Source organism: Bacillus rossius, assembly GCF_032445375.1.
Source record: "Bacillus rossius redtenbacheri isolate Brsri chromosome 4 unlocalized genomic scaffold, Brsri_v3 Brsri_v3_scf4_1, whole genome shotgun sequence".
Taxonomy (NCBI): Eukaryota; Metazoa; Arthropoda; class Insecta; order Phasmatodea; family Bacillidae; genus Bacillus; species Bacillus rossius.
The window spans coordinates 28109370-28397727 of NW_026962010.1; the positions used below are offsets into that span (position 1 = coordinate 28109370).

General features: G+C 37.9%; 1 protein-coding gene and 1 long non-coding RNA gene across 2 annotated transcripts; one reads left to right on the forward strand and one right to left on the reverse strand.

Annotated features, from left to right (window-relative positions):
• Positions 1–2400: 2400 nt before the first annotated feature.
• On the reverse strand, positions 2401–16399 carry LOC134541480 (uncharacterized). The gene is made up of 3 exons (XR_010076641.1): positions 16289–16399; positions 10661–10748; positions 2401–6670 (listed from the first exon to the last, which is right to left on the reverse strand). It is a non-coding gene; the product is annotated as an uncharacterized LOC134541480 (long non-coding RNA).
• A 12409-nt stretch (positions 16400–28808) lies between these two features.
• On the forward strand, positions 28809–153121 carry LOC134541645 (ras association domain-containing protein 8). Its single transcript, XM_063385223.1, is given in 12 exon segments — positions 28809–29108; positions 29253–29463; positions 45509–45619; positions 47671–47877; positions 48602–48748; positions 48750–48854; positions 49748–49873; positions 64750–64866; positions 72475–72614; positions 74247–74421; positions 113456–113585; positions 136980–153121. Coding segments are annotated over 11 exon segments (1431 nt in total). The 5' UTR covers positions 28809–29108; positions 29253–29391; the 3' UTR covers positions 137081–153121.
• Positions 153122–288358: the final 135237 nt, after the last annotated feature.

Consider the following 288358-nt stretch of genomic DNA (forward strand, 5'->3'; position numbering starts at 1 on the left):
GCTTTTAATCCACGGACTTCCCCATGGGTACGCTGTACTCCCTACACATTCACTACGCTATGGCAGAATCACTACAAAAGCTATGATAATGCGCTATGCGGCGTCTGAGCCGTTGTACTGTTACACTAACACACGCTGATTACAAAACAAAACACGACACTAACATAACACTGAATTTGCCGCGGCAGTCTCACGGGGACATGATTACTAGTTCGCTGGAGACGACCAGCGCCGAAAGTTAATTGTCTTAGGAGGGCTCAATGAGCGTGATCCTAAATTCTAGTCTACACTTAAGTGAGGTTGTAGCCGGCAGGCGTATGCGCGGCGATCTTAATGAAAACGAGTTGGCTGGAGTCGGCCAGTGCTGTAAATTGCGTGGTTGGCGACGCGGTGCGGAATCGCCAAGGAAACGGTCGAGATAAGCCCGGGTCCGCAAAATACACGCTGAGTCTACGTGAGCAGCAATGAATTAAAAAAGGTTTGGTTATTAAATCAAGTACAGAGTGAACAATCGGTGGAACAAAAGTGAAGGCTGCTCACGGACACACGTATTGACACGGCGCGGAGTGGTTGGAGACTGCAGAACATGGCCGCCTCGCAAGGGAGGGAAACTTTCACATCCTTTGTGAGTCGGCGCCAAAAACTTATATCAACTTAATTTGCTCTATTATAAGCTGAAAACACGTTCCAGGTGCTCAATTAAAAGGTAGCACCTGGTAATTGGGTGCTTAAGTCTTAACAACTGTTTTATAGTATTTAATTATTTGAATTGTGGCATCAAGTTGACGACTGTAAATTTATTAACATATTGTCTCACTGTGAACTGTTTTAGTTGGATTTCTCCTAATCTGACTTGATCATTGTCACGGGCAATTTAATTAAGGCCGGTGGCCGCGGTGACTGGTAATGGGGTTCGTTGTCTACTCCGTGCGTGCGGAGCTCGCACTGGGTAGCTACGACGCACTTGTTTAATGCCTGTAAATTCATAATTGTGTTCTAATGTCCTGTTCCTTAATTGTTTTATGGGGTTGACCCCCCGGGGTTTCGTGCCCTGAAGGTTATTTGCGTCTTATGGGGTCATGCCCGAGGCGCTCGCCTGACTCATTCCCGCTGGGCTAGGTGTGTGCTCCGAAAACGGGATCTGGTACTAGCGGTGCGGAGCACGGGCTTAGAGGCCATGGTCGGGACGACGTCAAACAAAATATGTGCACCTCAAGTGTTATATTTTCGGCACTCATGTTGACCAGTGGTACAAAACACTTTTTTTTTTTCTCAGGAAGAAAGGACATAAACCTTCTCATATATGGGATATTTTTAGTAGTGCTTTATTACATATTTAATTTTTTTTGCTAGAATTTCATGCTTGGAAACTTACAATTGAGAAAGAGACATCATCTTCACATGTTACTCAACACTGGAGCAAAAAAACCAACTGATTGTGTATCAAAACTTGTATACAGGTAAATATCACTCTTCAGAGGATGATAAACCTCCTGTATGTATCTGCTTTTCCAAGTGAAAATTGCTTCTGATTAAAAACATCATAAATTATACACATAAATATTTGCAGTAGCCATAATAGTAAAAAATAATTCCAATGATACTGAGTGACACATTACAACACTAAGCAAACCATGAATATATTTGGAAAATAGTTACCTATTACTCATTTAAAAGTAAGTTATTAAATATAAATTCTGTACCCTTTACTGATTACTTTCTGCAATGGACTTAAGTTCAGAGTTTGATTTGTTCATACTAGGGTGACCCAATTCTGTAAACCATCTATTAGGCAAAACCATACTTCTTGATGTGTGAAGACTCTGTGAGATTGCATACATGTGTCCATCTGGTGTAATGTAGTTTTATAGCAGTGAAAGAATTTTGTTGATCTGTAAGTAGTTTTTGAGTTTACTTTTACAAATCCACACTCTCTCTTTATAATATTTGTACACAGTAATCACTGTATGAACAAAATATAATTAATAACTTTTCTTATATCATAATACATACTCTGGTAAATATTTAAATAGCTCTACACAATAAATATATCAGCATATCTGTATCTTTTACAGTTGTTTGAAAATGACAATGTGGGCTTGATCACTACAACATATCGTTTACGTGTAAGTACTGTCGGGAGGGGGAGGGAGTTTTCGGATTGACGTACGTCTAGACCTTGGGCGCCACCACGTGGACCGGCTACCGACTCTGCCCCAGGGCCTTGACGTGACCCATGTGGAGATAGGCTCGACTTTTCCCCTGCGTGGATATGCTAAAACTCACCGGCCCGCTCTCAGCGGTGGTCACGCTGTGTTACTGCTTGTGGGGTCTTGAGGCGCCCCACACACCTCCAACCCTGTACCGGAAAGCTCGTGGTTGAGAATTGAGTGCAACGAGTCGGGTGAATATTAAGTTTTATTGCCGCCGACACGTACACTGACAATGCATACAAAAAAACAGCAAGTAGTCCAACTTTCATGCTGGCCAAGATACTGTGTGGGTAGTTATTTAATTATTAACTACATTATTTAAAAAGATGAAGTCTCCATTGCTCAAGTTCAGGTGAGCGCCGCACACACGCACTTGTTAGCGGGAGGTTTGAGTTAGAGGGTGTCGATGGGGAGAGAGGGGTTCTGCAGCGGCATGAGGCACATCGGGCTTAGGGAGGGCATAGCCCTGGTTGACAACAGTTCATATTTATGTACTAGTTACAATGTTCATTAAATTCAATGAATTTTCATTTAAGTTCTTTGTACTTACATAATTTATAAACCATACCTTAGTATATCTACTAAACTTGGTGGGCTGAAGAACAGAGCAAAAACATGTAAATTACAAATATTAAGAATGTACAGCATTAAACAGAAAGAAATATATTTTACTATCTTAAAATATTTTAGTGAAATACAGTAAACTCTCGCCAGTCCGTGGCCCGAGAATCCGAAGTTCTCAGAAATCCGGGGTATTTCCGAAGTGACATGATCGTTACTGTTTAGATGTATGTATCACTATTCTCAGTGGATGGTAAGAGCGACGCTCACTGATATTTATAGCGCGGTAAAAGGCTCTGAACTGGCACGCAGTCATCTCGTTCCCGTCAGATAACTGTGAAATTTGAGCGGTGACCGTAACATTATATGGCGGGAAAATAAAGATAAAGGTGTAATGCCTTTTCCTCTGGTGCTTTCAAGAAATTTTTTAACGGTTTTTTACACCTAAAACTTCAAAACCATGCCTTTTAGCCATTTTAACTCCTCTTAATCCGATATAAAAAAAAACAGTTGGGCATTAGCAAATTCTTAAATGCTTTTCGTAAACAGACTCCAGTCGAATATTTAGAGTAGGTTGGAAATCGCGTAGGTTTTCCTGAAGCTCTGGGCACCGTGTGTCAGTGTGTGAAACATGTTGCCAGTGACAAGTTTCCTAGCTGTGCGCGGCACACGACTGTAGTTGTCATGCGTCACACGCCGGGAATGCTGGCCGGAGGGAAGGTGAGTATAGTTCATTTGCGGTAAAAATAAATACTCTAACCGCCCTGCTAAATTTTTCCATTAAAGAAATTTTGAAGTTTCAGAGATTTTCCAGCAGAAATAATGTTCTGTAACTAACAAACAAATTGTATCAAAAAATTAACGGTAAATGGCTGCCGTGGGGGGCCTTAAAAAATGTTCATTTTACCGGGAATGGACTATACAACCTGGCTTTCGTCGCATGCAGTGTGGAGTAGGGGAGGAAGGATGTTGACAGTTTCACACGCAGAAAATGGCTAGAGGGCTGGAGAGAGGGAGAGAGATGGTTTGTTGTCTGGGAGGGAGAGGTAAGCCGTATGACGTCATGCATCCGCTGCCTTTGCAGCCGCCAGCCTGTCTAGACGAGATTCTCGCACTCCCACTTACGTCGCACAAGCTACTGCTGCCGTGTTTTTAAACGGACTGTCCAATTTTTTTTCTCTTCTTATACGAACATTAGTAAGTGCACTATAAACCAACACAAAATATATGCTGCATGTTAAATAATAGCTTTGTATAAGCTTTTATTGTGAGTTTTACCATTTTTTCCCCGATTATTTTTGTTTTGTGCCAAAATTTCAGATTTTTTGATGGTTCTAGTGTACAATTAACTAATGATTTTTTTTTTTATTTCTCCCGTTTCTCTTTAGTTTAACTGGACTGGCCGTGTGTCTGTGAGGGAGTGGCCTTGAGTCTCTTGCCAGCTACGTATCGCTTCTCTCTCCCGCCCCTCCTAAATTCACTTCCCCTTATCAAGGGGCTTCCCGTTTCAGCGCACGCCACATTGCTACGCCTAGCTCTTTCACATCAAAGTGCGACTTCGGGTGCCATTAATTTAATTTAAGATGACTTTAAATTACTTTTTACACAATTTACTACCAACTTGAACAAATGGGTGTGTTAAATTTAATCAGGCCAGGCTGTAAATTTTCAGGAAAAAAAATTTCTCGGGTGCTTCATTTACTATGAATGGACTATACTGGTATTGCTTACGTACCATTCTGTTAACTTCTCAAGTGTCTTGTTTATTATGACGTCCTGTGGTAGTATTACATGTTCATTGACTACCATCTTATCTTTTAGAATTTTTTTTTGTATTTTAATGAAAATTTTTCAAAAATCCGAAGTTTTCAAAAATCCGAAGGTCATAAATCCCGACACCCACGGATTTGCGAGAGTTTACTGTAGTTGAATAATTAAAAATTTTTTAAATTAAGTAACTATACAATTAATTTAACTATGGCCAATACAACATGGTCTCAACACAAAACAACACAACCTGAACTACACAAAAACTTATTTCAATATTTGACATCAACACTAGACATTTAGCAAAGCATAATGTGGTTCCTGGTTGCAGTATTACTACATATGTATTTTAAAAACAATATACTGGTTGAATCAGTATGCAAATTCTGTTTTAGAAGTATCAAAGAGAGTACAAAATTTCAGTAACCCACATTTAAGTTAAGAGTATGCCCATTTCTCCGAACATATAAATAGTTACTGTTGCTTTACAAAGTCACCACTGCATTCTACTGTTACTTATACATGGTACTGAAATAACATATTTTCCTCTTTCCACGGGTTTGATCATATACTTGATGATATCAGAAACAGTTACAGCAAATCTTTTGAAAGAATTCATCTGATCACCAAACATGATCTGTGAAATATTACTAGAGAATTCCAACTGGAAAAAGAGAATCAACACCCTGATGATGCAGTCAGCATAGATATATGGATAAAATCTATGGAACAGTTGGGTGAAGAAAACCCGGTAATATTTTACAAACTACAAGGTGATGAAGACCACCAAGAGGGGTTGTCAAAAGATGATTTTGCCCTAGTGATCATGACCACATTCCAAAACTAAATGCTGACAGTTTGGAAAAAATAAAATCTGCATAAATAGTACCCATTCAACAACTGGTTACGATTTTTATTTAACCACTCTATTAACAGTTGATGAATTTGGAGCTGGATTTCCAACAGAATTTGTTATATATCAAACAGAAAAGACACCCAAAGATCACGCATAAATACAAACATGTATCTGGAATCCCTGCACAAAGTCATTAAATATATCTACCTGCAAGGTAGGAAGAACAAGCAACTTGATAAATGCATATCGGCGCTAATGAAATTGTGCAGGGATAAACTTTTTGAACGCCTCATCAAGTCAGAAAAAAATAAACCAACAAGTCGGATAGCAGCCATTCAGAAAGCTCACACCAGGAGCACACATATATACAGCATCAATGATTTCTGTCATTGAATTAGGTAAGTACTGGGAGGTAAAATCATGTCAATCAAATGATTTGTACTTAATCACAAAACAGGATGAGCTGGCATGTGAAGGCAAGTGCAAGTTTAAATGCAAGGACTGTAATATGTGTGTGCACATGTTCACTTGCACTTGCAATGATAACATAATTAAGTTTAACATTTTCAAACATATTCATGCCTGTGCACAATTTATCTACACAAAATCAAGAGAGATAAGGCACAACTATCAAATAAACACTTCTACAGTAATCATGCAGTTCATATCAGCACTTCTGTAGCAAAGTCTTCAAATGACAGATGCAATAAAATGTAAATGTGAATTATTGATAGCATATCTCGACACAGTTGGACAACACATTGACACTGAAACCACCACGAAAATTGACAAATGGTTATGAAGCTGTCTTAGCATAATCAAAGAGAAGCTGCCCACAGAAAACCTAAGACCACAATGTCAAGAACCAAGCAACAAGAGGGTGCAGAAACAAAACAGGCTGTACTCTACTAAAAAGAGAAAAATTGAATCAAATCAGCAAATGAAAAAACCAAACACAATAGTGCGAGAAAACTTGATGTCTGGCTTAGGTACTGTACAAACGGAAAACATCCATACATATGTTTAACTAACTTTTTGCAAGACTTCAGTGCTAAACCATTAATTCAAGTTCTGTGCTGGCATGACACTGCATCATGCAAGTCTTGGCCAGCTGTGCGACCATCATGGTGCTCCAAGCGAAAACAGGATTTATCAATGAAGAAGATGGCATGCCCTTCGTCCTTGCAGGCCCGAAGTTCCACGGGGCACTGGAATCTCACGTCAGGTTCTGTGGTGAGCAATAACTTGCAGCCAGCATTATGGACACCTGAACCTGCAGACAGTAGCAAACAATACAGATAGAGACAGGGTAGTTGATGTTACTGTACAGTTTGTAATTGCCTTGTGCCATCCAAAAATAATTTTCAATGTTTTTTTTTTATTATTGTGCTCCTGTTTACTAAATTCTGGGTAGTTTTTGATAGTACACAGTAGCTTGTTTAAAAATTAAAAAAAAAGCATTTTTTCCTAGAATATAAAATTAATATTTACTTATTTTCGCGGAAAGTATTATATTAAAAGTATTAGTATTTCCATTGAATTTTTATGTATTTGTGCCATTTCCACCACACTTAAGTTTAAATCAAGTTGTAAAGCTTAGTAATACAGTGTATGATAGATATTATTTTTAACATTCACAGTGATATTATATTTTCCCATTATTTAGGAATTTTAGTTTACAATACACTTTCACTTTACTACCCTCCTTAATGAAGTCATGAAAGAATCACTGTACATTTTATAATTCCACCAAGAAATATTAGCAGGATCAAAAATATTATTTTCAGAATTTCAATTTTTTTTCCAGATGATCTGCTACTTTAAAAATTTCAAAACTTTCTTATTTTCTTGTGAATGCTGTATTTTACTGTGGTTGTTGCTAAAAGCCTATTTGCATAGAAAAAATAAAATATATATTTTGTAATTAACTTAAGATCATTATTCATTTGTATATCACAAGTTTTTATTATGTGCAGGATCCTCGACGTACCAAATTTAAACAGCAAGCATCATGCACAACTGGATCAAAATGTATAGGATCATGCCATCAGGGTCAAAGGATTTATTTGGATACATGATACAAAACTTTTACAATAGGAAATGTATACAGATTACATTCTCATCTGATGTACTTCGCTCCTCCGTTTAGAAATTATATTTGTCACGTTATAAAAACTTGTACGCTTATAAGGGCCTTTAACTACTACCTAACCTCTTTTTGTTATACAAAATTATTCTTATAAAAGTTTAAAGGTAAACATATAACGTAAATACACTTTTATTTATTACAAATTAATTTTAAAACAGTTTAATAGTTTGATTACCCAAATTTAAATATTATCAAGGAAATACGACAATTATGCACGAAATATAATTTTACTTACACACTTATTTCAAATTATTACCGTAAATCACAATACGTAACCTACGAAATTGATAAAATGTTATAACACAAAATAAACAAATAAAATACGGAAATGCATACGGAGTATCTAATGTTTATAAAATGAATATAAACAGGGGAACGGAACGAAATCACAGATACAGAACCAGCCAATAAGAATCGGGGCCAGTCCTCAGGGCCGCAACTAGAGTCTCTGGCACCCGGGGCATTAATGGATTCATGCGCCCCCCCCCCCCCTCTTTTTTTGCACATACCACACCAATAAAGCGGGGGATCCGGGGGCCCTCTCACGGAAAAATTGTGTTATTTAAGCATTTTCCATACCTACATGTAACAGTTTCTGTGCTACTGTAATTTCCATGTATGAACCCACTATCAGTTGTAGTAGGAATTACAATGCAAGCCGGCGATTTCGGTGCCCCCACAGCTTTGCGCCCGGGACGTATGCCCCACTTGCGCCCCCTAGTTGCGGCCCTGCCAGTCCTGTCTGTAGCGCCTCGTCGAATAGCCACCGAACGCGAACAATAGAGGTGGGTCGAAAAGTATCAACCTGGTACTTTGTCACTGATACGTGCCTGTATCAGGAACGGCAAACGAGTACACTTGAAAAGTATCAGGTACTTTAGTATCATTCAGAATTCGCCTGGAACAACACCACGGCCAATGTGCGCAGAACCCGATCGCAGATGACGGTCACTTGGGCGGAGCTTGTGAAAGGGGAGGGAGCAGAAACGATGAATAAGGGATAAAGAAGGGAAATAATGTAGGGGAGGAAGCGCAGGGGAAGGCGTTGAAGGAGAGGCGCAAAGCGAAATTGTTACGAGTCGTTTGTTTATTGTCCCACATCAAAGTACGCTCAGAGCGCAGTGCGTGCACAGACTCGTTCAATAATAAAACTAATGAAATTTTAATATTAAAAAATACATTAATACAAGATATAATATTTATATTTGTGCACTTAACAGCTATGAAAATGCAAATAAATTCTCAGTCATAGGCGTGCGCACGGTAGGTGCCACAGGTGCCTTGGCACCACCATTAGGGTTAACGTTATTTTGTTTTTTACAAGCAGAAATAATACATACTTACAAAAATCTGTATTGTTTCCAAAAAAAAATATGTTTTCCAATCGTGTCGAGTTACAGATATGTGCTAATAACACTATCAATTATCAATTGAACCAACTATACACACGGAAACAAGCCAGTTGCAATTACTTGTGTTGTACACGCGGGCCGCGGCTACGAAACTTCTGAAATGTAAATACTTCTCCTAGTTCTCCTCGAATTACATAGAATGCGCGCTCGGTGTCCACTGTTCACTCCACTCGGCAGGCGCACGGAATAGGCTAATAGCCGCCGTCCGCCAGGGTTTATTTAAAAAAATTGAAAGAGTTTAGTTAGTTAAAAGGATAGGCTTACTCGATGACTTATATGCAGTCGCCGACAAAACATTTTTGTTGTATTCCAAAAGTTAAAACTTTTGCCCACTCTCATTTGTTTATTTTTATTTTTTTTAATATTTTACATATTAAAGATAAGTTACAAAAACTCCCTTGATTTGTTGGTTTTAAAACTTAACATTTGAGAATGTTTTTTCTAGCATTTATTTGGCGTCTTCAGAAAACATGTAAGTACGGTTTTTCAAAGCCACCAGCATGAATTCCGTACAAACAAGTTGTGCAATTTACTTTGTGGCTCAACAAAGCTTAAAACTGTAAATAGTTTAGTAGTTTTCCTGGTGATTATAACGTTCAAAGCCATAATTTGTCATAAATAATATTAAAATTTTTACATCTGTGTATTTAATGTTTTTGTTCGGAAACACCTTAAATAGCACCATTTTGCGCTTTCAAATCCAAATTTTTCCGGGGAAGGACCCCCGGATCCCCCGCTTTAGGCTCGGGGTCCGTGAATGACAGGGCTGTTGTGTAATCTGGCACCACCAATACTGAAGTCCTGCGCACGCCTATGTTCTCAGTTGACACTAATAACAGATGTAATCAACATTAGGACTTTTTTTCCGAAAACAATTAGTAACTAGTGTTTTCGTACATTAAAAGATTACGATTTTATAAAAAATTAAAAATTTAAAAAAAAAAAAAACAGATACGTACATTAGTGAGCATACTATATCAATGTTTACGTTTCAAATGTTTCTTCAGATTAGTCGATGATGATTTATAACTCAGTTTTTGTTTACACAAATGACAATTAGCAAACTCATTATTTTCCGTAAAAAAATTCCACACAAATGAAGTCTTTTTCCTGCACTTATCCATTCCTTATTTCACTATAAAGATACTAACTACAAAGCATGACAGCCCGCAACAATGTACATGGTGATACACGGTAGTGATGGGTCGTTCGTTAACGATTCGTTCAAAAAGAACGAATCTTTGAGAGAACGAAATCTTGCGATTCGTTCGCGATGTAAAGAACCGGCTCTTTGAGAGCCGGTACCTTGAAAGATTCGGTAGAACGAAAATGCGGAGAGAACGAGAGAACCAACCGGCTCTTTGAGAGCCGGTACCTTGAAAGATTCGGAAGAACGAAAACGCGGAGAGAACGAGAGAACGAGATGAGAGAACCGGCCACGCGCCCGGTCTGATTCGTTCGTGAAATGATTCATGACGTCAGGAATCTGAAGAATTAGTAATCACAGCGTGAGCATGTTCATAAGAGCAAACGATAACTGATCAAATAAAATAGGGTAACATGAAAAGTATCTATACCTGAAAATGTCAACTGTTAAGTAGTGGTTTAAAATTGCGTTTTCACATTCACATACACAAATTTGGGGGAAAAAAAACATGAATTAAAAATAACAGGGAAAGTAACTACAAATGTTCACACTTACCATTTAGGTGTTAATTAATGTACCTACTTCATTTTTCTCTCTTCATACTGAATCGCAGTAGTAGTATTCAATTTTTGTCTTTTTTTCTCTAAATGTGTTGGTCTACATGTAAACACTTTACTCTCTCTAGAGTGTAAATAGCCTGTATATTAATATTTGTAACTTAAAAAGTAATACAATATAAATAATCTTGTTTCATATACGCAACTGTGATTCACTGGCTACGAAAAGCAATGTTCAAGTACTAGCTATAATAGTGCGATTACAAATTAAAGTTAAGAAAGATCACTTTCGTACCTAACATTCTTAGATTTAATGCTCCCGTATTATATAGAATCACTGCATGAAGCATTTGCAGCGATCAACAGTCAATAATTTTATAACAGTCAGTATACAACTAGACGTTTGAAATTTCATTTACCCATGCAGAGTAGATAAAGATAACCACCCACGCGATCCAGCCTCCTCTCGTTATCGGGTCACGCGATAACGAGGGGAGGCTGGAAGCAAACACGTAGCCAATACTCTAAAGGATGAACGAGTTACGTCACCTGATAAAAGAGCCAGATCCTATTCACAGAAAAGAACGAAATGACCGAGATGAACGAATCGTTCTGAACGAATCTTTCACGGAACTGATCCGAAAGTACCGGTTCGGTCAAAAGAACCGTTCTGCCCATCACTAATACACGGCCAGGACGAACTGCAGTGAATGTTGAAATGATTGATACTGGCTGTATCAGGCGGGCATGAGAGTAACAGAGGTAGAGAATTACCGGACGTGATAAATAATGTATCAGATTCTCCTTCCGGTCGCACGGTCTGCGTACGCGGAGCTTTGTTGCTTCCTGGCACCGTCTGATACAGAAGTATCAGAGACTTGTAACTAGGTACATTATGTTGGAAGGTAATTTTCATTTTGTTTATTATGTTGGCAATGGTAGAGGCAATAAGAGTGTGTAATAATAAAAATATAATATGAATAAAAGAACAAGAAAATGATATATAAAATGGCGTATGTATCTTGTGGTTGATTGTAATATTGGAACAAGATGTATTGTGATGTGATATAAAATAAAGTGATTAATAGTATAAAGAGCAGTGTAATGATTAATAGTTAAAAATCCACACTTCACTAATAAATAAGATGAAAGGTAAATCAACAGGTTATGGGCCCAGGGAGTGTAAGTGTGGGTAGGATTGCGATCGTAAAACTTAGTGTGGCATGTGTAATATGTACCTAACAAAAGAGTGAAAAACATCAACGTAATTATGAAGGAGGAGGAAAGCGTTGAAAAACTTAAAAACATTGAGAACTTTAATGTGTGGAAGTTCCAGTTGAAAATAATACTAAAATCTCAGGAACTGTGGTCGATAGTAGATGGCAGTGAACCATATAATCCTGAATCGAAAGAAAAAACTTTGTGGATGAAACGTGATGCTGTAGCTCAGAAGCTAATAATTACCACCATCGAAAAAGGACCGCTTATACATATAATAAACTGTGAAGATTCGAAATCAATGTTTGACAAATTGTGTAAAATTTATGAACGGGACAGTGAACAACAAAAATATAACCTATTACAGGAGTTTTTCAATTTTTCGTATAAAAAGAACCTGGACATTGCCACCAACATCAGTAATCTTGAAAATCTTTCTCACAAACTGAAAATTCTGAAAAAATGAAATCACGGAGGAGATGATCATTTCGAAGATTTTGTGTATAATACCTGAACAGTTCAAGTATTTTATAAGCGCCTGGGAGTCCATGCCAGATGACAAGAAGACTCTATCTACCCTAACCTCAAGACTTATAGCCGAGGAGATCAGAAATGAGACTATGAACAATACCAGTACCGACAATGTAGCGTTCAAAACTGAAATAAAATGCTTCAAATGTAAAATGACTGGTCACATAGCTCGAAAATGTACTAACAACAGTTTTCGACCAGGGGTAAGTAGGCCTAGTAATAGTAATAATGAAAGTGTAAAGAGATGTTTCAACTGTAATGACATTGGGCATTTTGCTTCACAATGCAGAAAGAAAAAATCGTGCTCAATCTGTAAGAAGAACAATCACTTGGAAAAAGACTGTTTTTTTAGAAAGAAAGATAAAAAATACAAATCAGGTATCCTTCCTTACCTCAAACAAACTTTCTTCTAATATAAATGTAGATGCTAAGATTGAGTTTGTGATTGATTCTGGAGCAACCTCACATATGGTTAATAATAAAGAAATAATGAAAAATGTAGAAAAACAAAATGTTGAAATAGGTGTAGCAAAAGTAACTCAGACTATGAATTCAAATTTGAAAGGTAATGTTATTACTGAGGAGTGTAACTTGAGTGATGTATTATATGTTCCCGATCTAAGTAAAAACCTAATTTCTGTGAGTGCTATAACCTCAAAAGGTGGTTCAGTTAATTTTATTGATGACAAAGTTCAAATTAAGAAAGGTGATTGTATCATAGAAGGTCAGAAATTAGATAATAATTTATATTCAGTAAATTTAACTATGAACTATCAACAGGTTAGTCATGAAAGTAATGTAGCTGTAAAGGAAAGAGATGCTCTAACATGGCATAGAAAGTTAGGGCACATTGGTTTTAAAAATATGAGTAAGCTTTTGAGTATGAGTCATGGAATGGATGTTTGTAAGAAAAATATATTGGATACGTCCAAGAAACTGTGTGAAACCTGCGTGACGGCTCGCCAAACAAGGCAGCCGTTCAGTAGTATAAGAGAAAGGGCTACAAGACCTCTTCAGATCATTCATACCGATCTGTGTGGGCCGATAGACCCAGATACTTGGGACAAGAATAGGTACTTCCTTGTACTTCTTGATGACTTTACTCACTTTGTTATGGTATATCTGCTAGAAAAGAAAAGTGAAGTGTTTGATCTTATCAAACAATACTCAGCTGAAGTAGAAACAAAATGGAACTCAAAAATAGGTCGGTTTAGGTGTGATAATGGAGGTGAATACACATGTAACAATTTGAAAGAGTGGTGTAAGGGAAAAGGGATTGTCCTTGAGTATACTGTTCCATATTCACCTGAATTAAATGGGAAATCTGAAAGAATGAATAGGACTTTAGTTGAGAAAGTAAGGGCTCTTTTATTTGACTCAGGGTTAAACAAAGAAATGTGGGGAGAAGCTGTTAGGGTTGCTGCCTATCTGATGAATAGAAGTCCCACTGAAACTCTTGAATGTACTCCATTTGAAAAATGGAATTCAAGAAAACCAGATCTTTCCAGACTCCAGATTTTTGGGAGTAATGCTTACAGTCATGTACCAGGACATTTAAAAAAATTGGACAGTAGAACTAGAAAATATATATTCATTGGGTATACTGTGAATGGATATAGGCTGTGGGATTCTAAAGCTAGAAAAATTGTTATTTCTAGAAATGTAGTTTTCTCAGAACAAGTTCAATGTCAAATACAATCCGATGTTAGTAATAAGAGTAAAGTACAAGTAAAACTGATAGATGAAATTCCTGAGTGTGAAAATGATGATTCTTTAGTTGAAATAGTTGGAGAGATAGGAGGAAATTGTGAAAATAGGAATCAAGACCAAGTAGTAAATGAATCTATACAAGGAAATGTGAATCAATACAATGAAGTAAGACCTCAAAGAAATAGGAGAATTCCTGTTAGACTTAATGACTATGTGTTGCTTACTTATGAGGAAGCTATAACAGGAAATGATAGGGACATTTGGAAACAAGCAATTGAAGAAGAAAAAAGATCTTTATTGAAGAATAATACTTGGGAGTATGTTAAAGAAAAAGATCTAGACAATTCTAAAATAATTAGTAGCAAGTGGATTTTTACTATCAAAGATAATGGAAAGTATAAAGCTAGACTGGTTGCTAGAGGGTTTGAACAGGAAAAGGGCATTGATTACCATGAAACATTTAGTCCAGTAGTCAGTAATGCAGCCTTAAGACTCATTTTTGCTGTTGCTGCAAATAAATGTTATAAGATGATTCAATTCGACATCAAGACTGCATTTTTATATGGTAACCTTGATGAACACATATTTTTGAAATTACCTGAGGGGTTTGAAGAAAAAATAGTAAAACTCAAAAAAGCTTTATATGGGTTGAAACAAGCTCCACTGAAGTGGAATCAGTGTTTTTCAAAGAGTTTAACTGAGAATGGATTAAATGCTGTTAGTGTTGAACGATGTATTTTTAAGACTGGAGATTCTAAGATAATCTTAGCACTTTTTGTTGATGATGGTATTGTGATAGGAGATAATGAAGTAGAAATGAAAAGATTGTTGATTAAATTGAGTAAACAGTTTGAAATAAAAATAGATTATAAACCTAAATATTTTTTAGGGATGACAATTGATGAGAAATCTGATAAAATTATATTGAAACAGTCAAAGTATGCTAATCAAGTAGTTGACACGTATAACATGACTGATGCCAAAGTATCTAGTATTCCTATTTGTCAGGCACATAAAAATTCAATTACTGATAGTAGAGTCAGTAATTTCCCAATGAGAGAAGCAGTAGGCAGTTTGCTTTATCTATCAAGTAAAACTAGACCTGACATTGCATTGGCAATGAACTTTGAAAGTAGACATCTGGAAAATTTTTCAAGTAATGATGTTATGAATGTGAAACAAACCTTGAAATATCTGAAAGGATCTATTGATAAAGGTATTTCTTATATGAAAGATGATAATAATAGTAATATCCTTGAAGCATTTTGTGATTCCGACTATGCTAATGACATTGAAACTCGTAAAAGTATATCTGGGTATGTAATTTTCTATTCTGGAGGGCCAATTGCATGGTGCTCAAGGAAGCAACCAATTGTTGCTATGTCCAGTACTGAGGCTGAATATATTGCTGCCGCTGATTGTGTAAAAGAGTTGTTGTATCTAAAATGCTTACTTGAAGACATACTTAACAGGGAAGTAAAAGTAGTTATGAATTTGGACAATCAAAGTGCTATAAAATTGATTAATAATGGAGTTTTCAATAGAAGGAGTAAACATATTGATGTACGTTATCATTTTCTTATGGAACAATTGAGGGAAAACAAAATTGAAATAAAATACATTGAAAGTTCAAAAAATATTGCTGATGGTCTAACAAAACCACTTAATACAATAAAGTTTGAAAAATTTAAATGTGCTGTTATTGTGTAGATACTTTATCTTTATAATTGTATATTACAGATGTTGACTTAATCTGTATTATTTGTTTTATAAAAGGGTGCTCTGAAATGATGTAACTTGTAAATGTGATAGTAAGATGTGATAAATTACTGATAAGTGATTTTTTTTTTGTAAATCTATTTTGTAAAAGCAAAATTGAAAATTTAAGGGAGGATGTTGGAAGGTAATTTTCATTTTGTTTATTATGTTGGCAATGGTAGAGGCAATAAGAGTGTGTAATAATAAAAATATAATATGAATAAAAGAACAAGAAAATGATATATAAAATGGCGTATGTATCTTGTGGTTGATTGTAATATTGGAACAAGATGTATTGTGATGTGATATAAAATAAAGTGATTAATAGTATAAAGAGCAGTGTAATGATTAATAGTTAAAAATCCACACTTCACTAATAAATAAGATGAAAGGTAAATCAACACATTACTGTATCAGTATCAGGTTGAAACAGAAACCGAAAATTGCTGTAACAACAAACCTCTACCGAACAATAATAAATGCACGCATGTGCAGTAACCTAACAACCGAAGAAAAAAATCACATACATCCATCAATTTGTTTGTTGCAGTTTAAAATTGCCTGAAGTATTTTATGGTTAAGTAAGTTATGAAGAAAAAACACTTTTAATTTTCGTTGATATCAAAATTTACGCGTTCTGAACGCGGTATCGTTTTTATCTACCGAACACGATTGATTGTATGATTAAACAACAATCGATTGTTCGTAAACGTTCATGTTCTTTCTCGCATTCTCGTACTGCTATGTTGGTAACACGTTTATTGAAAAACGCGTTTTGTTCTGATAACTTCATGGCACGAGAAACAAATGTTGAAGCTTGTAATGTTAAAATGCAAAATATAAACGGTCCTGGATTACCGTCATCTGTGGTCGTTAACCTCGCCGTGATTTATTGCCACAGAATGTGGTTTTTGTGGTTATGGTTGGAGAAAATAAATTGTTTACCTAGTTTTGCCTAGTAATGTTGCCGGCACGGTGAAATGTATTTTAATGTAGTGTTTTATTGTTTTATTTTTTATTGGTGCGCTGGTGTTACGAACGGAAGATGAATTATATCTAAATTATATGTGTTTGTGGCAATTTAAGCTTCAAATAACGAAATTTTGACCAAATTCGCGACGAAACAGTGGAAAATCGCAAAATTCGCATTTTCGTAAAAAAAAAAAAAAAAAAAGGCCAAATTCGCGAAATAACGACGGTGATTCGCGATCACGAAAAGTACCTGTCCCTACATATGGGTCATATTGGGATGACAAATCCAGTGTCGTCGAATTAAGGACAGCTTCAGGTCCAGTGCCGCGACCGCGACTCCCCTCCTACGCGAGCCCGTGGAATGCGCGGATTGGCCACAGGCGGAGAAGCACGGCCTAGGCGCCCGGTGAATAATATGAATAAAATAAATAAAAAATAATATGAACTATAAAAACAAATAAAATATAAAATGAAATACACTACAAAATAAGTACCTGCAAAATAAAACACAAGTCTACACTGCACCCTCGGTGAGTAGAACCACTTCCGCGAAGCATCACTCGGCAGGAGAAGCCATTGGCGTGACATATAGGCCTCTAAGAGTTAAGGAGGCCTTTGGGCCAACGTCAAACTCAATCTACACATTCATGCTGTTTGTCGTTAACTTTCGTTGTCCAAGTCCGCAGTACAGTCCAGCACATCCTTGACCATAGTTAGGTACTCACCTTGTTTTGGGATTGTCCTAAACCTAAAATACTTCAATCACTATACATTTCATGATTGATTTTGAGGCATTTTCTGGTGTATCTTCGAAATACAAGGTCCAATAACAATGAAATTAAAATGGGACCACCTTGGAGGTATATTCAACCCAACACATTAAGAATCGTTAAAATTGTTTCATAAACAAAAATATTATGCCTGAACATGCATAAAAACATATATACAGATGAATTGAGAACCTCCTCCTTTTTGGAAGTCGGTTAAAAAGTACTTGAAATCGCTATAATGATATAATTATTTCCATGAAATGAGTAAAGAATGGAAAGGATATGGAAATATACTAATCTTAGTGATATTTCTTCGGCAGATGAGTGCTCAATAAATGTTGAAAGTAGCAGCTCTAGGGAAATTAGGTAAATAATAAGTCAAGTGAAAGATTTACATAAAACAAAAAATAAGCATTGAAATTACTTGTATTTATACAACCCTAACCTCTTTAAAATATATTAAAACAGTTAACATAGAGTAAATGATTTACACCAGTCCGGCTACCCTGTGGTTGTAGATGGCGTTCGTTGATGCTTGACGAACTCTCAGGTAGGGTTCAGGCCTTGTGACGAAAGGAGTAGTTGCGACTAGTATGAATGAAAAAGGAAGTGATTTTGACATAATTTTAATGTGACACAAGCAGCCCGTGCACAAGGTGCTATCAGATCACTTGACGTTGTACCGACCATGGCCGTTATGCCCGTGCTCCGCACCGCAGGTACCGTATCCCGTTTTAGAGCGCGCCCCTTGCCCAGCCGGATTGAGTCAGGCGAGCGCCTCGGGCGTGACCCCAATAGACATAATGAAATTTAAAGGTACAGAACACCGGAGGCTGAAACCCATAATTCAATTAAGGGAAAAGCCATTAGTACGAAATTACTAATTACACGACATGTAATAAGTGCGTCGTAGCCACTCCGTGCGAGTACGCCACGCACGGAGCAGACAACAAATCTCATTAACAGTCACCGCGGCCACTGGCCTTAATTAAAATGCCCGTGACTATGATCAAGTCAGAATAGGAGAAATCCCTCTAAAACAATTCGCAGTGGGACAATATGTTAGTAAATTTACAGTCGCCAACTTGATGTCACAATTTAAATAATTAAATACATTAAAACCATTGTTAAGCCTTAAGCACCCAATTACCAGGTGCTACATTTTAATTGGGCACCTGGAACATGTTTTAACTGGTAATAGAGTAAATTCAATTAATATAAGTTTTTTGACGCCGACTCACAAAGAAGAGAAAGTTTCTCTTCCTTGCGAGGCTGCCATGTTCGGGAGTCTCAAACCACTCCGCGCCGGGAACAGACGTGTGTCCGTGGGCAGCATTCAAGTTTCTTTCATTGATTATTTTTATTCTGTACTAAATCTTTAAATTTAAAACCTTTTATTAATTCATCACTGCCCACGTCGACTCGGCGCGTATTTTACGGAACCAAGCCTATCCCGACCGTCTTCATCGTGATACCGCGCTGCGTATCCTATCACTCACGTAAGTGTTTCGCCGAACTTAGGAGCCCGCTCATCGACCCCCCCCCCCCCCCCCCGCAACCGTTAACTTTCGGCGCTGGCCGTCTCCAGCGAGCATCGACGAACGCCCCGCGAGACTGCCGCGGTAACCATTAGTGTCGCATAGTGTTATGTTTTTTTTGTGTTAATTGTGTAACGGCTAGACGTCGCCAAGTGTTGGTGAGAGTGTTTTGTAGCGGGACTAAATTAAAGGTAATTCTCACCAACTCGTGTACACTAATTTTCTGTAGTCTCCCGTCCTCCACACGGCCGAGCGGCCTTCACAGTCAAGGAAGAGCCATTCAGGTTACATTCAAGCCGTGTACCTGGCGGGGCACGCGGGGGCAGAGTACCCACGACCCAACATCAACGGCCTAGCAGCCCGCTAGCCTGGCGCCCCTCCGGACAACAGCAGCATCGCGACGCCCGTAGCGCCAGTCAGGTACCCCCCGGACCTTTCACAGAGGTCGGGTGACGGCACACTCAGCCTGAGATGTTATGTACCTGTGCTTGAGAATACTTTCATACAGAGAGTTCTCAATCGGCTACCCAAAAACAGTAGCCTACATGAACTGGAACTTCACTTGCAAATTACCACGAGTAGGCATGCGACACATATCAAAGGAAACAGTTTTACGCGGACATCTCATGCTTAATGCAGTTCTGGATCCCTAGGGCACAAAACGTGAAACAAATGACTAAGTTCACAAATTACACATGGGTCCAAATTTCCATGAAAACTGAGGTTATCACCAGAGGAGGTGAAAAGAAAAGAAGAAAAAAACATTCCTGGGGTTACACAAGGGCACAGGTCACATGTACACATGTCCCAAATAGGCAATACGTGACCTGCTGCACAGACCCAAGAACCCTGAATCTTTGGCATGTGAATGAAGTACCTATAGAAGGCTGCAACTTTAGTCCAGGAACAGCCCAGCATGGGTAATGATGGAAGTTAGCGAATAGTCCACAGCTACCCAAGGAGGGGTCCACACAGCATGGCTTTTCGAGTACAATGCTCAAAATGCGAAAATTCGTGAAAGCGACATGTGAAACGAAAGTCAGTTTAGTTATCGACAGATTCTTTAAACCTCGTTGGAAGGGGACCGGCTAGGGAACTGATAGAAAATGATTCAAGCGACTTACTCTATTGACTCTGACGTCGTCCGACCGAAGGCCACCTTAAAGCCCGACCTGCAACCGCCAGTATTCAACCCCGCTAACAGAACGCGCCCCTAGCCATGGCCCATCCGAGTCAGGTGAGCCACCAGCAACCAAGGTAGAACCCGGCCCCCTAATAAACAGACCGACATTACAGCCGACCACGTTGCAAAAACAAACACAGAATATTAAACAACATCACGTATAAATTAAAAGTTGATTAACGAAAGGGCGACGTAGGAGTGCCCAGGCACTCACGTGTGTAAATACGTCGATACGTGTGTGAGTGTCCCCCTGGCGGCCTTCTGCCCAGATTAGTTAATTAACCCATGTGACATAATTATTAACCCCTTGTGTTCGTTATTACCCCCCACCAGAGTAGTCCGGCAAGAGACGAACAGTCACTGGTGTGACGTATAATTTAAAGGACATAATTCGTAAACATACTAACTCTAAATTGTAGAAGGGATGAGTAATGGTAATTAGCCTTAATAATTAATGTAGGAATTCAGCGCCCTTAAAATATCTTATTAACGTGTCACATCAGAAATTAACGTAATGAGGTCAACCCTGGCGCGAGGGGCACCGAGCCTCGGCCGGACACCATGACATGACGCCAGTACAGCGCGACTCGTGGACCGTGGCAGACGCATGTCCCATGGAGAGACATCATCCATTGTCTGTATTGAACTCACTTCTGGTAATTATAGTCACTTCCTCGAACCCTCTTTTTACTTATCTCTCCGTGCGTACCCGGTCCAATTTTCGGTCCAGAACTTAATCCGGTCGCTTAACTTTTAAAACCCCCTGCACCACACTTGGTCTGCGGGGTAGTTTCAGTATACGGCACGGGCCGCCTCCCGAACCACTGAACTTGAACTAAAACCAGTCGCTCCGGCGCTGACACCACCCCGTAAGGGAGCTTGGACGAATTTAGCTGCGGTCCGCGCTCCACTACAGTGGACGCGAACACCGCCTCGAGACATTGATATACGGGATTGGCCGCCTCCAATCGCCCTCACCCCTCTTTGAGTAACCAGGCTCAGAACCGCCTAGTGCCACGTAATAATTAGTAATTTTGTGCGACGCCTCGAATCTGGAACGTTGACGCCGTCCCCGCTACCTCTGACTATTTAGACGGGATTTTTGTTCGGGTTCGTGATCTCAGGGAAGGTTCGGCCTTGTGGCTAGAGGTAGGGGTCAACGCAGTAGGACTCCCCGAGCTGTTATGGCCACTCGGGATGCCTGAAGAATAATGCAAAGTTTAGTTGGAGAATTTAATACAGCACAGCCCAATACATGGTGCTGCCCGTTCTGGCCGTAACGGTTTGCCCGACGCGACTAGTCACACGCGCAGCTCACTTCCTCAGTGGCGGCTCACGATTTTAATGCGCGTGAGGGGCGGACTTGTACACGTGATGCGATAGTTACAAAAATCACTCTGACATGGCACACGATATCTTGACGAACAATACACTACACTATTACCTAGCTCTTAATAAACTGGGCTAGCAGCACGTAGGCCCGTGTCTCCGGCGACTCTACGTGATGTCTAGGTGTGTCCCAGGGACTGACTCGTTATTAAGTTCGATGGCACGCGTCGCCTGCTGGCTGCCCCGTGCGGGCCAAAACTATGTAGCCGGTAGGTTAGGTTGGGGCGTGAAGCGCCGACGTAAATTCACATAAACTCCCCACAGTACTTACGTATGACGTAGAACACTCATCTCGGAGCACTGATTTAATTAAGTTAAGTACCTCATGGTAAATTTAGGCCGACCGCGGAATTGTACGTAAAAAGGTTGAAAAGATATTACACTATTGAAAACTACATGTCGGTGAAAGCAAAGGTTGAAGGTTCCGCGTTGCGCGCAGGCTGCTGGCCTGGTTGAGCTCTCGAAGGACACTGCCGGTGTCGCCGCGCGCGACCCCCCCTCCCCCGCCAGCCCTCCCGCGGAAACGTGTGAATTTCGTGGGAAACTGAACCGGCCAGGTTCGGGACAAATCGCACAGTGAAATATGATTTTGCAAAGACTGAATTATTAATTAATGAAAAATAATGTTTAATAAAAACCTGTGGAAAACATAATTAAAATAATTTGTTGTAGTGCGGCGGAGGGATATGCCACACCCGGCCGGATCCTTCCGCCGGCGCAGCACTCGTTGCATGGCGTTCGCCTCGTCGCACGCACTACACTTTGCTGCGCGCACGAGCGCGTTCGGTGCACACGTTTTTACGAGACGTTGACGAGGCATAGCGGTCTATGCGACAGAGGAGCATTGGCGGTCGGCGTCAACGTCTTTAGTAACCTTGTGCGACGCGCCACCACGTAACATTCAGTAAACTTGTGCAACGTCCCATCACGTAACATTTTTGGTAAACTTGTGCCACGTCTTATTACTTAACTTTCAGACTAACTTTGTGTAATTGTGTAACTTCTGTATTGTGTGACGTCACCCTCTGTACGACGTGGTGTGTAATCAATGGTATTACACCAAACCCACAGTCGCATGAATAAACGACGCACGTCATTTGTTGCACTACTTCAGCGCCTAATCAACGAATCCCCAATCACCACCAAGTAGGGAATTCCTCATATCCCACGCAACACCGCCGACGATCCTAGTGGGCCACGCAGGGCAATCGACCCCACGACCCACCTATTGACCAGAAACAGAGCTAGTCTGGCGCCCATCCGGAAACACTACATCGACAACAGCCATTCCCGCTAGGAGCTGCACTGGGACTCGAGCTCGAGACCCCGGACGACGGCAACTCTAAGCTCGGTGATGGCAAGATGTTGAAGACCCCACAGTGTACAGAGGAACCTGGTCCCGGAACTGGGTGAACAGTGACTACCACAGCCTCGGTAGCTCCGGGCCATCGAGGCTGCGCTTCCCGCGCGAGCATGCCAAGAGTGGGAACGACAGGCTGAGATTTGCGACATAAGTGCACAGCGAACACTAGTGGTTTTAATTTTAAAATTAGTTAAAATTCAGGACATTACATTATATTAATAACTTCTTTACAAATACATAAAAATAAGACATAATGCTTATTACTGCCTGAAAGTTGTGGCAGCAGAAGGATACACACACACACTTCCCCTGTAGAGGGGTACAAGGTCATTCTCGCCACGTGGGTGGCTATCGATATCATGGCCCCGGGGCCTTACACGTCGCTGCACTGCACTACACTTGCATGTTCGCCTAACACCTTCAGAGGGGGCGTTGATGTGGCATAACAGCCTGTGAGACCAGAGGAGCACTGATGGGTGGCGTCAAAATTAGCCAAGGTATTTAAATGATGTGTTGGCGAGTGAATACCTGACAACATTATTTAATCACTTATATTGCCTTATTCATAAATATTAACTATCGATAATAGGAAATACAGTTATTTTTCCAATTTTTATTTAAATAACCTTTAATAATGTATAAAATAACCAAAATGTAGATTTTGAAATTTTAAATTTTGTCAGATATAATGGCAAAGTTATTATAAAATTGCGTTCTTAAATTATACAAAAGGTAACCATAAATAAAAAAATAAAAGCTATTTGTGAATTGACTTTATAACCAAAACACAATTTATCTTATTGTAGGATAAAATTTAAGTTTCTTTTATTCCACCCAAAAAGGTAAACTTGTGCATAATCTTTTCCTTCCAATATCGAACTTTAAAATAGGGCATTCGGCTACTATCTACATTGCAGCCGTTATCGTTTTGACCCCAAATGTACACCCGCTTATAATTGTCCTAACTTCAATAATTTTTACTTCAATTATTAAAACTCTGGAAGTTTGACTTAGCTCAAATTACATTGTCTACTAAGAGCTACTGTTTTTATCAGTGTTGCCAATGCAGGTGTTCATTTTTACCCTCATGTGAAAGCAAAAATACCCGCTTTTACCCGCACTCCTAAAAAAAATTGTAACTAAGGGCGGACACCCACAAGAGCTTGAACGAGAACATCAATACCTGTTTAACATCTAGCTGGAACGTAAAACTTATCGTTTATACAGTTTTATCAAAACAAGAATTTCATGCTGTGAGCTTTTTAACCATTTTGAAAGTAGGTATTTATCGTATAATAAATGGCTGTCTACAAAGCATTAAAAATATTTTTTTATGTAGGTATGTACACATTTAAATTATTAAATAAATACAAATATAATTGGAACATAATAAGCACTACATAAAACAACTTCTATTATGGCCAATTGCCTTATAAAATTACACTGTAATTTAAATCGTATAAATTTACTATAAAAACACCATATGTTCTGTAGTTTCAGTTCCACAGTTTTGTGTTCACCATTGTCTTGCTGGGATTGAATGAAACACAGCCTCCCTCGGCTTCAATACCTTCCTTTGAACTAATCAAAGCTACCAAAGTATCATTTGATAGTTTGTTTCTGTGATATGTCTTGATGTTTCTAAGTATGCTGAAAAGTCTTTCCACGCATGCATTGGAGAATGGAAGAACCAAGAGAAGTCCCAATACCTTTTCTAGATTTTCGAAGAGTTTCGCTCCAGCTGCATTCTTGAGATTGAAAACATCCTTCCAATACTCCTCTGCTGGTTTTGAACTATCAAGACCAAGTTTTGCATGGTCTAACATCGCATGTTGCCGCCATTCATGGTCTACAGCTTGAGCACTTACATGGTCATTTAATATAGGAAAACGCTTCAGAACTGGCATAATTGATGGAATCTCTAAAGACTGGGCAACACAAGGCTCAACTATGTTGACAACATCAAACACTTTGTCACTAAAATCAAACCTACTTTTGATCTGTGATACAAGCTCGACATAAAACTGGAGGCATGATTTTAGAAAAAACTGTAAATCATTTTCACGAACATTCTTATCTTCTGTAAGTTTGTCCAAACTACTTTGTGCAAGGATTCCAAGATATACTTTATTTAAAGCAACATAGTTTGATGGATTTTTATGTTCAATTGTCAATACATCCATGCCTTTAACATATGATGGACTCATAAAATTACAGCATAGGGTCTTCAGAAGTCTTTCAACTTCTGGTTTGAGTCGATGGAGCAATGGCATTTCACCTTGAAAGAGCGTGTTGAAATTTGTCAAAAGACCAAGAACATATGACATAAACTCCATATACATTTTAGTATACTTGTTTTCCATGGTCTTCAGCATATCTTCTGTTGTTCTTGAAGGATCTTCAAAGACAGACTCTCTAAGATATGATTCAAGTGCTAAGTACTGCTCTAAAACCCTGTCAATGCAAGCCTTCAGTGACAACCAACGTGTGACAGCTGGAGAAAGAATGTTATGAATTTCTGTTTGGAAAAAAATTTGAAATTCTCTCAGTTTTTCTCTTCTTATGTAACTCCTACTAAAATGAGCACCAAGATTTCTCAGCAAATCTTCAACTGAACGAGGAAGTACTAAGCAAGCTTTTGAAGCAGCCAGATGAATCATGTGGCATGAACATTTTATGCAAACAATGCCTGGCACATTTTCTTTCAGCAAAGAAAATACAGAATGATGTTCACCAACCATCACATTTGTTGTATCAGCAGAAAAGCCGACAATATTTGACAGTGGAATGTTTTTCAGATGTAAGCAATTTTTTAGGCACTCAAACAAATCAGTTGCTGCACTAGAAGTCACACTCACCATGTCCAGGAAACTTGTTACAACACTGTGAGTTTCATTATTATAGTACACTACAGCAAATGCGCACTGTTTCACAGAACTCATGTCAGTGGTTTCGTCCATAATTATTGACAAAAATGTCCCAGCTTCAGCTAAATGCTTATGCAATTTTGATTGGAAAGCTGGACCTAGAACGTCTTTCACAACTGCTGTGGCTTTGGTTCGTCCCAAAGTAACATTTTTTGCAATCTTTGAGTCAGGGAAAATATCTGCACATAATGGTACTAATGTATCAACCAATGAGAATGGTAGGTTGTTAGAAGCTATCAAACCAGCTAATTTAATTTCGGCTCTTTTAACTTCGTCTGAAGTTATAAATTTTAAACTCGTCAGTTTGTGTGAAGTGCTTACTTGTTGCCAGTTTAACTGGTGTTTTGACGAATTACTGTGACGAGTGATATCATTCTTGTGTGCAGTTATGTCAACTCTACATACTGTACAGTACGCTAACTCATTGCCTAAGCTAGTTTTGTTGGATTTTTGTAACCAGGACTTGAGTTCTGGTATTTGCAACCAGGAATCACAAAACTTATTAGTCCTTTTTATTTTCCCACTTATTTTTAACTTTTTTCTCGGGTTTTTAAGAACACAATGACTTTGTTTTTCTTCAGATTCTGCTATAATATCTAAACTTGTGTCTGGATTGCATTCATGGAGTCTTATTTCTGCCGACTGAGAGCTGCAAAAAATAAACTCAAAGTAACACGATTTTTAACAAAATAATTCAACAAAAAAACATTAAGGTAATAATCATGTGACAAATTTTCATTGAATTCGATCTATTGGTACATACTACATGCTAAAGCTCTTTAAAAATGATATTAAATGAAAACAAAGATTATTATTAAAAGCAGAAAGAGTTATGCCGAGTGAATAGCTGAGAGTGGTTGTCCCATTTCGTTTGCTATAGTGAGTTGAGACACAATTCCAATCACTTGATGACATCGTGATATTAAAGAGAATTAACTTAATAAAAATTGGATGTGATTTAAAGTAAAAATTTATTGAGTGAAACATGTTCTTATAACTGCAGGCTAATATACTGACGTCCCTCGGCTTCAGGTCCCCGTTTTCCCGTTGAAATAAATGTCCTGTTATGCCCGTACTGCCCTCGTCGGAGAGGTGTGGGTCCAGGCCAACGTGGCCGGGACCGGGAAAGGCGGGACCTGGAGGGAGAGTGAAGTGATTGCGAGGAATGTTGGTAGGTTGTCGCAAGCAGAACACGGCATTAACGAATTTCACGAGCCGTCTTTTATTAACGCTTATAAAGTCCTGCCGCAGCCTGGCGGAACCGTCGCGGAACAAGTGCCCTACCACGGCGACACGGACTCCCTGATGATGGGGCGGTTCTCAAATACGTTTCGGCGCGAATCGTAAAGTTTATTAATGCTAGGCTGACCCAGTGAGAGAGGGCCCGAAGACGGAGCGCTGTACATACGCGGCCCGTTACGTAATGTTCCGTGGACGGCGAAAAGTTCAGAGACTCGTAGCACCACGTTCGCGTTGTAGAAACTGCCCGCTAGACACGTCTCCCGATGACTCGTAAGTTAACAATGCTAAGCTGATTCGCGGTGGCAGCTCAGCTGCCGTGACCGACTGCGGACTGAGCGAACGTTCAATCCCGAGCGCAACGTGCGCGGCTCGCGGAGCAACGAACACGTCTGTCTCCGCTCGAGACCAGGACGCGACTGCCTCTCCCCGCTCGCCCGCGGGCCGGCGCCCGCGGGTGGCGGGGAGGGAGGGGAAAATCGGCCGGCGTGGGAGAGAGCTCCGTCCCGCGGCGCGCCAGGCTGCAATTACATATTACGGCGAAACGCTTCAGAAAAAGTTATTGAATTATTTACAAAGACATACACGAGACATTAATTACACAGCGAACTTGCACAATGAATAATAAATAAAATAAGTTAATTACACACATTCAAATCCCTCAATCGTTTACAAATATATACACACTGAAATAAAAGATAAAGTCACATAGAAAAAACACTCGTTGGCATGCTAGGGCGCACGCGGGTGCGTCCCTGGCCGTCGCACACACTGGGGTTCACTGGGGGGGGGAAAACAGGCCCCCTCAGGCCCGCGTCGGTGGCCAGGTACGGCCTCTGTATCTGGGAGGGTACGACGACTGTCGTCAATACGTTCAAAATGAAAATTTATTAAATATTCACTGTCCTTATTGATATTTACTCTACTTGCACTTCAGTTTTTCATGCACAACAGCAACAAGATATTTCTCACCCGCAACTTGGTTCTTGGTCGCTATTTTGACGTAGCCCTAGCCACTTTTCCATATTGTTATTTATAATCAAACTTTATAGTTCAGACAATATGCATATTGATGTTTAGAATGCAACCTAACAGTTCATAACAAATTCCCGCACAGCAAAACAATAGCCATACACCACCACAACAATGTCTAAATAATAGTCACAGATATCAGGATAATTTACTGAGGCATAATTTTAGGTTAAAAGTTCAATCATAGATATAATTACATAAATGATTTCCTCCTGGGCTAAAATATACTGATAAATATTCTAGGTTATATAATGTTGAACAATATTATCTGGAACACATATTTCCAATGGTTACAGCAAAAACTTTACCCTTCATCAAAAGTGTTATTTCTCATTGTACAAAAATACCCTCATTTTACCCGAAACCAGAGAATACTCGCAATTTTCCCCGCACTAGTTGAAAATACCCGAAATTCGGGTAATTACCCGCAGATTGGCAACACTGGTTTTTATTTTCTTATTTTTTTATTAGATATATCGGTTATTGTTTTATATCGATCAATCGTTCATTGTTGGCTCTAAACAAAATACAGCTGCTCAAGAGCCAAACATAACTAGCAATTTTAAGTTGACCTGACTTGTTATTTTTTGTGAACCAGTAATTTTTTGACTTAAATACAGTTAGTTAATTATGGAAGTGTATCTTAAGTGACTTTAATATCGACTGTGTTGTATATTCGTGACTACATTATAGTTAACTTGTAAATATTTTTCTTATATAATTTTGTCAAAAAATATTTTATTATATAGGCACATATATAAAGTTTTCAGGTGATATAATAATTTTTTTCATCGTCGTTATTCGAAAAGTAGAAAGGTAAGCTTATACTTCAAATAAAACCGATTTTCGAATGTGTGCCATTATCACAAACAAAAAAAAAATTATCTTGGCAGTGTCATATGTTTAGAGGCTTGTTTACAAAATGTTCTCTTCTGAACTCGCATGTGCTCAATCTCCCAGCAGGCTGCTGTGAAATGGCTTAGCGGTTTGCAGCATGCCGGCGTTGGAAGAGGGAACAAGAGCGCTCGGCCCTATGAGGCTGGCCCCGTCAGGCCACCATGACTCTCGCTGCGTCATGAAGGAGACCCCTGCCTGAGCGATGGAACTCAAGGTCTGGGTGGACGGGATCCAGCGGATTGTTTGTGGTGTCACGGAGAACACCACATGTCAAGTGAGTACGTCAGTTGTGGCCTGTATCTAGACTTTTTGGAAACTTATAAGTAATAGACTCTATTGCCCATAAGAATCAGACTAGGATTAGGTAATATCTCCAGTATGTCATCAAAAGCTACATAAGATATATCTTCCTCATCAGCTCTAAATAAAGAGGCATTGTTATTTGCTACTTTTAGGCTCATAAGTTTGACTTCGCCCTCTTCATCTACATCACTCTGGCAAATAGTGACGTAACGTTACATCTGACATTTGTTTTTTGTGGCAAACTGTGCCAGTACAAACACACTATGTTGGATGTTATTAGCAGTAAGTTCTAAACCATTAGGTCCAGCGTCTATTGGAGAATTATTTTCTCTTTTATCTGGTGATGTATCAGGCATTAGAAGATCTCTTTCATCATCGTCTGCTGATTCATCAGAAAATACTTCTTCATATGTTGTTTTTTGCAAACGAGATAGTTGCAGGGCTTTGACGTAATTAAATTTATTTACGTAATATTTATGCATTTTTTAATGTCCTTAATAGCCATAGGTTTCTCAAAAACAGTTCTTAATGCTAGGTCTTCATGACATTTACTGAAATCCTCATCATTCATCAAAATTATTTGTACCTTTGAGTTTTTGTTTACAGCTTCAGAAAAATCGTGTGTATTAGACACAATTTTCTCTCTCCTCATCACTAAATTTCGTACGTGACATTTAAGGGCACCTCCAATTCCGTCTACTAGCCCTTTCCCGTGAGAAGTGGCAAAAAATTTCCACGTGATTTTCAAATTATTACATTTTTCAATCATTGGAAGAGAGTTACCAATAAATCGGTTTTTGAATTGTGAAGCTGGACCATCTGACCTTATGCGCACTTCTTTTACATCTTCAGTTGTTTCTATTAATATCCTATCAATATAAGGTATCACAGTATCTTTATTGTGATTAAGATTATTCGATGCTATCACAATTGCATGCTATTTTTGATGAAACCATAAAGACACAGTAAATAAAGAAACTTATGGCTGCACCCAATGATATGATTGAATTTCATCCTGCGAAACACAGGTATAATTTTCTGCAAAGTCGACTTGCGCAAATTTGCAATATGAACTCATACAATCACTGCGATCTTGATTGTAACACTGTGCTTGTTCCCTTTTTATGTAACTGTGTTCCTTAAACTGTGGAGTCATTTTCGAAATATGTTCACAGAGCATCGACACTGTACCTTTCAGTAAAACCTTTCTAAGTCGTCCATTTTCCTCTTTCCATTCATACCAGCTAACTTATTTATCTTTAATGGAACAAGTAGCTTTTTCTAATTTAGACTGCATCATATTTTTACTTTTTGTACATTTATCATTCCAACAGGATGTTGTTGGTGCTTCACATAGAGCAATTTTTGTCAAAAAGTTTTTGTCGTAACCAGGGAAGTCAATGCAATTTTTGGACAGTGCGTTTACAGCTAACATGTAATTTTCATGATACTTGCAAAGGCAAACATTTTCAGGTGTTTGGCAACTTAGAAAAACATGTTTTGGTCGTAGTTCAGCAAACTTACTTTTACCTATACATGTTCCAAATTCATCACAATACAGAGCATATGTTTCGAGAACATTGCTGAACAAATGCCTGTTTTGCATTTTAACTTTTTTTCCATCTTCGAGACAAACTATTGTTGTGTCTTTAATGCCAGGATTTTGGCGACTAATATCGTCACGGACATAAAAATTTTTGACTTTTGCAACTATTTCAGCAGAGATGGTTTTCTTCGGTTTGTTGCGTTTAGGCATTATTTCAGGAGTTATTTGTGTTGCTAATGTATGCACAACTGCTCTACACTTCGAAGGACTCAGCAGCAGATTCCGTTTGACATTTGCAACCTCTTTTCCATATTAGCTTTTTGAGGCAAATGCTTTAGTAGGAGTCGCATCTTTGGCAGCTGTATCAGTGGATTCTAACATTAGTTTTTTTTCTTTAATCTTACTTCTGTATCTTCCAGGGTATGTTGATTTTAATCAGCATGATTTAAATCGTGATTTAAATCATGATTTAAATCATGTGATTTTTTTTTAAAATCAGTGAATAAAATCAATTTATAATATGATTATATGAACATTAATATTTCCTATACTGTATTGTTTAAACCAAGTTATCATGTCTACTTACATAAAAATTGACAGCTGCAAAGATAGAATGAAAATTGAATAGTACTTAATTTCTTCTACAATGTATTTATAGTTATTTTGAAACACTTGTTAAATATAGGTGGGTAAATGTACCTTTAAATGCCACCTCATTTTCTCTCTTCTCTCCTCCACCTCATGTGTTTGTGTTGTGTGTGTGTCATATCTCCTTGGCAACAGGTTTGTCTTCCAACAATGTCAAATGCTATTTTTAGAACTGTAGGAAGGAAATTTTCAGTTCTTTGGTATGTTTGGTTTGGTTCAGTCAACATTAAGAAATTGCCTGGGTACAGAAAAAGCTGCAAAACTTGTATTTTTGTTTAAAATTTTAAATAAGTAATATTTTATGTAGAAGTTTTACTTTGAATAGGTACTCTCGTATGTGTACAATTCTGAGAAGAAGAAAAAAAGGAAATTGTGGTTTTGGTTTAAATTATGTACTTTATTTAGAACAATTGGACTATAAGACTATAAGGGATGACAGAAGTGACAAAGTTACATTTAAATATGATATATTTTCAATGATGTAGTTATTGGGTCATTCCATGTCAAATCAACACACCCATTTTACCTCACCATCTCAGGTTTTGATGAAATTTTGTGCAGATGGTACCTCCATACAGACTAACAAAAATATATAATTTTAGAATGATATATCCATCCGTTTTGAAAATAATTGCTTTGTAAATTTTCGAAAAAAACACCCAAAATTGCACGATAGGCATATTTTAAAATTACCATAACTCTTCTCCAAATTAAGTTAGAAAGGTAAGACAGGTGTCATTTTGCAGCATTTGGTATGGCCTTTCATGTGATATGTAACACAATAATATCTAGAAAAAAATAATTTTCAAAATAATTTTTGAAATTTAATTTAAAATTTTTGGAAAAAGTGCATTTTTTTTCCTTCAAAAAATTCTATAAAATTTTTTGTACAAATATGAAACTGTCTACAAAGTTTCAAAATGGAGAGTTAATGGGTTCATAGTAAAATTAATTGAAAACAAAGTCCCTTTTTGTCAAACCTCAGGTTAAATGTTGGCAGCAAAGGAAAGGATAACAGAATACATTAAAATCTTGTTGTAAAATACACAAAAAAAATCAGATAATTATATTCTGTACACTGAAAGTATCTTAAACTGAACAATTTTTTAATTAAATTTTGCAGGGAATTTAAATTAAAATGAGAAATACTTTATGCTGAAGTACAATATACCTATACAAGATTCCCCTACACAATAATTTAAAATGAGAAATAAATTGAAGAAAGGAAATTAGCACTCACATGTTTGATTGCAATTTTCAATTATAGTACTTGTAAAAGTCCTCATTGGTTTTTAAAGTGTCATTTTCAGATAGCACATAAATTCTTCCAGTTGGTGTCACAGGATTTACTGTACATAACACATCTGTGAGAGGAATCCATAATACATCTGGTTTCCCTGGATAAGAAAAGGATGGTGATGGTCCAGCAGGGTGGAGAAATGTTACTTTCACTTCATCAATTTCTTCGTTTTTCTCCATAACATAAGCTAGCCACCAGGTCTTGTCATATACAACTGCAGTGTAGCCCTTTACGTCTCCTATTTGTGGTTTGTCTAGTGATCTTGTAACAGTTACTTGTGATGAATGTGTAGCTCCAGAAAATATTTTCACAGTAATTTTTGATGTGCTTGAGTCAACAGGTATAAATGCATGATATTGCTGAGTTCCTTGGATGGTAATTGCCTGATTGAAATGATCTTTTAAAAATATTTCTGACTCAATGTAATTCTCTTGTGTAGTGAAAGTGAAATTAATACCAGAAATAATTTCTTACTGCCCATTCATAAAGCTGGAAAGTCAAGATCTGGTTTTCGTTGGGCCGTTGCAAGCTAGCTTTAGCTGCTAATCTCTTAACCGTACCTCCAACTCCATCGGAAGGCCCTTTACCGTGATCTGTGGCTGAAAAATGCCATTCAGCTGATATGTTGAAGTCTTGCTTGTGAAAACACAAATTAAATGTGTAAACAGCAACTGTATTGTGCTCTAGGCAGTTATAAATTACAACGTAGTTCAAATGTTCAATTCTTTTTTCTCGTTTATAATATATCACAAATGGCTGAACTGTGGCATGTCCCTTAGTCAAGTGGTAAGTCTGGGCTTCATCTTGTACAACCATACTGTAGTTTTCTGAAAAGTCGAGTGTGATGACAAATTCAGATTCTTTTAAATTTTCCTTTAAGTGATTCATGAAAGAGGTCTGTTGTTTTGCAATAAAGTCGTGGCGGACTAAGAGTGACAGCTTGTCACAGAGTAAATCTATGAAATCTGCTGATGATTTCTGCAGTGTCTCTAAATTGCAACGGTCAACTGAAATCCACTGCTGAAATGTGATCTTTCGTATCAGGTGCTCTTCAAATGACTTCTCAAGGACGGTCCGTATTGCTGCAGTACCAGGACAATATATACAATGTCCAATATTGCAATCTGTTGGTGGATTGCATACCATTTTTGGTAGGCAATGTTTGTAGGTTTTGAATTCTCCATTTGTTAAATCACATAATCTTGCATTTTCAATCATCAATTTGACATTTTGATGGATTGTACATACACACACTGCATGTGTCCCACTAGAACCCGCTAAAATACAATGCTTTGGCCGAAGCTCTGCAAATTTTGAAAAAACCTATTTTAATATTTGGCAATTTCTCCTTGAATAAAGTGTATCCCTCTTTCAGATTGCACAAAATAAGTCTTTTTGATATTTTTGATTTATTTTTATTAGGTTCAGTGACTGTTATGCAGTCTTTAACACCAGGCATCACTCTACTGACATCATCATTTTCATAAAATAAATGGACAGCTTCCACTACATCTTCTGAGAGGTGTTTGCCTGGTTTGGGGTTAGGACTTTCTAACATTCCTTTTTCAGCCAAGAGTTTTTTTGATTGTCGTACCATGTAGTTTGGCGCATCAAACTCTCACATTATTTTTCTAACTCCCCAATTTGGTGGTAAACAGGTTAATATCATTAACTTCTTGTTCCTACTAGTAGAACTCAAGAAATTGGCTTTGAGGTTTTGCAAAACTGATTCCTCTAAATCTTCACCATCATCCTCAGAGAAATTATCTGACAACTCAAAAAGTTTCCTTTTGATCGTGGAGTCAATTGTTTTAATTTTTCTGGTTGCATAACTTTTTGATTTGAATTTTTTCCTATTAATAGGAGATTCTCCTAGTCCTTGTAGTGAAATATTTAATGAACCAATCAGCTCTGAGGATGCAGAAAAACTGGGATCTTTATCAGAATCTGATCTTGATTCGTTATCCTGGTGAGTAGTAGAAGAAGCAGCAGCTGTTTGTAATTTCTATTCTACAGCTATCACAAATTTTTGCTCCCTTTGGCAATCCAGAAAACAAACTGCACATCCAACTAGTAACATTCCTTAATTTTCTTTTTTCCCTAATGTTGTGATTGCTTTTTTTAATGGATTAAAACACTGTAACTTCAAAAATGATTCACTGAGGGCCATTTCTTACCGTAAACTGCCCACCTTTTCATAGGGTTTCAGTCACTATCATGATGAACACATTACCTTTTTAAAAATAAATATCAACATTCTCAATTCAAAATGCATAAACTCCACTAATAATATAAAACAAATGGTCACTTTTTATATAGGCGTAGCACTGATACTTGTATTAACAACTTTGATGCTACATCAGAACAATACAGACTCCTAGCATAAACTAGCTGAAACCACTACTGTAAAGTACTCTGAAAGAGCTAGGGGGGAATCCCAGGGCAAAGCAAGGGTATCACATAGCTAAGGGAATCCCAAGGCAATGCAAGGAGAATCCCAAAGCAAATTGAGGGGAATCCCCAGTAGCTGGATGCTTGTCTGAAATAATCTTTGAAATCCTGTATTAGAGACAAGCAAAGTGTAGCACTAGAATGAATTACAATTGTGTTATTATTGATTTTTAATCAATTTTATGTGTTTATACTTTCAACATAACTTATTATAATTATAAAAATGGTTAAATATCATAATTGGGTAAAGTAAAGTAGAAATATGGTTACAATTACCAATTAATTTTACTATGAGCCCATTAACTCTCCACTTTGAAACTTTGTAGACAATTTAATATTTGTACAAAAAATTTTATAGAATTTTTTGAAAAAAAATTAAAAATGCACTTTTTCCAAAATTTTTAATTTAAATTTTAAAAATTATTTTGAAAGTTATTTTTTTTCTAGACATTATTGGGTTACATATCACATGAAAGGCCATACCAAATGCTGCAAAATTACACCTGTCTCACCTTTCTAACTTAATTTGGAGAAGAGTTATGGTAATTTTAAAATATGCCTGTCGTGCATTTTTGAGTGTTTTTTTTCGAAAATTTACAAAGCAATATTTTCAAAACGGATGGATATAAATTCTAAAATTTTATATTTTTGTTAGTCTGTATGGAGGTAACATCTGTGCAAAATTACATCAAAATCTGAGATGGTGAGGTAAAAATTTTTATTAAAAGTGTGTTGATTTGACATGGAAAGACTCTATTTTCTATGAGACATCTTTTTTTACTAATGTTAACTATGTTATTATACTAAAAATGTTCATAAAGTGACATCATTAATGTTTCCTTAAAACATTATGCAATGTAAAATGTGGTTATTTCAAAGAAAGAAAATTAGGCTAGTTGTCTTTACAAAATGAATTAATCTTTTATTAATTGTACTGTAGAGCAAAGTCAAGTCTTGAAAACATTCATGAAAATGTACTGTATATTACACAGATTACAATTTTTTATATTTTAATCAAAAAATCGTATTTTAATCAAAAAACCTGATTTTAATCCAAAAAATCTGATTTTTTTGATTTTTTTTAAAAAAAAAATCAGGATTTTTTTATACCCTGGTATCTTCTCATCTCTTCTGATTTTCTTTCACGTAAGGCTTTAAGCATGTCAACCTATGCTGTTTGTTTTATCAAATGTCATTGGTGTTTCCTGTTTTCAGATTCTTTTTTCTTAAATTCAACAAATAATCCTTTAGATTTCAGCTTCTCTCTCTGCTTATGCTTTCTTTATGCAGCTGTTTTTCGCCATCTATGAGAAAAAGAAACAAACAAAAAGCTACAATTAAATATCATACAGGCTGTGATTGACTCGACTTACTATGTGACTGACACTGCAACAATATTTCTTAGAGTTTAGGCATTATAAAAAAAATAATAAATTTTTACTGTCGGCATCATTTGAGGAATGCCATCAAGTAGGATAAAATACTTATTTCCATGATAGTTAAGTAATTTTACTATAGTTAGAGAGAAAAGTATGTCTATTCTGTGACCGACACTACACCTTGACACTCTGATCTTACAAACCTATTATCTCTTAAAAAAATTAAATTCACATGAATAATGCACTCTTTATTCATATCTCATCATTTGAACAGTCAGTATATAATAATATACAACAATAATTCAAAAGACTTACAGTGAAAATTTAATCAAAACTCCACCACAAAAACCACTATCAGCTGAGCTCACGACGCCATTTCATAAATGACAGTGTTGCCAGAAAACAAATATCAAAAAATTGCTGTCATTATAAAAACTTAAATAATATAATGTTGCCACCATATTAAAGTATTTTTACTACCAAAATCAGATATTTATTTTTTTTCATTTATGGTAAACTTACACATGGAATTGCCCCAATGGTTTTATACCAGTATCATCATTAGCACGACTTACTTTTCTTATATACAGGTTGTGGTAAACTGGATATTAATGATGAAAGTGATGCTTATCACATCATGCTCAACAACAGCTATAACAATGTCCAAGGCATAATATTGAAAGGTAATATTCTTAGCCCGGCTTTTCCATGAATTAATAATAAAATTCAGAAAATACATTTTCCAAACACTAGACATGTTTCTGTATTTACCCTGTAAACAGAGTTTCTGAATTATTACTAGTTTCTGATAAATCACCTCTTATAACTTATACTACAATGCGTGTGCATTTATACGGCCAATGCCAAATTTTTGCTTTCCTGTGCGGTTACTTGTATGTTTATGATTCGGAGAACTTGAGTTATATCGTAAAAATGGTCCATTACGTTAGGTTAGCCACATTAAAGATACTTCAAAACATTGTGGGTGATTGGTTGGGGTAGTATATCTAAATTAAAATTACTGTATAATATTTTTAATGCTTGCTTAGGAATTACCAATTTCAGATGAAGCTGTACTAACCCAACCAACCATCCACATTGTTCTGAAGTAATTTTAATGTATCTAACCTAATGTAATCAACCATTCTCACAATTTAATTAAAGTTCTCCAAAGCATCCACACACACAGACCCACAAGGGAAAGGAAAAAAGCGTTGACTGCATCACTGCACAGGTATTGTTGTGCAATCTATTAGGGTGATTTCTCAGAAATGAGTAGGAATATAGAAATGCTGTTTTCAGGGTATAGCCAAGTTAAATAAGACCCTGACGTGGAAAAAATTGTTGGAAAGCTGGAAATCATCTTAAACCCTTTGGTTGGCATCCAAGTAGAGTATCCTGAGTTTTCGCCCTCACAGGTGGTGTGCTTAAGGAGGGGGGTGGAAAAAAACTGTGAAATTATCGGACTTTTTTGTGTTTTTCACACGTAACTCGTAAACGATGCATCTTATGTTAAACTTAGTAGTTAGCATAATTAAATTGTATTTTATTATGCGTCGAATAAGACCACAAACGTCCAAATTGGTTCAGTGGTTTGGCCACAATCGACATTTAATATTATAAATTTTTTCTTTATTTGTAAATATTTTAATTTTTCGCCTGTTTACCGTCAGATATGATCTAAACCACCACTTAGATAAACAAAACCCACAAAATAAAGTTGTAGAGCATTAAATTCTAAGTTGAATAGACACCTTAATTGCAAAAATCAGCTTGATTCTTTGCGAGATATGTCCGATAATCTGAAATCCCAGTTATCATGAAATTGTTGTGCCAACCACTCACCCCACCTCACCCCACCCTACTATTATATATATGTGTGTGTGTGTATATACCTAAAAAATGTGTTATATGAGTGAGGCATGTTGTGGTTGACACAAAAAGTAACTATACTAAACTCCCGATTATCCGTGTTAATTGGGACCCACAGATGCCCGGATAATTGAAATCCAGTAAAAAAAAAAAACGGATAATCCGTTTCACGGTAAGGGCTCTGCCATATGTGAGGGCAGCACCATAAATTTGTCTCCAGTATAATTCTGTGCACAATATAAGTCTTTGTGAACTGTGTCACAGCTTAGTGGAACGTAAACACTATGGCTCTGTGTCGCCATGCGGTCTTACTCCGTCTGCTGGAGAGGCGGCAGTCACCGACTCCTCTTCCTTCCCTCCTTTTTTTATTTATTGTTTCTACCCTTCATCAGCAAGTTATTCTTCCTCCCTTCCCCTTTTCGCCCCCCTCTCCTCATGCTCCACCTCTTTCCCGTGTGTCCATTCGTCCAGCCGAATGGGTGCAATAAGATTTATCATGGATGGGAGTGGATTGTAAGATGTGTTCAACATTGCATATGCTACTGCATCAACCTATAAAATTTTGACAGGACATGCATATTCAAGAGCCGTGCGATGCCACATTTTAGTGCATCTAGCTTTATCTAAAATTATTTTGTCCAAGCTGGACATAGTAGATGATGAGAGCACTTATATAGGTACTGCAAATCTTTGAAGACATTGGGAAACCAACTGTAGACTTTGAAGCATCTGCAGTACAAAGTGTGATGAAAATTTTCTCGGACAAACTTCTGGAACTAGAGCAAAGAGGACCCACCGTTAAACTTTAGGTGCAGTATTACCATATGGTGACAATATTGAAATGCTTCATTCACTCCGAAAGGGTTGGAGATTGGAATGGTCATCTTCAATGTATACAACAAATGTTACCATATTTTCACGCAAGTGGACATTTCCTGTATGCCAAATCATGCCAACTTTACATAGAGGACTTGCTCCAGCTTCAATCTAAACTGACTCCTACTGAATATAAGCATTTCGTAGTGGAAGGCTTCTTCACAGTAAGAATATCTGACAAATTTTGGTTTGGCCTATGGTCAGATATGGCCATAGAACAGACCTTGATGAAATCTATGAAAACGGAAGGAGGTGTAAGTTGCGGAAGAGGCGTAACGGACAGTGTTCTAATGAAGTGGGTATCGTCCATGCCTGCAATCTTGGAGATATGTCTACAGTTAGAAAAATTTTGTGGGGTCACTTTCAGTACAGTAGAGCAACACGTGGATGCCAGGCCATCAAGGATCACTAGAGACGAGCTGGATGTGTTGAAATAAACTGAGTGGTTATCAACACACGACCCTTTCCCGGAAGGAGAATGCATTATGTCAATAGGCACCTGAGTGGTAGGGGACGATAGGATAAACCGTCACGAGGCATACGAAATTGGGCTGAAGGCATTAGACAAATAATTGGCAGCAATTTCAAAGATGTGAAATTTCAAAGGAAAATGCGAGTGACTCCATTGAAAAGTTTCAACTCCAAAGTCACGATCCATGAACAGGAAGTGCCAGTCAATCCTGACACAATCTTCAGGAGGATATCTCTTTTCAAAAAGTCCAATTCTGATCTCAAAACATACTTTGAATTCGAATTGGCACCCTACCCTCTTTCCATATTTGATGAATCAGGCATGAGGAAAACTCGCAAATCCGTGTTATATGACTCATACAGCCCCTTGAGAGATGAAGATGAGGAAAATCATGATTTGTATGATCCAGTCTATGTCATTGATGGAGGTTTTGTTTTGCACAGAGTTTTTTGGCAGATAAGGGAGCAGTAATCCAAAATTTTAGATAGGTATGTGGAATATGTGAAAAAACACTACAACAAAAAAGGCACTGCCATAGTCTTCGATGATTACCCTGAAAATGCTAATGAAACCAGCACCAAATCAGCAGAGCGCCTTCGTCGGAAATCAACTTCCGCTGAATCCACTGCACAATTCGATGAAAATATGATAGCTACAATGCCAAAAGACAAGTTTCTATCTAATGACAGCAACAAACGGTGCCTCATATCAATGCTCGCGAATTGTCTAAAACTTGAAAAAGAGTGCGAGTTTGCAGTGAAGATAGCCAAAGAAGATGCAGACAGAGACATTGCCTAGCCGCATCGATATGTAGCAATAGTGGGAGAGGATACGGACCTCCTAATACTGCTTACTGCATTGGCACCAATTACAACCAGGTTGTGCTCATGAAACCAGGGCAGGGGGCAAATGATAGCACCCGTTACTCACCCTCCAAGTTCAAGTATTCAGACACTGCAAAAAAAATTCTTTTCTTGCACGCCTTCAGTGGATGTGACACAACCTCAGCATTTTTCAGTCAGGAAAAAATTAAATTTGTCAAGACCCTGGAAAAAAAGCAAGGAACTGCAAGATGCTGTGCCTGTATTTATTTCACCTGTAGTCAACAAAGATCAGATTGCAGCCATGGGGGAACAATTTCTCGAGGCTGTTTATGGAGACATGGTTTCCCTGGATGAACTGAGGTACAAAGTGTTCGCCAAAACAGTGGCAAAAAGCAACATGAACCTGGCCTCCTTGCCCCCCACAAAGGCAGCAGCTCGAGAGCATAGCTTTAGGGCCTACCATCAGGTCCAAAAGTGGCTCGGGATCGATAAATATGCACTCAACTGGGGATGGAAAAACAGCAAAGTTGGGTTGGTCCCCATCACTACTGAGAAAGAGGCAGCCCCACTGAATGTACTCAAGACAATATACTGGCAATGTGAAAAAGGATGCAAGGGATCCGGCTGTAGCTGCCGTAAAACGGGGCTTAACTGCTCCTACATTTGTGTAGCTTGCAAGGGGCAGTCATGTGCTAACACACCAAATGTAGACACAGATAAAGCCACTGACTCAGAGCACGATTCTGCAGCTGATGACTTGTCAGGTAAGTCTATTGCCCATTTAATGCTCCTGGTAATATTGTTTTAGTTTGTACAGTTATTTTCACAGTTTGTATTTCCACCACAATAGGTATCAATGTTGTTCACTTATTCAAATTACCATTCATTTACTGTTGCTGATATCATTCTACTTTTTATTCAGATGCTGAAATCATGGACCCCGACCAAATGAATGATGGTGACGAAACAAGCGACATTGAACATGACCTATCCTGTGGCTGCACTGAACAGCAGCCATCTACTTCCAGGCTAGTTGATCCCCAGATATCCACATCTCAAGATAACCAACCATCGACATCTAAACGTAGAAGATTATCTTCGCTTGTTTGAATTTTGAGAATGCACATATTTCTTCGCAACTATAAATATAGTTATTTATTTTTTTGGTCAATCACAAGCCTCATTCATTCCTTTCTATAACCCATTTGGCAGTATGTATAGGGTTAGGAAGGTTGAAGGTTGACCCGAGTGGCGGGGGGGGGGGGGGGGGGGGGGTTTGCCAACAACCTTCATAACTGGGATTTCAGATTATCGAGCATATCTCATGTTGAACCAAACGGATTTTCTCAATTAAGGTGTCTGTTCAACTTAGAATTTAATGCTCTACAACTTTATACTGTGGGTTTTGTTGATCTGAGTGGTGGTTTAGATAATATATGACGGTAAACAGGCGAGAAATTAAAATATTTACAAATAAAGAAAAAATTTATAATATTAAAATGTTGATTGCGGCCAAACCACTGAACCGATTTGGACGTTTGTGGTCTTATTCGACGCATAATAATATACACTTTAATTATGCTTACAACTAAGTTTAACCTAAGATGCATCGTTTACGAGTTACGTGTGAAAAACACAAAAAAGTCCGATAATTTTACGGTTTTTTCCACCCCCCTCCTTAAGCTCACCACCTGTGAGGGCGAAAACTCAGGATACTCTATTTGGATGCTAACCAAAGGGTTTAAGATGATTTCCAGCTTTCCAACAATTTTTTCCACGTCAAGGGTTTCCAGGGTCTAATTTCACTGGGCTAGTAAATATGTGAATGACTCAGTGTCCAAAAAAAGTATTTTCAGAATTTTATTACTACTAATGGAAAAGCAGCGCTGTAAGAATATTACCTATTGTAAAAAGTTGGCAAACTTATAACTCTCTTTAGGAAAATTCAGTGCATAACCAAAAATTATTCTTCCTGGAAGCTATAGAAAAACTACACTCATGAATTTTACTGTGGAATTTGATCACATAACTGGAATTTTAGTTGAATGGTGGTAGGTAATATTTTAAGTAGGCCCTAATGTTTTAACATGTTTGGGATTGCATTTGAAATTAAAAATATGTCGAAAAATAGTCAAAAATAGTGATGATTTCTAGAAAACTAATTTAATCCAAATCAAACCTATCATTTAAATAATTACCTAATATAATACAACCATGCAAACTTTTAATATCTTTGTGCACCCAAGTTTCCAATAATTGTGTCCTAATAATTTAGAGTTTTTGAATGCAGCCATACACACTGAAAGTTACTTGTAATTGGCTGTTAGTGTGTGATGTTATCAATTTGTCGTGTAAGATATCGTTTCAGCTTTGGTCACAGAAAGTATTGTTGGCATTTAAAATATAATAAGTGTTTATTTCTGCCTCTGAATCTTAAATTAGAAGTATGCTGTGTTAGTATTCTTCTCATGGTGGAAGTTCTGTATCACATATCCAAGTTTATCCCTTGATCCTGGTGGCATGATCCTGTGGTACATGATGCTTGCTGTTTTAATTCAGTACATCATACAATCCTGTAAATAATGAAAACTTTGATATTACAATAAATTATGATAGGAAGTAGAATATAAAAGGAAACATTTCCACTAGACCTGACATAATTTGTTTGTATTATGATAATTTTTTTTTGGCCAGGCTCTATCAATGTACTAAAATGAAAACAGCAAGATCAACTATACAGGAGTATTCCATTAGGATGAAGGGATAAACCTGGATTTGTGATGTGTAACAATAACCTTACCGGTAAATGTACATTAGGTAAAACGTGAGACTGCTAGGCCTTGGTCATGGAAGTAGCATGTCTTTGCTAATCCACATCCCATCTAGATATCTTTGGGAGGCATTTTATGAGGAAATTATGTGAGTGTAGTGAAGCTATGAAAACTAAAAGACATCTGGTTTTGCTTGTGTTCATGTGAGGATCTAGGACTTGAGGGCACTATTGGACCAGTGGTTTCGTAAACAAAAAGGTGTTAACTAACTAGGTTTTAAATTCTTTAGAAAAGAAAGACAGTACCATAAAGTAAAGTGGTAAAGATGGTAAAGATGGGGGGGGGGGGGGGAATGGGAACACCTTAAAACACACATACTAACACTAAATAACTATCCATATTTGTTTAAATATCGTGAAACTCTGTGCTTAAACAACAGAAATCAGTCTGTAAATATTTTCTACAAACAAACTTAACATTATTGAGGTGATTTAAACATTCAACTGTAAAAATTTAACCACAAAATGTTTTAGTAAACATGGCATTGAATATATCTAGGTTAACAATTTCATGTCTCTATAGTTTATAGTATGATGAACATGGCGCTATCTCTTCATTTCAATGTTAACTAAGGATTGACATTATTGTTTTACATATTTTTTTTAAATTGTCATTTTTTATTTTTATGACATATTATAACATAAAGTATTAAAGAATAGTTTTACTACTATAAAGTTTATTTTGTACACCAGTTGTTTGATATAAACCCTAATGTTTACAAAAGTGACTGTACAGTTTATGTTTCTGTACATAAGTCTGTCATCTTTGTATCACATTTCTGCTCATCGACTTATTTTCTCAAAAACACTTTTATAAATGCCGCATACAGAGAGCTAAGATTTTTACACATAAAAAAAATCTGTGTGTACACATACGTTTGTTTGTGTGCATGTCCCTGAAATTTTTAATTCCAGAAGCAGTGTAAAAAAGATCTTTTTACTATATGTAATGTATGGCTATTTCAGTTTTACTTACTGGATTGAAATATCCTTTCACATTGATGTACAGTGTTTTGTTTACAAGTTTTATTTTAATAGGTGTTTCAAAATATGTGAATGAAAAAAAGTGTTCTGAGAATGAATTGATCTCAAATTTAGTGAATATATTCTTGGGTTATTTGTTGTGCATTGTCCATTAACAATAGCAGGCTCTGCATTGGCATGATAGATGTCTTTGCAGTAATATCAGTGGTCCCTAAACCTTGTTGCAAGCTCATGGTTAGGTGGCTTGTATTAGATCTGTGCAGTCTAAAGCATTATAAAATCACATCTAAGGTGGTGAAGTCCAGTGTTGTACATTGAACCAAGATTAAAACCATTTTAGATGTTTTCCTGTTCTTAGGGAACTATTTGGTGAATAAAGAATAGGTAGTGCTTTTTTGTGCCCTTTTCACAACTTAGTATCTTTTATGTATTGGATGGTGAGGTATTTTACCTACAAACATTTCAATAATGTTGGTAATCTTTAAATTTAATGAAGAAACATACTTGAAAAAACCACATTTAGGCCCAAGGAACGAAATGCCTCTAGAACCTCATTTGTGCGTAGTTCTCTCGGTCGCTGACTGCCACAAGTTATTTCCGAGGAACACTTGCATCAGTCTCATATTCAGTGCTCTTCCGAGGGGAATGAAAGCTAGCTTTGTATCATCACATTTTTGTCCAGCCACCATGTTTGATCTTGGTGATCTTGCCTATATCTCCAAATTGTCCCCAGTCACATGAAAGAGCTTCCCTAGAACGAGAGGCCTCTGCCGTGCCGGGTCGAGGGTCGAGGGCGGTGTCCACCGGGCCACGCAGACTGTGTGGGTGTTGCAGGATGTGGTGTACGCACTGGCGCACGCGACGGGGAAGACCGGGCGCTTCACGCTGATAGAGCGCTGGCGGAACAACGAGAGGTTGCTGGCTCCTCACGAGCACCCGTTGAAGGTCAGACTTGCACGCTAGCCATGTTCAAACCTCTGTGCCTGCATTACTTGTTAAGTAAATGATTGGGCGTGAAATTTCGTCAACATTGAGTTGCTGGAGACGCCGAGAGGTAGCGATTAGAATGGAACATTGACGGACTGTGTTTGTGTGTGTGTGTGGGGGGGGGGGGGGTTGATACCATCGGCTCACGGCAACATCTGCCACGTTTCCCACTTGTGAAAAGTCTCGGTTCAACTTTGCCTGTAATTAACCTGAGATCACCTTGTCCTGGCCATTAAAGCACTCATAAATTTAAGTTATTAAAGTTATTACAAGAACTTTGAGGTCCTTCGGAAATATAAATGGTTATTTTTATAGTGCATATGTTAGTGTGTGTTTAGAAAAATAGCTAATTTTTTTTATTAAAATTATGTTTATAAGTTTTTATAGGAACTTAAAATACAGGGTTTATTAACCATGAGAAATGTTTGATCAGGTTTCTGACTAGAGAATCAAAATTCTCAGGTTTGAGTCCTGCCTGGGTGGAAAATTTTTTCACTTGTGGAAAATGTTCTTAATGGGTCCAGAACTGGATGTTGTGTTGTCGTCAATCTAAATAGTGAAAACGGCAAAGGGAGAACACCACAAAATCCCAGCCATGCTGCTGTCTATTGTTAATCAAAAAACCGTTTTCATTTGTTTGGTTAATTTTTATGAGATACTAGCACGATGAATAAGAAATGTAGTGCCCATTAAGAACTATGGTTGTGAGATATTTAATACTAATTAGTGACATTGATAATGAAAATAAACATAGGACACATTCATATTATGTACAAACTAATAAGGAAATAACTGGGTGTTTGTTGACTGACAATTATTTTTTAGGAATAAACAAATAGACAAAAAAAAAGGGGGGGGGGAGGTTTAGTAACACATGTGTCAATGTCATTGCTAGAAATACTGTTCTGGAAAGTTGAAAATTAATTTTTTCCGAGAGGCTGTTGTCAGAAGAATTTTTCATTGTACCAACAAATGCTCAGCAAAAATGAGGAAAAGCATGTTACACCAACATAACTGTGTGATTATTGCAGAAGCTAGGAAATGTGAAATGTATGCATATCTGTTCATCTGTACAGAGCAGGTCTGAAATTAGGTCAACAACAAGTTTGAAAGAACTTGGGATGAACTATGCGACAGCCCCAGAGTGTTTCAGAGTGATTATGTTGACATAAAGGTTTGCCATGTTTCTTTGGGCTCTATGGTTGAATGACTCAGACACTAAAAAGAATGATATTTTAACTTCCCATTAGATTGGATTTTGAATAGTTTGTTAGTAAAAGCAGCAGTTATTTATTATCAACTTGTAATTGATAAAAAATATTTTATGCATTTAGCAGCCATTGAAAATCTTGTCACTGCTTGCATAATATGGCATGAATATGCATTTCCTAGTCGATGCTAGAATGTTCTAGACATTGAATGTGAAGATACAGTGGTATAAACATCTTAAGGCCCATACAATACTGAACTACTAATGTAACTGTTTCTATTACAAACACTAGGTGTATTATCACCAAGGATTAGTTCTTTATAGCCATCATGCTTGCAGTAGACGTTTGGTTGAAGCACAGAGTGACAATAATTGGAAATATAAATGTAAATAAGTAGGATATTCTACAAGTTTTTATAAAACCTAAAGAAAGGCTAATTCATATTAGTAGGCCATGTATATTTAGTTTTGCAGACAAATATGTCTTATTTTTGTATATACTAATGTAAGGATAAAATTAATTGATGTTATCTCTACAATGCATAATATGACACAATTGATAAAGCAACTAACCATATTTATTAACCAGTAACAATATTCTAACAACCTAAGCCTGCTAAATGAATGGGTTGGGCACCAAAGTGATCCTGGTTCAATTTCATGGTGTTATTTGATAATTTTTAGTACATTTAAAAAATAGCCGATTATGTGTGTAAACTGTCGTAATTTATAATAGAAGGCATGTGCGAACGCTTGTGCAGTGTCACGAGAGAGTTGTGTGTGTGGTGGTGCACGGCAGATCTTGACCAAGTGGGGGGAGTACTCCAGCGACGTGCAGTTCATCCTGCAGCGCTCGGCCTCGCGGCCACAGCCTGGCCTCACCCCCACCAAGTCTCCCCCTCCCGACACGGCGGGACCGGACCGCAACAAGGACATTCGCAAGTCGCTGACCTTCAGCGGGGGCCACCAGGGCTGGTCTGAGCTACGCCGTCGCGAGGATCTCGAGGTCGTACATTCAGTTGCATTCTCCTCACCAAAGTGAAGTGTCGAGTAGCATTGGCTCCTAAGGCTCTGCTCATTGCTTTGTCTTGCCATTATTGTTTATGTGCAAGCCTCGCACTCTGTTTGCGTCCAGGTAGAGTGACCGGTTGTCCGCTGTTTGTAATGAGTCGGGCAGATGTTCACTGACCAACTGCACTTTTTTCCCCACTAGGTCATCATGTCTGAAACTCCACAGCCGTTCGACACATGCAAAAATGCTTCTGTGATTTCTTCTTTCAAATATAGCTACATAAAAATGTGTAATTACAGAAAAAAAAATAAAAAATTATGGTTGAAACCAAGCCTTTACTTGTGAATTTTGAATTTTGTAATTAATTTAATTTGTGTTATCAAAAAAAATGTCCAATATGTGAGTTACATAAAAAATAATGAAAAAAAATATACAACATACTTTTTTTTAAGTTTCGTTATAATTCCATCTCTTAAAAAGTTTGAGTTGAGGGGTGTGGTATAACGTAGTTTTTAAATAATGAGTTGAAAGGAGCAGAAGAGGCACAAAGGTTTGCTCATCAGTCGTAGTAAATCTCAGCTGTTGATACTAGAAAAGAAAACGTGTGCCTAAATACATTTCCTGATTCTCATTTGTTTGACAGCTGTTGGTGTGTTGGTGTGTCAGAGGAGGTGCTTGGTTGCAGAACTGCCGGCGAGACGGTCTGGAATGCCCGCAGGTGCGGGAAGAGCTGGTGCCTAGGAGCAAGGAGGAAAAGGGCAGCTTGTCGCCTGGTCACCAGGAGGGCTACAGGAGTCCCGCGAGGCGGGAGGCCCCGCCGTACAGGGAGCCTCCGTCCCCGACGTCCCCGCCCCCGTACCGCGACCCCCCCACCCCCCACCTCCAGCCCCTCCCGTGGCACCCCGGAGCACACCGACAGCAGTTCCTCGTCCTCGGTCGGCAAGAGCAAGCTGAAGCGGAATCTCATCAAGGTCTGGGTCTTCTGCGCACACTTTTACAAATAATCATCACTAATGTTTTCATTAATATTTTCAGATGAAAAGTAATAATTATGTGAATTCAAAACTATTTTAATGCACTTCTAATAAATAGGGACAATATTTTATTATGAATTATGTTAAAACCTAAGTAACACCGTAAAGGCCGTCAATGTACTATGTAGAATTGAGACGTAAGGTTATGCACCTAATAGCTCAGAAAATCAACTAAAATTATTAAATTAATCAGCATTTTAACAAAACTTAACTCAAATCACAAAAATGTAATATTTTATTAAAGTTAATAATATGAATGTTATTAATGTAGTATTTTTTTGAACAAAAAATTACGTACAAAATATATATGAAATTTTTTTATTTACTTTCTCATTTTTATATTATTAATGCTGACAATTTTTCCAACAAAATTAATGATTAGTTACCTACTGTTCAAATAAAAATTTTTTTATTGTCCAGCATTACTATTTTATTTTTAAATAAATTATATATCATTATCAGCATTTACACTCTTTGGTTGAATAAGTACTAAGGAACTTTCATTGGCATATTTGTTTAATAATACACAATCTTTATTAATGAACAAAATTCATAAAAGAAAAAAATAACAGTGAAATCTCCTGTTGTACAAAATGAACTGTTGAAAAAATAAATCCATATATCTTGCCTCTACTTGTAATATCAAGAAACTGGCAGGTACAATGTGCTATGTCCACCATGACACATGTTTTTGACTGTGTTAATGGAACATAGGCAAGTAAACACTGAGAGCCACAGCTCTGTCTGTCGTCTGTTGTGGCGAGTGTCGTGGTGGCAGTGTTGTAGTGTTGTAGTGTTGTAGTGTTGCATGTGATTTGTGGGCTTGGCAGGACTACATGCAGGCGGGGGATGTCCAGCCAGAAGGCGCGCTGTACAGCAACCAGTACCGTGACCTGGTGCGCCTCATCAACTACCAGCGCCAGAAGCTCTCAGCGCAGCAGGCCGAGCTCACCAAGGTGCGCGACTGCCGCTCGTCTCACTGCGTTCCTCCAGTCCATACTGTCATTGAGTTTACCACTACGGTCAAGTACCGTAACAACAAGAATAGAGGCCGACCCCCTACTTTTGGATGTTCCTTTCACAAACTCGTTTGTCTACATCCTTTCCCACCATGACCTCTATTGGCCTGACGCTGCAAAGTTGTTGGTCTTTTTGACATTTTGTACTTTGAGGTTGTAATTACTATAAGAGGTATTTCTTTATTTTTGAAATCGAAATGCAGATATAATACATTTGTTGACACAATCACAAATCCTACAAAAAAACTAAAATATAAAATTCCATTTTGTACGTGTCTAACATACGTTTGAAGATAACATTAGAAGGAAAATTGTTTGGAGCGTAAACAAGTACACCAACATGAGAAATAAATATTAATGGGGTGTGTTCCTGTAGTTAACATATACAAAATTTTGTAGGATCTAGTTTTATTAGACATGCAGTCTGTGGAACACACCCTGCATTATATTTTTTTGTAGGTTGGTTATCCTGCAACTAAATGTTCTGTTTACTTTTTTTTCCCGTGTTTTTTTTTTTTATCGGAGAATAAAGATGCGCATACATCAATTTATTTTACCGCCATATATGCAACAAATGTCATCAAGTCATCTGGTACCACAGGGTAAGACATTATTTTTAGGCTGTTATATGGACGATTAAGTTTATTTATTTTTATTGTAAATTTTTGTTTTAAGTCTACTTGAAATTTTTTTGGGGCACGTAACAGGTTGACCCCAGTTTTCATGAGTGTTTTTTGTGAATTACCGTATTTACTCGCATATAGGTCGCCATCGCAGATAGGTCGCACCCATAATTTGAGGTCTTGAATTTGGTATTTAAGATTCCCCCCATATAGGTCGCACCGGTAATTCATTACCGCGCCGTGCGCGGAGAAAGGTCATTGTACTCGATCAGCTGCTGTTACGGTGCGCCTGCTGGCTCTCTTTGTTCACTGAGCTGCGCATGCGCAGTATAACTCACTCAACGCTCCGCCCAGACTAGTGACCTTGCATCAGCAGCCAGCCAATAGATGCAAGCTTAGCGGAAAAAAATATAAGCTCCACCTCCCGTGTACCAGTTTTGTCCAGTTCTAATACCAGTACTAATACTAGTTTTCTCGCTGCCGTGACATGTTCAAGTTTACGTCCATCTTGATGTCTTGATACCAATAATTAATTAATTATGATCCCCAGAAATAAATTGTTGGTTTAAAAAAATATGCGTCAACTGTACAATACTTCCGAAATTATAAAATACGTATAATACAGTTACCAAGACTCCGCTCATTTTATCTTGTGAAGTTTGTCTCGTACCAGTATTTCGGCTAAGTTGTGACATAAATACAGTATCAGAAATTAACAATCAGCCACGTTCATACATTCGTGAGTTTACGTTTTTCCCTCGTGCATTTTAGATTGTCTCCTGCTATAATTACTCGGACTTTTACACGCCTAGGCTTAAATTATTACATGTTTAGAAATAAAAGCAACTTTTCATGTTATAAAATATATAGGTATATTTTGCGATTTAAAATGTTCATTGCCGACTATAAACGTTACGTTTTTCACAATGTTTTTAGGCCTAATAGCTAATCTTATCTACTCTTAAAGTACCCACGGTATTTTCTGGTTGTTCATGGTTGTTACGTGACGTAAATAGCGGGATGGATTCAATTTTTGAGTCGTAATTTGCGTGAAAATATTGTATTGGACTAAATGGGAACTAAACGGGACCTGAAGAATATAGTGCATATAACGGGAAAACGTAAATAACAGTTACATAAATAAGGGGTTTCGCTGTATGTGTACATTGTAAATAAATTTGCCTATACCTATATAAACTTCTTTTTCGCATTTGAAGCAAAATATTGCAAAAAAAAATTCCTCAAAAATTTAAAAAAAAATTTTCTTCACTTATAGGTTGCACTTCATTTTTTTCCCATCAAATCTGGTAAAATTGCCACGACCTATATGCGAGTAAATACGGTATAACCTCAGTAATGATTCTGGTTTGTACAGTAATATACGCCGCGGGCACCCAAAGTCAGGTGCTGGCTGGTCATCACAATCTCTCACCTTTCCTAAAACAACACAGGCCAAATGAATACCAATTATTTTTGGTCAACTCCTCCAATTTAATAACCACTCTCTATTATTGTTATGAAAGCTTCCACTACCCCGAGAGTCAGCCAGATTTATCTGGTAAGGCTTCAGGGAATCCTGTACTCAACTTGTGACAGGACATTTCCAAGAGTATTCAGAACATTTCAGAAGTGTGTGGACAGAAATTAAAATGATTTCTTTGAAATTGAACTTAAAAAATATATTCTAGAAACAGGGCATTTTACAGTTTTTACCCGCAGAAGGGTCACCCCTGCGTTTGGGCTGCACCTTAAATTTTTGGCAAACAAATGTAACATTTTCACCGTAAGTGTCCTCCTCGAATAAAATCGCACCATATATATGTCTTCACTAGAGTTCAAAGACTACAAGTGAAGTCTCTGTGTTCTGTGTCTCAGTTTATTGGGGCGTAAGAAATACAGCACTGGAGTTGATCCTCGGTTCTTCTTTGTCTGTTGACTACAGGAGGATGTGATGCAGCCCACTTCCTTCCCCTCTCCAGCAATATTTACGTCCCCTCCAATTCCTTCACTACCTAAAAAAAAGACAAAGAAGACTTAACAGTAATGAACCTCAAAAAAATTTTCCAAAGTTGAATTTTTGCACAGGAGTAGAATCTACTAAGCTTAATAACATACCGAAAGTATACTGCTGTTGACGTAGTGGGTCACACCGAAAATGTGCGTTTTTTTTAATTCCTAGATGTAGCAGTAATTAAAATGATTTTGATTTATGCATTTTTTAGTGTAGAGTCACCATAAACTTACCAAATAATCTATAAACGCTATTATACACATTCATTATGAAAAACGTTATGAATGTTAATATTAAAGGTAAGATATAATTTGATTAAGTAATTAAATAAGTGTTTTATCTAAGTTAAAGACATAAAAACCATAATAAGATAGTAACATAAAAATAAAGGGTCTGCCGTATTAATCATTTTAACAAAAGTTGTTGCATATATCTTAAGCTTTAAAATGACATATTTTTCAAGAGACTAGCATAATTTATTGCATCGCTAAAGCGTTCCAAGCGTAGCAGTGTTATTAAGTACTGTGACAGTGCTACAGCTGTAACAACTGGGGAGACTTTGCTCCCACGATTACAGGGTTCTTAAATCCCGGAAAATTTGAACCAAACGGAAATTAGTACAGTAGTAATATCAGTGTTTTGTAGTAACATGTAAATGTTTACTTATGCAGACCTGGTGCATTACACAAAAAAATGAGGTTAAGTCCTAAATAAAAGCTTTTTCTGCGGTCTACAATATTGCATTCCTTAAACATTATTATAGTTTTCATTCAGTTAAACAAACCATAATTAAAACAATAACTTTTCTACATAATAAAATTTAAAATAATCTAAATATGTTTTATTAAATATGCAATTTTTTTAATAATATTAGAAAACTATATAATCCATATTTACAATATGACAATATATATTACATAAATATAAAGAACACGGTATGAAAATTGATTAAATAAATGTTATTGCTTTATTTGTAAGTGAATTCAGGCCAGAGGACATGCTACTCGAGATGCTCTGACACATCATTCTGTGCACAAACCCCATACTACTTACCTACCAATCCTTTTCTCTAGGGCAGCTCCCCTGACAGGACGCACACGGCCGAGGCAGCGCAGCTCCCCTGATGACAGAACGCACACGGCCGAGGCAGCACAGCTCCCCTGAATGGACGCACACGGCAGAGGCAGCACAGCTCCCTTGACAGGACGCACACGGCCGAGGCAGCACACCTCCACTTACAGGACGCACATGGACGAGATAGCACAGCTCCCCTTACAGGACGCACATGGACGAGGTAGCACAGCTCCCCTGACAGGACGCACAAGGTCTAGGCAGCACAGCTCCCTTGAATGGACGCACACGGCTGAGATCAGAACAGCTCCCCTGACAGGACGCACACAGCGAAGGCAGCACAGCTCCCCTGACAGGACGCACACGGTCTAGGCAGCACAGCTCCCCTGACAGGACGCACACGGTCTAGGCAGCACAGCTCCTCTGACTGGACGCACACGGCCGAGGCAGCACAGCTCCCCTGACAGGACGCACATGGTCTAGGCAGCACAGCTCCCCTGACTGGACGCACACAGCCGAGGCAGCACAGCTCCCCTGACAGGACGCACACGGTCTAGGCAGCACAGCTCCTCTGACTGGACGCACACGGCTGAGATCAGCACAGCTCCCCTGACAGGATGCACACAGCGGAGGCAGCACAGCTCCCCTGACAGGACGCACACGGTCTAGGCAGCACAGCTCCCCTGACTGGACGCACACGGCCGAGGCAGCACAGCTCCCCTGACAGGACGCACACGGTCTAGGCAGCACAGCTCCCCTGAATGGACGCACACGGTTGAGATCAGCACAGCTCCCCTGACAGGACGCACACGGCTGAGATCAGAACAGTTCCTCTGACAGGACACACACCACTGAGGCAGCACAGCTCCCCTGAATGGACGCACACGGTCTAGGCAGCACAGCTCCCCTGACTGGACGCACACGGCCGAGGCAGCACAGCTCCCCTGACAGGACGCACACGGTCTAGGCAGCACAGCTCCCCTGAATGGACGCACACGTCCGAGGCAGCACAGCTCCCCTGACAGGACGCACACGGTCTAGGCAGCACAGCTCCCCTGACTGGACGCACACGGCCGAGGCAGCACAGCTCCCCTGACAGGACGCACACGGTCTAGGCAGCACAGCTCCCCTGAATGGACGCACACGGTTGAGATCAGCACAGCTCCCCTGACAGGACGCACACGGCTGAGATCAGAACAGCTCCTCTGACAGGACTCACACAACTGAGGCAGCACAGCTCCCCTGAATGGACGCACACGGTCTAGGCAGCACAGCTCCTCTGACTGGACGCACACGGCCGAGGCAGCACAGCTCCCCTGACAGGACGCACACGGTCTAGGCGGCACAGCTCCCCTGAATGGACGCACACGGCCGAGGCAGCACAGCTCCCCTGACAGGACGCACACGGTCTAGGCAGCACAGCTCCCCTGACTGGACGCACACGGCCGAGGCAGCACAGCTCCCCTGACAGGACGCACACGGTCTAGGCAACACAGCTCCCCTGAATGGACGCACACGGTTGAGATCAGCACAGCTCCCCTGACAGGACGCACACGGCTGAGATCAGAACAGCTCCTCTGACAGGACTCACACAACTGAGGCAGCACAGCTCCCCTGACAGGACGCACACGGTCTAGGCAGCACAGCTCCCCTGAATGGACGCACACGGTTGAGATCAGCACAGCTCCCCTGACAGGACGCACACGGCTGAGATCAGAACAGCTCCTCTGACAGGACTCACACAACTGAGGCAGCACAGCTCCCCTGAATGGACGCACACGGTCTAGGCAGCACAGCTACTCTGACTGGACGCACACGGCCGAGGCAAAACAGCTCCCCTGACAGGACGCACATGGTCTAGGCAGCACAGCTCCCCTGACTGGACGCACACAGCCGAGGCAGCACAGCTCCCCTGATAGGACGCACACGGTCTAGGCAGCACAGCTCCCCTGACTGGACGCACACGGCCGAGGCAGCACAGCTCTCCTGACAGGACGCACACGGTCTAGGCAGCACAGCTCCCCTGACTGGACGCACACAGCCGAGGCAGCACAGCTCCCCTGACAGGACGCACATGGTCTAGGCAGCACAGCTCCTCTGACTGGACGCACACGGCCGAGGCAGCACAGCTCCCCTGACAGGACGCACATGGTCTAGGCAGCACAGCTCCCCTGACTGGACGCGCACAGCCGAGGCAGCACAGCTCCCCTGAATGGACGCACACGGCTGAGATCAGCACAGCTCCCCTGACAGGACGCACACAGCGGAGGCAGCACAGCTCCCCTGACAGGACGCACACGGTCTAGGCAGCACAGCTCCCCTGACTGGACGCACACGCCCGAGGCAGCACAGCTCCCCTGACAGGACGCACACGGTCTAGGCAGCACAGCTCCCCTGAATGGACGCACACGGTTGAGATCAGCACAGCTCCCCTGACAGGACGCACACGGCTGTGATCAGAACAGCTCGTCTGACAGGACTCACACAACTGAGGCAGCACAGCTCCCCTGAATGGACGCACACGGTCTAGGCAGCACAGCTCCTCTGACTGGACGCACACGGCCGAGGCAGCACAGCTCCCCTGACAGGACGCACATGGTCTAGGCAGCACAGCTCCCCTGACAGGACGCACACGGTCTAGGCAGCACAGCTCCCCTGACTGGACGCACACAGCCGAGGCAGCACAGCTCCCCTGACAGGAGCACACGGCTGAGATCAGCACAGCTCCCCTGACAGGACGCACACGGTCTAGGCAGCACAGCTCCCCTGACTGGACGCACACGGCCGAGGCAGCACAGCTCCCCTGACAGGACGCACACGGTCTAGGCAGCACAGCTCCCCTGAATGGACGCACACGGTCTAGGCAGCCCAGCTCCTCTGACTGGACGCACACAGCGGAGGCAGCACAGCTCCCCTGACAGGACGCACACGGTCTAGGCAGCACAGCTCCCCTGAATGGACGCACACGGTCTAGGCAGCCCAGCTCCTCTGACTGGACGCACACAGCGGAGGCAGCACAGCTCCCCTGACAGGACGCACACGGTCTAGGCAGCACAGCTCCCCTGACTGGACGCACACGGCCGAGGCAGCACAGCTCCCCTGACAGGACGCACACGGTCTAGGCAGCACAGCTCCCCTGAATGGACGCACACGGTTGAGATCAGCACAGCTCCCCTGAATGGACGCACACGGTTGAGATCAGCACAGCTCCCCTGACAGGACGCACACGGCTGAGATCAGAACAGCTCCTCTGACAGGACTCACACAACTGAGGCAGCACAGCTCCCCTGAATGGACGCACACGGTCTAGGCAGCACAGCTCCCCTGACAGGACGCACACGGTCTAGGCAGCACAGCTCCCCTGACTGGACGCACACGGCCGAGGCATAACAGCTCCCCTGACAGGACGCACATGGTCTAGGCAGCACAGCTCCCCTGACTGGACGCACACAGCCGAGGCAGCACAGCTCCCCTGACAGGACGCACACAGCGGAGGCAGCACAGCTTCCCTGACAGGACGCACACGGCCGAGGCAGCACAGCTCCCCTGACAGGACGCACACGGTCTAGGCAGCACAGCTCCCCTGAATGGACGCACACGGTTGAGATCAGCACAGCTCCCCTGACAGGACGCACACGGCTGAGATCAGAACAGCTCCTCTGATAGGACTCACACAACTGAGGCAGCACAGCTCCCCTGAATGGACGCACACGGTCTAGGCAGCACAGCTCCTCTGACTGGACGCACACGGCCGAGGCAGCACAGCTCCCCTGACAGGACGCACATGGTCTAGGCAGCACAGCTCCCCTGACAGGACGCACACGGTCTAGGCAGCACAGCTCCCCTGACTGGACGCACACGGCCGAGGCAGCACAGCTCCCCTGACAGGACGCACACGGTCTAGGCAACACAGCTCCCCTGAATGGACGCACACGGTTGAGATCAGCACAGCTCCCCTGACAGGACGCACACGGCTGAGATCAGAACAGCTCCTCTGACAGGACTCACACAACTGAGGCAGCACAGCTCCCCTGACAGGACGCACACGGTCTAGGCAGCACAGCTCCCCTGAATGGACGCACACGGTTGAGATCAGCACAGCTCCCCTGACAGGACGCACACGGCTGAGATCAGAACAGCTCCTCTGACAGGACTCACACAACTGAGGCAGCACAGCTCCCCTGAATGGACGCACACGGTCTAGGCAGCACAGCTACTCTGACTGGACGCACACGGCCGAGGCAAAACAGCTCCCCTGACAGGACGCACATGGTCTAGGCAGCACAGCTCCCCTGACTGGACGCACACAGCCGAGGCAGCACAGCTCCCCTGATAGGACGCACATGGTCTAGGCAGCACAGCTCCCCTGACTGGACGCACACGGCCGAGGCAGCACAGCTCCCCTGACAGGACGCACACGGTCTAGGCAGCACAGCTCCCCTGACTGGACGCACACAGCCGAGGCAGCACAGCTCCCCTGACAGGACGCACATGGTCTAGGCAGCACAGCTCCTCTGACTGGACGCACACGGCCGAGGCAGCACAGCTCCCCTGACAGGACGCACATGGTCTAGGCAGCACAGCTCCCCTGACTGGACGCGCACAGCCGAGGCAGCACAGCTCCCCTGAATGGACGCACACGGCTGAGATCAGCAGAGCTCCCCTGACAGGACGCACACAGCGGAGGCAGCACAGCTCCCCTGACAGGACGCACACGGTCTAGGCAGCACAGCTCCCCTGACTGGACGCACACGGCCGAGGCAGCACAGCTCCCCTGACAGGACGCACACGGTCTAGGCAGCACAGCTCCCCTGAATGGACGCACACGGTTGAGATCAGCACAGCTCCCCTGACAGGACGCACACGGCTGTGATCAGAACAGCTCGTCTGACAGGACTCACACAACTGAGGCAGCACAGCTCTCCTGAATGGACGCACACGGTCTAGGCAGCACAGCTCCTCTGACTGGATGCACACGGCCGAGGCAGCACAGCTCCCCTGACAGGACGCACATGGTCTAGGCAGCACAGCTCCCCTGACAGGACGCACACGGTCTAGGCAGCACAGCTCCCCTGACTGGACGCACACAGCCGAGGCAGCACAGCTCCCCTGACAGGAGCACACGGCTGAGATCAGCACAGCTCCCCTGACAGGACGCACACGGTCTAGGCAGCACAGCTCCCCTGACTGGACGCACACGGCCGAGGCAGCACAGCTCCCCTGACAGGACGCACACGGTCTAGGCAGCACAGCTCCCCTGAATGGACGCACACGGTCTAGGCAGCCCAGCTCCTCTGACTGGACGCACACAGCGGAGGCAGCACAGCTCCCCTGACAGGACGCACACGGTCTAGGCAGCACAGCTCCCCTGAATGGACGCACACGGTCTAGGCAGCCCAGCTCCTCTGACTGGACGCACACAGCGGAGGCAGCACAGCTCCCCTGACAGGACGCACACGGTCTAGGCAGCACAGCTCCCCTGACTGGACGCACACGGCCGAGGCAGCACAGCTCCCCTGACAGGACGCACAGCTCCCCTGAATGGACGCACACGGTTGAGATCAGCAGAGCTCCCCTGACAGGACGCACACGGCTGAGATCAGAACAGCTCCTCTGACAGGACTCACACAACTTAGGCAGCACAGCTCCCCTGAATGGACGCACACGGTCTAGGCAGCACAGCTCCCCTTAATGGACGCACACGGTCTAGGCAGCACAGCTCCCCTGACTGGACGCACATGGCCGAGGCATAACAGCTCCCCTGACAGGACGCACATGGTCTAGGCAGCACAGCTCCCCTGACTGGACGCACACAGCCGAGGCAGCACAGCTCCCCTGACAGGACGCACACAGCGGAGGCAGCACAGCTCCCCTGACAGGACGCACACGGCCGAGGCAGCACAGCTCCCCTGACAGGACGCACACGGTCTAGGCAGCACAGCTCCCCTGAATGGACGCACACGGTTGAGATCAGCACAGCTCCCCTGACAGGACGCACACGGCTGAGATCAGAACAGCTCCTCTGATAGGACTCACACAACTGAGGCAGCACAGCTCCCCTGAATGGACGCACACGGTCTAGGCAGCACAGCTCCTCTGACTGGACGCACACGGCCGAGGCAGCACAGCTCCCCTGACAGGACGCACATGGTCTAGGCAGCACAGCTCCCCTGACAGGACGCACACGGTCTAGGCAGCACAGCTCCCCTGACTGGACGCACAGCCGAGGCAGCACAGCTCCCCTGACAGGACGCACACAGCCGAGGCAGCACATCTCCCGTGACAGGACGCACACTGTCTAGGCAGCACAGCTCCCCTGAATGGACGCACACGGCGGAGGCAGCACAGCTCTCCTGACAGGACGCACATAACTGAGGCAGCACAGCACTCCTCACAGGACGCACACAGCCGAGGCAGCACAGCTCCCCTGAATGGACGCACACGGCTGAGATCAGCACAGCTCCCCTGACAGGACGCACACGGTCTAGGCAGCACAGCTCCCCTGACTGGACGCACACAGCCGAGGCAGCACAGCTCCCCTGAATGGACGCACACGGCTGAGATCAACACAGCTCCCCTTACAGGACGCACACAGCGGAGGCAGCACAGCTCCCCTGACAGGACGCACACAGTCTAGGCAGCACAGCTCCTCTGACTGGACGCACATGGCCGAGGCAGCACAGCTCCCCTGACAGGACGCACATGGTCTAGGCAGCACAGCTCCCCTGACAGGCGCACACGGTCTAGGCAGCACAGCTCCCCTGACTGGACGCACACAGCCGAGGCAGCACAGCTCCCCTGACTGGACGCACACAGCCGAGGCAGCACAGCTCCCCTGACAGGAGCACACGGCTGAGATCAGCACAGCTCCCCTGACAGGACGCACACAGCGGAGGCAGCACAGCTCCCCTGACAGGACGCACACGGTCTAGGCAGCACAGCTCCCCTGACAGGACGCACACGGTCTAGGCAGCACAGCTCCCCTGACTGGACGCACACCGCCGAGGCAGCACAGCTCCCCTGACAGGACGCACATGGTCTAGGCAGCACAGCTCCCCTGACAGGACGCACACGGTCTAGGCAGCACAGCTCCCCTGAATGGACGCACACGGTTGAGATCAGCACAGCTCCCCTGACAGGACGCACACGGCTGAGATCAGAACAGCTCCTCTGACAGGACTCACACAACTGAGGCAGCACAGCTCCCCTGAATGGACGCACACGGTCTAGGCAGCACAGCTCCTCTGACTGGACGCACACGGCCGAGGCAGCACAGCTCCCCTGACAGGACGCACATGGTCTAGGCAGCACAGCTCCCCTGACAGGACGCACACGGTCTAGGCAGCACAGCTCCCCTGACTGGACGCACACAGCCGAGGCAGCACAGCTCCCCTGACAGGACGCACACAGCCGAGGCAGCACAACTCCCCTGACAGGACGCACACGGTCTAGGCAGCACAGCTCCCCTGAATGGACGCACACGGCGGAGGCAGCACAGCTCTCCTGACAGGACGCACATAACTGAGGCAGCACAGCACTCCTCACAGGACTCACACGGCGGAGGCAGCACAGCACGAGTCCGGCACAGTGTCAGCTACACGTCTGGAATATGTAATTGCCAAGTGACTGCTGCTCACCGTACTTAGCGTGGTCTGCCCTAAAGTCATCTCCTGCCTGGGAGCAACGAGACTAACTCAAATAAACAACAACATAATGACAACATCTACAACAACAACAACAACAATAATAATAAAAGTAACCAACTGAAAAACTGAATTTGAAAATAGGAACATTGTTTTCAATATTAAAACTCGGCTTGCAGTATATCTGAATAGTACTTGGGACATTGCATTCTGCACGTGAAAAATTTAACATTTAAAAGACTATTGTAATCCATGAAACGGTTTCAAGTGGGGAAAACAGGTCCAGAAATTATAGCCCTATAAAATGATCACAGTTTATATATTAGGTAATAGTGACACTATTAGTGAAATTACAACAATTATCTGTCCACAAATAAATTACACTTTCGCAAGTCCACTGTTTACTCTCCCAACTTTAGCTAGGATGGACAGCGGATCTCTCTACTGTTTATCTCTTACCGTAAACCTCGGTCTCAATACACTGCCTCACACTACTCACTCCATCCCAGATGCTTCGATCCCCGATGATCAAATCTTCGTACACGTAGCCTATCGCTCGTCGTCTGCTATTGCTCGCCAAGAGGTCAATAACCCTCTTCAATTTTTGCTTTCACCTTTCAGAGGATTCGCTGGTATCACCACCAGCCTCTTGTCACTCTCACAACAGCTGCAGGTTGGTGTCCGTCTCGAATATACTGGCCAAGCTCCACCCCGGAAAGGTCTCATTGCCTTCTGAAGTATCGTGTCCTCACAATCTCTGATTTGGCATTCAGGCAGCAGTGGGACCCCAGCTTACGACTCTGTAGTCAGGAGCGGATCCAGAAAAACATCTCGGGAGCAGCTATATACATAGAATGCATGCAGTTGAAAAACATCACATTAAATAAGTCTGAGATTGGCCTTGGAGTATTTCATATTCATGGTTTCAAATACTGAACTTTAATACTTCATTAATCTTTAATTAAATATAATTTTAAGACATGAATTTAAGTAAGTGAGTAAGTAAGTAAGTAAGTAAACATAAATATACCTCTCCAAATAAATCTAAAATAAAACATTCAGGCTCAGGAGGAGCTATTACGGTCCCCTACTCCTTTTCCATTGGAAACACGTAAGTGTCCAGCTAGAAGCTAGAGCGAGTCAGTGGCATGCAAATAAAGAAATTTAAATGCTCTGTCTAAGAATGTAATAAGTTATAAAGAGGGCAGTAATATTTATTCATTAATTTTAGTAACCTTGTGATAAAAAATAAATTAAGTTGGTCATAGTAAGCGAAAACCAATATAAAATCTGTGGGAATATAATCTTATTTGTCAAGTCATTTTAAAAATAAAATAAAATAAAATATCTTACTTGAAACAAATTTTCTTTTTCTTACACGTATACTAGGTAGTATTTGAGAGTAAAAAATGATGTATTTGATTATTTAATATAGTTTTACCAAAAATTATTTTCAGTTTATTATGTTTTTATATAGAAATATATTTCAATTTAAAAAAAAGCTAAAATTAATTATAAATTTATATATTTCAAATGCTTATGTTGCAGCAAAATATGCTAGTCAATTTTCTCGAGAGTCATACTGTAATGCATAAGCATTAGAAATAAGCTATTTAACTAATATCTCTATTAGCCCAATAATTTATGTTCATAAATTGTAAAATTTTAAGAAATATTAAGTATTTAATGATCTGCAAATAATTCATTTGAGGTAAAATTAAAATAACCACGAAAACCAGGAAAATAGCAGGGATTTGAATTGACTGGGAACTAACCGGGGAAAAAGCAGTGAATTTATAGGTAATTCCGGAGGTGTTGAAGTTGTGTTAGTAATGCTTTCCGCTTTACTACAGGCGTATCTTAGCCTCTTAATTTTCTTCTCGTTTCACGTCACCAGGCCAACAGTAAATGTCTGTGTGAATGAACACATGTTGCTGGAATCACAATAACGCGGCAGTATGACACGTAGGGTGCAATTGGACAGAGAAATAACCGCTGGCGATGGTTATCTCGACAGCTAAGGCTTTTCCCCTGGGTTAACAAAAAAAAGGTTCACCAAGCATGGCACACACTGCACAGCGTGCTTCCTTAGTAGCCTTCCACATCTCACCCGCTTATGAGCAATAAAGAGGCGATGGCACGGCAGATAACCTTCTTCACCTCTCTGGAGTGGTGTATAGTTTGTTTTATTAAGGCCTAAGTCTAATAAAATAACTTTTTAAGAAAAATTAATTTTATTTTCATTACAAAATCATTGTCAAATTGCCTTAGCACTTGTTAAAAATACAGTTGCACTGTGCATTTCACAGTGTTTATGCTTGTTTTGGTGACAGTTGTTGGTCGAATAAACTTTTTGTGGGTATGTTTTTTTTTTGGAAGAAGTGTACTATTAAAATAAATTTATATTTGATTTTGAAAATTTGTCTATTTTGGACCAGAGACTACTAAACACACTTAGTGATTTATAGGGTTCTGGAGTTAGTCGGTCCAGAATGTCTATTACGACCCTATTCCTGGGAACCATGAGAGGTCGTAACAACAGGATGTTACATATTAGTTTTCTGTGTAACTATTAGTATATCAGTATTAAAGTAAACATAAATTCTGTAACAATTGTTTGTGCGACATTTTGTGTGTTCGAGGTCAGCATATAGGATTACTAGTGAATGATAATGAGAATTTGCTCCAGTTTTGTCCTTTTACAACATAACTCTATGTTTATCAATGGAAATAATAATTTACATGGCTACCAAAATTACTTTTGTGGCTCATGCGTATTTGACATAACAAATCTATCTTTTCAAATCTTTGCCACATACATCCTAACTCTAGTGACAATGTTGGTTTTAAATGAAAGATATAATTTGGGTTACACCCGAAGCACATTTACATTTGTGATGTTTTCATAGATCCAGATAATCATAAATTAGTGTAAATATTTGCACACACGGAAAAATGTTTAGTTAACTTGTGTTTATTTATGCCACGCTGAAAAGTTTTCTCGTCATAGATGGAATGCCTTTTGTATGTGATTTCAGGAAAGAAAATGTGCTATGAAAAATTGTGTTTTCCAATGAAAGGTAGCTTGGATTGACATAGGGTAGTATTTATACCTGGTGTCTATTGTTTATTAATTATTTTCTGGAACATGCTTGCTTGTTTAAGTCATACGATTAGTTACTGCATATTTTTTGTTTGAAAGTTAAACACTTTTTTTTGTTAAGCACGGTCATGCTAAGCTGACTTGCAGTCCGATATTACATCACTTTACATTAATGATTACTTATGTCTGCTCTTTAAAGGTATCATTTTAACCAGAATACTCACATGCTAAAATATTATTTTCTTTGTTTTAGCCTTTATTTTTTTGTATAAAGTGCAACACCAGTCAACCAGTACCAGTGGTGGTGTACTGAAAGTAAGTGTCCTCGGACCTGACTGCAGTCATGTGTGGTTTGTGTGCAGTACGATGCGGAGATAGTGTTCTGGGAGGGCAAGACCCGGGAGCAGCAGATGCAGATTGACTTCCTGTCCCAGGAAATAGCGCGCATCGAAGCCATCTCGCATAACGGCGAGGAGCAGGTGTGTTCCTTGCTTTAGAATGATGCAGGTTCAAGTACAAACCCAACACTCATCTGCAAATCCGGCATTACCAAGTCACGTTGTAGGTCCGTAAGTGCCCAAATGACTAGTAGAGAATTTTCAGTGGTTTTTTTTTTTTTTTTTTTTTTAAAGGGATTTTACTTAGATATTAGGACTGTGCAAATACCAGTTTTTTGATGTGAAGCGAATATAAAATTAAATATTTAAAATATTCACAAAGTCGTATTTAATTGCAAATACTTTTCCCAGAAAGGATGTATTACATTCAGGTATTTTATAAAATACTGGATTGAAGTTCAAAAAATAATATTTTACATTTGTAATGTTTTAACTTATTAATTGGTTAACTAATTGGGCCCTGAATTTAACAACAGTCAATAAAAATTATAAATAATCATGCATAATATTAATATTGAGCACTCATAAAAGCAGACCAGAATGCCACGTTTTGATATTTTTAAGTTATTGACTTTATTTAAGCAAAACATATATAAGATACAACCCAAAGAAACAGAATATTATTATACCATAAAAAAAAATTTTTCTAGCCTGAAACTGTATATGTTGTGATTAACCAAGATTTTGCCCATTCCAAAAATAATAAAAGCCTTCTGAGGCACTTTTCAAATGTCACGTCAAGTACTTAAAAATATCAACTGAAATAAATTGCTGGAAAAGGTAAAAAATAATAATAATATAAGTAGGAGATTTCTTCATATTAATGAGGCTGATCATACCTATCAAACCACATCTTCACTTGCAAAATTGTAAAGCACAATTGAGAAATTGGAAAATTTGGACATATAGCTAATGAGCAGCAAATCTTAGGCTTCCAAGTTTTTGAAGCTTTGCAAAAAGTGCGAAGCTTCACATCAGAAGCAAAGCTTTGCATCACATTTGAAGATTCAAATAAAACGAATAGCAAGTTTCCTGGTGAAGACTTAATTGAATATATAAAGAACTTCAAAAGATTTGCTGGGCCGAATCTTCGCACAGGCCTAAAGATAATATCATGTTATGTTTTCTTGATTGGAGTTAGTCATATGTGATACCACTGATACCTGATTAATTGGACAAACTGTTCAGAGTAATTGTATGCACAATCCTGTCCTTGTATGGTTTTCCTCTAGCCCGGGCCAGAAGTCTTGTGGGCATGTGAAAGGTAAGCATCACTATAGGGGAAGTAGAAGGTAATGAGACAGTAGTAATACACTACCTCTCTGTACTATGCGTGTTCAAAATATTTTGACTGTTAGTACCTAATCTCATGGCAGTGGAGCTTAGTGATTCCTTAAGAAAAGCCACACAATGATTTACGGTAATGAATGGAGTGTAGCATTAGTTTAAAAATGGTTTTCTTTATGAGTATTATTAACATTAAGGTCTGGTACCACCATACCAAGGAAATCAGTTTTAATAACTTGAAAACTAGTACAGTGAAAGATCTTTAATCCGGAACCATTTGGAATCGGGGCCATTCTGGATCTCCGATTATACAGGATTATGGAACGTTATAATATTTTTTAACAGGAATACCGAAGAAAGTTAATTACCCGAAAATAATGTGACTCAGTGTGAAATGCGGCAAACCTTTTTTACGATTTTACAAAAATTCTTTTATGGAGTAGAAATCATAATTCAATCACACAGAAATGGAAAAAAAGGTTCAAATTAATAGATTTACATGAAATCTACTACAGTTTTTTTGTACCACTTTTGTCAGTAGGTGATTTACATGGCCTTTTTTGAAACAGCGAACAGCAATTTTTAAAAAAAAAAAAACGTTTTTTATGGATGTATTTGAAAAGCCATCAGTCAGAAAGCACAGAATTAGGGATGGGATTTTCGAATCTTGGATTCGTCGAATATACCGAATCCTATGGATTCGAGGATTCGTAGGATCCGAGGTGGGATTCGAGGTTGGATTCGAGGTGGGTTTTTAAGAGTTTTAGGTAGTAATTGAAAATTGTAGTGCTGGGCGAAGTTCGAAAATTTCGAACCGAACCGAACCGAACCGAACCGAACCGAACCGAACCCTTACGTTCGGTTCGTTTCGGTTCGAAACCTCTTAAAATATATTCGAAAAACCGAACGTTTGTTTAAATAAAATTACGTTTTTCTAATTTTCTAACCTCCATTTGAGACCATTCACAAAACAGCACAACAAAATTCCATTACTTGTAATATTCCGACTTTTATCGCATAATCGTCGCCTCAACAGTTTCAAGCGCAGACAAAATAAAAATAAAAATTATTAATTGTCGCATAACTCGCATAGCATTTTTTCATGTAGGCGCGCTTTGTTTTTTGTTTACTTTAGAGAATTTTGTATGCATTTCTCGTACTACGTAATATAAACTATCGTACAAATGCCAAAGTTATTGTATGTTATACCTTTAACTATAGTGCGTGTACGAGAAGTGTTGTAAAATCACCAAAGATTGCGTACCCCATACGTTAAACTAAAGCGCATGTACGAGAACTCTCTATTTCGGCAAAACTAACGTGATCAAGTTAACACAAGACAAATGCGGTAGGAAATGACTACGTAAATTACGTATTTTAAATTACTGGGATGTATTTATTTTCTTTGGCCTTTTTGGTTATAACAGTCGGGTACTGAAATTATTAATTTAATCTTGTGTATTAAAACATTAAAAGTACTGGTCCAGTAAATTTTACAGTACGGTATTAAGTTGACTAGCGTAGTCGTGGCAGCCATCATTATTTCTCGTGTTTTCTTTTTTCTGACGCAAATTTCTATAACCACTCTTCTTACGTTACGTTTACAATATTATTGTTCTTGAGGTGATTTGCGATGAGCAGGCTTACGTCGTTAAGTTTTCCAAATGGAGAAAAGATAATGACGACCCAGATGACCCAGAACCACCCCAAAAATGTCTATAGTTTCTTCTGACGAGCAGCATTCTTCCAAGAAAACAAAAACTGCAGTCAGCGGGTTTTGTAATGTAGATAGGTAACTTAATTCACATTCGACTTTTTTTTTTTAATGTCCTATTAAAAAGTTTTACTTATTAAAAATGTTAGGTTATGTCTACCACAAAAATATGTTATGTGGCCTTATGCTGAATGTTCGTCATCTTTATAATATTATATATTTTTTAATGTAGGTTAGTGTACACTGAGAAAGGAAGATAGTCTTATTGAAATTTAGATGGAACTTCTTCATGAATTAAAAGTTGGTATACATATAAGCTAAGCTATATGTTTTAATTTTACATATGACTGGAGAACCTTTCTTTCTCACCACTCAAAGACCAAAATGCTGGTCATCGGTTCATTTTAATTCGAAACAATTATTTCTGTATGAGGTTCGGTTCTGCTCGGTTCGAAACCAGAGAACTGAAGTTTGTCCAGCTCTAGAAAATTGTATACCTAAACTATATTATAAAGGTAATGGAAATAGCACAAACATAAGATAAACTACGCTGCATTTTCTCAATTAGCATAACTAATCGATCATTTCCAACCTTCAATAATATAATATTGCAGAAAAAAACATAACTTTTTTAAAATGGTGTCTGTTATACAAACGTATTTTATTGAAAACATAGGAAGGATTAATTTAACATAGAATTAGACGGATACAAACTTACGTGTGTGGTTTTTGAGGTTATTAGTCTCTATTTTATATCACCTGTATACACTATGCACTTATTTTATAATTTTATAAATACACATGTGTTTTTTTTTAATACATAGGCCTATATAATTTTTTGAAATAAATGTGTAATTTTTTTTAATAACATGTGGTGAAGTTTAGTGTGGGACTGGGATTCGAGATTCGATGACAAACACTGAGGATTCAAACAAGGATTCGGATTCGACCAAAATGTGGATTAGTCCCATCCCTACACAGAATGTTGCTATATACTACAAGGTGGTCGTGTGGGAGGGGGAATGAGGAGTGGGGGGGGACCTTGGCTAGCAGCCTCAGTGAAGAGAAGCAGAAGGAAGTGGAAGGAACTCGGCGATAATCTCCATTTAAACTTTCTCCCTACTCTTAAGGTATTCCAAAGTGTTACCATAACTCAGCTGTCACGCCTTCTGACATCCTCTCCTCCTCGAAGTTCAGGAAGCCATAAACAAGAACTGTCTAAAGTAGCGTAAGTGACACAGTTTACAGGCAGAAAGTGTGTTTTTCAACTAAGCGGAGGTTTAAGATGGAGTTCGCAGTTAATTTATGTTCTTGCCGCGGTAGGTACAAATTTACGATTATAATATGACTACCACTTTTAGTTCACTTTTAGTTTCAGCAATATGGTAGTACAATGGTATTTAAAACAAGTTATAAAATGCTGGTGTATAGAAAGAAAAAAATATTAGGTGAGCATTACTCTTTGTCGGCTTTCCTGTAGTCTGGGCAAAAATGGACAACTTCCGCGCCCTACCAGGAGATGCAGTTAACATGCAGCACATGAATAATTGAAAAATTAAATTATTTTTGTTCATCACCTGCGCTAACTTGACTCTACTTTCCCGGAACATGATGCAGGTGATATCAATCTTAAATTTCAAACACAGCAGCAAAGGTTGTAATACTATAAGAATAGTGCAAGGAGTAACAAATAAATAAAAACTTAAATACTGTAAAGGGCAATTTATTTGCTTGAAAACTATGAGAATATTCTGTACCATAAACATTAACAACCTTTTTATAATGGCATGTAAGCAAGCCAAATATATTTGCATAGCCTATAAACTTAATACCTAAAAAAGCTTAAATATTAAAATATTTTAAAATATTTAAATTTAGTAAAATATTAAAAAATGACTAAATATTTTGGAGAGCTCCACATTATTTACTTTTCACATGTGCCAAAAAAAATAAGGCTTTAAATTCTTACAACAAATTGACTAGAAAATTTGGTTACAGAAATTAATTTACCAAAAATGACTAGTACATGGACTATAATACAAAACTGACTAGCCCTGGAATTCAATTTAAAATTTTTTTTATCGTACTCCAAAGTTCCAGTTCTCTGGAGCAGGGGCTATAATACTTTCTATAGCCACTCGCGGATACCGCGCTGATGCAAAAAGGATAGGTCTTTTTTCACAACTTGTCTAAAAAAATCTGTACGAAAGATTCAGCACAAATTGCCACAGAAGAACATAATTACAGAAGAGCAGCTTACTTGAATTTTTTGTTGCTCGACCATTATGAATACTGTAAACTCCATAGCCGTCATCAGCTGTGTTCCCCATTTTCTTGCCAACACCAGCACCTTTTCTGCCGGGGACTAGGGCATATAGGGACTGGTTCATTATAACTTGATTGAGACTCCAGCAAGGTGTCATTTGTGCATGGCACGCCTTAGTTATGATCTGTGCTAGCGCAAGGCCCGCGGCTACGCACATTGTGTCTCAGATGAGCAATGCACACACAAACTATTTTCATGTGTGTCCAAAGCACTATGCATTTTTGCAGCTTCATGAACTCGTTTCGTACACATCACAGAAGCGTACAATACTGAACACTGTTCTTAAACACTTGCAGTCACAGCCATAGTCCGTCTCTTTGCAACCCGCGCGTGACACTAAGGCCAGCTCCCAACTGCCGCAGCATCGCAGTGCGCACAGGTGGCGCCGTGATCTAAACAGAGTTCATTTATCAAAATCACTACCAAGAAACCATAAACCTAAACTAAAAATGCTGTTAAAATACATTCATAATAAATAAGTAGCCACTAAATAAACTTACATACATAAAATATAACTTACAAATAAATACTAAAATACCACATGTTGATTCACGTCAGGACAACTGTTCTCACTTTTTCTATAACCATACTGCCAACTTTAAGCCCCCTTTTTTTACAAAACATGGCAAGGCATAAACCTTCTCCAGAAACAGTTATAATAGTAATTAACGAAACTTAAAATAAACTTGAAAATTAACATTAAATTTTCTGTACTGCAAAGGATAAAATTATAACTTTTTAACAGAACTATACCTAAATTGAAGAGGAATGCCAAATTTAAAAAAATAAGGTTTGTGATTAACTTTATGTCTGTGATTCAGATCTCCTTAAAATTTCGTCATGGAAATGTAACCTACTAGAAAAGAGAAAACACTGTAACCAATTGATGTATCTAGGTATCTATAGCCAAGCAAACTGGAAACGCCTAGTGATGAGGTCTACGGCGGGAATCCTTGGTGTGGATTACTGGATGTGCCCAACCATAGAATGTTGGATTAAAGACATTTCACTGTATATCTTTTTTTATCTAGGACTAGTACCAGAATTAAAAATCAATCAAATATTATTTATGTATGTTTGTACCTAAAAAGCAGTTGCCAACTTGTATAAATTCAAAATGATGCATACTTTTCTAGTAGTGAAATTCATTGAAACTTGCTGACCAAAAAAGAATGTTTCAGTTATTGGCTGATTTAGTTTACAGATTTATGTAGCAACGTCACTACGATGGTAAATGTTTTTATAACAGTTGGTGTGTTACTAGGCTGTGTTAAATTGCCCTGCTAACCTTTGGGTGATGATTTTTTCCAAACAACTTCTGGTCTGCACTTTAGTTATGAAGGTGCTGTAATGTAATTCAGAATAATTAATTATTTTCATTTGCCATATTACTACTTGAGGTCTGCGAATATTTTAAATCAAAAATTTGATATTCAATAATCGTGAATAATTAAATATTCAATATTCGTGAATGATTTGATATTCAATTCAACATTTCAATTTGATTAATTTTTAAAATTATTTCTTAACAAAATTTAGACCTATACCATGTGGGACTCGTTCGCAAAAGAATTTAATTAAAAAATGAAACATATAAAATATGTGATGATGTAATGAAATATTTAGATTCACCCATTGTTTTTGTATTTTATAAATAATCATTGTTTATGAATAAAAAATGAAAATTCAAATTATTATATAATAATCTTTTTTATGTATATAAGCAGTTATATTAATAAACTTTTTTTTAAACTTTTGTTAACTTAATATTTTGTGTGTTCAAGAAAATGCAATGTCAGTTTTTTTTTTAATTTCCCTTGATTTTACAATTGTTGGTTATGGTTTCATGTACTTATATTCCTTTATTTTTTATTTTTCTCTATTTTGGATCAATTTTTTTTGGACCCCTGTGAAGTATGAAAAATAAGTTTCACTGTGTTAAAATTCTATTTGAAAAATATTCAATAGTCATGAGTGATGTGATATCCAATTCAAAATTTGAATTGAATAATAAAGGCAGTTACTCGTAGAAGCTCAATCACTATCCTTATTATATAATTGAATTTTCTCCATTAACTCTTACCTATGTACTAAATTTGAGTCAGCATTGTGTAATTTACTGCTTTAATATCTTGCCAAGTAATAACTATAGTGTAAAAGCTTGACTTTTTTTTTTATTGTTCTGAAGGGGCACAGTATAAGTAAAATAAATAAAGTTACATATTTTCGTTTCAAGAATGCAGTAAACTTGTGACGTTTCTTACGCAGTTGGTGCCTCTCTTGCCACTCGGTGTGCGCGTGGGGAGACATTGGGCTTGAGACATCTCGTTGGTCGCCTCAGGGCTCCGTGTGTGTGCCGCAGCTGCGACAGCTGAGTGGTGTCGAGGAGGAGAGCGAGATAGTGCGGCAGCAGGAGAAGACCCTGAAGTCGGAGCTGACCTTGCTGCGGTCCAAGCTGGCCAACTGCGAGACGGAGCTGCTGCAGTGCAAGAACAAGATCAGGTCAGCCAACTGATAGTCTCTTTGAGCTCTGCATGCTGCGGGATTTGCCTCTAAGCTCCATGTTTGGGAAAATGGGGTTTCAATTTATATACAGAGTAGTTCAGAACTAAAAGTTCCTACGTGATTTCAGGTGAATGCTTAAAAGTGGTACGTTTTATTTTGATTTTACATCTTGTCAGTAATGAGGCCATTAGAGATATACTTATTCAACACAAATCAGGTATTCATGAAGGTATCTGTATTGTAGAAATTATTTTTGAAACCCAAACCATGGAAAACAGTTCAGGATGGTAGGAGTGGGATTCGAACCTGGGAAATTTAGAGAGATGATAGATAGAGAGAGACATAGAGAATGATATAGAGAGATAGAGAGAAGCATAGAGAATAATATAGAGGGATAGAGAGAGGCATATAGAATGATATGGAGAGATAAGGAGATATTTAGATTTATAGAGTATTATATAGAGATAAGGAGATATTTAGATTTATAGAGAATGATATATAGATATAGAGAAGCATAGAGAATGACATAGAGAGAAGAGAGATAAGGAGTTATTTAGATTTATAGAGAAAGATAGATGTATTAAAAAAGTCTGTAGAGGAAAGAGAGAAATATTTAGAGGGGGGATATATACGTGTGTGTGTGTGTGTGTGTGTATATATATATATATATATATATATATATATATATATATATATATATATATATATATATATATATATATATATATATGAATTTAAAATAGTATAAAATAAAAAAAAAGTATGTTACTAAAAAAAAGCGTGGGGTGCTTTTTAAGATATTATCAAAATGATAATCCTTCTACTCATATCTGTCAATAAAATAATTATAACTATTGACACCATGCACCCCACACTTTTTTTTAAATAACATACTTTTTTTTTATTTTACACTATTTTAAATTCAAATTTATTAAAATTTATTTCCTATTTTTTAGTTGGATTTTCTATAAAAGCGTGTTTTTTAGATTTTTTAAACTATTATTTATTTTATACAATAGTAATCCCCACTATTTGTAAGGATACTTAGTAGGAGACTACAAAATAATTTTAAGAATACTAGGTCTGTTTAGTATGTAATTAAAACTGACAAACACAGGGATAGAAATTAAGGACACTGAATTCAATACTACACAGACCGGCTTTAATCAGCCAGAATGACGCCTGTGAATTTGCCAGTGAAAGTTTAATTCAAATGATTTGCCTTACTATAAACCAAAGCTGAGATTGACTTTTGTTAAAATTATTATTTAAATTGATGTTATAATATTTTAGGCACCATGATAAAGTTATAAGTAGTAATTTATTTTACATTACATACAAATGTACAATGGTGTAATTTATTTGAGTGTACTGTTTGACGAACTAAGTTTTATTAGTTCTGAGCATTCATTGAGATGACTTTGAAAAACCTTGTAAATATCTTGTATTGCCAGGAAGTGGCCACCCCGAGGCGCCGAAGATGCGTCCAGCATTTTGCTTTTTAACCAGCTTGCTGGACATGCGCTGTGACGCTGAGCAGGAACTGGCGTCTCGCAGAGATGGCAGCGCCTGCCCAGCCTGGCACCTGACCACCGTGACGCCGTGCCCTCAGAGTGCGTGTGTGCGCAGGCTGCTGCTGGAGGAGCTGCAGGCAGAGCAGCGCTGCGTGGTGCGCGAGAGCGAGGACCGTCAGAGCCTGGAGCGCGCCACGCTCGGCGAGCTGGAACGGCTGCAGCACGAGCTGGACCAGGCCAAGCATGGCACTGAGGCGGCCGCGCAGTGTGGCGACAGTCTCCAGAGGGAGGTGCGTGCTCTCTCGCCACAACCAGGGTGGTTTTACTGCTGTGTCATTATAAGACCGGTTCTTATTAGGATTCTGCTATTACCAATATTCTTTTCGGATTAGTGAGTTTTTCGGTTTCAAGCAAAATCATTCCTAAAATAAACTTAAATTATATAATAACATGTGATTACATAAATATGTATTACCGTATTGGTCCGAAAATAGGCCGACCTTTTTTGCCAGTTTTGTCAACCTTGAAATCTAGGGTCGGCCTATAATGGGGCACTTGCCAAAATAGTATAATTAAACACATACATTTCAAGGAGAATCACTTATGGCATAAAAATGTTATCAGATATACAATTCATTCACCTAAAATTACGCTGTACTTACGTGGAATTAGTAATATTTCCAACTTAGAAATTTAGTAAACACACTTAACCCCAATAACGTATCATATTTTAAGTTAAGTACACAGATGTCACTTGTAGCACATAGCTTTTGAAAGTTCGCTCTGGTTATTTTTGAACTGTATTTAACAGGCTGCGGTAATTTTATTTGCTTTTAAAATGTGGTATTTACAGTAAAGTGTAAAAACAGAAATTTTGCCGTACGGTTATTTACCGTAGTATGTTTTATTTACTCTTCTACCACAGGAAAAACAAAATGGCACCAGTGTTGGCAACTTGTAGTTGCGACATGCATAAACAAATACCGGTACATACCAACAGTAACAAGAACAATAAAACCTATTTGCAGGGTGTCTACTGACCCTGGAAAACCTGGAAAACCTGGAAAAATCAGGGAATATTGTAATCAGGGAAAAATCAGGGAATTTTTTCAAAAATCAGGGATTTTTTTTTGGTGGGTTGTAATTGGCAATACTTTTTTGTTTATTGATCAGCTTGCATTGACGTAGCATCAAGTGTATCCCCTCCCATTTTTTTTTTGAATGGCAAATAACGAACAGTTCCCACGTCCATTTTCTTTTATTTACCATCGGATTCGGAAGTGGCGTTAAATCACGTGATACAAACTGGTTAAAGCTGGTCTGTTATCCTGCTGACGTATGTGCTGCGGCATGTGCTTCCCGCGTTCGGATTACACCGACAGGTGCATTTAATTTTAAGTAATTATGGATGCCCCCAACGTAAACTGGGCACTTTTGTTAGCTTTGAAAGTCATATCACAGACACTTTTGGTGAAGATTCGCCATCGTTGCTAGAAATTGGTAGCTATGGGCTTCATGCGGTCCATGGTGCTTTAAAAACTGGAATTTCTGCTACACAATGGGACGTTGTTAGTTTTTTGAGGCACAGTTACTTTTTGTTGAAGCATGTACCTGCAAGGAGGGCAGATTACATTAGAATAACTGGATCAGAGCTTTTTCCCAAGAGATTTTGTGCAGTAAGATGGTTAGAAAATACTACAGTTGCTGAGCGTGCCATGAAAACGTTACCCCACCTAAAGAAATTTGTTAGTGAAGTTTCTATTCATCTGTCTTTCAATGTAGGTAGTGGAAAGTGCTCTTGAAGATAATCTTCTAGAAGTAAAATTTACATTTTTCCACTCTTTGGCATCAGAGCTGCAATTGTTTCTTACAATGTTCCAAAGAAATTTGTTAGTCAAGTTTCTATTTCATCTGTATTTCAATGTAGTGAAAAGTGCTCTTGAAGATAATCTTCTAGAAGTAAAATTTACATTCTTCCACTCTTTGGCATCAGAGCTGGAATTGTTTTTTACAATGTTCCAAAGTGAAGCACCCATGGTACCTTTTCTGTATGATTCACTGGTAGACATTTTATTAGCTTTGGCAGGAAAGTTTGTGAAACCAGAGGTACTGAAGTGTTTTAGGGAAAAAAACACAATGTATCTCGATTGGATGTAGATAACCAGGAAAATCTATTTACTGCTAACAATATCAAGTTGGGTTATGCAGTACGCCATGCCATCAAGAAACAAAAAGTACCAGAAAAGTCTGTCCTGTTACTGATAAATGATGTTAGGACTTGTCCAAAGGTTATGGTAAAAAAACTTCAAGACAAAAGTCCCCTTAAGTACAAACTTACCAAAGGAATTTCCTGCTTATGTCCGTCTATGGGTTTAAATTCGGGTGTGAGGAAACAGCGTGTGAAGTACAGTTTAGAATGTTGTCTTCGAAACAGGTGGCTATCAGGACAAGAAGCTGATAACATTGAGTGATCATATCAGTTGGTATGTTCCTCGCAAGATTCTGAAGCACTGTTCTCGTCTTTTTCTCGAGAAGATGGGCGCTTTGATCACTTGTGGATGCTCATTCTTAAGGCACATACAGTAGCTGTCAAAACATGCCTTCTAAAGTTTGTGAGGATGATGATGGAAATGCATAATTGGAAAGAGGATTTTGAGTGAATTCTAATCTGCTGACTGAAAACTTGCAGGAAGAAACACTAATTACACAAAGACAAGTGTATGACTTTGTTCAACGTTCTGGAGGTGTAGAGCATGTTGATATCATCAAGTCCATGTTACAATATGTAAGAAATGCTAGTTGTAGGCGTAAGGAAGCCCTGCAAACAAAACAAAAAGAAAAGGAAGCTACAGACAAGAAGAAGGCAGAAAAAAGAAGAGTTGAAGAGGCGATCAAGGCATTGCAGTTTAAGAAGGCTCGAGTGTTGGATTTGGCTCGTTCTGAAGCAAGTGCTATAGATGCAAAAGTTGAGTCACTGCAAAATTGACGGGAGCTTCCTTTTACTAATGTTTTTTGTGTGTGAAATATTTGTAGCAGCATGTTTTATTTGCCATCAATTGAGTCACTTTGGCCACGTCTAGAAGAAGGTAATATTTGTACTAATTTAAGTAAGTTGAAATACTTTGAAACCCATAAATGTATTGTTATTCAGTTTTTTCAGTTTCGTGGAATGTCGTAATTGTGTTAAAGAAAACCTGGAAAAATTCAGTTTTAGACCTGGAAAACCTGGAAAAATCAGGGAATTTCATTTACTAGATCTGGTAGACACCCTGTATTTGCAATATTGGCTGTTTTATGGTTGATTCATACACGTTTTACATAAAACCATTTTGGGCTTTTTACGTCAAAATTAAACGTAACGTAAATGTTTTTACGTCACAATTTCTATGAATTTAGAAAATGTATCCATTGCCGTATAAAATGTTGATACCACTACAAAAGAATGTGAAGATAAACGGAAATATGAACTCTCAAATATTTTTGTCAGTTCAATAAATACTAGGTAACTTAGTTGAAGTGTTACTGTGGTAATATGCTGCTGATAATCATTTTAGTTAGTTAAAATTTATTTTTCCTGATTTTGAGTGGGCTGTAGAAGGGGTCGGCCTATTTTCGAGGTCGGCCTATCTTCGGACCAATACGGTAATATGTGTTAGTACACGGTTCATTTTACAAGGTCTGATTAAACACAACCAATACTTTTATTTTCCAAATAGTTGCCAGTACAATTAAAAATAAATTCTTAAATCGTAGTTTGTGAGAAGGAATATCTACCTAATTTTATATTTAAATAAATATTTATTAAATTAGAGTTTTAGGGTGTTCTGTTGAGCAATTTATGAAGCCAGTACAAAAATTCTTCACAAGTAAAAAGTTATTAAAATATCATCTTACTAGCACTAATCTAGCTTCAAATATACCAAATAGAATAAACGTAACATATTTGCAGCATTTCCTAAACAACATACAGTCAAACCTCTCTGAAACGATCCCTCACGGTTCCCAGGAATAGGGTCGTAATAGAGGGGGGGGTCGTAATAGATGTTTTCCTAAATTTTCAGTTCATTTCAAACCCCCCCCCCCTCCCCCCCTTCTACTCCCAGACCGCTACTCGCTCAGCTGTACAATAGCAGGATGCTGTCACTCACAATGCTAGACGGCTTTGCTTTAAACCCACTTCAACCTTCATGACAAGTCCGTCGCCCTACAGGCCACCTCTAAAGAAAATATGTCAAAAGACAGTTTATTTTTACTGGTTAGTTTACATGTACGTTTTCTGCTTGCCGTAGTTAAATGCACTAGAACCCCAATGTCACGAACCCTGGATTTAACGAAGCAGTGATTTTACGAATACATTCTCGGGAACCGTCAAAAAATTGGACATTTTGACCAAAATGTGAAAATCAGAAAGAAAAAAAAGACAAAAAACGAAATGAAAGATCATTAAAATCTGTTAATTTTAACACACAGCATATTTTTGTGTCAGCTTTAATACTTCCAATAATGTTCATGTAAGAATAACAAAAAAATAATGGGACATTTCCTTTAAAAATATGGCAGCGCTAGGTTCTGCAACGCCAGTGGGCGCACACTAAGCTCGCCCGGCTGGCGGAGCAGCTTCATGACGTATAAGCTCATCCCTCCCAGACACACAAACCATCTAGTGTCCTCCCTTATAACACCCCAACTTCGCTTCCTTTGAAAAACCTTCAGTGAGAAAATGCTCATTTCACCCTCCCTTCTCGCGTAAAATTGGGCTATTATGAATGGTGTACTAAAGTGGTGAGGGAGGGGTCAAAATATGTCACTTTTCACTCTAAGTTCGAGTTCAGTCATCTCTGGCAAGGAATTTACAAGCTTTCAAACTTAAATATACAGTAGAATCCCGCTGATGTGACCCCTCACGGTTTCCGGAAAAACGGACTTATAAACGGAATGGTCGCAATAGAGAATTCGGGCCAATTTTTACCCTCCACCCCTCCCCAAATACATAAAAATTCGCCTTTGTTCGTATAGATTTCATATTCAAATAGTCTATGGTGTAAATATGACAAATTTTTAAATTCATATTACAGTATTTAAATAGCACGATGTCTCCCGAAAAAAACAATACCCTAGAAAGCCGAGAAAAAAAATTTCAACACAGTGCAGCGTGTCCATTTTCGCCATCTTTGTATAGAAAAAACAGACGATTTAGTGTTGAAATGATAACTTTTTATTAAAGGTTTATTATGTCTGTTGCGGGCTGTATTTGTGTGGCGTTTGAAAGGTTGCGTCCCGTGACAACGGGTGGTCTGGCGGCGCTTATCGCTCTGGTCCGTCGGCTGACGTGCAGGAATGCGAGAAGTAGGGTAAGCGCGTGGCGTGTGTGTGTGCGCGTGTGTGCGTGTGTGTGAGAGAGAGAAAGAAAGAGAGTGTGTCAGGGGGGGGGGGAGCTGGCGACCAGCAGCATCGTTAGCTAGCGAGAGAGTGACGGTAAATGTTGACCTTCACCACTTCCGCTTGCTGCAGGGCTCGCTCTCTTTTATCTCTGTCTCCCCCTCTCACAAACACACTTGCTAACAGGGCTCGCTCTCTCTTCACCTTTATCTTATCTCTCACGCACACTTGAAGCACCTAATACTTCGGCACGGGACAGGGACGGCAATAGACGCGCGCGCAGATGCTATCAGGTGATGCGCGCAGTTTACCGGTATTGGCTAGCTATCTATTTTTAGCCGTCTTTTGTATGCCTGCCTGCTTACAGTACAGCGCTCGCTAAGATAAATGTGAACACACAGCACCCAACAAAATGTAACAGGCTTGTTTTTCAGCCGATTTTACTCAAATTTTCGACTTTCTCTGCTCAAATTTTTCACGGTTCCTCAAAAATCGGTCGTATAAACGGAATGGACGCATCAGAGGGGGGTCGCATCGGCGGGATTCTACTGTAAATGTATTTAATAGCAAGGGTCCTATGAAAAGGAATATACCGAATAAAATCAAGCTGCTGCCACCAAACAAAGCATAAAATGGCCAAATGCGTGGTCGCTTCGTTATTGCTCGCGCGAGAGGTGAGACGTGGAATGTTAGAAGAAAGATAAATGCGGGGGAGACAGATGGCAGCCAGTGTGTTTCCTGCGTGGGGAATAAGTGGCGTAGCTTTTTTTTTATGCTGGGTGAAGCGACCTTTTTCTGTCAACCCACGGGAAAAGATAATTGCTTGAGCTGTCAAAATAAACATCGCTGCGGCAGTTAAAACAAGTCGGCACTCGGCAAGAGAAACGCAGTAACACGCTACTCACTACAAGAAACTTATTTTCTGTCCGATTTTCTTTGGATTTTCGGCAATTTTTTCACGGTTCCTCGAAATCGGGTTGTAATAGAGAGGTGGTCGCAATAAATGGGGTCGCAACAAAAAGGTTTTACTGTACCTACAGTAAATTCACTGTCACATGTATAACGCATATCGCGCAGGCTTGCTGTGACCGAAGCACTCCGACGCTTAGGCAACTCTAGCGATCTAGATAATTGCATATATATGTGTGTGTGTGTGTGTGTGTGTATATGTATATATGTATTTCTATATATTTCTATATATATATATATAATATTTCTATATATGCGCACACACTCACTCCGCCTTAAACCTTGATGACTAAGAAATCTGTTCAAATATCTTCACTTTGGGCACTTAATGTGTATGTATATAATAATTTTATGTATTTCCATAATTAATTAAAAACACAATTAAAATCTTTATATTTATTTCATCTTAAGTAGCCAAACTTGATTTTTTCACATGATGAACTTTTCTAGATTTTGTATAATTTTAGCGTCAGTATGTTATAAACTGCGTTTTTGAGATACATTTTAATGGATGGCTGTATGACGCTGTGTCGCACACGGTGTACGGCGGTAAAGCTTTGTGGTACTATTAGGCATAGTTGACTCTAGCACTGATAAATTTTCTCACATTTTTTATTTTTCTCATTTCTGTAAAAATCTTTTAGCCCGTCTTGCAAAGAGGACAACTTCAATGTACTGCAGCTGCTGAAAAACTGTAGTTATCAATCAAGTGACTCCTCGATTTTGAACACGCACATTGCGGACAAAAATTTGTCAATATCTTTGAACTCTACTATAAAATGTTCTCGACTTCCTTTATCAATTTTAGTCCCCATCTTTATAGTTACCTCTGCAATAAATTAAATTCCGTGACGTGTTGAAAGCTTTACAAAGATCTGTTCGAATTTCTGTAAAAGATGAAGATGAAATAATGCAAATAATCACTAAAAACTTAAACATTATTTTAATTCAAAACAAAAATTTGAAAACTTTTTTCATACAAATTATGTAGATTTAATGTGTTTGCGAAACCTTTGTAATAGAAACATTTGGAACACTTCTCTTGCAGATAAACTTTATAATGGCACAACCGTGAAAGTACCAAAAAAAAGGATAATAATACAATGTTATTAAATAAACTATTTATATAAACAGTCCTTAATCGGTGAAAACCGTTATGTATAATATTAAAACTATACACTCAATATAAAAAATACACAATCCATGGTTTTGTACACTATCTGAGTACACCAATCCCTCACTTAGCACGACTAATTCGTTCCTAAAAATGTTCGTGTTAATCGAAATCGCGTATTCTGAAGCATTAGTCCCCATAAATATAAGGCTAAATTATTTAATGTGTTCCAAGATGTGTAGGGAAGTAATCTTTACATAATATAAATGGGTAGAATAATACTTGAAAATGCATATGTCATATCATTTATCTTTTTAAGCCTACCACCGAATACGTTAGATAAAGAAAACATGGCACAGTGTAACGGGAGATAAGTGGTAACATATTTACCGTCAGTCAGCAGGTTGGCTTGCCCGCCCAGGCGTGACCTTCAACACGTGCGTGCGTCTGTCTGCCTGCTGTTGCAAGCAGCTGGATCCTTTGTTATTACGTTTAAAACTTAACAAAATTAAAACACTTTTATGAAATTAAGAACCGGTTTTATATAACTTTAAAACACACAGCCATATGTAAACATTTAATTTGTTATGCACACCTCTTTTAAAAGCGGCTAGTAAACAAATCAGTTAACAGATAAACAGATTTAGATTTTCCCTAGAGCACAAACATAACATGAAAATATGTACAATATGTACATATACAAAACATAAAAGTTAGTTAAATATTTTCTGGGGTGAAATTAACACTATCATCTTGCTTTTTTTTAAAAAAACGTGTCCAATTTCATCTGCTTTGGTTTCTGTTCTGTCAAAAAAGTTTTGTAAACTTCACATTCTTGTTTGATTCCTTTAATCACAGTGTTTTTGCGTTCATCATCGGGATCATTTTCTTCTAGGATAGAGAATGCTTCGTTTATGAAACAAAAAAATTTGGCGACATCTTTCTTATTTAGTTCTCTCTTAGGTTCGGCATTTTCTTCTTTATCTGGAACTGAACACTGTTCCTCGTCAAGTTCAATTATTTCGTCAGCTGTGAGTTCCTGAGAATGCGAGTCCAGCAGTTGGTTCACATCGTGCGACTCGAGTTCGTTGAATCCTAGATGATGGCCCATGTCCACGATATCAACTGTCACATCTTTCAAATGGTCTTCGTTATATTCGAACCCCCGGAATTCCTCTGTGAAAGAAGGGCACAACTTTTTCCACATGCCTTGAAGGCAGGACATCGATATTTCCTTCCAGCTCTCATCAATGTTGTCGATGGCATTTTTAATGTTGTATGACTTCCAGAATTCTTTAGTGGTTTGTTTATCCCCATCCGTGGCCGCAATGAGTTGGCGGAATGTACGTCGAAGATAATAAGCTTTAAATGTTGCAATAACGCCCTGATCCATTGGTTGCAACAGCGATGTTGTGTTCTTTGGTAAAAACACCACTTTTACATTTTCAAACAAATGAGTTATTTCTGTTGGATGACCAGGTGCGTTATCCAAAATTAACAACATTATTTTATCCAGATTGTGTCTCTTGTTGTATGCAGTTACTTCTGGTGCGAAAAAGTTGCGAAACCAGTCACTGAAAAGGGCGGCAGTGATCCAACCTTTGCGATTAGCTTTCCATATCACTGGTAAATGACTCTTGGCGTATCCTTTCAGTGCCCTTGGATTTTCCGAATGATACACTAAAAGTGGTTTTAATTTATGGTCACCAGCTGCATTGCTTCCCAGTAAAAGTGTAAAGCGATCTTTTGAAATTTTGAATCCTGGTGCGGCTTTTTGATCCTTAACGATGTATGTTCGGTCTGGCATTTTTTTCCAATAAATTCCAGATTCATCAACATTATACACTTGCTGTGCACTGTATCCTCCTTCAGTTATAATATCTTCAAGAACATCTGGAAAGTTTTCAGCTGCTTCTGAATCTGTACTCGCGGCCTCGCCTTTATTCTTTATGCAGTGCAAATTGTATCTTTCAACAAACTTTTCAAACCACCCTTTGCTGGCAGAAAAACTGACGTTACTGTCCGGATATTTACTTTTTAACTTTTCAAAAATTAAAAGTGCTTTCTCCCGTATCACAGCTTGATTCACACCAATCCTATCAGGCCCATGATTTTTTTCACTGCACCACTCATTCAACAATCTTTCCACGTGAATCATGTGTTCATTTCGGTTCCTATATCTAATATCAAAAACATTTCCGCTAGTACCAACAGCATCAGACTTACACAGACGTTTTATAGAGTCCTTATTTCGCACAATTGTCCGCACAGTTGACTCTGTTAAACCTAAAGCACGACCAATATACGTATGTCCTTCATTACATTCAGCACGCCGTATAACTTCAAGTTTTGTCTCAAGTTAAATAGTTTTACATTTCTTAACACTTGTTGAACACGATGCATCACCCTCTTGCTTGGAAGCCATTATTCCAACTGCAGCTGCGCAATTCATCACGGCCTGGTCTGCGGCCGGGCATCAACGGTACGGCCTGGTCTGCAGCCGGGCATCAACGGTACGGCCTGGTCTGCGGCCGGGCATCAACAGTACGGCCCGGTGTTTGTTTATCTGCGTGCGCATCTCTTTCCCCTCGCATTCCAAACCACTCTTCCCCCCTCGAATTCCATACCTGACGTCGCGTCGTTTCCGAGATTTTTTTTAGCCTGTGGCGATTTCGTGCTAACTGAAATTTACAGACGTGCTATTCGAGACTAGGGCAGTAAAATTTACATCGTGCTAACTGAATTCGCATTAATTGAAGACGTGCTATGCGAGGGATTGGTGTAAAATAATGTTTATAAAAGAAAGAAAACCGTTTACAAAGTTTCAAAAGAAAATACTTGAAACTTTTATATGAAACCATGTCAATAAACATAGATCAATTATTCTTGTCTTGTAAACAAAAATCATTACCCTTCATCCTATTTGTTGAGATACTTATAACATAAAACCGTAACTCATAAAAAATAATAACAGCAGTACATACAGTTTGACATTATTTTCTGATTTCACGGTGAAACATTAAAATATATAAATAAAACATATGTATATTCATTCAATTAATATGAAGTAATACTCCAACTTAAATGAAATTAGGAGTGTATTGGAAACCACAGAAATGTTATTATCTTGTTGTCATTAATATTATTGGTAGGCCTGTGTACTCGCAGCATAGCTTGAGGTTAATACTAACCAACATTTCACTCAGGTAAAAATCTGTTTTAAATGCCAATCTCAAATATTTAACTGTAGATAAAATCTCTTAAAGAATCTAGATAATATGATAAAAAAAATTTCCAACGACTAGGATTAACGCCGAATTTAGAATATGATTTCAGCAAAACTTAAACTGTGGCCTTACTTAGCCTTTCATAAGGGACAAGTCTTATTTTATGATTTTAATAAGACAAATTTAGCAATATAAACAACGTTCAGTTCTATTCCGGTCGTACCAATTACCACAATACAAATAAAATCACAGAACACTTAAAACATAAAAATTCTTATAGGACAACATATACTCGAAAAATCATAAAGTATCATAAAATTATTCAAAGAAACATGTTGAAAATTACGCCTTGACATATACACAAATCCAAACATTCTATTCCAAAGTCATCCACTAAATTCTCTGAATTTCACTACGTCACAGAGAATAAATATATTAATAAAATAGACCAAATAAATATTGAAAGAATACTCATAAAGTCTTAAATATTGTTTAGATTTACCGCGGGTTCGTAAAGGATAGCCCAATTAAATATTTTATTACACTACACAGTTTTATTTATTGCCACTACTTATGTCACTTACAAAAATCTTCTAAAATGGCAAATTATTAATTACACTTAAAGAAAGGTCTATTCCCCAGTCACTCGTTCCACGCACCTCGCTGGGCCGCACCTCTGGCGCAACTCTCGCCGCAGCACAGCACCCCTCGTGGGTCTCCGCCGCCGCCGACGACGCACTTCCCCTTCGCCGAGGATCTGCTCGACTCCTCACTCGCAACTTCGCGCGGGACTCCGCCGCGCCCGCGACTCTATCGCTTGGAAGCTCCGCCGCGGGAAAACTCCCGACTCCACTGAATTCACTCACTCCCTGCCCTGGAACCTTCGTCCAAGGACTTCGCCACTCTGCCGCTCCCACGGCACTATCGCCCGGAAACTCCGCCGCGGAAGAACTCCCGACTGAACACTCCGAACTGACTCCCTGCCCTGATGTCCTCGGGCATATATATAGGCCCCGGCGCAATTCTAGAACTCACGAGAGCGGCCGGGGCCAGTCGCGTCATCGCGAGCCATCCCGACGGCAGAAATATCTCGAAAACACATGTCGGCGGCTCGCGCAACTCCCAGCTGTCCGGTGTCAGTTACGTGTCAAAGGCAGGGCGCCCCGCGGGGAGTGGTGGGAAGAAGGGGGGAAAACGACAATCCTTGTTATCTTCCAGGCGCGCGCGGCGCATATCATGTTGCAGCACTCACCAGCCAGCTCTGCACCTGCACGTGTCCCGGCCTTGCTCTAGTTCGTAACATTATATACATGAATTTGAGTATTGAAATCTGAATTCTCTACGCGTCAGTTAGCTCACACCGTAACATAAAAAAAAGTCTCATGGAGGATTTTTCACAGATTCAAATTCATAAACACAATTTTCGTCTTGGCTATGTTGATGTGGGTTCATCCTTGCCGAAAAATGTTTGTTCATCATTTGTGTTTGAACGGTGATATTCTTCTTTATCAAGTTTTTTACAGTTCCTTAGAGAACATTCAGTCATAGCTTTATCTATGTAGTTGGGATCTCGTATGGGCATCGAACGAGTTCGCCGTGGGTAGATTAGTTCAGGTAACAAACAGTTAAATAAAATTTCTTCAACTGTTCCTCCATTTGATTCTTCCAGAAATTATTCTCTCTCTCTATCCGTATTATTTTCATGTCGCATGGAGTCCATAGTTCAAAGAGGCAATACTCGCGTCCGGTTACCTGGAGTTGCCCTTGAATCTGATAAAAATAATGATGGTTTTTATTAATTTCAGTTACAGTTGTTTTGTCACGAGAAACATTCCAAAATGTGCATTTCCTCTTGCGAATTAACTCATCAGGACTTATTTGTACTGGCTTTACTCCTGACGCTGGACATTGTACTTCCACAGTGCCATCTGTCCTGATGAGTCCATGTGGGCTGGCTCCAAGAAACAATATCTCTTTATCAATAAAGAGTCCACATGCCTTTACTTTAACGTTATGCAACACTTCCAGCTTTTTTATAGCTTCCTTTTCGTGATCTCTACCCCATATCATTGCATCTGTGTCAAAGTCGCTATAAAGTAGAGTAGAAACCAATTTCTGGCACAATGTGTGTGGTTTCTGCCTACACACAGTGCCAATATTTGAAGCTGTCAACATTTTCCTGCGTGTTTGTTTGTCTCTTTGTAGGACTGTTCCACTTTGCAAGTCTTCGCGCTCTTTTGGTGTTGTTGGTAAAGATTTTCGAAAGGTTTCCTTCGCCATCTCAAAATCGTCGCGAGTCATATCTGGTTTTTGAGATTGGGGACCATAGTCACTCTCTGCAGGAAGCTTGGAGTACTTGCAACAAACGGCACTTTTGCGCACATACTTTTTGCGCCTGATCTTGCTTTTCAAGAATATTTTTCTGCTTTCAAGTTTTTTGGTGTACTTGCCTGTGCTGCATTTGTACATTTTTCTGTGTAATTTGTAAAAAAGTGGTGTTTTTGTGTTGTATGCCACTACAGCAGCATGGCTCCTGCCCCAATAGCTTCTTCGTAGGCAAAAATTAACCCTCTTACCACCCACAAATTTAGCAACAATGTTATTAAATTGCTCGGCCGAATTGCTATCGAGATCCTTCAATAGACTTCTTGCATTGTTCAAAATGAAATGCTTTTGAACTTCTTCGACCATGCACAAAACTCCACTATTTCTTAAATCTGGAACCAAATTTTCTTCCTCTTTTCTTGTACGAATAATTGGTTGTCTGTAAAGTCGGTTTACGGACGATAGTTTAACGTGACAACGTCATAACAAAACATTGATTAAATGATTGCATACTTTTATGAATAAAATTTAATCATTTTTATTTAATTATCACTATTTTGTATGGATACAAAGTAGGAGTGAAATGAAATCTACAATTTAATAGATAAATTTACTTTTATGTGCACTCATTAATTCAAATATGTTTATTATTTGAACGAAGACATTATTTTAACTATAACTTTTATGCATGTTTGCTATTTAACTTTTTCCAATCTGTGTTATTCTGTTAAGGATAGGACGATGATAGGAAAATTAGGAAACGAATGGGACTGTTTCAAGTTTAATGTGCCTCGAAAAAGTCAAATTGATGGTTGTTCCAATCGAGTGGAAGAGAGATAGAAGCGGCGCAAGCGTACAATGAGCGTAACGGGACACAGCGTAATGGGACAATGCGTAACGGGACACTTTTCCGTGCGTGCAGCCGGCGTTCATCAATTTATTAGACGTTGTCACGTCAAATATATTTTTGGCACTGAGAATGATCCCCAAAAATATGGTGTGGAGCATTCAAAGCATCTGCTCTGAAGTGAAACTGCTCATGTTCACTCATATATTTTTTGGCTTTTCCAGTGCCTCGCTGAAGAGACAATCGATGTTCGCATCCTTAAAATATTAGCAGCTAACTTTTTCCGGAACACGATGTGACCGAGTTTGCCATTGGCATAAATTTTATGCATGCCTGTACACCCAAACACATGCCACTTAAATACATACACATCTCCGTAAAAATAAAATAATAATCATGCATTTCAATTTACTATGTAATGTAATAATATTATATATTTTTATAGCTTCTTCGAATCATGGTTGTCTTAATAATATTACAGCGAGCTGGGCTATTGCAGTTAAGTTATTTGTTAAAACACAATGCCTTCGCTTACTAGTATATGAATTATTGAATTTCTAAAATTGTTTCCACAATTGCCATCTAAAATAATTTTCGAATTTCGTTGCAAGAGTGTTAACCAATTCGAGAAACGATTAAGCCAGTATGCAAGAATACCCCTGGCAGGAAACATGTGGCAAGAAAAAAAATTGGACTTACGCAATTTAGTTCTCTGTTGTAAGAAAATAAAACAAAATTGCACATTGATATTATAATTATTTAAAGAAATTTATATTAACACTTACTCCTTTTCATTGACTTCAGAAATCTCCAGTTTATCCTGATACGTTTTTGCTGGTTTATCAAAAATTTTTGTTTTACTTGAACTCCTGTAAAACAACGAAATTCAGTTATCCCATGAGGTCCTTATGTCGGAACCAATATCTAATAAATAGTATATTTAGAAACAAACAAAAGCGTTCATATAATTTATTTTTAAAAAGGATTTGTAATTTTTTTTAAATATCTATGGAAATAAATATTGCACATATGGCAATAATTCTTCAGATGGTATCTGATATGCTTCCTGGTGGATATATACTGGTGGCGTTAAGTTCTCGGAAGAGCTTGTACTGGATGATGTTCCTGGGGTTACATCCTCCAAGTTACGTGCGCCTTTCCTGCAACAGTATTTATGACGACAATCAACCAACACGTAACATAAACTTTAATTTCATAAGCGTGATTTTTTATAGAAATTATTTTACTTACACGTAGTTACGTAGTGCCGCTGGCCTGCGCCTCTTTTTCCTGCGTACTGATAAATATAATCTGCATTTACTAAACTTCCGCGCCATTGATAGCTAGAGTGTGGCGAACCTCAGTTTTTGGGCAGCTCTGCAGGTAGTCCAGCACCCACCCCTTCACTCCTCCTTGTGTTATCAGGCTCGGGCAGAGTCCAGCGCCCAGCAGGGGGGAGCTTAGCAGCCCAGCAGGGGGGCTCTCGCCGTCTACTTCTCTTCTTCTCTTCCCTGGCTCCCACAGTATTTCCCGTGCATTCAGCATTTAATTTTTTCACCCAGCAATATGTGCATTGCTTTACAAAAATGCACTTTTCTCTAAAACCTCAGTGATTACAATGAGGGAAGCCTGAATTATGGTTTCATAAAGTACTAATCTATGCTTTTATAAAAAATTATTTGAGAAATATTTAATTAGAAGTTACGAAAACAAGGCTGAATACAGCTTAAAAACGGTACTTTCAGTAATGAATTAAAGTGATTTAAACAAAAAAATTACAAAATTTGGTTCACAAACGACCATGCGTATTTAGTTTTCTATAAATTGTTGTTTTTAAATTATTTAAATATGGATAATTAATGAAATTATTGAGAGAGTTCCGAGACTCTGCAATACACAGGTTCAGCATCTGTGATGAATCCTCTTAATGGTCAGTAACCGTTCAAGCATCAGATATTCAGAATTCCAGCGTGTTTCGCAGTCCTGAATCACTCCCAAGTTCTGGCAATCTCAATTGATTTTGAATTTTATGAAGCCTCTCCATGCCTGTAGTGCTATGCTTATAGTAACCAACTATAGATATGCATGCTTTAACCAAATCTTGTATTTCTGCGGAACTCTTCTTTGCATCAGACAATACAAGCTGTAAAGTATGTGCAAAACATTGCAAGTGACTGAAGGGTTTTAATAATGAGACTGCAGCCTTAATGTTCCTTGCATTGTCAGTCACTAGAAATACAGGCAATCTGTTGCATGTATCACTTAAATTCCATTTCTGTAAGCATTCTTTGAATTTCTCGCATATTGCATAAGCAGTGTGGTCACCAGAGAAATGAAATGAACCTAGACAATGAGACTGACGACTGAAATCTTGATCCATGTAGTGCATAGTAACTGACAAGAATGCAAGATTACTTCTCGACGACCACAAGTCTGTTGTGAACGCTAGAGATGTCACAGTGGAAATGGCACTGCCTATTTTAGCATTCAAACTGTTGACAGTTTCTTTGTACAACTCTGGAATTATTTTCCTGCTGAATGTTTTGCTCGATGGCAGACTGTACAGAGGCTGAGCCAATTTTAAAACATTTTTTAGGCCTCTTTCATCAACAATGCTGTATGGATGGCGACCATTTGCTAACCATTTACCTACTTTTTTTGTCAAAGCCTTTTGCTTGGGGTGGTCAATACCCCAGGTGACAAAATTAGCTAGCTTGGGCTGATTTGTTGGTACATCTGATTTAACTGTTTTGTTCTCACTTCTGCTTGATAATTTGAAAGATGTGTATTTTTCCTGGAGAATGGCCAGCTCATTTTTTGCCTTCGGATGTTGTGTTAAGTGTCTGTGCATACCTGTTGTGGAACCATATTCCGTTTTCAAGACAGAAGGGCACAAAGTACATTGCACCTTGTTATTTGGTAATTTCGTAAAGAACTTCCAAATAGGCGCAGAAGACACACCTGGTTCACTTTTGCTACTGCCTGGAATGCCAGGCTCCATCGTTCACACAAGTGTATAAACTACTTTTTTTTATTAAATGAAATTTACCGGAAATAATTATCACGCGTACTTTAAAAATACCACTTGTTTTTAATTGTTCACTTTCATTCTTACATAATGACCAACTACTAAAACGTAAAACCCTCTGATGTTTAAGAAAGATGTTTATAATGGCATAAACATTTGAAACCAAGATGACATCATTCAGTTTATTAGCGTTTCGAATATTACGCATTTAGCAACACTGCTTATTGTTGCTCTTGTTAATTTTCAAGACAAATTTTAACCCAAAAATACAGCAAAGATGTTAACATTCGTCAAACTTAATAATAAATTAAATTCATTAAAAATAATATTCAACATTGAGCTCTTTATTTAGTCAGAGATTTATTTTAATCTTATGTTTATGAACGAGTGTTCAATTTACGTTAATGTTTATAATATGTATTTTATTTTTTGTGATGTCTTTGTACTTTGTTCGTTTAATACATATACGAAGTTGTTACGGGACGTATGTATACATAACGTATTTTTATAATATAAAAATTAGTATGACGAAGGTTTTTACTATTTTAAAAAAAATTTGTTTTCCCGAGGTATTATCCCGAAGAGAAAAATTATTTTCCCTAAGTTCGAGAATGGTTTTTTTCCGACTTTTATCTCGAATTTCGGGATCCCGTCCACCTCTAATAAATATATGTGTGTGTATGCACATATATATACAAGTGTATATATATGTGTGTATATATATATATACACACACACTCACATATATATACATATTAATTTTTGTGTATATTAGGTCTTAATAAATAAAATACAATGAAAGACTATTAATGCAACAAGAAGAAAATGAAATGCGCGGTGACCCTTCCCGCCCTCCCTTCTCTGTGCTGCGGCCACTGTTTGAACTTTTTATGCTACCGTCTCTCCCGTATACACCGTTATTCCTATGATCGTGTAAATAGTGACTTCTTCCAGTTGTGGACAGCATGTGGAATGTTAATACTATCTAATAAATGCTCTTTTTTTTTTTTGCAGGTCTACACATTTGAGACATTTATCATATAAAATAAACAAGAAACCACATATTCTGCCTTTTCACCACCCCCTTCCTGCTTATTTTGCCATACTGATACTTTTCTCTCCCCCCCCCCCCCTCCCCACCCCATTCTCCATTTATTAATTCCACCCAAAGACATGCCAGTATCCGATCTTTATGGAAAAGATAAAGGAGAGATGGAAAAGGGCTGAAAAGAGCAACAGAAGCATGTAACCCCCTCTTTTGCCTGACCGGGCCAGAAAACACTAATAGGGACCAAGCAGAAGGCTGGATTACAATAATAATAAACCCAGGCTGATGGTATTAGTTTATAATATTCCGTTCCAAAAGAAAAATATACACAGTAAATATTCCACATCAGAAGAAGGCATTACTTCAGTTACAGACTCCAACAGTCTTAAAATCATATAAAGACACATAAAATAGAATAATAAATGGGGGTCAAGGTCTCTAGCAAAGGGGGCATACAGGCCGTTTCTCTCCAATACAACCTCCAGCCTCACAAATTCTGGAACCACCTGCCCCCGTCTTCCGGTGCACCGGTTACACCAGACCACTTAACCCCACTAAAAATCTCATAAAAATTTTATATATATATTAGGCCTGTGCGGGATCCCGAAATTCGGGAAAAATTTCGGGAACATAGAGGCTTTTATCCCGTCGGGAGGGAAAATAAATTTCCCGAAATTTTCGGGAATTTTAAGTTTATCTTTACTAGATATAACATAACCTCAAATCAATCAGCTAATGAACCTAATACAGTAGAACCTCAATGATACGTTCCAGTTTCATACATTTTCCCGTGTCATACGCCAATTAATCTTGGTCCCGCCGAAAGTACTTTTACAAATGGTTTACTTTCCCGGAACACACACTTATAAAATCATTAATTTCCCGTTTCATACGTTTTTACGAAGCGGAAAAGCCCTAAAATTCACAAATGTTTTTTTATATTCCTCCTTATAAACTACGTTGTAATGCTTTTATTTTGAAAAACGTTCATTGTTTACCATTGCAAATGTAAGAAAATAACTTTATATCACCATAGATATGGATAGTATCAGGAAGACTGTGCACTTCGCTAGTAGCATCTATGGCCAGCACCAAGCGAGACTAGTGGCGCAAACTAGCAATGATTATGGAAAATGGTGCACGCGTTTTACCAAGGCACGGATAAGGTTAATTCTACTACAGGTTGGGAAGATCAATGTTATAAGTTTGGCACACTATTTGGTTTCTCCGCCAGGTAGCAGTAGTGTTCCATGAGGTTGTCACTTTTATCTGTTTCAGTGCATTTAAATGGGCCGTTTGCATTTTTCAAAGTGAAATAACAATATTTGTAAAACTTGTCAGTTCGTTTTGAATTTAAAATTAGGATAGCTTAACTTTCATCCATAAGTAGTTTTTAATTTAGTTTTTCAATATGCCTAAGTGTTGTTTTGTGCCCGGTTGCAAAACTGGATGTAGTAGAAAGTACGACGCAAGCATTAAAAAGTATTTAAGGCTCCGGCAGACGAAAAAATAAGAGAATTATGGAACAGAAAGATCCCAAGGAGTGATAGAGACTTGAGGAAAACTGATTATGTTTGTGAAATTCATTTCGAGGTTCGTGAAAATAAATAGTATATCCTAACCAATTCCATCCCGACTTCCAGCTTGATAGTCACTTTAGGCTCTGTAGTAGGATGAGTTCGTTGGTATCAAACCAGATATAAAAATGGTATTACAACATGCATTATGATTTTTTTTGTTTGTTAAGGTTCGTGTTCGTTTCTGTATCATTAAAAAAATCTTCAGGTTATATCTTTTGTATGCCAATAACCCCAAAATTTAAAAAAAATTGGCATTCATATTTTCAGTACGTTTTGGGCTGTTGATTATTGTAATAGGTACTTTAAATATCAACATTTATTCACCCATTAAATAATTAAAAAAATTTGTAATATAGCCTTCTAGTTTGCTATAATACTACTTACCACTAAGTAATATTTCTTTCGTTTCAATTTTCATTCAGGTTATCATTTTGCTCAAGGATTCCAATCTGTTGACTATATTTAACACATTTTTTTTAGATAACCAATTAGATCAAAATATTCTAAATGAAAAAGTTTTCACCAGAACTGCATGTGTGTTAATTTAAATTTAAATGCAATTGCACTTACTAAAGAAAGTTAACAGCACTTTGAAACTTTGTTGGCATTAATAACAATTCAGTCTAAATTGTTGCTCAATCTTCCAATAGACACAACACAGAACATACACTGTGTATTAAGGAACGTAGAAAAACACATTGTGGAAGCCAGATGTCCCAAGATGATATATTTATAGACCTGTACAATTTAATTTCACAACTAGGAAAATCTAAATGCACGTGACTTAGTACACAAGATCCTCAGTTTAATATAAAGTAGGAAAAATAGATTTAACGAGTGAGGTCATATAAAATAGTAATTGGAGGGTAGAGGGGCTGGGGAAATCCGGGAGATAGGCTGGCCCGAGGGGTGTACAGAGGGAGGAGGGATCACCAGTGCAAGATCCAGAGGGAGTGGAGACGAACTGAACCAGGAAAGCAGGTGTTTCTGGTGAGGACAGGGCGAGAGTGGAATGGGCTTAAGGGAAGGGTACTGAATTGGGAGAGGAGGGACGGACTTCAGAAATTGGTAGAGTGAGCTAGAGGGGAGCTCCTTGCCAACGGGTGAAAGCCCAAACACAAGTGTATAAAGATAATAATTTAATATCCAACTACCCTGAGTTTGCTCCAACCAACTGAAAAATATATCAATGTGTGCTGTAAGTACATTCTTAATATTTAAATTCTAATGAAGCCAATGACTATTTGAAGCTTATTCAAAATCCCTTTCTTATTACCTTAAGTGCATTTTGATTTTAAATATTATTTTGGTTTAAATAAATTCATGCAAAAAATATTGATGAACAAAAAGCACAATTGATTTACAGAAAACACACACACATATATATATATATATATGAATGAAGTGATTTGAATAGTTCCAAACTTACAATACAAAATGAGATAACTGTTTAATTTTTGTTAGGGTGACTATAATGTTACTCAACATTTTTATTTTTACTTATATTTGAACACAACAAATGAGGGCTTATTATTGTGAATTGTGTTGAAAGCGAGAAAATCCATTAAAAACCACTTAGCTCGAACAATAATGTGCTCAAATTCAAAGATGCACAGTTTTTAAAGAGCACAAAGTGTTACAGGACATGAAGTGGCATGTGGCATACATGTTGAACACAGCTGTTATTACAGCTGTAATGTCAAGTAATTAGCAAATATGTATACACATTTCAGGAACAAATGATATTAAGAAATTATGTTCACGAAGTTAAAGGTGAAACCATCAAGATACCAAGAGGTAAAATAACTTTAACATAATCTGCAGTGCCAACTATTTTTCCAAACTTGCCTTCATACTTGACACAGTGCAAGCCATACAGAAGAAAACTAGAGATGAGTGCAAGTTCATTTTTGAATCAAACACAATACTTGCAGTTATGACCATTTAAATTTAAAATTTCAAAGTAACCAAAATCTCATTTAAAACCATTTACAGTTGCTGATGACATTTTTACTTTTAATGAAAATTTTTTACCACACAGTACTCAGTGGTTTTCAAGATAATTACTTGATTTTATGCTACAGCATAGCATAGCTGTGAATTTTGTGTGTGTGTTATGATAGTTTTATTGCATTAAGTCCTACAAAATATTTTTTTTCTTCATGGCAGGGGAAATTAACTTACCTTTTTTTTTTATTTCTCCACAATTTTTTGGCTCTTCAGGAACATTGGATCTGCTGTAAAACAATTATGGCAGCAAAGTGCTCTTTCATATCTTTTAAGTAAAACATAAAATTGAAAGAAATACATTTAAGTTTTATTATTTAAAGGTATAGAATTGAGAATCATAACATGAAATTCAGTTGTTCACTTAAAGACTTGACTATAATTGTCTGTTTAAAATTACCTTATTGCAGTATAATTTGCAATGTTTATTAAAACTTAGGCACCAGCACAATTCAGAAGGAAAAAAAAAAAAAAGATGAAATCTAATACATTACAGATGAAATTCTTTAAAGATTTTGAGTGCATTACAATAGGAATAATAATAATTTTCAAAGTATTTGCTTTTCTATAAAACAAAACCTATTTGAGTTAATTTAATCACTGTTAAGTAAATCTTTAAGGGAATTTTTAATTTCAATCTGAAAAATTAATTTAGACTGGGCTTAGAAAATCCTATTTTATCACAAAATGGTTTACACATACACACATCTTTAAAGAATACGCAAATGTAAATAAAGTCAAAACAATCTTCATTGGAATCTGTAACAGATCCAGTAGTTCGTAAAAGAAGGGATCATATTAAAAACTCTGAGATTTAAAAAAAATCATCTTGTGTTTTTATTAACTACTCAATTACCACCTCTGATTTGTTACTAATTGGAATACATTAGTTTTTGGCAATAATTTAAGTTATATCAGAAGCATAAAACAATGTATGAAACTAGGTAAACAGTGTACTTTTATTTTATTTTTTATTTATTTATTTGTATTACATTGAGCCTTCTTTTTGGTAGAAACCATAAGGCTATGGAACATGTCATTTACATATTTACAGTTATACATATACATACAGTTTTACATGTACACAGTTTTAAATACACATACATTATTAGTTTTACATACATATAACTTTGAAGTAAAACAAATAGTGATAAAAAATTTTCAGAATATTTATTGTTAGAAATATATAGCAAAATAATAATCATGTTTGAACATTCTTGTTTACAGAACATTGATAACAAAAATTCTGTCAATATAGCTCGCTTAGAGCCACAAAGTGCCAGCTCCCCAAGCACCACAAAAAACGAAAATGTGTGGCAGTGGCTAATATCAAGGTCTCTTGATAATGGTTGGGACAGAAAAACAGAAAACGATGCTTCACTGACATATTTCTACTACCGAAAATCTGAGCAGAACAATGCAGATTTGTTAATTAAAGTTGTTTGGGAACGTGACAGTGCTCAGCCAAGTTTGTACATTTGCAATTGTAAAATAAATATGAGGAGGTTAAATTTTAACTATGTCCATACTACAGACAGCATTTTGTTACTTCTCAGAAAGTTGGAAATAATAGAGTTTTGCAAAGGGGTACATATCAAAGAAATAACCAGCATGAACTCACCTCAAGTGTCATTAAAAATATTAAGTAATGCAACAATATGCAATGGAATTTTGATTAGTCCAAAATGTTGCTTTGTTTCAAATGAAGTTTTCCTACACTGCAAATGCTTCAAAACACGACTAATAAGTAAATCTAAAGTTCCACGAAGATGCTTTCTAACTAGAAATGTGAAGCGTTCGGTACTAAAAGAAAGATCTGCCATTACAATGATAAAACACTTACAAGGAAAAAACAAACAGCTTTCTACTATTGCTTTACAAGAGGCCATAAACAATTTGCCAGAAAAACAGCAAGAAGCTGTAAAACAGTGCTTTCATTCCTGTACGTTGCAGAAAAATTCTTTTAGTAAGAAATGGATACTGGAATGTATTCTTATGCAATGTAAGAGCCCTTCTTTGTACAAGCATATTCAAGAACAAAAAATTCTTCATGTTCCCACAGTACTCACTATCAACACACACATCCGAGGTATAAAGGCAGAATGTGGCATTTCAGATTATATTCTGCAGTGCATTAAATGTAAACTGAAATCCTTGCTTATAAGAAACGACACTATTGAACATCATGGTGTACTGCTGTTTGACGAAATAAGTTTAACACAACATTTGGATTTAAATTCAGTGTCTGGTACAATCACAGGGTTAGTGGATGTAGGTTCTAAAACAACAGACACACAGTTCTCTCAGTATGCTGACCATGGTTTGGTCCTATTCTTTCGGCCATTTATTTGTAACTGGGGCCAGGTTGTTGGTCTGTATCTCACCAAAAATGCAGCCCCTGGCAATGTCCTTACAAATTTGGTTCTGGATGCTATTGCGAAACTAGGTGCAGCTGGTCTGTTTGTAGACTGCGTAGTGTGTGATGGAGCAACAACAAACCGTTCAATGTGGAAAAAGTTTGGTATTGGCATAAAATTTGAGAAGAACGTTTGTAATTCAGTTACCCACCCATGTAGAGACACAGGCGACAGAAAGTTATATTTCATTTCTGATGGTCCACACTTGTTTAAGTGCATAAGAAACAGATGGCTTAAATCACATGTATTTAAGGTTAGTTTTCAAATGTAAAAAAAAATTGCTGACATTTCAATATGATTATTTGATTGTTAAAATCTGTTACGGAATTTTTTCATTTAAGATCGGGATGGAAGCAGCATGAATGAACCACTTGGAACTTCTATTGAAGTATGACAGTAAAGCGGCAGGCCTAAGAATGGCCCCAAATTTAACATATAAACATGTGCAGCCAAAAAATTTCCAGAAAATGAGTGTTACTCTCATGAAGCAGGTAACTAAAAATTGCTGTACAAATTATGTAATTTCCATAATGCAGTTATTCATAATAAAATTTCCACACATCAAAATTTAAGTGATGATGGTACTTGTCATTGTTTTCTTTACCAACTAACTACCAGTGGCACTAATGAATTTATGAACACAATTTTCTTTTGCTTCCAAGAGCATTTTTGGGAATGAAATGGGAAATATGGGCTCGGCCAATTTATTCACATCCTGTGCACACAACACATTAAAAATTATTTTGTAAATTAAATATATATACTTGTTTTATTAAATAAGTACACAAAAATAATTTTATAGACAGCTTCTATTCATAAACTGCACTTAACAAAAATAAAGATTTTCCTGTATTGAAACATGAAAAATACTTAATGATTATTTATTTCTTATGTAGACACTTCTTGGATTCTTGGAGTATATTGACACGTGGGAATTATCCACCAAATATCAGCCAGAATTGTTTCTTTCATCATCAACAGCCTGTGGAATAAGAGTAATGATAACATCAATCATTGAGTTGTCACATACACTTAATTCTATTGGCTTTCGTTATCTTCTCACATCAAAGGTCACCAAAACATATTGGAGGTATGTATTATTTAAAAAACATTCATTGCTGATTTTTTAAAGCAAATAATAGCTAATTAACTAATCCTTATGTGATGTCTATAGGAAAAGTTCAATATTGCAATTGGAATTTAATTTTTTTGCCTTATAAAATTTTCAATAACTATATTTGGGACCTCAGAAAAAATGTTATGAAATGCAGGAAAGTAATCAGTGTTGAAAATGAAAAATAGGGACAAATTTATGGACATATCAATTGTGGCATTCCCTGCCTCTGAGCACCTGGCGACGACAGAGAGGGCAGGAGCAAGAGACACTACATGCCAAGGGACAAATTAATTCTAGTGCAGGCTTAGTAATACAAAAACACATATTATTTCACTGATTTTTCCAGCACAATTTAATATATTTAAAAACAGTAATTTAGAGTGTGATAGTTACAATTGCTTATATTACTTCTCTAAAACATGTGTTTTGACTTCAGTGAAATTCCATTGAAACATAAAAAATACAGCTTTGGTACTTCATTATAAAAGTTCACAATTTTAAAACATTATTACATGGATATAGAATTATATGTTTCAATTAAGTGTGGTACTTTTCAATGAGATTTCAATTTAAACAACAAATAATTAAATTGAGGCCATCACTTACAGCATAATAAATAAGTAAATTAAATATAACAAATCCAACTTAAAACCTTTACACATATCTACATGGTGTATTCTCCACTCTTATGAAGGCAGCCATGTGGTTGAAAATTTGAATTTTTTTGTTTTGTCCCATTTCCATTTTAATACCTAATAGGTAATTCTTATAGTTCTGCAACATACACATAAAACTTGTGAGTCTAAGTAACACATCGCAAAATATTAATGATAACCTGTTTTTGTCACTTTTTGCAGCACTTCTTTGGTTTGATACTGCAGTGCAATGGTGTTAATATCCATCCCAGCCCCAGAGAATTTCTATTTTCAACAAGACTGTTATCAGTATACAATTTGGCAAAACCATCCAAACATGGAAATTGTCCAACTGACACTGAGACTCAGTTACAAGTATTGACAACACTGGAAGACATTGCTAACGTTGAGATAAATAAACCAAATGTAATTGATGAAGAGCTGGACATATGGCTACAATCCAGTGAGTCACATGTCACTTTCGGAGTACACAACTCATGCCTAATTGAACATGACTACGTAGCATCACATATAGATGATATTGTTTTCTACATTGCTGGCTATGTTGAACGTAAGATTAAAAGCAGATATGAGTGCTCTGCTTGCAATGATTCTCTAATTGGAAAATCTGACGATCAGTATTTTTCAAAATATGGTTTGGTAATTGATCTTCGTAACCAAGGTAATTTAATTGTTCCATCACAGCAACTGCACAATTTCCTTTGTGAAATAGAAACAACTGTGCAAAACACATTAAAACCTGACAAACTTAGTGCCGACCATTTATTACATATTATCAGAGAGGTCACAGCCAAAATAAGTACACAAAGTTTGGGCCGTGTTTATCACGAAGAGGAATTTTTAAAGTTTATTATAAAATTCTACTGCACAACACGACTTCATTTCTACCTCAGACAAGTAAACAGGAATTCTAAGCAGCAAGTAAAGTATTTCACAATGCGTAAGCTATCCAAAGTGTAAAACCACTACATAATTCACATTAATCATGAGCATGTGAATCCCAGTGTAATGTTGCATTTATGAAGCTCTATCTTAGCTTTATGTATTCATATTAACACAGTGCTGCCAAGTATTAAGTATTTTAAGTAGTTTATGGACCTAGAGCACATGTTTATTTGAATTAGTGTGTTTTAGAGATGAAGAATTTATTTTAATGTCACCTACAACTTTGCTAGGCACAAGTATACTCTACCTACTACAGAAAAACTTTAAGGCATGAACAATAATAATGTTTGGAAGCCAAAATATTCTTAATTGTAATACTTTCTGCTAAAACAGCACAAGATTAAGCACAAAAGGAACAACCATTTACCTACCACATTTTATCCCTATTTCAAATTTCTAAACAAGCACAAATGCTGCAAGTATATGGGTGCACCATACAAGCTCACTACACTCATAGTTTAGAAAACAAAATTTCACAGTGAAGCAATGAAAAGTTGAAAGAAAGATTTATTTTTCTCTTAAATATCTTAGTAAATCACCAATGTTTTGTGTCCGTAAATGTTAAATTCGGACTTGCTATAACTGATAATGGAATATGGGATGTAAATTGTATTAGTGGCATGAATAAAAATTACGTTAAGCTTGGAAAGACTGTCGCATATCCCGAAAAATCAGTCCAATAATAACCAGGTGAAAGGTTGTTTATGTTACGCTTGCTATATTAATAACAAGTAAATCTGTAAATTATCTGTAATTGAAGTTCAAAGCTTACCTGACCTCAACTTCACTTTAGTTATTATTCGCCTAATTTCCATTAATCCGCGAATCAAAAACGTTGACAAACTAAAAAACGTTCATCACAATAGTATAGTTACTGTGATATCAAACCGATAAAAAGACAAACAAATACATCTCTTTTCATCCAGTCATAACTTACCTCAAATATTTGCTTACCTTCATATGCAGATTGCAGATTGCTCGCGGCGCAACAAAAACGTAGTATAGTTTTTATTTACGTATCCAAAAGCCATAAAGTTGTGAAATTCACACAATCTTTACGGAAGACTTGTTCAATATAATTATTGCAAACAAAAAGCACATAACCAAATACCATACCGACTATTTTATTTGACTTCAACGCGGTTTTCTCACGTTCACCCTCATAAAATGGCAGTTTTGTGTTACCCTTTAGCTACGCCAGCGCACCTAGCGGCAGAACTTTTCCCTGTGCCAAACTCGCCCATAAGAAACCCCGTTTTCTTCCTAACCTGTAGTAGAATTAACCTTAGCACGGATCTCATATTTTGTGCATTCATTTATTTTTGAACTGAATATACCCGTTTGTTATTATTTTTCTTACGATGGGATTGTTTTGTATTTTACGTTTCTCAAATTAAAATTTTATTGCAAATTGTTTAGTTGCTTAAAGTTGTTTGTAAAATAAAACAAACAAGCAAAAAGTTATTTTTTTTTACAATAGCCTAATTTATTTTTATTTTGGCTTGGTGACTTTTCCCCCTTCCTCCAAGAAAGGACTTCATAACATTTTGTAAGGCCACTGTTTCTCATGTCAGCTTTACTTGATTATGGACTGTATTTTACATTTCTGGTGGTTTTATTTTATATATATATATATATATATATATATATATATATATATATATATATATATATATATATATATGAATTCATATCTTTTATTAATATAATGCAATTATTTATGCATATGTATTTATGTTTAATCTGACATTGTGCTGGTATGCTAGATTGGAAAAAAATTGTATTATTGCCATTCCCTTTTCATACACTTTCCCGCATCATACACCATTTTTGTGCCCTCCGTTGAAAAGTGTATGACAGGGGTTCTACTGTATACATTTCCTTCAAAATAAACATTTACAGTGCTGGAAAGAAGGAAAACCGCAAATCTTTATTCTGTTTTAGCAATCTTTAAACTTTTTTTTTCCAGGTTTAATGATTACTTGTTTTCATAATGTCTGACATACGTACGTAATTACCTATAACATACCCGAAATACGACAGCATTAAAAATAATGAATGCCTCACTTGATGTTTATAGCAAAACAAACAAAAATACGTGAAAATGGTTTTATCCCAACTCTACTCACGATAAAAACTTGTCAAACATGACAGCAATACGCCAGTTTTGCATTAAATAATGCCCGAATTTTCTATGCCATTAATTTTCTTAACTAAAATATAGACACTACTAATATTTTGTCATAATTAGTATTCTGCCGATTTAAAACACCTAAAATATTTTTCCTTATCAAACATCACGAGATGTCCGAAAATCAGTTTCCTTTGGATGCCAACAGGCCATAAACAAAGCATAAATGATTCCTGTTGATCGGATCACGTATTTCTTGTGTCATATTTTCGGAGATTTAAAAGCCACTATAAAAAAATAATAATAATATTGTAAAATTAAATACAAGTTACCGTAATAGCTTTGAAATGTAGAAAAGTATAATATTTTCTTTCGGACAGTTAATTTTTTAGTGATTTTGAGTTTAAAGATAAACAAACTTCAGCGTTTTGGAGGTATTGGTAGTTGGTTACACTGTCTAATAGTTTACGGTGCTTGTCGGCTATCTTTAGTGGAATTTATGTGGTATTCTGTAATTTGTTTATATTTTCTTTGTCCGTATGGAAAACTCTGGGAAAATAACGTCCGAGTTAAAAGGCGTGTGGAAGTTTTATGAGAAAAATGCTAACCAAATAGCAAAATGCAAACAGTGTCAAAAAATTATTAAAACAAGTTACGGTAGCACATCTGGGTTGATAAGGCACCTAAAACAGCATCCCACATTGCAAAGAAAATTCAATACAGAAGAAATTATTTTGAAACATATTTAAAAAATAAACATATTTATAGGATACAAAATTGATATGAAGCATATATTTCAATCAATTTTTTCCCGATCCCGTTCCTGTTTCCCGCAGGAAAAATATTTTCCAGACCGAGAATTCCCAGAATAAAAAAATCCTTTCCCGCACAGCCCTAATATATTTCAATCAATTTTTCCCGATCCCGTTCCCGTTTCCCGCGGGAAAAATATTTTCCCGCCCGAGAATTTCCCGAAAAAAAAAATCCTTTCCCGCACAGCCCTAATATATATACAGACCTGCCAACTCTCACGATTTTGGTGTGAGGCTCACGATTTTAGGGTCCATCTCACGCCCTCACGCCAAAATAGTGTTTCCTCATGATTTTTTGGGGCCCCAAGATTTTGTTTGTAAAAGTTACAAAATAAGTTTTACGAAAGCGTACAGTAACGAGTTTCCATCAATACTCGAGTCACGTAAAGGAAGCAATTTTGCGTTTTGTAGCGTGTGCCGTGCTGATTTTTCTATCTCGCATAGTGGAAGAGGAGACATTGTGAAACATGTCGCTACAAAAAAACACAACTAACACGTGAAGTGTATTGCTTCCAATAAAAAAATTAATTTTGTTTTGAACAGTGATAATAGTGTTACACGAGCAAAATGTTATTTTACATATTTTTTAGTTGCGGCCCTGCATGATCACTACACGACAGCGCTAAATTATGTTCAACTAAATTAAATCTGCAACCTATAATTTGTTGAAATAAATTTTGAAGCAGAGACCATGTAACATATGCACAGGTATGTCACTTAAATTTAAAGATTCTCATTTGTTGTTTTTTATATCTAACCAGTATTTATGGGCCTGGAAATTTTTATCGAGGACCTCATGATTTTTTTAAATTTGAATGTTGGCAGGTCTGTATATATATATATATATCTTTATATATATATATCTTTATATATATATTTCTTGTGTGCGTGTGTATGTCACTGAACTCCTAGACGGCTCGACCTATTTTGATGAAATTTTGTGTGTGAGTTCACGGGGATTCGAGGATGGTTTAGATTCACAATTGGATATTTTATCTCGATTCTGAGTTAAGAAAAACTAAAAAAAACACGCTTTAAAGCCATTAAGCCATTAAGTTTTGCTATTGTAAGGAACTAAGTAGAGAGTAAGAAAAAAATAAAGATCCTGACAGTTTATAGCGTCGCCATATTTGTTTCAATTTCAATACCCTTTTTGTATATTACAATTTAAATTGCAGAAAAAAATCATGTTTCATAGCCACACAAATAGTGAGGATGGTTTAGATTCACAATTGGATATTTTATCTCGATTCTGAGTTAATAAAAACTAAAAAAACACGCTTTAAAAGCAAAAATTGCAACGCATTATTAGAAGGCATTAAGTTTTGCTATTGTAAGGAACTAAGTAGAGAGTAAGAATAAAATAAAGATCCTGACAGTTTATAGTGTCGCCATATTTGTTTCAATTTTCAATGCCCTTTTTGTATATTACAATTTAAATTGCAGAAAAAAATCATGTTTCATAGCCACACAAATAGTGAGTATGTGTCATTTCTCTATGTCCACGAGGTCTCGCCGCGTCAATTTTCTCCTTGGAGCGAACCCGTCCGCTTAATTAAATAAACAGCTTTTATCGTTGAATGATTTCATGATTTATTTAATGAAAATATGCTCTCATAAAAAAATTAGTTAGATAAACATTCAATAGGTGTCTTTCTCTCACTCTCTCTCTCTCTGAAATGTATGTAGCTTGCTTGCGGGTCAGTAATGCAGACAATCTTTACATTCTAGCTCGAGACGGAAAAAACAGTAAATGTGGTTTACAAAGACATTTTATGAAGTGTCTTCCCGTCATTACATTTGAAAGTAGAAACATATTTACTCAAAATTTAGGTAGTAACATATTTTTATTGCAAAGACTGAAATAGAGGTGAGAAAAATTATCATTTGTGAACATAAGAAAACTACTACAACTGTATCAACTGTTATGTTATAATGTTTAAATTTCTAAATGGTGCAAGATAATACAAAATTCCATGCGGAAAAAGTCGTGGGCAGCAGATACGTATAGTTATAGGTGTGGGGCTATGCATGCTGTTTTTTCATATACTGCATGGATGCGAACATGTAAGAATAATCTATCTATCTTACTATAATAAAATAGTACTTTTTCTGTCTGTCTGTTTGTACGCGATTTTGATGAAATTTTGTGTGTGAGTTCACGGGGATTTGAGGATGGTTTAGATTCACAATTGGATATTTTATCTCGATTCTGAGTTAAGAAAAACTAAAAAAAACACGCTTTAAAGCCATTAAGCCATTAAGTTTTGCTATTGTAAGGAACTAAGTAGAGAGTAAGAAAAAAATAAAGATCCTGACAGTTTATAGCGTCGCCATATTTGTTTCAATTTTCAATACCCTTTTTGTATATTACAATTTAAATTGCAGAAAAAAATCATGTTTCATAGCCACACAAATAGTGAGGATGGTTTAGATTCACAATTGGATATTTTATCTCGATTCTGAGTTAATAAAAACTAAAAAAACACGCTTTAAAAGCAAAAATTGCAACGCATTATTAGAAGGCATTAAGTTTTGCTATTGTAAGGAACTAAGTAGAGAGTAAGAATAAAATAAAGATCCTGACAGTTTATAGTGTCGCCATATTTGTTTCAATTTTCAATGCCCTTTTTGTATATTACAATTTAAATTGCAGAAAAAAATCATGTTTCATAGCCACACAAATAGTGAGTATGTGTCATTTCTCTATGTCCACGAGGTCTCGCCGCGTCAATTTTCTCCTTGGAGCGAACCCGTCCGCTTAATTAAATAAACAGCTTTTATCGTTGAATGATTTCATGATTTATTTAATGAAAATATGCTCTCATAAAAAAATTAGTTAGATAAACATTCAATAGGTGTCTTTCTCTCACTCTCTCTCTCTCTGAAATGTATGTAGCTTGCTTGCGGGTCAGTAATGCAGACAATCTTTACATTCTAGCTCGAGACGGAAAAAACAGTAAATGTGGTTTACAAAGACATTTTATGAAGTGTCTTCCCGTCATTACATTTGAAAGTAGAAACATATTTACTCAAAATTTAGGTAGTAACATATTTTTATTGCAAAGACTGAAATAGAGGTGAGAAAAATTATCATTTGTGAACATAAGAAAACTACTACAACTGTATCAACTGTTATGTTATAATGTTTAAATTTCTAAATGGTGCAAGATAATACAAAATTCCATGCGGAAAAAGTCGTGGGCAGCAGATACGTATAGTTATAGGTGTGGGGCTATGCATGCTGATTTTTCATATACTGCATGGATGTGAACATGTAAGAATAATCTATCTATCTTACTATAATAAAATAATACTTTTTCTGTCTGTCTGTTTCTAAGCGATTTTGATGAAATTTTGTGTGTGAGTTCACGGGGATTCGAGGATGGTTTAGATTCACAATTGGATATTTTATCTCGATTCTGAGTTAAGAAAAACTAAAAATACACGCTTTAAAAGCAAAAAAACTAAGCATTGTTGATAATTAGCCTCCATGGCAACGGGCTTTTGCATTGTTGTTGCCTTCTGTGTAACCATGGGAAAGGTTTTTGGTAACGGCAGTGGCGTGCCCAAGAGGAGGGGTATGTATAATGATAAGATACAAAATGTCCAGCGTAGAAATACTTACCGCCATATCCATATCTCACAAAAAGTACATTTGGGCAGGACAATGTCTGTCGGGTCCGCTAGAAAGATATATAGAGAGATAGAGATATAAATAGAAAGATAGAGAGAGTTATAGAGATATACATAGAGAGATAGAGATATACATAGAGAGATAGAGAATTAGAGAGATAAAGAGAGATGCTTAGTATACATTTAAAAAATTACAAAAAAAAAATTATTGAGGCATTGCAACGCATGCCGGGCATTATCTAATATATATATATATATATATATATATATATATATATATATATATATATATATATATATATATATATAAACCTATTTTGGTAAAATGCTTCAAGCTGGACTGGCAATAAAGTCTATACCTACTATGTACCTTGTAATCACAATATAATGCCACAAAACATTTATAAAATTAATAATCACCTAACAAGTATTATAGTTATATCTAACCAAGAACAAAAGTTTCCTCAGTTCACTATTTCCGTTACGAATTTACTTTATGAAGATAAACAAGGTGAGCACCAATAAATATAATAAATATAATTTAAATTCCAACGGAATAAAATCAACTTCACTTTAGCCGGAAAGGAAGAATTTTTTTTTTACAAACTACTCATCCTATTTGTGTGGCAAACCTGACTAAGTCTCAGAATTTCCTAATCGCCGGATTTTACAGCAGAATAGTTAGTGGGCAGCAAAAAAAAGCAACAACGAAAGAAAAGCGACAAAACATAGCGGTCAATCAGAGCACAACTCCACGAGACAAAAAAAAATATTAAATCTGAGGAAAACCTACACATGCCTAGACTCCTAATTAAGAGATAAATAAATCTTCGATAGATCCACAAAAAAATAAAAATGTCAACACTTACAGTTTGAAGGAAAACTGATCTATGAAGAAAAATCAAATTGCCCCTAGCAATTTACAGAAGTGTCGGAGGAGCGGCCCCATTCTCTCCAGCCACTGACGTGCCTTGAAGTCGCCGCGCTGACGTCATCACTGCTGCACTGATTTCACAAAGCTTCTATTCGTAGACTCCAGCTTCTACTTCAATATCCAAGCAGGTAGAACACGGCATCCTCGTAGCAGCAATCTTCATATCTTCATTCGCCATTAAAAAATCTCTCTGCAGTAAACTTCCTTCTTGTCCTCGGCAAAAAATATTATTACAACTTCTGGCACCCCGACGTGTAGAATTATGAGAGCAAAACGTTTTATTCTCGTGATCAGTCCAATACTCCGACGCAGTTCGGCTTCATTTCTTTCTCCACTTGCTTACTCATCGTCACAATCCCTCGTGAAACTAATGCTGATTGAATTCATAACTCTCGTTAGCTAATCGATGAAAGGTGAGCCTCTATTCTGTTGTACTCTTGTCTCGGGCGCGCAGCTAAAGTTTTATTTTTTTTAACGTCACGTCATTATTTGCGAAAGCTTCCTCACAGTTAACCGCCTTTTACTCCTCCTCCAACCCTTCTCTTCAGTAGGTACGACATTCCTCGTTTAAGCGACTCACATGATCTCACTCCACCAGCTGTCTCCTACCAACTCCTAACACACGCCCACTCCTGCCAATTTCTTCACCCAAGGGCTAAATTCCCTCGTGTACCAACAGCACAAAAAACACACCAGATCGCAACGCCGCGCCACAAAACCAGCAACAAACCAGATCGCCGCGCGCGCTTTCACACAGATAGCGTGCACGAATTGCGCCCGCGCCTCGATCACACACACAGCCTGAGCAAACTCAACGTGGCACTCGAAAGAGTGTCACAAGCACTACTAATTATAAAATACTTTTTTCCAGGGCCTGGTTGATAAGCTGGAAGAATTTCCTGCCTCAAATTTTTACTTGCTTCCCCTTATCGCTTTATAAGTTAATCATTAGCAGCTGTTAAAAATACACTTTGCTGTAATGAAAAACACATTAATTTAAACTTTTAAGCATACTGTACCTTTTAGTGTGAGAAACCCGTGAATTTTTCGAAAGCCATCAGGAATGAGCTTATTTGAAAACTGGTTGTCGTGCATACAAACTGCGTCGCTTATGCCTTTTTTGAGCGCTGTTTACTGGCGGAGCTCTCCAGGGGCTATGAAGAATGTGACATGTGTCAAGATAATTGCCTGCGATTAGCCTAAGAGGGGGAAGGAAGTCGCTACCCAATTAATTTTTTTCTCTCACACTGTTGGACTGCGGAAGGAAAGGTGGGTATAGTTAATTTGCAGTAAAACAAATATATTTACGTCCCTGCTAAATTATTTTATCTTAAGAAATTTCGAAGTTTGCAATTTTCTTGCAGTAATACTGCTGTGTGACTAATAAACAAAGTGTACCTAGTCCACGGATTTTCTTTTTAAATTTAATGTATGATGCCATAATAACTTGTACAGTATTTAATAATGATAAATGGCTGTTGCTCGGGACTTAAAAAAAATTCAGTTTACCAGAATTAGACTATACAAAACTGCGTGGTGTTCTGGCTTTCGTCGCAGGCCTTGAGTGCTGGTAGGGGGGGGGGGGGGGGTGAATATTTACAGTTTCTCACATGGAAGTTTTTCAAGGGGAGGGAATTTTGTAATGTTAAGATGAGATGTTAAGATTTTAAGATGGTTTGTGTCTGGGAGGGATGAGCTTTAGCTTATAAGAATTATTAATTAGGGGAGGGAGGGATAAGCCATATGATGTCATTGTACCACCGCTGCTGCCCCCCGGCCTGGCTAGAAAGTTTCCCCCCACTTGTTTCACAGAAGCTACCGCTGCCGCATTTTTAAACGGAATAATGGATTTTTTTTCTTCGTCTTATTGGATACTTTAAAGTAGCTATTAACCCATGCAAAGTATATGCTTTGCATTACATTATAACTAGGGACAAGATTATATTGTAAATTGCGATAAAACCGAAATAATACCGAAAAGAACGTCAATACACAATATAAGACCTAAATTCAAGTTAACACTTCACAAAGCACTGATGTGTAATTAAAATAATGAAAACAATCAGCTTTTTCAATCAAAACTTAACTCTAATAACAAAATATTAAAATATTAAATTCAATGAAAATAATGAAATTTTGTATCCAATTTAATAAAAACAGATTGGAAAAAGTTTCCTGTTTTTAATCTTGCAGCTGTTATTAGTTACTCATTTTACATTATGACGATAGAACATTTTTCAAACTCAGAAATACTTTACAGGTTTATTTTATTTGTTCTGAAAAGTGAGCTATATTACAAATCATTGTATTGAAAAAGTGCATCATATATCAGTCAAAATGATACTATTTTTATCATGGAACACTAAGTGTCATATTTGTCCAGTAACATGCACTTTTTAATAATAAACAGATTTCTAAAAAAAATAAAAACAATAACACTGTAATCTTGTTTTAAAAAAGGAAATTGGTATGAAAATTAAACCATAAAATCTTGTCTCTAACTATAACATTTTTAGAAGGATTCATTGTAATTTTTTTATAAATTTTTTCCTAATTATTTATATTTTGTTGTCAAAATTTTCTGATTTTTTGACGGTTCCTGAGAATGTATTCTTAAATTCGCTACTTTGTTAAATCCGGGGTTTGAAAAATCGGGGTTCTAGGGTACTTTTATTTAGGGTCACCTTATATTAAAAAGTATTGTACATTTTAGAAAAGTGTCTTAATTTTCTCAACATTCTAAACTCGAGGGCATTTATATCACCTTATATAACTGTATGAGGCATAGTCAAGTACATGCATCCAATATGACCTGAAAACATAAATCCAACACATCAATTACTATAAACTTAACCCATGATTTAAATTTTGCCTTTATATTGCACAGCCAGTTTTTAAAGCAATATGATGTACCGATACACGGCCCACATATAAGTATATATGGTCAGTAGGGCGTATTTAAGTAAATATAAACTGTGTTTGAAGGGACCTAGTCAACAATGGTCCGCGGCATTGGTAAATATTCGACTTTTGAAGTGCTAGTGTGACGGCGCATGCGCGCCAGCGCCAGGAGAATTAGCGGCAATCGGCAACCGACTGAACTTAAAAACGGGCCAATAGGAGAGGCCGCTGGGGACGCTCGGCGGAGGTATAAAAGAGCCTCCTGGCGTTTTCTCGGAGAGTCGGTCCGCTGCACAGTCGGAGCACGTATCGCTTCGCGTAAGAAGTTTTCGCTACCCGCGATTCCGGGCTGCGGAATCACGACCTGAAGTTGAACTTTCGGTATTATCAACATTTGGGACGGTAATTATCGAATTCATCAACGCGTCCGCGGTCCGGGAAACGGCTACGGGCGCGTCGGAACTTCGCCTGTGTGAGTGCTCTGGTGACTAAAAGTGTGTGGTGCCTACTGGTGCATCTGAACGCACTTCCTGGGACAGCCTTCACGCAGACTGGAGACTGTGGAGCCAGTGCAGCATTCGCAAGGTAAGGCGCGGTCGCCTTGAGTCGGCGCCAGCGCATTGTTGGACTGCAAACTCCCCTCATCTTACACGGTGATTCCAGCTACGAGACGTTATCGCAGAGACTGTGCCTCCTAATAGTACATGTACGCGGTCCCCCCAGAGGTCCTGGGGGTAGAAATAGCCTACCGACAGAGTTTTAGCCTGGAGCAAACCCCACCTTTATTTAATGTGTAGATGGCATCTACGTGTTGTGTCGGATACCAACAATAGAGACTGAACGTGAATTGGACTCTTGTCGAGCCGGGTGCCCTTCGTAACGTCCTGCAGTTTCAATAACATTCTTGTTTTTGCTAGTCACATTGTGCCTCAGAGAACTTTAGCCATTATCAAGTATAATTCCAATGTTATGTTATTATTTTTGCCTCAAATCATTAATATTATTAAAATTTCTTGGAAAATCATATATTGTTTATTTGTACTACAGGTTAGTCTCCTTGATAATATTTTAAAGTTATGGCAAACAGGGCTAAGTAATGTTAGGCACTCGTGTATTGACAAATATCATCTACCATTCAGGCAGTCCTGTGTTTGTAAGCAAACGAGGTGTTTGTTTACGTTTGGGTCACTCCAGTCCAGCATAACGGGTGTCTGTCGTCATATTATTAGTGTGTGTGTACGTACCACCACAATGAGCACTTGGATTATTTTTTGTGTTTTCAAACCAGAAAGGATTAAACCAATTTATTATTATTTTTTACAAAACCAAAACATGTGATATCTGTGAGTATAAGTGTACATTATTATTCAATTGGCAAACATTTAGTATGTAAGCATTAAATAAAAAGTATGTTGACTGAATATACTACTCTCTTTTATCGCATAATCGTCGCACTCGCATAATTATCACAGCTATATTTTAGGGCGTCAAAATTTGGATAAAAAAATCCTCTCATTTAACCTTTGCATGATATTTTTGGTCCCGCTATTAGTTTCCAAGTGCTTTGTGTAGGTATTTTAAAGTATGAATCTAATATTTATTTGGCCATTACTATTTACTTATTTAACAGAAATACGAAGTTGTCTGATGTGTTAATTTTCTTTTAAAGACTTTTTAAACTTTATAATCTTTATCAGTTCATTTGCGTCGCCGCGGTGTACCGCTTACACAAATGTAGCGAGCGCTATTTGGCATCATTCATGTTTGGTTATGTTGCTTCCCATATAGAGCGCGCACACTTAGTCAAATATCGATATCTCGCTGAGTGCATGCAACACGCGCTATCTGTCAAATGTCAAGTTAACTACATTTGATGGCCCACACTCTTTTGTGGTGTGTACTACGATAGTTACGCGTTAGTTTACGCTCGCATTCGAATCACAGATTTTGTTTTTCAATTTAAAATTTAAGAAAGGTTTTTGTTGCATGACATTAATTTTAATTGTTTGGCGTGCTCTTTTATACTTCACTTTTTAAATAAACGTACTTTCCATGAATTTGTTTTGTTTTTTATATTTTTATGAATAACTTTACCTAACAAAAAATTTTTTTTCGCATAAACGTCGCACCCCTACTTTTCAAACTTTATTTTAGTTTAAAATGTGCGACGATTATGCAATAAAACACGGTAATCTGTGAGATAGTGCTTTTGAGTCCCTTCTGTGGAGTGACATGAGGAAATGTGTGGCAGGTGGCGATCCTCGAGGCCGCCATTGCGGAGAAGAAGCGGCAGGTGGAGAGGCTGGTGTCCGACATGAAGGAGGCCAACCTACAAAGCCTGGCCGTCGCGCCCGCTGAGGAACTGAAGCACCTCCTGGAAGGTGCGTCTTGCACTTCAGCATGTATGATAACTCAACCAGTGACAAGGAAATATGTACCTATTTTTTAAACATAATTTAGTTAAAAAAAACTATATATTATCTTTTCACTTATTGTTAGATGCAATTTATTACCTGGGACAGGAAGAGAAATGAAGGTATAATAAAGTTTAACTATACAGTAAAACCCCAATGCTAAGACCCCACATGGTTCCCAGAAATAGGTTCGTAACAGAGAATGGGTTGAATAAAAATTTGGGACCAATTGACCCACTCCAACCCCTATATGTCAAAAATGCAATTTTTCGCACTAAGTCTGTGTTAAGTCATATCTGGCACAAAATTTACAAGTTTCCAAAATTAAATAAAAATTTATTTTAATAGCTGACCACTTCTGAAAATAAAAGATGAAAAAAAAAAAAACAACCATATTGGAACACCCATTGTCACCAATATCAGCATAAACATGATGCAACTATATCTTTTAATGAGTGCTATTTGAAACTGTTTTCTTAATAACAGTAAAACCCTGTTAAAACATTTTTCAAGAGTCTCGATATTAAAAACATATTATCAAGGAAAACTTAAAAGGAAATTAGTGCAGATCAGTTGCTACATTAAAAAAATCACTCCCATGACATACTTAGTTTATGCACTATTTGTTCAGCTTTCTCTTTTATAATTGGGAATTGGTGGGGATTCAATTCCATTACCAAAAATATTTGTTGTTTAGAAAAAGCCTATTATTAAAATTTATGAATTACTTTCTAAGTTACCATGAAAACAACGCAGTGGAGGTCCTGCAACATGTACAGTAGTTGCCTCTCCAGTTTTATTTTTTATTGATAGTAGACACCTGTAGGAAGGTCCTTACTTATTAGGTCTATCGGCATCAATGCACATTTTGATTAAGAAAAAATTAAAACAGAGATAAAAATTGTCGTAGTTGTGTGGAATCACGTAGACTGTTGTCCCAAGCTCTCTGTACTTGACGCTCCCAGGTGGCCAAATAGATCCAGCGGATAACTTTAACTTCAGCACAGTTGGTATTCTTGGTACCGGTGTTAACCTTTGCAGTGATTTTTTTGCAGATTTTTTTTTAATCATTTATAACGGTTCGTTACATAAAGAAATAAAAAGATGTTGCGCCAATTTTAGTGTTTGTTTTATTTTTTCAAGATAGAATGCACAGACGAATCCAATCACTTTCACAGTTTTACTCACTCGTTCAACACGTACATCTGCCTGTTGAAAAATGCTCGCAGCTTGCGCAATGTGAATTAACGAAAAATAACGTCCTTCAGTAATATTTTACTGTAAGTACAAAAAGTCAATGCGGCCTCAAACGTGGCCGCACCCAGCGAAAATGCACTTCGCCCCGAGCCAACCGCCGACGAAGGTGATCACAATTTCTAATTAGGTACTGTCCGAATGAAATAAAAAAAACTTAGGTTAACTTAATACTCGGCATGGCTCTGACCACCAACATTAAATTATCTATCCTGCAATTTACTTCATTTTTGGCGAGAAGCCACCGAACGCGACCTACTGGTGCAGCAATCGGCAGACGACTGGTGAACTCTTGCCACTGTCTCCTCCACGCAGAGAGGAGAAGTCACATGACCTCACCGACCAATCACACGCACGCTTCATTCACACTTATACGTAGATACAAGCCAATAGGAAAACAGAATACACATTGAAAACAGTTTTCTAACCATAGAGCTAGGGACTTTACATTCTTCTTCTCTCTCCCACACCGTGAGACAGCAGTTATCATACATTTCCCACGACCAGTGGGGAATCCCAGCTTTTATCTCGGTTAGCGGGGAATCACAGTTTTTTTCTCACTCCCACTTACAGGCCTCTCATGCCTCTCTTTTTAACCATCACAGCAGACAGTCCCGTGTTCTAGAATCATTCCACACGTTAATGAACATTACAAACAGCAATTATAATACAAATTACTTTACAAAATTAAACTAATTGAGAAAAACCTGAAAAAGTAGGCCAAAACCGGCAAAAATCTAGTACAGCTACTTCTTTGTGAATAATTACATAAAAAAATACTAGTGATTTAAAATGTCTGTTAGAATACAGGGTGTCTACTAGGTCACGAAAGTCACGAAAAAGTCACGAATGTTGTAAAAGGTCACGAAAGTCCCGAAAAAGTCACCATTTTTAAGTATATTTTAGTAAAAGTCACGAAAAAATTAATTACAAGGCTAATGTGTATTTCTTGTGCACTGATCTTGTATATACCATATTTTTTGTGCTTTTGGCAGATTGCATTTTCAGGAAAATCGTCGCTTAAGATGTTCCCACACAATACATTATCCCATGTTTAACTAGGCCAATCCCGCCATTTTCGCCATAAGAAGTTTGCTTTAAAATCCCGTTCAAAATGTTGCTTACAGCTTCTATTCTCCTACATGCAACTTCATAATTTCCACATAGAATGCAGAGAAAATTTTAATAATAGCGATTTGCTCTTCTTCATTTAAAAAAAAAAAAGTCTATTAGAATGCTGTGAAAACGTAATTTATACATTTCTGGTACCTTACACGCTTGAAAAAATGGTATTCGTTCCGTGGCGGCCACGGCGTTGTCAGTTTCATTCTTACTCTACAGAGCGCACAACGATTGCACATAATCGATTGTAGCTGTCAAGGCGTCAATGCGAGCGAACCCGCGCCCATATCGATAAGTTGTTAGCCAAATGGCGAGCATTCATAATTGAACTTAAAGCGTTGAGTTCGTTTGTTTACTGCTTGCTTGTGTGTACGAAACGTAAATTTATGTTTGGCTAGGATAAAAGAAAGCCAAAAATTTGTGCACAAACTTGTGATGTATTTTCGTGTTTCGGTTTTGTTAACGACTATGTTTACAAATTACAAAACACAAAATCCCTAAATTGCCACCCTATTTTATTTTCCAACTGAAATCATTGTCGAATAGGTTAAAGTGCTACGGAATGGAATTGTAATATTTTATATGATATAATGTGCTGAAAATGTTTGCCAACAAATGTTAACGTGTTTTAGCGCTTAAAGTGCGACGAAAAATTGGCATGCGGGAAAGCAGATCTAATTAATTTTATTCAATTAAGTTTCAAACTAACCTTCATTTGTAGGCTTAACTTATGTCTTTTTTTTTCAGCACTTAGGCCTATACATTTTGATAAAGAAAAGCAAACATTCAGTTTTTCATTTTATTTTTTATGTAAGGTATAGGCTACACTTAATTTCATAACATTAAAAAATTATACCATTTTGACAAGTTTCGTGGTCACACTTCAATAGAAATTGTCATGAAAAGTCAAGAAAAAGTCACTAATTTTTATTTTTGTAACTCAGTAGACACCCTGGAATACAAGGTACATTCTTAAAGCATACAGCAAGTGAAATATCAACCCTTAAATACATAAAAACGGTAAAATGTCATTAGAAAGACTTTTTAAGAAATATTTACATGCATAAAAAATAGTTAAAAAGAAAAATATTGAGCTAGGAGGGCAGGGATCTTGCAACATTACATTACCCCCCCCCCCCCCCCAACTTTTCAATTAAATTAACACTATATTTCATTGAAAAGTTACAAAAGTGAAAAACCATCCTGTACAAAATAAATACAAAAACATCCTGAGAAATAAATGCATCCATTTATTAAAACCCTTGTTTATATATAAATTCAAAAAACTGTTACTTAAATATTGCAATGACATCAATTCTTTGTTAAAAAGCAAAAATTTGAAAACATATCTCTTACTTCAAAGTGTCAACAACTCTCCACAAATGGTTATCTCCCTCTCATTAGTGCAAAATACAAATAACTTTGAAACTGGTTTCTCTGCAAGCTTCAAGCAGACACCCCCTGGTCAACGAAGAATCTTCAACAACAACAACAAAAAAACTCCGAACAACTTACTTTTACAATCGTGGAAACCTCGACACCAGCTGCAATAACCTCCATAACTACCTCAACGACGACGACAAATATAAAAACTTCAACCTCGATGACGACAAATAACCTCAAAACAAATTATCTCCTTTAAAACTCTTTAAAAACCATTGTTACCATAATTTTCTGCTGCTCATGACAAACTCCTTAAATCCCATGGAACAACCACTTTGACCCACAAATCAACCAATATCGTCACTCCTCATATCTGCACTAACAAAACTTTGACAACACTATAACTTCAAAACTGTTGAAACGCCCCTCGTGCCCAATTTTTATATTATTTTAAATTAATCAAAAAGTCCTTGGAAACTGCTGGGCAAAATATTAAGAAAATATTACCTTAATCACCAGAGGGGGCACGAGACGGTGAACAAGACAAAATTTACACTCCCTGCACACTCGTAACTTGGGAGTTCGTGAATCGTTACAATGAAGAAGGTATTTGATAAATAAATACACAAAATCGGTAGCTTGGTCTATAGGTTTTCCTAGTTTATTATTAAGGAATTTTATATTCACATTATTTATACCTGACAACAAAAATCTTAGTAATTAACAAAATTAAAAGGGGCGCCCCGGCATTATTTAAAACAATACATATTACAACCAAACAATGAAATGAATACATTAACAAAATTTCAAATATAGCTCCCAACGATTACATATATATATATATAAGTTTCCTCGATTTTCCAGATTCTTGAGGATGACGTCCTTAAAACACTGCTCGCTGGTATCTTTGTTTTAGTTCCTTCTATTTAAGTGAAAAAAAAAATATATATCTCATATCACCCGGGTCTTTCCAGGATGACCTCGGACTGCGGGCCAAACTCTTCTAACAAGGGGGTGGGGGATCAGCTGGAGGTCCCGAAGATCATGCGGGGGCAATTTCTCCCTCCGTAACTTCGACCCTGTCTGAAACACAGCCCAAATTCAAAACGAATTAGACCTGCGTCCAGACAGTCATACACAGTTGGCACAAAAGCCAACGGGAATTTGGGGAAAAAAAAAAAAGATTACTCACCAAACAGGGTGTGGAAACAGGGCTCGCGAGATGTCTCGCGCCGACATCAGGATGACGCGCACCGAGAATCCGCGGATGCGCGAAGGAAACCAGAATTTTTTGGAATTAAATATAAATAAAAAAAATTTAACTACGCATGACTTTTCTAAAAACTACCTCTGCCTGGCTACTGTACAAATGGGATCACATCCCTTAAGTAACTGACTACATCTTTTGTGCAACCGAAAATCGCCGTTCCCGCGAAAAGCCTCTTAGCGCAGAGGACGCCGAGAACACGTGGTCAGTAGCCGAGCCCAGAGAACCAAGTCCGATGATGGCGGACAAGACTTCTAATTAAAACGGGCGCTCAAGCCCTAGGAAGGAGGGGGAAGGTTCGGTTCTAAGCCGAAAATTTCCGAAGGAGTCCGAGGCGGGCGTGACAAGAACACGACATGCGCACTCTCTACCGGACCGAAACATATGCAACGAACAATCGACTTCTACAGGCCGCGAGAAGAAAGCATAGTGCCTTATGGCACCGCGACGCTGCTTTCTAGCGGCGTAAGGGGGAACTACTTGAGGTGGTGAGCTGACTTGCCACCAGGTGTCATGAGGGTAAGCTCTGCACGCTGGCGACCAGGCCCGCGGTTACTTTTTCCTCCGCTAGATGTCGGGGATGTGTCTGTCGGACCAGGGAGAAGGTTTTTTGCATCAGGTCATCGTCCCGTCCGGTCACTGCTCCTAGCTTGATTTCTCAGAACTAAAGTGAGGTGGAGAGAGAGGAAGGGGGGGCAGAAATAGCCACTAAGGTGGGAACGCAGCTCCACTGGAGACTGCTTCGTGACGAGACATGCTATTCTCAGCAGGCCTCTACAAGGTAGCAGCTTGCAGCCCAGGAGCTGCTCAATGCAGTTTTGGTCATGCAGGGAATTAAAATTTACAAACTCGAGACGTGACTGCAGGCGAGAGAAATTTCAACCGGGCTGACCATGTCCACATTAGACAGCAAAATATCAGATTGGCCCCCTGGGAAGGGGCTTCGGTCCACTGGCACAAAGTTTAAATTCGTGGCGTACACCGGCCTAACAAAAAGTAAATCACCCCCATTAACAACCAGATGAATTAAAAAAAATAAGAAATCCCAAAAATTTTAAAATTATAGAAAAACAATTAAAAAAAGGTGACGAAATGCCTAATTTCCTGCACACTGTTGACACAAAATTTTCCTAAATTCCATGCAAAAAAACAACTTCTAAAATTCTAAGTATCTTCACAATACCTCTATCATAAATTCAACCCCTGGATAACACTTATTTCAAATTTATAACTAGAGTGCTCAACCTTGATAACCCATGAACTATTAACTTCTGAACAGATGCATCAACTTCCTAAGACAATGAAACTCACATAGTAAACTTTCCACTTCAAATACAACTCCAAAAAACATTAAATTAGTTATGTGAAACTTCAAAACTTTTTTATAACACACTACCTTATAACGGTTCGTTACATACAAAAATTAAAAGAGTTCAATGCCGATTGTAATTTTGTGTTTTTTATTTTTTCAAACTAGAATGCACAGACGAATCCCATCACTTTCACAGTTACTCACTCGTTCAACACGTACATCTGCCTGTCGAAAAATGCTCGCAGCTTGCGCGATGTGAATTAACGAAGAATAACGTCCTTCAGTAATATTTTACTGTAAGTACAAAAAGTCAGTGCGGCCTCAAACATGGCCGCACCCAGCGAAATGCACTTCGCCCTGAGCCAACTGCTGACGAAGGTGATCACAATTTCTAATATGTTACTGTCCGAATGAAAATAAATAAATCTTAGGTTGGCTTAATACTCGGCATGGCTCTGACCACCAACGTTAAATTATCTCTTCACAAATTCTACATAATTTGGCGAGAAGCCACCGACCTACTGGTGCAGCAATCGGCAGACGACTGACTGAAGTCCTGCCACCGTCTCCTCCACGCAGGGAGGAGAAGTCACATGACCTCACCGACCAATCACACGCACGCTTCATTCACACTTATACGTAGATACAAGCCAATAGGAAAACAGAATACACATTGAAAACAGTTTTCTTACCATAGAGCTAGGGACTTTACATTTTTCTTCTCTCTCCCACACCGTGAGACAGCAGTTATCACACATTTCCCACGACCAGTGTGGAATCCCAGCTTTTATCTCGGTTAGCGGGGAATCACAGTTTCTTTCTCACTCCCACTTACAGGCCTCTCATGCCTCTCTTTTTAACCTTCACATCAGACACAGTCCCGTGTTCTAGAATCATTCCACACGTTAATGAACATTACAAACAGCAATTATAATACTAATTATTTTACAAAATTAAACTTATTGAGAAAAACCTGAAAAAGTAGGCCTAAACAGGCAAAATTCTAGTACAGCGACTTCTTTGTGAATAATTACATAAAAAATAGTAATGAATGAAAACGTCTCTTAAAATACAAGGTACATTAAAACACATAGCACGTGCAAATAACATATATTAATATTCATAATCTCTGATCATACTGTTTCATAACCTACACACCACTCAAAAAACATTGACTTATTGCTACTTACATATACAGAAAAGAAGTTTAAAAGAAAATATTTAGTTAGGAGGGAAGGGATCTTGCAACATTACATTTACCCCCCCCCCCCCCCCCAAATTTTTCAATTAAATTAACACTACATTTAATTGAAAAGTTACAAAGTGCAAAACTAACCTGTACAAAATAAATACAAAAAAATCCTTAGAAATAAATGCACACAGTTGTTACTACCCTTGTTTATATAGAAATTCAAAAAACTGTTACTTAAAAATTGCAATAACATCAATTCCTTCATTAAAAAGCCAAAAATTTGAAAACATCTCTCTTACTACAAAGTGTCAACAACTCTTTGCAAATGGCCATCTCCCTCTCATTAGCGCATAATACAAATAACTTTGAAACTGGTTTCTCTACAAGCTTCAAGCAGACACCCTCTGGTCAACGAAGAATCTTCAACAACAAAAACTCTGAACAACTTACTTTTACAACCGTGGAAACCTCAACACCAGCTGCAATAAACTCCAGGAATTACGTCTCCATGACTACCTCAACAACGATGACAAATACAAAAAAAACTTCAGGAATTACGTCCCTATGACCACCTTAACGACGATGACAAATACAATAACTTCAACCTCGACGACTACAAACAACCTCAAAACAAATTATCTCCTTTAAAACCCATTAAAAACCGCTGTTACTATGATTCTCTGCTGCTCATGACAAACTCCTCAGATCCCATGAAACAACCACTTTAACCCACAAATCAACCAAAATCTCCACTCTTCATATCTGCACTAACAAAACCTTGACAACACTATCACTCCAAAACTGTTGACACAAAATTTTCCTAAATTCCATCCAAAAAAACAACTTCTAAAATTTTAAGACTCTCACAATACCACTATCATTAACTTCAACCTCTGGATAACACTTATTTCAAAATTAGAACTACGTAGACTGCTCAACCTTGATAACCCATGAACTATTAACTTCTGATTTCTGAACAGATGCATCAACTTCCTAAGACACTGAAACTCACATAGTAAACTTTCCACCACAAATACAACTCCAAAAAACATTAAATTAGTTATGTGAAACTTCAAAACTTTTTTATAACACACTACCTTATCAGTTATTACTCATCATATTCAAATTTTCTTATTAAAATGTTACACCTCATAGCATTTACACCAAATACACACAAATTTAATTCTGTTATCAACACTGCATTTTCATTTGTTGACATCATTCACTTACATTTTTTAGTATCATTAACCATAGTATAAAAAATACACAAAAACATCATTATTCTCACACACAAAAATTACACACAGTTCCTTTTCCTCCAACTTCCTTCTCAAACATTCTTAGCTCCTGAGCTAGCCGAAAGGTAAGGGGCGCCCAACTACAACCCTTTTAGCTGCTAGTCAGCTCGGCTAACCTATTACCAAATCACACAAAAAATACCCAAAGTTTTACCAACTTCCTCTTCTCATTCCTTCCTAACTCCTGAGCTAGCCGAAAGGTAAGGGGCGCCCAACTACAACCCTTTTAGCTGCTAGTCAGCTCGGCTAATCTACTTCACATAAAAAATACATAAACTCTTCCAACTGCCTTCTCCATCTTTCCTAGCTCCCGAGCTAGCCGAAAGGTAAGGGGCGCCCAACTACAACCCTTTTAGCTGCTAGTCAGCTCGGCTAACCTATTACACATAAAAAATACCCAATTATACACAAATATTCCCAGCACTTATCATTTCACATCAAACTTTAAACTTTACATACCTCAAATAAATTTCTACAAACAAGTTGACCATTCTACAGTCATGGCATGACAAACACTTCATTAAGATACAGTCGTATGCTTCTATTCTTCAAAAACAAATTACATGAACAAATGCCCTTCCTTAGGTTTCAAACCATATCTCCCTTTTCAGCAGCAGCCACATAAAATTAACCTTGATGAGGGGTGGGAGTGACCAAGGAGAAGGGACACACCCTTGCAAAAAAAAACATCGGACTCCCTGCCGGAAACATATTTAAAATTAACCTCCTGGCCCCCAGCTGCCTCACAAACCACATTACTCAAAAAAACATCTGCTGCTTATTTAGGGAAAAACAAAACATCCACCTAAACTCTGGCCATTATGAACACACAACTGGTTCTGCAGCTTCAAAACTCGACGACTGTTATTCATTAACGTTTAGTATTACATTTCATACCTTTAATATAGGATGTTGTCACCCTGTCATTCAATCCAAAACAAACATTTATCATTACAAACGTGTGGCACTTTAATTTAAAAACTTTAACCATTTCAAAATTATATCATTTTCTCAAAAACCTAACTCATAATAAATTTTTTCAGTTAACATCTCATGACACAGCATTAAACAAACAAAACATTAACCAAGTGCAATGAAATTCTCACAATGTAAAGCATTTTAGTAACTGTCTACTCAAAAGAATTTATACCATTATTATTATTATTATTGTTGTTTCAAAACACCAGAAAACTATTCACATTAACAAATAAGTATTTATCTTTAGCATTTACGTGTATAGCCTTCCTTCTCTTTAAAATCCTTATTATTCATCTTGAAAATTTGCTGTCATCTTATTTGTGCATTCCTATATTATACTATTAACAATTCAAAAAATACAAAAACTCTACAAAATACAAAAAAATTATCAAAAAGTACATGATTCATTAATTAAAAAAAATTCTGAAAAACATTTTAAAAAATTGGCAAAAGTTGCAAAAAATTTAAAAGACATCAAAAACACCAAAACTAGATTTGACTCCACCCCTCCATCTAGGCAGTGGACCAAACAAGTCTACACACACAGTTTCAAGATGTTGCATTACCCATTTACATTTACCATGTCTTTCTTTTGCCTGTGCACATACCAAAAAACTGCTTACTATCTTGGCTTCAGTTCTGTACACATTTTTCCACACAAAAAACCTCTGAACATGTTTCACAGTTTTTCTCACATGGATCAGTGAGCAAATTTTAGTTTGTAACCTATTCAGCATACACAACCCACATTTTGGCACATAACTGTTATGAAAATTTTTACCTTTTATCATTTCTCCACAATCTGCAAAACTCACTTCACTGATTATATCCTCAGCAAACGCATCTTTAAGTTTGTCTGAAAACGTTTTCATTTCAATCTCTACTTCTTTCATTTGTTTACACAAAATCCTGATCCCCTGTGGATTACCTTTGAATTTACTAATGTTTTCAACACCATTGTTCAAACATTCCCAGTTTACCCCATACAGGAATTTTTCACATTTATTCCCAATGTTTAAAAATTCATGTATATCACACCCAATACCTTCAACATGTTCTTTTGACACTGTTATTTCATTTTCACAAATTTCTACATTAGTTAGTTCCCTTTCCACTTGTGATTCACAGCTCTCAAGCCTTTGTTTACAAATGTGAATTTCTTTGTTTACATCAGTTTGTACATCAAGTTTAGCCTCTGTATGAACTAACCCCTGCCGTAACTGTTTACAAATTTCGTCCTTCATCTGTGAAATTTTCTGTTTTATTTCCTGCTTGTATTGTTAAAATTTATTAGTAAGATCCTGTTGTCCCTGTTCAATTTTATTAATAAGATCCTGTTTTATTCCTGTTGACAATCGAAACCCTGTTAAATTTTTTGTGTCATTCCTTGCATCATTTCCATTAATTTCTGTAACATATCTGACCGACCCCCCCCCCCCCCCCCCCTCCCCCATAACCTCAACTGGGCTACTAATTGTTATAATGAAATATACAAATTACAAAAAATTTAACACAAATCTTAGTTGAATGCTCAACACAAAAGAAAATCAATACACACAATTAATTTAGTTCTATTTTTCGACTTGCTGTTTTCGGCGATTCATCCCGCGAATTCCCGCGAAGTAACGATCTCAATGTCTGGCAATGAGGTCCTGAAGTCCCGCGTTGAGACAGGCCTGAAGTCCCATGGTGCCTTGGGTCACTCTGTCCCGCGAAGTACCGATTTCCGCCGTTTCTCTGGAAAACTTCACTCGCTGAAACAGCCCGTCGTCTCTTGCCGCATTCGCCGCTCAGCTGCGCCGACAGTTCTGCATACACTTCGCCGTTTTCTTCTAAACTGTTCAATATTAGTCGTAGACTTTTGTTATTTCAGGTTATCGTAGTCACGAACTGTTTTAAGAATGTTTATATTTTCTTCTTCGCTGCCGAAATGTCCGTCTTAATCTCAGGGTCGTGTCCAAATTCAAGCCGCGCGGCTGGGCGCCAAATATAACGGTTCGTTACATACAGAAATAAAATGATGTTGCGCCAATTTTAGTGTTTGTTTAATTTTTTTAAGATAGAATGCACAGACGAATCCAATCACTTTCACAGGTTTACTCACTCGTTCAACACGTACATCTGCCTGTTGAAAAATGCTCGCAGCTTGCGCAATGTGAATTAACGAAGAATAACGTCCTTCAGTAATATTTTACTGTAAGTACAAAAAGTCAGTGCGGCCTCAAACGTGGCCGCACCCAGCGAAAATGCACTTCGCCCCGAGCCAACCGCCGACGAAGGTGATCACAATTTCTAATTTGGTACTGTCCGAATGAAATAAAAAAAACTTAGGTTAACTTAATACTCGGCATGGCTCTGACCACCAACATTAAATTATCTATCCTGCATTTTACTTCATTTTTGGCGAGAAGCCACCGAACGCGACCTACTGGTGCAGCAATCGGCAGACGACTGGTGAACTCTTGCCACTGTCTCCTCCACGCAGAGAGGAGAAGTCACATGACCTCACCGACCAATCACACGCACGCTTCATTCACACTTACAGATAGGAAAACAGAATACACGTTGAAAACAGTTTTCTAACCATAGAGCTAGGGACTTTACATTCTTCTTCTCTCTCCCACACCATGAGACAGCAGTTATTACACATTTCCCACGACCAGTGGGGAATCCCAGCTTTTATCTAGGTTAGCGGGGAATCACAGTTTCTTTCTCACTCCCACTTACAGGCCTCTCATGCCTCTCTTTTTAACCATCACATCAGACTGTCCCGTGTTCTAGAATCATTCCACACGTTAATGAACATTACAAACATCAATTATAATACAAACTACTTTACAAAATTAAACTTATTTAGAAAAAACCTGAAAAAGTAGGCCAAAACCGGCAAAAATCTAGTACAGCTACTTCTTTGTGAATAATTACATAAAAAAATACTAGGGATTTAAAATGTGTGTTAGAATATAAGGTACATTCTTAAAGCATACAGCAAGTGAAATATCAACCCTTAAATACATAAAAACGGTAAAATATCATTAGAAAGACTTTTTAAGAAATATTTACATGCATAAAAAATAGTTAAAAAGAAAAATATTGAGCTAAGAGGGCAGGGATCTTGCAACGTTACACATTGTAGGTTTTTTTCAGCATTCATTAATGATTGCTATGGCAAGCCTTCAGAATTCATTGCAATGTCTGCTCACAGAAAAACAAAATCACAACGCACAATCCACATGCAAGATGTCCGTTGCCCTTTAAGCAGTAGCAGGTTAACCAACCTTGGAACTTGAAGGAACCTATGCACTATGCAGCTTTGCCATGTGGCATTGTCAAGTTTTGAATAAGTTACATACAATAATTTTTCAATACATGTTTTACAAAATAATTGTACACAATTTACGGGTAAATACGGTGTAAGTCCAGCTAGAAATGTAAATCCTAGCAAGACGAGTAAACTAACATGTTCAACATTATGTTCATCCTATAAAAATTTTTACTAGAGTGCTCAACAAACAGTGAAACTGTGATTAGTTCCTCAAATTTCTGTACCAGTTGCATCACGTGTCACGCAGAACAGGTCAACGAATTGCTAGTAGTTTGTTGTGTATTTGTCTGATGTTATGCTTCGAATAAAGGAAATAGTGTACAAATGGAATAACCTCACAAAGTTGATGTGAATGCATGCAGATGATTGATAGATAAATATATTTAACAGTGTGCGGCTTGTTGAGATATTTTACTTGTGTTTGTGAATACACAATAACCTTAGTTATATATCTAATGACTTAATGGGGGTATTTAAGACTTCATACCTCCTGTAATTTAGTTAAACAACATGTACAATATTTTGTATTCTTATATTCTAGTTTTAAGAAAGTGTAAGCTTTTGAAAAAGAAAGATTTACTACCTAAGTATAAAATTCATAGGCCACAGAGGGTGGAGGTATATCTCATTAATTACCATATTTAATTGCATAATGTCCGCCATCGAATAATGTCCACACATTTATTTTTAAAAACTTGAAATGGAATTTTTTAAAATCCACATAAAGTCCGCACCAGACAAAGCAACCTTGGCCACCCCTGAAAGGCACAGTAATGGGATGGAAATTTACCGCGCTGTCAACAATGCTTTGACCTTGAGTTGTTAATTTCTCCGGAGCGGTCGCCGAGAGGGTTTGTAGCGTGGTGAAACCGTCCGGACTCAGAAACTCGCACTCTACTGCACAGCTGCCTGCAAGAGAGGAGGGGCCCGGAGAGAGGAGAGAGTAATCATGCCGACATCTTGGTGAGGAAAGATTAGGTGGTTGGGGGGCGGGGGGAATGCTGGCGATGCTGGGAACTATGCCGTTTATCCTGGACAGAAGGGGGCAACTTTATGCATTGGCTGGGTGTGTACGTGCGCTGGGATGTGGACCACAGGGGTAAGACGATTTTTTTCCCAACAGCCCTTATAAGTTAAAAGTTGCTGTCAGCAGTAAAACCAGTGATCCCACTGAAGGAAAACCTGCTGCCGAAAGTTAAACAATGACCCGCCCGACGGCCTAAAAGGAAGCAGGGAGTGGAGATTTGGAGAGTATTGGAGTACCATTCACTGTTCCACAGTGAATGCTGGAAGTGTTGATTTTTATGGTCTTGTGCCTGGCACACAATTTTTATGGCCTTGTGCCTGGCACACACACACACTGTGTTGTGCCCCTGTTTTAAAAAAGAGGGCATGAGAGGCTCTCTATAGCCAGCCTACAACAAAGACGCGACAGAGCCACAGTGCAGCAGACTTCCCCATTCGTCTGCCGCCTCTCCGCGCTACCTTGTGACAGGAAACACAAATGCCCACGAGCTCTCAACTGCCCACAGACAACTCAGGACCCACGCCACGCATCGCCTCATATTCATGGTCGGGCACCACTTCTTTCTTCAGCTGTTCTGTACCCATCATGACGTGAGGTCAGAGTGATACTGTATGCCTCCTGACTGCGACGTGTTGTGTTAAAATTTTGCTTTCCTTCTGGTGCAATGCAGTGAGCCATGAAAATGGCTCTTCCCCACTCCGACACTAGTTTCCCCCAAGTCTAGAGTCATCTTCAAACTGCTGGTCAGGTCCACGAGTCGGTATTTTATACTTCCGAGCCCCTGCAATCAGCCGTCCGCGTGATGCGCTCAGCAGCAGACAGTCGCTGGATTCAGTCCCTCTGCCTGCGCACTGAGTTTGGCCCCACTGCCGTGTCCCAGAGGTCTGAAACCCCGGCAGAGCAGTCGGGGTTAAGCCTACGGAGCAGCACTGACCTGGGTATGTATTGGGATGGTGACCGTACAGTTGCGTGCACTCTGGCACTCGTAGAGATGGGAGGCTGGTCCACAGCCTTGAAAAGAGAGAGAATGAGGCAATGGAATTGACGTCTGTCTGTAGTTGTGTGTGTCACACACATCAAATGTTTGAACAAGAAGTTTATTTTAGAAGTGTTTATGCTTTAAGTGACGATTAATGTAAAAGTCGTTAAAAATTTAATTGCAAATTGGCAATACCTAAAAGTACAGTGTTAGTAAAGAAACACATTTATTTCAAAAAGCAAATGCATTCCAGCTCATGAATATTGAATAATGAATAGCTTGTGCATGTCTGGGCGCACTGCAAAAGACCATATGACACAGAGACAGCTGCTTGCAGTGGCAGAAGTGAACATGTGCGCTGATGGGTCAGCAGCTTAGGCATGCATCCATATAGTTGAGTACCTATTTTAGTAACTGTAGTTTTTCCAAGTATGTAATTAACCAGCAGTGCTTTATACCATTTGTTGCTTTGAGTGTAGTGATATATAGTGCAGATAAGCTAAGCATTGTCTCATATACTATAATAAATCGTCATAAACAACATCTCAAATCCTAAGTACGGTGTGAAAGGTCTTTAAGTGGCACATTTGAGATTACATCCAAACCAGATGAGACATTTTGCTGGATTATTGAATGTCATTATAATTCTAACAGGAATACAAGTGTTAAATGTGAAATGTTACCTGCTAGAAAACGACAAACACTGTCCTGAAATTAAACTTGACAGAGACAATAAACAAACTAAACACCTCAGCAGTGCAGTAATGGCTTTTGGTGGCCAGAACCCACATGAAACAACCTGAGTGCGAGTGGCTTGATTGCAGCATGTGCTGAACCATAGAACACTCAATTAAAGACTTTAACTTTATATTATTGGTTTGATGTTTATTGCTAATGAGGTTCTGAATGTTCATGCTGCCAGGATCAATGTTCTGTTTAGGTAAGGCTTGTCACTTTCAAATATGTATCTAAACTGTGTGGGTTTTCAAGACTCCGAAAACTCAAAAGTTAAATCAAACTTTGCAATTTTGCAATTCACATTTTTTATAATAATTTATTTTGACTTATTCAAATATTTTACAGCATTGAGTCTCAAAAACACTTAATAATGATGTGCAAACATACTATAATGATAAGCATTTAAGATTTGTAGTGTAGGCCTCAAAGAGATTACTGTTAATCTTTAATTTTTGTTCATCCGGTGTTGTATCATTTCTGAAGTGAAAATTTTTTGCTGAGGGGGTAACAGTTTTCTAGCGTTAAGAAAATTCTGATCACGAGGGGAAATTGCTGGGCACGTGTTGGGGAAACCGGCAGAGTAGATGGCAAAGTACAATATTTTGCACACTTTTGCATACACTTTTGCATGCATTTGCACACACTTTTAGGCACACCTGCATGCACTTTTCCACACACTAGCACCCACAAAATTGCACACATGCTTTTGCACTTGTGTACACTTAGCACTTGTGTACACTTAGCACTTGTGCATTTTTGCACACTTGTGCATTTTTGCACACTTGTGGACACTAGTACCCCCACACTTTTGCATACGTGCAATTTGAGTTTTGTGCTCTTGCCATCTTGTGATCTCGTGCACTTGCACACTTGCCCACTTGCACATTAGAGCATTTGTGCCCTCACACTCTTGCACCTTTGCGTATGTGGGGTTGTTTCTTGGGGGTGGCGCATCTAGCTATCCCCACTCCGGGGCTGTTGGCGCGGTAGGTGATCGCTGGAGCAGCCTTGAGCAGACTCCATGTGTTAGCGTGCGGCTCAGGTTGAACCCCGCCATGCTGCAGGGATAGGTGGGTCGCGGCGGTAGGGACCTGCCTGCGCCTGATGCCACCCCGACTTCAGGGAGTATTTGGGCAGAGAGCAACGATGGGAGCTTATTGTTGTGCACTTTGCCACGGGCCATCTTAGCAAGGAAATATTGTTCTTTCAAGTATATATTATTAATTTAATTACTTTTGTAAATCAGTATTGTTTCATGTATTATTAATTTTATTATTTAAGATCATATCCGCATCCTTACTATTCTCAATTATTATCTTTTGTTCAATAAAATGGTATTAATTATTTATCTGTATCTATACCTAATAAGCAAGAAGTTTCACTTCTGTCGCATGTTGACTCCATGCACAATTTTTTTTTTAAATCGGTGCAATTTGAATTTTTTGTTAATGTTTTAAATGTCACCATTATATTCAATTCCTTTGTCAAATGCATCAAAATTAGTACAATCCTGCAATTGACTTAGCACTACACATTATCACAAGATCTAATAGTAATTATTAATTTGCTATAGTTATTTTTGCTGTAGCCGGCTGTTGTCAGTTTCGTAGATACTTCCACGAGTGCCACAACCAGGACTTGGTTTGGGGGGGGGGGGGGGGGGGGACACGTTCTCCTCACTAAATAGGTGTTTCGTTTCATCTCCTCCAACAATCATGAATTAACCCAGAAAATATATTTGTTTAACTATGTATAGAAAATTGGTTAAAATTAAATGAATACATTGTGTGATATAAATGATGATACTCCTTAGTATTAATTATGCAGTTATGAAAAGCACTAATGTTATAAAAACCTTTATAATAACGATCGGTCAATGTAGATAGTGTTAATCTTTCATATTTATCCTGGCTTACACGTAATATCTTTTAACACAGTCACCTAAATAAAATACACATTTCAAAGTAATTCTTAACCTCTTTGTAAATTTTGATTCAGAAACTGCAGAACACTTATCAAATTTACCATTTTGCATTTTAATTTTCTTTAGTTACATTTAATTTGTAAAGAAAAAAAGGTAGTTATAGCTTAACTGAAAATCATACCTAATTTAAAAAGTCATTTCGGTAAATGATTATGGTTCATTTTTTAAATGGGAGAAAAACAACAATTAATTTAGATTCACAGATAAACCAATTTTATTATGATCGTTTATTGACTTCATACAAACACGTTAGACAGTTTTTAATTGAAAAAATAATTGATTTAAATAGTTGATGTCCTATGAACAAATCAGTACTTAAGAATCAAAAATCTCTCTTAAACAAAGGGAGCTAAATAACTTAGTCGTACCAAACTTATAGCAAGTGGTCAGCGTAAAGATTATTTTAATTTTTTTGCAAGACAATAAATTATGTTATTTTTAAAGTGTTTATTTTTTTACTAGTTATATGATATGTCTTGGAAACTAATTAAAGCAACGGAGGCGCAAATTAAAGAATTTTTGTCGCAAAAATAAGCATAAATCACTGAAGATGCATACAGTTTTGCAAATTTGTGCACAAAGTTTGTTTTTAGAATCTTCTTATGAAATACTTCACTCAATTTTTATTGAGATATAAATGTATTTTAGTAGGTAGATGTTTAATTTATTACTTCACATGTTTTCTAAATAAAACCACACCACAGCCTGCATTTTTTTTCACCAAAACAAATAAATATCATAGAGTGATGCATAATTGTCAAAGAAATGTGCACACTAAGTTATTCATTTTCAGAGGCTTCTTATGAGAAAGTTAAAATTATTCTTTATGAGATAGACTATCTTTACTGTAGACCAGTGGCGAGGCGTGAGGTTTACATGAGGGGAAGCAATAACTCCGTTCACACCAAAACATGATGAGGTGGGAGGGGGGGGGGGTGTCTGGGGGCCCTCCGCCGGGAAGATATGGATTTCAAGGTACAAAATGGTGCTATTTAAGTAGTTTTCTTAACTGAACATTGACTATTCCACAGGTAGAAAAATTGACTTTTTTTTAAATACATTATTTTTGAAAAATAATGATTGACTTAAATTATTCTGATAGTAAAATACCTACTCTACATTACTTATATACTAAGTGGGAGTGTAGTATCATCGTACGCCCACAAATCCCCCACGCACTGCCAGCCAACAGCCCGCGGGAGAGATGCGCGCGCCCCGAGAGACGACCGCCGACTGAAACGCGACATCGCCACCTGCCGTGCCGAACTGTACCGGACATAGCCGAAGCAGTCGGCGGAAAAGTTCCACCGTCTGCTTCGGCCATGTTCGCTCCAGTTCGGCAAGAAAGTGTTACCTTCGTAGCTTCTACCGCGTATTTTTACAGCCAATCCCCTCCCTGAACCTTTGTACCATGCCACCCCCCTTCCGAAAGGAAACTACTGCGGCAGCCTTCCTGCTGAAAGGGATCCTACCAGCGCTTCTAAACCAAGCAACGCTTCTAAAACAGCATGTTTTTGTGTCAACGAGTTCTTTTTTTATAGCGCACAGCGCACAGTATTGGGTCCCAAGAAGATAGTGTAAAAAATACATACACCTAACTGCACGAGCCAAAGTAAAATACTATTCTGAATAAAATATTTATTTAAAAAATACAATGTCTGGAAACTGCCTGGGCAAGCACTGCTTGCCTTGCTTGCCCTGACGAGACGCCACTGCTGTAGACAAGAAAAAGTCTTAGGAATAATATTACAGTACACTCCCTATTTAACGCGGTTGTCGGGGGACATAACTTTTACCCGCGTTGTTGCATAACCGCGATGTTTCGATGTGACCAAGGTCAAAAGGCATAAAACACCGCCTGTGTTCTAATAGGTCGGCAAGCACGCACAGTATAGACAGCCCGCCTTTGTGCGGACTTTGCATCCGCAGTTTCCACTAAACACGGGTGAAAAAATAAAAATAATAAATTTTAAAGATGAATATTAAATGTTGAATTGTTTTTATTTTTCCGCGTGCCGCGCACAGTTTGTCGCACGGCCTACGAGCGCGCCACACGCCGCCATACACACGTGCGGCACACAAGCTGCTGCTGCCAGTCTCGTGGTGTTAGCCACAGTATCTGCTTCGTCAGTGTCCGTAACAAAGTAAGTGCAGTGTGTGCGGTTACACACGATTCTGTGGTCAAAGTCTTCTAAAAAGAAAGGCCGTAGTGATACTTCAAACCGAATATGAATCGCAAAGTACCGAGTTTGATTGACAAAATAAAAATTCTAGATTTACTTACAGATAGCTTGTCTTTTGTAGAAGCAGGCCGCAGATACAGGGAAAAAAACGATTCTAGCATTCGTACAGTAAAAAATAAAGAATCGTCTATCGTGTCAAGTGGTTAAACTTTATTATCCATGCTTACAGTAAATTATAAATGGTCACATGTGGGAAACAAAAATTGCGCCAATTTAATTTTAGCGCAATCAGTGACGCCGTATTAAAAACCGTGTTAAACTTTGTCTTTACTTATTTCACCAAAAGCTGTGTCGAGTTGCTGAGTGTGTGTGGCTCGGATCGGCAAGTGTTATATTCCCCAGCCTCTGTTTAAAGGTCGGGAGACCGCTACACATAAACATTTCCGGGACTTGTTTACTACCTCACGGCAAAAGTGGTACAGTATGGTTCACGTAAATATTGGACCACTGGGAATTCCTGGGCAAAGATTAAAAATACGCTAGCCGATTTACTTTACTATTTAATGTTAAAACATTATACCAAAGTAAAAAGATGAACTTGTATAATACAATGAATTACCCAATAATATTACGTCTGTAGGTTTAAGTTGTAACAAAACATTTATATACAGATGTCCAGTAAAGTACCAATTAAGATTCTGGAGTGGAATTTTAAACACCGGACTACCTGATTTTGCCTTGTACGCAGGAACGCTGCTCAGTCAAGTGACTCATGCTCTGCCTGTGTGCTGCGTGAACACATTCCCTCCCCCACTCCCCCTGGTGTTTCTGCCCGCTCTAATCTCTACCTCTCTCCATGTTCTCGGCTAGCCTCTCCCTACCCAGCGCTTGCCGACAACCAAGCCTATCCAACATCAATCCCCAGCCGAGTCACGCTGGATAATGTCGCTGGACGGTGGGCTTTATCAGGTTCCCTGTCCGATGCTTCATTTGTGAGATAAAGCGACGTTAAGAACTAGTGTTTCAGAAAATATCACTGGGCTGGATTGGACCATAATTTGAAAACCCTACAAGATAGAGGAATAATGTACGGAGATATCTTGTTTAGAATTTTACTGCGGACATTTTCTACGCCTAGGCTTTTTTCTGCCCGATGCTTAGTTTGTTAGTTACAACGCAAAATTATCCTAATCGGCTGTCATCCATTTATTCCATTATTATTATTCATTTCTGACTGGGGGACATGGTTTGACCCGCGATATACCGGATTCCGCGATCAATCGGGGCGCGATATACCGGGAGTTTACTGTATATCTTAAAAGCATGTCATGAAATAAAGAGTGGTTAATGTGCATTGAGTCTGAGAAAATGTGTGGTCTTTTGTATATTGATAGTTTATTTTATTAAACTTGTGAAAAACTCATTTAATAGTTCATTTATTTAAATAAAATAATTATATTTCGATATTTCCTATTTTAGAATTTTCGCAATTATTTATATAAATGATCTTACACTACTTGCTATTTTTGTTACTTAAACCACTAACTTTATTTGTTTCTTTGTTCGCAGCAAATTATTGTAGTCATTACTATTTTAAATATATGACATAATAACAATGACTTTCAAACACTCTTTGCTGTCAGCTGAATCTGTTGAAAGTAACTCTTCATGTATGTGCCCTTCTCGAAAAAACTGTCTAAATATGGTCATGGTCTTTAAAGATGGAGAGAAAAAATTCCTTCCCCACCTCCACCCTTTTCAAGTGCTTGTGGCACCCGTGGATACTTCACTCTTTGGGCTTAAAGGTATGAAAAGAAAAACATCAGAATTTGCTTTGTATTTTCTGTGTGTTTCCCAGCAAAATCTAATTGCAGTTGTTGCTATTCCTGTCCACGGTGCACGTAGGGAAAGAGGACCTCCATGGGAGCACCTAGACATCAAGGTGAATCAGGACTGTCACTGCTATCTGTTGAGCTATAGTTTAGTTTATGTTCAGTGGCAGGGTCTCTGCTGACATCGGGCAGAAGTGTGGACACTAACACAGCATTGCACGATCCATCCGCACACTCCCGTGCGTGATGGGGCTTGAACCCAGGAGCTAGTGTGGCGGTACCTCTCCCAGTACCAGGTGGATGGCATCATGCCGTTGCAGGGTGTCCGTGCAAATCTGTAAAATAATTTCCCTACTTTCCCTAACCAAAATTTCCAATTTCCCTAAGTTTTTGTTTTAATTATTAGCTATTTTGCTGGTCTCTTTCTCTACTTTCTTTATCAAATACAAAAAGTTAGAATTAAATTTAGAATTATTTAACAAAAAATGGACATTCAAACAGAACCTTGCATATGTAATTTTAGTGTGTGCATGACTATGCATTGTTAACACCATCTGAAAAATAAAATACTTTCACAGTCTAATTGTTTGCAGAATGGAACATTTGCCCTTCAATTACTAACATTGGGGAATTTCCATGACTTTTCCAAGATTCACGTAAATTCAATGAATTTCCCTGACCAATTCCAACTTCTCTGATATACCCTTTTTTCTCTAAAAAAGACACCCTGAATTGTTAGGATGTATGTATGTAGGGTGAAAGGTTTCCAACCCAGCATTCTATGGTCCAGGACCAATCTGGCACCAATTGAGATGCTCCCATTCGCGGCTGTTGGCTTGGCCACCAAGTCATATTGTAGTGCAGCTGGCATGAGATTGCTCAGAGATTTTCGTTATTGTAGTTTTTAATTTCTAGTGGGTTGCAGCGTGATAGAGCCTTTTTTTTAATCATTAACAAACATCTCTAGTTTTTATTTCTGTATACAGCTCATTACAACTTGTTTTAAGTACTATTTTATATTAATGTTTTGTTGGTCTTATCATTTATAATTTATTGATAATCAATAATCCGGCTTGGCCGTGGCCTCTAACGTGCCAAATAAAATACATGTGACTGGTAAGATGGGTGGCACCCAGCCGCACTTACCTAGGAGGGGAGGTTTAGAGCCTAAGGGACTTTAGCACGTACTGTGCTCTGGGAGACTGTGTGTGAGAGGCCCGGGGCACGAGGGGTTCCTCGAGACCCCATGTGGGCATGCCTGATCCTGCCCACTGAAGGGTTTTGCTGAAGGCGAGCTTGAGAGAGTACAGACACCTAGAGACGACTCAGTGGTGCCATCCACAACCCATAACTCTAGAAAGTATTCTCTCGGATCAGAAATGTATCTTTGCCTGGGGACGTCGAGCTTTGCTTGGGTTTGGAACGTGCCAGAAGTGTCGTGTGTGTCGGCAGTGGGTGCGATGGTGGTTGCATGCTGTGTTGCACAGGCCCTCACAAGCCGGGCAGCACTCGCAAGATGATCGGCTCGCCACGGCAGCTGGAGAACGCCGTGCCCACCAGCAAGAACCCCCACGGCGTGTGGGTGTGATCGGCGCTCAACCCACAGCGGGTGGGAAACACACCAAAGAAGCAGGAATATTCACACATGAGTCCGTTAGACAGTGTGTCAGCACGGAACGTTGGCATTCTCCCTTGCGATTGTGGGTTTGTCTTAGAGCGTGATTGAGTGTTTGAATGTTTGTGAGCCCTGTAAATATTTTAAGCCATTCACTTATTACTGCCCATTGTGCTTGTTTTCTGTCTTAAATAATTTTTTTTTGTGTTCTGCCATGAGATATATATGTAGATACAATATTAAGTTATTTTTGTGACAGAATAGTGTACAATTTTTACTTAAAAAAATTATAAACCCTTCATATCAGCTGTCTGAGCTAGCAGAAAGAGATTGTAAGACCACTGCATTAAAAATAGTATTATAGTACAATGTTAAAGAGCAGATACTTTGACTGTACATGGGGCTATTCTCCAGGAGCTTGTCTTATGAGTTAGTGGAAGTCCTCAGTGTTGCAGAAGTCCAGTCAGCAAACAGGTAAAGCATGTCACTTGGATTGTGTAGGTTTTCTTTAATTTTTAACACTTCTCAAAAAATTCACTCTCGAAACCCCAATTGTCACAGACGGTTTTCAGAAGCTATCCCATTATCCCATAAGAACCAAAGCACAACGTCTCGTTACCAGTCGCAGAGGCAGAGACATGTTATTTGGTGGTGAGTCTTATTTCTTGAGGTATCGACTTTGCTGCCATCTTTTTTCCAACTAATATGCTTGCTTGCATGTAACAAGGAAAGTGCAAAATTTACAGCAGACTGTAGTTATCTATCTGCGGGTAATACCGAAGTGAGAGAGTGCAGTATAATGCCGCAAAACTACTGTGAATATGTTCATGGCTTCAAAAACTTGAATATTCCGTAAGTGAAGTCTTACCAGCAAGCAAGGAAAGGAAGATTTTCACTTGTACCATATGTGTTGACACAAGATAAATTTGTGTAGCATCAATACTGTTAGAAAGCCTGATTATTTAGCTTATAACAATTTGTCAGGAATAATTTGAGTAATGGTTAAAATATCCCATAATAGTTGTTAAGCAAAAATACGTTTATCCTAGTAGATTTTGAGCAAACAGAAAGATCATAACATAACAGGCTCCCTGCGCCCTGTGAACCAGAAGTTGACCTGTGTACTGTTTCACCCCTGGATGACAAACTAGATCTACTAGGCACACCAAAGTGGTCCTGCCAGGTATGTACTTTGTGTCTGCATATGTGTTCCGTTGGCTTTGGCAGGAGCTCCAGTATTGGCTTATTTGTAGTCATGCGTTGCTGCAAGGTGGCACACAGGTACTCTCTTGAGGCCTCAGTCCTGACTTCTTTCCTCCATGGTTTTCCAAACTCACTCCATGCAATACTGGGATTCCTTCCTCAATAGTTCTGATTTATGCTGTTTTCCATCTCTGATGACATCATTGTGGATAAGTTTTCTCACATTTGTTTGACTTTATAGAAATATCTGAGGTCCTTTTCATCCATATTTCTCTAAATGTTTTAATTATAAACAAGTAAGCTTGCTATGTTAACGCTGGTCTTATGTTATTCAGGCTATGATGTTGTGTAGCTACAATAAAGTGAAACACTAGGTATTGTGTTGAAAATAATTTTTGGTCCATTTTTGGCTCACTTCTCCAAAATAATTTAAGTGGGAACAATTTGACTCGTACAATATTAATTCATATACCAGAGGTAGGCGCGTGGTGAACCGAGTGAGACTCGTCCAAGGTGAGCATACATTCGTCAACACAATCAAATCTGAAAGTTTAAGATCCACAGACAGATGGTAATCATAGTGCAGTCTGTGATATGCCAGTGAGCTGCCAGCAGGTCTCTTGGCGTCTAAGGTGTTGCTGAAACTGTGCTTGGGATTAATTTAGTCCACAAAACTATTTCTTTCCAGCCCTTGCATTAAAGAAGGGTCGTATACTTTTTTTTGACATATTTTGGTACTTCTGTTAGAAATAATAGAGAATTATTAGTTATTTATTTATTTATTTATTTAATATTGTAACATGCCCACCAACAGCCGAGGGCTTTAGCGGTGGGCACGACACATATATACAAGGACAACATATAAACAATACAAACAAACAAGTAAAGTTAAAATAAGTATAACTATTAAAAATAAACATCAAAATATAAAATGCATAAAAAGAAATACAAAACATAGACATTACAGTATAATGAAATTACTAATTGCAGACTTATCTAAAAATTAATTTAAAAAAAAAAGAAAAAAAGAAAAATACATTATATACCTAGTTACACTTTCACAGATTAAGATGATCAATTTTATTGAAATTATAAATGGGTCGAAAAATTATATCATTCTTTTTATGGTATGTACATAAGGTAGATGTTAAACGGCTGTTAAATTGGGGAATTCTAATGCCAGTATTATCAAGAATGGACTTACAATTTAATTTTGAACAGTAACAGTTTTTAATAAATACATAATCCAGATAGATACGGCATTCAGAAAGAGAATCTATGGTAAGCTGAGAGAAGTTTTTAAGTTAAATTATTTTATCAAATTGATTCTGAATGGATTCTAATTTATTGCTATCGGAAGGATTAATTGAATTCCAAATAACTGAACAATATTCTAACTTAGATCTAACAAGTGATAAATAAAGACAAAGAAGAGTGTCACTGTTTGTGGCATAGAATGTAATATATTTGATTAATGCTAATGTTCTATTTGAACTAGTAACTAAGTAATTTACATGCAAGTGAAAATATAATTTTGAGTCAAGTAGTATACCTAAATCTTTTATAGAAGAAGTGATTAGGATTATTTTATTGTTAAGAACATAATCATATTTTACAGGATGATATTTCCTTGTGAAGGAGATAATTTTTGTTTTACTTGTGTTAAGAGTTACTAAATTTAATAAGCACCATTTATTAATTTCATGTATATCAATTTCAAGTAACAAGCAGTCATTGATAGAGTTAATACTTCTGGAAATTTTAAAATCATTGGCAAACAATACACCACTCGAATGTTTAGGTACAAATGTAATATCATCAATGAAAATATTGAAAAGTAATGGAGAGAGAGTGCCACCCTGCGGGACCCCAGATGGAACTTTAAAATATGAAGAATAACTGTTGTTGATGGAAACAAAAAAGCATCTATTATGAAGGTAGTCTGAAAACCAGGTTACAAAATTGCCACATAAAACAAATTTAGCAAGTTTACTGAGTAAAATATCATGGTTAACAGTGTTGAATGCTTTCGCAAGGTCAAAGTAGCAGGCATCTACCTGACCCCTATTCGTTACCTCATAATAAATAGGATTTAGAAAGGACACAAGGTTGGTTGCTGTGGTCATACCAGTTCTAAAACCATGTTGTGAAGGAGACAGTCGGTTTTTAATTGGGAAATTTAAGAATTTAAAGATAATTTTTTCAAATATTTTAGACAAACCATTAAGGATGGAAATAGGACGGTAGTTAGATACCTTTAATTTAGAACCGCTTTTGAGAATGGGAATTACCCTTGCTATTTTCCATTTGGTGGGAAACGTTTGACTTTTCAAACTTACGTTAAATAAATGTTTAAGAAGTGGTGTTAATATGTATGAACAGCCTTTAAGAACAAAGTTAGGTATTCCATCAGGACCGCATGACATAGAAGATTTTAGGGATTTAATACCCCAAAGCACAAGACTTTCAGAAATAACGGGGACCAAAATGGTATCATGGTTTGACGTTGATACATTAACATTATGATTGTGATTAGTAGATGAATATACATTAGAAAAATATTCAGCAAAGGTATTTGATAGCAAAACAGGGTCAGAAGACACAACATCATTAACCTTGAGAGAATACTCTTCACGGTAACCATTTCTCATTATTTTTACATAGCGCCAGAACTTTTTGGGGTAAGACCTTACTTTGTTATTAATATGCCGAGTCCAATTGATTTTGTCACGTTTGATTAGATATTTAACTTGCTTCCTGTAGAATGAAAATTGGGAATAGTAGATCATGTTTCTTTTCTGTAATTTATGGAAGTGTTTTTTAGCTTTTAGATTAAATATTAATTCACTAGAGAACCAGCAAGGGTATTTAGTAGATTTTTTATAAATAACAGGAATAAATTAATTCATACAGTTACATATGCAGTTAGAGAGTTGATCCACTAAAAAATTAACATCTGTAGATTTATAGAATAAAGACCAATCAAAATTTTTTATGGAACTAAAGAGACCAAATTAATCCCCATTTTTATAATTTTTTAAATTAGTCAAAAAATTAGATTTATATGGTAAAGAGTCTAAAATTAATTTTATAAATAATGCTGGATGATAAAAGTCTTCTTTTACGAGTGGATCAGTTGCTTGAGACACTTCACAGATTGATGAGTTAGAAAAAATTAAATCTAAAAGATTAGGGGGAGGCTGAGTGTTGTATTGGATAAGGCAGAGGCTAGAAGCGAAATTGAGAAGACTCTGTGCCTTACGATTAGTGTTCACTTGTAAGTTATAATTGGACCAGTCAATACCAGGAACGTTGAAGTCACCAAGGATCAGTATTTCATCTTGAAGGGACGAAAGTTTGTCTTCAAGATATTCAAAATACGATACATACGTAGTTAACGATGTGTTAGGCGGTAAGTAGATAGTACCAATAATAACTTGTTTAGATGAATTACTTTTAATTTTAATCCATATGGCTTCCACACCAGGATAATCAAGTGTATTAATTAGCTCAACTGAAGCAAATTTAAGTTTATTTACCGCTATTAGAACGCCACCACCATGTTTTTTTCAATGTCAGTAGAGAATCTCTATCCTTTCTAAATATAAGATATTTGTCCGAGAAATAATGTGAATTTATACTCGTTTCGTGGAACCAGGTTTCAGTTAAAAAAATTATATTATAATCAGAAGTAAGAAGGTTGTCAGAAAAGACTGTTGATTTGGTTCTTAGTCCTCTGACATTTTGATAAAAAATGACACACTCCTTAGAAACTGAATGTAGGAGAAATATTAAGGTAGAGGTGTTCCTCCAGACACCCGGGATGAATTAGTTATGTTATATTTAAAAAAAAATTAATTAAGGTTTATAATTAAAAAAAGTTTCAATTTCTGTCCTGGAGGAGGGTAGTTCCAACAATAATTGAAAGTGCTTTAGAAATTATTTTTGTAACTTTCAAAAAATTTGGGAGCTTTTACCCTCCCTCCACTGGGTCGAGGAAGGGGGGTCCGACAATTTTCCTTAGTCGTGGGCTTACTTAATAAATAATTGTCAAAAATAATCTAAGTCGTCGTTTTTCGACATCAAAAACATACCCCTCCGATTAAGCTTCAAGCTTTAAGCTATCTCCTCCGAAGGGGAAGAGGAAGTGAGGTGTGAAGAGAGGAATGGGGAGACTAAGGTTTAGATGTGTTTGAAGCTTGGGAGTTAACATCGGTTTAGCCGTTTTGTTTTGGTAGCTCTTCAAAGTTTGGCTTTTTATGTGAAAATGGGATGCATGATTCAAGTAAAACCATGGCTCTTGCTATGTGAATTTAAGGTTTAATGTAATCCATTGTTTAATTTTTCGCTATTTACTTGATGATATGTAGAAGTAAAAGTGCCAGAAAAGCTTTTGACGGTAAAATACTTTGTTTATTCTCTGCTAGACTGTGGCTGCTTGTTGCTGTTATGAAGGGAGCAAGCCCAGCAGTTATTGTGTGAAGTCTTGGCTACTGGATATGTAAACAGACTTTATTCAGTGTCTCATAAACGTCTTATGTGTATATTATAAAGTATATTTTATTATTTATTAGAATAGTAATAAGTGTAATTGTATGGCTGGAAGCATTATACAAACCAGTTGTTTTTGAATTGAGTTAAAATGATTCCCATGTATTTTATTTATAAAATACTTATAATGTTGGTATGGCAGAAATTCTCAATTAGCTTGTCCAAAGAGGTGCTGTTTCTCTGATCTCAGATTTATGCATCTCAAGTATTTCTTACATAGTTTGTCAGTAAGAGGGAATGTTTTAAACTTAAATTGTATTATAGCACTTGCCTAATTGTTTTGCGCCTGTATGTGCTAAAGTTTGTAATGGCACTTACTTGTGTTGGAACTCAAAATATACTTTCAAATTTTTGAGGTTACTGCTATTATGTTAGTGAGCTTGAACAGGATTGGAGCAAGATTCAATTTAAAATCTGAAACATTGTCTTAATTTGTAATTCTGATGTGGTGTAGGAATGCATTTCAAATTTTGTGCTCCTATCTAAGTAGCCAATTTTCTAATAATTAGTTTTATTGTCTCTGTAAAATGTAGATATCAGTTGAGCTCATAAATGTTGCTTAATTTATTCCAAAATATTGCAGCGTGCGGATCTAACCTAACCCTAGCCAGAGCAGGGAGTCACTAGAAAATGAGTCTCAGTAAAAGTGTAAGCAGAGCAAAATAATTAACGTGACCTAGGATTTTCAAAAAGAAAGTCATATCAAATTGTTCAAAAGTCTCAAAAGAGTGTTGCATTTACACACCAGTATGACAATCCCTAGTATAACTAAATAATTAGGGTACATAATATTAATAGTGCTAAAGCACAACAAACTTGTAACAGCTAGACTAGTCTCAATCACTGTTATTGACCAAAAAAAACCTATACAAAGCTTAAGAACCATTTAAAGTAAAAGACCAAAACACAATAAGTTAGAAAATAATTATATGTATGAATAAATATACTAAGAACAGTTTACATTTACGTGATATAAAGTTCATAAATAGTTAATTTCAGTCCGTTAAATCCCTTGAGGAAATAAGTATAACAGACTTAAAATTTATACAATATATTGGGCCTGTGGGTAAATGATGAAAAAAGTCAACTAAAAGTTAACTACAATGTTTAAAGTCACGGAGACCATAGTTACGGCAGGATAATTGATAAACAGAAATTTCTGTGCTTAAAAGTGCTTGATGGTAAGCAAGTCACTTAGCTGGTGATAAAAACACAAATTGCTTTGAGGACCTCGCCAATTCATGTAGGTAGCGGAAGTACATCTCGTCACACTTGTTACGGTTCGTTTAATGAAATAAAAAGATTTTCTTTTTCATTCGAGAGTTTTATTGTCGAAAGACGAAACAACCACATGCAATCACTTTCAATGTTTTGCTCACGCATTTAACTCGTACATCCGCCTGTCGAGAATTGCTCGCAGCTCGGGCGATGAGGATTAACGAAAAATAACGTAGGTTAAGTCCTTCAGTAACATCTTACTGTAAGTACACGAAATCAGTGCGGCCTCAAACGTGGCTGCACCCAGCGAAAATGAATTTCGCCATTAGCCGAAACGCCGACGTCGGTAGCAGCAATTTCTAATTAAAAATGTCCATAAGTTCCAAAAACAACCAATGATTAAATTACTATCTTTGGCCTGGCTCGAGCTACCGATGTTAAATTTTCTATTTCACAATTACTACATATTTTGTGAGAAGCCACCGAACGTGCCCTTCTCGTGCAGCAATCGACAGACGACTGGTGAAATCATGGCACTGGTTTCTTCACGCAGGGAGGGCAGTCACATGACCTCACCGACCAATCTCACACACGCTTCAGTCACACTACAAATCACGAGCCAATAGGAATACGCGACATACATTGAAAACAGTTTTCTATACACAGAGCCAGGGACTTTACATTCTCGTTCTCTCTCCCACACCGTGAGACAGCAGTTATCACTTAGTTCCCATGCAGGGGGGAATCCCAGCTTTTGTCTCTGTTGGCAGGGAATCCCAGTGTCCGTCTCATTCTTACTTACAAAACTCATATCCCTCTTTCTCTCTATTTACATCCGCCATAGACACAGTTCCTTGTTCTAGAACTATTATCCAACACCTTAATGAAAATTAAAAACAGCAATCATTATACAAATTACTTGACCAAATTAAACTTATTTGAAAAACCTGAAAAAGAGGCCAAAACAGGCAAAAATCCAGTACAACGACTTATTTGTGAATAATTACATAAAAAATAGTAATGATTTAAAATGTTTGTTAAAATACAAAGTACCCTCTTAAAACACACAGCAAGTGCAAATATCAACCCTAACATACATAAAAATGGTAAAAACATTCGTAGCAAGACTTTTTAAGAAATGTTTACATGCATAAAAATAGTTTAGAAGAAAAATATTTAGCTAGGAGGGCAGGGGTCTTGCAACGTTACACACTCCCTCGTTGGTGTGGAAGTACATCTCGTCACACTCCCTCGTTGGTGTGGCCAAAGCTACATATAGCCCGTCCAGTTAGCTTTGTTAGCGAGGCGGCCTCTCCGACTATTTTCCAGCGACCCATGAAAGCAAAACTAGGCAATCTCACTGGCTGAAGTATCTTGCCCACCAAAGGCATTAGTTCATTTGCCCCAGTATATTTTCCAAAGCCCAAATAGGTGAAATTCATGCGCGAAAGCAAAGTGTTTAGGTCAAGCTATAGCTTTCTTAATTAGAAGTTCAGTACCGGACGTAAAGAGAAGAATACTGTTTAGCAATGCACTTGTTACTTAAAACACAAAACCAGACAATGCTCGTGATTCAATAAGTCTTTTAAACAGCCAAAGTTCCATTGTATCCTACAGTCCAGACAAAACTAGCACTATGCATGATGGTAATTATGATGCCACAAAGCTAGGTAAATTTTTTGTTTAAAGCTTAACAAAATGGTTGGTCTTTACCAAAAGTGCAGAAAGTTAATGGTAAACTGTACACCACACACGCGTGTAAAAGCCCGATACTCGGCTATAGCGGACCTAGCTCAAGGCTTACTTGTAAAGATGGAAGCTGGGGAAACTGTTGCTGAGGTCGTGAAGTCCGTGGTTGACGAGAACAGCAGAGCACCCAGGTCGACAGTCGTCCGCCCCGCAGGGCTGAGCACAAGCCACTCCTCCTCGCGATGGTGGTGCGGTGCAGTGAGTCGGAAAAGAACCAGAGCGAACGTCTATACAGGCCATAGTTACACTGCCAATACTCGCGCAAGAACGCGTCAGAATCACTGTGTGTGTTTGTGTGTGTGTGCGTGCGTGTGTAAACCAATTTAGATTTAAAGAAAAATAATAAAGCATCTATTAAAAAAATTAGGTAAAAGAATAATATCAAATTTTAATTAATGCAATAAAAGGCTGAACAGGAAATACTGAAGCATACAGCATGCCTCAATATTTCAAGTTTTAGGCTTATGTGTCTTTACAACAGTATTTTCATAAAACGTGTTACAGTCACAAACAGTTAACTTGGGGTGCTGTGTTTTTCTTATTTAATTAACATTATATGGTGTATGTATTTACTATTTATAAAAACCACCAAATCTTGATGTTAACTTATGGGAGTAGAAGAGAAATATTATGTACAGTATTAAGGTATTGCAGAAGTGTTTCCCTAATTGTAATTTATAACATCATTTTTGAAAAGTCTGTTATAGATTTTACACACAATCACTTTTATACAAGTAATACATGGTAAGCATGTTACCAAACAATAGATATTTAGATTTCCTGTTTTTAATTGTGTTTGAGAGCCATATATTTTTTTTATTTGTTCCCTTACTTTTTATACATGTATATGTAAAATTAACAAAACAGAATATTGGTAGTACAGTGTAAAAAATAAGTGTTTTGCTTTAATTTCATGGGTTTAACTCTGCAGTTATCACTTTAGGATATTTTGTGAATGAACCAGTATGTCTTTCATCAGTAGCATATTTATATTTTTATTTGTGTATGATCTTATCAATAAATATTTTCTCTCTGATCTATAGGAAGTATGAAGTGACAAAATCCAAACCTCTGTTGCCTTTGCTGGGCTATGTAGCAGTAGATAACAGGAAACTACAATACTACCCATGCTGCTTATCTTGGGAGGTGAAAATTATGTGATTAGGGTGTGGGACTTTCGAGGTAATGTTTTGTTAATGTTTTTGATCAGTTCGTACACGGCTGAACTAGCACTAGGAATAGCAAAAATTTCACAGGTGCAGTCTTTAGATATATCATTTGGATGATATCAATGCCTTTAAAATATCAGGTTGAAAGTTTCAATATTTACGACATATCAGTTTATTATAGTACCAAAACTTTTACCTGTGTTTTCTTTTACTTTTTATAACATAATTACATATGTGATATACCTCAGCTTTTATAATGAAATTACTTGAAACAAGTTTTGCTCTTACTAACAAAAGTAAATACAACTGAGTAAAGTTTCAATTTTTCCTTTGTTTACTATTCAGTACCTACTCACTTCTCTACATGTTTGAATGGCTTCTTCTTTGTGAATGTTTTGCTGAATTTTTAAGTACAGTAAACTCCCGGTATACCGCGCCCCGATAGATCGCGGAATCGGGTATATCGCGGGTCAAACCATGTCCCCCAATCAGAAATTAATAATAATAATAATAACACAGTAGAACCTCGTTAATTCGTGATGGTCGGGACCGAGATAATCACGGATTACCGAATTTCACGGACTAGCGATTAAAGCCCGGAAGGTCTTGTCAAGCTTCTCAGATACCGGCGTGCAGCTGGGTTAAGGCCAAGGTCATGTGACGTAACATCTACCGAGGCTTACTGCGCCATGGCAGCAGATGGATATAAATAGTAAACTCTCCATTATTCGTGTTAATTGGGACCCGCCGATGCCCGGCTAATTAAAATCCTGTAAAAAAAAAAGTAATAAACCCGGATAATCCGTTCACGGTAAAGACCGTCTTCGAATTAGTCTCGGCTTAAAAAAAATACGGCACTGCCTAGCCATTAGTTCACGGTCATTTACAACAGCCGAAGAGAGAAAGATAAGATCGTGCTGAACTTGCACACATAAATTTTGGGTAGCCCCCCCCTCCCTCTCAATCTTCCCACTTCGTCCAGCCGAATGCCAGCCAGACACGTCACTCGCCAGGCGCCTGCCGTGCGTTGGCGGGTGGAAACAAACAAAGGGAGACGGGAAGCAGAAGTCAAGACATCCCCCTCAAGTTTAAAGAGTGACAAATGTGACAGCTGAAAGGGGGACGACACAAAGGGTCGGTACAAACAGCGTTGCAGAGTTTGGCGGCCCATGCGAAGGCTTGCAGTGTTTGCCGGCCGCCGGCCCGCGTGACGTTAATTTTAAGCGCTGACAATTTTTACTTCTCTTTTTTTTCTGCACTTTTAAATCGTCCCGGATTATCCGATTCCCGAATTAGCGCGTCACGGATTAACGAGTTTCTACTGTAATAATAATGGAATAAATGATTGACAGCCGATTAGGATAATTTTGCGTTGTAACTCACAAACTAAGCATCGGGCAGAAAAAAGCCTAGGCGTAGAAAATGTCCGCAGTGAAATTCTAAACAAGATATCTCCGTACATTATTCCTCTATCTTGTAGTGTTTTCAAATTATGATCCAATCCAGACCAGTGTTATTTTCTGAAACATTAGTTCTTAACATTTTTTTTAACCCACAAATAAAGCATCGGACAGGGGACCCGATAAAGCCTACCGTCCAGCGACATTATCCAGCGTGACTCGGCTGGGGATTGATTTTGGATAGGTTAGGTTGACGGCAAGCGCTTGGAGGGGAGAGGCGAGCCGAGAATATGCGACCAAGACACCCGGGTAGAGCGGTAGACGGGAGGAGTGGAATATAAGCGCCAGTGATGAGAGGGGCGATTAAGCCGAAAGGGGGGAAGTCTGGTGACCTTGAGTAGTTCACTCATTTCCGTCTGCACACTTCTCGTGGTCACGTGTGTTAAGCGGAGACATATAAATGTTTTGTTACAACTTGAACCTACAGACGTAATATTATTCGTTGTATTATACACGTTCATCTTTTTACTTTGGTATAATGTTTTAACATTAAATAATAAAGTAAATCAGCTAGCGTAATTTTAATCTTTGCCGAGGAATTCCCAGTGGTCCAATACTTACGTGAACCATACTGTACCACTTTTGCCGTGAGGTAGTAAACAAGCCCCGGATATGTTTATGTGTAGCGGCCTCCCGACCTTTAACCAGAGGCTGGGGAATATAACACTTGCCGATCCGAGCCACACACACTCAGCAACTCGACAAAGCGTTTGATGGAATAAGTAAAGACAACGTTTAACAGACTTTTTAATACGGCGCCACTGATTGCGCTAAAATTATTTTGGCGCAATTTTTGTATCCCACATGTGACCATTTATAATTTACTATAAGCATGGATAACAAAGTTTAACCACTTTACACGATAGACGATTCTTTATTTTATATTGTACGAATGCTAGAATAGTTTTTCACGTATCTGCTGCATACTTCTGCAAAAGACACGCTATTTGTAAGTACGTAAATCTAGAATTTTTATTTTGTCAATCAAACTCGGTACTTTGCGATTCATATTCGGTTTGAAGTATTACTATGGCCTTTCTATTTAGAAGACTTTGACCACAAAATCGTGTGTAACCGCACACACTGCACTTACTTTGTTACGGACACTCAGACGAAGCAGATACTGTGGCTGACACCACGAGACTGGCAGCAGCTTGTGTGCCGCACGTGTGTATGGCGGCGTGTGGCGCGCTCGTAGGCCGTGCGACAAACTGTGCGCGGCATGCGGAAAAATAAAAAATAAAATTCAACATTTAATATTTATATTTACAATTTATTATTTTTATTTTTTCACCCGCGTTTAGTGAAAACTGCGGATGCAAAGTCCGCACAAAGGCGGGCCGTCTATACTGTGCGTGCTTGCCGACCTATTAGAACACAGGCGGTGTTTTATGCCTTTTGACCTTGGTCACATCGAAACATCGCGGTTATGCAACAACGCGGGTAAAAGTTATGTCCCCCGACAACCGCGTTAAATAGGGAGTGTACTGTACCATAATTTTAAAGAAAAATATTGATACCAAAATATCAATATTTTAAAATATTATTTCAGATAATGTTTGGCTCAGACAGCAGGACCATTATTGTGTGAGTTTGTGTTTATCAGTTGCAGTAAGTTTACTCCTAAGAAATACCACTACAAAATGGTAGGAATTGCAACGAAAATATTTTTGCTTGTCCATAGCAATGACACATAAGTTGGACAGCCAGGCAAAAAAAATCTAATTACAAACTTTGCATGTTAATCAATAGGAAAATGCTTTCCTATACTTTGCTTCAAATCATGACTGTGCTTGCCAGCCGTAGTGGTCCTACCTTTAATTAACATGACTTTAATTTGTAAGTGCAAAATAAAAAAATACGTTTGGCAAAAATCCATTAAGAAGTGCAGCTGAGGTAGTTTAAACTAAATTACACTACTCATTCAGTGTGTCTTGTAAGTAATGCAGACCAGTGCACAATACCATTTATTGAAGACCTTATCCTTGTCAAAACAGATAATCTGGCTTGTCAATGTGCAACCATTGTCACACATTAGGCAACAAAATTAGCTGATGAATAATAGTTTGAGGTTACACTCTCAACTTTTCTCCACTTTTTTTGTATCACTTTGTTTGTGTGCACTTGTCTGAAGTACTAAATCTCAAAAGCAGAGGCACCCATCTACCCTGCTTTGCTTTTTGATATTGTAAAGTTAAGGTCTTTGCGTAAAATTTCAAAAGGAAAATAATTCATAATTGTGTAAATGTCTTGTCAAAATCAGTTTTTTTATTGTTAAAGGAAAACTGGTCAAAATGAATTGTAAACAAAGTTCATAAATGAAGTAGATCGAAACCCATGCCTGAAAACCTTGTGGAGTTGTATCTTCCTGCACATTGCATAGTATAAAATAATTACAGCAGTCACTGTCATGACTTCAGAAATTTGAATGTTTGTATAATGCCTTAAAAGCTTACTTCAGCCAACTATTCAAGTGGGTATCACACAAAAATTGTTAAATAGATTATAGTTGCTATTCATTGTCTGTCAGAATGACGTGCTCCAAGTTCACTTCTGTTGTATGCAGTCAAGTCCTTTGAGTTGATGTTGGAGTTGTGTGAGATGGAGCACATTTTATGTGTTTTATTGTTCAGAAGGGCTTTTATTTGCCTTGTTATATTTGTTATTTGTGCCATAGAGTACAAAAGTGTACATCATGACAACCCCTGTAAACCTATTTCACCCTTAGGTTTTCATGTTCTTACTGTATTTTGGATATGTCTAGTTGCATGTGTTTTGTATTATTATATGAATGTGAACTTTTTGGTATGTTTGTTGTGTGTGATTTAAATGCAGAAGAAAATGTAAAAAAAAAAAGGCACAATAATTTATTTACACTGGTTTAGGAAAGAAATAATTTTCAAATGGATTGTTTGGCAATATGACCAATGAATTTAGTATTTGTTTGTGGCAGGATTTGTTTTTTATTACAGAGCATCATGCTTTTCTAAATGAGTCATTTTAAAGCAAATATTTGAACCCATGTTTTGTTGTATTTGTATTTAACTACATAGTCATGAGGGACAGTTAACTTTTTATTTATTTCTTTCTTTCTTTATTTTTTTTGCTTGAAGTAGTTCAACAGAGTACATTAAAAATTGTTGGAGCTACAATGAAAAAATATATATTTCCATATTCATATATTTGAGTGCACGTAAGAATTTTTCTGCTGACCATTAATAATCCATACTAAACTTTATTTGGTGTTTCCTGATTACTTCTGATAGCTTATCAGTTGCTATCCATGGTTGATAACTTACCACTGCAATTACTATAACTGCTACAACTGCAACTATTACAACTTCTACTCTTCCTGCTACTATTACTACCATTACTATTTATACTATTAATATTACTACTATTATTACTACTACTGCTACTACTGCTAATGCTAATAATGCTAATGTTACTTTGTGTGTTACTACTGTTATGTTGATAGATAGTACCTACATATTTGGTTACTGTTTATGAGAGGGCAAGTCTTTCCCAAAGTTTGCTGACTCAAATTATCTTTTCAAACTTCCTAACAAAAGTGGAGAGAAAGGTTTGATAAATGTGATTAATCTGCTCACAGAAATACGTAATTATTTTTGATGTTTTGTGGGCGCTCCACTTCACATGTGTGCATCTCAACTACTCTGAATGCTCTTAAATTACATTATTATGTACTTACATGATTCTAAGTTGCCATCATTTCTAAGACACTCCCATCTTTGGTTGTTAGTTCCTCTTAATAAATTGGCTGAGTAAAATGCACTTAAACTTAAAAATCACAACAAAGATGCAACTTATAATGTAGGTAATTAAACAATGGAAGACTTGAAATGGGGAGTAGCCAAGCAGTTCAAGTAACGGCCAGTAGAATTACCACTGTCAACTGTGGGACACAAAAAGTAAACAAAGTCACCGATAAAGGAATAAGCCATGTTGAAACAGTTGTGGACAAAATCATTATTTATTTGAATTCATTCAAAGCTGTTTTAACGATTTAGCTTTGTCGAGGAATTTGGAGGCTTAAAAAGAGTAAAATTTTCATATTCGTATTATAACGATGAGTGGATTAAAAGGTCAGATTTATTTGTTTTCATGGGGAGGAAAAACCTAATGGTTTTGAAATCCATCACACATACTGTGTGTTAAAGCAAGGCACATAGTTTTGATTTACTTTTTTTTGTGGAAATGTTTGAGTGTTTATGTGTCGATTATATGGAAACTCTTTGCTGATTATGTACTAAAAAAAATTGCCAGTAAATAATTCAGAAAACTTGTATGTCTTCTACAATAAAGTTATCCTTAAGGTATTTTCATGTAATTTTAACTTGCATATATTGGATATAGGATATCCTTCACTTCTATAGCATTAACTTCTGATAACTCAAAAATTTTGCCTGCTTTAATTTTGTTTACTGAGAATTAAATGTTAGTACAAAATACATATTTTGTTTAGCTCTACAAAAAAAAAGTAATATTCAAGTACTTCTTATGTTCTTTGCTTTCCCCCAAAAAAATGACATTTCGAAATTCCTACTGGCTTCTGGAATATGTACTTACTATTGGGGAGGGCAAGAAAGTTCAGGGAAATAAGGTAACAACATTAAAAATGAGGAAAGTATCACAAAAGAAAATAATAATTATAATCATTGTAACATTAAACTCAGAAATATCGTTTTCAGTTTTAACTTTTTTTTTTACGGGAAAGCCGCTACCCTCCATACTTACCACTCTGGCCGTGCTATAGGTGTTGAATTGTACAATTTTCATGATTAACTGTGTTTTTTTTCTACAGCTTATGCACTGTGTAGTTATAGGATCTAGATAAATGGACATGTACAAACTTTAAAAACTTATTTGCTACACTGGTTTTGTCTGTTAACCGACTTGTGTTATATCTAATTAGAAGTAGGCACAGACAAAACTGCGCAAGTGTGGCAGGCCCTTTATGCTGTCCGTATGAACACATGGTTTTAATCTTACTTGTTGTGTTTAAATTTCATTGATCTAAATGTTAATGTATGTACCATAAAAGCATGATGAAACTGTCTGGTTTAGTAAATAGTTCTGGGACATGAGCACTTCTCGTGTTCTAGGCCTACTTATGGTTGATCTGCAACAAATTTTTGTGCTTGGGGGGGGATTTAGTTTCCTAGGCGATGTGAATGTAAAAGTATTGGGAATTATATTCTTCTTAGAAAATTTAAAACTGCAATCAACTTTTCTGTAATGTATAACGATTAAGTTTTATTAGCACACACGCACGTGCACTTAGAATTGGACTTGAACGATCATCCCTGCAAACTTAAATTTTCATTATTTAAAATTTTATAATTTTTGAAAAGGTGTGAAATGCTGTTCCAGGTGTAATCCATGAAATCTTACAATAAGGGACGAAACAATATTGTACCATTATTTAAAAGCTTGTACAGAAAAATATTTAATGCTTCCTTGCGGCCACATGCAGCGTTAGTGAATGACAGCTTTGCCCCCCAGTTCCTCGCCTATCATCGTGTGTCACGTGACACCGTGACGTCAGAGGGCGGGTACTAGTCGTCCATTGGAGGATGCCATTGATGGCAAGACACTTCCTATTTTCAGATTACAAAGTCACAGAAAAAGGAATGTCTCAAAATGGAGTTAATTATGTATGCATGCTTCTATAGCCGGAACCAAAAATCCCAATATTAAATAGTTCTAATAGGGAACTTATATACAAGTGAAATTTATGTTTCCTTAGTAACATTTATTAATTTTGATGTAAGGACACTTTAAAGTAGTGGGAGTGCTCAGTTGTTTATCATAGTACTTAAAAAGTTTTGTTTCTTCTCTGTAGCACATGTGCCTTGAAAACACTAGATCATTATTATTGTTAAAGAATGTTTGAAGCTGGATTGTTTTACTGCCAGTAGTGCCAATAGCAGACAGTTTCGACGTTTCCCAGATAGCTATTGGGTTGTGTGTCGGAGAAACAGCCCTTCCATGCTTCACCGTGCTGGGTATGCTTGAGTGCTAACATGAGGCAAAGTATCAATGGGATGCATGGCTTTCGACATCAGAGTACAGGAAAAAGATCCGTAGATTTTTAAACTGTTTGTTTTGTAAACCCATTGAGATTAATATATAATCAACTATTGTTTGGCAATTGCAAAATTTGTGTGCCTTTTATATTTCATGTTGTTTTCTTAAGTATTTACAGGCAGATATTTTTCTAGAAATTTGTTTTGTCTATATTCTTAGAGTTTATATGTTAGATAGTCCAGTTTGCTTTCTTAGTCACCTGTTGGTGTTCTGACAGCTCAGTGACTGGAGCCTATTTAGTTCCTGTGGTTTTGCTGAACCTGTCAGTAAGACTGTAGGAATTCTGTTTTCCATCCCTAGCTATTATTGTTTGGACAGATGTATGTATTTATATATATATGTATATATATATATATATATATATATATATATATATATATATATGTGTGTGTGTGTGTATATATATATATATATATATATATATATATATATACATACATACATATATATATATAAATTATTTCAAATTATTTCAAATTATTCTGTTAAGTAAGTATACAGTTCTTCCTAAGCATGTTTGCAACCTTTTTTTTTTGAATGTTTGTTTGTACAAGAATACTTAAGGTTTTTGTTCCAATGTAAACATGTACAGTATCACCCTGAGCTTATGTGATAGTTGGGACAGAGCAATAACTGTGTAAGTCAAATTGGCATAAGTTGGGGTATAATTTTACATATAAATACATACATGCAACTAAGTTTATTTAGGCCCGGAAACTAAGGAAAACAATAATTTAGAAAAATATTTTTTAGTAAAATCTTAGATAATACAACAAATGATATTATTATAATGAATTGCCAAAATGTAAACCGACATTTTTTTAACATAGACGGCTTCACAGAATTTAACAAGTTTGTCTGACATATCAAAGTTTTTTTTCTTCTCACAGAAAATTTCCTTGTAGTATCGTAATAATTTTTTTATTCCTTATTTTGTAGCAGAAATGCACTCTTCGTTACAGTCTTTATGTTTTCCAAAATTTTTAACCCTTTTTCAATTGAACTGAGGCCTTCTGTCAAGTTTCCAGCCATCATTTATCTTCTAATTGAACTGGGTCTGTTTTTTCAATGGCTTGCTCTTGCTTATGCGGTTCTATAAACTCATCATTTGTCAGCTCCTGTTTGTGAGAGTCCAGCAGGTCTTGGATGTCATCGCTATCCACTTCTAAATTTATTTCTTTGGCAAGATCAACAACTTCTTCAATCACATTACCAATTCCATCAGGCACTGGTGCTGATTCCACCTGAGTTTCAGTGGTGGAAAAATAAATGTACACAGTTTTTCCAGACACCATTTAAAGTTTTTGTGAAATTTCATTCCAAGGCTGTACAATGATTCTCATGGCATCTAAAATATTGAATTGTTTCCAAATTTCTTTAACAGAGACTCATTCTTGTGTCTCATAGCTTCATGAAGATGCGTAAGCAATCGTTGCTTGTAATAAGCTTTGAATGTTTCGATGACTCCCTGGTCCATCAGTTGAAGGACGCTCTTTGTATTTGGTGGTAAAAATACAACTCACACACATGGGTCAAAATTAGTTAAAGTAGCAGGAGGATGACTTGGTGCATTGTCGATTAAAAGCATTACTTTAAATGGGATTAGTTTAGATTGGCAATAATGTTGGACTTCAGGTATGAAGTAATGACCAAACCAGTCCTCAAAAAGGAGCTGTCACCCAAGCTTTATGATTCGACTTCCGAAGCACGGGCAAGCCAGCTTCAGATTTATTTTTTAATGCTTTTGGATTTTCTGAGCGATAAACTAAGAGGTGTTTTAACTTACAATCACCAGCTGCATTCGCACCAACCATCACTGTCTATCAGTCTTTGGCAGATAAAACCTTCATGCGTGATACTAGTTCTTTTAGGCATCTTCCTCCAGTACAGCCAGTCTCATCCACGCTGAATGTGGTTTGCTTGGTATAGTCACCTTCTATCATAGCTTGAGTTTCTCTGGATAGACTTACACAGCCTCTCCACTTTCTGCATTGCTATGCCAATTACAGCAACTTTCAAGTCGGCTGAACCAACCATTACTAACTTTAAACATTTCATCTGTAGCCACCTCCCCAGCTTATTTTAATCTCTCAGAAATCAGCTTAGCTTGAGAACACATTGATTTCGAATCAACAGGACAATTTTTTACACCTACTTGATTATGACACATAATTTTAACATTGTTTCCTTCTTAGTGATAATACCATGACATTGAAAAATGAGCTTGAATTCAAAGATTGAGCATTTTTCATAGCTTCAAGAACTTTTCCTTTCTTTCTATAATTCTGATTGTCGATTCCGGTAGAAAAAATTAATTTGCTAATTCACAAATTTTAATTTTTGCATCAAATGTTTTGATAATGTTTTTCTTTTCTTGTTTGATGCAGTAGAATCAGTTCTGGTTCGTTTGGAAATGTAGTTGAATCTATAGTCTCAGTAGATATAACAAACACACACACACAATATAAATAACACAAAAGAATAATTTGTAGCTACGTGTTGACTCCACGTAAAACATGCACAAACATGTCGTAAGTTAAACAATAGTGTGGGCGGAGTGGAGAATCGAGAGTCGCGAGATGTTAAAACAAAAGACTAATGAATCGATGAGAAGATTTAAAAATTGTGTAAGATGGGATAGCGTAAGTTGAGGAATTGCTGTATATAAATGTACAGATCACAGTTTGACAGAATTTTTAGCACATTAATCAATTAAATTTTTCTGCTTCTTACTTGTATGAATTAACATAGGAAAAGAGATAGAAAACAAAAAAATCCATAGTGGTTTCAACAATTATTATGCTGTAACAATTTTTTATCTTTTAATTTTACTGGTATTGATAAAACAGAGAACACATAGTCTCGATTACTGAATTGTTAAATTTGTAGTCATTGCCAGAAGATATTTAAATACTGGATGCCAATGATTTCACAGGGAAAACTAGTTGTAGCAGACAGTCACAATTACCTCAGGTTTTCTGTTAAATTATATATAATGCTATTACAGAGCCAAACACAATATTTAATTCATAGGAAATCGTTGAAAACAAATTTACTTCTTTTGATTTCTACCTCTCCTCGCCTTAAGCAATAAATATGTCCAACTAAATAATTTCTGCACACTATGTTTAGGATGCATTAGGATTATTAAATTACATTGAAATCAAAAATATCATTGGAAAATAATTTAAGGGGTGTGTGTTTTTTTAAAATTTATATTTAAATTAAAATACTTAACTTACTGTATTTTAAAAAAAATAAAAAATTTATATTTTTTAGAGTATTAGTTAAACCAGTTTCCAGAGTTATTTCCTGTGATATATATTAATACCTACCTGTAATTTTTTAAAAAATATTTACTTTTATCTGCATTTACAATTAGACTTTCTTCATTTATGTCAAAATAATGGCAATCAAAATGTTATATATATATATATATATATATATATATATATATATATATATAATAAATTATGAAGTCCTTGAAGCAGCACAATTGAGAAAAAAACTGTTAAAAGTTGTATACTATGTTCTTGGCATACTGCTTTCATTGCTGAACTGTAGTGTTAAAGTATTTAAAACTATAATTTTTTTTACCAATGTTCTTTTGAAGCATGGATACTTTTTGTTTAAATATATCAAAACCTTTTTTAAAGGAGTCTGAATATTTTTTTGAGCTACATAATACACATAAGATGTTCACTGGTAGTGCTGTGAAATGGTAAGCATTTCTTTATCTTTGTCAAACCGTGTCTCAAGGCCAATTAGACGGTCATACAAACAAGTTGGTGAGTTTGATAGAGGTTTAATTAATGGTGTATAAGACTGCTCATATTAGTGTAAGGTGGTAGGCTGACTTACACAGCACAGTTACACACAGAAACTTAAGCGATATGACCTCCAAGATTATTGTTTCTTACAAAACCATTGTGGCGCTTACTTGGTGCTCGTAAATAAGAGATGCAAGGTTTCGAAGATCAACCCCCGACCTTCACTGCACAAACACGATATAGACTTTCAAGAACAATGACAACTGAGTTGACTGATCGTGTATTGATTGGTATAAGTGCAGTGGTGTTGTATCTTGTTTCCGTCCACTTTCAGATTTGTTTATCATCTTGACATGGTCCGGGGATTTGGTAGTATTTATAACGTACGTTTAGTGGGCGCCACCGTGTCTAGGGGGCACGGACCCGGCGATAAGACTCTGTCTCAGGCGTGACGTAGCCCGTGTGGCGGCGTGACTCGTATCCCCCTTCAGCAATTACCCTAACCACTGACCTGGCCCACTCTCAGCGTCGAGCACGCTGTTTATAAAAACCACGCAGTGGAATCTCAGGGCGCCCCACACGCCGACAGACAACACTCGAAGGACGCAAACACAATCGCTCTATGAAAACGCCCCGTGGCACGACAGGCACAGCTGTGGTCCAACCACCTCGATAGGCGCACACAGGCGAAGTCCTCGGAGAGCCGGAACAGAGCGTCTTTCTTCAGGTAGCGACGGGAAGCGACTGCGCGAGCAATGGCCGCAGAGGTAGCAGGAAGGGGGGGGGGGGGGGGTGGTTTGGCGCCAAGCGCCCTGAACAGTTACCCTGTCTCCCGTCGTGCCGCGGACGTGGTTAGTGAACGAAATACATAAAAATTACAATAAATTTGAATATAAAACCATATAGCACTTGGGGAACAAAACAAAAGATTTGCACAGTATTATTATTTATTGGGGAGCGAAGCACTGATTGTACAGCACCCTCTTGTGGCGGCGCGCTATTTAAAAACACGTCAGCCGGGAGGATTAACAGGAGGGGAGGGAAGTGGTGGCACATCGGGCTCAGATGGGCGCAGCCCTGGACGACGTCAATCTGTTACAATTTTAACACTAATATTTTTATGTTATTGGGATTGATGTGTTAGCAAGAAGGTCCTCATAGACATGACTCACGACTCATGTCAAGGGCACTGGACTCGGTCAGGTCTGTGAGGAAGCCAGGACTGGCCTAGCGGGAACCGAGATCAGGACCACCTGATGGAGGTATGAAACAGGGTCTCTGCACTGCGCCACCTCGTTCCAGTAGCACCGTGCCGTCAACAGCACGTAACGATGGCAGGACACGTGTGTTGGCCCTCTAGCCAAACTCATTGCAGATTTACCATGTTTCTGAGCATTCTTGAATAGTTTTCAGCACAGTGGCTGTCATTTTGGCTAGTCTAAATTAAGTTTTGAAATACCTAAGTAAATAACTGTCAAAATGTATTTTCTCTGGTTGCCATCGAAGCAGTACATGCTAGAAATGTCATCTACATTTTATTCCGCATGCTGATTGTACATGGCAAAGAAATGCTTATAGATTTTAAGCACTTTGTTTTAACTGTGCAAGATATCTTTTTTTAAAACCAAAATGTTCTGTTCAGTAATGTTATTTTTATAAGCTATAGTGTGTTTAAAATGTGCGTAATGCATGTGAACCATTATAATTTTGTCGGAATTTCAGAGACGTGCCTAACTGTGAAGTTTGTTTGACATCTGCAACCAATGATTTAAAATGAGTACTTTCCTATAATGACATTTTCCCATGTACTACGTAATTAAGAATTTCGTTGGTTTCTCTGTATATATTTCAAAGGTATCTACTGTACAGGAAATATATTGCCACTGTAAATGTTCACTCTGTTGCTACAATCACACAAGGTTTTGACTAGATGTGTCATGTGAAGAAGTACTATGTATTACTGCAGTTGTTGCGTCGACTTTGGACATGTGGCTGCCACATGCATTACCTCTAATTATCGCTGTGTGATAGTCATTACTCTTATGTTAGTGTGTACGGATTCTATGTTTTTGTTCATATGTTTTGTAGATTTTTGTGACATACTTTTATTTGTGATATTTATGTGTTTTTTTACTTAGTATTATATTTGTCATATTATGCTTTATAGTGTAAATTTATACAAATATATTTATCTGATTATAATTGAAATATGTTCTTAAATTGTGACTGTATGTATGCTTGACATGGATTTTCACCACTCTTCTTGTTTTTTCTTAGAACCTTTCTTACACTCCTTTTAAGAACTTTATATTAAAAGCAAAAATAACATTGTATAACTTGAAGTCATTCTTTCCATAATTTGAAACAGAATGACTATGCCAAACTACAATATATTTAAAAGTAGATTATATATATATTTTTTAATTTTTACTCAGGTTTGGCCAAAACTAAATGTTCAAAAAGATTCAGTAATTTGAAAGTATACATATTAAATTTTTTTAAATTTAAATTTAGTGAAATGTCAAGTCAGTTTTTTGATACAGCAAATCTTTCATTAAGTAGCTATTGTAATTAAAAACACCAATAGGTACTTGCAGTAAAGAAAACTTATAAGTTAGGGTGATCTTAAATGTAATACCATCTATAACTGAAGAACACTAGTGCAAGACCAGCTTTGATAAAACAAACCTTCATTATAAATTAATTATTTATATATATTATATATAAATATATTAAATAACCTTGAACATAAGACAACCTTGCATATAAAATCATTTTGAAAGTATAACCACTTCTTCTGCCAGACCAACATATAGTGCATTATTATTAAAATGAAACAGCCCTCAGAACTGAAATGTTTTGCTTTATATTGAATGTTGTATACATTTGTAACCAGGCAGTGTTATTAATACTCGGTTCGGTTGCAGGAACAATAATTTTGGATCAGACTGTACTTTGACTAAGAAAGTGGGAGGACGAGGTGCTGAGTAACTTGGGCGTTGAACTGAAATACAGCAAAGCGGTTCTCTAGGTTCGTGGACCGCTAGCCAATAAGCACTCCTGGCAGGCAACAGCAGGCGAGTGCAAACATGCGGACAGCAGCCTGCAAGAACAAACAAAAAGAACGATTCTGCAGCGGTCTCTACACACGCTGCGAGAGAATGGACTTAACAAATTACTTGTGTGGATTAATCCCACTACCACATATATCACTTTGAGGGTGTACCGGTGTTGTGGTTGAAATATTAGTGGAAATTAATGGGCGCCACCACGTGAGTGGGCACGTGGACCCGGCTGGAAAACTCTAACTCAGGGCGTTACGTGGCCCGTGCGTGGCGAGATATTAGCCCTCCTGATTTTTTACGCAACACCTGTCCCTAACTAAGCCCGCTCTCAGCGTCGGGCACGCTCCTAATTATCGCAGTGGGCTCTCAGGGCGTCCCACACGCCGCTGACCAGGTTAAGGACCCACGTGCCCCCCCCCCCCCCCAACACAAAAACAAGTGACTCAGTTAAGTTGGATTTTATTACTCACGTTACACGCCCTTACACAATCCTTCCGTGATCATGTTTTTAACGCCCGAGGCGCGAATCGAATTAGGTGAGGAGGCGAACCACGCACGTGGTCGCCTCAAGCCGTTACTTAATACACAGAAGATAGAAAACTCCGGAGAGTAAATAATTATTAATTAAGCAGTCTCTCCGACCGAGAGAGGCCCCGAGGATAAAAAGAAAACAATTCGAATACATTAATTAACAGAACTACTTCTCGGTGAAACAACGGTGATGTCCTCGGGGTGTCTGCAGAGACGTCCGCTCTCGGCCGGCTGTAGAAGGAGACTGGGCTGAGACCAGGGCTTGCAGGAGGCAACATGGCGCCCTTCGCGCCGAACACAATTACCGTAACAACTTAGCTATGGCGTGCCCCGGGTGACTATTGAAAAATACATAAATCCTTTTACAAATTTAGTACATTACATCCATGCCCAGACCGTCTGTAATAATTACTTATATGATAGAAAATGGTTTAAATGAAGTTGCATGCTAGTTCCTCCGTCGCCCGCTAGGGAGCGTCCTTGTTCGTGCTTGCACTTATTAAATAACAAAACATCATGAATTAGTTAAATAAAAGACACTCACATGCATAGCCGTCGTGACACTATTTTGGGGCGAAAAGAAAAGTATTACAATATTTATTAATATATATTAGGGGTGCGGCGCACTGCAGCTAAGTGCCCTCTTGCCGGGCTAGCAACACACGCACACGCGCACACACGCACACACAAGCGGGAGGTTTGAACAGATGGTGGTGTTTGGGCGGTGACATATCGGGCTCAAAAGGGGGCCGCAGGCCCGGACGCCGTCAATTGCCCCCTCCGAAAGTAGGCCGATATGACAGCGCCGTTTGACAGATGGTTGGGGGGCGTTGCCTGTACTGTTTACGTCGCGCACTCCCACGTGGCAATGTTGATGTTTACGTTTGTGCGGGCAGGTGGCAATGTTGACATGACGGACGGACGAGCAATGTTTACACGATAACAGTTGAGCAATATTTACATGATGGAAGGAGAGCAATGTTTACATTATGGCGGGCGAGCAATGTTTACACGATGTTGACAATACACACGGGCAGAATGGGCGTTGGCTGACTAACCTTGTGGGTGGAGACCCATTAGTTGCTCCGAGCCCCAAATCTGCGGCTGCGGCTGCGGCGGCTGCTGCGGCTGCTGCGGCTGCTGCGTGTGACGGCGAGGCGGTGGCCAGGGCGCCGGCCGGCAGGGGCGGCGGCGACCAAGGTCAGGCGGCTCGTGGCAGGCGGGCAGCAAGCGCGGGCGGCGGTCGGCACGGCCCGGCTCAGCCTCGCCGACAGGCGGGCGCTTCGCGGCCCGTCGTGACAGACGGGTGACAGGTGTCGAAGTCCGGGTGATGGTCACGTTCGGTGGTGGGACGGTCGGGCGTCCAGGTGTCGTGGCGTCGATCTGCATCGCGACAGGCGGATGCAGGGAGCTCAGGCGACTCTTCACGGTGCGGCGTCCCAATGTTGCCAACTTGCGACATTTGGGTGGCGTCTCGGGCGGCAGGGCACTTGACCGGTGTTCCGGTACTGCGGCGATCGGAATCGGGCGTCGTGGCGTCTCGGTCGTTCCTGGCGTCGCACCAGGTGGGCATGTAGGCGGCGTCGGCGTCGCGCGCGTCTGTCTCACTCGGGCAGGTACAACCGGCTGTGCCTCGAAGCCAGGCGGGCACAGCGGGGCAAATCCGGGCGGGCACAGAGGAGCGAACCTAGGTGGCGGGGCGGCGCTCAGGCATCTCGGCGTCAGGGCCCTGGACATCGTGTCGCAAAGCGTCCCGTTTGCGACTGCGCACTCGGGTGGCGGTGACGAAGGCATGATGACGTCGAAGCCAGGTGGTGGCGACAAGGTGACACGAAGCGTCGGCGTCGAGTCTGGTGGCGTCCGTGGCGAGTCGTGTGACGGAGACGATGCGGGTTGCGCCGGAATGGACCTGGGTGACGTCGGGGCGGCGATTCGGTGCGGTGGCGAGGTCATTCCGGCGTCGGGAGGTGTCTCCGACACGAGGCGAGTTCTGGACGGCGTGGCAGACTGCGGCGGGACGGTCGTCGTCGTGCGTCGCTCGGTTGGCTTCGGCGAGTCTAGCGTCATCATAGTCGGGATGAGTGGCGTCAGGTCGGCGAAACGAGGTCTTGCTGGCGATGATGCGTTTGGACCAGTGTCGGGAGACGTCAGGTCGACGAGAGGTGCCGAGGTTGGCGGCTCCAGGGCAGGAGGTGGCGGGAGCGGAATTGTCGGCGTCGGGACGACGGGTGTCGGCGTCAGGACGACGGGCGTCTTTGTCAGGGCGGTAGGCGTCGGTAACGTAACACGTGACGGTGCGGGTGATGTCAGGACGTACCTTCGTGGTGCTGGTGTCGGCGTCGTACGTGAGGAGTCGGCTTGGTGCTGCGGTGACGTTCCGGCAACGGGTGGCGTCCTTGCCACGTGATGCGTCGGCGAGTCGAGCAGCGTCTTTTCCGGCGTGGTAGGCGTCGGCGTGAGCGGCGTCGGCGTGAGCGGCGTCGGCGTTTCGGGAAGTGTCGAGGCGTGTCGTGGAGGAGAATTTTCCGGCGTCTCTGCCTGGTACTGCACCTGGGTGGCTAGGTAGGCGGTACATCGCGCGCACGTGAAGGTAAGAAACTTGCGCAGTATAGCCCTTTCACGCTCGCCGATACAGCCAAAATGCCACAGGCCGGCACATTCCTGACAGTGGTATCCCTCGCTACTACCTCCGGGACACGACCTAGCTCCACACTTCGTCACCCCGTGTACGCGGTACTCGGTGCAATAGCCACACACATATCCGGCGGCGGTCCTGCCATAAAAGTCCCAACTCGGGCATGGGTAGGAACATCCGATGCACTCGTCTGCGTACATTTTTACACATGTGATACTCTTCACACGAACAGTCCTCACGTCCACGTTCTCACGAACTACTCACGAATATCTCCGTCCACATCAGCACTGCGGTAACATACTGCGCTCGGAGTGTGTTGTTTTGGTGAGGAATGCAGCCATAGAGTAAATAAAGTACTAGTACAGAGTGGACACTCAATGCTATTGCAGTTCTACGTTTTTTTATTCAGAAATGCCCTAGTTGCTCAAGGTCATTAGATACCAGGTCGTCTCATCCCGCTATTTTACTGTTATTGGTCAATCGCGTCTGACGTACATGCTAGACCATATTGCCGCGGGAATTCAAATTAATCACGTGTCTAAATGGCACTTTCTTAAATTTTCCGATTCACATAGACTGATGTAATTTATGTACAGGTTAAATGTATCACGTGTTGCCGCTAGTAATATATTTAATCTTTGTTATGTTGTCAGTTATTTAATCGTAAATTAGGCTCAAATGTGTATTTTAAAATCTAAACTGGTGTTGTTGGTAAACATTGTGATGCGTGCTGTTCTTGCAATATTCACAACATTGTGTTATTTAATGCTAGTTTGTTTATGCTTGTTACCATTGATAAGTAATTATATTCAATATTACATTTAGCTTCCTTGCTAGATGTTTAAGTGTCAACATGTTATGTTCATTTGCAGTAGTAAACAAACTTTGTAAGTGGATTAAATATCATACAATATAACAAGTTTTATGGTAATGACTATCCTCCAAAAAATATTCTAAGAATATTTAATGGCCCTTTAACTACCAAATTTCATATTTGTGTGCAGTAATATGATTTTGTCTAATCCATTGCATTCTAACCTGTGGATCTTCCACATGTGATCCCTCTGCCCTTTACCTATCTCTGAGCTTTCCAAAATCCCCTCCCTTTAATTACCTTAACCTATTTCACCATTCTTTCTTTCTCCTCCTTTACAATGTGTCCCACACAAGCTCCATCATCATCACTGATGGTCTATGCATCTTCCTTCTTCCGTCATCATTTCTCCTCCGATATTTGTCACTTATCTCACTACATTGCATTGTACCTTTATAACTCTTAAATGTCCATCGCTAGGTACGAGTCCCAAATTCCTGTGGCGTATTCCATATCTGGTTATCACCAGCATGGAAGATGCCTTTTCATTGACTTTTATTTCTCTCCTTTAGTGTCATAGCAGTTAACCCCAGACCCCTACTCCCTTCTTCACCGTCCGCTTTTTTTTTTTTTTTTTTTAATCTACTCATCATGCTTTCCCAGACATCTTTCATTATGAAAAGCAAGGGCCCCATGGCACTCCCCTGTGGTACGTACTCCATGTCACCACTCCCTCTTCCTACCATTAATTTAATATTAAGTGAGCTAGTAATTTTGCATAGAAAATTTTATTACAGACCTGAGTAACATGGTAAATGATCACTATGTGAAAGGTTTGCTAGGTTAACTAGGATCTGTAATTCTGAAAATGGTAGCTCTAAGTGAAAGATTTATTAGTGTACAATAATAACACAATTATTTTTTTAAAGTAATTAATTCTTTAAAAGATATGTATTTCCCTGCTTAAATTCTTTCATTTTAATCCTTACTCAACTTATTTACCAAAAACTAATAGTCTCCAAAATTACCACATATACTATTAAATTTTGATATAAAATCTCAAATTAAAATTGCAAAACAAACTCCCAGATCATTTACCATGATAAAAATATTTTGGTATTTTGGCATTCTTGGCAGGTACATGTTTCCAAGCTGGTATTCCTAAATATGCTCCTTTCCCACTACGGCCACTACTTACGCACCATAGTGCAGGCAGTAAGGCATACTCAGTTTCTGATTTACCTGAACACTTCTTCTGGAAGAAAACATGCCTAAAACACTGAAACACTTTATTCCTACCTTGTGATACTTTCCAACAAGTGGTCCACAAATATGTGGCTTAAAACACAAATATCACAGACCATTGTTCAAAGTCTTTATTACATGATACATCGCTGGGTAATTTTATTTCATCTCTTAACATTGGAACGTAAAATTGTACTAAGCCGTTAATGAGAAACAGTATCACATAAACATCATTTGCAGTTTAGACAAACATAATTTTTTTTTGAACGAGAGTAACTAGAATAAAAAAATATATTTTTTTTAATTTGTCAGAAAATTAAACTACTGGTAGAAGATGGAGCATGAGAATAGTTTTTTTTATTTTGTGATCAGATGTTCACAGTAGTAATCATATTTTGAACTGTTAGTTACAAAAAATTTCACCGCAAAATGCCAAACTTCTGCTGTAAGAGGTAGAAAAAGAGGCAGGTTTTTTAAATGTGTAGACAGTAACATTCCTCTAGTTTCAAAGGTTAAATGTGCAAAACTTTATTTGTGTAGAATAAAATTGTACATTTGTATTGACGTCGACCCAAGTGTCTCCTCGGCTCCCTCAGGCCGTTATGCCTCGTCAACGTCCTCCCTGTGTGTCCCCAGTGGAGTGCGACGGCCAGGGACGCACCCGCGTGCGCCCTAGCATGCCAGTGAGGGTTATGTCTGTGTATATATATTTGCAAACGATCAAGGGTCTTAAATGTAAATAACTTATTTATTCATTAATGTCTCGTGTATGTCTTTGTAAATAATTCAATAACTTTCTGAAGGGTTTCGCCGTAGTATGTAATCGCAGCCTGGCGCGCCGCGGGACGGAGCTCTCTCCCACGCCGGCCGATTTTCCCCTCCCTCCCCGCCACCCGCGGGCGCCGGCCCGCGGGCGAGCGGGGAGAGGCAGTCGCGTCCTGGTCTCGAGCGGAGACAGACGTGTTCGTTGCTCCGCGAGCCGCGCACGTTGCGCTCGGGATTGAACGTTCGCTCAGTCCGCAGTCGGTCACGGCAGCTGAGCTGCCACCGCGAATCAGCTTAGCATTGTTAACTTACGAGTCATCGGGAGACGTGTCTAGCGGGCAGTTTCTACAACGCGAACGTGGTGCTACGAGTCTCTGAACTTTTCGCCGTCCACGGAACATTACGTAACGGGCCGCGTATGTACAGCGTTCCGTCTTCGGGCCCTTTCTCACTGGGTCAGCCTAGCATTAATAAACTTTACGATTCGCGCCGAAACGTATTTGAGAACCGTCCCGTCATCAGGGAGTCCGTGTCGCCGTGGTAGGGCACTTGTTCCGCGACGGTTCCGCCAGGCTGCGGCAGGACTTTATAAGCGTTAATAAAAGACGGCTCGTGAAATTCGTTAATGCCGTGTTCTGCTTGCGACAACCTACCAACATTCCTCGCAATCACTTCACTCTCCCTCCAGGTCCCGCCTTTCCCGGTCCCGGCCACGTTGGCCTGGACCCACACCTCTCCGACGAGGGCAGTACGGGCATAACAGGACATTTATTTCAACGGGAAAACGGGGACCTGAAGCCGAGGGACGTCATTTGGCGCCCAACTAGTGTGGCCGTAAGCATACGCAAGCGCACGCAAGCGCACGCAAGCGCGCAGATGCAGGACAGGACGGAAGCAGGTGCGACCGCGCGGCGTGGGAGCGGCGCGAACTTGAGACGGCGCGCCGGCGCGCCGGCGGGAGATAACGCAGCGCGGGAACGGCGCGAACACGAGACGTTTCGGCGAGAGATACCGTGGCGTGAGAGCGACGCGAACTCGAGACGTTCGGCGTAAGATAACGCGACGTGGGAGCGGTGTGAACCGGAGACGGCGGGCGACGCGACAGGGATCGGTGGCGCGACAGATAACGTGTCGTGGGAGCGCCACGAACCTGAGATCGCGACGCAGCAGGGATCTTCGGTTCAAGATAACGCCGCGAGAGGAAGACACGGACTGAATTACCGAACAGAGACACTCCCGATAAACATGGACGACTTCCAGGAAGCGTACGAGACATGGGCGGAAGCAGACTTTCCGGAGCCCGGCGAGTGCTGCGAGCACTTCGCAGATTACGAGTGCGGTTTCTGCTTTGAGTACCGGGCGTATGGTAGGACAATGTGCGGTGCGGACTCGTGCCCCGGCGGGACATCGGATGGGCGGATCTGCGGGACGTGCGGGAATCTGTGGCACAGGGAGTGTTCACAACTGGTCGCGCGAGAAGAGGAATGGACGTCCTGCTTTACGTGTGACCAGTGCCGAGCGAAACTGGGCGTGGGTGGTGCCGCAAGTGTCTCGACCGCGAAGGTCGAGTGGTCACACTGGGCGGGCACCATCGCGCTGCAGGAGTCGGCGATACTCCCAACGCCACTGCAACCGACGCCGCCGCCGACGCTGCCCACGACACCGCCGCCGCCGCCGACGCTGCCCACGACACCGCCGCCGACGCTGCCTCCGACACCGCCTCCAACACAGCCCCCGCCCTATGGGGTGGAGACGCCGAGCAGGACATCGCTGAAGACGGAGGAAGCCGCGCCCGTCCAGCCCCTGTGGTACGACTGGCACGCGACGTCCGGGTGGATACGGCAGGCCGACTCAGACACGCCGCCCCTGACGCCGCCGCCCCCAACTGCCGTAGGGGCTCACGAGGAGCCTACGCGGTGCGAACCGGCTGTGCTGACACAACCGCTCTGCACACACAAGGGCGTGCCGCGACCACTGTCACGTGGGCCACCTTTGACGCGACGCCGCCGCCATCTGCCGCGCGCGACGCGAAAGGTGCCAAGCCCCTTCGGACCGTCATGTGGGCCACCTTTGACGCGACGCCGCCGCCATCTGCCGCGTGCGACGCGGAAGGTGCCACGCCCCTTCGGACTATCACGTGGGCCGCCTTTGACGCGACGCCGCCGCCTGCTGCCGCGCGCGACGCGAAAGGTGCCACGCCCCTTCGGACTATCAAGTGGGCCACCTTTGACGCGACGCCGCCGCCTGTTGCTGCGGGCGACGCGAAAGGTGCCACGCCCCTTCGGACTGGCACGTGGGCCACCTTTGACGCGACGCCGCCGCCAGTTGCCGCGCGCGACGAGAAAGGTGCCACGCCCCCTCGGACTGTCAAGCGGGCCGCCTTTGACGCGACGCCGCCGCCTGTTGCCGCGCGCGCCGCGAAAGGTGCCACGCCCCCACCACCTGTCACGTGGGCCGCCTTTGACGCGACGCCGCCGCCAGCTGCTGCGCGCGACGCGAAAGGTGCCACGCATCCTCGGACTGTCAAGTGTGCCACCTTTGACGCGACGCCGCCGCCTGTTGCTGCGGACGACGCGAAAGGTGCCACGCCCCCTTGGACTGTCAAGTGTGCCACCTTTGACGCGACGCCGCCGCCTGATGCTGCGGGCGACGCGAAAGGTGCCACGCCCCCTCGAAGTTACAAGTGTGCCACCTTTGACGCGACGCCGCCGCCTGATGCTGCGGGCGACGCGAAAGGTGCCACGCCCCCTCGAAGTTACAAGTGTGCCACCTTTGACGCGACGCCGCCGCCTGTTGCTGCGGGCGACGCGAAAGGTGCCACGCCCCTTTCGGACTATCACGTGGGCCGCCTTTGACGCGACGACGCCGCCAACTGCCGCGTGCGACGCGGAAGGTGCCACGCATCCTCGGACTGTCAAGTGTGCCACCTTTGACGCGACGCCGCCGCCTGTTACTGCGGGCGACGCGAAAGGTGCCACGCCCCCTCGGACTGTCAAGTGTGCCACCTTTGACGCGACGCCGCCGCCTGATGCTGCGGGCGACGCGAAAGGTGCCACGCCCCCTCGGACTGTCAAGTGTGCCACCTTTGACGCGACGCCGCCGCCTGTTGCTGCGGACGACGCGAAAGGTGCCACGCCCCCTCGGACTGTCAAGTGTGCCACCTTTGACGCGACGCCGCCGCCTGATGCTGCGGGCGACGCGAAAGGTGCCACGCCCCCTCGGAGTGTCAAGTGTGCCACCTTTGACGCGACGCCGCCGCCTGTTGCTGCGGGCGACGCGAAAGGTGCCATGCCCCCTCGGACTGTCACGTGGGCCACCTTTGACGCGACGCCGCCGCCAGCTGCTGCGGGCGACGCGAAAGGTGCCACGCCCCCTCGGACTGTCAAGTGTGCCACCTTTGACGCGACGTCGCCGCCTGTTGCTGCAGACGACGAGAAAGGTGCCACGCCCCCTCGGACTGTCAAGTGTGCCACCTTTGACGCGACGCCGCCGCCTGATGCTGCGGGCGACGCGAAAGGTGCCACGCCCCCTCGAAGTGTCAAGTGTGCCACCTTTGACGCGACGCCGCCGCCCACTGCCGCGCGCGACGCGAAAGGTGCCACGCCCCTTCGGACTGTCACGTGGGCCACCGTTGACGCGACGCCGCCGACTGCTGCCGCGTGCGACGCGAAAGGTGCCACGCCCCCCCGGACTGTCAAGTGGGCCACCTTTGACGCGACACCGCCGCTTGCTGCCGCGCGCGACGCAAAAGGTGCCACGCCCCTTCGGACCATCACGTGGGCACCTTTGACGCGACGCCGCCGCCCACTGCCGCGCGCGACGCGAAAGGTGCCACGCCCCTTCTATCTGTCACGAGGGTCCCGGACTCAGCAGGTCAGTTCTCCAGTGCCACGGCCCGGTGCTTCATGTCCATTTAATAAATGAGAGGCGTTGACGGACATAACGGCCTCGTCGGAGGGGGGGCATTTGACGTCGACCCAAGTGTCTCCTCGGCTCCCTCAGGCCGTTATGCCTCGTCAACGTCCTCCCTGTGTGTCCCCAGTGGAGTGCGACGGCCAGGGACGCACCCGCGTGCGCCCTAGCATGCCAGTGAGGGTTATGTCTGTGTATATATATTTGCAAACGATCAAGGGTCTTAAATGTAAATAACTTATTTATTCATTAATGTCTCGTGTATGTCTTTGTAAATAATTCAATAACTTTCTGAAGGGTTTCGCCGTAGTATGTAATCGCAGCCTGGCGCGCCGCGGGACGGAGCTCTCTCCCACGCCGGCCGATTTTCCCCTCCCTCCCCGCCACCCGCGGGCGCCGGCCCGCGGGCGAGCGGGGAGAGGCAGTCGCGTCCTGGTCTCGAGCGGAGACAGACGTGTTCGTTGCTCCGCGAGCCGCGCACGTTGCGCTCGGGATTGAACGTTCGCTCAGTCCGCAGTCGGTCACGGCAGCTGAGCTGCCACCGCGAATCAGCTTAGCATTGTTAACTTACGAGTCATCGGGAGACGTGTCTAGCGGGCAGTTTCTACAACGCGAACGTGGTGCTACGAGTCTCTGAACTTTTCGCCGTCCACGGAACATTACGTAACGGGCCGCGTATGTACAGCGTTCCGTCTTCGGGCCCTTTCTCACTGGGTCAGCCTAGCATTAATAAACTTTACGATTCGCGCCGAAACGTATTTGAGAACCGTCCCGTCATCAGGGAGTCCGTGTCGCCGTGGTAGGGCACTTGTTCCGCGACGGTTCCGCCAGGCTGCGGCAGGACTTTATAAGCGTTAATAAAAGACGGCTCGTGAAATTCGTTAATGCCGTGTTCTGCTTGCGACAACCTACCAACATTCCTCGCAATCACTTCACTCTCCCTCCAGGTCCCGCCTTTCCCGGTCCCGGCCACGTTGGCCTGGACCCACACCTCTCCGACGAGGGCAGTACGGGCATAACAGGACATTTATTTCAACGGGAAAACGGGGACCTGAAGCCGAGGGACGTCAGTATATAAAAAAAAACAGCATGCAAACAAACATATACACCTAATTTGTATCAATATAAATTTTTATTTACATGTTCGTAATTAATCTCCTTGATTGTGTTTGCAAGATTAATTTTTTGTTACAAGTAAAAAATATATAAATGTTGTAAGACCACCTAGTGAAAAATGACCAAGCTAATAGTAATTACAACAATTATGTGAACAAATAACCATCAATAATATAATCCACTATAACTCTAGTGTGTTAAAATGTAGTAAAAATTTATGTACCTACTTAAAATAATTCTTAAGTGACAGGATTTAAACCTGGAAACTTGTAATCCATAACTACGTACAAACCACTGAGCCAAATAAACATAATAATTTACTGTGAAAAATATTTCATTGTAGGTAAGTGTTTGTATCCTAGGAGTGTAACATCTTTTAAAACTTGCAATATTTATTTTTGTGACTATTAAATTTATTACTAAATGTACTCGTGATTACATTGATGATTCGTATTTCGAAGTCACCATTAATTTAACAGATTTTCATTATTTTTCATGCACATAACACATTTCTCCATATCTTAAATTGTTTTCATTTTATTAGATGCAGTCTGTATACTCTCATCATAATTCTTTACTGCTAGAAACAGTAACAAGGTAATTTTTCTCAAATAATTCATCAGAAATATTTCAACACTCCAAATCTGATCCCAGAACATATTTCATGACATCAAAATTCAGTATTTAACAAAATATATAGGTAATTCATAATAATCTACATTTACTTATGCCTATTATAAATTGTGGTGAGTAAGAAGCTATAAAACAAATACAATTAGTCACTATGTTCTGTCATACAAACTACATCAATTGACATGATTTTTTTCTCTAAATATTTCATCAACATAAATAGGCACTTCAAGTATGTTTTATAATGAACACATATTTGAAAGCTAAATAAAAAGCTGACAAAAAATACACAAAACTTTATTTTTTACTACAGGCATTATCTCATTACTATTTTGCTTTAATTGCTTTTTTCAATGCAAATGTGTAGGAATTGTTTTCCCAACTTGTAGCTGATCATTTATTACATTAATTTACATAAAAAGTAATTTAATATTTTTTTCTGTAATTCTACATATTTGCGAAGTTTCAAATGGTTTAGCGTTAAGTCTCCTTAATGAAATATGTACATAAATAAATTTTGTTACCAAGATATTTATGTAAATGATATAACATTATTTACATGTTGGTTAATACCACCTCTATTAAATGTTAAATTTATTTATTATACTGTTGCCATTAGTTTTTTTTTTTATAAAAGTCATTTCGCACAAAATCCTGGATAAAAAGAATTAGTGTGGCAGCTAGCCATGAAAATTAATACCATATTTTCTTTATCTCTGAAATTTATATGGCATATGTATGTGTGTGTGTATATATATACATACACACACACATACATTACTATATATTTGTACGAATAAAATATAAACTGCATGGCTTTCAATATCATCACACTTTAATGTGATTGTTAAATGGACAAAGTCACATGACCCACTTGGCTGACCCAGCCACAGGCTGGAAACAGTGGATGATGATGCTTAGTACAAATACAGGTTATAAATTGAGGTAAAACTAAGCATGACTCCCTAAATACTTCATTTGGAGCTAACAAGACATATTTTACATCACTAGATTATTACTTGTTACCATGGGCACCCATACCTGGGGCAAAGCACCCCCCCCCCCCCCTTGATAGAGAAAGACAAAAATGTAGTTACATATAAGTCGTCCAACACTGAAATATTTTCACGTAGAAGATTTTAAATATATGTACCTACTTACAAATCACCATTTGTCTTCCAAAATATTTAAAACACCATATACCTCCAGATCTCACTTTCCCCCCCCCCCCCCCCCCCCTCAAAATATCACATGGGTGCACTTGCTTGTTACATAAGTATACAAACACATTTGTAACTTTTCCATGCATCTGAATTACTTAGTTTGATATGCTACATATTTTCTATTCATGTTGAAAACAACTGTGGTTAGGTTCAGGTTTTTTTTGTTAAACTGCATTAAATCACTGTGACCCAATTATGACCACAAAACATATTAAAAATTATAAAATGCACAAGTATGTAAATATAATAAGAACATAGACAATTACTTGTGAATGTAACAAGGGACAACTCTTTGCAATATGACCAGAGTTATTTATTTAGTTTCAATTTAGTGAAAAACCAGAGAAAGAAAACAATACAATGAAAGAATGAGTGATCTGACAAGCTATGGAATGTTTGCTATTTAAAGATAAACAAAGCAATGACAAATTCATTAAACCAGAAAATGAAGTTCATTAGGTGTGGTTCACATCAAACATGCTCTTATTCAATAAACGATGAGCAATATCAGGAGCCTTATTGTTTTCCTACAAACATAATACATCCAATAACATTTAGTCCTGTCAAACAGTTTTAGAAGTTTTATCTTGCGAAGTCATAAGTTTTTGTTAAACAATTCTGTAGCAAACACACATTCTGAAATTATCCATGACTGCAATTTACAAGTAAATTATTTCATATGAAATACAAAAGATTACTATCACTCCAAACACACCCCACAATTTTTTTTTTTTTTTGCTAAATCTAAATTAAATGACACTTCCTTCAGAAAATCTATAAGCCTACTATTTATGTTACAATTTTTTTCCTTTTCTTGCACACTTTGTTGCTGCTTCTTCCAACACGTTTTTTACTTAGCTGTCGATTGAGATGATTCAATCTTTAAAAAGTCCTTATTCTTACAAATGAAGCAACCAATTTCTTCTCAACAGCAGGCATTTTTACATTACTAAACCACAGCACGAAAACAAAATCAAAACAAGCACGCAATTTCACAGTTTTGTTTACTTTGAAGGTCTAGCGGATACGTCATATCACGGAAACACCCGAACGACCAAACTCGTTTTTCTTCTGTTGAGACGACCTGGTATCTAATGACCTTGCTAGTTGCTATACAAAAACGCAAACTTGACAAACATTAAAACGAAGTTGCAATGGCTTAAAACCGAGATAAAGGATCTTCTGGAGTAAGACTTACGTTTCAAATTATAAGTAAATTTTAATTTAAATACAACATTGATCGTAGAAAGTAAAATTTGCAGTTAATATGCTTAAAACACTAATTTGAATAGTAGGGAATTTTGCAGCTTCAACTGAATGCTGGCGAGCTTGTGACTTTTTTCGTGCATGCATTAATATTTATAAAAATATTGATTTTATTTTTTTTTCTTATAAGCAAATCATTTAACTAAATATCGGTAAACGTAACATACAATGATTTAGGAGAGCAATGAATTTAAAACAATAAGTAAATTTCTTACCTTCGGGACAGTGTTTGCCTTAACCTCATTTCGGTTAAAAATGTTTTGTTTACGTATCATAACATTTGTTAAAATGCATATAACATGTAACATATTTTCGGATTATATTAAATTGCTGCATTTTTTTATGTCCAAGAAACAATTTCTGTTCTAGTAGAATCACGTTGATTGAAGTTAAGGTTAGGATTTTCGTAGGTACCTACCTACCGAATTGCATTACAAATCGCAAACAAAATGCATAAAAAAACGTGCAGAAGTATTTAATCATTAACACAGGCAATGTGTATTTCTGGCAAATTTAACTGCCTAAGTTGTACAATTTTCCCAGAAAAACTGAAATGAAGCTGTTACCAAAGGCATCTAATTCTTTATGGATTAGGTGAAAGTACATATCATTCTCGTATCTTCACTTCTTGAAGACGTGTATAGCAATTTTTAAGGGAAAAAAACCTTAATTTCAACATAAAAATTTAAAAGACACTTCATTTTATCGCAACCCTCACCTCGGTAATTGTTCCGTATCACGTATCCAAGTTTATCACTTGATCATGCTGGCATGATCATATATGATTTATCCGGTGGCACATGATGCTTGCTGTTTTAATTAATGTTAAAACAGCAAGAAACATTACCACAGGATCATGCCATTAGTATCAAGGGATAGACTTGGATACGCAATACAAAATTTTTACCCACACCTCCCTCTCGACCTAAAAATAAAATTCATACAAAACATTTAGACTAATTAAAGTACATAAGTAGCAAGTTTGAGCAGAATTTGAGACTCATTGACATTTAGAACAGTACCTAGGTATTAAAGTATTGTGTGCTTGTCCTCAATGTGCTACTACACACTACCTAAAAAGAGGAAATTCTGTAGGGCATGAAAACAAAATGCTCATCACTATTTTAATTACACAAAACTTTTATTTTGTTTCGTTTTAATAATTTACACATACCTAGTTTCGTCAAGCGGAAACTTAAAGTAAAGTTAATTATTATTATCTCTTCTCTTGTAGCAGTAGTTAACACAACACGTAGCTGAATCAGGCATGTTTCATAACAGTGATTTATAAAGCAATTCATGAAATCATTGATATTATTTTACGAGATTACTATTTCAACTTGATTGAAACAAAATTTCTTTAGAAATTTTTTATTAAACCTAATATCGCTTAATTTAACGCCGACGCCATTAATTATGGTGTTGATGGATAAACAAGTGGTTCAACGTGCCAACGAAAACTCGTTTATTTTCTTTTAAGTAAATATATTATTTTCATTTCAACAATATCAATTTATGACATAAATTTGATAAAATGTTAAAACAAATGTATTAAATTATTTAATCAACGTGGTATTTTGATTATAATTTTTGTGCTCAGATGTTGGATAAAGCTGTATAGCAACTAGAAAAATGCGACCACCAACCACCGTTCCTGAATGCAGCCACCTGGATGCTCGCTGCGAATTCTTGGTAGCGCGCGCGCTCGGCTGGTCACGTGGCCGGCCAGTCCCGTTATCTCTCGCGCTCCGGTGCAGGGATGTTAGACGTACCAACTTGTTGGTACATATACAATTTTTCAGGGTCTTGTACCATGTACCAAGTAGAAATTATGCTGGTATGCAGAAATACCAACTTTGAACAACGACCATGCGCGATGCGCCATGCATGAATAATTAACATTAGGCGTGGACGAATAATTCGAATAGTTGCGTTTTAATAATTCCATCTTTATACTATTAATAAAAAGGCATTTTACGAGAAGTGCTGATTTAATTGAAAGTATTCATACTAGGTGCTAACGTTTTTATGACCATCTTATAATTTCAGAAGCTAGTTCTCTATAAATTGATCACAGCGCCATGCCGCCATGCTGTTATACATTTATATTTTTAATTAACAATTTTATAACTTTACTTTAAATGAGATAGCCTCAATATTTATTAATATATGTGTTTATTTTGTTGAATGATTAAAATTATAAATATATTTATATAACTACAATATATTATGTTATTGATACCTTAAGGGGTTTCTTATGAATATTGGTATCGAAACTATTTCAGTTCAGATAAAAAATTTTGTGCCGATTGAATAAAAAATAAGTTACCAACCTTATCATACTTTATTTGTTGACAAGTGAGTAATCTTTTTGTGTTTCCATAGTATATATAGTATTAAATCAGTTTATATAAATATCATTATATATATACATATATATAATCTATGAAACAAAATCTACAGGATCTTTGTCAGTGTAAGATCTTGCGAGTGTACCAGTTTTTTTTCCAGATACCAGCTTTTAGTGACATCTGTACCAGGTTCGTTGAGCCACTGTCTAACATCCCTGCTCCGGTGCACAACCGCCTAACACGCGCTAACTCGTGTTGGCCTGGTATTCACTAGGGTTCTGCGAATATTCGAAATCTCCGAATTCGAGTTCGAATTTTTTGATATTCAATTTGTCAATTCGAATCGAATTCATTTTAAAATAATTCGACTTGCAAGATCTAGCCCGGATACACTAATATAAGACATCCCCCCCGCCCCCAATGTTTTAAAGTAATCTAAATGGACGACTACATCTTTAACTTACAAAAATTATACAGCGAAACCCCGTATTTACGTTTTCCCGTTATTTGAACAATTTTATTTCTGTCCCGTTTTAACCTCATTTGATGTAATGCAATAAATTCCCGTTGTTTACAACGCGCCTATTGCTTTACGCAGTTTACGCCGTTCGTTCTGATAAAACTGCATACTAACTTAATTAATCTTATTACAATATAAACTGATGTGTAAATCGTGTTTTAAAAACGTTTTTAAAAGTTATAAACTTCATCTTTAACGTCTCGGGAGTCGCTTTATACCGCTTATAAAACGTAAGCAGCGCCAACGCGCCAGTTTGGTTTCCTATATTTATGTATAGAGTGCGCGCACGTAGTCCAAGATTGATATCGATAGCTCGCAGACTGCATGCACGCGCCTATTGCTTTACGCAGTTTACGCCGTTCGTTCTGATAAAAATGCATACTAACTTAATTAATCCTATTACAAAGAAATCTGATCATTAAATCGTGTTTTAAAGACGTTTTTAAAAGTTATTAACTTCATCTTTAACGTTTCGGGAGTCGCTTTATACCGCTTATAAAACTTACGCAGCGCCAGTTTGGTTGTGTTGATTCCTGTATTCCCGAATAGAGTGCGCGCACGTAGTCTAAGATCGATATCGATAGCTCGCAGACTGCAAGCACGCGCGCGCTCTGTCAGGAACGATCGTTATGCGTATAGTTACAAAACACGTTCTTGTCACGGGTTTCTTTTTTTTACTTTGAATAAAATGGTTTTATTGCAGCACTCAATTATTTCGCGTGCTCTCGCAAAGTCTACTTTATATTTTTTTAAATAAACGTACTTTCCATGAATAGGTTGTGTTTTTATGTATAAAGCTGGAATCACAATGCCCCGACGGGTCCGACACGACAGGCCCGACAAACTGTCATGCAGCATCTCAGCACGACAGATTGAAAAGCGTAGGGTCACAATACCACGACAAAAATAACCCGACGATTTTCAATTTGGCCTTCGGCAAATCGTGCCAAGCTAAATACTTCAATTAAAATGCATTATAGAAAGCGTTAAAAACAAAGTAGGCTCTTTTATTCATTATTGACAGTTGAAGTGCAAAAAAAAAAAACATTTAGTCGTCTGCGATACGAAGTAAGGTTAATTTGATTTGTAAAACAAAGAGTAGTTTATTATAGGTACAAGGAAACAATATAAAGATATGTCAGTGAGGGACAGAAAAATACTCCTGATGTTAGCTGTGCGAAGAATTAAAAAGAAACGAAAAATTAAAAGATGGATTCTAAAATAACGACTTTAACCATAAACACGATGATATCTGTTTATGTTTATATAAACAGACTAAGGCAAGCTACAAATTTTTATATTCACCACACGTAAAACGAAATTTCACTTTTCAGCAAAAAGATTTACCAAGTAGGTAAATATTTTTGAAATTTAGTTCTGTGCTGTTTCCTTTCCGTTGCCGTTTTCTTTTCTGTCGGGCCCCGACACGACGAAATTAGAAATAGAATCTATTCCTTACGGCCCGTCGGGGTGCGTATTTTGTCGGGCTGACGTCACGGCGAGCTTGTATTTCATTGGCTATTGAACTTGGGCCTGTCGTGTCGGGGCCGTCGGGGCATTGTGATTCCAGCATTACTATACATGTTTTTTTTTTTTTTTTTGGCATAATAGCACACACGGTCTCACCCCTAATTTTCAAACTTCATTTTAGAATAAAATGTGCGATGCTTAAGTGATAAAAACGGTAAATTTGTTATTTTTTTGTACAACTTCCTTATGCTGTGATATTTTTATTAATATTTTTATCCTTGAAAGTCAAACATGCTAAATAAGGTAAACTGTGATACTTTTTATGGTCTTACCTTTATTTTCACTTTCCCACTTATTTAATTTTTTTTTTTTTTCAATTTTCTTTTTATATTCTCAAATTCGATTCGAAAAAAATTCGAAACTCGTGAATTTTTTTGAAATTCGATTCAAATTCGATTCGAAAGGAAAAATCACAATTAAGGACCCACGTGCCCCCCCCCCCCCCAACACAAAAACACGTGACTCAGTTAAGTTGGATTTTATTACTCACGTTACACGCCCTTACACAATCCTTCCGTGATACTGTTATAAACGCCCGAGGCGCGAATCGAATTAGGTGAGGAGGCGAAATGTCCGTCAAGTGGGCCCGGTCATATTTCGTCGGGAATAATTTTTTTTCAAAATTCGTTAGTGCTACGTTAGTGCTGGTTAGTGCCGAAATTTGGTCGTTAGTGCTCCAAAATTGCAACTTTTATGGCCGATTAGGTGATCCGGGCTGGCTTGACGTCAAGCTGGCCCGGAAACATACGAAAAAGCACAATATGAAAAATTCAATAAATGCATTCGTTAGTGATACGTTAGTGCTGGTTAGTGCCAAAATTTGGTCGTTAGTGCTCCAAAATTGCAACTTTTATGGCCGATTTAGTGATCCGGGCTGGCTTGACGTCAAGCTGGCCCGGAAACATAGGAAAAAGCACAATACGGAAAATTCAATGAATGCATTCGTTAGTGCTATGTTAGTGCTGGTTAGTGCAAAAATTTGGTTGTTAGTGCTCCAAAATTGCAACTTTTATGGCCGATTTAGTGATCCGGGCTGGCTTGACGTCAATCTGGCCCGGAAACATAGGAAAAAGCACAATATGAAAATTTCAATAAATGCATATGTTAGTGCTACGTTAGTGCTGGTTACTGCCGAAATATGGTAGTTAGTGTTCCAAAATTGCAACTTTTATGGCCGATTATGTTGTAATAAAAATGCGACCCAAAACTATCTAATATAATTACTGTAAATGAAAGAAAATATTGATTAGGGGCAACTGTTGTAACTTTGAATATTTATTTAAAGATAATATATCAATTTGGCCAGCTATAAGTACTTAAGTTGTGTCATCACGCCCCTGGATTTTTTAAATAAAATTTTACGTGCATTAAAACTAACTTTTAACCGACTGTCGGACTCATACAGTCATTATATACATCCCAATCCATTAGTCGCAGAAGTTAGGAAATTAAGTTTCAACCATTCATTACTAGGTATTAAAATATAATATTAAGATTTTATGTTCGTAATTTACACGTCATAAATTTCTTTTTGAGCAAAAACATATGTATATACATATATATATATTTATATACATAGAACAGCTTGGTTCCGGGAACGAAATTAAAAATAAATTCTATTTAAAATAAAAGAAATTGTCCAACATCAGGTCACAGAATTAACTTTAATATGTATATTTTATATCTATACACTATACTCTATACATCTTCACAGAGGACACCACAGTTTCGATATCATAATTACAAATGTTGTTATTAAAATACAATTGTGTAATATAACTTCACATAAATACATTTTGTGTTTTAAAGTATTGGGGTCCTAGAATTTTTAATAAACATCAGCACTTTCGGGAACGTTTTTTGACAGCAAAATGGCAGACAGTGATATAATTTTCAAAAAATTTCATGAATTCCCATATTTCCCTAGAAATATTCCTAATGTCCTTTTTTTAAAATAAGAGTCACAAAGCAATTACGTAACCTATTTTTTTTAATCCTGAAAAGCCACAGAAAAAGGCCAAAAAGAAGCCACAACTTCACGATAAAAACGCTCAGACGCAAAAAAAATCATCTGTTACCAGTATGCTTACACAGTTACGCCCTTTTGTTATTATTTTGCTTTATAATCATACCTATGATTAATTTTGTAACCAAAGGTCTTACGTCCTCCAAAATACATATTTATTGGCTGAACAACATAACATATATGTGCAAATCATCCATTTTATAACAACATGCTTCATTTCGTAACTGAACGACTTACGCCCTTCAAATTTCCTACGCAGATGTCCATTACAAATACACCTACACAAAAATCGTCCATTTTAACACAAGTTGCTCTAAAAGCATACCCTATCCTAATTTCGTAACCAAAACATTTATGCCCTTTAAAAAATTAATATGCAAGGCCCAGTTACACATACACTCATGCATAAATAAACCATTTTTACACAATATGCTCTATAATCGTACACATGCATAATTTCTTAACCAAAACACTGAAGCCCTTCAAATTTAATACGCAGATGTTAATTACAAAAATGCTTACATATTTGTTTCGAAATACTTGTAAAGTAAAATAATAACCAAATAACTGATGGACAGATGGCTTTGAAGTTTCAAAAACATGTGTTAATACAGATTGAATGAATTTATGGCTAATTTTTGAAATTGTATCTTTTTGTGGATTTTCATGATGATTAAGTGATATTTAGATATATTTTTTAAAGGGTTATTAGGGAATTTTTAGGAATATATGGGATAATCGTGAAACAGTTCATAAAATTATGCAAAATTTTGGATATTTATAGGCATATATCATTAATAGATGTGCGAAATTCATTAATATTTGCTCACGATTAGTCTAATGTATGATGCGGATATGTACAATTTAGTGGCCATTTCTGCAATTCCAACACGACCACCAGCTGATTTCAATAATCCTCAGTCTCATGTTGCTCCGGAACATACTTTTCCTATTTGCTTAAATAAAATTTAAATAAAATCTTAACAACACTGCACAAATTTAGAAAGTCAACAATGTCTCACCACAGTTCATTCTACAAAATATAATTCATCCCATCTTCTCTATCACCAGTTGTTATACCTACATGTCACATATATGGGAAACAAGCCGTTACTCATTTTGTGACAAAAATTGATTCGATATATAAAATAAAATGAACGTACACAATACATTTTATATATCCATTTTTAATTCAAAATAATTTATTTATATGTATATACTTTAAATTACAAAAGTTGACATAAAGTAAAGTATATCAGGGCTACTGTTCTGAGAAAATATTAATTTTATTGCAGAAACATAGTAGATGAACATGTAACACAACAAGCACGTGATTAAGTACCTCGATATCGCCTGAATATAATTTACAAATTTGGGGTTAGTCTGTGTGAAATAACAATTCATAAAATGTTTCGACATATTTAAATGGCGTACACAGAATGTTCCAAGAGCGGTGTGTCTCATCCTACCTGATATTCTCAAAATGACATGAAGATAAAATCTTAAAAACACACACACACACACACACACACACACATATATATATATATATATATATATATATATATATATATACTTAGTAAAGCTTCTATTTCTAGGTAACCTTACTTATAACCCAATAGTGCCGAAATTTGGTCGTTAGTGCTCCAAAATTGCAACTTGATTTCTACCCGTTGGCGATTGCAACCACCGAGTAATCTTTGGGAGCGGTCTTACCAGAGGCCGAACAACAGCTGCCTGGGAAGATGTTCAGAAAGCGCGAGGCAGATCACAAAGGCACTGCCAGTTTGAGACACATCAATCTGGAAGAGTCGGCTTCTACAGAAGTATCCAGACAGCAGATAGCGCCGGAGAAACTTTTCGAGGGGAGGCGCGGGGTGCATGTCGGTGACACTCAGCAGGTGCAGGGTATCAGCGCCGAGGTAGGTTGTTTGGATGAATGGCAGGGGGAAGGCGGTTCGCTGGCTGTGATATGTGGAGACGCGCGGTCACGCCGCGCTACTGCAGACATGTATGTATATGGTTTCATGTTTGAAAACCGAGAAACCGAGATTCTTTTAGTTCATTGTTTTCATTATCTTAGAGAGAGAGAGAGAGAGAACCTGTATTTTTGAATGTTTTAATGTTCCAGCATTATCTTCTAGAAACTTTACCTTTTTGGAGATAATTTTTCGGATACATTGCCCTTCTTTGAAAATACCGCAATAATATATATTTTTTTTCCTGGACAGATGTATCTTTGCTTTGAAGGCGGTCGGGGAAACTTTTTATGCCATGTTGTAAAAGCGGGGCGTGCCGTTTTCAGCCGGTCAACAGGAAACGGGAAGGATCAGTAGATGTATTTGGTTCGTTCTGGGACAGGGGAGGGGGGAGGGGGATTCGGGGATTATGTCACTTCCTTCGACCATGCACACACGAAAAAGTGTCCCGTTACGTTCATCAGCCATGCACGCACGAAAAAGTATCCCGTTACGTTCATCACCCATGTTGGATTACGTCACTTCCACCGGCCATACACGCACGAAAAAGTGTCCCGTTATGTTCATCAGCCATGTACGCACGAAAAAATGTCCCGTTACGTAACGAACGAACGGAGGAGGACGGACAGACCAGCTCGCCAGGACGTCTCGCTCTGAAAAGTATTAGGCGGTAATAAACAGCCAGGAGGTAACGAATATAAGCCTACTTCTACACGTGTTATGAACGCCGGATACATACGGCCAGGCAACCATGTGTTTTGGCGCGCTCTACTTCCACGACGCGCAACGGCACCGGCAAGTTTTTATTACTACCTCCTCTCAAGTTCTGATCTCCTAATACTTCACAGCAGAGAAGCGCTGTTGGTCGGAGCCTGTAGGTACTTCCTTCGCACACCTAACCTAACCTAACCTAACCTAACCTAACCTAAACTAACCTCACCTAACCTAATCCATATGCTAATCTATGCTAACCTAACCTAACCTAACCTAACCTAACCTAAACTAAACTAAACTAACCTCACCTAACCTAATCCATATGCTAATCTATGCTAACCTAGCCTAACCTAACCTAACCTAACCTAAACTAACCTAACCTAACCTAATCCATATGCTAATCTATGCTATGCTAACCTAACCTAACCTAACCTAAAGTAAACTAAATTAAACTAAACTAAACTAAACCTAACCTAACCTAACCTAACCTAACCTAACCTAATCCATATGCTAATCTATGCTAACCTAACCTAACCTAACCTAACCTAATCCATATGCTAATCTATGCTAACCTAACCTAACCTAAACTAAACTAAACTAAACTAACCTAACCTAATCCATATGCTAATCTATGCTAACCTAACCTAACCTAAACTAAACTAAACTAAACTAAACTAAACTAAAATTAACCTAACCTAACCTACCCTAACCTACCCAAACCTAACCTAACCTAACCTAACCTAACCTAATCCATATGCTAATCTATGCTAACCTAACCTAACCTAACCTAATCCATATGCTAATCTATGCTAACCTAACCTAACCTAACCTAATCCATATGCTAATCTATGCTAACCTAACCTAATCCATGCCAATCTTTGCTAATCCATGTCAATCTATGCCAATCCGTATGCCAATTTATGCTAATTCGTATACCAATCTATGCTAACCTGTATGCCAATCTATGCTAATCCGTATGCCAATCTATGCTAATTTATATGTTAATCCATGCTAATCCATTTGCCATTTTGTATTTCTAGTAATTTCCACCAACTTCGAATCGTGACGTCACCGTTGCACTTTTCGTCACGGCCGCCATCTTGGATTCGAATTTTTTTTTCGAACTTCAACTTTTCGAAATTTGATGTAAACATCAGCCGCCATCTTTTGCCTTCCTTAATACATACCTAAGACGTCACATTTGAAATTAAAATTATTATACAGCCACCATCTTTAATTCCAGCACAGACTACCAGATGGCGCTAAATTCAAAAATTAGTTGCCATAGGCGAAGCCATCTTGGTCCTCAAGTTGGTTGGTAGATGTCGCTAGTATCGCGCGCCAAATTCAAAAATTAGTTGCCAGAGGCGCCGCCATCTTTAATTCTTAAAGTTACTGCCGGAGCGCGCCACCGTCGCCATCTTTAATTCTTAAATTTACTGCCGGATGTCGCCAAGTCGGTAGCCTGTATTCACCAAGTTCTCTGTTGCCGCCATCTTTAATTCATAAAGTCGCTACCAGATGGCGCCACTGTCGGCCATCTTTAGTTCAAGGCATTGTCGCCGGATGATGACAAGTTTGAATTTAAAAAACCTACAAGTGTTATGCAATGTGTAACCAGTCGAGACAAGTCGAGATAAGTTTGGAACATGAAGCCATATTCTAAACTACGTTTAATATATATATGTATGCATTTATATGTTTAGGTTTGATGATAGAGTAATGCAAGGGAATGGCTTTTCATTTATATTTGCGACAAACAAACCATCCATCCGATTACATTATTCCAAGTAACCATATTGGATGATGACATCACCGTTGCAATTTCCGTTACGGCCGACATCTTTAAATATATTATCCGAGTTTAATGAAAAAAAATTTTTAAATTTATAAAAAAAAAACTTTTACGACACTGAGCTCGGAGTCCTCGGTTCGAATCTGGTGAGGGCAAAAAAAATGGCGACCGATCCTTCCCTCGTGGTGGCTGCAGGCGGACTGACTCCCACCACTTTTTTTTCAAAGTATATATAATGTCATCTAGTATGATGCCATGTCCGCCATCTTGTCTTCGATGCTGGAAGCCATCATCATTGTATCGTCAGCGAGAGTACGCTGGCGCCATGTTAGTTTAGTTCTTATCCACTAGAGTGCAGTAATCATTTATTACTGTGACACCAGACATCTTGAAATTTGGCCGCCATCTAGAAAACCCGTAATTATTTAGTTAGGAATTCAGGAAAAAATCCAAAATTCATCAAAATAATCACTCATTAACTTACATATTGATTCGATCCGCTCCAGTCCTTGGTTCGATACTATATCGATGCAATAAAGTTTAATTTTATGAAAAAAAAATAATAATTTCAAGAAACCATGTTCAACATTCTTAAAGAGAAATAAATCCTCTACTACCATCATCCTATCAGACATCAAGACCAACATCTTTGGAATATTCGTAATAATTAACCTAGAAATTCAGGAAAAAGTTAAAAATTCATTAAATAAATTTGCAAACAATATACTGATTAATTAGGTCGACTAAGGTCCTTGGCACGATCCTGGACGAAGCTAAAATATAATTTAATTTAAATACCAGAAAAGTGTAAGGTTCGAAAAATAAAACACCACAAAGTCTTTTACAAACATAATATTTATTACACAATTTCTATCCTACTACAGGATTACTTGCGAAAGCCAGCAATCTTATAAACATTTAGCCCTGCATAGACGTGCAACGACTACTTCTTAGCTCCAACAGCTCCAAATGCTCCAACAGCTCCAACAGCTCCAAATGATCCAACTGCCTTTTCTTTCAACAGCTCCAATGATATTGGGCTACAATGGTACGAGTCTAAGAGACTACGATGCTACAAGGCTACGAGTTTAAAAGGATCTAGCTGGTTCCGAGTTAAACATGACTGTGAGACTGCATGACTAAAAGACCGCATTGCTACGAAACTACATGTCTATGAAGCTACATGGATACAAGTCTACTCGGCTCCAACACGCAATCTAACACACAGTACACACAGGAAACTGAACGTACACACAGTACACACAGGAAACGGAACGTACACACAGTACACACAGGAAACGGAACGTACACAAAGTACACACAGGAAACAAAACGTACACACAGTACACTCAGGAAACGGAACGTACACAAAGTACACACAGGAAACAGAACGTACACACAGTACACACAGGAAACTGAACGTACACACAGTACAAACAGGAAACGGAACGTACACACAGTACACACAGGAAATGGAACGTATACACAGTACACACATGAAATTGAACGTACACACAGTACACACAGGAAACGGAACGTACACACAGTACACACAGGAATCGGAACGTACACACAGTACACATAGGAAACGGAACGTACACACAGTACACACAGGAAACGGAACGTACACAAAGTACACATAGGAAACAAAACGTACACACAGTACACACAGGAAACGGAACGTACACAACGTACACACAGGAAACAGAACGTACACACAGTACACACAGGAAACTGAACGTACACACAGTACAAACAGGAAACGGAACGTACACACAGTACACACAGGAAATGGAACGTATACACAGTACACACAGGAAACGGAACGTACACACAGTACACACAGGAAACAGAACGTACACACAGTACACACAGGAAACTGAACGTACACACAGTACAAACAGGAAACGGAACCTACACACAGTACACACAGGAAATGGAACGTATACACAGTACACACAGGAAACGGAACGTACACACAGTACACACAGGAAACGGAACGTACACACAGTACACACAGGAATCGGAACGTACACACAGTACACATAGGAAACGGAACGTACACACAGTACACACAGGAAACGGAACGTACATACATTATACACAGGAAACGGAACGTACACACAGTACACACAGGAAACGGAACGTACACACAGTACACACAGGAAACGGAACGTACACACAGTACACACAGTACATCCCAATCCATTAGTCGCAGAAGTTAGGAAATTAAGTTTCAACCATTCATTACTAGGTATTAAAATATAATATTAAGATTTTATGTTCGTAATTTACACGTCATAAATTTCTTTTTGAGCAAAAACATATGTATATACATATATATATATTTATATACATAGAACAGCTTGGTTCCGGGAACGAAATTAAAAATAAATTCTATTTAAAATAAAAGAAATTGTCCAACATCAGGTCACAGAATTAACTTTAATATGTATATTTTATATCTATACACTATACTCTATACATCTTCACAGAGGACACCACAGTTTCGATATCATAATTACAAATGTTGTTATTAAAATACAATTGTGTAATATAACTTCACATAAATACATTTTGTGTTTTAAAGTATTGGGGTCCTAGAATTTTTAATAAACATCAGCACTTTCGGGAACGTTTTTTGACAGCAAAATGGCAGACAGTGATATAATTTTCAAAAAATTTCATGAATTCCCATATTTCCCTAGAAATATTCCTAATGTCCTTTTTTTAAAATAAGAGTCACAAAGCAATTACGTAACCTATTTTTTTTAATCCTGAAAAGCCACAGAAAAAGGCCAAAAAGAAGCCACAACTTCACGATAAAAACGCTCAGACGCAAAAAAAAATCATCTGTTACCAGTATGCTTACACAGTTACGCCCTTTTGTTATTATTTTGCTTTATAATCATACCTATGATTAATTTTGTAACCAAAGGTCTTACGTCCTCCAAAATACATATTTATTGGCTGAACAACATAACATATATGTGCAAATCATCCATTTTATAACAACATGCTTCATTTCGTAACTGAACGACTTACGCCCTTCAAATTTCCTACGCAGATGTCCATTACAAATACACCTACACAAAAATCGTCCATTTTAACACAAGTTGCTCTAAAAGCATACCCTATCCTAATTTCGTAACCAAAACATTTATGCCCTTTAAAAAATTAATATGCAAGGCCCAGTTACACATACACTCATGCATAAATAAACCATTTTTACACAACATGCTCTATAATCGTACACATGCATAATTTCTTAACCAAAACACTGAAGCCCTTCAAATTTAATACGCAGATGTTAATTACAAAAATGCTTACATATTTGTTTCGAAATACTTGTAAAGTAAAATAATAACCAAATAACTGATGGACAGATGGCTTTGAAGTTTCAAAAACATGTGTTAATACAGATTGAATGAATTTATGGCTAATTTTTGAAATTGTATCTTTTTGTGGATTTTCATGATGATTAAGTGATATTTAGATATATTTTATAAAGTGTTATTAGGGAAATTTTTAGGAATATATGGGATAATCGTGAAACAGTTCATAAAATTATGCAAAATTTCGGATATTTATAGGCATATATCATTAATAGATGTGCGAAATTCATTAATATTTGCTCACGATTAGTCTAATGTATGATGCGGATATGTACAATTTAGTGGCCATTTCTGCAATTCCAACACGACCACCAGCTGATTTCAATAATCCTCAGTCTCATGTTGCTCCGGAACATACTTTTCCTATTTGCTTAAATAAAATTTAAATAAAATCTTAACAACACAGCACAAATTTAGAAAGTCAACAATGTCTCACCACAGTTCATTCTACAAAATATAATTCATCCCATCTTCTCTATCACCAGTTGTTATACCTACATGTCACATATATGGGAAACAAGCCGTTACTCATTTTGTGACAAAAATTGATTCGATATATAAAATAAAATGAACGTACACAATACATTTTATATATCCATTTTTAATTCAAAATAATTTATTTATATGTATATACTTTAAATTACAAAAGTTGACATAAAGTAAAGTATATCAGGGCTACTGTTCTGAGAAAATATTAATTTTATTGCAGAAACATAGTAGATGAACATGGAACACAACAAGCACGTGATTAAGTACCTCGATATCGCCTGAATATAATTTACAAATTTGGGGTTAGTCTGTGTGAAATAACAATTCATAAAATGTTTCGACATATTTAAATGGCGTACACAGAATGTTCCAAGAGCGGTGTGTCTCATCCTACCTGATATTCTCAAAATGACATGAAGATAAAATCTTAAAAACACACACACACACACACACACACACACATATATATATATATATATATATATACTTAGTAAAGCTTCTATTTCTAGGTAACCTTACTTATAACCCAATAGTGCCGAAATTTGGTCGTTAGTGCTCCAAAATTGCAACTTGATTTCTACCCGTTAGCGATTGCAACCACCGAGTAATCTTTGGGAGCGGTCTTACCAGAGGCCGAACAACAGCTGCCTGGGAAGATGTTCAGAAAGCGCGAGGCAGATCACAAAGGCACTGCCAGTTTGAGACACATCAATCTGGAAGAGTCGGCTTCTACAGAAGTATCCAGACAGCAGATAGCGCCGGAGAAACTTTTCGAGGGGTGGCGCGGGGTGCATGTCGGTGACACTCAGCAGGTGCAGGGTATCAGTGCCGAGGTAGGTTGTTTGGATGAATGGCAGGGGGAAGGCGGTTCGCTGGCTGTGATATGTGGAGACGCGCGGTCACGCCGCGCTACTGCAGACATGTATGTATATGGTTTCATGTTTGAAAACCGAGAAACCGAGATTCTTTTAGTTCATTGTTTTCATTATCTTAGAGAGAGAGAGAGAGAGAGAGAGAGAGAGAACCTGTATTTTTGAATGTTTTAATGTTCCAGCATTATCTTCTAGAAACTTTACCTTTTTGGAGATAATTTTTCGGATACATTGCCCTTCTTTGAAAATACCGCAATAATATATATTTTTTTTCCTGGACAGATGTATCTTTGCTTTGAAGGCGGTCGGGGAAACTTTTTATGCCATGTTGTAAAAGCGGGGCGTGCCGTTTTTAGCCGGTCAACAGGAAACGGGAAGGATCAGTAGATGTATTTGGTTCGTTCTGGGACAGGGATGGGGGAGGGGGATTCGGGGATTATGTCACTTCCTTCGACCATGCACACACGAAAAAGTGTCCCGTTACGTTCATCAGCCATGCACGCACGAAAAAGTATCCCGTTACGTTCATCACCCATGTTGGATTACGTCACTTCCACCGGCCATACACGCACGAAAAAGTGTCCCGTTATGTTCATCAGCCATGTACGCACGAAAAAATGTCCCGTTACGTAACGAACGAACGGAGGAGGACGGACAGACCAGCTCGCCAGGACGTCTCGCTCTGAAAAGTATTAGGCGGTAATAAACAGCCAGGAGGTAACGAATATAAGCCTACTTCTACACGTGTTATGAACGCCGGATACATACGGCCAGGCAACCATGTGTTTTGGCGCGCTCTACTTCCACGACGCGCAACGGCACCGGCAAGTTTTTATTACTACCTCCTCTCAAGTTCTGATCTCCTAATACTTCACAGCAGAGAAGCGCTGTTGGTCGGAGCCTGTAGGTACTTCCTTCGCACACCTAACCTAACCTAACCTAACCTAACCTAACCTAAACTAACCTCACCTAACCTAATCCATATGCTAATCTATGCTAACCTAACCTAACCTAACCTAACCTAACCTAAACTAAACTAAACTAACCTCACCTAACCTAATCCATATGCTAATCTATGCTAACCTAGCCTAACCTAACCTAACCTAACCTAAACTAACCTAACCTAACCTAATACATATGCTAATCTATGCTATGCTAACCTAACCTAACCTAACCTAACCTAAACTAAACTAAAATAAACTAAACTAAACTAAACCTAACCTAACCTAACCTAACCTAACCTAACCTAATCCATATGCTAATCTATGCTAACCTAACCTAACCTAACCTAACCTAATCCATATGCTAATCTATGCTAACCTAACCTAACATAAACTAAACTAAACTAACCTAACCTAATCCATATGCTAATCTATGCTAACCTAACCTAACCTAAACTAAACTAAACTAAACTAAACTAAACTAAAATTAACCTAACCTAACCTACCCTAACCTACCCAAACCTAACCTAACCTAACCTAACCTAACCTAATCCATATGCTAATCTATGCTAACCTAACCTAACCTAACCTAATCCATATGCTAATCTATGCTAACCTAACCTAACCTAACCTAATCCATATGCTAATCTATGCTAACCTAACCTAATCCATGCCAATCTATGCTAATCCATGTCAATCTATGCCAATCCGTATGCCAATCTATGCTAATTCGTATACCAATCTATGCTAACCTGTATGCCAATCTATGCTAATCCGTATGCCAATCTATGCTAATTTATATGTTAATCCATGCTAATCCATTTGCCATTTTGTATTTCTAGTAATTTCCACCAACTTCGAATCGTGACGTCACCGTTGCACTTTTCGTCACGGCCGCCATCTTGGATTCGAATTTTTTTTTCGAACTTCAACTTTTCGAAATTTGATGTAAACATCAGCCGCCATCTTTTGCCTTCCTTAATACATACCTAAGACGTCACATTTGAAATTAAAATTATTATACAGCCACCATCTTTAATTCCAGCACAGACTACCAGATGGCGCTAAATTCAAAAATTAGTTGCCATAGGCGAAGCCATCTTGGTCCTCAAGTTGGTTGGTAGATGTCGCTAGTATCGCGCGCCAAATTCAAAAATTAGTTGCCAGAGGCGCCGCCATCTTTAATTCTTAAAGTTACTGCCGGAGCGCGCCACCGTCGCCATCTTTAATTCTTAAATTTACTGCCGGATGTCGCCAAGTCGGTAGCCTGTATTCACCAAGTTCTCTGTTGCCGCCATCTTTAATTCATAAAGTCGCTACCAGATGGCGCCACTGTCGGCCATCTTTAGTTCAAGGCATTGTCGCCGGATGATGACAAGTTTGAATTTAAAAAACCTACAAGTGTTATGCAATGTGTAACCAGTCGAGACAAGTCGAGATAAGTTTGGAACATGAAGCCATATTCTAAACTACGTTTAATATATATATGTATGCATTTATATGTTTAGGTTTGATGATAGAGTAATGCAAGGGAATGGCTTTTCATTTATATTTGCGACAAACAAACCATCCATCCGATTACATTATTCCAAGTAACCATATTGGATGATGACATCACCGTTGCAATTTCCGTTACGGCCGACATCTTTAAATATATTATCCGAGTTTAATGAAAAAATTTTTTTAAATTTATATAAAAAAAAACTTTTACGACACTGAGCTCGGAGTCCTCGGTTCGAATCTGGTGAGGGCAAAAAAAAATGGCGACCGATCCTTCCCTCGTGGTGGCTGCAGGCGGACTGACTCCCACCACTTTTTTTTCAAAGTATATATAATGTCATCTAGTATGATGCCATGTCCGCCATCTTGTCTTCGATGCTGGAAGCCATCATCATTGTATCGTCAGCGAGAGTACGCTGGCGCCATGTTAGTTTAGTTCTTATCCACTAGAGTGCAGTAATCATTTATTACTGTGACACCAGACATCTTGAAATTTGGCCGCCATCTAGAAAACCCGTAATTATTTAGTTAGGAATTCAGGAAAAAATCCAAAATTCATCAAAATAATCACTCATTAACTTACATATTGATTCGATCCGCTCCAGTCCTTGGTTCGATACTATATCGATGCAATAAAGTTTAATTTTATGAAAAAAAAAATAATAATTTCAAGAAACCATGTTCAACATTCTTAAAGAGAAATAAATCCTCTACTACCATCATCCTATCAGACATCAAGACCAACATCTTTGGAATATTCGTAATAATTAACCTAGAAATTCAGGAAAAAGTTAAAAATTCATTAAATAAATTTGCAAACAATATACTGATTAATTAGGTCGACTAAGGTCCTTGGCACGATCCTGGACGAAGCTAAAATATAATTTAATTTAAATACCAGAAAAGTGTAAGGTTCGAGAAATAAAACACCACAAAGTCTTTTACAAACATAATATTTATTACATAATTTCTATCCTACTACAGGATTACTTGCGAAAGCCAGCAATCTTATAAACATTTAGCCCTGCATAGACGTGCAACGACTACTTCTTAGCTCCAACAGCTCCAAATGCTCCAACAGCTCCAACAGCTCCAAATGATCCAACTGCCTTTTCTTTCAACAGCTCCAATGATATTGGGCTACAATGGTACGAGTCTAAGAGACTACGATGCTACAAGGCTACGAGTTTAAAAGGATCTAGCTGGTTCCGAGTTAAACATGACTGTGAGACTGCATGACTAAAAGACCGCATTGCTACGAAACTACATGTCTATGAAGCTACATGGATACAAGTCTACTCGGCTCCAACACGCAATCTAACACACAGTACACACAGGAAACTGAACGTACACACAGTACACACAGGAAACGGAACGTACACACAGTACACACAGGAAACGGAACGTACACAAAGTACACACAGGAAACAAAACGTACACACAGTACACTCAGGAAACGGAACGTACACAAAGTACACACAGGAAACAGAACGTACACACAGTACACACAGGAAACTGAACGTACACACAGTACAAACAGGAAACGGAACGTACACACAGTACACACAGGAAATGGAACGTATACACAGTACACACATGAAACGGAACGTACACACAGTACACACAGGAAACGGAACGTACACACAGTACACACAGGAATCGGAACGTACACACAGTACACATAGGAAACGGAACGTACACACAGTACACACAGGAAACGGAACGTACACAAAGTACACACAGGAAACAAAACGTACACACAGTACACACAGGAAACGGAACGTACACAACGTACACACAGGAAACAGAACGTACACACAGTACACACAGGAAACTGAACGTACACACAGTACAAACAGGAAACGGAACGTACACACAGTACACACAGGAAATGGAACGTATACACAGTACACACAGGAAACGGAACGTACACACAGTACACACAGGAAACAGAACGTACACACAGTACACACAGGAAACTGAACGTACACACAGTACAAACAGGAAACGGAACGTACACACAGTACACACAGGAAATGGAACGTATACACAGTACACACAGGAAACGGAACGTACACACAGTACACACAGGAAACGGAACGTACACACAGTACACACAGGAAACGGAACGTACACACAGTACACACAGTACATCCCAATCTATTAGTCGCAGAAGTTAGGAAATTAAGTTTCAACCATTCATTACTAGGTATTAAAATATAATATTAAGATTTTATGTTCGTAATTTACACGTCATAAATTTCTTTTTGAGCAAAAACATATGTATATACATATATATATATTTATATACATAGAACAGCTTGGTTCCGGGAACGAAATTAAAAATAAATTCTATTTAAAATAAAAGAAATTGTCCAACATCAGGTCACAGAATTAACTTTAATATGTATATTTTATATCTATACACTATACTCTATACATCTTCACAGAGGACACCACAGTTTCGATATCATAATTACAAATGTTGTTATTAAAATACAATTGTGTAATATAACTTCACATAAATACATTTTGTGTTTTAAAGTATTGGGGTCCTAGAATTTTTAATAAACATCAGCACTTTCGGGAACGTTTTTTGACAGCAAAATGGCAGACAGTGATATAATTTTCAAAAAATTTCATGAATTCCCATATTTCCCTAGAAATATTCCTAATGTCCTTTTTTTAAAATAAGAGTCACAAAGCAATTACGTAACCTATTTTTTTTAATCCTGAAAAGCCACAGAAAAAGGCCAAAAAGAAGCCACAACTTCACGATAAAAACGCTCAGACGCAAAAAAAAAATCATCTGTTACCAGTATGCTTACACAGTTACGCCCTTTTGTTATTATTTTGCTTTATAATCATACCTATGATTAATTTTGTAACCAAAGGTCTTACGTCCTCCAAAATACATATTTATTGGCTAAACAACATAACATATATGTGCAAATCATCCATTTTATAACAACATGCTTCATTTCGTAACTGAACGACTTGCGCCCTTCAAATTTCCTACGCAGATGTCCATTACAAATACACCTACACAAAAATCGTCCATTTTAACACAAGTTGCTCTAAAAGCATACCCTATCCTAATTTCGTAACCAAAACATTTATGCCCTTTAAAAAATTAATATGCAAGGCCCAGTTACACATACACTCATGCATAAATAAACCATTTTTACACAACATGCTCTATAATCGTACACATGCATAATTTCTTAACCAAAACACTGAAGCCCTTCAAATTTAATACGCAGATGTTAATTACAAAAATGCTTACATATTTGTTTCGAAATACTTGTAAAGTAAAATAATAACCAAATAACTGATGGACAGATGGCTTTGAAGTTTCAAAAACATGTGTTAATACAGATTGAATGAATTTATGGCTAATTTTTGAAATTGTATCTTTTTGTGGATTTTCATGATGATTAAGTGATATTTAGATATATTTTTTAAAGGGTTATTAGGGAAATTTTTAGGAATATATGGGATAATCGTGAAACAGTTCATAAAATTATGCAAAATTTCGGATATTTATAGGCATATATCATTAATAGATGTGCGAAATTCATTAATATTTGCTCACGATTAGTCTAATGTATGATGCGGATATGTACAATTTAGTGGCCATTTCTGCAATTCCAACACGACCACCAGCTGATTTCAATAATCCTCAGTCTCATGTTGCTCCGGAACATACTTTTCCTATTTGCTTAAATAAAATTTAAATAAAATCTTAACAACACTGCACAAATTTAGAAAGTCAACAATGTCTCACCACAGTTCATTCTACAAAATATAATTCATCCCATCTTCTCTATCACCAGTTGTTATACCTACATGTCACATATATGGGAAACAAGCCGTTACTCATTTTGTGACAAAAATTGATTCGATATATAAAATAAAATGAACGTACACAATACATTTTATATATCCATTTTTAATTCAAAATAATTTATTTATATGTATATACTTTAAATTACAAAAGTTGACATAAAGTAAAGTATATCAGGGCTACTGTTCTGAGAAAATATTAATTTTATTGCAGAAACATAGTAGATGAACATGTAACACAACAAGCACGTGATTAAGTACCTCGATATCGCCTGAATATAATTTACAAATTTGGGGTTAGTCTGTGTGAAATAACAATTCATAAAATGTTTCGACATATTTAAATGGCGTACACAGAATGTTCCAAGAGCGGTATGTCTCATCCTACCTGATATTCTCAAAATGACATGAAGATAAAATCTTAAAAACACACACACACACACACACACACATATATATATATATATATATATATATATATATACTTAGTAAAGCTTCTATTTCTAGGTAACCTTACTTATAACCCAATAGTGCCGAAATTTGGTCGTTAGTGCTCCAAAATTGCAACTTGATTTCTACCCGTTAGCGATTGCAACCACCGAGTAATCTTTGGGAGCGGTCTTACCAGAGGCCGAACAACAGCTGCCTGGGAAGATGTTCAGAAAGCGCGAGGCAGATCACAAAGGCACTGCCAGTTTGAGACACATCAATCTGGAAGAGTCGGCTTCTACAGAAGTATCCAGACAGCAGATAGCGCCGGAGAAACTTTTCGAGGGGTGGCGCGGGGTGCATGTCGGTGACACTCAGCAGGTGCAGGGTATCAGCGCCGAGGTAGGTTGTTTGGATGAATGGCAGGGGGAAGGCGGTTCGCTGGCTGTGATATGTGGAGACGCGCGGTCACGCCGCGCTACTGCAGACATGTATGTATATGGTTTCATGTTTGAAAACCGAGAAACCGAGATTCTTTTAGTTCATTGTTTTCATTATCTTAGAGAGAGAGAGAGAGAGAGAGAGAGAACCTGTATTTTTGAATGTTTTAATGTTCCAGCATTATCTTCTAGAAACTTTACCTTTTTGGAGATAATTTTTCGGATACATTGCCCTTCTTTGAAAATACCGCAATAATATATATTTTTTTTCCTGGACAGATGTATCTTTGCTTTGAAGGCGGTCGGGGAAACTTTTTATGCCATGTTGTAAAAGCGGGGCGTGCCGTTTTCAGCCGGTCAACAGGAAACGGGAAGGATCAGTAGATGTATTTGGTTCGTTCTGGGACAGGGGAGGGGGGAGGGGGATTCGGGGATTATGTCACTTCCTTCGACCATGCACACACGAAAAAGTGTCCCGTTACGTTCATCAGCCATGCACGCACGAAAAAGTATCCCGTTACGTTCATCACCCATGTTGGATTACGTCACTTCCACCGGCCATACACGCACGAAAAAGTGTCCCGTTATGTTCATCAGCCATGTACGCACGAAAAAATGTCCCGTTACGTAACGAACGAACGGAGGAGGACGGACAGACCAGCTCGCCAGGACGTCTCGCTCTGAAAAGTATTAGGCGGTAATAAACAGCCAGGAGGTAACGAATATAAGCCTACTTCTACACGTGTTATGAACGCCGGATACATACGGCCAGGCAACCATGTGTTTTGGCGCGCTCTACTTCCACGACTCGCAACGGCACCGGCAAGTTTTTATTACTACCTCCTCTCAAGTTCTGATCTCCTAATACTTCACAGCAGAGAAGCGCTGTTGGTCGGAGCCTGTAGGTACTTCCTTCGCACACCTAACCTAACCTAACCTAACCTAACCTAACCTAAACTAACCTCACCTAACCTAATCCATATGCTAATCTATGCTAACCTAACCTAACCTAACCTAACCTAACCTAAACTAAACTAAACTAACCTCACCTAACCTAATCCATATGCTAATCTATGCTAACCTAGCCTAACCTAACCTAACCTAACCTAAACTAACCTAACCTAACCTAATCCATATGCTAATCTATGCTATGCTAACCTAACCTAACCTAACCTAAAGTAAACTAAATTAAACTAAACTAAACTAAACCTAACCTAACCTAACCTAACCTAACCTAACCTAATCCATATGCTAATCTATGCTAACCTAACCTAACCTAACCTAACCTAATCCATATGCTAATCTATGCTAACCTAACCTAACCTAAACTAAACTAAACTAAACTAACCTAACCTAATCCATATGCTAATCTATGCTAACCTAACCTAACCTAAACTAAACTAAACTAAACTAAACTAAACTAAAATTAACCTAACCTAACCTACCCTAACCTACCCAAACCTAACCTAACCTAACCTAACCTAATCCATATGCTAATCTATGCTAACCTAACCTAACCTAACCTAATCCATATGCTAATCTATGCTAACCTAACCTAACCTAACCTAATCCATATGCTAATCTATGCTAACCTAACCTAATCCATGCCAATCTATGCTAATCCATGTCAATCTATGCCAATCCGTATGCCAATCTATGCTAATTCGTATACCAATCTATGCTAACCTGTATGCCAATCTATGCTAATCCGTATGCCAATCTATGCTAATTTATATGTTAATCCATGCTAATCCATTTGCCATTTTGTATTTCTAGTAATTTCCACCAACTTCGAATCGTGACGTCACCGTTGCACTTTTCGTCACGGCCGCCATCTTGGATTCGAATTTTTTTTTCGAACTTCAACTTTTCGAAATTTGATGTAAACATCAGCCGCCATCTTTTGCCTTCCTTAATACATACCTAAGACGTCACATTTGAAATTAAAATTATTATACAGCCACCATCTTTAATTCCAGCACAGACTACCAGATGGCGCTAAATTCAAAAATTAGTTGCCATAGGCGAAGCCATCTTGGTCCTCAAGTTGGTTGGTAGATGTCGCTAGTATCGCGCGCCAAATTCAAAAATTAGTTGCCAGAGGCGCCGCCATCTTTAATTCTTAAAGTTACTGCCGGAGCGCGCCACCGTCGCCATCTTTAATTCTTAAATTTACTGCCGGATGTCGCCAAGTCGGTAGCCTGTATTCACCAAGTTCTCTGTTGCCGCCATCTTTAATTCATAAAGTCGCTACCAGATGGCGCCACTGTCGGCCATCTTTAGTTCAAGGCATTGTCGCCGGATGATGACAAGTTTGAATTTAAAAAACCTACAAGTGTTATGCAATGTGTAACCAGTCGAGACAAGTCGAGATAAGTTTGGAACATGAAGCCATATTCTAAACTACGTTTAATATATATATGTATGCATTTATATGTTTAGGTTTGATGATAGAGTAATGCAAGGGAATGGCTTTTCATTTATATTTGCGACAAACAAACCATCCATCCGATTACATTATTCCAAGTAACCATATTGGATGATGACATCACCGTTGCAATTTCCGTTACGGCCGACATCTTTAAATATATTATCCGAGTTTAATGAAAAAAAATTTTTAAATTTATAAAAAAAAAACTTTTACGACACTGAGCTCGGAGTCCTCGGTTCGAATCTGGTGAGGGCAAAAAAAATGGCGACCGATCCTTCCCTCGTGGTGGCTGCAGGCGGACTGACTCCCACCACTTTTTTTTCAAAGTATATATAATGTCATCTAGTATGATGCCATGTCCGCCATCTTGTCTTCGATGCTGGAAGCCATCATCATTGTATCGTCAGCGAGAGTACGCTGGCGCCATGTTAGTTTAGTTCTTATCCACTAGAGTGCAGTAATCATTTATTACTGTGACACCAGACATCTTGAAATTTGGCCGCCATCTAGAAAACCCGTAATTATTTAGTTAGGAATTCAGGAAAAAATCCAAAATTCATCAAAATAATCACTCATTAACTTACATATTGATTCGATCCGGTCCAGTCCTTGGTTCGATACTATATCGATGCAATAAAGTTTAATTTTATGAAAAAAAAATAATAATTTCAAGAAACCATGTTCAACATTCTTAAAGAGAAATAAATCCTCTACTACCATCATCCTATCAGACATCAAGACCAACATCTTTGGAATATTCGTAATAATTAACCTAGAAATTCAGGAAAAAGTTAAAAATTCATTAAATAAATTTGCAAACAATATACTGATTAATTAGGTCGACTAAGGTCCTTGGCACGATCCTGGACGAAGCTAAAATATAATTTAATTTAAATACCAGAAAAGTGTAAGGTTCGAAAAATAAAACACCACAAAGTCTTTTACAAACATAATATTTATTACACAATTTCTATCCTACTACAGGATTACTTGCGAAAGCCAGCAATCTTATAAACATTTAGCCCTGCATAGACGTGCAACGACTACTTCTTAGCTCCAACAGCTCCAAATGCTCCAACAGCTCCAACAGCTCCAAATGATCCAACTGCCTTTTCTTTCAACAGCTCCAATGATATTGGGCTACAATGGTACGAGTCTAAGAGACTACGATGCTACAAGGCTACGAGTTTAAAAGGATCTAGCTGGTTCCGAGTTAAACATGACTGTGAGACTGCATGACTAAAAGACCGCATTGCTACGAAACTACATGTCTATGAAGCTACATGGATACAAGTCTACTCGGCTCCAACACGCAATCTAACACACAGTACACACAGGAAACTGAACGTACACACAGTACACACAGGAAACGGAACGTACACACAGTACACACAGGAAACGGAACGTACACAAAGTACACACAGGAAACAAAACGTACACACAGTACACTCAGGAAACGGAACGTACACAAAGTACACACAGGAAACAGAACGTACACACAGTACACACAGGAAACTGAACGTACACACAGTACAAACAGGAAACGGAACGTACACACAGTACACACAGGAAATGGAACGTATACACAGTACACACATGAAACGGAACGTACACACAGTACACACAGGAAACGGAACGTACACACAGTACACACAGGAATCGGAACGTACACACAGTACACATAGGAAACGGAACGTACACACAGTACACACAGGAAACGGAACGTACACAAAGTACACATAGGAAACAAAACGTACACACAGTACACACAGGAAACGGAACGTACACAACGTACACACAGGAAACAGAACGTACACACAGTACACACAGGAAACTGAACGTACACACAGTACAAACAGGAAACGGAACGTACACACAGTACACACAGGAAATGGAACGTATACACAGTACACACAGGAAACGGAACGTACACACAGTACACACAGGAAACAGAACGTACACACAGTACACACAGGAAACTGAACGTACACACAGTACAAACAGGAAACGGAACCTACACACAGTACACACAGGAAATGGAACGTATACACAGTACACACAGGAAACGGAACGTACACACAGTACACATAGGAAACGGAACGTACACACAGTACACACAGGAATCGGAACGTACACACAGTACACATAGGAAACGGAACGTACACACAGTACACACAGGAAACGGAACGTACATACATTATACACAGGAAACGGAACGTACACACAGTACACACAGGAAACGGAACGTACACACAGTACACACAGGAAACGGAACGTACACACAGTACACACAGTACATCCCAATCCATTAGTCGCAGAAGTTAGGAAATTAAGTTTCAACCATTCATTACTAGGTATTAAAATATAATATTAAGATTTTATGTTCGTAATTTACACGTCATAAATTTCTTTTTGAGCAAAAACATATGTATATACATATATATATATTTATATACATAGAACAGCTTGGTTCCGGGAACGAAATTAAAAATAAATTCTATTTAAAATAAAAGAAATTGTCCAACATCAGGTCACAGAATTAACTTTAATATGTATATTTTATATCTATACACTATACTCTATACATCTTCACAGAGGACACCACAGTTTCGATATCATAATTACAAATGTTGTTATTAAAATACAATTGTGTAATATAACTTCACATAAATACATTTTGTGTTTTAAAGTATTGGGGTCCTAGAATTTTTAATAAACATCAGCACTTTCGGGAACGTTTTTTGACAGCAAAATGGCAGACAGTGATATAATTTTCAAAAAATTTCATGAATTCCCATATTTCCCTAGAAATATTCCTAATGTCCTTTTTTTAAAATAAGAGTCACAAAGCAATTACGTAACCTATTTTTTTTAATCCTGAAAAGCCACAGAAAAAGGCCAAAAAGAAGCCACAACTTCACGATAAAAACGCTCAGACGCAAAAAAAAATCATCTGTTACCAGTATGCTTACACAGTTACGCCCTTTTGTTATTATTTTGCTTTATAATCATACCTATGATTAATTTTGTAACCAAAGGTCTTACGTCCTCCAAAATACATATTTATTGGCTGAACAACATAACATATATGTGCAAATCATCCATTTTATAACAACATGCTTCATTTCGTAACTGAACGACTTACGCCCTTCAAATTTCCTACGCAGATGTCCATTACAAATACACCTACACAAAAATCGTCCATTTTAACACAAGTTGCTCTAAAAGCATACCCTATCCTAATTTCGTAACCAAAACATTTATGCCCTTTAAAAAATTAATATGCAAGGCCCAGTTACACATACACTCATGCATAAATAAACCATTTTTACACAACATGCTCTATAATCGTACACATGCATAATTTCTTAACCAAAACACTGAAGCCCTTCAAATTTAATACGCAGATGTTAATTACAAAAATGCTTACATATTTGTTTCGAAATACTTGTAAAGTAAAATAATAACCAAATAACTGATGGACAGATGGCTTTGAAGTTTCAAAAACATGTGTTAATACAGATTGAATGAATTTATGGCTAATTTTTGAAATTGTATCTTTTTGTGGATTTTCATGATGATTAAGTGATATTTAGATATATTTTATAAAGTGTTATTAGGGAAATTTTTAGGAATATATGGGATAATCGTGAAACAGTTCATAAAATTATGCAAAATTTCGGATATTTATAGGCATATATCATTAATAGATGTGCGAAATTCATTAATATTTGCTCACGATTAGTCTAATGTATGATGCGGATATGTACAATTTAGTGGCCATTTCTGCAATTCCAACACGACCACCAGCTGATTTCAATAATCCTCAGTCTCATGTTGCTCCGGAACATACTTTTCCTATTTGCTTAAATAAAATTTAAATAAAATCTTAACAACACAGCACAAATTTAGAAAGTCAACAATGTCTCACCACAGTTCATTCTACAAAATATAATTCATCCCATCTTCTCTATCACCAGTTGTTATACCTACATGTCACATATATGGGAAACAAGCCGTTACTCATTTTGTGACAAAAATTGATTCGATATATAAAATAAAATGAACGTACACAATACATTTTATATATCCATTTTTAATTCAAAATAATTTATTTATATGTATATACTTTAAATTACAAAAGTTGACATAAAGTAAAGTATATCAGGGCTACTGTTCTGAGAAAATATTAATTTTATTGCAGAAACATAGTAGATGAACATGGAACACAACAAGCACGTGATTAAGTACCTCGATATCGCCTGAATATAATTTACAAATTTGGGGTTAGTCTGTGTGAAATAACAATTCATAAAATGTTTCGACATATTTAAATGGCGTACACAGAATGTTCCAAGAGCGGTGTGTCTCATCCTACCTGATATTCTCAAAATGACATGAAGATAAAATCTTAAAAACACACACACACACACACACACACACACATATATATATATATATATATATATATATATATATATATATATATATATATATATATATACTTAGTAAAGCTTCTATTTCTAGGTAACCTTACTTATAACCCAATAGTGCCGAAATTTGGTCGTTAGTGCTCCAAAATTGCAACTTGATTTCTACCCGTTAGCGATTGCAACCACCGAGTAATCTTTGGGAGCGGTCTTACCAGAGGCCGAACAACAGCTGCCTGGGAAGATGTTCAGAAAGCGCGAGGCAGATCACAAAGGCACTGCCAGTTTGAGACACATCAATCTGGAAGAGTCGGCTTCTACAGAAGTATCCAGACAGCAGATAGCGCCGGAGAAACTTTTCGAGGGGTGGCGCGGGGTGCATGTCGGTGACACTCAGCAGGTGCAGGGTATCAGTGCCGAGGTAGGTTGTTTGGATGAATGGCAGGGGGAAGGCGGTTCGCTGGCTGTGATATGTGGAGACGCGCGGTCACGCCGCGCTACTGCAGACATGTATGTATATGGTTTCATGTTTGAAAACCGAGAAACCGAGATTCTTTTAGTTCATTGTTTTCATTATCTTAGAGAGAGAGAGAGAGAGAGAGAGAGAGAACCTGTATTTTTGAATGTTTTAATGTTCCAGCATTATCTTCTAGAAACTTTACCTTTTTGGAGATAATTTTTCGGATACATTGCCCTTCTTTGAAAATACCGCAATAATATATATTTTTTTTCCTGGACAGATGTATCTTTGCTTTGAAGGCGGTCGGGGAAACTTTTTATGCCATGTTGTAAAAGCGGGGCGTGCCGTTTTCAGCCGGTCAACAGGAAACGGGAAGGATCAGTAGATGTATTTGGTTCGTTCTGGGACAGGGATGGGGGAGGGGGATTCGGGGATTATGTCACTTCCTTCGACCATGCACACACGAAAAAGTGTCCCGTTACGTTCATCAGCCATGCACGCACGAAAAAGTATCCCGTTACGTTCATCACCCATGTTGGATTACGTCACTTCCACCGGCCATACACGCACGAAAAAGTGTCCCGTTATGTTCATCAGCCATGTACGCACGAAAAAATGTCCCGTTACGTAACGAACGAACGGAGGAGGACGGACAGACCAGCTCGCCAGGACGTCTCGCTCTGAAAAGTATTAGGCGGTAATAAACAGCCAGGAGGTAACGAATATAAGCCTACTTCTACACGTGTTATGAACGCCGGATACATACGGCCAGGCAACCATGTGTTTTGGCGCGCTCTACTTCCACGACGCGCAACGGCACCGGCAAGTTTTTATTACTACCTCCTCTCAAGTTCTGATCTCCTAATACTTCACAGCAGAGAAGCGCTGTTGGTCGGAGCCTGTAGGTACTTCCTTCGCACACCTAACCTAACCTAACCTAACCTAACCTAACCTAAACTAACCTCACCTAACCTAATCCATATGCTAATCTATGCTAACCTAACCTAACCTAACCTAACCTAACCTAAACTAAACTAAACTAACCTCACCTAACCTAATCCATATGCTAATCTATGCTAACCTAGCCTAACCTAACCTAACCTAACCTAAACTAACCTAACCTAACCTAATCCATATGCTAATCTATGCTATGCTAACCTAACCTAACCTAACCTAACCTAAACTAAACTAAAATAAACTAAACTAAACTAAACCTAACCTAACCTAACCTAACCTAACCTAACCTAATCCATATGCTAATCTATGCTAACCTAACCTAACCTAACCTAACCTAATCCATATGCTAATCTATGCTAACCTAACCTAACATAAACTAAACTAAACTAACCTAACCTAATCCATATGCTAATCTATGCTAACCTAACCTAACCTAAACTAAACTAAACTAAACTAAACTAAACTAAAATTAACCTAACCTAACCTACCCTAACCTACCCAAACCTAACCTAACCTAACCTAACCTAACCTAATCCATATGCTAATCTATGCTAACCTAACCTAACCTAACCTAATCCATATGCTAATCTATGCTAACCTAACCTAACCTAACCTAATCCATATGCTAATCTATGCTAACCTAACCTAATCCATGCCAATCTATGCTAATCCATGTCAATCTATGCCAATCCGTATGCCAATCTATGCTAATTCGTATACCAATCTATGCTAACCTGTATGCCAATCTATGCTAATCCGTATGCCAATCTATGCTAATTTATATGTTAATCCATGCTAATCCATTTGCCATTTTGTATTTCTAGTAATTTCCACCAACTTCGAATCGTGACGTCACCGTTGCACTTTTCGTCACGGCCGCCATCTTGGATTCGAATTTTTTTTTCGAACTTCAACTTTTCGAAATTTGATGTAAACATCAGCCGCCATCTTTTGCCTTCCTTAATACATACCTAAGACGTCACATTTGAAATTAAAATTATTATACAGCCACCATCTTTAATTCCAGCACAGACTACCAGATGGCGCTAAATTCAAAAATTAGTTGCCATAGGCGAAGCCATCTTGGTCCTCAAGTTGGTTGGTAGATGTCGCTAGTATCGCGCGCCAAATTCAAAAATTAGTTGCCAGAGGCGCCGCCATCTTTAATTCTTAAAGTTACTGCCGGAGCGCGCCACCGTCGCCATCTTTAATTCTTAAATTTACTGCCGGATGTCGCCAAGTCGGTAGCCTGTATTCACCAAGTTCTCTGTTGCCGCCATCTTTAATTCATAAAGTCGCTACCAGATGGCGCCACTGTCGGCCATCTTTAGTTCAAGGCATTGTCGCCGGATGATGACAAGTTTGAATTTAAAAAACCTACAAGTGTTATGCAATGTGTAACCAGTCGAGACAAGTCGAGATAAGTTTGGAACATGAAGCCATATTCTAAACTACGTTTAATATATATATGTATGCATTTATATGTTTAGGTTTGATGATAGAGTAATGCAAGGGAATGGCTTTTCATTTATATTTGCGACAAACAAACCATCCATCCGATTACATTATTCCAAGTAACCATATTGGATGATGACATCACCGTTGCAATTTCCGTTACGGCCGACATCTTTAAATATATTATCCGAGTTTAATGAAAAAATTTTTTTAAATTTATATAAAAAAAAACTTTTACGACACTGAGCTCGGAGTCCTCGGTTCGAATCTGGTGAGGGCAAAAAAAAATGGCGACCGATCCTTCCCTCGTGGTGGCTGCAGGCGGACTGACTCCCACCACTTTTTTTTCAAAGTATATATAATGTCATCTAGTATGATGCCATGTCCGCCATCTTGTCTTCGATGCTGGAAGCCATCATCATTGTATCGTCAGCGAGAGTACGCTGGCGCCATGTTAGTTTAGTTCTTATCCACTAGAGTGCAGTAATCATTTATTACTGTGACACCAGACATCTTGAAATTTGGCCGCCATCTAGAAAACCCGTAATTATTTAGTTAGGAATTCAGGAAAAAATCCAAAATTCATCAAAATAATCACTCATTAACTTACATATTGATTCGATCCGCTCCAGTCCTTGGTTCGATACTATATCGATGCAATAAAGTTTAATTTTATGAAAAAAAAAATAATAATTTCAAGAAACCATGTTCAACATTCTTAAAGAGAAATAAATCCTCTACTACCATCATCCTATCAGACATCAAGACCAACATCTTTGGAATATTCGTAATAATTAACCTAGAAATTCAGGAAAAAGTTAAAAATTCATTAAATAAATTTGCAAACAATATACTGATTAATTAGGTCGACTAAGGTCCTTGGCACGATCCTGGACGAAGCTAAAATATAATTTAATTTAAATACCAGAAAAGTGTAAGGTTCGAGAAATAAAACACCACAAAGTCTTTTACAAACATAATATTTATTACATAATTTCTATCCTACTACAGGATTACTTGCGAAAGCCAGCAATCTTATAAACATTTAGCCCTGCATAGACGTGCAACGACTACTTCTTAGCTCCAACAGCTCCAAATGCTCCAACAGCTCCAACAGCTCCAAATGATCCAACTGCCTTTTCTTTCAACAGCTCCAATGATATTGGGCTACAATGGTACGAGTCTAAGAGACTACGATGCTACAAGGCTACGAGTTTAAAAGGATCTAGCTGGTTCCGAGTTAAACATGACTGTGAGACTGCATGACTAAAAGACCGCATTGCTACGAAACTACATGTCTATGAAGCTACATGGATACAAGTCTACTCGGCTCCAACACGCAATCTAACACACAGTACACACAGGAAACTGAACGTACACACAGTACACACAGGAAACGGAACGTACACACAGTACACACAGGAAACGGAACGTACACAAAGTACACACAGGAAACAAAACGTACACACAGTACACTCAGGAAACGGAACGTACACAAAGTACACACAGGAAACAGAACGTACACACAGTACACACAGGAAACTGAACGTACACACAGTACAAACAGGAAACGGAACGTACACACAGTACACACAGGAAATGGAACGTATACACAGTACACACATGAAACGGAACGTACACACAGTACACACAGGAAACGGAACGTACACACAGTACACACAGGAATCGGAACGTACACACAGTACACATAGGAAACGGAACGTACACACAGTACACACAGGAAACGGAACGTACACAAAGTACACACAGGAAACAAAACGTACACACAGTACACACAGGAAACGGAACGTACACAACGTACACACAGGAAACAGAACGTACACACAGTACACACAGGAAACTGAACGTACACACAGTACAAACAGGAAACGGAACGTACACACAGTACACACAGGAAATGGAACGTATACACAGTACACACAGGAAACGGAACGTACACACAGTACACACAGGAAACAGAACGTACACACAGTACACACAGGAAACTGAACGTACACACAGTACAAACAGGAAACGGAACGTACACACAGTACACACAGGAAATGGAACGTATACACAGTACACACAGGAAACGGAACGTACACACAGTACACACAGGAAACGGAACGTACACACAGTACACACAGGAAACGGAACGTACACACAGTACACACAGTACATCCCAATCTATTAGTCGCAGAAGTTAGGAAATTAAGTTTCAACCATTCATTACTAGGTATTAAAATATAATATTAAGATTTTATGTTCGTAATTTACACGTCATAAATTTCTTTTTGAGCAAAAACATATGTATATACATATATATATATATTTATATACATAGAACAGCTTGGTTCCGGGAACGAAATTAAAAATAAATTCTATTTAAAATAAAAGAAATTGTCCAACATCAGGTCACAGAATTAACTTTAATATGTATATTTTATATCTATACACTATACTCTATACATCTTCACAGAGGACACCACAGTTTCGATATCATAATTACAAATGTTGTTATTAAAATACAATTGTGTAATATAACTTCACATAAATACATTTTGTGTTTTAAAGTATTGGGGTCCTAGAATTTTTAATAAACATCAGCACTTTCGGGAACGTTTTTTGACAGCAAAATGGCAGACAGTGATATAATTTTCAAAAAATTTCATGAATTCCCATATTTCCCTAGAAATATTCCTAATGTCCTTTTTTTAAAATAAGAGTCACAAAGCAATTACGTAACCTATTTTTTTTTAATCCTGAAAAGCCACAGAAAAAGGCCAAAAAGAAGCCACAACTTCACGATAAAAACGCTCAGACGCAAAAAAAAAATCATCTGTTACCAGTATGCTTACACAGTTACGCCCTTTTGTTATTATTTTGCTTTATAATCATACCTATGATTAATTTTGTAACCAAAGGTCTTACGTCCTCCAAAATACATATTTATTGGCTAAACAACATAACATATATGTGCAAATCATCCATTTTATAACAACATGCTTCATTTCGTAACTGAACGACTTACGCCCTTCAAATTTCCTACGCAGATGTCCATTACAAATACACCTACACAAAAATCGTCCATTTTAACACAAGTTGCTCTAAAAGCATACCCTATCCTAATTTCGTAACCAAAACATTTATGCCCTTTAAAAAATTAATATGCAAGGCCCAGTTACACATACACTCATGCATAAATAAACCATTTTTACACAACATGCTCTATAATCGTACACATGCATAATTTCTTAACCAAAACACTGAAGCCCTTCAAATTTAATACGCAGATGTTAATTACAAAAATGCTTACATATTTGTTTCGAAATACTTGTAAAGTAAAATAATAACCAAATAACTGATGGACAGATGGCTTTGAAGTTTCAAAAACATGTGTTAATACAGATTGAATGAATTTATGGCTAATTTTTGAAATTGTATCTTTTTGTGGATTTTCATGATGATTAAGTGATATTTAGATATATTTTTTAAAGGGTTATTAGGGAAATTTTTAGGAATATATGGGATAATCGTGAAACAGTTCATAAAATTATGCAAAATTTCGGATATTTATAGGCATATATCATTAATAGATGTGCGAAATTCATTAATATTTGCTCACGATTAGTCTAATGTATGATGCGGATATGTACAATTTAGTGGCCATTTCTGCAATTCCAACACGACCACCAGCTGATTTCAATAATCCTCAGTCTCATGTTGCTCCGGAACATACTTTTCCTATTTGCTTAAATAAAATTTAAATAAAATCTTAACAACACTGCACAAATTTAGAAAGTCAACAATGTCTCACCACAGTTCATTCTACAAAATATAATTCATCCCATCTTCTCTATCACCAGTTGTTATACCTACATGTCACATATATGGGAAACAAGCCGTTACTCATTTTGTGACAAAAATTGATTCGATATATAAAATAAAATGAACGTACACAATACATTTTATATATCCATTTTTAATTCAAAATAATTTATTTATATGTATATACTTTAAATTACAAAAGTTGACATAAAGTAAAGTATATCAGGGCTACTGTTCTGAGAAAATATTAATTTTATTGCAGAAACATAGTAGATGAACATGTAACACAACAAGCACGTGATTAAGTACCTCGATATCGCCTGAATATAATTTACAAATTTGGGGTTAGTCTGTGTGAAATAACAATTCATAAAATGTTTCGACATATTTAAATGGCGTACACAGAATGTTCCAAGAGCGGTATGTCTCATCCTACCTGATATTCTCAAAATGACATGAAGATAAAATCTTAAAAACACACACACACACACACACACACATATATATATATATATATATATATATATATATATATATATATACTTAGTAAAGCTTCTATTTCTAGGTAACCTTACTTATAACCCAATAGTGCCGAAATTTGGTCGTTAGTGCTCCAAAATTGCAACTTGATTTCTACCCGTTAGCGATTGCAACCACCGAGTAATCTTTGGGAGCGGTCTTACCAGAGGCCGAACAACAGCTGCCTGGGAAGATGTTCAGAAAGCGCGAGGCAGATCACAAAGGCACTGCCAGTTTGAGACACATCAATCTGGAAGAGTCGGCTTCTACAGAAGTATCCAGACAGCAGATAACGCCGGAGAAACTTTTCGAGGGGTGGCGCGGGGTGCATGTCGGTGACACTCAGCAGGTGCAGGGTATCAGCGCCGAGGTAGGTTGTTTGGATGAATGGCAGGGGGAAGGCGGTTCGCTGGCTGTGATATGTGGAGACGCGCGGTCACGCCGCGCTACTGCAGACATGTATGTATATGGTTTCATGTTTGAAAACCGAGAAACCGAGATTCTTTTAGTTCATTGTTTTCATTATCTTAGAGAGAGAGAGAGAGAGAGAGAGAGAGAACCTGTATTTTTGAATGTTTTAATGTTCCAGCATTATCTTCTAGAAACTTTACCTTTTTGGAGATAATTTTTCGGATACATTGCCCTTCTTTGAAAATACCGCAATAATATATATTTTTTTTCCTGGACAGATGTATCTTTGCTTTGAAGGCGGTCGGGGAAACTTTTTATGCCATGTTGTAAAAGCGGGGCGTGCCGTTTTCAGCCGGTCAACAGGAAACGGGAAGGATCAGTAGATGTATTTGGTTCGTTCTGGGACAGGGGAGGGGGGAGGGGGATTCGGGGATTATGTCACTTCCTTCGACCATGCACACACGAAAAAGTGTCCCGTTACGTTCATCAGCCATGCACGCACGAAAAAGTATCCCGTTACGTTCATCACCCATGTTGGATTACGTCACTTCCACTGGCCATACACGCACGAAAAAGTGTCCCGTTATGTTCATCAGCCATGTACGCACGAAAAAATGTCCCGTTACGTAACGAACGAACGGAGGAGGACGGACAGACCAGCTCGCCAGGACGTCTCGCTCTGAAAAGTATTAGGCGGTAATAAACAGCCAGGAGGTAACGAATATAAGCCTACTTCTACACGTGTTATGAACGCCGGATACATACGGCCAGGCAACCATGTGTTTTGGCGCGCTCTACTTCCACGACGCGCAACGGCACCGGCAAGTTTTTATTACTACCTCCTCTCAAGTTCTGATCTCCTAATACTTCACAGCAGAGAAGCGCTGTTGGTCGGAGCCTGTAGGTACTTCCTTCGCACACCTAACCTAACCTAACCTAACCTAACCTAACCTAAACTAACCTCACCTAACCTAATCCATATGCTAATCTATGCTAACCTAACCTAACCTAACCTAACCTAACCTAAACTAAACTAAACTAACCTCACCTAACCTAATCCATATGCTAATCTATGCTAACCTAGCCTAACCTAACCTAACCTAACCTAAACTAACCTAACCTAACCTAATCCATATGCTAATCTATGCTATGCTAACCTAACCTAACCTAACCTAACCTAAACTAAACTAAAATAAACTAAACTAAACTAAACCTAACCTAACCTAACCTAACCTAACCTAACCTAATCCATATGCTAATCTATGCTAACCTAACCTAACCTAAACTAAACTAAACTAAACTAACCTAACCTAATCCATATGCTAATCTATGCTAACCTAACCTAACCTAAACTAAACTAAACTAAACTAAACTAAAATTAACCTAACCTAACCTACCCTAACCTACCAAAACCTAACCTAACCTAACCTAACCTAACCTAATCCATATGCTAATCTATGCTAACCTAACCTAACCTAACCTAATCCATATGCTAATCTATGCTAACCTAACCTAACCTAACCTAACCTAATCCATATGCTAATCTATGCTAACCTAACCTAATCCATGCCAATCTATGCTAATCCATGTCAATCTATGCCAATCCGTATGCCAATCTATGCTAATTCGTATACCAATCTATGCTAACCTGTATGACAATCTATGCTAATCCGTATGCCAATCTATGCTAATTTATATGTTAATCCATGCTAATCCATTTGCCATTTTGTATTTCTAGTAATTTCCACCAACTTCGAATCGTGACGTCACCGTTGCACTTTTCGTCACGGCCGCCATCTTGGATTCGAATTTTTTTTTCGAACTTCAACTTTTCGAAATTTGATGTAAACATCAGCCGCCATCTTTTGCCTTCCTTAATACATACCTAAGACGTCACATTTGAAATTAAAATTATTATACAGCCACCATCTTTAATTCCAGCACAGACTACCAGATGGCGCTAAATTCAAAAATTAGTTGCCATAGGCGAAGCCATCTTGGTCCTCAAGTTGGTTGGTAGATGTCGCTAGTATCGCGCGCCAAATTCAAAAATTAGTTGCCAGAGGCGCCGCCATCTTTAATTCTTAAAGTTACTGCCGGAGCACGCCACCGTCGCCATCTTTAATTCTTAAATTTACTGCCGGATGTCGCCAAGTCGGTAGCCTGTATTCACCAAGTTCTCTGTTGCCGCCATCTTTAATTCATAAAGTCGCTACCAGATGGCGCCACTGTCGGCCATCTTTAGTTCAAGGCATTGTCGCCGGATGATGACAAGTTTGAATTTAAAAAACCTACAAGTGTTATGCAATGTGTAACCAGTCGAGACAAGTCGAGATAAGTTTGGAACATGAAGCCATATTCTAAACTACGTTTAATATATATATGTATGCATTTATATGTTTAGGTTTGATGATAGAGTAATGCAAGGGAATGGCTTTTCATTTATATTTGCGACAAACAAACCATCCATCCGATTACATTATTCCAAGTAACCATATTGGATGATGACATCACCGTTGCAATTTCCGTTACGGCCGACATCTTTAAATATATTATCCGAGTTTAATGAAAAAAATTTTTTAAATTTATATAAAAAAAAACTTTTACGACACTGAGCTCGGAGTCCTCGGTTCGAATCTGGTGAGGGCAAAAAAAAATGGCGACCGATCCTTCCCTCGTGGTGGCTGCAGGCGGACTGACTCCCACCACTTTTTTTTCAAAGTATATATAATGTCATCTAGTATGATGCCATGTCCGCCATCTTGTCTTCGATGCTGGAAGCCATCATCATTGTATCGTCAGCGAGAGTACGCTGGCGCCATGTTAGTTTAGTTCTTATCCACTAGAGTGCAGTAATCATTTATTACTGTGACACCAGACATCTTGAAATTTGGCCGCCATCTAGAAAACCCGTAATTATTTAGTTAGGAATTCAGGAAAAAATCCAAAATTCATCAAAATAATCACTCATTAACTTACATATTGATTCGATCCGCTCCAGTCCTTGGTTCGATACTATATCGATGCAATAAAGTTTAATTTTATGAAAAAAAAAATAATAATTTCAAGAAACCATGTTCAACATTCTTAAAGAGAAATAAATCCTCTACTACCATCATCCTATCAGACATCAAGACCAACATCTTTGGAATATTCGTAATAATTAACCTAGAAATTCAGGAAAAAGTTAAAAATTCATTAAATAAATTTGCAAACAATATACTGATTAATTAGGTCGACTAAGGTCCTTGGCACGATCCTGGACGAAGCTAAAATATAATTTAATTTAAATACCAGAAAAGTGTAAGGTTCGAGAAATAAAACACCACAAAGTCTTTTACAAACATAATATTTATTACACAATTTCTATCCTACTACAGGATTACTTGCGAAAGCCAGCAATCTTATAAACATTTAGCCCTGCATAGACGTGCAACGACTACTTCTTAGCTCCAACAGCTCCAAATGCTCCAACAGCTCCAACAGCTCCAAATGATCCAACTGCCTTTTCTTTCAACAGCTCCAATGATATTGGGCTACAATGGTACGAGTCTAAGAGACTACGATGCTACAAGGCTACGAGTTTAAAAGGATCTAGCTGGTTCCGAGTTAAACATGACTGTGAGACTGCATGACTAAAAGACCGCATTGCTACGAAACTACATGTCTATGAAGCTACATGGATACAAGTCTACTCGGCTCCAACACGCAATCTAACACACAGTACACACAGGAAACTGAACGTACACACAGTACACACAGGAAACGGAACGTACACACAGTACACACAGGAAACGGAACGTACACAAAGTACACACAGGAAACAAAACGTACACACAGTACACTCAGGAAACGGAACGTACACAAAGTACACACAGGAAACAGAACGTACACACAGTACACACAGGAAACTGAACGTACACACAGTACAAACAGGAAACGGAACGTACACACAGTACACACAGGAAATGGAACGTATACACAGTACACACATGAAACGGAACGTACACACAGTACACACAGGAAACGGAACGTACACACAGTACACACAGGAATCGGAACGTACACACAGTACACATAGGAAACGGAACGTACACACAGTACACACAGGAAACGGAACGTACACAAAGTACACACAGGAAACAAAACGTACACACAGTACACACAGGAAACGGAACGTACACAACGTACACACAGGAAACAGAACGTACACACAGTACACACAGGAAACTGAACGTACACACAGTACAAACAGGAAACGGAACGTACACACAGTACACACAGGAAATGGAACGTATACACAGTACACACAGGAAACGGAACGTACACACAGTACACACAGGAAACAGAACGTACACACAGTACACACAGGAAACTGAACGTACACACAGTACAAACAGGAAACGGAACGTACACACAGTACACACAGGAAATGGAACGTATACACAGTACACACAGGAAACGGAACGTACACACAGTACACACAGGAAACGGAACGTACACACAGTACACACAGGAATCGGAACGTACACACAGTACACATAGGAAACGGAACGTACACACAGTACACACAGGAAACGGAACGTACATACATTATACACAGGAAACGGAACGTACACACAGTACACACAGGAAACGGAACGTACACAGTACACACAGGAAACGGAACGTACACACAGTACACACAGGAAACGGAATGATCATACATACAGTAGCGGAAACACACAGGCTTAGTTGGAAATCGGAATACAAGAAATAAAAATATTAAATTTTTACTTTCAATATTTAATTACTTCTCAACATTACCCAAATACAAGTAAAAGAAGCCATTATTGTATGTAGCCAGCTCTCCTCAGTTCTTTGATTATGAAGGATATTTCTTTGATGCACGAATAGTTTCCTGCACAAAGCGAGCCATGTAGAAGTCTTAGCCGGTCAACCAATATGTTTGGATCTATCCATGACGTGTAATCAATCTCTTCTACCACCATCTTACTTGCTTGTTTATTATAAATTCTTTTATAATCACAATCGTCCCAGTGATCATAATAAGCATTATCAGATTTATTTATTATAACACGACGTTTCCATCGTTTCGGTCTCAGGACATCGCCACATTCTTCGATCTTGTCAGCTCTAGGTGCTTCATCACAGTCTATGCCTTTGTCAACAGCATCAGAGTCACTGTAACAATCACTGTAGAAGACATCCTCTTCACCCAGATTACAGTATGAATTCGCTATCGATGATGTCGAAGTGTCTTCATCGTCTTCATGCTTCCTTTCTAGGAGTCCATCATTTTTACAAAGAATGGAGGATCTACTGAATATAGGCTTGAATATATTCTCACTTTTCACGGTGTTGATACTTACATTAGTTTCAGTCTTCCCGAAGCCATTAGCATCCTTCAATTTATGTTCTTCCTCACGATCGGGTGAGCTAATACCATCACGCTCAGGACAAGGAAAATTATTGTCGTAATGCAGATCACTCTTCTTTAGTCTAGTGGATTCATCGGTGTCCTCTATGCCGTAAGTAGTCTTGACTTTACATGTTCTACCATGTCTTTTTAAGCTGTCAATTCGTGTTAACAACCTGCTACAACGATTACAGCTTAACATGTTGCGTAGTGGGTTTCTAGCACAATCATTCTTCTCATGACGTCTAGCATTCCTTCTCATGACAAAATCCTTGCCACAGTATCTACAGTGGCTTCCTTCCGATTCAGCTGCAGATAACAAACCATGATCCATGGTAGCTTCTGTGACTAATGTTAGATACAAACTGTCAGTTTTCTCCAATTGGAACCATTTCTTAAATAGAATTTTTTAAATATTTCATCAGCGAGAGTTAAGTTATCTAATGCAAAGCAAATTGATGCAAGTAGTTCTGGCTGTCATCAAAAGATGTCGCCACGTGTTGCTTGCAGGTAAATAATATCTATTTCATTAATGCGGGATGCGGAATGCTCACTATCGATCGCAAAGGAAGGTTAGTTTCGCTAGACTCCAAGGAGAAGGAAGTTCGACCTTCCTGTTAGTGCTTCTTAGATTTCTCATAGATTATTATTATTCGACTGAGAAATGATTTTTTTAAATATCCACCTGATAAAAATATTACAAGTGATGATTCAGTGGCAGAAGTTCACTAATTAAATGCAACCTTGAATAAAAATTACATGCCTCATTAAGTAAAAAAATCCTTCATGCAGAGATCAATTCCTCATCAGTAACCAGAAGCACTCGGAGAAAACCATCAGATGTCTAGTCAGGAATAATCAAAAGCACCCCGAGAAAACCATCAAAATATTGTCAAGTATAATCAGGAGCACACGGAGAAAACCACAATAATATTGTCAAGAATAATCGGAAGCACACGGAGAAAACTATCAAAATATTGACAATAATAATCAGGAGCACACGAAGAAAACCACCATAATATTGACAAGAACGAACAGGAGCACCCGGAGAAAACTACCATAATATTGACAAGAATAATAAGGAGCACACGGAGAAATCCACCATAATATTGTCAAGAATAAACGGGAGCACACTGAGAAAACCACCATAATATTGACAAGGATAATCGGAAGCACACGGAGAAAACCGCCACAAGTTTTGTTTGATATCATAAAATTACAACAAAAAAAATATTAAAAAATTAAAAATATAAACGAATAAAATTCAAAATCTGATTCTGGCTTGTACTAGAACTCTAACTTTGCACATCAAAGAGAAGTTCACAAGCTAGCAGAATCAGATTTTGAATTTTATTCGTTTATATTTTTAATTTTTTAATATTTTTTTTGTTGTAATTTTATGATATCAAACAAAACTTGTGGCGGTTTTCTCCGTGTGCTTCCGATTATCCTTGTCAATATTATGGTGGTTTTCTCAGTGTGCTCCCGTTTATTCTTGACAATATTATGGTGGATTTCTCCGTGTGCTCCTTATTATTCTTGTCAATATTATGGTAGTTTTCTCCGGGTGCTCCTGTTCGTTCTTGTCAATATTATGGTGGTTTTCTTCGTGTGCTCCTGATTATTATTGTCAATATTTTGATAGTTTTCTCCGTGTGCTTCCGATTATTCTTGACAATATTATTGTGGTTTTCTCCGTGTGCTCCTGATTATACTTGACAATATTTTGATGGTTTTCTCGGGGTGCTTTTGATTATTCCTGACTAGACATCTGATGGTTTTCTCCGAGTGCTTCTGGTTACTGATGAGGAATTGATCTCTGCATGAAGGATTTTTTTACTTAATGAGGCATGTAATTTTTATTCAAGGTTGCATTTAATTAGTGAACTTCTGCCACTGAATCATCACTTGTAATATTTTTATCAGGTGGATATTTAAAAAAATCATTTCTCAGTCGAATAATAATAATCTATGAGAAATCTAAGAAGCACTAACAGGAAGGTCGAACTTCCTTCTCCTTGGAGTCTAGCGAAACTAACCTTCCTTTGCGATCGATAGTGAGCATTCCGCATCCCGCATTAATGAAATAGATATTATTTACCTGCAAGCAACACGTGGCGACATCTTTTGATGACAGCCAGAACTACTTGCATCAATTTGCTTTGCATTAGATAACTTAACTCTCGCTGATGAAATATTTAAAAAATTCTATTTAAGAAATGGTTCCAATTGGAGAAAACTGACAGTTTGTATCTAACATTAGTCACAGAAGCTACCATGGATCATGGTTTGTTATCTGCAGCTGAATCGGAAGGAAGCCACTGTAGATACTGTGGCAAGGATTTTGTCATGAGAAGGAATGCTAGACGTCATGAGAAGAATGATTGTGCTAGAAACCCACTACGCAACATGTTAAGCTGTAATCGTTGTAGCAGGTTGTTAACACGAATTGACAGCTTAAAAAGACATGGTAGAACATGTAAAGTCAAGACTACTTACGGCATAGAGGACACCGATGAATCCACTAGACTAAAGAAGAGTGATCTGCATTACGACAATAATTTTCCTTGTCCTGAGCGTGATGGTATTAGCTCACCCGATCGTGAGGAAGAACATAAATTGAAGGATGCTAATGGCTTCGGGAAGACTGAAACTAATGTAAGTATCAACACCGTGAAAAGTGAGAATATATTCAAGCCTATATTCAGTAGATCCTCCATTCTTTGTAAAAATGATGGACTCCTAGAAAGGAAGCATGAAGACGATGAAGACACTTCGACATCATCGATAGCGAATTCATACTGTAATCTGGGTGAAGAGGATGTCTTCTACAGTGATTGTTACAGTGACTCTGATGCTGTTGACAAAGGCATAGACTGTGATGAAGCACCTAGAGCTGACAAGATCGAAGAATGTGGCGATGTCCTGAGACCGAAACGATGGAAACGTCGTGTTATAATAAATAAATCTGATAATGCTTATTATGATCACTGGGACGATTGTGATTATAAAAGAATTTATAATAAACAAGCAAGTAAGATGGTGGTAGAAGAGATTGATTACACGTCATGGATAGATCCAAACATATTGGTTGACCGGCTAAGACTTCTACATGGCTCGCTTTGTGCAGGAAACTATTCGTGCATCAAAGAAATATCCTTCATAATCAAAGAACTGAGGAGAGCTGGCTACATACAATAATGGCTTCTTTTACTTGTATTTGGGTAATGTTGAGAAGTAATTAAATATTGAAAGTAAAAATTTAATATTTTTATTTCTTGTATTCCGATTTCCAACTAAGCCTGTGTGTTTCCGCTACTGTATGTATGATCATTCCGTTTCCTGTGTGTACTGTGTGTACGTTCCGTTTCCTGTGTGTACTGTGTGTACGTTCCGTTTCCTGTGTGTACTGTGTGTACGTTCCGTTTCCTGTGTATAATGTATGTACGTTCCGTTTCCTGTGTGTACTGTGTGTACGTTCCGTTTCCTATGTGTACTGTGTGTACGTTCCGATTCCTGTGTGTACTGTGTGTACGTTCCGTTTCCTGTGTGTACTGTGTGTACGTTCCGTTTCCTGTGTGTACTGTGTATACGTTCCATTTCCTGTGTGTACTGTGTGTACGTTCCGTTTCCTGTTTGTACTGTGTGTACGTTCAGTTTCCTGTGTGTACTGTGTGTACGTTCTGTTTCCTGTGTGTACTGTGTGTACGTTCCGTTTCCTGTGTGTACTGTGTATACGTTCCATTTCCTGTGTGTACTGTGTGTACGTTCCGTTTCCTGTTTGTACTGTGTGTACGTTCAGTTTCCTGTGTGTACTGTGTGTACGTTCTGTTTCCTGTGTGTACGTTGTGTACGTTCCGTTTCCTGTGTGTACTGTGTGTACGTTTTGTTTCCTGTGTGTACTTTGTGTACGTTCCGTTTCCTGTGTGTACTGTGTGTACGTTCCGTTTCCTATGTGTACTGTGTGTACGTTCCGATTCCTGTGTGTACTGTGTGTACGTTCCGTTTCCTGTGTGTACTGTGTGTACGTTCCGTTTCATGTGTGTACTGTGTATACGTTCCATTTCCTGTGTGTACTGTGTGTACGTTCCGTTTCCTGTTTGTACTGTGTGTACGTTCAGTTTCCTGTGTGTACTGTGTGTACGTTCTGTTTCCTGTGTGTACTTTGTGTACGTTCCGTTTCCTGAGTGTACTGTGTGTACGTTTTGTTTCCTGTGTGTACTTTGTGTACGTTCCGTTTCCTGTGTGTACTGTGTGTACGTTCCGTTTCCTGTGTGTACTGTGTGTACGTTCAGTTTCCTGTGTGTACTGTGTGTTAGATTGCGTGTTGGAGCCGAGTAGACTTGTATCCATGTAGCTTCATAGACATGTAGTTTCGTAGCAATGCGGTCTTTTAGTCATGCAGTCTCACAGTCATGTTTAACTCGGAACCAGCTAGATCCTTTTAAACTCGTAGCCTTGTAGCATCGTAGTCTCTTAGACTCGTACCATTGTAGCCCAATATCATTGGAGCTGTTGAAAGAAAAGGCAGTTGGATCATTTGGAGCTGTTGGAGCTGTTGGAGCATTTGGAGCTGTTGGAGCTAAGAAGTAGTCGTTGCACGTCTATGCAGGGCTAAATGTTTATAAGATTGCTGGCTTTCGCAAGTAATCCTGTAGTAGGATAGAAATTGTGTAATAAATATTATGTTTGTAAAAGACTTTGTGGTGTTTTATTTCTCGAACCTTACACTTTTCTGGTATTTAAATTAAATTATATTTTAGCTTCGTCCAGGATCGTGCCAAGGACCTTAGTCGACCTAATTAATCAGTATATTGTTTGCAAATTTATTTAATGAATTTTTAACTTTTTCCTGAATTTCTAGGTTAATTATTACGAATATTCCAAAGATGTTGGTCTTGATGTCTGATAGGATGATGGTAGTAGAGGATTTATTTCTCTTTAAGAATGTTGAACATGGTTTCTTGAAATTATTATTTTTTTTTTCATAAAATTAAACTTTATTGCATCGATATAGTATCGAACCAAGGACTGGAGCGGATCGAATCAATATGTAAGTTAATGAGTGATTATTTTGATGAATTTTGGATTTTTTCCTGAATTCCTAACTAAATAATTACGGGTTTTCTAGATGGCGGCCAAATTTCAAGATGTCTGGTGTCACAGTAATAAATGATTACTGCACTCTAGTGGATAAGAACTAAACTAACATGGCGCCAGCGTACTCTCGCTGACGATACAATGATGATGGCTTCCAGCATCGAAGACAAGATGGCGGACATGGCATCATACTAGATGACATTATATATACTTTGAAAAAAAAGTGGTGGGAGTCAGTCCGCCTGCAGCCACCACGAGGGAAGGATCGGTCGCCATTTTTTTTTGCCCTCACCAGATTCGAACCGAGGACTCCGAGCTCAGTGTCGTAAAAGTTTTTTTTTATATAAATTTAAAAAAATTTTTTCATTAAACTCGGATAATATATTTAAAGATGTCGGCCGTAACGGAAATTGCAACGGTGATGTCATCATCCAATATGGTTACTTGGAATAATGTAATCGGATGGATGGTTTGTTTGTCGCAAATATAAATGAAAAGCCATTCCCTTGCATTACTCTATCATCAAACCTAAACATATAAATGCATACATATATATATTAAACGTAGTTTAGAATATGGCTTCATGTTCCAAACTTATCTCGATTTGTCTCGACTGGTTACACATTGCATAACACTTGTAGGTTTTTTAAATTCAAACTTGTCATCATCCGGCGACAATGCCTTGAACTAAAGATGGCCGACAGTGGCGCCATCTGGTAGCGACTTTATGAATTAAAGATGGCGGCAACAGAGAACTTGGTGAATACAGGCTACCGACTTGGCGACATCCGGCAGTAAATTTAAGAATTAAAGATGGCGACGGTGGCGCGCTCCGGCAGTAACTTTAAGAATTAAAGATGGCGGCGCCTCTGGCAACTAATTTTTGAATTTGGCGCGCGATACTAGCGACATCTACCAACCAACTTGAGGACCAAGATGGCTTCGCCTATGGCAACTAATTTTTGAATTTAGCGCCATCTGGTAGTCTGTGCTGGAATTAAAGATGGTGGCTGTATAATAATTTTAATTTCAAATGTGACGTCTTAGGTATGTATTAAGGAAGGCAAAAGATGGCGGCTGATGTTTACATCAAATTTCGAAAAGTTGAAGTTCGAAAAAAAAATTCGAATCCAAGATGGCGGCCGTGACGAAAAGTGCAACGGTGACGTCACGATTCGAAGTTGGTGGAAATTACTAGAAATACAAAATGGCAAATGGATTAGCATGGATTAACATATAAATTAGCATAGATTGGCATACGGATTAGCATAGATTGGCATACAGGTTAGCATAGATTGGTATACGAATTAGCATAGATTGGCATACGGATTGGCATACATTGACATGGATTAGCATAGATTGGCATGGATTAGGTTAGGTTAGCATAGATTAGCATATGGATTAGGTTAGGTTAGGTTAGGTTAGCATAGATTAGCATATGGATTAGGTTAGGTTAGGTTAGGTTAGGTTAGGTTTGGGTAGGTTAGGGTAGGTTAGGTTAGGTTAATTTTAGTTTAGTTTAGTTTAGTTTAGTTTAGGTTAGGTTAGGTTAGCATAGATTAGCATATGGATTAGGTTAGGTTAGTTTAGTTTAGTTTAGTTTAGGTTAGGTTAGGTTAGCATAGATTAGCATATGGATTAGGTTAGGTTAGGTTAGGTTAGGTTAGCATAGATTAGCATATGGATTAGGTTAGGTTAGGTTAGGTTAGGTTAGGTTAGGTTTAGTTTAGTTTAGTTTATTTTAGTTTAGTTTAGGTTAGGTTAGGTTAGGTTAGGTTAGCATAGCATAGATTAGCATATGGATTAGGTTAGGTTAGGTTAGTTTAGGTTAGGTTAGGTTAGGTTAGGCTAGGTTAGCATAGATTAGCATATGGATTAGGTTAGGTGAGGTTAGTTTAGTTTAGTTTAGGTTAGGTTAGGTTAGGTTAGGTTAGGTTAGCATAGATTAGCATATGGATTAGGTTAGGTGAGGTTAGTTTAGGTTAGGTTAGGTTAGGTTAGGTTAGGTTAGGTGTGCGAAGGAAGTACCTACAGGCTCCGACCAACAGCGCTTCTCTGCTGTGAAGTATTAGGAGATCAGAACTTGAGAGGAGGTAGTAATAAAAACTTGCCGGTGCCGTTGCGCGTCGTGGAAGTAGAGCGCGCCAAAACACATGGTTGCCTGGCCGTATGTATCCGGCGTTCATAACACGTGTAGAAGTAGGCTTATATTCGTTACCTCCTGGCTGTTTATTACCGCCTAATACTTTTCAGAGCGAGACGTCCTGGCGAGCTGGTCTGTCCGTCCTCCTCCGTTCGTTCGTTACGTAACGGGACATTTTTTCGTGCGTACATGGCTGATGAACATAACGGGACACTTTTTCGTGCGTGTATGGCCGGTGGAAGTGACGTAATCCAACATGGGTGATGAACGTAACGGGATACTTTTTCGTGCGTGCATGGCTGATGAACGTAACGGGACACTTTTTCGTGTGTGCATGGTCGAAGGAAGTGACATAATCCCCGAATCCCCCTCCCCCCTCCCCTGTCCCAGAACGAACCAAATACATCTACAAGGATCATAAGCGATTTTATGACCATCTTGCCCATCCGGCAGTCCTGCGTGAAGAGGTTTGTCGTCAGTAGTATATTTGAAGCAGTGACTGGTGAACGGAACGTATTAGCACTCCAGAAGAATTTTTCGACGAAAGTACATCAGTGAACATGTAACTTCTGCAAGGTAAGTGGATTTTATTTTACCTGTATATTAGTGCATACAGCATATTTTTACATTGCCATACAAATTGTTTTACGCATACCGGTAATTTATTTGTAGTATAATGAAAATAATAAACACCTGGGAGAAGAAGGATGTTGGTTTTAAGGGGATTGGTGCACCAGCATCGTATTAAAAAAACAATATATTTGTTAATGATTCAGCTACTAGAGAAGATTTGAACCATTCTGGTGTAAAATAATTTTTTTAATTATTTTATTTTAATTAAGTTATTGCTGATTTTCGGGAATTTTTTAAATTCAAGCTTTATTAATAAACTATAAAGAATTCAGTGGTAAAACTTCCGCAGATAAATTTTCAGACACGGGAGATATTTTATCTGTAATCATTATTAATTTAACGTATTTACAATTTGAATTTTAATAAATGAGCTGCTACGAAATTGCGTGATATTCATTTGCGAATTTAATAACATTCGCGTTTTCATTTGTAATTCAAACGCCAATATATCTGTCGGCTGAATGATTGACTTTATTTTAGTCTTTAGCTTATTGCAGTCGGACCTAAAGTAAAAACGTAGCTGTAGAAGTTTGAGCAGCGTGCAAGCTCGGATACGAGAAATTATGGAGCGCGCTGGACAGTAGTGACACCTTGCGACAGTTTCCCGAACTGTTTGCAGCCAGTGTTTTCTCTCGTTCCCACCCTACCTCAGCTGTCTGCTGTTTACGAAGGGGAGACGGGATTTCGCGCGAAACTGATATGAAGGTCAACGTACTCATTTTCAGTAGATAAGAGAACTTGTTTGGTCTAGCTCGGCGGATAATTGAATGGTTATTCTCTGTTATTATTTAGCACAGTGATTTAGCTAGATGTTTTTTGTTGTAAGCGTGAGATTTATTCAGGAATAAAATGCCGAAGAAACCTCCACCAAGCATAGTACACAAAAGAACAAAACTATCGAAAGCCATTAGAGCGCTTAGAAAAAAGAATAAAGAAAGATAAGAGATTATTTTATTATAGCTTTTTTACCATACATTTATTTTTCAGAGTTGCGTATGTACAACGCGATGGACGCGATGCGACAACATAAAGATGTGTAAAATTGTAAACATGCTTTTTTTTTCCAGCAATGCGTGAACCATTCATAAACTATACTCAACATGTATCCGTATGATTACGTTTGAATTTTTTTTATGATAGGCATCAATGTTAACAAGTTTATTAAGCCACAATATACTTTTTTTCAGAAAAATAAGTGTAGCAGAAAACACTCAACATAGTCTCACACAAAACCAGTTTACATGAATGCAGTTTTAAGAAGTAAGCTACGTAAATAATAGTTAAACATTATTTAATATATGCTGGTAACGTTTCCAAAGTATCAGCTTCGCCTTCATTCACGAACAATATTCGTGGCCTTATTTATTTATTTTGCTGGCGTTTCGTTGGTGACTGTTAGGACTGCAAAATTAGTAAACATTTTTCACCCTATCCTGAGTTAAATCTAAGTGTGCGCGGTTAGATGAGGACCAGATGTGTATCATGCTTACGCCTTTACACTCTACTCAGGGGTGCCCACAAGGGGGGGGTAACGACGCAGACTGCGTCATTAAAATTTTTAAGGGGGGGGGGGTGGTTAAAAGACGAGAAAAATGTATATATTATTTACATAATTATAGCTTCTAATGTGAAAATACGATTCTGGTGCTTTGATAAATGAAAGGGGTCTTGTAAATCAAATTGGCAACCCCGCACTTTATTCAACAAAAGCAGTTTGGTATCTGTCGGTTCAGGATGGAAATATTACCTGATATTACCAAAATTATTATTAGAAAATCAGTTTTAATTAATGCAAAATGTGATAAAATATAATACTAAAAAAGTATAATATTATAAAATAATTGAGTAAATCATTTAGAAAATGGCATAAAAAAATTCGGGGGGGGCATAATTAGTTTACGGGGGGGGGGGGGGGGGTGAGTCATAGTGTTTGGTGGGGGGGGGGGGGGGAGGTGGGCACCTCTGCTCTACTCATGCGGGTATTAACCATGCGCGTAAGGGCGTGTTGCCAATGACCTGTACGATAGTCAATCCTCTACGGACTCGAAAAATGTCACCTGCTCATTGGCTACTTGACTTGTGGCCGAATTGAAGAAGCAGTACAAATGTTACATGCTTGAATTCATAGCGAATGGAAACCACAAATATTTACTGATGTAGTGGTTGGTAAAAAAAAATATTATTCGTATCGCATCCATCGCTTCGCGCCATGTTGGCTCCTATATTATATGGATTTACAAAATATAACGATTCATTTACGACACTTAAGATAAGGTGTGTAGGATTTTAAGAATTCACTTGAATTAATATTTAAGAACATATTTCAGCATAACTTGTGAAGACGCTCGTACAGACGGCACCGGTTGTGATGACTCATTGTTAGGGACACCTGTATTTCGAGAATACATTTCGTGTCAAGGTATTTCACAAAATGCTGTAGCTTTTCTCCTGTGGTTATTGGCTGAGAGCGGTGAGAGGTGTCGTCCCGCTCTTGACGAGGCCAATGAGAATGTGGTCACAGTACTGCTGCAGCCTCACAATTTGCCTTTCCTCTTATAAAATCTACAGTATTTTGTGAAATACCTTGACACGAAATGTATTCGCGAAATACAGGTGTCCCTACTCATTGTTACCAGAGCAGGGGCCATCTCGTGTACACGAAGTGGCATGCGAAACCTCAACACAACTCGAAAATCAGTGAGTGTTACATTGAAATGTGTCCGCTACAAATGTTCAGGAATTATAATTTTGAAATCGAGTAGAAATATTCCTGCAATTAGCATTAGGTATATTTTAATATACATTGAAAGCGAATCATTAAGTAGCTTCAAAATCCAAATACCGGAATACAGATAGTCTGTAACAATACAGACCTCACCGACTAGATATGGTCCAGATTGTTAATACTAGCACATTTGAAAAAAAACTGACTAGTTAATGAATATGTTGAAATTTTGTAAACCTGTTACTTAAGATGATTGGTGATGTAATAATGTCTCTTGGAAACTACATAAGATTTTAACTGCTTTTATTTCTCCATAAATTCGCAAATCACCATGGCGGCCAATTTACGATCACGATTTAGTTCTTAAATTTTAAATTAGTTTATTTGTTGAGAGCCTGGTACAATGTATCTGACCACTAAAGCGATCCGAGCCGCGTAGTGTATACTACTGCGAGGTTGCCGAAGTAGGCTCGGGTCGGGACGAATTTCGCTGTGAAGAAACAAAGGTTTTTAATACATAGAAAATTATCCCAAAGCCGAAATTTGTACAGTAGTAGAATGAACATTTCTTAGTAACACGTCAAAAGTGTAAGTACTGCCGCAAACCTTGTGTGTCACACCGAAAACGAGTAGTTAAGTCCAAAATTAAATTTTTTTGCAACGATCCACAATAATGGATATTGCAAATGCAGTTTATGGAGTAGACCTCAGTATGGAACACAAAATAATCTAGAAACATTGCCCTATCTGAGGATAGTGATAAAAAGCACAAAGTTTAACATGTTTCTATAAAATAGACCTTTTAAATCATTAAAGTTAACGAATTCACTTTCATTCAATTTTAAGGAAATATAAATACATCTTACATAAACTTAAAGAGCCCAACGTGGAAATCGCTTAAAGTAATCGTTGTTGCATATTTATTCACTGCGAGGTTGTCGAAGTAGGTTCGGGTCGAGACGAATTTCGCTGTTAAGAAACAAAAATTTTTAATACATGGAAAATTATCCCAAAGGAAAAATTTTGTACAGTAGTAGAATGAACATTTCTTAGTAACACGTCAAAATTTTACAGATGAAACCTTGTGATCACACCAATAAATGAGCAGTTGAGTCCTTAATGATAATTTCTACAATGATCCACAAAAATGTTTCGTAAATTTAATAACTTTAATACTTTTTTAAGTCGGTTCTCATTATGGCACCAAAGTAATATAAAATAATGTCCTACATGGTAACTGTGATAAACACCTCAAAGTTAAAACGTCCTATTATTAAATTGGTAATTTTAATCATAAAAGGTAAGAAAAAAAATATATTTTTTATAGAAATTTGACTACATGTTACATAAATATGTTGAGCGTAACGTCAAAATCACTTCATAAATATTGTCTGTGTTTTTTTTTTTTTTTTTTTTTTTTTTTTTTAAGGTTTAAATGTGTATATTTTGAGTGTCTGGTACAATAGTCTGACCACTGATGTATTTCAAGATGCGTAGTGTGTGGTGCAGCAGTGTTAAAGTCGCTCGTGCTGGGACGTTTTTTGCTCCAGAAAACTAAGGTTTTTAATGTATGGTAATTCCAGACTGAATTTTACTCTGAAAGAATAAAAGTTTCCTAACTGCAAGTGATTTTTGCTGCAAACGTAGATAAAAATCTTCCAGGATGCAATTTGCTTAGGTAAAAATGTTAGTATGATCGACTCTTTAATTTCTAAATTATAAATAAATAACAACAATAGAACTTCCCGGAAAGTTGTGATAAACTGACGATATTGCGCGAGTAGCAGACCCGTACGTGACTACAGAGAAAGGCTATTTTCCTTGACCGTTAGGATTTCTGGGACGAACACCCTCTCACAGCTGGGGTCATAAAATACGGTCAAACTCTTGCAAAAACATCCACCACCGCTCTTTGCCACTAGCAATTCAACGAAGTAAGCTAGGCGCAGCACTCCAATGAATTAACTTAGAAAAAAAATTACTAAATATGTAATTCTATCAATACATTTTACAACACAACTTATGTATTATTTATTTTCTGGAAAAAAATAATATTATCATCCGAATTATGTTATAAAAGTGACAAAACTCAATAAGCACATTAACGGTGTATCGTTTTCTTCAATTGTTATATAGTAAAATAATTTCATACAATTAAATATATATATATTTTATAATATAGGCTACATTAAAATTTTGCACAGTTCTGATCTAAAATAATATAATGTATTAGAAATAAAAAATAATTATATTTTTTGGTATTAAAATAATTTTTAATAATAAAATTTTTGTAACAAAATACGAACACACATATATAAAACCAGAGGTCCTCTAGAATTTTGATTTACAAGTTCCAAGCAGAAATTGTTTATTGTTAATTTTATTGTATCAAAAATCATTCATATATAAAAAAATAATATGTATATCTCAATAGATGTAACATGAATACACCCTATCATATGCATTAAATATATTTTAAGTAATCCATGAATAAGACCAAGTTTATTGAGTGTCGCAGTACGCAGCGTGTTTCAAAGCCCGCCGGCCGTGAAAGATCAGTACGGCCGCAGTACACTGCAACGCTCGGGCAGCTTTAATGAGGCAACTAATTATGCTAGACTCTTTATAAATATACTATATTAAAGCTAAAAGTATAGTTAAAAACATTTATTTAGACATTTTTTCGCATTGGGCTCTTCAAATCGGTGTAAATCGTATTTTTATCTGGGTGGCAAAGATAAAAAAAAAATATGTCGTGAATTAATCGCTTTATATCATATATATTAAAAATTTAAATTTTTTCTAACATTAATGGGTGTATTAAAGTTTCTAGATTATTTTGGTAAGTTTATGGACAGTCTAAATTAAAAACTGTATAAATGGGTAGCATTTTAATGGACTGATGCAAGTTGCTGTCACCTAGGACTTAAATGCAAATTTTCGGTGATAACGCACAAGGTCTACAGCGGTAAACTTTCGGTATGTTATTAAGCATAGTCAACTCTACCACAGTACAAAAATTCAGCTTTGGACAAATTGTTCACAGGTTGTCTTGGTTTCCTGGAGTAACACGAAAGTCTACGCGGGGAAGGGCGGCTACCTGATCCGAGAATGAAGGATAGGGCGAGATGGGAAGCGATAAGAGCTGGTTGGGTGTCCGTGTTGGAGAGAGAGATAGAGAGAGAGAGAGAAAGGCGATATTGTGGAAGACCTTCGAAAGATTCCCGCTAGATGGCAGGCCTCAGAGCTGCAACATTCGACAACCTCCCCTCACAGAAGCTCTCTCGCCACTAACTTGCCAAATCTCACCCGCTAGCTTATATACGTGCTGGCTGGCCATACAGTAGTAATAAACAAGCATTTATGAAACACTTAAGCTCATTTCCAACAAATTCTGACGAATGACTGTTTTTTGTCCTGCACCAATCCCCTTAAGGAAACAATTGCGGTATGATTTTTCGATGGGCAGACAATCTTTTGAATGCCCCCAAAACTAGAAATCATTTTCGCGTAAGTTACACTTATTAGTATTTTCTTTGACGAAATAAATAGAATGTATATTCACACTATATGGAGAAATTACGTGTAAATAGACTTAGATTATGGAAGTAAATATAATCGAAAAAAATACAAAATGAAAGCAACATTTATTGTAATAAATAAATTATTTTTATCGTAATACGACTGCTCACTTCACGTTTTTTAGGCGTTACCCTTGAATGGATAGGATAACACTGTACGGTATACATTTGTACTTCTGTGTGTTTATTTTTTGTTGTAGACCTCATTTTGAACTATTAAAACTTACATTGTAAATTTAAAATAAAATTTTATCGTCAAGGTTTTTCAAAAATTACCTTAACCCACATTAAATTAGCATGACGTAAGGAGTATGCTGTACTAAATTCATATTCATACAGTTATGAAAACGTATTACTAAGTAACTTAACAAGAGTCCTACATTACGCTTAAACGTTTCTTCCATTTCATTTCATGAAATTGTTTTCTAATTATGCGATAACCTTATAGATTTTTAATATAAACTGTTTGTTATTATACTGTATAAGTTAACAGATAAATTATTATTTATTTACCAAATCCGTAAATAACAAATTACCGCGTATTCTTCCACTACCTGCAAATTAGTTATTTTAAATTTAAAATAGGGTATGATAAAGATAGTTCTTTAATGTTAAAAATATGTAGTCCAATGCATTTGTTGCATTGACTATTTTATACTTGTGTTCTTTATATTTGTAGTCATACTTATTTATACAAATATCACGTATCAAGGAAAATGAACAAACAAATAAGGTACTCCGTATGGCCAGGATCTTTATCAGTGCAGTTACGGCGACTAATTTTTAGGAAGAGTCACTACAGAAAGTAGTTTATATATGCCTATAAATGCTTTGTTTCTCTATGATCAGCATAAACAACTAACTGATTTATAACAAAATAAGTGTTTATTTATTATTATGTAACGACGTGTTTATTCGTGATTTCAATATCGGTATTTCATATCACGAGTCATTGTTTTGTCTTAAACAAATAAAATACACTCTTGAAAGTGTTTTTACATCCGTAAATTACTTTCACTGAATATATTTTCACTACTGTGAGCCAGCAAATTAAATTTATTTGTTTCTGTGAGACAAAATAAGTAATGAATCCCGTATTAAAATAATTACATAAGTTATTCGTAGTATAATTTGTCTTGGATTAGAAAATCGGACTTACAGATTTATGTGCCAAGTCGCTAAATTTAAAACCCGAAATAATATTTCGAAACATACAAATTATTTCAGACAGCAGGACACTTCCGCGAAAATCCTTAAATACATGATTAAAAATTATTAAAAATGCTAGAACAGTGTATTATTCTCAACATACAGACACCGGGCAGATATACTACATAACTATTTGATTGTGTAACTAATGAATAGTGATTGTTTGACTGCGAATGGAAGTTGAAATTAAGGTCACACGCCCAAACACCTTTGCATGTAACTTAGGGCGCGGTTACACGGGAGTCTGAACCATGGAGCTAATATACAGTAATACATCTGGAGAGGACAAGGGAAGGCTAGCAGAGCATGCGAGGTGAAGCCGGGTATCGGCGTTTGTTCCCTGCTTTCTACGCTGGAAGAAAACGAAAACGAGCCAAACTTGTCTCGCGCGGCGGAAAAATCCTCCAAACTAAACTCGCAACAGCTCCGAAACTATCAAAACAATCAAACTGAAAATTTTACTGGATTACCTGTAAACATTCTTCCCCACACCGCTTTAATATTTTTTTCGAAACATGAATACTTTCATTTTTAAAAATTAAATACCTATTTACTGCCAAATTTTTTTGTGAATACGCAGACTAAATTTCAACATCGAGGAAAAATTTTTGTTTGCAACTATAGGTGGGGGACACCTGCGAATGAAATAAGGAAGAAGCTTCAAATTTTATTTATATACCACTCTAGACGCATTCAACCCAATACTTTTATTTTTACAGAGAGTTGAAGTGGGAATAATGTTTCAGTGGGTAACACTACCGACATATGTCTTCGTAACGCACTTCTTTTTGTTATTATACTTCTCAAATTTTATAATTTCATACACAACGTTTATAAAAAACGAATTCTTACTTACTTCATTTAATCTATTACAAATCTCTTGTAATATACGTGTATTAGTTGAAGTTAGAAGTCTTTTCAATATCATGTTCATGTTCCAGTCTACTTACTCAACCAACGTAACATGCAAACCTTAGCTTAACACTGGTAGAGAATTGTTTGTAATAACTGTAATGCTATGAATATACTGACAATGTAAGAAACTTTCAATTTTATTAATTGTTTGCATAAGAATAAATAATTTTAAAAAATCATAGAATAGGCCTTTATAGACTGAAAACCTTTCACGTAGTTTCAAGTAGCGTACATAAAAGTTTTTAAATATATATAATTACCAAATATTGTTGAATATATTTAACATTTTTATACATGTTACAACACACATATAATAACAAGCCTATATAGGATATAAAAAGACAGACGCCAAATTTTAGCATTTTGTATTTCTTTTCTCTGTGTGAATAAAATAACAGTTCTTAACGTAGTTGCTAATACATACTGTACTATATTTCTAAAAAAAAATACGAAAACCCCTGACATCGTCACCATAACAATGATAAATTTGCAAAATAATTAAGGTACGTCTTTTAATGCTACGAAGCACACTCTTAAGAGAAATGTTTTAAACTTATGTTGGGATTTATCTAATATCTTAAAAGCATTGTGAAACCGTTCCTTTGAGGGAAACATTATACCGAACACCATATCATCCTATAATCGAGTTAGATTTTCGCTTCTTAAGACCCATTTGTCTTCAAAATGCACTGTACACAATGCATGGTTCGGAGACGCAGTCCAATTTTTCCGCTTTGTCGCTTTTTCCCAGATCTGTCGTTGATCGTCACGTTTTGGAAATCTATGAAAAAAGTAAAGAATTATACAACTGAAACTACTTCTCTTTGTTAAATAGTTTTCTTAGGTTTTTCGAAAAGTTCGAAGATTAGTTACTTCTGTTTAAAACATTTGCCACTTTTTTCTGATGCTTCAAAAGTTTTGGGAATTAATTTAGTTAACAAATGAAAAAAAAATCTTTAATACATGTGAAAAGCAACGCCATCCGGCTTGGAATTCCATCGATTTGTACAGCCATATGCGCTACAGGAAATCACCATTGTAGCCGCACACCAGCGCCACTCAAACCTCAAGGACAAGTGGGCTGGGGCTGCGTTTGCAGTAGAAATACGCTCTCCTCCTCTTTCTTTTCAACCCTTCTTCGCAACCGGCTGGCTTCGCTCTCGCCCTACACATGTCCACTCCAGATCTTCTTACATGCTCCTTGGTCTGAACTACTTCAGGTGAACATGTTCAGCTGTTGAGTGCGGTTACACACAGTCTGAACATGTTTCGTTCGAGGCCATTTCCCATTTAACTTAAACAGGTTGGCAAAGTAGTTCAGATCGACATATCTTCTACATTAGCCTCTGGTTGGCTGTTTAGAATATAAACAGTCTTTTGCAGAAATTCAAGATGTAAAGTGTTTCTGGCACAAGTTCGAGTAATATTTTACCGAATGCAACAAAAAAAATCAACAGATAATTATATATATATATATATATATATATATATATTTTAATTGATCCTGACCTTAATTTTCTTAAAACTTAGATAGGTACTTTCGCTCAAAAAATAATAAAAAATAAGTTTAAAAATTTTACTGTGCATGTTGTTTGCATTCCCGATTTGTAAAAAAAATATTGAGCAATATGTAAACACATTCCATTTCTGCTGATAATGCTGTATAAACAAGTGAGAAAATCCCGCGTTTTCTGGATACAATTACAAAATAGAGATCAACAACACAGTCATTCGTTGACAGTAGACAATCGGTTTTAGAGCTAAACACACTTTTCAGCAACTACCGTGTAACCGTACACTTTCGCGTTTGTAAACGTGTTTACTTAAACATGTTCACCTGAAGTAGTTCAGGGTCCCGTGTAACCGCGCCCTTAGTTACGGGTGTAAAATTAGTAACTAATGAATTTCTGTAATTAGTATATTAAATATTGTGTTTACACAGAGTAGTGAGCTTTTTACAGGTTCCTTGCAGTGTTGGAATCTAATATTAACAATTTGCGTTACAAAGCGATACTAAGATAAACGGCATACAAGTACACACAATTTTCATGAATGTCACTGAAGCTTCGCTCGTCCGGCACTCGACCTACTGTTGTAGGAACCAATAGTAAACATACATCACTATCGTTGCTTCAATCAGTGTGGCCGAGTGGAATACTAGAACAAGTTGTACATGTGATGGCCGTCAATAAACTAATTACCAGTGGTCAAGTATCTATGGGATTTTGAAGTCTAGCTTGAAACAATAAAATATCGCAAAATTATAGGGTATTTTAATATAATTATCGTTACCTAATTAATGGGCTGTAGAAAATAATTAATTAAATTAATATTTTACTGCCAGTTTTGCAAATTGAATCAGGTTTTGTTTCACTTGGTAACGAAATAATACCACTTTCAATTAAGTATATTCTTAGAACAAAGAGCGCGTGGGAGATAATATTTTCTCGCGCGCGGTCAGTTGAAGTGGTTCATGTTTTCCTCGTAGGATAGCGTTGCATTCGGCCAGAAGAGCGTACGGCGCGGCATCATGTGGAAATCCCACGAACTAGTAGGAAAACGGAATGCCACCTGGTGTTATGTTGGGAGGGGTGCGCGGGGGGGGGGGGGGGGGGGGGAGTGAGTGAGAAAGACAAATGAAGGACGGCTGATAGGGTGGGATGAGTCAGCTGTAGCAGCCAACGCAACGGCTTTGTGATGTGCTGAGAAGCACAAGACGACACTGGACTATCACGCCCGTTTCATACATAACCAGACAGAGCGGATAGAACATTTTTTTTTGTTTAAAGGAACACCGTTTTTATGCTTAACTGTTTCGGCGCCCGTGGATGTTACTGTGTGATACAACACCACTTCGTTTAAATAAAAACCGTTAAACAGTTCTGGTACATAAAATATTACAAAGTAAATTTTTTAGATACTTTAGATACAAGTCTACACTTCATACCTAATAGTTTAGTATTGTCATCTGCCTGACAACTGCAGAACGAAACTTCTTATTTATACCTTTTTTAATACACTTGACGTTTCTGACTCGTGTTTTGTAACAAATATGCCGTTGATTTGTAGAGAATAAAACACAACATAATTTGTTAATAGTTTGAGAAGATAACAGCATATTCAATTCTGAAAAATCGGCGATCTCGGCACTTTCCGCATTACAAAATATCGGCTTGACCTCAACTTTTTCTGCTCTTATCGCGCGAGGTGGCGTTAATACCAATGGCGCGTCCTGATAGGCTGGAACAGTTTTCCGCTCTGTCTGGCCGGCGTCCCGGCACCAGTGTTGCCAGGCGTAGCACACAAAATTCGGGTACACTTACCTCAAAATTCGAGTACTTACGGGTACGAGGATTTCTTATTTCGGGTATCATTCCGGTACATACAAAAAAAAAGATTAAAACATAAATAGCTATCTTCTTAAACAAAAAATTGTCATATATGACACAATCTCATAGCAAAAACTTTTATAGTATCAAGGCCCGTGTGAAGAATATTAAAATGTGTGGTTTTGGCAGAACGAGGTGGAAGGGATAGATTAGGTCTCAAATAAAAAAAAGTATAATTTAGAGGTCAGGAACAAATAACTTCGCTAATATTATAGTTTTTAGTTAACAGTTAAATTATATTATATGATTAAAAGTAAAATAAAATGAATATAAGATCTTCAAAAGCATTAAATATATATAACTTTTCCTGGTACAGTGAAAAGTGTGTCACACCCAACTACCCCTCTTTTTTATAAACAATACCAGACCCTCTTAACGTATGGCTATGCTACTGCTTCTTTTTATGAGTATTACTGGTGAACAAATGGGCATATTATAATTTTTTAAGATTGGTTTGTAATATCAGTTGATACTATTTATGAGAATACTTTAACTATGTATCAAGCTTTCCGAATGATTGAATGCTTTGTGAGAGAATAGTACAGTCCATTTTTGTAGTATTAAGACTGCTCTCTCACTTACCTTACCTCTGTGTAGTTCTTGACCGTGTGTCTACACTCCGTAATTTTGTTGCATAAACAGGATACAATTTTGTTTTTAAAGTGTGTGTGTTTTCTTGTAGTTGACGTCGCTTTAAACACCAAATTTTTTATTGGGGTTAAATTTTAATTATGTACATAACTGATTCTATATACTGATATTTTTTTCTTGCTGAGTGTTACACTCGTAAATCGTGGTTTTAGAAGTGCGACAGACTTTCGCAAAAAAAAATTACACACATTTTTACATGATACGTGTGTTTAACAATTTATAGAAAGTTCAGGAAATATTTGTGGGACGTTCAGTCACCAAAAGAGAAATCGTCTTCAGCAGTGACATGTAGTTTGTTTGTGGTTGCAGGTCTGCATAAACATTTGCATTTGTCATTCGATTAAGTTACATAAATATAAATAGCCAAATAACTCGGACGTTACATACGTTTACCAGGCAATTTCAATTGAAAAAAAAAAGACTTATTGAATAATTTCATTCATGTAAACCATGCACAATTAAAAACGCAGGAGTAGTAATACATAAAAACAAGTAACTCAAGCAAGTGGTTCTCCACACGAAAATATTTCATATTTACTATTCGTTTACCTGTAAATCCCCACTATATTCCAAGTATGTTGGGTAAAACCTAACTCTAGAGTCATCTCACTAGTATTAACTACTAAAGTTACTGTTATAAAACAGAAATATTTTATTAAAATAATAAAGTTGAGAATTTTTTACTATTGATTTTTTCGTTTTCTAAAATTCGGGTACATTTGCGTACCCGAGCAAGTCTTCTCGGGTACCATGTACAGACACAGTAATTCGGGTATGCGTACCCGAATTCGGGTACGTCTGGCAACACTGCCCGGCACCCGAATTACTAGGTACTGGCTCAGGCAACTGAAGCTGAATTACTCCAGGAAAAATTATCCTTATCAGTTTGCTAGTTTACTATTTTCTACATGAACATTTGTTAATTGTTTCTCCAAATTTCGTTTCGAAGTTAAAAAAAAAAATCGAAGTCCGCGTAGTCTACGTTTTTGATTTTAAGAAAAGTCAAACAAGAATTTGTCTTTTTTTTCCCGCAATGGACCTAGATAATAGTTTGTATATTTTCTGTAAATCCAAATGTCCATACTTTAATTTTAACTTTAAGTTAACTTTTATAAATGTATGTTGTGTATAATTAAGTATACCTTTTTTTATCGATCAACATAATATTTGCTCCGTAACCAATTAAGTTAACTTAAAAGTCAATGTTACTGGCATTACAGTATATTATACATAAATTATTATTAAAATTGCATCTATGCATCACAACTGGAAATCATAATTTAAACAGAACTACTATAATCTATTTCATTGTACGAATTTTGACGTTTAGCTTGTGAGAAAGGTCTGTGTGAACAGGATTGCAAAGATCTTATTTTACCAGAAAACTATTGGACTGCCAGAAAATTTTTAAAAAGTGAACGTCAAAATTCGGACAACATGGACTTTATCTCAATGGAAGTTATTTCTGAATACAAAATATTACCATATCGGTTTTTCGAAATTGAATGACAGTTCACTATATTATCATTGCGTTAGGTATGTTGAAATTGAGCCAACTTCTCGCTACAGAAAGGAAACGTATGTCTCTTCTCATATAACGTAGAACATGGCCGTGGTAACTACCCACCTATATACTACCTCTGAAGGTACAATTACTAAACTCGTATTCGCGGTGGCCTGGGTTTCAATCCTTTTCCAGAGAGTCTTGTTATATTTTAAGTAGTGTATCTATATTGCGGCAAATATTAGAATAAATTATATGTGTCGTTAAGGGGCCCGCCTACATGCAGTGCAAAGTGAGCTGCAGAGGTTTAACAATCAGTTGTTTTTATCGAAACTATTTGACATGCGATTACCGATTTCGGATATAAAAGAGATTAAGGTACCGGGCATGATCCTAAAGTTGTTTAAGATGTCTCAGACATATAGTCGATTAGTAAATGCATGCTGAATAAGCCTAATTACCATATTTTCAGAGGCACGCCAAGCTCACAGTTTTCATTACTATTGCGTAAAACCACTTTTGGATCGTGCACCAATCCTTTCTCTTTCGCTGCGTATATAATTTGCACTAGGTCACAACGGAAAATTTTGATAAAAACCGTGATTTCTACGTCGTGTGCTGCGCGAATGTTCTTCCCGGTATGTGGCGCCGCCACGGCCGCTTGACCTTGGATGACGAGGCAGGATGAAGGGGGGTCTCCGCGCTGCCTTTCTTCCTGTCCTCTTTCAGTTGTGCTTCGCTTGCCCGGACTGAATACTCACCCCGGCTAGGGCGGGCCTGTGGACACCAGACCGGGCTGAGTACACGCGTATTCCACAGTTAGTTGTGTTGAGGCCGAACGACATTAGAATTCAGCGTGACTGCAGGCGGGGTCATAAGGCAAGGTTACGACAGAATGCACCTCGGAAGAAGAACAAAACCATTAAAGGAAGTAAACGCCAAATCGTTGGGCATAAGTAATATTTCATTATACAAGTGATATATTCAAATCGATTTTATATGGCTTTGTTAGTTACGTATTTATTAATTTTATTTTATATGTGGCCATTAATATTTTTAATGGTATAAATTTATATGCAATCAACACTTTTAACCAAAATATGCATTTAACCATTTTAAAAACGCCAAGTTGAAATAAAGAATTTCACGTAACATTTAAAAAAGTATTTTTTTTAACTTCAATTGTGAATGAACGTAAGAATAAGAAGAGCCTTTTTTTTTGGAGGGGGGTGGGGGTTCTTATTTGGTAAGCAGAATTTGGTGCCCAAAGCAATTAGCTACAAACTGTTCGGTGTGTGCAAACATGCATAAATATTGCAGTATTTCAGACAGTGTAAGTTTAATTTGGACATAGAAGCTTGTCATTATAGTCACAATTAAAACAAATAGTATTTTGCCGGCTGTCCATGGCTGACTGTGATAGTTTGTAGTGGGAACACCTCTACACATTTGAAAATTTTTATACAGAAAACAAGAATAATAAGTCATAAATAGCATTTGTTGCATGTTATTAATGGCCGTACGATTAGTACACACTTCTATGTTTTTTCCCGGTGATTCAAACCATAAACGTCGGAGTCTAGCAACATACGTGCGGTTCTGGAAGTTGGAAGTGTATGCGTTCGGAGACGTACACGTGTCAATCTCGCTAAGCTCAGACTCACAGTTGACAAACGGAACTCCGTGAGAGCGGTTCAAAAAAAGTATCATATTGCATTATCGCCGCTGCTAATTGTAAAACCTTGACGAATTCCACAGGTTACTAAGAGACGTGTAATGTGTAGCCGCCGCTAAAATAAGAAAAAAACGACGCTGTGTTTATACTAATATCTCGTGTCACTTAAACCTCTCTGTGCGCTGGCGTGTTACGCATTGCGGAAAAAAGTTATCGTCTGTGCACATACCGTTCCACTCGTCTCACGTCACATTCTCATCAAGCACCCGAGCCCGGCAGTCGGACTGCATGCCTGACATTATAGCCCGCAGAATAAAACCATTTGGATATAAATGTTAAATTTTTAGTTTCTTTTGCTTACGAAGAGGCGACGCCGGACGTTTCGGCATCTAGGACCTTATTCACAATGCGCAGTCCGCAGTTTGACAACTTGCAACCGGCAGGCGGCAGTCGGAGATAAACTGTTCCACAGACAGCAGTCCAGCAGTCGCCAGTCGAGCAGTGGGATATCATCTAACTTCATTTCGGACTGCCAGACCGTCCCGGAGCAATGGCATACAAGAGATCCCACGCGGAATGACTGAAGAGTTTTAACATCAGCCGTCGTGTTTAAAATCTGCATGGATGCAACTGACAAAGTATTTTATAAAATTGACAAAGCTATATTCTGGCTGCAGGCACGGCGGCTCAAACAGAATGGATAAGTTGTTTCTGGTTGAGGCAAACGAATGGTGTTTAACCATTCAAAAACATGGCATATGAACATCCGAGGCCAAACATCCTGATTCCTTTAAGACCAGGTGACATCAGGATGAAAGAAGAAAAGTTAGTGCTCCTGGAATACCCTCACGGGTTCAGTCCTAGGAGGTGGAGGTGGTGAGGCTCGGCCGGGCTTCGGCCCGAAACAACTTGCCAGACCGCCAGCTGCCAAAATATTTTCACCTATCAGAAAATCTTTCGCGATGATGTGGTTTAATCAAATACTCCCTTGGTCATGATATGTAATTTTGACTGGCGACTCCGGACTGCTGACTATGAACTACGTGTTGCCTACCGATGCTACGCTAACTGCAATCCTAAATTTTGCTTTGGAATTATACAAAAAAAACATTTACCACCTAAAACCCTGCAATGAAAATATTTAGCAAATATCTCAAATTTTAAAATTGATTTTTTTATGTTACCTTCTTTAATATCGATATTAATGATAATAACAATTTTAAAGCTTTAATAAAACCGGCCCGTTGTCGTATATCAGGTTTTTTCTATTTACGAAATTCATGAACACTGTCGTTTTTACATGTTTTATGTATAACGTATTCTATATAACTAATATTAAACAATCGAAGGATTATCAGCATTTGTTGTGAAACTTTCCTATAATGTAATAATAACACGTGTAGGGCCTATTGACGAAACAGTCGTTCGTTAAATTTTTGTAATACGTATATATGTAAATTTGAGGCAACATTCCTTTTAAACTTGCTGTGCTTATTCAAAAGAAACGTGCAATTAAAAAATAATGCATCATTAGAAATGAAATTATTTTAGGAATGTGTATCTGATGAAAGACGATCCAAGGATGAATCTTTCGCACACACTGTATGCTGATGTAGAATGTAACGCCGACCCTAGTTGTTTCATGGTACGGAAAACTTAAAATTTTGTAATGAAAATTTTTGAACTGTAAATGGACCTTTCTTTTCCATCTACAACGACGCGTCTTCACAAAAAAAAAATATTTTTGTCAAAAATATTTAGTTAATATTTTTTCCTTAAAATATTCTCATCAATACTAATATTATAAATGCGAAAGTAACTCTGTCTGTCTGTCTGTCTGTCTGTCTGTTTGTTTGTTACCTTTTCCCGGCTGAACGGCTGAACGGATCGTAATGAAATTTGGCAAGGAGATAGATTATATCCTGGGGATGGACATAGGCTATATTTTGTCTAAAAAAAAAAAAAAAAAAAAAAAAAAAAAAAAATAATTAAACGTGTTAAAAAAATATATCTTAATTTTATGTAATGTGTGTCATAGATATACAAACTGTTAGTGTCATTCCTCTATGCCTGCCGTGCAATAGCTTTCAAGCCATTACGTTACGTTTTTCTATTGTAAGGAACTAAGTAGAGAGTAAGAAAAAAATAAAGATCTTGACAGTTTGTAGTGTCACCATATTTGTTTCAATTTTCAATACCGTTTTTGTATATTACAATTTAAATTGCAGAAAAAAATCATGTTTCATAAACACATAAATAGTGAGTGTGTGTCATTTCTCTATGTCCACGAGGTCTTGCCGCGTAAATTTTCTCCTTCGGGCGAACCCGTCCGCTTAGTTAAATAAACAGCTTTTATCGTTGAATGATTTCATGATTTATTTCATGAAAATCTGCTCTCATAAAAAAGTAAGTTTTATAGTCATTCAATATGTATCTCTTTCTCTCTCTCTCTCTCTCTCTCTCTCTCTCTCTCTCTCTCTCTCTCTCTCTCTGAAGATCAATCTATGAATCGTTACACATTTATTTCCTTAATTTTTTTTATTTTGATTTGATACAATATGATTTCACTAAAAATCTATTTCTACCCCTTCCTATTTTCATTTCCACATTACGAAGTTTCACTTCTTCCGCGCGGAGGGACTCCACGCAATATTTTTGCATGCAATTAAAAACTATTTTTTAATGATGCCAAAGAAGTATAACTTCTCATGCGCGTACCTAAGTACACGCACCCATTTATTAAATTTAATTTCTTCTATATTTTTTCTCCCTACCTAGGGCACTCATAATTCTTTTAAATTTCACGTGTATGTTTTCAATGTCATTCGAGTTGTACAATTTTTTTTGTCAAATTGGTCATTATTTATACTTTGTTTTATTTTGGAAACATACGTATTTTAGGTATTATGACAAATAAAAAAAAATAATTACACTAATATTCTTAGGTTTTTATTGTGTGGATAGGTTGAAGTTTAATATTAAGTAGGTATATAAATTCGTAAACTTATAAATTTCTTCGAAATTTATTCATAGGTTGGTAGGGCCTACTAATATTTATATTTGTATAGTTTGAAGTTTAATATTATGTATGTACGTAAATTCTTAAACATAGAGTTATTTATTAATTTATTTAGAAAATTATTAATAGGTAGGTAATAAGTTTTTCTATTTGTCAATATTGTTATTATGGTAGATAGGAGTACAGTAAATGCCTACATTCTTATATTCCTTTATATCTCTTTCGTTTTGGAGTGTTCCCGAGCCATTCGCCATTCGGGGTCCTCAACATCACCCCCCCCCCCCTCCCAGGTGGTTAAAGCCCCAAAATTTCGAAAGTTTAAATTTTTTAAAAAATCTTTTTTTTTTTTTAGATTTTAAGTGTTTTCGAGTCATTCAGGGTCCTCGAACACCCCCCCCCCCCCTCTAGGAAAAAGCCCCAAAATTTCGATAATTTTAGGAATTTCAAATATCTATTCTTTCGAGATGGAGTGCTTCGAAACATTCGAGGTCTTGAACCTCCACCCCCCCCCCCCCCCTCTCTCACTCCCTTCCACAAAAGTGAAAGCCACAAAATTTCGAAAAATTGGAGGAAATTGTATTAAAATTAAGTCATTACGAACTAAAGTGTCCGGGGCATGGTGGAACTTTTACCCAAAGTCGACTTCCCACCCAATTTTGAGGGAGGGGGGGGGATGCAAAACCCCAAAATTTCGAAATATTTCTTAAATTTAAGAATACTTTTTTACTATTTGGAGTGTTTCCAAGCCATTCGGGGTCCTCAAACTACCCTCCCCCCACAAGGAGTCAAAGACCCAATAATTAAAAAATTTCGGAAAATTTCCAAAAGCCTATTCTCTTTCGATTTGGAGTGTTTACGAGCCATTCGTGGTCCTCAACAACACACCCACCCCCCTCAGGGGTCAAAACCCCAAAATTTAAAAAAATTCAAATATCATTCTCTTTCGATTTTTATTGTTTCTCAGCCATTCAGGGTCCTCAAAATCACCACTCCCCCTCTGGGGACAAAGCCCCAAAATTTCGAAAATTTCAGGAATTTCAAATATCATTTCTTTCGAGATGGAGTGTTCCAAACCATTCGAGGTCCTGAACATCCACTTTCCGCAAAAGTGAAAGCCCTAAAATTTCGAAATATAAGAATATATATAATTGGATGTTGGCATGTATGACGTCGATAAACTCTTACACCGTTTGACCGATCGCCATGAAATTTGGCACATCGAAGTGTTTTTATCATGAAGAAGGTTTTTATGCTATCCATTTTTTTTGTAACTCGCCGCTAGATGGCGCTGTAGCGCATCAACTTCTAAACCTTTCAACCGATCGCCATGGGTAAACAGAAAATCATAAGTCACAGATACACAAACAGTAATTATGTATCATTTCTTAATGTCCAACACACTGGACATATCGCTATCCATTTTGCTGTAACTCGCGGACAATATATCACCCGGTGTTCAGCCCGGGCAAAGCCGGGTACTGCAGCTAGTAAATATATAACCCTTATAATATCGTCGAATTGCATTCTTATTTCCATTATTTTTTTCACTTATTGTGACATAGTAGGCTATTCAAAAAATATGACGAAGTTGCATACAAATATATCGGGGCTCCTTGCGCTGCCTAATGTTTCAAAATGCTCTCGCTGAAAATAATATAATGACTTCATCTAACTTAAGAGCATTTATTCAACTTCTAAAAATCGTAAAAATCGTACTTTATTCATAAGAAAATAAACATTAATGTTTATATTTAAAAAAATGTATTTCACTGGGTGCTTCATTCTGTATATTATTTTTGTTTTTATCTTCTGCTAGCCATTTTACAAAACAGATAATGCGCGTTAGATATTTTGACCTTGAGTGCTTTGCCCTGTGTCGTGCATCTCTGCGCCCGGCGAGCCGAGCCAGTCTCTCGGGGAGAGTGTTTATTAGGCTAACGCTATGTCACGTAAGTTAATACTGTGAAATGTTTTGTAATTTAGATTCTGAATTATTATTTTATTGTTTCCAAGTAAATCTGTCTATATGCCGAGTTTGATGTGCTCTTAATAATTAGGTACAGGCTGAGAATCTCGAACTATGCTATCTTACACCTCTGTCGTGAGGCACCTCTATCAAGAAGTGTGTGACTGAGTGGTATGTTTTGTGATCGAGTTGTAATTTTTGATGTTTAACATCTTGGCTCTCTGTATAAATGGATTGTCCGCAACCGAAATTGCTTTACATATTGTTACAGTAAAAAACTATGCCTGTAAGTACCATGAAGAAATTCAGTCAGTGTATGTTGGAGGATTGCGTAAGCAAGTAACTTTGCATACAGCAATATTGAACTACTTTAATTCTGAATAGGAAAAGCTTAAGTAAGTTTTAATATGACAGTGGGGCCCGCCTCGTGGCCGATTTTTTCACCGCTCGGGCTCAAGAGTTGTAGTTTTTCCTCCAAGCAGGGTGGCTAGTCGAAGAAACACTGAGCAGGGAGGAGGGCAGCTGGGGAGTGGGGGGGACACAGCTCCGGCCACCTTCCTCTTCCCTTCTTCCTTGACGCGACCTTGAACGCAACGCGGGAGGAGGGGAAAAGACAGACGCAGAGAATGAGAGAATGATAGCAGGCCGTGGTGATAAGGAACGTGTAGCTGGCGACCGCTCGCTTCCCTGTCCACAGCAATGCATATTTGTGTCCTGAATAATCCACACGCTAGGCTATCCCGTACAAGACGCACAGTATAAGCCTATATTACGCCAACAGTTTCCCAAATTATAATGCTCTATCTGCTTATTATAGAAACACAAGTCTTGCAATTTTTAAGATCGATATAACATTACCTAAAAGTACAGACCTATTAAATTACTGGTAACTGAATGATAACATTTTCTAGCTCTGCTTGAACCAATAAACATGCCCAGTTTAATACATTTTCCTGTCATTAAACTTTAGCGTAGATTTAACTTATATCGGTTTAAAAAAAACCTTGTTCTAAAGGGGAGTATGTGCAAGTAAAAAAGGTAAACATAATTTCTGATGAAAAAGAATTTTTGGAATTGGTTTTTAAATGACTTTGAAGAAAGCATAATTTTTTTTTTTAATTTAGTTGATAACCTAATCTGGAACATATGTTTCGTACGTTGGCGTTTCAACTTCTTACACTTCAGAATTTAATCCTCCAGTTATTGTTTGTGAAGGTTAGGACCGCATATTCTTCATTTAAATTAAGCCCATTACACAGCTGCCAAATTTATGCTATACCTTCAATTATACCCATGGGGATAAAAATGAGCAAAAGTTTATCTAGCAGAAGAGAAGAAATAATTAGTTACTCCATTCACACGATACCTAGAATACTAACAGAAAACCTAACAACGCATTTGCCGACAAAAATCATGCTTTTTGGGCTAGGATAGACATGTTATTGTCCATTCAACCAATTACTGAAAATATATAAAAAATCTCACGGTGTATTTAAAAATAATGTAACCTGGTGGATGAACTTGGTATTTAATCTTCCTGACTTCACTTGCAAAAAATAAAACAAATTTGTGCGGTATTAAAAAAAACCGAGCAATTGTAAAATTAATGAAGTTTGCTCAAATGTAGTTTATTTATTATATATTCATAAGATAACATAAATAAGACAGCTCATTCAACTAATTCACAATATTAAATGTGCTATTTGTATTGTACTAATTCCAAATGGTCCCGATTCACATATTTTATACGTACGTACATACTGATTGGTTACTAACTTATTCTACTACTTAAAAGAAATTGTAATTAACAATTTTCGTTAACAAGTGAGACAAATAAACACGCTCAGTTTAATGTAGTAGTTCGCATAGTAAACTGAAATCTGAAGTGAAGGAAAACCATCGCATTTTCGTTTAGACTAACAGGTGTGGGGTTTCTATGATTTGCTAAGTTTATTCAGTAATAATATATGGAGAATAATTTCCTAATAAATTTAGATAATTAATTATTTGTTAAAACTACTTGTATTAAACAATCAAACCAAATGACTAAGCTATAAATTTAATGTTATTATAACAATAGGATAAACAAATAAAATGTTTTAGTAGGTATTTGCTGTAAGCATATTTTTTGAATCAGTAATATTTTATCGAAAAAAAATTATATTCCATTACCTAAGTTGAAAAATAGCGCGCTTTATAGACGCACAACAAAGTCAATGGGAACTTTTGTAGGAGATTATGTATTATCAGTAGAGCAATGCTGTAACTATTTTAGTTTACCAAATATATTTCAGAATACTCCAATACCATAAAATTTAATTTGGGAAACTAATACGTTTCCTAATGTTTGCATAAGTTAATATATACAGGTTTATGTTCTTACACGCGGGTCAATCATCTTGGCAACATTGGCTCGTGGGTAAAGCAGAAAAAATCGAACACGTTCTAGTACGGTTTTAGCTAATATTTTCGGCATGAAAACCTTTATTCCCAGTTACAAACCCCTTGAAAGGTTGCTGAAATGCTACCCACACGGGAGCAGGCGCGCTAACAGAAAATTTTTATGGAAACTGCTAAGGGAATGGGCATCGTAGTGGTCGCAATCATAAATGTATATATATACATTTGATATGTAAATATGTGTATGCATTTACATATATACATATAAAGTGTGTGTGCATATAAAACTAGATTTCTTATTGTTAATTTTTTTTTCACATGTATTGTACAACTGTGGAGTTGGTTAAAAACCAGTGATTTTAAACAAGGGACCTTACAGTACAATAAGTTCAAATTAAATTTAAATCTACCAAATTTAGACCAAAGTATCACTCACTTAGATTTACTACACCTCTAATTTACGTCATAAACAGTAGGAAATCAGTCATGGCATATCTCATTTTTATGATTCATGCTTTGCCCAAATTTATGTTTCATAATGTATGTGGCAGTATTGTTTTGTTGTTTACTACATATTTGACACTCTACAGGTCCCATTTCTGTATGGTTTTAACTGCTACAACGACAAATATAATATGTGGTTACGCTAGATAAATTGTAATTATTTCGTATGCTTTAGCCCGAATCAAAAGGAAAGGAACTTGTGTGTCACTGTCATATTAAAACTTACTTAAGCTTTTCCTATTCAGAATTAAAGTAGTTCAATATTGCTGTATGCAAAGTTACTTGCTTACGCAATCCTCCAACATACACTGACTGAATTTCTTCATGGTACTTACAGGCATAGTTTTTTACTGTAACAATATGTAAAGCAATTTCGGTTGCGGACAATCCATTTATACAGAGAGCCAAGATGTTAAACATCAAAAATTACAACTCGATCACAAAACATACCACTCAGTCACACACTTCTTGATAGAGGTGCCTCACGACAGAGGTGTAAGATAGCATAGTTCGAGATTCTCAGCCTGTACCTAATTATTAAGAGCACATCAAACTCGGCATATAGACAGATTTACTTGGAAACAATAAAATAATAATTCAGAATCTAAATTACAAAACATTTCACAGTATTAACTTACGTGACATAGCGTTAGCCTAATAAACACTCTCCCCGAGCGACTGGCTCGGCTCGCCGGGCGCAGAGATGCACGACACAGGGCAAAGCACTCAAGGTCAAAATATCTAACGCGCATTATCTGTTTTGTAAAATGGCTGGCAGAAGATAAAAACAAAAATAATATACAGAATGAAGCACCCAGTGAAATACATTTTTTTAAATATAAACATTAATGTTTATTTTCTTATGAATAAAGTACGATTTTTACGATTTTTAGAAGTTGAATAAATGCTCTTAAGTTAGATGAAGTCATTATATTATTTTCAGCGAGAGCATTTTGAAACATTAGGCAGCGCAAGGAGCCCCGATATATTTGTATGCAACTTCGTCATATTTTTTGAATAGCCTACTATGTCACAATAAGTGAAAAAAATAATGGAAATAAGAATGCAATTCGACGATATTATAAGGGTTATATATTTACTAGCTGCAGTACCCGGCTTTGCCCGGGCTGAACACCGGGTGATATATTGTCCGCGAGTTACAGCAAAATGGATAGCGATATGTCCAGTGTGTTGGACATTAAGAAATGATACATAATTACTGTTTGTGTATCTGTAACCTATGATTTTCTGTTTACCCATGGCGATCGGTTGAAAGGTTTAGAAGTTGATGCGCTACAGCGCCATCTAGCGGCGAGTTACAAAAAAAATGGATAGCATAAAAACCTTCTTCATGATAAAAACACTTCGATGTGCCAAATTTCATGGCGATCGGTCAAACGGTGTAAGAGTTTATCGACGTCATACATGCCAACATCCAATTATATATATTCTTATATTTCGAAATTTTAGGGCTTTCACTTTTGCGGAAAGTGGATGTTCAGGACCTCGAATGGTTTGGAACACTCCATCTCGAAAGAAATGATATTTGAAATTCCTGAAATTTTCGAAATTTTGGGGCTTTGTCCCCAGAGGGGGAGTGGTGATTTTGAGGACCCTGAATGGCTGAGAAACAATAAAAATCGAAAGAGAATGATATTTGAATTTTTTTAAATTTTGGGGTTTTGACCCCTGAGGGGGGTGGGTGTGTTGTTGAGGACCACGAATGGCTCGTAAACACTCCAAATCGAAAGAGAATAGGCTTTTGGAAATTTTCCGAAATTTTTTAATTATTGGGTCTTTGACTCCTTGTGGGGGGAGGGTAGTTTGAGGACCCCGAATGGCTTGGAAACACTCCAAATAGTAAAAAAGTATTCTTAAATTTAAGAAATATTTCGAAATTTTGGGGTTTTGCATCCCCCCCCCTCCCCCAAATTGGGTGGGAAGTCGACTTTGGGTAAAAGTTCCACCATGCCCCGGACACTTTAGTTCGTAATGACTTAATTTTAATACAATTTCCTCCAATTTTTCGAAATTTTGTGGCTTTCACTTTTGTGGAAGGGAGAGGGGGGGGGGGGGGGGGGGTGGAGGTTCAAGACCTCGAATGTTTCGAAGCACTCCATCTCGAAAGAATAGATATTTGAAATTCCTAAAATTATCGAAATTTTGGGGCTTTTTCCTAGAGGGGGGGCGGGGTGTTCGAGGACCCTGAATGACTCGAAAACACTTAAAATCTAAAAGAAAAAGATTTTTTAAAAAATTTAAACTTTCGAAATTTTGGGGCTTTAACCACCTGGGGGGGGGGGGGGTGATGTTGAGGACCCCGAATGGCTCGGGAACACTCCAAAACGAAAGAGATATAAAGGAATATAAGAATGTAGGCATTTACTGTACTCCTATCTACCATAATAACAATATTGACAAATAGAAAAACTTATTACCTACCTATTAATAATTTTCTAAATAAATTAATAAATAACTCTATGTTTAAGAATTTACGTACATACATAATATTAAACTTCAAACTATACAAATATAAATATTAGTAGGCCCTACCAACCTATGAATAAATTTCGAAGAAATTTATAAGTTTACGAATTTATATACCTACTTAATATTAAACTTCAACCTATCCACACAATAAAAACCTAAGAATATTAGTGTAATTAATTTTTTTTATTTGTCATAATACCTAAAATACGTATGTTTCCAAAATAAAACAAAGTATAAATAATGACCAATTTGACAAAAAAAAAATTGTACAACTCGAATGACATTGAAAACATACACGTGAAATTTAAAAGAATTATGAGTGCCCTAGGTAGGGAGAAAAAATATAGAAGAAATTAAATTTAATAAATGGGTGCGTGTACTTAGGTACGCGCATGAGAAGTTATACTTCTTTGGCATCATTAAAAAATAGTTTTTAATTGCATGCAAAAATATTGCGTGGAGTCCCTCCGCCCGAAGGAGAAAATTGACGCGGCAAGACCTCGTGGACATAGAGAAATGACACACACTCACTATTTATGTGTTTATGAAACATGATTTTTTTCTGCAATTTAAATTGTAATATACAAAAACGGTATTGAAAATTGAAACAAATATGGTGACACTACAAACTGTCAAGATCTTTATTTTTTTCTTACTCTCTACTTAGTTCCTTACAATAGAAAAACGTAACGTAATGGCTTGAAAGCTATTGCACGGCAGGCATAGAGGAATGACACTAACAGTTTGTATATCTATGACACACATTACATAAAATTAAGATATATTTTTTTAACACGTTTAATTATTTTTTTTTTTTTTTTTTTTTTTTTTAGACAAAATATAGCCTATGTCCATCCCCAGGATATAATCTATCTCCTTGCCAAATTTCATTACGATCCGTTCAGCCGTTCAGCCGGGAAAAGGTAACAAACAAACAGACAGACAGACAGACAGACAGACAGAGTTACTTTCGCATTTATAATATTAGTATTGATGAGAATATTTTAAGGAAAAAATATTAACTAAATATTTTTGACAAAAATATTTTTTTTTTTGTGAAGACGCGTCGTTGTAGATGGAAAAGAAAGGTCCATTTACAGTTCAAAAATTTTCATTACAAAATTTTAAGTTTTCCGTACCATGAAACAACTAGGGTCGGCGTTACATTCTACATCAGCATACAGTGTGTGCGAAAGATTCATCCTTGGATCGTCTTTCATCAGATACACATTCCTAAAATAATTTCATTTCTAATGATGCATTATTTTTAATTGCACGTTTCCTTTGAATAAGCACAGCAAGTTTAAAAGGAATGTTGCCTCAAATTTACATATATACGTATTACAAAAATTTAACGAACGATTGTTTCGTCAATAGGCCCTACACGTGTTATTATTACATTATAGGAAAGTTTCACAACAAATGCTGATAATCCTTCGATTGTTTAATATTAGTTATATAGAATATGTTATACATAAAACATGTAAAAACGACAGTGTTCATGAATTTCGTAAATAGAAAAAACCTGATATACGACAACGGGCCGGTTTTATTAAAGCTTTAAAATTGGTATTATCATTAATATCGATATTAAAGAAGGTAACATAAAAAAATCAATTTTAAAATTTGAGATATTTGCTAAATATTTTCATTGCAGGGTTTTAGGTGGTAAATGTTTTTTTGTATAATTCCAAAGCAAAATTTAGGATTGCAGTTAGCGTAGCATCGGTAGGCAACACGTAGTTCATAGTCAGCAGTCCGGAGTCGCCAGTCAAAATTACATAACATGACCAAGGGAGTATTTGATTAAACCACATCATCGCGAAAGATTTTCTGATAGGTGAAAATATTTTGGCAGCTGGCGGTCTGGCAAGTTGTTTCGGGCCGAAGCCCGGCCTAGCCTCACCACCTCCACCTCCTAGGACTGAACCCGTGAGGGTATTCCAGGAGCACTAACTTTTCTTCTTTCATCCTGATGTCACCTAGTCTTAATGGCATCAGGATGTTTGGCCTCGGATGTTCATATGCCATGTTTTTGAATGGTTAAACACCATTCGTTTGCCTCAACCAGAAACAACTTATCCATTCTGTTTGAGCCGCCGTGCCTGCAGCCAGAATATAGCTTTGTCAATTTTATAAAATACTTTGTCAGTTGCATCCATGCAGATTTTAAACACGACGGCTGATGTTAAAACTCTTCAGTCATTCCGCGTGGGATCTCTTGTATGCCATTGCTCCGGGACGGTCTGGCAGTCCGAAATGAAGTTAGATGATATCCCACTGCTCGACTGGCGACTGCTGGACTGCTGTCTGTGGAACAGTTTATCTCCGACTGCCGCCTGCCGGTTGCAAGTTGTCAAACTGCGGACTGCGCATTGTGAATAAGGTCCTAGATGCCGAAACGTCCGGCGTCGCCTCTTCGTAAGCAAAAGAAACTAAAAATTTAACATTTATATCCAAATGGTTTTATTCTGCGGGCTATAATGTCAGGCATGCAGTCCGACTGCCGGGCTCGGGTGCTTGATGAGAATGTGACGTGAGACGAGTGGAACGGTATGTGCACAGACAATAACTTTTTTCTGCAATGCGTAACACGCCAGCGCACAGAGAGGTTTAAGTGACACGAGATATTAGTATAAACACAGCGTCGTTTTTTTCTTATTTTAGCGGCGGCCACACATTACACGTCTCTTAGTAACCTGTGGAATTCGTCAAGGTTTTACAATTAACAGCGGCGATAATGCAATATGATACTTTTTTTGAACCGCTCTCACGGAGTTCCGTTTGTCAACTGTGAGTCTGAGCTTAGCGAGATTGACACGTGTACGTCTCCGAACGCATACACTTCCAACTTCCAGAACCGCACGTATGTTGCTAGACTCCGACGTTTATGGTTTGAATCACCGGAAAAAAACATAGAAGTGTGTACTAATCGTACGGCCATTAATAACATGCAACAAATGCTATTTATGACTTATTATTCTTGTTTTCTGTATAAAAATTTTCAAATGTGTAGAGGTGTTCCCACTACAAACTATCACAGTCAGCCATGGACAGCCGGCAAAATACTATTTGTTTTAATTGTGACTATAATGACAAGCTTCTATGTCCAAATTAAACTTACACTGTCTGAAATACTGCAATATTTATGCATGTTTGCACACACCGAACAGTTTGTAGCTAATTGCTTTGGGCACCAAATTCTGCTTACCAAATAAGAACCCCCCCCCCCCTCCAAAAAAAAAGGCTCTTCTTATTCTTACGTTCATTCACAATTGAAGTTAAAAAAAATACTTTTTTAAATGTTACGTGAAATTCTTTATTTCAACTTGGCGTTTTTAAAATGGTTAAATGCATATTTTGGTTAAAAGTGTTGATTGCATATAAATTTATACCATTAAAAATATTAATGGCCACATATAAAATAAAATTAATAAATACGTAACTAACAAAGCCATATAAAATCGATTTGAATATATCACTTGTATAATGAAATATTACTTATGCCCAACGATTTGGCGTTTACTTCCTTTAATGGTTTTGTTCTTCTTCCGAGGTGCATTCTGTCGTAACCTTGCCTTATGACCCCGCCTGCAGTCACGCTGAATTCTAATGTCGTTCGGCCTCAACACAACTAACTGTGGAATACGCGTGTACTCAGCCCGGTCTGGTGTCCACAGGCCCGCCCTAGCCGGGGTGAGTATTCAGTCCGGGCAAGCGAAGCACAACTGAAAGAGGACAGGAAGAAAGGCAGCGCGGAGACCCCCCTTCATCCTGCCTCGTCATCCAAGGTCAAGCGGCCGTGGCGGCGCCACATACCGGGAAGAACATTCGCGCAGCACACGTCGTAGAAATCACGGTTTTTCTCAAAATTTTCCGTTGTGACCTAGTGCAAATTATATACGCAGCGAAAGAGAAAGGATTGGTGCACGATCCAAAAGTGGTTTTACGCAATAGTAATGAAAACTGTGAGCTTGGCGTGCCTCTGAAAATACGCTAATTAGGCTTATTCAGCATGCATTTACTAATCGACTATATGTCTGAGACATCTTAAACAACTTTAGGATCATGCCCGGTACCTTAATCTCTTTTATATCCGAAATCGGTAATCGCATGTCAAATAGTTTCGATAAAAACAACTGATTGTTAAACCTCTGCAGCTCACTTTGCACTGCATGTAGGCGGGCCCCTTAAGAGCCATGACCATCTATGGTAGAAGGCCGCGGCCTAAGGTGTGGGAGGGCTTGCTGCCTGTCGCTCAGTGGCTGTTCTGTAATTGAAGCTACGGTATATCTAAATATGATACAGAGACTATAACAGCTAATGAGCGAGCGACAGCCATTAACCCTTGCACACCGCGGCCTTCCAATAAAGATGCCCACGAAAGAGCCCATCGAAAATTAATATTGAAACATGTAATTAATTTGAGTGAAAAATTATGTATTACTTTAGAATTTGTTCGTTCATGTTACGTAGCGTTTTCTTTCCATAGGCTAGTCATAGGTTCAGAAACTTAACCACAGTAAGTTTACTCTTGGTTATTGAGCACTATATATATATATAATACATATTATAAAGTTTACATATATACACAACGTGTATCTAAAACATACGTACAAACTTCGGCAGGCTGTTTCTGGAAAGAATAGGCAAGACGAAAGCCTAATAACCACTTTACTCATAAATCGAGTTACGAACCTCCGAAAATGGAATTTTCCATATCCTGACATTAACATCATCAGTAAGTAAACTGTGGCATATGATTTTTTATGAAGGAAACTTTACACCTTGCAAACGTGCTTTGTAATGCCTGCCCCGGTTTTTTTAATTTATTATTAGCTTTTCAGGTGATAAAATTTGCTAAAACAGAAATGCTGTTATATTCATAGAAAGATGTTCATTACAACCTACGTATCTAGTGGTGAAAAATTTGCGTTCTACAAAACATCAGACGCATGCAAGTTATTCAAGAATAGGAAAATTTGATTTTTGGGGGTTCAAAACTCCGAATCCATTTACGAGAAAAGTATGGTACACAGGTTTTCGACTTGTATTTTCGCCAGGAATATTCTGCCAGAATTTGTCAATATGTTTTAGATACACGTTGTATATAGAATACATTAAAAAGTTTATATATATAATACAGTAAAAAATTATACATATAATATATAGAATACATTACTAACTTTAAAAATGTATATAGAATACTTTAGAAAGTTGAAGTTCCGTGTTCGGCCCTTGCAAGAATAATAAGTAATGTGTGCAGAAAAGATAAAATATTATGGAGTATATATTAAGAAAATGATATGAAATGATTTTATAGTAGGATAGGTCTTACAGTAAAGCACACAAAAAACACATTTACTATGTACTTCTTGCATCAGAGAATAGCTTTGGCGAATCCTTGTATTCATTCAAACCCAGGGCCGGATTAAGGGGTGGGCCCAAGGGGCCCGGGCCCTGGGCCACCCACCAAGAGTGGGCCTCCCACCAATATAGGGGTGAATATCACAAAACAGGAAAAATAAATGTATTTTTGCTGTGAACTGTTTACAATTATAGGGAACATTTAACAAGACATCTCTAGCTTGATAAGAAATGTAATATCCAAACTTTATATTGTAAATTAGTTAAAATTATTAAAACTCATGCAACATTATTGCACTGGCTAGTTCTTCCAAAAACGTAGTGATGCACATTACATTTAGTTAAAATGGCTGATAATTTACTCATTTACACCAGTTATAATTATTCACAATAATATGTTTAGTATGTTTATTTTACTTGAAAAATACAAATTGCAATATGTAAAAATAATAAAAATGATTTATTATTACCAGTGACCAGGAATATGATCATTATCCTAGCAAGTAGGTTTCATTTTCTACCTTGTGCATAGGTGGCAGCACAATCACAATGTCAGTAAAAAACTAGTCTTTGTCTTCTAGAGAGTAGTGTTGTTATGAGTCCCTATGGCAAGTGCGATCTCAGTTATGTGTAGTTTACTTCAGAAGGACTGTTAACACAGATGTATCAGCTTTAAATTGGTATTTACACCAACTTCTGGAATGATATCCTGCAAAGAACAGATGCTACTAGTAAAAATATACAACAAGCAAAACTTGATCTAAATACAGCTGTGGCATCACTGACCAGCTTGTAAAACTATGTCGCATCAAAGCGAGAAGCAAGGCGTAGAGCTATCTGGTTCAACAGAGTATATTCAGATGAAAACTCGACATAAGCGCCAAAATGTGCGTCTTAAACCATTGGATTATGGCCATATGGAAGAAGTACAACTCAGCCCTTCTGAAAAATACAGAACAGAAACTTTCTTGCCTCTGTTATTGATCAGTTTATCACTTCTCTTGACCAACGTCTTCAGGCATATAAATATATAGCAAGCCAATTTAGCTTTTTTAGCCATATGAAAGAACTGTCTTCAGATGAGCTTAAGGCCGCATCAGAGCAGCTCGTCAGGTCTTATTCAGATGACTTGGACATTACATTTATTAATGAACTGTGTCAGTTTGTAACATTTGCCAATATATTCACTGACGAAGATCCAAACGATATCAGCACTGAACTTTTCATGTACAAGCTTATCATGAAAAAGGGTGTACAGGACACTTTCCCAAACATTGAGATGGTAACAAACTGCACTGGCGAGCGCTCCTTCTCAAAACTAAAATCAATTGAAAACCGATTAAGGACATCCATGAAGCAGGAACGACTTGTAAATTGGCTATCATGAGCATCGTGTCAGATATACTGCGTGAATTGGACTTTGGTGACATCATAAGCGATTTTGCAGCACGAAAATCAAGGAAAGTGCCTGGATTGTAATGGTTTTATAATACTATTCATTTGCTGATTTGTAATATATTTATGTGTTATTTATAAGTTATGTTACACTATACTTTTTAATGAAAAAATCAAATAATTCTAACTGAATTATTTGCGTGAATAAATTTGGTAAATAAACTTGTGTTCGTTTCATTTTGTGATTTTGCATTACATATTGCAACACCTTGAATCAATGAGCCTCCCACCCAAGTGGGCCCCGGGCCACCCACATCTTAAATCCGGCCCTGTTCAAACCTTCTTTTGAAAGTTAGCCTATCTGTGTATATGCATCGTAGTTAAAAAAAAAAATTGTTTCAATTTATACAGTTAAAAATAGTAAGGAACATATTCACATATCATTATAATTTATGCAAGTATTCTATATGTAAATTAATCATGATCATACCTTACGAAATGGCGGGTTTTAAAGCATGCTTATTTATAATAAGCCTACTTATACATTTTTATTTTGAACCCTACAATACCGCACATAACATATATTTTGGGTTATAGTTACAAGAACAGTGAGATACTTAAATACTAACAATATGTACACTGATACAATTATGATTGCTACAATGAATATTTCAATCAACATAAAAGAAAACATCTGTTGTTTGAGTTAATATGCACACAACTGGCACTTGTCAAAGCTCAAACTAACCAAACATATGATGATTTTGTGAAGACGGTTATCAGGCGTAAAGTGCATAGTTTTTTCTTCGCAAATGAACCACCTACGCTGAACTAAGTGCTACGGTGCTTCCTGTTATATTACGTCTCCATTATTTTATTAGCACCGACTGTACTGAAGTGTGTGTGTTGCAACTAGTGCTTGGCGCACCAGATGAATTCAACCTATCACTTGCTGACGCGGCGCAGTGATACGGCGGTGTTTGTTTATTTCAGAACTCAGCTAAGAGTGAACGGAGAATAACACTCGACACCATGTTGCACATACGACATTTGAAGGAGAGAACACTTCGTAGACCACGACGAACCTCCTTAAAAATATACATATCACTGAATTTGCAACTGAATGGCCTATGATCGTCTAACTCTCTGATCGTATTTAAAAGATGATTGATATCAACAATACGTCTACCAGTGATTTCAAGCGCAATTGAGTCTTTAGTAGAACAACCTACTTCGACTTCAAAATTTTCATTACTCGGTAAGTTAACTTCAACAGCGGAGCATGGCTGTGGAGAGTCCGTAACATTTTCTAAGTTTAGCAGTGGAAAGCTGATTTCATCAGTGACACATGACATTGGCAAGTTGACTTCACCAGTGGAGCTTGGCAGTGGCAAGTTGGCTTCACGTGTAGAGCATGTTATTGGCAAGTTGACTTGACCAGTGGAACATGGCAATGACATGTTGACATCACGAGTGGAGTATGGCAGTTGCAAGTTGACTTCACTTGTGGTGCATGGCTGTGGTAAATCATCTGCTATTGTGATGGTAGCTTCCTTGGATCTGATAAACAAACGAAAAAAGTGATCAAATGCATTCTGTTGAAGCAGTATGATTAGGTATGTTCAGGTGCAGGTGGAGACAGACGAAGGCACTATCCGGGTCATTTACCGAAGGTGCCTGACCCTGGAGGACCTTGACCCTTACCTATGACACCAAATTTTAACCTTTATCTTGGTCTACATTTACCTTCACCTCGAATTACCTTGGCCTATACCCCGAACACCGCACCTAAAACAAAACTGAAGTTTTTTTGCTCATTTGGGTATGTAGTAAAGATCAAGGTCACATAGTCGTGTATGTATTAATAAAAAGTCACGAAAATGAAATATTGTCAGTCACATTAAAATTGGGGGAAAGACAATATTTCAAAAATGTTACTTGTTATGGGGTCAAAGGGTCAGAGTCTTTTGGCGTAGTACAGCATGTCTGTAATGGCGTAGGTGAAGCACCTTTATTGACCCAGTTTACATGAGTAATTTTAGGCAGTCTCGGTTTTTCGCCGAAATGAGCCCCAAATCCTCCATGTTGGTTTTCGGTAAGGTATTAGGGGTCGAGGTCAGGTTCATTCAAAGTCAAGGTTAGAGGCTAGCGTTAAAGATCTGGGTCAAGGTCACACGGGGCCATGTTCCCTTGGTCAGTGACTTGGCAAGTTACTCCACCTGGCTCCACCTGCATTCAAACATGCTAAATGTTACTATAGTGCGACAACAAGGAAAAGAACCTGCGCAGATCTCACTGCCAGCAGACGGTCACATGATGAGCGCGTCACGAAGTGGAGGGGGTTAGTAATGGAGCAGCTGTCTGGCTGATAACACCTTCGCGCTCGACTGTCTCGCAGTCCGTATTACACAAACCGATCTACGTAATGGCTTCTACGTCGGGATTTAAATCACGTATTAAATCTGGCACGCCAGTGCGAGGACAAGCTCGTGAGATTGTTTACAATGTTGCAACACATCTCAGTAAACAAAAACAGTTGTATAAATTGACGTACAATGTCGCTGAAACAACAAGTGCTGCAACAGGTGTCACAGTATCAACAGTTAGACGAATTCTAGCAGAAGGTAAGGCGAAATTAAAGAGCAAAACCAGTTTAGCTTTTTCGACACCGACGGGTAAGAAAACAGATTATAGGTAAATAATCGGAGTAGACGATTTTATATGTGGTGCCGTGCGGAGAAAATTTCAAGAGTTTTATACAGTAAGGAAATCGGTTCCGACATTAAATAAGTTGACTAAGGCTTTGCAAGAAGACAACGTTTTGAACTGTAGCAGGTAATACTTGCAAAAGTTGTTGAATAGGTTAGGGTTTCGCTGGAAAAATTGTCAATCGAAGAGAAAGATTTTGATTGAAAAGCCAGAAATAGTTGCTTGGAGAAGGCGCTATCTTGAACAAAAATGCGTGAGTTACGTGATGCTGGCAGAACCGTAGTTTATTTTGACGAAACTTACGTTCATGCTACACACAGAGTAAGTTCCTGTTGGCAGTCAGATACGGAAAACAAAAAACCTACAGCATCATCCTTAAAACAAGACATCCAAAACTGGCTAGCAAAAAACAATATTTCATTCTCTTTAACAATGACCAAAGAGAATCTTCTGCTTTTAGTAAAAAAGTCCGCCAGTAAAGAAACAATTTAAAATAGATGCGTTAATCACGGAGTGTGTCCATGATGTCATTCGCCTGACTCCATACCATGCTGATTTGAATCCGATTGAGCTGGTATGGGCAGACATCAAAAACAAAATTCGGAAAGCAATCTCTTCATCGCTAGATAATAAAAGAAAATTGTGTGAGGAATTGTTCAGCAGCTATTCTGTGGACAAATGGAAAGAGTGTTGCAAGCATGTGAAAAATATTGGATTGGACTATGTTAACAGTGACAGGAGAATTGACATTGAAATTGTTAAAATAATAATAATAAATGTCGGATGTTCAAGTGACACGAACACTGCAAGCGATACAGACAGTGAGGAAAGCAGTCTTTGTGATTCGGAATTGGTGAGTATGTTAATTGTGGGCTAGCTTTTTTTCCTTGTCTACGAAGTGGTTCTTTTCTATGCCTGTTTCAATGTTTTGAAGCAGTACCTACATTTAAAATGGATTCTAAACCACTTCGGTATAATCTTTGCTTAAATATAATTTTTAACTTCCTATGCAATAAATTAGACTCGGAGAATCTAAGTTTATTCAGCCATGCATTTGAATGAGCCTTTATATTTATATATATATATATATATATATATATATATATATATATATATATATATATTAAAAGTTTTAAATTTTTGTGATTTAAACGACGAGTCGATACATGAATCTTCAATCAAAACACAATCATAAAATTAAACATCAAACCGGGAAAAACAATAACAATAATGCTATGCCATGAGGGACGTAGACTTTAATCTGGAAAACTAATTTAAAAATTCTGAGGTGCAATTTAGTTTCCACTGTGGTCATATGATGAAATGAAATGCATAATTACGCCGTTGGTGTTCGTGTAAGACGGGCTCAGGCGTGACGGGTTGGTTTGCCACCTCTCCTTTCCCACCGTGGTAGGGGAAGTCTGTGGATGTGTAGAGAATCTGAGAACGCTCTTTTGTTCGTTGTCGCATTATAAGATTACTTTCTTGTGTAACTAGAAAATTTGACTTGAAATAAATTAATATTGTAGATCAATTCAAACATATCATGTCGGTTTTTAAATAAATTAAATAAAATTATACAGATGCTTTGAATAATAACAGACTATTAGCTTCATTTTGAATACAAATAGTGAACGAACGGTGAGCGATTGTTAGTGTCGCTAGTGGCTAAAGTATTGGAGCCCACGGCGCTGTATTTGATGTTCTGAAACATTGTTAGATAGCGTTATAAAGATAAGTATTAGTAACGGTTGTTCTTAAATTTCATGAAGATCTTCGGGGTATCGAATTGCTTCGAATCTGTAGTTTCCAACAAGTCTTTGAGCGATAAACTACATAAACTTTCAAGTTATTTTCCACCATTAAGTTTTTTAAATTTACTATATAAAGTACGTCGAAATTTATTTTGAAATAAAGCATAGTCTTAGTAGAAAACCACATATGATACCACAAATTAACGATTAATTGTTAAAGCTGGAATAGTACCTTAGTAGTCATTGCAATTTGTATTCTATTCATCTGTTCATGCGTATTTATGAAATTTTTAGACAAGTGAGATTTTTACAATGTTCTCCAGTATCAGTCGAGGTGAAAATTACGATTATTGTAATGTACTCGCACAAAACAGAACAAGAGTACAAAAAGGCTTCACCACCAAAAGTAGTACACATTAAATAATTGAAGCTATAGCAGTTCGTAAGATTCGTTTGCCGTGCCCAAAAGTTTGAAATACTCCTCACTTACAAATAAGTGTAACTATGTTACACCGCGTACTGATACAAACATTTCGGGACCAATAACATTTTACGATGTATTTATAATATTCTATTAAACTGTACTCCTCCCCCGAGTATCCGGCATCCAGTTTTCCGGAACTACAGTTATGAGGAAAACATCTGCTGGCCCGTACAACCTCACAACACAATGCCCCCCTCTCCCTTTCCTTTTTCCCTTCTGTCAAACCCGTAATAACCATTCACTTGCCTTTTATTGTAGACGCGGTAGTCAGGTCACACGTCGACCTCGGCCGGCCGCTAGTGCTAGATAGTGAACTGGCAATGCAGTTGTGCCGTATATATATTTAGGACGTTTAGTATTTGTTTATACTGTGTTATATGATGTCAGCAACAATTAACATTAATGTGTGTCCAGATGTAGCAATCCAAAATATGTAATGACCAAAAAGATTCCTTGATAACCGTTTTTAAATCCTCTAAAATCATGTTTTTAATAGACCCAATATATTATTGCTATGCTACGCTTATTTGATAAGTTTCCATTCACATGTGACATTTCAAGAGTAGTATTGCATAAGGCTGTGCGAACGTTCGAAATTTCGAACTCGAGCCGAACTTTAAAATAGTTCGGTTCAAGTTCGAGTCAACAAATTTGGGTTCGAGTTCGTTTTTGTGACAACACTAGAACTTGTTAGTTTCCACATTTTAAAAATAATAGAACCACGATTTTACGTATGCTCACGGCAATGGTGCCAATATGGCAGTTTGTAGGGGGGGGGGGGGCAGACTATATGATAGTTTGTAAGGGGGGGGGGGGCAGACCTTCAAAAATTGACAAAAAGTGTCAAAAATTACTCACAATTTGCCAAAAATCCTCAAAAACCCATACATTTTTTCCTCTTCCTGAAAGCTGGGGGAGGGGGGCCACAGCCCTACCCTGCCCATGGGCATGGGCGCCCTTGGCTCACGGTTACAAGGATGGCATTCGTAAAATCTCTGCCTTTGTAAAATCGGGGCTGGCCCATTTGCTCCCCCCCATCCTCCCCATTTTATTTCTTTAACTTTTCGAACTAAATATATTTGGTATTACTTGTGTGTATTTTGTCGTAATAAAGAAAATATAATTAAATATTAACGACTATTACTGCAACGAGGGAAAAAAAAAAACCTCCAACGTGTGAACGTGGAATGCGCACTGGCCCGCCCCGCCAGGTCGGCGCCGCGGACTGTCTGCCGCGCGCCATCTCCCGCGCTACATTCCCACGCTGCCACCGGTCTCGGATGCTACAGTCTCTTTCGCAGCAAACATTAAAAAATATCTGCTGTGCGTTACAGCCAGACCATGCGTGGAATGAGGAAATGATGCCGGCTTTCGCACTCACTGTTATTGTTCGAGTTCAGTTCGAACTTGAAAATTGCAGGTTCACACAGCCCTAGCTATTGCATATTCCAACAACGCTGAGGACACAGACGACACAGGCCGGGCCAATCGTTTTAAATATTTTGGAATCAAAACAAACTAATACCATAAATTTAAAAATAAGTTACTTACCTTTTATTTTTCCACCACTCGGACAGTGCTTTGCCTTTTCTTTTCTTCTGCCTAAAACGCGTCTTATTGCCACCCATTGCAGCGTTTCCCACCTATTTCAATTTAAAAACGTGGCTTCGTGGTAGCGCGATACAACAAAACAAGTAGTGACGACGTCCGACATGTGCGACATCTGTGATGTGTTACTGCAATGAACCTCTGCGTGCGGAGTGCCCGACATCTGTGAGTGGACGCGTGAACTACGATGTGTAAAAATCGTTCTTCGTCTACCGATTACAAAGGTTACGGCGGAACAGATTTTTCAGCTGGTATTGCTTCTAAATGCATCCTGCTGTTTCTAACTCATGCACACATATGTGTTGTATAATATTATTATTTTGTTTCCCATTTCCAATCAAATTATACTAGCATTCGTCTACTAAACTTCGCCGTTTTTAGGAATAATTAGTTAATAAAATAAGACGCATACCGAAATTTCGAGTAATAACATTTTAAGATACATCCTTACTCTGTAAATAATATTTTACCAAAATCCAATTTATGTCATGGTATTTACAGAATCTGCTCCACCGCAAACGTCGATTTTTCTGCTCGGAACCACATGTATTGCGCACTCAGGTCAAGATTTTATATTTACATTAATAACAGATAAACTTGTAGACTTTTTCAATTGTTTAACTTTTACTAAATGAAAAATATATACAGCCCATACTTTTTGCATAATTAGCTGCCGAAGTTACATTTTTAACGTTTTTGGTTGTACAAATAAGGAGAATTTAATTTCTTGCAGAATTGAAACTTTTTAGGTTTAACTGCAATGCCATTGGCTACTTCAAAAATGGTTTGAATTTCCTTCAGAAAATATTAATTAATTTTACCTGGCATTTCAAAATTCTCAAATTTGTTACGATTTTGACAGCCAAGAAACATAAATGAGTTTTTGTGATGGAAATGCAAACCACATCATGAATTAGCCAGTGGTATTGCAGTTAAACATAAAAAGTTTCAGTTCTGCAATAAATAAAATTCTCCTTATTTGTACAACTCAAAAACGTTAAAAATGTAACTTTGACAGCTAATTGCCTATACAAAAAGTATGCGCTGTATGTATATTTTACTTCGTGAAAGTTAAACAATTGAACAAGTCTAAAAGTTGATCAGTGATTAATATAAATATAAAATCATCACCTGAAATGGGAGGCACCCCCTTAAAGATTTACAGACAAACGTATACCTATGTGGATTTTCTTTCATCAATGCCACACTTGAAATTTTCTGATAAAAATGATTTTTATTTTTTCTAAGAAATAAAAATGTTCGGCGTTATAAATTTTGTTTTTAATAATTTTTTTGAATGCAAACCGTTTCAAGAGGTTAAATTAATTAAAAATAACGTGTACATGATACATGTTACTTTTAGTTAGTCGACCTAACGTTAGTGATTAAATATTTACATTTTTTCACACTGATCATGTTTATTTTAGATAAAGAAGATTCTGATGCAACGTGATATATAATTAAAATTTTATATACCTACTAGCTGTAGTACCCGGCGTTGCCCGGGCTGAACACAGGGTGAAGAGGACCTTTTAGAAATCAGATGTAGACAGTAATTATTGTCTTCTTAATTTGAATGTCAAGTGTGCAAAATAATTTATATCACTTTCAGATCCCAACAGACGTTGTTCTGCCAGTGTATAGTTATTTACCTGTATATATCTAAAAAAAATTGGTGGTCTGTATGTAGTCTAGACTCTATAAATCACTATAGAAAAAAGATTAAAAATAAGAGATTAATAATATTAAAAAGATTCCATTATCTAGCTAATGCTCGGCATGCATTGCAATGCCTCATTCAGTTTTGTTTTTTTAATATGTTTGAAGCAGTTACACATATACAAATCATCTAAATATATATTTATCTCTATCTCTAACTATATATATATTTATGTATCTCTCTATCTCTATTTATCTCTTTATATCTACATACATATATAACTCCCACTATCTCTATCTCTTCTATATATAAATCTCTATATAGCTCTATACATCTATATATCTCTTTATCAAACCCATTTCATTCTCTATACCTCGCTCTATCTCAACTTATATCACTGTCTCTCTCTATCTCACTCTATATATCACTATATCTCAGCTTCTCTTTTATATTTAAATAAATTGTGTCATGCGTGCGCACTTATACATCAAAAACAGAAGACGTGCCGCTATATAATATGAAATAAATACATTTTTTGAAAAGATTTGTGCTCCAACTATTGCAAAATAGTAATACCGTCTCAGAAACCTTCACGGGCATGCGCATAACAACTCACCAAAATTTCATCGCAATCGGATGAATGGTATAGGAACGCATACTGCACAAACAAACGAAAATTAAAGACATGACAAACGCATGAAACGATGGTGCGTTTGAAATTCAAGGCAAATAACTCTATCTATTGACGATGTTAAGAACAAAACTGTTATTAGTGCCTTTATTTTGCTAGCTGCTGCGAGCTCCACTAAGCGGGCTGGTCTCACCAAGGAGAAAAAAAAATGGGTGCGTGTACTTAAGTACGCGCGTGAGAAGTTATATTTCTTTGGCATCATTAAAAAATAGTTTTTAATTGCATGCAAAAATAGTGCGTGGAGTCCCTCCGCGCGGAAGAAGTGAAACTTCATAATGTGGAAATGAAAATAGGAAGGGGTAGAAATTGATTTTTAGTGAAATTATATTGTATCAAATCAAACTAAAATAAATCATGAAATCATTCAACGATAAAAGCTGTTTATTGAATTAAGCGGACGGGTTCGCCCCAAGGAAAATTGACGAAAATTGGCGAGACCTCGTGGACATAGAGAAATGACACACACTCACTATTTATGTGTCTATGAAACATGATTTTTTTCTGCAATATAAATTGTAATATACAAAAAGGGTATTGAAAATTGAAACAAATATGGCAATACCACAAACTGTCAGGATCTTTATTTTTTTCTTACTCTCTACTTAGTTCCTTACAATAGCACGTTCGAGTGCCACGCATTCACTCTCGCTCTCTCTCTCTTTCTATTCCCCCTCCCCAGGAGCGTTAATCGTTTAACGTAACCTTGTTGGAAGTCACAATAGAAGTATAACTTCAAAAATATGAATTTGCCAGACCTTACTATGTATATGATCGTGTGGCAGACATAGATAAATGACACTCACTCACTATTTGTATGCCTATGACCTATGATTTTTTCTGTTATAAAATGAAATTATCACTTTTTCACTCCTTTAGGGATGGAATTTCATGTTAATATGTGGTCTATGTGTTAATCCAGGTAATGAGCTCGCTGTATGCGGGGAAGGTTGATCAAGTGTAATTGGTAAGCTATCGATCGGGGTTGAAAAATATAAAATTCTATTAAAAATTAAGGGTTAGTGATATAAGGGTGAAAATTTAGGGTTGTATGTATTTTTTAATGCCACATAAAAAAATAAAAAAATTGTCCAAAAAAATGTTAGGGGTGGACAACCCTTATCACTTAGCGGTATGAAAAATAGATAGTAGCCTATTCTCAGACCTACTGAATATGCATACAAAATTTCATAAAAATCGGTCAAGACGTTTCGGAGGAGTATGGTAACTAACACTGTGACACGAGAATTTTATATATAAGATATGTCCCACTAGCTGGGCGACAAGTAATAGTATACATATGTAACAATTTATATATACCCATTGTAATCGTGGTGCTGTGCTCAGGATAAAACCATAATAATTAATAATAAATGTCCGGTGGAAGCGTCAGGCTAATTATCTAAAAGGACTTGCCAGAGGGGCACAGCCCACTTACAAAACACAATTTAAAATTAACCTCCCTGACAGTAGGAAAGGTTACGTGGATTGTGGTTTCAAGTAGCAGCAAATGAAAACAATCGTATGGTTTGGTTTCATTAGAGGCTTTTACTGTTGATTAGTAGTTTAGTATCTTTTTCATTGCCGGTTTCTTACATTTGAAAATATCTTACGGCATTACAGCCATTACAAACAAAACAGGTAACAATGTTAGATTCTTATTTTTGATACATTACATTGAGTACACTAACGAATAAAATAGAAAAAAGTGGTTGGCGGGAGGTGGGGGGGGGGGGGAACACCATTTCATGCTATACTAAGTTCAACCGTTTAGGAACATTGAGCTCGCAGGCTCATAAAACAAATATATATTTGTTTAAAATACAATATTTTATAATAATAAGGAAAACGTCCTAAAACTGGCGGAGTTATCAAGCTGTTCTTCACTTCTTTTTGAGGGGTGCCGAAAGATGGAGGAAGACTCCGTTATAGAGGCTCACGAGTTACATTTTGAGGTGCAAAATGTGGCCCCGGAACTGGGCCGCCATCTTGAACTGGTCTGGGGTCCTTGAAGCACTCTGGAATTCTTGAGTACTCTGGGATTCTGGAACCCTCTGGGATTCTGTAACCCTGCCTATAACCAATAATCCACCTGGATTAGCTTGGTTAGCAGGCAGTTTATGCCGGGCGAAGTTAAGCCCAAAAAAAAGGCAACCTAACAGGTTTGTGTGGGACGAAGTGCAGCTTACCTTAGCTGGCAGGGTGAAGTAGATAGTGGCTGTCCCTGGGGGTGATCCGGGGACGCGCGGCGCGGGAGCTCGCGGTAGCCATAGAAGAAATAATTATGCCGAAAACCAAAAAAAACTAAAGTTAAACTTAACTATTTGGGCAGCTACGAAGAAAAACTAAAAAAATCTAGACGACATGGCCTGGCTCAGAAAGCAACTACATTATTGCCGAAAGCGGATCACGATAGCTGCTGGTCGTTACTGCGACCTGTTGCGAAGATGCGCGCTGGACGAGAGCTGCCCAAAAAATCCCTGAAATGGCGCCGGGACCCGGGACGCTAACTTAAGGCTAAGATCCTTAGTTTTGCAGCCTCCAAGAAAATTATTTCTCCCATGAATATCGTAGTAGATAAAAAATACATACTAGACAGAATTGTAAATAAAACTTTGAATTTTGTAAATATGACGATAAATTTTTTTTCAAAAAATGCTTTCTTATTCAATTTTAATTTTGAAATTTTCAAAACTAAATATTAGGTATATTTTTAACGGTACACGGCTGTTACTTTGCACACAACTTAAAGGAGGTACAATGAACAATTCAGTCTAGTAATTTTTTTAATACAACGTACAGAATTTAAATAATCTGAGTATTAAATACTGTGATTTAACTGTCACTTGCCGCTGATGAAAGGAACGAGTTCAACAGTTTGCCGCTAGAGCTCCGATTAGTTCCGAGTTTACTCACTAGATGGCTCTAATATCGCAGGAGTTCAGGCGGGAATATTATCGCTTCGAAACGGTCAAAACACAACACTAGTATCAGCAATAGTAATCAATGAATTGAAAACCGTCTCACGTTGTCGACAATTTCTATAGATATATTTGTCAGCTTTTCAGCGATGTAAATTATTATTAATATGCTTCACTTGTCGTGACAAATTTATTCATAGAATATTTTTTATTTAAAATCATCTAACTACAATTACTGAATTGTTTTAGTAGATAGAGATTTATTATAATAGTTGGGCGTCTTAAAAAAAACTTATTTTGGAAATACTAAAGTGCTAAATATGATTATAATATCTAACCTGTTTCGTTTACGGGCATCTACGTGAACGTCGCACATTACATTTTATTACAACATTATTTCACATATTATCTTAGTGACTTCATTATGTATTTTGATATGACTCTTTACCTTAACACATGAATGAATCCTGCAATCACGGTGTATTACAATAATAGCAAAATGGTTTCATATAATAATATAACTTCCAAAATCAATTTAAATTATTAAATTATTATTTATACTTCTATTCAAGAATCGTACATTCAAGACAAATAAATAATGTTTAAGATTTTATTAGAATATTTCAATTATTGTAAAAAAAATTATTTGCAAAATGACAATGATTTTCTATAAATTTATTTAATTATATTTCTTTAGTTATATTTATTTAATTGTGTTTCTTTAATTATATTTGTACCTCGACTTTAGCTCTAGGTGTAATGTTACATAAATGAGTTATGATCAAAATATTAATAGTTACTATTGCAACTCTATAGAGATGTTTAAAAAAAAATAGTAACTGAAGGACCAGCCGCCTATGGCAACTTCCTCCCGTAATGATTTAGTTATGTATATAACGATACAAAAATAAGGGCCAATCTCTCGATGCTGTCGTTGAACAATGGTTAACTAAAAGTCGTTTAAAATTACCTTTGGTTTTTAACAATAGATTTTTCACTACCCAAGCATTTATTGTACCACTAACCTTGAGCAGTTAAACATTTTCGTTAGTTACACAAGTTCGTTAGAAACACAATTACAAAGCAGTGGCGATTCTTTTTTTTTTATTTTTCTTCTGGGGTCATGTAAAATTATGTTTGTAAACAAATATTGGCCAGAAAGAATTATATATTTTTCAATTTAACTTCCGCTACATTATTTGCAACTATAAATGATCATAGAAACATAAGTTCCACGTGCGCGCACACACGCACGCATATGTATACATGTAAATACTGTTGAACAAGTGAAATGAGGAGTTTTAGCAAATAAACATTCAGGTAATTTTCCAAAATACAATTTTAAAGACCTTTATATTGTGTTCTTACATTTTCAGTTAGATTTATTTAAATTATTTGGCAAATATTACAATCTAAAAACTTTTGTAAGTATGTCCAGTAATTTTTTTAGGTAATTTTATTTGTGTTACAAGAAACCGAAGACCTTGCTGAAGTAAAATTATTATGTATATCAAATGTGTTTAAATGGGTGTGTTATACTTAGATGAAATTGATCTAGAATTATATGAAATAAAATTCTCTTGTTTTACCAGCCTTTGAGCTTTCTAGCTTACGTGAAATTGTTATAATTAAACTTTATTGCCTAAGTTTTGAATTGCTCGAATATGCAAAAAGTAATTCACTCGCTCACACACTGGCCTATAAAAATTCCAACCCACTACCAAAAGGGCTGGAAACTTGAAACTTGGGTCGCAGCCTCAATGAGTAAATTCGGAAAAGTACCGATTTTTATTTTCTAATTACTGAAAAAATAAAATTAAGAAATAGGGACGCACCTTTAAAATCAGTTTATACCTTCTTTCGGAAGAACGTTGTTGCAGAAATTATTGTTTACTTCTCATGCTTGTACAAATTGAACAGTACTGTAAATGTATTTGATGACATAAGCAATAGTAAGTTGTTAGCTGATATTGAATACAAACAATTTTTTTCGTGACTACAAAAAATAAGGTTCTCTGCTTGGCGAGTGATTCAATTATACTAATGTCAAAAAGATGTTATCGGGAAAAAATAAATGAAGTTATATTATACCATTGATTCACTACCCATAAAATCAAACCGCAAAGTCTTTGCAACTGGTATCTCACACAAGAAATATAAAACATATTCGTGCTTCATTTTGTATAAAAATAAAACACATTTCATATAATATCGGGAGATATCGGGAGACTGCCTTGAAAATCGTGCCTATCACCAACATGGCCAATCAGACTCGTAGTCATGTTTACGATGGCAAGACAGCTAGCAAACCAGTTCAGTTTATATGCAGCTTAACTGAAAAATTTATTCAATATTTTCGGGGTAGTTTTACGCTCAAAATTAATACAAAACCAAATCAGCAATCCTTGTATGATCATTTATAATACTACAAAAAATCTTCCATTTCCTTCGAATTGTATTGAGCACTAAAATATTGATTTACTTTTGGCCCAGGTTTTATTTGACGATACTCTATAGAGTTTCGCTTGTTTGCATTGTTTATTTATCAGGTTTAATTCATGGCCAAATTAATTGAAGTGTAACACAAATTATTTATATATGTGTGTCTGGTTAGGAATCAGTATGATGTACTAGAAAAAATAGTCCTATCAGTGTAATGTATGGTTGTACCCTTACAAGCGTTGAATATTTATGAAACATTTTATTTCTTTGATATTTAAAGCCGCAGACTTGTATTTTATTTATTTCATTTAGACAACAACATGCGTCCGTGTTTTCTACATGGCACGCTCTGTAATATTTTGAATGTTATAGTAAATTTGGTTTTATAAAATCTGTGATTTATGTGCAGTAGACTAAATTGTAATTTTTATAATTTATTTTCACATTTTTAATGATCCATTTGCTAATGGTATATACACTTCTCCATTAATTATAATAAACACATATTCCATTATTGGAATTCTTTCAGAATGGATATCACAAGACTACAAAAACTATTCTCCTGCCAAATACCAGTAAAGAAAATTATCGTCAGAGAGCAATTACGTCTTATATCTAGGGAAACCTGTATTTCGCGAATACATTTCGTGTCAAGGTATTTTACAAACCACTGTAGATTTTTCTTGTAATTATTGGCTGTGGTCGGTGAAGGCTGTTTTCCCGCACTCGACGGGGCCAATGAGGACGTAGTTATCGTACTGCTGCACGCCCGCAATTCGCCAAACCTCTAAGAAAAAAACTACAGTTATGTGTGAAATAGCCTGACACGACATGTATTCGCTTTATACATGTGCCCTTACTTATATCGAAAAATATTTGAACATTGCATGATAATTTTAAGTATGAAAAGTACAAAATACTTTCAAATTTTATACATGGTTTTATATCAACTCTAAGCAGTAAAACGGGAGCGCGTCGTTTGGCCTAAAATATTTGGCCTAAAACTGTTTGAGAACATTCACTTGGCCTAAACTTTTTTGACCTAAAGTCATTAGGCCTAAAATTATTTGGCCTAAAGATGTTTGGCCTAAACATATTTGGCCTAAAACCATTTGACATAAATTTGTTTGGCCTAAAGTCATTTGACCTAAAATTATTTGGCCTAAAGGCGTTTGGCATAAAGTTATTTGGCCTAAAGTAATTTGACCTAAAATTGTTTGACATAAAGTCACTTGGCCTAAAATAATTTTGTGACACTTATTTGACCTAAAATTATTTGGCCTAAAGACGTTTGGCCTAAACTTATTTGGCCTAAAGTCATTTGACCTAAATGTATTTAGCCTAAAGTCATTTGACATAAACATATTTGGCCTAAAGTCATTTCACCTAAACGTATTTGGCATAAAGTCATTTGACCTTAAATTATTTCCTCTATAAGTCGTTTGGCATAAATAATTTAGCTTGAAGGTATTTGGCATAAAACTGTTTTCAGAATAATTAACTCTGATCTTTTAACAGGTACTTCTAGCAAATAGTAGAATGTTTTAGTTACTTCCAGCTATGCTATATGTTGAGCTGTAGCGTTTATAGAGCAATAATTTACAACACTTTATTTATACATACAAAAATTTCTAAAATGCACACAGAATTGCAGTTTACAAGATCATTATAGCTGTAAATTGCAAATTTGCTCACTTATATAAAACATGTTTCGCATTTGTAAAAAAAAAAAAAAACAATTTAAGTGATGGCATATTGGTAGAGATGATGGAAAATAGCATATATAAATCAGACTTATAGCAATATGTTTTCAATTAAAGAATATATGTTAAATACTATAATTATACTAAACAATAAATTTAACAAAAAGCAATTTATTTAGCAAACAGTTGATTCAGTTTTTGGAAGGCCATTTTTTGCACAAATTCTTTGTTATTTTTAAGTACTATCCTACACTGTGTTTATATAGAATATTATTGTTTTGGTTACAAGAAAACACAAATTAATGTGAAATTGCTAGTGCGTGCATAACATACATTTCCAATAAATCTAAAAGAAATTATTTTCGAGATGCTTTGGGTTAAATTATAGCTGGTGATGTTTGCAGTTAATAATTGTACTGTCATTTAGATGAGACTTTTATTACGCTTATCTGTTGTCTTTTTTTCTTCCAATTATCGATGTTACAGTGTGTGCACAACAGAACATTTGGATTACCGACATAAAGTAACAAGATATATTTTCTGTGCCCTACAGTTGATTATGGCAACATGCATTTTAACAACCGCTACTGATGAAACCTACGTGTCGCTTAGAAGTAGCGCCAGTTTGTTCTCCATGTCACAACTGGTTCCCATTTACGTGTTAAATAATTTGTCGAGTTAAGCAAATAGTGCATGCACTCAGTATGACGAAAAATTGAAATACACAACAAAATACTGGATGATGAAAGTTTTTTTTTTTACAAGTTGGTGCATCTCACTTGGAAAAACTTTGGCTACAATTACTGACTTTGTATTGGAAAATGTTTTTGATATCTACAAAAAAAATTTGCAGCAAGTCATTTTTGTATGGCAATCAAATTTTTCTGCTTTAAAGCCTGATTGGAGCATTTTATAGCTAATTAGCAGAGCCCGGTAGATATGGTTTTGCCATTGTAAGATAGAAGTTGATGCGCTGCAGCGCCATTTAGTTGATACGCTACTAAACTTGACAGGATCACCCGCTGGGCTAATCTGAAGATTGCCTGAAAATTTCTTCAAAATCGGTCCAGCCGTTTTGTGTTCCATAGGGAACATATGGGTGCGTATAGATTTTTATTTATTAGAAGATAAACCACATTGTAGTATTTAATAGCTTATAAATCACTTTGTAGCATTTTATAGCACCTATATAATTAAAACTATTATCCATCATCTCTCTAGCTATTTGGCATTCATAATTGAGAATGTTGCCTTGTACTACTAGTCAATACATCGTAGTGCACTCAATGAAGTATATTGCAAATACTAAGAAGCGATGTTTGAAAATTTATATTAATGTGGCTTGTGGCACTAAGCATCCTATATATTTATAATTAATAATTGTGCTAGCTGGCAACGACTTATTTTTGTCGATGTCTCGGAACATTGAATTGCGATGGTTTACCATTTTTTTGGCGTTTAAATTATTTTGTTCCATAACTCAAAATTCTGATGCAGAATGACGAGAATGTTTTATTGTACCAATTTTAAGGGTTTTCACCATATTTATGAAAAATTTGCTGTAAGTATTTTAAGCTAAATTTTTTCCGTGTCTGAAATTTAGTGCATATGTGTAATATTGACAAATGTAAAAATTTAATTTAAAATATATTTAATGGTCTGAATCTGCGTTCGTGAAATAATTATTATATAATTTTTGTACGATCTTTAAATGATTTATGCGATGGGATTTGGTAATTTAAGATAGTTTTTTGTACATACGTCATTGCAGTTTTGAAATTTTTGTCATGGAAAACTCAGATATGTAAAACCAGAAATGCAAAATGGAAACATAAACCATACAAGTTAAAATAGCTGATGTCAAAAATATTGATCAAAGATGAAACCAAGCATGTAATTAAAAAAAAACACAATAATTGCAGCACAGACGAACACAGCCAAACTTAAAATAATCAGACAGCACAATAATTCCGTGGAAGTAATTTGGTCATGAATAATAACAGCACACACGGATACAGTGGCTTAACAACGACGAAACCGTATCAACAACAACGAGAAATGCAGACAACCCACAAACTGGACCACACAGAAAACACAACAATGGAGACAAACATATATTATGGACAACACAATGACGAAAACACCGATGATCACAGCAGGTTACCAATGACAAAAACAGTCTGGTAGGTTCACTATTAAAACAATACCTCTACATATTAACCTTGTGCTTTCTTAAGATAGCAAACTGTAGAGACCGTAAAAATTCGCAGATTCATTCGGCGATATGATAAAATTCAAACACATATACATTTTATATGATTTTGCTATTGGCTTACTGTTCATCTTGACACTTGACAAATCTCAACCAGTTATAAAACCTCAACCAAAGAAGGATTGAATCACGGACAAACCAGCTGAGAGAATTACAAGTCAGCAGCCAATGAACTTGCGTTACTTGCCCAAGTGTACAGGGGAATGTGCAGTCTATCCTGAAGGCTATCGAAACCGCGAATTTTTCCGGTCCCTAGCAATCAGTCAAAACCAATTACATTTTAATTTACTGTATTATTCTTGATTTATTGCAGTGGCGCAATGGCGTATATCCAAAAAAACTGCAATAAATCAAAATTCCCCATTGCATGAATCATTGAAAGAATGTATTATTATTTTATTTAAGTTAAAAAATCATGTTTAAATTTAACTTATCTAGTTTAGTAAGTTGTTCAAGGCTTCATCACACAATTTCATAAACATTTGATATGTAAATACTAGCTCGAAGTTTGCTTCTATTTAGACTTACATAAAAATTGTTTCTAGTATTCATATTCACAAGCATCTAAGCACAAATTTACTTTTTATTGGTTTTTATGATGATTAAACAGAAGAAAATAAAAGAGTGTTGATTACAACGCATAAGCTGCAAAGTGCTGATTGGTATGCTGAGGAGAATGCAAAGGAATGGAGCTGTACCCAACATGATCTCAATTCATAATAAGGGGCAAAATAAATCACGTAAATCAATATTATTTCCTGAATTATGAAATATCTAGATGTATGCAATGTGTGGCATTAAAGTTAGTTTTTACTTGTCTCATCCTCGATAAACATAATAATATAACATCCTTTCTGACAATAATAAAAACTGGTTTTTCAAACTTTTTTCCATTGTCCAGGTGAAGCAATGTCTATGCTGTATACAAATGTTGGTTTTCCTGTGCCCTTCAATCTGACTCTTCCTACTTCGGGGTGTGCCCATGGCCACAATTGCAGCCGTGGCACCAGACAACCCTGCTACAGCCGCGATGCATGCGACTTTTTTACAATAAAAACCCTGACTGGAGCGTATATGGCTTGCCCTGAAACGCATCCATACTCCAACCGCTCTTAGCTACTAACATGCATGCTGAGGGCCCACAGGGGTTCATGCTGGTGGCATAGCGGGATATGGGAGCTTGTCAGAAAAAAAAAAAAACACGGAGCGCTCATTCGAGAGCCAGCTGTCGAAGGAGGAGGATGTATCGTTGCTGCGCGATAAGCCTTGCAGATACCCGCGTGCTTGAGACCTTCCCCCACCTGCAGCGTCATACAGCCGCAGCAGTGTTGCCAGATGTACTGACAGTCGCCCCCATACCTCGTGGCTGTGACTTGGTCGGTCGGTCCAGCGCAGTGGCGGCAAGTTAGCTGTTACTCTTCCCACGCGTATCCATACCCACTGTCATTCAACCACCCAGCCAACATATGCACTGATCTTTCTTTATTACTTCTACAATTAGTCATGCAAGTTAGCAATAAATGTAAACTGATCTACGGAGACCCTATTTATTTGTTGGAAGTGTAAATACATGTTATATAATAGCTCTGAAAAGTCTTAAAGAGATTATGTCTTTGCATGATAGTTTCTCCCTTCATAATCACAACTAATATGAATTCAAACCGTATGTTATTGTTACAGTTACCAAACTTAAATTTAAGATGCAATGATACTTGAAGTGTTCTTTAATCTCCTGCGTATAAATTGGATGGTACTTGTCAGAGTCACGGCAGACTGAACTACCATAATGTCCTGTTGTCCTCTAGGCAGCCGATGCAAGTCGATACATAATAAACGTGGCCCAATTTAAAATGTAAAAAGATGTGCGGCCGCCACAAAATGTTTTTTTTTAACAATTATACAATGCTGTCTTTACGAGTGCCTAGAAGTTATTCTATTCAGCACTCTTCTAAATTCGTAACTGCAGAGGTTCCAAAGATCCGAAAAATTGCGTTTTAAATTTTTATTGATGTGTAACATCTAAGCTCTCGGCATAAGGCGATAAGGTGGAAGTAATTTCGTGAATTGAACGGAAAGTGTTACTAAGGTGCTGCCATCTGTGGTGGATGGTGCGATCCAAAGTTCACAAATCCAAAGGAAAACTTTTTATTATTTTACTATAAACATGGTTTTCCTAAATAATCCATATTCTAAGTCTGTGAATAGGCAAAAATAACTTGGCAGTGTTAAATAATATCATCTTCTAATAACAAAAAAAAAAGCATCTTGTAAAACTTTGACTTAATTGCAGTCTAAGGAACTCAAAAATTAAGATTTTGGGACAGTGGAGTCTCAATTTGAGTTCACAGAGTATGAATATAATTACAAAGTTCAACAATGATTATCAGTTACATCTTAAAGTTATTATTCAATGCTCTAAGTTAAGGAGTAAAAACAGGTAATCAGTTAACACTAAGAAATTTTGTGTTACATATACCGGCTGTAGAGTGAATGAATGCACTCAACTGACGAGAAATAATAATCATTTTATCTACAAAACAAAAATACTCAAACACTTTTCTTAAATCAGTACCCTAACATACTTAGATTTTTGAAAAATCACTGACAAATAAAATCAGTTACTTCTAAAATCAACCACCGATTCACCTTTAAGTAATATTACAAGAAATATTCTGATATTGTGATCTCAAAATGCAACGAGTCTACAAGGTAACCTTAACCTAATTGTCATGTAAGTTATGTATGTTTTTGTACTGAATTATTATTTACATACACTTTTCACCTCATTGACACGGAGTTTATTCTTCTGTTCTACTGGCGCTTTTAATATATATTCAGGTTGACGAATAGGTTTACCTTGGCTCACATTTGGTTCAACAATCTCCGGCAACAAGCAGTGGATATGGACTCGACGAAGTTTCGGAACCATTTATCTCTCCAAATAGATATACATCCTCTGTAAACCTTTTCAATATGCAAATTTTCTTTTAGGTCACTCATAACTTTCAAGTAGCAAGCTTCTCGTTCTGAAATTTTCAGTGTCCCTTGAATTTGATAATAATAATTGTGTGTTATCCTCAGCGTTAGCTTGCCTTCTTTTTCTTCTAAATAGAAACTTTTCTACTGTTTGGCCAGTTCTTTGAGACCTATTCCAATAGCTGAAGAAACACACATCACTTCGATGATTGAATTATCAGTCCTCAATAAGCCATCAGGACTTGCCCCTAGAAACCCGTATGTCAAGTCAACAAATAAACAACATTTTTTCAACAAATAAACCAGAGTAGTATGTAAATGGCGGTACTGGGACAGGCACCGCAGGGAGAAGCTGAGGAGATGACCGCCATCTTGAGTTTGTGATGTCACGGTGGCCATCTTGGATTACCTTGACCTTTGACACTGACCTTCAAAAGTAGCCAAAACATTATGAATCGGTAATTTGAGAAACCCTACATGTCCACTTTTTTCCGAAATCGACTTTTATACATGGATCGGTTCTTCTTCGTCAGTTACACGGAATGAACTGAAAAACGCTACATGTCCACATCTCTCTGTGTATAAAGCGGGAGTAGAAAATAATGTGTCATTTGAGAAAGCACACATGTCCAGGACATGTGGCCTTTCTTAACTGACTGGACATATGCGGTTTCTCAAATGACTATTTTTTGTATGTTAGCACACGTGAAAAAGCCACAGATGTGTATGTGCATCTTGTTATTGTTTATGTGAACTGTCTCTGTGCTCTCAACATGAACAAAGACGAAGATTTTGTCAGTTGTAAACGTAAGAAAGGTGTAAAACAAGTAGAGTACCAGTGTGAAAAGATAAAAAAGGCACGATTAAAGAATGAAGATTATATAAATTACAAAGGAAATATTGTTAAATCAAAGGAACATGGATTTCACTGCAGGTAACTTCCTACCTAACCTACATTGCTTTTTTTGTCTTTCTTAAATGTAGGCTAGCCACAATAATCATTGTGAAGCATACACAACAGTGTTTTGCATTAGTTTTTGCATCTCTTTAATACTACACACAAGCATTGAATACTAATAATTTGTTTTTCCCAGATGCCGATGGAAATGCATACCACAGAAAATGCCTGAAGAAGAATGTCAAAGTATCTACGTCCGATTCATTGATTTCACCACAAAAAATGAACAAGATGGATACCTTCAGAGTTTGATTGAATGTAAGCCTATCCATAGGCACCGCAGCAGAATTGGTACCAATGAGGACAACCGGCAAACGAAACCTAAATCACATACATTTAAGTACACAGTTTCGACAGAAAAAGGAAAAGCTGAGGTATGTAAAAATGCTTTTCTTTCTATTCACGGTTTCACCGCAGATCGAGTTAAGCGATTGTGCAAACTTCTGGCAGCAGGTAAATCGCCAAAAGATCTTCGGGGCAAAAGTAACCCCGGAAATACAAAACCAGTATCCCTTGTCAAATGTATTACTGATCATATATCGTCATTTCCTCACAAAGAGGCTCACTATACCACTAGAGTGTACAAGTATCTTAGCGCAAATTTGAATGTGAAACTCATGTGGAGCCTTTTTAAGGAAAAACATCCACACCTTAGTGTTAACTATAAGTACTATCTAAAGATTTTCAATGAGACTTTTGACTTGACGTTCGGAAGGCCGCAGATTGACTCGTGTTGCAAATGCGAAGAGCTTTCAGTGAAAATCAGAAGTCCTTCTCTGAACGATGCTGCCAAAAGAATGTATACGGCAGAACTTATTGTTCATAAACGTAGAGCTAAAAAATTCTATACCTACATGAAGCATGTGAGAGAAAAATGTATACAAGACAGTACAGTAGTAGGAATTTGTCTGGATTTCATGCAAAACCTCCAGTTGCCTGAAATACCTGTACAAGAAGTATTTTACCTTCGCCAGCTTACCCTTAATGTTTTCAACATACACAAGCTGGCTAACGAAAAGGCAAAATTTTATCTATATCACGAAGGCATAGCAAAAAAAGGCCCAAATGAAGTATGTTCCTTCGTGTATGATTACATTAATAGTGAACTGGATGGAAATGTAAGAGAACTTCACATTTTTTCTGATGGAGCAGCCGGCCAGAATAAGAATCACACATTAATCAGAATGTTGCTTGCTCTTGTAGACACTGGCCGTTTTGATATTGTACACCATTACTTCCCAATTAGAGGCCATTCATATCTGCCGTGTGATCGTGATTTTAGTGTAATCAAACGGAAACTAAGAAAAACAGATCGTATATATACCGCAAAACACTATATGGAACTGATGTTACATTCAACAGTTCAACCAGATAAATTCCAAGTGAAAATGATTAGCACTGAAGAGGTCATTGATTTTAAGAAATGGTGGCCTACACTTTATAAAAGAAACGTAATGTCTGTCGAGTCTTCTTCTGTTACGAGACACGAAAAGCAGAAGTTCGCCGTTTCAAGTTTTATGGAGTTTGTCTATTCTACGCAACACATGGGACAAGTTTTAGCCAGACCGTTCATCGGGGGCTTGGTAGAACATACGTTTCGTTTGGCTATACCCAACAAACTTTCCTCTCTTCCAACAATCACCGCATCCCCTGCATATTCGCAGAAATGTGTGCCTATACACTCCAAAAAGATAGAAGACCTGAAGAAGTTGAAACAATATATTCCAACTGAATTTATGGACTTTTATAATACACTTTTTGTATGGCCGATTTATGGTGTAGAGGAGGTAGATGTATTGTAATATAGTTTGTTTCATAATGCATAATGTGCAAACTATTTTGTTTTTTAATAACACATTTCTTTTGGTGTAATATTAAATGTTTACTTAAATGTTTGTTTCAAAAACAATAAGTTCTACTGATGTCTTTGATATGTTGTAGTAAAGAAACAAATTTTAGTTATTTTCAATTTCCCATATTTTATATAGAGAAGGTTGTTAAGATGTTGGATGAGTGTTTAAGATTAAAAGTAATGTGTACAAATGGGATTTATTTGTGGTCATAGTAAATTACATGATTATTACTTTTGTTTGATTCATTTTCTCTCTATTTTAATGCTAGTCATTTGAGAAACCCCACTTGTCCCTTCTATAAAAAAGTAATAACATTAATATTATAGTAGTCATAACACTATTTTCATTCCAGCCAACCATACTTCACTAGGTAAATGATATTAAATCGATCTGAACCACTGAAATACAAGAATGTTTATAATACAGTCTGTAATATGTTTTTTGTCTCTCCTGAACAATTTACTTTTATGGACATGTAGGGTTTCTCAAATGACCGATTCAATTTCTCAAAATTCCTCAAAATTTACAAATATTTTAGAAAAAATTCCGCCAGAAATCTCAAAAAATCTGAAAAATAAAAATCCCATTTTGAGAAAAAATTTCCCGTTTTTATTTCAGAAAAATTCAAAATATCGAAATCTTTCCATTGCGGCTGAAAGTTCCCATGGTCAGGCCGCTCTAAGCCACCGAGGACATGACCTTGACCTTTGCCAACACCGTTGTACTTTTCTTTACGGCCAACATCTTGAATTATGTCCGCCATCTTGTAATTTTTGATGTATTATCTGATTTTATTGAAAAAAATAAAATTATAAAAGAAATTACTTAATAAAATTTTAATAAAAGTTTAATGTTGCAAATTTCGTTATGCCTACTATCTTAAACTTTTTTTTATTATCTAATATTAGCGTAAACAATTTTAAGTTTTATAAAAATTTACTTTATTATTATTTTAAAACAACTTGAACGTTGAAATTTTCGTTACATTCTCCATCTTCAAAATTCATAAATATTATCAGACTTCAATGGGAAAAAAATTTTAATTTATCAAAATAAATAAAAATTATTAATTTTAAAAACTTGCGCCATCTTTAATTTCGTACGCCATATTCAAATTCCGTAATTTGAATGCTAGCAATTTGGGGAAAATTTTAAAATGTATAAATATAATTAATTAAATTTTAATAAAATTTAAATTAAAAAAAAAACGCACTTATGTAATAGATTTCTCGCCCGGTGAGGTCAATAATAAAAAAAATGGCGACAGATACAGATCCTACCTCCACAGAAGCCACGAGCAGACTGACCTTCCACCACTAATACCAAGGCTTATATTACCTAATTTGGTATGATGTCATGGCAGCCATCTTGTTTTCGTTTGCAGGATGCCACCATATTGTTTACATCTGATGAAGGTCGCCATACTGTTCTTAGTGTAAATTTTACTCGCTAGAGTGCAGTATTAATTTATTAAGTGACAGTGAACTGTCATGCCACCCGCCATCTTATAATGTGGATGCCATCTACAAAATCTGTATTATTTAAACTATAAATTCGGGAAAAATTCCAAAATTCATCAAAAAAATCACTCATTAAAATAAATATTGACTCGATCGTCTCGGTTCAATACCTGACTGATACAAAAAATTTAATTTTTATGTAATAATTTACTTTTTCAATAAATACGTTAAAAAGTCCTAAAAGAGGCTTAGGTTTTTCGTCTACCAGCCTCAAGTAAGCCATCATGGTCACCAGTTAAAAATTATGTAATTATTTAAGTATAAATTCAGGAAAAAATACAAAATTCATCATAAAATTACTTATTAAAATAATGATTGATTCGGTAGATTCCTGCCCTTGGTTAGATTCCCAGTCAGTGATAATAGTAACTAAAATTAAAACAAATTTTAAATTCCGTTTCCCATTACCTCTAGTGGAGTTTATTAAAAATTATCTACAATAAATACTACTCTAAACAAGAAACCTACCTGACGAAATAAATACAATGTCGCTGTATCTACAATGAAATCTAATTTTTCAAAAATTGGAATACCTTCCAACCAGGTCTAATACAATGTTAGATGTATAGACCAAATGTCTTCGTACCATGTGACCAGACCATTTTTAATCTCAGGCATATATACTAATAATCTCTAAACCACAATAACAATGATGTCATGAGTACAGACATATCGATGCTCATTTAAAAAAAGGAAGAAACGAAGCACCGGAAACACTGGCAGCACCGGGAGCAAAGGAAGCACCTTAAGCACCGGAAGCAAAGGAAACACCAGAACCACCTGAAGAACCGGAAGCAAAGGAAGCAATAGAGCACCGGAAGCACCGAAGCAAAGGAAGTAACGGAAGCACAGGAAGCATCCGAAGCAAATAAAGCACCGGAAGCAAAGGAAGCACCAGAAACACTCAAGAAAAGGAAGAACAGGAAGCACATTAAACACCGGAATCAAAAGAAGCACATTAAACACTGGAATCAAAAGAAGCACATAATCACCGGAAGCACCATAGTCAAAGGAAGCACAGAAAGCACCGGAACCACATAAGCACCGGAATCAAAGGAATAACCGAAAACACCGGCAGCACCGGAAGCTCTGTAATCAAAGGAAGCACCGGCAGCACATAAGCTCCGCCAGCAAGGGTCAGTCTTATTTCCGTCTCTGTCCTGCGTGGGACCTCTCTTTCTATGAGGCTTGGTCATTCTGTAAGATAATCTCCGGAGTCCCGTAACAGGAAGGGGGGTGGGATGCCATATCGCAAAACATAAACCTAGCAGGTAGGGACATTCTTGGAAGCGCGGTCACTCATCCCTGTCTTATTTTTGAAGTCTTCAGCTGCCTGCCTTTTCTCTTTTACAGCTAGACAAGCCAGACAGTGGCTTTCAGTGTGAAGCGCAACAGCTCGTGGAAGAGTGGTGAACATGTACCTAAGCAATAAGAAAATGATTTTACTCTTTATTATAATTTAATGTAATCATTTACGAAAGGCGCAACTTTAAAAGAATGCAAATAAAGAGCACATCGCCAAGATTCTTTAATTTAATCAATAGCCTTCGGTGAAATATTTTATTGGCCAACGATTTAAATGGAATTTTTAATGATAATTAATGAATGTTATCTAACAGAATACTTTAGCCACGCAATTAGTTAGTATGTCAGTAAAACAAGTTTTTAAAATGTTTCTATGGTGACATGACTCTTGAAAAGGGTTTACGTTAGAATAAAGGAATACGACAGTATTATTTAAATAAAATATTTTTCTAGAGGTTAGCGTACATAATTCTACAGCTGAAATAGGTTATTTGATTTGATTAATATCAGGCCTACCGATAAATCATATGCATATGCTAAAAATATTGGTTTGAAATAAATTTTAAGAAAAATAGTTATAGGCAAGTAATGTTTTTGTGATGGCAGACCATCAAATTACATTTTTGAAATTCACCCTTTAAGAAACACCTGCTTATAAATGCATATGATTTAAAGTTGTTAAGTAAATATCCGGTTAAGTTGGCAATGAGAGCAGAGAAGTACAGTTTAGTGCATTAACGTCTTATAAAAAGTATAAATTTTAAATTGCTTGCTCCTATAACTTGTTTATGTTTGCTTTATGTGAACAAGAGTAATAACAATTCGCGGGTGCGCGGGAAAAAGGGGATATGTCAAATCACTTAAATTAAGATATTAAACATTTAAAGTTCTTCCAAGTACGCAAGATCAGTAATTAATTATTCCAAAAGTTCAGTGCCATAGAATAACACACAATGGTGCTAGAATTAACCCATTTGGACCAATTTGTAGAGCTTGTTTTCCTTTATTTCATACCATAAAAAACAATTTTTGCCAATATTTGACTTATCCCCTTATTCCCGCGAATTAGTATACCAACCATTTTGATGTTTGTAATATTTTCACATTTGTCCGCGATAGTGCATGGACACGAGCCAGTACGTGAAATACGTAAGTTTTTTTTTTGAGGGGGTGTGGGGTGTATGTTTGCTTAGTTAAACTGTTGCTGGTTTTGATGGATAAAAGTATTAATTATAAGTCGTTGAAGGCAACCAGGGCGTTCCAGAGGCAATCCGTCAGCTCAATTGTAGGAAAGACTCGAGTGTCGAGTCCGCCGGTGTTGCAGTATGGATTCTGGTACCATCCAATCTTCGCAAAATTTAAATATTATGTGTATAAATCTGTTGCCTTTCTAATAATTTCTAGATGCAGTAACAGCATTCTAGGATTTATGAAATTTCTGCCGTAAGGTTTAAGGAAAGTATTTTGTTTTTTTGCTCTTACAGAATTTTAAGATGATGGGCGAAGCAGCATAATTGTAGGAGGGGGGAGAGGGGGAGATTTTTTAGTTGACCAATGAAAAGTGAGCTTAAGGAAAGTCTCCTTAAATGGTTGTGAAAAAAAAAGGGTTGGTTCCAGGAACATCGGCAAAATGTGTCAGAATTGATATGTATCATCCTCCGAATCTTCCTACACTTCTAGTTTGGTTGAAATGATGAAGTGTGTTTTGCATGATAAACAGTAAGTCTCGAGTTTTACAGTATTTTGTCTGTAATGACGTAAACAACTCATTGATATGTTATTTTTTTTAACTAAGTGTTGGGAATGAGTAACTTTTTTGATCATTATTTGTGATTTTATTTAAAATACCAGTGTGTGATAGTTTTATAATGTTACAAAAAAATATATTCCCATCCAAATGAGCATAAATGGTCATGTAGCTGATTCACGTCTCTCATTGGCAAAATGTTTTTTTTTAAATTGAGGGTTCGAGAGTATAAGATTTCACAATGTTTTGATGTACTACAAGAAATATATTGTAAATTTGTTCAATGCATGCTATGGTTATTTCAGTATCTCTTATATATTAATTTCGTGTTCGACTTTCATAAGTGAATGCATTGGAAGATATATTCAATACATAACTTGCCAGAGTTTTAGTGTTTGCACAAGTTGAAACACTTTTGTTTCATTCATGGGGAGTTTGGTCCTGTATGGACTTGTAATCTCACCCCCAGCGATGTGAGATCTCTTCCCCAGAGCGGTGAGGGCTCTCTCGCCGCCATGCACTGACGGGGGTGCGAGCAGGACGCTCCGTCTCTATAATGTTTATTAGCCATTCAGATCGTGCATGTGGTTACTGTGTGATGGAGGGGTGAAAAAGTTGTGCCTAGGAAACAGGTTTGTTAAGCTTATTTCTTTCTAGTCAGACTGCGCGGCAAAGTGCGTTGCGGACCGATCGCCTCTGTTGACTTGCATTATCGCGTTGAAATAACACGTATTACTGTTTTTTTTAATATGTTGCATGTAGATTTTAAATAAACTTATTCGATAAATAATCCAATATATTTTTTTGTGCATGTT